The sequence below is a fragment of the Parasteatoda tepidariorum genome, chromosome 4 (assembly GCF_982258835.1).
Source record: "Parasteatoda tepidariorum strain Cologne lab strain chromosome 4, Ptep-v5.0, whole genome shotgun sequence".
NCBI lineage: Eukaryota > Metazoa > Arthropoda > Arachnida > Araneae > Theridiidae > Parasteatoda > Parasteatoda tepidariorum.
The window spans coordinates 122,520,614-122,808,971 of record NC_141758.1 but is presented as its reverse complement, the minus strand read 5'-3'; the positions used below and the strand labels follow the sequence as shown (position 1 = coordinate 122,808,971).

General features: G+C 31.0%; 1 protein-coding gene and 2 long non-coding RNA genes across 8 annotated transcripts; 1 reads left to right on the top strand and 2 right to left on the bottom strand.

The window, feature by feature from the left end:
* Window positions 1-50,287: 50,287 nt before the first annotated feature.
* Window positions 50,288-244,526, bottom strand: LOC107442806 (uncharacterized). Of its 6 annotated transcripts, none has more exons than XR_015433398.1 (20): window positions 239,567-244,473; window positions 231,192-232,922; window positions 227,480-227,568; window positions 224,197-224,424; window positions 224,016-224,107; window positions 222,415-222,498; window positions 209,463-209,541; window positions 201,673-201,894; window positions 201,490-201,570; window positions 194,650-196,212; window positions 172,930-172,981; window positions 163,385-163,436; window positions 140,995-141,037; window positions 116,516-116,689; window positions 106,132-106,214; window positions 78,792-78,868; window positions 73,616-73,667; window positions 65,335-65,402; window positions 61,116-61,167; window positions 50,288-52,320 (listed from the first exon to the last, which is right to left on the bottom strand). It is a non-coding gene; the product is annotated as an uncharacterized LOC107442806 (long non-coding RNA). The 6 variants fall into 6 exon arrangements; XR_015433399.1 differs by having other exon boundaries at window positions 222,415-222,466; window positions 239,567-244,471; XR_015433396.1 differs by having other exon boundaries at window positions 224,016-224,424; window positions 239,567-244,474.
* Window positions 61,737-63,596, top strand: LOC147812680 (uncharacterized). The gene is made up of 2 exons (XR_015433402.1): window positions 61,737-62,109; window positions 63,383-63,596. It is a non-coding gene; the product is annotated as an uncharacterized LOC147812680 (long non-coding RNA).
* On the bottom strand, window positions 101,638-105,233 carry LOC122273490 (uncharacterized). The gene is made up of 4 exons (XM_087162045.1): window positions 104,464-105,233; window positions 103,446-103,672; window positions 102,584-102,786; window positions 101,638-102,300 (listed from the first exon to the last, which is right to left on the bottom strand). The coding sequence occupies exons 1-4, from the start codon at window positions 104,484-104,486 to the stop codon at window positions 101,809-101,811; spliced, it is 945 nt and encodes a 314-aa protein (XP_087018171.1). The 5' UTR covers window positions 104,487-105,233; the 3' UTR covers window positions 101,638-101,808.
* Window positions 244,527-288,358: the final 43,832 nt, after the last annotated feature.

Here is a 288,358-nt window from a genome sequence, read left to right as displayed (position 1 = left end):
GAAAAATTCTGTTGATTTTGGTACTTAGAAAATTTCTGACCTTCTCGGTACTTAAAAAATATCTGACGTTTTCGGTACTTAGAAAAGTTCTGTCGATTTCGGTACTTAGAAAACATTCAGAAGTCTTCGGTACTTAGAAAATTTCTGACGTTTTCGGTATAAGTACCGAAAAATTCTTACGATTTCGATACTTATTAAACATTCAGAAGTTTTCGGTACTTAGAAAAATTCTGCCGATTTCGGTACTTAGAAAAATTCTGTTGATTTCGGTACTTAGAAAAATTCTGTTGATTTTGGTACTTAGAAAATTTCTGACCTTCTCGGTACTTAAAAAATATCTGACGTTTTCGGTACTTAGAAAAGTTCTGTCGATTTCGGTACTTAGAAAACATTCAGAAGTCTTCGGTACTTAGAAAAATTCTGCCGATTTCGGGACTTAGAAAAGACTCGGAAGTTTGCGGTACTTAGAAAAATTCCGACGATTTCGGTACTTAGAAAAATTCTGTCGATTTCAGTACTTAGAAAAATTCTGACCTTTTCGGTATTTACAAAATTTCAAACGATTTCGGTACTTAGAAAAATTCAGACGATTTCGGTACTTAGAAAAATTCTGCCGATTTCGGGACTTAGAAAAGACTCGGAAGTTTGCGGTACTTAGAAAATTTCTGACGTTTTCGGTACTTAGAAAAATTCTGTCGATTTCAGTACTTAGAAAAATTCTGACCTTTTCGGTATTTACAAAATTTCAAACGATTTCGGTACTTAGAAAAATTCAGACGATTTCGGTACTTAGAAAAATTCCGACGATTTCGGTACTTAGAAAATTTCTGCCGTTATCGGTACTTAGAAAAATTCTGACGATTTCGGTACTTAGAAAAATTCTGTTGATTTCGGTACTTAGAAAAATTCTGTTGATTTTGGTACTTAGAAAATTTCTGACCTTCTCGGTACTTATAAAATATCTGACGTTTTCGGTACTTAGAAAAGTTCTGTCGATTTCGGTACTTAGAAAACATTCAGAAGTCTTCGTGACTTAGAAAATTTCTGACGTTTTCGGTACTTAGAAAAGTTCTGTCGATTTCGGTACTTAGAAAACATTCAGAAGTCTTCGGTACTTAGAAAAATTCTGCCGATTTCGGGACTTAGAAAAATTCTGTTGATTTTGGTACTTAGAAAAATTCCGACGATTTCGGTACTTAGAAAAATTCTGTCGATTTAGGTACTTAGAAAAATTCTGTTGATTTTGGTACTTAGAAAAATTCTTACGATTTCTTTACTTAGAAAAATTCCGACGATTTCGGTACTTAGAAAATTCTGACGATTTCGGTACTTAGAAAATTTCTGACCTTCTCGGTACTTATAAAATATCTGACGTTTTCGGTACTTAGAAAAGTTCTGTCGATTTCGGTACTTAGAAAACATTCAGAAGTCTTCGTGACTTAGAAAATTTCTGACGTTTTCGGTACTTAGAAAAATTCTGTCGATTTCAGTACTTAGAAAATTTCTGTTGATTTTGGTACTTAGAAAAATTCTGACGATTTCTTTACTTAGAAAAATTCCGACGATTTCGGTACTTAGAAAAATTCTGTTGATTTTGGTACTTAGAAAAATTCTTACGATTTCTTTACTTAGAAAAATTCTGACGATTTCGGTACTTAGAAAAATTCTGCTGATTTCGGTACTTAGAATATTCTGACGATTTCGGAACTTGGAAAATTTCTGACCTTTTCGGTACTTGGAAAATTTCTGACCTTTTCGGTACTTAGAAAATTTCTGACCATTTCGGTATTTAGAAAATTTCAAACGATTTCGGTACTTAGAAAAATTCAGACGATTTCGGGACTTAGAAAATTTCTGACCTTTTCGGTATTTACAAAATTTCAAACGATTTCGGTACTTAGAAAAATTCAGACGATTTCGGTACTTAGAAAAATTCTGGTGATTTCGGAACTTAGAAATATTCTGTTGATTTCGGTACTTAGAAAAATTCTGTCGAATTCGGTACTTAGAAAAATTCTGTTGATTTCGGTACTTAGAAAAATTCTGTTGATTTTGGTACTTAGAAAATTTCTGACCTTCTCGGTACTTAAAAAATATCTGACGTTTTCGGTACTTAGAAAAGTTCTGTCGATTTCGGTACTTGGAAAATTTCTGACCTTTACGGTACTTAGAAAAATTCGAATGATTTCGGTACTTAGAAAAATTCTGACGATTTCAGTATTTAGAAAATTTTTGACCTTTTCGGTACTTGGAAAATTTCTGACCTTTTCGGTACTTAGAAAATTTCTGACCTTTTCGGTATTTAGAAAATTTCAAACGATTTCGGTACTTAGAAAAATTCAGACGATTTCGGGACTTAGAAAATTTCTGACCTTTTCGGTATTTACAAAATTTCAAATGATTTCGGTACTTAGAAAAATTCAGACGATTTCGGTACTTAGAAAATTTCTGACGTTATCGGTACTTAGAAAAATTCTGTTGATTTCGGTACTTAGAAAAATTCTGGTGATTTTGGTACTTAGAAAATTTCTGACCTTCTCGGTACTTATAAAATATCTGACGTTTTCGGTACTTAGAAAAGTTCTGTCGATTTCGGTACTTAGAAAACATTCAGAAGTCTTCGGTACTTAGAAAAATTCTGCCGATTTCGGGACTTAGAAAAATTCTGTTGGTTTTGGTACTTAGAAAAATTCTTACGATTTCTTTACTTAGAAAAATTCTGACGATTTCGGTACTTAGAAAATTCTGACGATTTCGAAACTTAGAAAAATTCTGATGATTTCGGTACTTAGAAAAATTCTGCCGATTTCGGTACTTAGAAAACAATCAGAAGTTTTCGGTACTTAGAAAATTTCTGTCGTTTTCGGTACTTAGAAAAATTCTGATGATTTCGGTACTTAGAAAAATTCTGTTGATTTTGGTACTTAGAAAATTTCTGACCTTCTCGGTACTTAAAAAATATCTGACGTTTTCGGTACTTAGAAAAGTTCTGTCGATTTCGGTACTTAGAAAACATTCAGAAGTCTTCGGTACTTAGAAAATTTCTGACGTTTTCGGTATAAGTACCGAAAAATTCTTACGATTTCGATACTTATTAAACATTCAGAAGTTTTCGGTACTTAGAAAAATTCTGCCGATTTCGGTACTTAGAAAAATTCTGTTGATTTCGGTACTTAGAAAAATTCTGTTGATTTTGGTACTTAGAAAATTTCTGACCTTCTCGGTACTTAAAAAATATCTGACGTTTTCGGTACTTAGAAAAGTTCTGTCGATTTCGGTACTTAGAAAACATTCAGAAGTCTTCGGTACTTAGAAAAATTCTGCCGATTTCGGGACTTAGAAAAGACTCGGAAGTTTGCGGTACTTAGAAAAATTCCGACGATTTCGGTACTTAGAAAAATTCTGTCGATTTCAGTACTTAGAAAAATTCTGACCTTTTCGGTATTTACAAAATTTCAAACGATTTCGGTACTTAGAAAAATTCAGACGATTTCGGTACTTAGAAAAATTCTGCCGATTTCGGGACTTAGAAAAGACTCGGAAGTTTGCGGTACTTAGAAAATTTCTGACGTTTTCGGTACTTAGAAAAATTCTGTCGATTTCAGTACTTAGAAAAATTCTGACCTTTTCGGTATTTACAAAATTTCAAACGATTTCGGTACTTAGAAAAATTCAGACGATTTCGGTACTTAGAAAAATTCCGACGATTTCGGTACTTAGAAAATTTCTGCCGTTATCGGTACTTAGAAAAATTCTAACGATTTCGGTACTTAGAAAAATTCTGTTGATTTCGGTACTTAGAAAAATTCTGTTGATTTTGGTACTTAGAAAATTTCTGACCTTCTCGGTACTTATAAAATATCTGACGTTTTCGGTACTTAGAAAAGTTCTGTCGATTTCGGTACTTAGAAAACATTCAGAAGTCTTCGTGACTTAGAAAATTTCTGACGTTTTCGGTACTTAGAAAAGTTCTGTCGATTTCGGTACTTAGAAAACATTCAGAAGTCTTCGGTACTTAGAAAAATTCTGCCGATTTCGGGACTTAGAAAAATTCTGTTGATTTTGGTACTTAGAAAAATTCCGACGATTTCGGTACTTAGAAAAATTCTGTCGATTTAGGTACTTAGAAAAATTCTGTTGATTTTGGTACTTTGAAAAATTCTTACGATTTCTTTACTTAGAAAAATTCCGACGATTTCGGTACTTAGAAAATTCTGACGATTTCGGTACTTAGAAAATTTCTGACCTTCTCGGTACTTATAAAATATCTGACGTTTTCGGTACTTAGAAAAGTTCTGTCGATTTCGGTACTTAGAAAACATTCAGAAGTCTTCGTGACTTAGAAAATTTCTGACGTTTTCGGTACTTAGAAAAATTCTGTCGATTTCAGTACTTAGAAAATTTCTGTTGATTTTGGTACTTAGAAAAATTCTGACGATTTCTTTACTTAGAAAAATTCCGACGATTTCGGTACTTAGAAAAATTCTGTTGATTTTGGTACTTAGAAAAATTCTTACGATTTCTTTACTTAGAAAAATTCTGACGATTTCGGTACTTAGAAAAATTCTGCTGATTTCGGTACTTAGAATATTCTGACGATTTCGGAACTTGGAAAATTTCTGACCTTTTCGGTACTTGGAAAATTTCTGACCTTTTCGGTACTTAGAAAATTTCTGACCATTTCGGTATTTAGAAAATTTCAAACGATTTCGGTACTTAGAAAAATTCAGACGATTTCGGGACTTAGAAAATTTCTGACCTTTTCGGTATTTACAAAATTTCAAACGATTTCGGTACTTAGAAAAATTCAGACGATTTCGGTACTTAGAAAAATTCTGGTGATTTCGGAACTTAGAAATATTCTGTTGATTTCGGTACTTAGAAAAATTCTGTCGAATTCGGTACTTAGAAAAATTCTGTTGATTTCGGTACTTAGAAAAATTCTGTTGATTTTGGTACTTAGAAAATTTCTGACCTTCTCGGTACTTAAAAAATATCTGACGTTTTCGGTACTTAGAAAAGTTCTGTCGATTTCGGTACTTGGAAAATTTCTGACCTTTACGGTACTTAGAAAAATTCGAATGATTTCGGTACTTAGAAAAATTCTGACGATTTCAGTATTTAGAAAATTTTTGACCTTTTCGGTACTTGGAAAATTTCTGACCTTTTCGGTACTTAGAAAATTTCTGACCTTTTCGGTATTTAGAAAATTTCAAACGATTTCGGTACTTAGAAAAATTCAGACGATTTCGGGACTTAGAAAATTTCTGACCTTTTCGGTATTTACAAAATTTCAAATGATTTCGGTACTTAGAAAAATTCAGACGATTTCGGTACTTAGAAAATTTCTGACGTTATCGGTACTTAGAAAAATTCTGTTGATTTCGGTACTTAGAAAAATTCTGGTGATTTTGGTACTTAGAAAATTTCTGACCTTCTCGGTACTTATAAAATATCTGACGTTTTCGGTACTTAGAAAAGTTCTGTCGATTTCGGTACTTAGAAAACATTCAGAAGTCTTCGGTACTTAGAAAAATTCTGCCGATTTCGGGACTTAGAAAAATTCTGTTGATTTTGGTACTTAGAAAAATTCTTACGATTTCTTTACTTAGAAAAATTCTGACGATTTCGGTACTTAGAAAATTCTGACGATTTCGAAACTTAGAAAAATTCTGATGATTTCGGTACTTAGAAAACATTCAGAAGTCTTCGGTACTTAGAAAATTTCTGACGTTTTCGGTATAAGTACCGAAAAATTCTTACGATTTCGATACTTATTAAACATTCAGAAGTTTTCGGTACTTAGAAAAATTCTGCCGATTTCGGTACTTAGAAAAATTCTGTTGATTTCGGTACTTAGAAAAATTCTGTTGATTTTGGTACTTAGAAAATTTCTGACCTTCTCGGTACTTAAAAAATATCTGACGTTTTCGGTACTTAGAAAAGTTCTGTCGATTTCGGTACTTAGAAAACATTCAGAAGTCTTCGGTACTTAGAAAAATTCTGCCGATTTCGGGACTTAGAAAAGACTCGGAAGTTTGCGGTACTTAGAAAAATTCCGACGATTTCGGTACTTAGAAAAATTCTGTCGATTTCAGTACTTAGAAAAATTCTGACCTTTTCGGTATTTACAAAATTTCAAACGATTTCGGTACTTAGAAAAATTCAGACGATTTCGGTACTTAGAAAAATTCTGCCGATTTCGGGACTTAGAAAAGACTCGGAAGTTTGCGGTACTTAGAAAATTTCTGACGTTTTCGGTACTTAGAAAAATTCTGTCGATTTCAGTACTTAGAAAAATTCTGACCTTTTCGGTATTTACAAAATTTCAAACGATTTCGGTACTTAGAAAAATTCAGACGATTTCGGTACTTAGAAAAATTCCGACGATTTCGGTACTTAGAAAATTTCTGCCGTTATCGGTACTTAGAAAAATTCTGACGATTTCGGTACTTAGAAAAATTCTGTTGATTTCGGTACTTAGAAAAATTCTGTTGATTTTGGTACTTAGAAAATTTCTGACCTTCTCGGTACTTATAAAATATCTGACGTTTTCGGTACTTAGAAAAGTTCTGTCGATTTCGGTACTTAGAAAACATTCAGAAGTCTTCGTGACTTAGAAAATTTCTGACGTTTTCGGTACTTAGAAAAGTTCTGTCGATTTCGGTACTTAGAAAACATTCAGAAGTCTTCGGTACTTAGAAAAATTCTGCCGATTTCGGGACTTAGAAAAATTCTGTTGATTTTGGTACTTAGAAAAATTCCGACGATTTCGGTACTTAGAAAAATTCTGTCGATTTAGGTACTTAGAAAAATTCTGTTGATTTTGGTACTTTGAAAAATTCTTACGATTTCTTTACTTAGAAAAATTCCGACGATTTCGGTACTTAGAAAATTCTGACGATTTCGGTACTTAGAAAATTTCTGACCTTCTCGGTACTTATAAAATATCTGACGTTTTCGGTACTTAGAAAAGTTCTGTCGATTTCGGTACTTAGAAAACATTCAGAAGTCTTCGTGACTTAGAAAATTTCTGACGTTTTCGGTACTTAGAAAAATTCTGTCGATTTCAGTACTTAGAAAATTTCTGTTGATTTTGGTACTTAGAAAAATTCTGACGATTTCTTTACTTAGAAAAATTCCGACGATTTCGGTACTTAGAAAAATTCTGTTGATTTTGGTACTTAGAAAAATTCTTACGATTTCTTTACTTAGAAAAATTCTGACGATTTCGGTACTTAGAAAAATTCTGCTGATTTCGGTACTTAGAATATTCTGACGATTTCGGAACTTGGAAAATTTCTGACCTTTTCGGTACTTGGAAAATTTCTGACCTTTTCGGTACTTAGAAAATTTCAAACGATTTCGGTACTTAGAAAAATTCAGACGATTTCGGTACTTAGAAAAATTCTGGTGATTTCGGAACTTAGAAATATTCTGTTGATTTCGGTACTTAGAAAAATTCTGTCGAATTCGGTACTTAGAAAAATTCTGTTGATTTCGGTACTTAGAAAAATTCTGTTGATTTTGGTACTTAGAAAATTTCTGACCTTCTCGGTACTTAAAAAATATCTGACGTTTTCGGTACTTAGAAAAGTTCTGTCGATTTCGGTACTTGGAAAATTTCTGACCTTTACGGTACTTAGAAAAATTCGAATGATTTCGGTACTTAGAAAAATTCTGACGATTTCAGTATTTAGAAAATTTTTGACCTTTTCGGTACTTGGAAAATTTCTGACCTTTTCGGTACTTAGAAAATTTCTGACCTTTTCGGTATTTAGAAAATTTCAAACGATTTCGGTACTTAGAAAAATTCAGACGATTTCGGGACTTAGAAAATTTCTGACCTTTTCGGTATTTACAAAATTTCAAATGATTTCGGTACTTAGAAAAATTCAGACGATTTCGGTACTTAGAAAATTTCTGACGTTATCGGTACTTAGAAAAATTCTGTTGATTTCGGTACTTAGAAAAATTCTGGTGATTTTGGTACTTAGAAAATTTCTGACCTTCTCGGTACTTATAAAATATCTGACGATTTCGGTACTTAGAAAATTTCTGCCGTTATCGGTACTTAGAAAAATTCTGACGATTTCGGTACTTAGAAAAATTCTGTTGATTTCGGTACTTAGAAAAATTCTGTTGATTTTGGTACTTAGAAAATTTCTGACCTTCTCGGTACTTATAAAATATCTGACGTTTTCGGTACTTAGAAAAGTTCTGTCGATTTCGGTACTTAGAAAACATTCAGAAGTCTTCGTGACTTAGAAAATTTCTGACGTTTTCGGTACTTAGAAAAGTTCTGTCGATTTCGGTACTTAGAAAACATTCAGAAGTCTTCGGTACTTAGAAAAATTCTGCCGATTTCGGGACTTAGAAAAATTCTGTTGATTTTGGTACTTAGAAAAATTCCGACGATTTCGGTACTTAGAAAAATTCTGTCGATTTAGGTACTTAGAAAAATTCTGTTGATTTTGGTACTTTGAAAAATTCTTACGATTTCTTTACTTAGAAAAATTCCGACGATTTCGGTACTTAGAAAATTCTGACGATTTCGGTACTTAGAAAATTTCTGACCTTCTCGGTACTTATAAAATATCTGACGTTTTCGGTACTTAGAAAAGTTCTGTCGATTTCGGTACTTAGAAAACATTCAGAAGTCTTCGTGACTTAGAAAATTTCTGACGTTTTCGGTACTTAGAAAAATTCTGTCGATTTCAGTACTTAGAAAATTTCTGTTGATTTTGGTACTTAGAAAAATTCTGACGATTTCTTTACTTAGAAAAATTCCGACGATTTCGGTACTTAGAAAAATTCTGTTGATTTTGGTACTTAGAAAAATTCTTACGATTTCTTTACTTAGAAAAATTCTGACGATTTCGGTACTTAGAAAAATTCTGCTGATTTCGGTACTTAGAATATTCTGACGATTTCGGAACTTGGAAAATTTCTGACCTTTTCGGTACTTGGAAAATTTCTGACCTTTTCGGTACTTAGAAAATTTCAAACGATTTCGGTACTTAGAAAAATTCAGACGATTTCGGTACTTAGAAAAATTCTGGTGATTTCGGAACTTAGAAATATTCTGTTGATTTCGGTACTTAGAAAAATTCTGTCGAATTCGGTACTTAGAAAAATTCTGTTGATTTCGGTACTTAGAAAAATTCTGTTGATTTTGGTACTTAGAAAATTTCTGACCTTCTCGGTACTTAAAAAATATCTGACGTTTTCGGTACTTAGAAAAGTTCTGTCGATTTCGGTACTTGGAAAATTTGTGACCTTTACGGTACTTAGAAAAATTCGAATGATTTCGGTACTTAGAAAAATTCTGACGATTTCAGTATTTAGAAAATTTTTGACCTTTTCGGTACTTGGAAAATTTCTGACCTTTTCGGTACTTAGAAAATTTCTGACCTTTTCGGTATTTAGAAAATTTCAAACGATTTCGGTACTTAGAAAAATTCAGACGATTTCGGGACTTAGAAAATTTCTGACCTTTTCGGTATTTACAAAATTTCAAATGATTTCGGTACTTAGAAAAATTCAGACGATTTCGGTACTTAGAAAATTTCTGACGTTATCGGTACTTAGAAAAATTCTGTTGATTTCGGTACTTAGAAAAATTCTGGTGATTTTGGTACTTAGAAAATTTCTGACCTTCTCGGTACTTATAAAATATCTGACGTTTTCGGTACTTAGAAAAGTTCTGTCGATTTCGGTACTTAGAAAACATTCAGAAGTCTTCGGTACTTAGAAAAATTCTGCCGATTTCGGGACTTAGAAAAATTCTGTTGATTTTGGTACTTAGAAAAATTCTTACGATTTCTTTACTTAGAAAAATTCTGACGATTTCGGTACTTAGAAAATTCTGACGATTTCGAAACTTAGAAAAATTCTGATGATTTCGGTACTTAGAAAAATTCTGCCGATTTCGGTACTTAGAAAACAATCAGAAGTTTTCGGTACTTAGAAAATTTCTGTCGTTTTCGGTACTTAGAAAAATTCTGATGATTTCGGTACTTAGAAAAATTCTGTTGATTTTGGTACTTAGAAAATTTCTGACCTTCTCGGTACTTAAAAAATATCTGACGTTTTCGGTACTTAGAAAAGTTCTGTCGATTTCGGTACTTAGAAAACATTCAGAAGTCTTCGGTACTTAGAAAATTTCTGACGTTTTCGGTATAAGTACCGAAAAATTCTTACGATTTCGATACTTATTAAACATTCAGAAGTTTTCGGTTCTTAGAAAAATTCTGCCGATTTCGGTACTTAGAAAAATTCTGTTGATTTCGGTACTTAGAAAAATTCTGTTGATTTTGGTACTTAGAAAATTTCTGACCTTCTCGGTACTTAAAAAATATCTGACGTTTTCGGTACTTAGAAAAGTTCTGTCGATTTCGGTACTTAGAAAACATTCAGAAGTCTTCGGTACTTAGAAAAATTCTGCCGATTTCGGGACTTAGAAAAGACTCGGAAGTTTGCGGTACTTAGAAAAATTCCGACGATTTCGGTACTTAGAAAAATTCTGTCGATTTCAGTACTTAGAAAAATTCTGACCTTTTCGGTATTTACAAAATTTCAAACGATTTCGGTACTTAGAAAAATTCAGACGATTTCGGTACTTAGAAAAATTCTGCCGATTTCGGGACTTAGAAAAGACTCGGAAGTTTGCGGTACTTAGAAAATTTCTGACGTTTTCGGTACTTAGAAAAATTCTGTCGATTTCAGTACTTAGAAAAATTCTGACCTTTTCGGTATTTACAAAATTTCAAACGATTTCGGTACTTAGAAAAATTCAGACGATTTCGGTACTTAGAAAAATTCCGACGATTTCGGTACTTAGAAAATTTCTGCCGTTATCGGTACTTAGAAAAATTCTGACGATTTCGGTACTTAGAAAAATTCTGTTGATTTCGGTACTTAGAAAAATTCTGTTGATTTTGGTACTTAGAAAATTTCTGACCTTCTCGGTACTTATAAAATATCTGACGTTTTCGGTACTTAGAAAAGTTCTGTCGATTTCGGTACTTAGAAAACATTCAGAAGTCTTCGTGACTTAGAAAATTTCTGACGTTTTCGGTACTTAGAAAAGTTCTGTCGATTTCGGTACTTAGAAAACATTCAGAAGTCTTCGTGACTTAGAAAATTTCTGACGTTTTCGGTACTTAGAAAAATTCTGTCGATTTCAGTACTTAGAAAATTTCTGTTGATTTTGGTACTTAGAAAAATTCTGACGATTTCTTTACTTAGAAAAATTCCGACGATTTCGGTACTTAGAAAAATTCTGTTGATTTTGGTACTTAGAAAAATTCTTACGATTTCTTTACTTAGAAAAATTCTGACGATTTCGGTACTTAGAAAAATTCTGCTGATTTCGGTACTTAGAATATTCTGACGATTTCGGAACTTGGAAAATTTCTGACCTTTTCGGTACTTGGAAAATTTCTGACCTTTTCGGTACTTAGAAAATTTCTGACCATTTCGGTATTTAGAAAATTTCAAACGATTTCGGTACTTAGAAAAATTCAGACGATTTCGGGACTTAGAAAATTTCTGACCTTTTCGGTATTTACAAAATTTCAAACGATTTCGGTACTTAGAAAAATTCAGACGATTTCGGTACTTAGAAAAATTCTGGTGATTTCGGAACTTAGAAATATTCTGTTGATTTCGGTACTTAGAAAAATTCTGTCGAATTCGGTACTTAGAAAAATTCTGTTGATTTCGGTACTTAGAAAAATTCTGTTGATTTTGGTACTTAGAAAATTTCTGACCTTCTCGGTACTTAAAAAATATCTGACGTTTTCGGTACTTAGAAAAGTTCTGTCGATTTCGGTACTTGGAAAATTTCTGACCTTTACGGTACTTAGAAAAATTCGAATGATTTCGGTACTTAGAAAAATTCTGACGATTTCAGTATTTAGAAAATTTTTGACCTTTTCGGTACTTGGAAAATTTCTGACCTTTTCGGTACTTAGAAAATTTCTGACCTTTTCGGTATTTAGAAAATTTCAAACGATTTCGGTACTTAGAAAAATTCAGACGATTTCGGTACTTAGAAAATTTCTGACGTTATCGGTACTTAGAAAAATTCTGTTGATTTCGGTACTTAGAAAAATTCTGGTGATTTTGGTACTTAGAAAATTTCTGACCTTCTCGGTACTTATAAAATATCTGACGTTTTCGGTACTTAGAAAAGTTCTGTCGATTTCGGTACTTAGAAAACATTCAGAAGTCTTCGTGACTTAGAAAATTTCTGACGTTTTCGGTACTTAGAAAAATTCTGTCGATTTCAGTACTTAGAAAAATTCTGACGATTTCTTTACTTAGAAAAATTCCGACGATTTCGGTACTTAGAAAATTCTGACGATTTCGGAACTTAGAAAAATTCTGATGATTTCAGTACTTAGAAAAATTCTGACGATTTCGGTACTTAGAAAAATTCTGTTGATTTTGGTACTTAGAAAAATTCTTACGATTTCTTTACTTAGAAAAATTCTGACGATTTCGGTACTTAGAAAAATTCTGCCGATTTCGGTACTTAGAATATTCTGACAATTTCGGAACTTGGAAAATTTCTGACCTTTTCGGTACTTGGAAAATTTCTGACCTTTTCGGTACTTAGAAAATTTCTGACCTTTTCGGTATTTAGAAAATTTCAAACGATTTCGGTACTTAGAAAAATTCAGACGATTTCGGTACTTAGAAAAATTCCGACGATTTCGGTACTTAGAAAATTTCTGACGTTATCGGTACTTAGAAAAATTCTGACGATTTCGGTACTTAGAAAAATTCTGTTGATTTCGGTACTTAGAAAAATTCTGTTGATTTTGGTACTTAGAAAATTTCTGACCTTCTCGGTACTTATAAAATATCTGACGTTTTCGGTACTTAGAAAAGTTCTGTCGATTTCGGTACTTAGAAAACATTCAGAAGTCTTCGTGACTTAGAAAATTTCTGACGTTTTCGGTACTTAGAAAAGTTCTGTCGATTTCGGTACTTAGAAAACATTCAGAAGTCTTCGGTACTTAGAAAAATTCTGTCGATTTCGGTACTTAGAAAATTTCTGTTGATTTTGGTACTTAGAAAAATTCTAACGATTTCTTTACTTAGAAAAATTCCGACGATTTCGGTACTTAGAAAATTCTGACGATTTCGGAACTTAGAAAAATTCTGTTGATTTTGGTACTTAGAAAAATTCTTACGATTTCTTTACTTAGAAAAATTCTGACGATTTCGGTACTTAGAAAATTCTGACGATTTCGAAACTTAGAAAAATTCTGATGATTTCGGTACTTAGAAAAATTCTGCCGATTTCGGTACTTAGAAAACATTCAGAAGTTTTCGGTACTTAGAAAATTTCTGTTGTTTTCGGTACTTAGAAAAATTCTGATGATTTCGGTACTTAGAAAAATTCTGTTGATTTTGGTACTTAGAAAATTTCTGACCTTCTCGGTACTTAAAAAATATCTGACGTTTTCGGTACTTAGAAAAGTTCTGTCGATTTCGGTACTTAGAAAACATTCAGAAGTCTTCGGTACTTAGAAAATTTCTGACGTTTTCGGTATAAGTACCGAAAAATTCTTACGATTTCGATACTTATTAAACATTCAGAAGTTTTCGGTACTTAGAAAAATTCTGCCGATTTCGGGACTTAGAAAAATTCTGTTGATTTTGGTACTTAGAAAAATTCTGACGATTTCTTTACTTAGAAAAATTCCGACGATTTCGGTACTTAGAAAAATTCCGACGATTTCGGTACTTAGAAAAATTCTGTCGATTTAGGTACTTAGAAAAATTCTGTTGATTTTGGTACTTAGAAAAATTCTTACGATTTCTTTACTTAAAAAAATTCCGATGATTTCGGTACTTAGAAAATTTTGACGATTTCGGTACTTAGAAAAATTCTGATGATTTCGGTACTTAGAAAATTTCTGACGATTTCGGTACTTAGAAAATTTCTGACCTTTTCAAAACTTGGAAAATTTCAGACCTTTACGGTACTTAGAAAAATTCTGACGATTTCGGTACTTAGAAAACATTCAGAAGTCTTCGGTACTTAGAAAAATTCTGCCGATTTCGGGACTTAGAAAAATTCTGTTGATTTTGGTACTTAGAAAAATTCTTACGATTTCTTTACTTAGAAAAATTCTGACGATTTCGGTACTTAGAAAATTCTGACGATTTCGAAACTTAGAAAAATTCTGATGATTTCGGTACTTAGAAAAATTCTGCCGATTTCGGTACTTAGAAAACAATCAGAAGTTTTCGGTACTTAGAAAATTTCTGTCGTTTTCGGTACTTAGAAAAATTCTGATGATTTCGGTACTTAGAAAAATTCTGTTGATTTTGGTACTTAGAAAATTTCTGACCTTCTCGGTACTTAAAAAATATCTGACGTTTTCGGTACTTAGAAAAGTTCTGTCGATTTCGGTACTTAGAAAACATTCAGAAGTCTTCGGTACTTAGAAAATTTCTGACGTTTTCGGTATAAGTACCGAAAAATTCTTACGATTTCGATACTTATTAAACATTCAGAAGTTTTCGGTACTTAGAAAAATTCTGCCGATTTCGGTACTTAGAAAAATTCTGTTGATTTCGGTACTTAGAAAAATTCTGTTGATTTTGGTACTTAGAAAATTTCTGACCTTCTCGGTACTTAAAAAATATCTGACGTTTTCGGTACTTAGAAAAGTTCTGTCGATTTCGGTACTTAGAAAACATTCAGAAGTCTTCGGTACTTAGAAAAATTCTGCCGATTTCGGGACTTAGAAAAATTCTGTTGATTTTGGTACTTAGAAAAATTCCGACGATTTCGGTACTTAGAAAAATTCTGTCGATTTAGGTACTTAGAAAATTTCTGACCTTCTCGGTACTTATAAAATATCTGACGTTTTCGGTACTTAGAAAAGTTCTGTCGATTTCGGTACTTAGAAAACATTCAGAAGTCTTCGTGACTTAGAAAATTTCTGACGTTTTCGGTACTTAGAAAAATTCTGTCGATTTCAGTACTTAGAAAAATTCTGTTGATTTCGGTACTTAGAAAAATTCTGTCGATTTCGGTACTTAGAAAATTTCTGTTGATTTTGGTACTTAGAAAAATTCTGACGATTTCTTTACTTAGAAAAATTCCGACGATTTCGGTACTTAGAAAATTCTGACGATTTCGGAACTTAGAAAAATTCTGTTGATTTTGGTACTTAGAAAAATTCTTACGATTTCTTTACTTAGAAAAATTCTGACGATTTCGGTACTTAGAAAATTCTGACGATTTCGAAACTTAGAAAAATTCTGATGATTTCGGTACTTAGAAAAATTCTGCCGATTTCGGTACTTAGAAAACAATCAGAAGTTTTCGGTACTTAGAAAATTTCTGTCGTTTTCGGTACTTAGAAAAATTCTGATGATTTCGGTACTTAGAAAAATTCTGTTGATTTTGGTACTTAGAAAATTTCTGACCTTCTCGGTACTTAAAAAATATCTGACGTTTTCGGTACTTAGAAAAGTTCTGTCGATTTCGGTACTTAGAAAACATTCAGAAGTCTTCGTGACTTAGAAAATTTCTGACGTTTTCGGTACTTAGAAAAATTCTGTCGATTTCAGTACTTAGAAAAATTCTGTTGATTTCGGTACTTAGAAAAATTCTGTCGATTTCGGTACTTAGAAAAGACTCGGAAGTTTGCGGTACTTAGAAAATTTCTGACGTTTTCGGTACTTAGAAAAATTCTGTCGATTTCAGTACTTAGAAAAATTCTGTTGATTTCGGTACTTAGAAAAATTCTGTCGATTTCGGTACTTAGAAAAATTCTGTTGATTTTGGTACTTAGAAAAATTCTGACGATTTCTTTACTTAGAAAAATTCCGACGATTTCGGTACTTAGAAAATTCTGACGATTTCGGAACTTAGAAAAATTCTGATGATTTCGGTACTTAGAAAAATTCTGCCGATTTCGGTACTTAGAAAACAATCAGAAGTTTTCGGTACTTAGAAAATTTCTGTCGTTTTCGGTACTTAGAAAAATTCTGATGATTTCGGTACTTAAAAAAAATTCTGTTGATTTTGGTACTTAGAAAATTTCTGACCTTCTCGGTACTTAAAAAATATCTGACGTTTTCGGTACTTAGAAAAGTTCTGTCGATTTCGGTACTTAGAAAACATTCAGAAGTCTTCGGTACTTAGAAAATTTCTGACGTTTTCGGTATAAGTACCGAAAAATTCTTACGATTTCGATACTTATTAAACATTCAGAAGTTTTCGGTACTTAGAAAAATTCTGCCGATTTCGGTACTTAGAAAACATTCAGAAGTCTTCGGTACTTAGAAAAATTCTGCCGATTTCGGTACTTAGAAAATTCTGACGATTTCGGAACTTAGAAAAATTCTGATGATTTCGGTACTTAGAAAAATTCTGACGATTTCAGTACTTAGAAAATTTCTGACCTTTTCGGTACTTGGAAAATTTCTGACCTTTTCGGTATTTAGAAAATTTCAAACGATTTCGGTACTTAGAAAAATTCAGACGATTTCGGGACTTAGAAAATTTCTGACGTTTTCGGTACTTAGAAAAATTCTGATGATTTCGGTACTTAGAAAATTTCTGACCTTTTCGGTACTTAGAAAATTTCTGACCTTTTCGGTACTTAGAAAAATTCTGACGATCTCGGTACTTAGAAAACAATCAGAAGTTTTCGGTACTTAGATAATTTCTGACGTTTTCGTTACTTAGAAAATTTCTGACCTTTTCGGTACTTAGAAAATTTCTGTCGTTTTCGGTACTTAGAAAAATTCTGTCGAATTCGGTACTTAGAAAAATTCTGTTGATTTCGGTACTTAGAAAAATTCTGTTGATTTCGGTACTTAGAAAAATTCTGTCGATTTCGGTACTTAGAAAAATTCTGTTGATTTTGGTACTTAGAAAAATTCTGACGATTTCTTTATTTAGAAAAATTCCGACGATTTCGGTACTTAGAAAATTCTGACGATTTCGGAACTTAGAAAAATTCTGATGATTTCGGTACTTAGAAAAATTCTGACGATTTCGGTACTTAGAAAAATTCTGACGATTTCGGTACTTAGAAAAATTCCGACGATTTCGGTACTTAGAAAAATTCTGTCGATTTCGGTACTTAGAAAACATTCAGAAGTCTTCGGTACTTAGAAAATTTCTGACCTTTTCGGTACTTGGAAAATTTCTGACCTTTTCGGTACTTAGAAAAATTCTGACGATTTCTTTACTTAGAAAAATTCCGACGATTTCGGTACTTAGAAAAATTCCGACGATTTCGGTACTTAGAAAAATTCTGATGATTTCGGTACTTAGAAAATTTCTGACCTTTTCGGTATTTACAAAATTTCAAACGATTTCGGTACTTAGAAAAATTCTGGTGATTTCGGAACTTAGAAATATTCTGTTGATTTCGGTACTTAGAAAAATTCTGTCGAATTCGGTACTTAGAAAAATTCTGTTGATTTCGGTACTTAGAAAAATTCTGTTGATTTTGGTACTTAGAAAATTTCTGACCTTCTCGGTACTTCAAAAATATCTGACGTTTTCGGTACTTAGAAAAGTTCTGTCGATTTCGGTACTTAGAAAACATTCAGAAGTCTTCGGTACTTAGAAAAATTCTGCCGATTTCGGGACTTAGAAAAATTCTGTTGATTTTGGTACTTAGAAAAATTCTTACGATTTCTTTACTTAGAAAAATTCTGACGATTTCGGTACTTAGAAAATTCTGACGATTTCGAAACTTAGAAAAATTCTGATGATTTCGGTACTTAGAAAAATTCTGCCGATTTCGGTACTTAGAAAACAATCAGAAGTTTTCGGTACTTAGAAAATTTCTGTCGTTTTCGGTACTTAGAAAAATTCTGATGATTTCGGTACTTAGAAAAATTCTGTTGATTTTGGTACTTAGAAAATTTCTGACCTTCTCGGTACTTAAAAAATATCTGACGTTTTCGGTACTTAGAAAAGTTCTGTCGATTTCGGTACTTAGAAAACATTCAGAAGTCTTCGGTACTTAGAAAATTTCTGACGTTTTCGGTATAAGTACCGAAAAATTCTTACGATTTCGATACTTATTAAACATTCAGAAGTTTTCGGTACTTAGAAAAATTCTGCCGATTTCGGTACTTAGAAAAATTCTGTTGATTTCGGTACTTAGAAAAATTCTGTTGATTTTGGTACTTAGAAAATTTCTGACCTTCTCGGTACTTAAAAAATATCTGACGTTTTCGGTACTTAGAAAAGTTCTGTCGATTTCGGTACTTAGAAAACATTCAGAAGTCTTCGGTACTTAGAAAATTTCTGACGTTTTCGGTATAAGTACCGAAAAATTCTTACGATTTCGATACTTATTAAACATTCAGAAGTTTTCGGTACTTAGAAAAATTCTGCCGATTTCGGTACTTAGAAAAATTCTGTTGATTTCGGTACTTAGAAAAATTCTGTTGATTTTGGTACTTAGAAAATTTCTGACCTTCTCGGTACTTAAAAAATATCTGACGTTTTCGGTACTTAGAAAAGTTCTGTCGATTTCGGTACTTAGAAAACATTCAGAAGTCTTCGGTACTTAGAAAAATTCTGCCGATTTCGGGACTTAGAAAAATTCTGTTGATTTTGGTACTTAGAAAAATTCTGACGATTTCTTTACTTAGAAAAATTCTGATGATTTCGGTACTTAGAAAAGACTCGGAAGTTTGCGGTACTTAGAAAATTTCTGACGTTTTCGGTACTTAGAAAAATTCTGTCGATTTCAGTACTTAGAAAAATTCTGTTGATTTCGGTACTTAGAAAAATTCTGTCGATTTCGGTACTTAGAAAATTTCTGTTGATTTTGGTACTTAGAAAAATTCTGTCGATTTCGGTACTTAGAAAACATTCAGAAGTCTTCGGTACTTAGAAAAATTCTGCCGATTTCGGGACTTAGAAAAATTCTGTTGATTTTGGTACTTAGAAAAATTCCGACGATTTCGGTACTTAGAAAAATTCTGTCGATTTAGGTACTTAGAAAATTTCTGACCTTCTCGGTACTTATAAAATATCTGACGTTTTCGGTACTTAGAAAAGTTCTGTCGATTTCGGTACTTAGAAAACATTCAGAAGTCTTCGTGACTTAGAAAATTTCTGACGTTTTCGGTACTTAGAAAAATTCTGTCGATTTCAGTACTTAGAAAAATTCTGTTGATTTCGGTACTTAGAAAAATTCTGTCGATTTCGGTACTTAGAAAAGACTCGGAAGTTTGCGGTACTTAGAAAATTTCTGACGTTTTCGGTACTTAGAAAAATTCTGTCGATTTCAGTACTTAGAAAAATTCTGTTGATTTCGGTACTTAGAAAAATTCTGTCGATTTCGGTACTTAGAAAATTTCTGTTGATTTTGGTACTTAGAAAAATTCTGACGATTTCTTTACTTAGAAAAATTCCGACGATTTCGGTACTTTGAAAATTCTGACGATTTCGGAACTTAGAAAAATTCTGTTGATTTTGGTACTTAGAAAAATTCTTACGATTTCTTTACTTAGAAAAATTCTGACGATTTCGGTACTTAGAAAATTCTGACGATTTCGAAACTTAGAAAAATTCTGATGATTTCGGTACTTAGAAAAATTCTGCCGATTTCGGTACTTAGAAAACAATCAGAAGTTTTCGGTACTTAGAAAATTTCTGTCGTTTTCGGTACTTAGAAAAATTCTGATGATTTCGGTACTTAGAAAAATTCTGTTGATTTTGGTACTTAGAAAATTTCTGACCTTCTCGGTACTTAAAAAATATCTGACGTTTTCGGTACTTAGAAAAGTTCTGTCGATTTCGGTACTTAGAAAACATTCAGAAGTCTTCGGTACTTAGAAAATTTCTGACGTTTTCGGTATAAGTAATGAAAATTCTTACGATTTCGATACTTATTAAACATTCAGAAGTTTTCGGTACTTAGAAAAATTCTGCCGATTTCGGGACTTAGAAAAATTCTGTTGATTTTGGTACTTAGAAAAATTCTGACGATTTCTTTACTTAGAAAAATTCCGACGATTTCGGTACTTAGAAAATTCTGACGATTTCGGAACTTAGAAAAATTCTGATGATTTCGGTACTTAGAAAAATTCTGTTGATTTTGGTACTTAGAAAATTTCTGACCTTCTCGGTACTTCAAAAATATCTGACGTTTTCGGTACTTAGAAAAGTTCTGTCGATTTCGGTACTTAGAAAACATTCAGAAGTCTTCGGTACTTAGAAAAATTCTGCCGATTTCGGGACTTAGAAAAATTCTGTTGATTTTGGTACTTAGAAAAATTCTGACGATTTCTTTACTTAGAAAAATTCTGATGATTTCGGTACTTAGAAAAATTCTGACGATTTCGGTTCTTAGAAAAATTCTGACGATTTCAGTACTTAGAAAAATTCCGACGATTTCGGTACTTAGAAAAATTCTGATGATTTCGGTACTTAGAAAATTTCTGACCTTTTCGGTATTTACAAAATTTCAAACGATTTCGGTACTTAGAAAAATTCAGACGATTTCGGTACTTAGAAAATTTCTGACGTTATCGGTACTTAGAAAAATTCTGACGATTTCGGTACTTAGAAAAATTCTGGTGATTTCGGAACTTATAAATATTCTGTTGATTTCGGTACTTAGAAAAATTCTGTCGAATTCGGTACTTAGAAAAATTCTGTTGATTTCGGTACTTAGAAAAATTCTGTTGATTTTGGTACTTAGAAAATTTCTGACCTTCTCGGTACTTAAAAAATATCTGACGTTTTCGGTACTTAGAAAAGTTCTGTCGATTTCGGTACTTAGAAAACATTCAGAAGTCTTCGGTACTTAGAAAATTTCTGACGTTTTCGGTATAAGTACCGAAAAATTCTTACGATTTCGATACTTATTAAACATTCAGAAGTTTTCGGTACTTAGAAAAATTCTGTCGATTTCGGTACTTAGAAAAATTCCGACGATTTCGGTACTTAGAAAAATTCTGTCGATTTAGGTACTTAGAAAAATTCTGTTGATTTTGGTACTTAGAAAAATTCTTACGATTTCTTTACTTAGAAAAATTCCGACGATTTCGGTACTTAGAAAATTCTGACGATTTCGGTACTTAGAAAAATTCTGATGATTTCGGTACTTAAAAAATATCTGACGTTTTCGGTACTTAAAAAATATCTGACGTTTTCGGTACTTAGAAAAGTTCTGTCGATTTCGGTACTTAGAAAACATTCAGAAGTCTTCGGTACTTAGAAAATTTCTGACGTTTTCGGTATAAGTAATGAAAATTCTTACGATTTCGATACTTATTAAACATTCAGAAGTTTTCGGTACTTAGAAAAATTCTGACGATTTCGGTACTTAGAAAATTTCTGACCTTTTCAATACTTGGAAAATTTCAGACCTTTACGGTACTTAGAAAAATTCTGACGATTTCGGTACTTAGAAAACAATCAGAAGTTTTCGGTACTTAGAAAATTTCTGTCGTTTTCGGTACTTAGAAAAATTCTGATGATTTCGGTACTTAGAAAAATTCTGCCGATTTCGGTACTTAGAAAACAATCAGAAGTTTTCGGTACTTAGAAAATTTCTGTCGTTTTCGGTACTTAGAAAAATTCTGATGATTTCGGTACTTAGAAAAATTCTGTTGATTTTGGTACTTAGAAAATTTCTGACCTTCTCGGTACTTAAAAAATATCTGACGTTTTCGGTACTTAGAAAAGTTCTGTCGATTTCGGTACTTAGAAAACATTCAGAAGTCTTCGGTACTTAGAAAATTTCTGACGTTTTCGGTATAAGTAATGAAAATTCTTACGATTTCGATACTTATTAAACATTCAGAAGTTTTCGGTACTTAGAAAAATTCTGCCGATTTCGGGACTTAGAAAAATTCTGTTGATTTTGGTACTTAGAAAAATTCTGACGATTTCTTTACTTAGAAAAATTCCGACGATTTCGGTACTTAGAAAATTCTGACGATTTCGGAACTTAGAAAAATTCTGATGATTTCGGTACTTAGAAAAATTCTGTTGATTTTGGTACTTAGAAAATTTCTGACCTTCTCGGTACTTCAAAAATATCTGACGTTTTCGGTACTTAGAAAAGTTCTGTCGATTTCGGTACTTAGAAAACATTCAGAAGTCTTCGGTACTTAGAAAAATTCTGCCGATTTCGGGACTTAGAAAAATTCTGTTGATTTTGGTACTTAGAAAAATTCTGACGATTTCTTTACTTAGAAAAATTCTGATGATTTCGGTACTTAGAAAAATTCTGACGATTTCGGTTCTTAGAAAAATTCTGACGATTTCAGTACTTAGAAAAATTCCGACGATTTCGGTACTTAGAAAAATTCTGATGATTTCGGTACTTAGAAAATTTCTGACCTTTTCGGTATTTACAAAATTTCAAACGATTTCGGTACTTAGAAAAATTCAGACGATTTCGGTACTTAGAAAATTTCTGACGTTATCGGTACTTAGAAAAATTCTGACGATTTCGGTACTTAGAAAAATTCTGGTGATTTCGGAACTTATAAATATTCTGTTGATTTCGGTACTTAGAAAAATTCTGTCGAATTCGGTACTTAGAAAAATTCTGTTGATTTCGGTACTTAGAAAAATTCTGTTGATTTTGGTACTTAGAAAATTTCTGACCTTCTCGGTACTTAAAAAATATCTGACGTTTTCGGTACTTAGAAAAGTTCTGTCGATTTCGGTACTTAGAAAACATTCAGAAGTCTTCGGTACTTAGAAAATTTCTGACGTTTTCGGTATAAGTACCGAAAAATTCTTACGATTTCGATACTTATTAAACATTCAGAAGTTTTCGGTACTTAGAAAAATTCTGTCGATTTCGGTACTTAGAAAAATTCCGACGATTTCGGTACTTAGAAAAATTCTGTCGATTTAGGTACTTAGAAAAATTCTGTTGATTTTGGTACTTAGAAAAATTCTTACGATTTCTTTACTTAGAAAAATTCCGACGATTTCGGTACTTAGAAAATTCTGACGATTTCGGTACTTAGAAAAATTCTGATGATTTCGGTACTTAAAAAATATCTGACGTTTTCGGTACTTAAAAAATATCTGACGTTTTCGGTACTTAGAAAAGTTCTGTCGATTTCGGTACTTAGAAAACATTCAGAAGTCTTCGGTACTTAGAAAATTTCTGACGTTTTCGGTATAAGTAATGAAAATTCTTACGATTTCGATACTTATTAAACATTCAGAAGTTTTCGGTACTTAGAAAAATTCTGACGATTTCGGTACTTAGAAAATTTCTGACCTTTTCAATACTTGGAAAATTTCAGACCTTTACGGTACTTAGAAAAATTCTGACGATTTCGGTACTTAGAAAACAATCAGAAGTTTTCGGTACTTAGAAAATTTCTGTCGTTTTCGGTACTTAGAAAAATTCTGATGATTTCGGTACTTAGAAAAATTCTGTTGATTTTGGTACTTAGAAAATTTCTGACCTTCTCGGTACTTAAAAAATATCTGACGTTTTCGGTACTTAGAAAAGTTCTGTCGATTTCGGTACTTAGAAAACATTCAGAAGTCTTCGGTACTTCGAAAATTTCTGACGTTTTCGGTATAAGTACCGAAAAATTCTTACGATTTCGATACTTATTAAACATTCAGAAGTTTTCGGTACTTAGAAAAATTCTGACGATTTCTTTACTTAGAAAAATTCCGACGATTTAGGTACTTAGAAAATTCTGACGATTTCGGTACTTAGAAAATTCTGACGATTTCGGAACTTAGAAAATTTCTGACCTTTTCGGTACTTAAAAATTATCTGACGTTTTCGGTACTTAGAAAAATTCTGTCGATTTCGGTACTTAGAAAATTCTGACGATTTCGGTACTTAGACAAATTCTGATGATTTCGGTACTTAAAAAATATCTGACGTTTTCGGTACTTGGAAAATTTCTGACCTTTTCGGTGCTTGGAAAATTTCTGACCTTTACGGTACTTAGAAAAATTAAATTGATTTCGGTACTTAGAAAAATTCTGACGATTTCAGTACTTAGAAAATTTCTAACCTTTTCGGTACTTGGAAAATTTCTGACCTTTTCGTAACTTGGAAAATTTCTGACCTTTTCGGTACTTAAAAATTATCTGACGTTTTCGGTACTTAGAAAAATTCTGTCGATTTCAGTACTTAGAAAAATTCCGACGATTTCGGTACTTAGAAAATTTTGACGATTTCGGTACTTAGAAAAATTCTGATGATTTCGGTACTTAGAAAATTTCTGACGATTTCGGTACTTAGAAAACAATCAGAAGTTTTCCGTACTTAGATAATTTCTGACGTTTTCGTTACTTAGAAAATTTCTGACCTTTTCGGTACTTGGAAAATTTCTGACCTTTTCGGTACTTAGAAAATTTCTGTCGTTTTCGGAACTTAGAAAAATTCTGTCGAATTCGGTACTTAGAAAAATTCTGTTGATTTCGGTACTTAGAAAAATTCTGTTGATTTTGGTACTTAGAAAATTTCTGACCTTCTCGGTACTTAAAAAATATCTGACGTTTTCGGTACTTAGAAAAGTTCTGTCGATTTCGGCACTTAGAAAACATTCAGAAGTCTTCGGTACTTAGAAAATTTCTGACGTTTTCGGTACTTAGAAAAATTCTGTCGATTTGAGTACTTAGAAAAATTCTGTCGATTTCGGTACTTAGAAAAATTCTGTTGATTTTGGTACTTAGAAAAATTCTGACGATTTCTTTACTTAGAAAAATTCCGACGATTTCGGTACTTAGAAAATTCTGACGATTTCGGAACTTAGAAAAATTCTGATGATTTCGGTACTTAGAAAAATTCTGACCATTTCGGTACTTAGAAAATTCTGACGATTTCGGAACTTAGAAAAATTCTGATGATTTCGGTACTTAGAAAAATTCTGACGATTTCGGTTCTTAGAAAAATTCTGACGATTTCAGTACTTAGAAAAATTCCGACGATTTCGGTACTTAGAAAAATTCTGATGATTTCGGTACTTAGAAAATTTCTGACCTTTTCGGTATTTACAAAATTTCAAACGATTTCGGTACTTAGAAAAATTCAGACGATTTCGGTACTTAGAAAATTTCTGACGTTATCGGTACTTAGAAAAATTCTGACGATTTCGGTACTTAGAAAAATTCTGGTGATTTCGGAACTTATAAATATTCTGTTGATTTCGGTACTTAGAAAAATTCTGTCGAATTCGGTACTTAGAAAAATTCTGTTGATTTCGGTACTTAGAAAAATTCTGTTGATTTTGGTACTTAGAAAATTTCTGACCTTCTCGGTACTTAAAAAATATCTGACGTTTTCAGTACTTAGAAAAGTTCTGTCGATTTCGGTACTTAGAAAACATTCAGAAGTCTTCGGTACTTAGAAAATTTCTGACGTTTTCGGTATAAGTACCGAAAAATTCTTACGATTTCGATACTTATTAAACATTCAGAAGTTTTCGGTACTTAGAAAAATTCTGTCGATTTCGGTACTTAGAAAAATTCCGACGATTTCGGTACTTAGAAAAATTCTGTCGATTTAGGTACTTAGAAAAATTCTGTTGATTTTGGTACTTAGAAAAATTCTTACGATTTCTTTACTTAGAAAAATTCCGACGATTTCGGTACTTAGAAAATTCTGACGATTTCGGTACTTAGAAAAATTCTGATGATTTCGGTACTTAAAAAATATCTGACGTTTTCGGTACTTAAAAAATATCTGACGTTTTCGGTACTTAGAAAAGTTCTGTCGATTTCGGTACTTAGAAAACATTCAGAAGTCTTCGGTACTTAGAAAATTTCTGACGTTTTCGGTATAAGTAATGAAAATTCTTACGATTTCGATACTTATTAAACATTCAGAAGTTTTCGGTACTTAGAAAAATTCTGCCGATTTCGGAACTAAGAAAAATTCTGATGATTTCGGTACTTAGAAAATTTCTGACGATTTCGGTACTTAGAAAATTTCTGACCTTTTCAATATTTGGAAAATTTCAGACCTTTACGGTACTTAGAAAAATTCTGACGATTTCGGTACTTAGAAAACAATCAGAAGTTTTCGGTACTTAGATAATTTCTGACGTTTTCCTTACTTAGAAAATTTCTGACCTTTTCGGTACTTGGAAAATTTCTGACCTTTTCGGTACTTAGAAAATTTCTGTCGTTTTCGGAACTTAGAAAAATTCTGTCGAATTCGGTACTTAGAAAAATTCTGTTGATTTCGGTACTTAGAAAAATTCTGTTGATTTTGGTACTTAGAAAATTTCTGACCTTCTCGGTACTTAAAAAATATCTGACGTTTTCGGTACTTAGAAAAGTTCTGTCGATTTCGGCACTTAGAAAACATTCAGAAGTCTTCGGTACTTAGAAAATTTCTGACGTTTTCGGTACTTAGAAAAATTCTGTCGATTTGAGTACTTAGAAAAATTCTGTCGATTTCGGTACTTAGAAAAATTCTGTTGATTTTGGTACTTAGAAAAATTCTGACGATTTCTTTACTTAGAAAAATTCCGACGATTTCGGTACTTAGAAAAGACTCGGAAGTTTGCGGTACTTAGAAAATTTCTGACGTTTTCGGTACTTAGAAAAATTCTGTCGATTTCAGTACTTAGAAAAATTCTGTTGATTTCGGTACTTAGAAAAATTCTGTCGATTTCGGTACTTAGAAAATTTCTGTTGATTTTGGTACTTAGAAAAATTCTGTCGATTTCGGTACTTAGAAAACATTCAGAAGTCTTCGGTACTTAGAAAAATTCTGCCGATTTCGGGACTTAGAAAAATTCTGTTGATTTTGGTACTTAGAAAAATTCCGACGATTTCGGTACTTAGAAAAATTCTGTCGATTTAGGTACTTAGAAAATTTCTGACCTTCTCGGTACTTATAAAATATCTGACGTTTTCGGTACTTAGAAAAGTTCTGTCGATTTCGGTACTTAGAAAACATTCAGAAGTCTTCGTGACTTAGAAAATTTCTGACGTTTTCGGTACTTAGAAAAATTCTGTCGATTTCAGTACTTAGAAAAATTCTGTTGATTTCGGTACTTAGAAAAATTCTGTCGATTTCGGTACTTAGAAAAGACTCGGAAGTTTGCGGTACTTAGAAAATTTCTGACGTTTTCGGTACTTAGAAAAATTCTGTCGATTTCAGTACTTAGAAAAATTCTGTTGATTTCGGTACTTAGAAAAATTCTGTCGATTTCGGTACTTAGAAAATTTCTGTTGATTTTGGTACTTAGAAAAATTCTGACGATTTCTTTACTTAGAAAAATTCCGACGATTTCGGTACTTTGAAAATTCTGACGATTTCGGAACTTAGAAAAATTCTGTTGATTTTGGTACTTAGAAAAATTCTTACGATTTCTTTACTTAGAAAAATTCTGACGATTTCGGTACTTAGAAAATTCTGACGATTTCGAAACTTAGAAAAATTCTGATGATTTCGGTACTTAGAAAAATTCTGCCGATTTCGGTACTTAGAAAACAATCAGAAGTTTTCGGTACTTAGAAAATTTCTGTCGTTTTCGGTACTTAGAAAAATTCTGATGATTTCGGTACTTAGAAAAATTCTGTTGATTTTGGTACTTAGAAAATTTCTGACCTTCTCGGTACTTAAAAAATATCTGACGTTTTCGGTACTTAGAAAAGTTCTGTCGATTTCGGTACTTAGAAAACATTCAGAAGTCTTCGGTACTTAGAAAATTTCTGACGTTTTCGGTATAAGTAATGAAAATTCTTACGATTTCGATACTTATTAAACATTCAGAAGTTTTCGGTACTTAGAAAAATTCTGCCGATTTCGGGACTTAGAAAAATTCTGTTGATTTCGGTACTTAGAAAAATTCTGACGATTTCTTTACTTAGAAAAATTCCGACGATTTCGGTACTTAGAAAATTCTGACGATTTCGGAACTTAGAAAAATTCTGATGATTTCGGTACTTAGAAAAATTCTGTTGATTTTGGTACTTAGAAAATTTCTGACCTTCTCGGTACTTCAAAAATATCTGACGTTTTCGGTACTTAGAAAAGTTCTGTCGATTTCGGTACTTAGAAAACATTCAGAAGTCTTCGGTACTTAGAAAAATTCTGCCGATTTCGGGACTTAGAAAAATTCTGTTGATTTTGGTACTTAGAAAAATTCTGACGATTTCTTTACTTAGAAAAATTCTGATGATTTCGGTACTTAGAAAAATTCTGACGATTTCGGTTCTTAGAAAAATTCTGACGATTTCAGTACTTAGAAAAATTCCGACGATTTCGGTACTTAGAAAAATTCTGATGATTTCGGTACTTAGAAAATTTCTGACCTTTTCGGTATTTACAAAATTTCAAACGATTTCGGTACTTAGAAAAATTCAGACGATTTCGGTACTTAGAAAATTTCTGACGTTATCGGTACTTAGAAAAATTCTGACGATTTCGGTACTTAGAAAAATTCTGGTGATTTCGGAACTTATAAATATTCTGTTGATTTCGGTACTTAGAAAAATTCTGTCGAATTCGGTACTTAGAAAAATTCTGTTGATTTCGGTACTTAGAAAAATTCTGTTGATTTTGGTACTTAGAAAATTTCTGACCTTCTCGGTACTTAAAAAATATCTGACGTTTTCGGTACTTAGAAAAGTTCTGTCGATTTCGGTACTTAGAAAACATTCAGAAGTCTTCGGTACTTAGAAAATTTCTGACGTTTTCGGTATAAGTACCGAAAAATTCTTACGATTTCGATACTTATTAAACATTCAGAAGTTTTCGGTACTTAGAAAAATTCTGTCGATTTCGGTACTTAGAAAAATTCCGACGATTTCGGTACTTAGAAAAATTCTGTCGATTTAGGTACTTAGAAAAATTCTGTTGATTTTGGTACTTAGAAAAATTCTTACGATTTCTTTACTTAGAAAAATTCCGACGATTTCGGTACTTAGAAAATTCTGACGATTTCGGTACTTAGAAAAATTCTGATGATTTCGGTACTTAAAAAATATCTGACGTTTTCGGTACTTAGAAAAGTTCTGTCGATTTCGGTACTTAGAAAACATTCAGAAGTCTTCGGTACTTAGAAAATTTCTGACGTTTTCGGTATAAGTAATGAAAATTCTTACGATTTCGATACTTATTAAACATTCAGAAGTTTTCGGTACTTAGAAAAATTCTGCCGATTTCGGAACTTAGAAAAATTCTGATGATTTCGGTACTTAGAAAATTTCAGACGATTTCGGTACTTAGAAAATTTCTGACCTTTTCAATACTTGGAAAATTTCAGACCTTTACGGTACTTAGAAAAATTCTGACGATTTCGGTACTTAGAAAACAATCAGAAGTCTTCGGTACTTCGAAAATTTCTGACGTTTTCGGTATAAGTACCGAAAAATTCTTACGATTTCGATACTTATTAAACATTCAGAAGTTTTCGGTACTTAGAAAAATTCTGACGATTTCTTTACTTAGAAAAATTCCGACGATTTCGGTACTTAGAAAATTCTGACGATTTCGGTACTTAGAAAATTCTGACGATTTCGGAACTTAGAAAATTTCTGACCTTTTCGGTACTTAAAAATTATCTGACGTTTTCGGTACTTAGAAAAATTCTGTCGATTTCGGTACTTAGAAAATTCTGACGATTTCGGTACTTAGACAAATTCTGATGATTTCGGTACTTAAAAAATATCTGACGTTTTCGGTACTTGGAAAATTTCTGACCTTTTCGGTGCTTGGAAAATTTCTGACCTTTACGGTACTTAGAAAAATTCGAATGATTTCGGTACTTAGAAAAATTCTGACGATTTCAGTACTTAGAAAATTTCTAACCTTTTCGGTACTTGGAAAATTTCTGACCTTTTCGTAACTTGGAAAATTTCTGACCTTTTCGGTACTTAAAAATTATCTGACGTTTTCGGTACTTAGAAAAATTCTGTCGATTTCAGTACTTAGAAAAATTCCGACGATTTCGGTACTTAGAAAATTTTGACGATTTCGGTACTTAGAAAAATTCTGATGATTTCGGTACTTAGAAAATTTCTGACGATTTCGGTACTTAGAAAACAATCAGAAGTTTTCGGTACTTAGATAATTTCTGACGTTTTCGTTACTTAGAAAATTTCTGACCTTTTCGGTACTTGGAAAATTTCTGACCTTTTCGGTACTTAGAAAATTTCTGTCGTTTTCGGAACTTAGAAAAATTCTGTCGAATTCGGTACTTAGAAAAATTCTGTTGATTTCGGTACTTAGAAAAATTCTGTTGATTTTGGTACTTAGAAAATTTCTGACCTTCTCGGTACTTAAAAAATATCTGACGTTTTCGGTACTTAGAAAAGTTCTGTCGATTTCGGCACTTAGAAAACATTCAGAAGTCTTCGGTACTTAGAAAATTTCTGACGTTTTCGGTACTTAGAAAAATTCTGTCGATTTGAGTACTTAGAAAAATTCTGTCGATTTCGGTACTTAGAAAAATTCTGTTGATTTTGGTACTTAGAAAAATTCTGACGATTTCTTTACTTAGAAAAATTCCGACGATTTCGGTACTTAGAAAATTCTGACGATTTCGGAACTTAGAAAAATTCTGATGATTTCGGTACTTAGAAAAATTCTGACCATTTCGGTACTTAGAAAATTCTGACGATTTCGGAACTTAGAAAAATTCTGATGATTTCGGTACTTAGAAAAATTCTGACGATTTCGGTTCTTCGAAAAATTCTGACGATTTCAGTACTTAGAAAAATTCCGACGATTTCGGTACTTAGAAAAATTCTGATGATTTCGGTACTTAGAAAATTTCTGACCTTTTCGGTATTTACAAAATTTCAAACGATTTCGGTACTTAGAAAAATTCAGACGATTTCGGTACTTAGAAAATTTCTGACGTTATCGGTACTTAGAAAAATTCTGACGATTTCGGTACTTAGAAAAATTCTGGTGATTTCGGAACTTATAAATATTCTGTTGATTTCGGTACTTAGAAAAATTCTGTCGAATTCGGTACTTAGAAAAATTCTGTTGATTTCGGTACTTAGAAAAATTCTGTTGATTTTGGTACTTAGAAAATTTCTGACCTTCTCGGTACTTAAAAAATATCTGACGTTTTCGGTACTTAGAAAAGTTCTGTCGATTTCGGTACTTAGAAAACATTCAGAAGTCTTCGGTACTTAGAAAATTTCTGACGTTTTCGGTATAAGTACCGAAAAATTCTTACGATTTCGATACTTATTAAACATTCAGAAGTTTTCGGTACTTAGAAAAATTCTGTCGATTTCGGTACTTAGAAAAATTCCGACGATTTCGGTACTTAGAAAAATTCTGTCGATTTAGGTACTTAGAAAAATTCTGTTGATTTTGGTACTTAGAAAAATTCTTACGATTTCTTTACTTAGAAAAATTCCGACGATTTCGGTACTTAGAAAATTCTGACGATTTCGGTACTTAGAAAAATTCTGATGATTTCGGTACTTAAAAAATATCTGACGTTTTCGGTACTTAAAAAATATCTGACGTTTTCGGTACTTAGAAAAGTTCTGTCGATTTCGGTACTTAGAAAACATTCAGAAGTCTTCGGTACTTAGAAAATTTCTGACGTTTTCGGTATAAGTAATGAAAATTCTTACGATTTCGATACTTATTAAACATTCAGAAGTTTTCGGTACTTAGAAAAATTCTGACGATTTCGGTACTTAGAAAATTTCTGACCTTTTCAATACTTGGAAAATTTCAGACCTTTACGGTACTTAGAAAAATTCTGACGATTTCGGTACTTAGAAAACAATCAGAAGTTTTCGGTACTTAGAAAATTTCTGTCGTTTTCGGTACTTAGAAAAATTCTGATGATTTCGGTACTTAGAAAAATTCTGTTGATTTTGGTACTTAGAAAATTTCTGACTTTCTCGGTACTTAAAAAATATCTGACGTTTTCGGTACTTAGAAAAGTTCTGTCGATTTCGGTACTTAGAAAACATTCAGAAGTCTTCGGTACTTCGAAAATTTCTGACGTTTTCGGTATAAGTACCGAAAAATTCTTACGATTTCGATACTTATTAAACATTCAGAAGTTTTCGGTACTTAGAAAAATTCTGACGATTTCTTTACTTAGAAAAATTCCGACGATTTAGGTACTTAGAAAATTCTGACGATTTCGGTACTTAGAAAATTCTGACGATTTCGGAACTTAGAAAATTTCTGACCTTTTCGGTACTTAAAAATTATCTGACGTTTTCGGTACTTAGAAAAATTCTGTCGATTTCGGTACTTAGAAAATTCTGACGATTTCGGTACTTAGACAAATTCTGATGATTTCGGTACTTAAAAAATATCTGACGTTTTCGGTACTTGGAAAATTTCTGACCTTTTCGGTGCTTGGAAAATTTCTGACCTTTACGGTACTTAGAAAAATTAAATTGATTTCGGTACTTAGAAAAATTCTGACGATTTCAGTACTTAGAAAATTTCTAACCTTTTCGGTACTTGGAAAATTTCTGACCTTTTCGTAACTTGGAAAATTTCTGACCTTTTCGGTACTTAAAAATTATCTGACGTTTTCGGTACTTAGAAAAATTCTGTCGATTTCAGTACTTAAAAAATTCCGACGATTTCGGTACTTAGAAAATTTTGACGATTTCGGTACTTAGAAAAATTCTGATGATTTCGGTACTTAGAAAATTTCTGACGATTTCGGTACTTAGAAAACAATCAGAAGTTTTCCGTACTTAGATAATTTCTGACGTTTTCGTTACTTAGAAAATTTCTGACCTTTTCGGTACTTGGAAAATTTCTGACCTTTTCGGTACTTAGAAAATTTCTGTCGTTTTCGGAACTTAGAAAAATTCTGTCGAATTCGGTACTTAGAAAAATTCTGTTGATTTCGGTACTTAGAAAAATTCTGTTGATTTTGGTACTTAGAAAATTTCTGACCTTCTCGGTACTTAAAAAATATCTGACGTTTTCGGTACTTAGAAAAGTTCTGTCGATTTCGGCACTTAGAAAACATTCAGAAGTCTTCGGTACTTAGAAAATTTCTGACGTTTTCGGTACTTAGAAAAATTCTGTCGATTTGAGTACTTAGAAAAATTCTGTCGATTTCGGTACTTAGAAAAATTCTGTTGATTTTGGTACTTAGAAAAATTCTGACGATTTCTTTACTTAGAAAAATTCCGACGATTTCGGTACTTAGAAAATTCTGACGATTTCGGAACTTAGAAAAATTCTGATGATTTCGGTACTTAGAAAAATTCTGACCATTTCGGTACTTAGAAAATTCTGACGATTTCGGAACTTAGAAAAATTCTGATGATTTCGGTACTTAGAAAAATTCTGACGATTTCGGTTCTTAGAAAAATTCTGACGATTTCAGTACTTAGAAAAATTCCGACGATTTCGGTACTTAGAAAAATTCTGATGATTTCGGTACTTAGAAAATTTCTGACCTTTTCGGTATTTACAAAATTTCAAACGATTTCGGTACTTAGAAAAATTCAGACGATTTCGGTACTTAGAAAATTTCTGACGTTATCGGTACTTAGAAAAATTCTGACGATTTCGGTACTTAGAAAAATTCTGGTGATTTCGGAACTTATAAATATTCTGTTGATTTCGGTACTTAGAAAAATTCTGTCGAATTCGGTACTTAGAAAAATTCTGTTGATTTCGGTACTTAGAAAAATTCTGTTGATTTTGGTACTTAGAAAATTTCTGACCTTCTCGGTACTTAAAAAATATCTGACGTTTTCAGTACTTAGAAAAGTTCTGTCGATTTCGGTACTTAGAAAACATTCAGAAGTCTTCGGTACTTAGAAAATTTCTGACGTTTTCGGTATAAGTACCGAAAAATTCTTACGATTTCGATACTTATTAAACATTCAGAAATTTTCGGTACTTAGAAAAATTCTGTCGATTTCGGTACTTAGAAAAATTCCGACGATTTCGGTACTTAGAAAAATTCTGTCGATTTAGGTACTTAGAAAAATTCTGTTGATTTTGGTACTTAGAAAAATTCTTACGATTTCTTTACTTAGAAAAATTCCGACGATTTCGGTACTTAGAAAATTCTGACGATTTCGGTACTTAGAAAAATTCTGATGATTTCGGTACTTAAAAAATATCTGACGTTTTCGGTACTTAAAAAATATCTGACGTTTTCGGTACTTAGAAAAGTTCTGTCGATTTCGGTACTTAGAAAACATTCAGAAGTCTTCGGTACTTAGAAAATTTCTGACGTTTTCGGTATAAGTAATGAAAATTCTTACGATTTCGATACTTATTAAACATTCAGAAGTTTTCGGTACTTAGAAAAATTCTGCCGATTTCGGAACTAAGAAAAATTCTGATGATTTCGGTACTTAGAAAATTTCTGACGATTTCGGTACTTAGAAAATTTCTGACCTTTTCAATATTTGGAAAATTTCAGACCTTTACGGTACTTAGAAAAATTCTGACGATTTCGGTACTTAGAAAACAATCAGAAGTTTTCGGTACTTAGATAATTTCTGACGTTTTCCTTACTTAGAAAATTTCTGACCTTTTCGGTACTTGGAAAATTTCTGACCTTTTCGGTACTTAGAAAATTTCTGTCGTTTTCGGAACTTAGAAAAATTCTGTCGAATTCGGTACTTAGAAAAATTCTGTTGATTTCGGTACTTAGAAAAATTCTGTTGATTTTGGTACTTAGAAAATTTCTGACCTTCTCGGTACTTAAAAAATATCTGACGTTTTCGGTACTTAGAAAAGTTCTGTCGATTTCGGCACTTAGAAAACATTCAGAAGTCTTCGGTACTTAGAAAATTTCTGACGTTTTCGGTACTTAGAAAAATTCTGTCGATTTGAGTACTTAGAAAAATTCTGTCGATTTCGGTACTTAGAAAAATTCTGTTGATTTTGGTACTTAGAAAAATTCTGACGATTTCTTTACTTAGAAAAATTCCGACGATTTCGGTTCTTTGAAAATTCTGACGATTTCGGAACTTAGAAAAATTCTGATGATTTCGGTACTTAGAAAAATTCTGACCATTTCGGTACTTAGAAAATTCTGACGATTTCGGAACTTAGAAAAATTCTGATGATTTCGGTACTTAGAAAAATTCTGACGATTTCGGTTCTTAGAAAAATTCTGACGATTTCAGTACTTAGAAAAATTCCGACGATTTCGGTACTTAGAAAAATTCTGATGATTTCGGTACTTAGAAAATTTCTGACCTTTTCGGTATTTACAAAATTTCAAACGATTTCGGTACTTAGAAAAATTCAGACGATTTCGGTACTTAGAAAATTTCTGACGTTATCGGTACTTAGAAAAATTCTGACGATTTCGGTACTTAGAAAAATTCTGGTGATTTCGGAACTTATAAATATTCTGTTGATTTCGGTACTTAGAAAAATTCTGTCGAATTCGGTATTTAGAAAAATTCTGTTGATTTCGGTACTTAGAAAAATTCTGTTGATTTTGGTACTTAGAAAATTTCTGACCTTCTCGGTACTTAAAAAATATCTGACGTTTTCGGTACTTAGAAAAGTTCTGTCGATTTCGGTACTTAGAAAACATTCAGAAGTCTTCGGTACTTAGAAAATTTCTGACGTTTTCGGTATAAGTACCGAAAAATTCTTACGATTTCGATACTTATTAAACATTCAGAAGTTTTCGGTACTTAGAAAAATTCTGTCGATTTCGGTACTTAGAAAAATTCCGACGATTTCGGTACTTAGAAAAATTCTGTCGATTTAGGTACTTAGAAAAATTCTGTTGATTTTGGTACTTAGAAAAATTCTTACGATTTCTTTACTTAGAAAAATTCCGACGATTTCGGTACTTAGAAAATTCTGTCGATTTCGGTACTTAGAAAACATTCAGAAGTCTTCGGTACTTAGAAAATTTCTGACGTTTTCGGTATAAGTAATGAAAATTCTTACGATTTCGATACTTATTAAACATTCAGAAGTTTTCGGTACTTAGAAAAATTCTGCCGATTTCGGAACTTAGAAAAATTCTGATGATTTCGGTACTTAGAAAAATTCTGACGATTTCGGTACTTAGAAAAATTCTGACGATTTCGGTACTTAGAAAAATTCCGACGATTTCGGTACTTAGAAAAATTCTGTCGATTTAGGTACTTAGAAAAATTCTGTTGATTTTGGTACTTAGAAAAATTCTTACGATTTCTTTACTTAGAAAAATTCCGACGATTTCGGTACTTAGAAAATTCTGACGATTTCGGAACTTAGAAAAATTCTGATGATTTCGGTACTTAGAAAAATTCTGACGATTTCGGTACTTAGAAAAATTCTGACGATTTCGGTACTTAGAAAAATTCCGACGATTTCGGTACTTAGAAAAATTCTGTCGATTTAGGTACTTAGAAAAATTCTGTTGATTTTGGTACTTAGAAAAATTCTTACGATTTCTTTACTTAGAAAAATTCCGACGATTTCGGTACTTAGAAAATTCTGACGATTTCGGAACTTAGAAAAATTCTGATGATTTCGGTACTTAGAAAAATTCTGACGATTTCGGTACTTAGAAAAATTCTGATGATTTCGGTACTTAAAAAATATCTGACGTTTTCGGTACTTGGAAAATTTCTGACCTTTTCGGTGCTTGGAAAATTTCTGACCTTTACGGTACTTAAAAAAATTCGAATGATTTCGGTACTTAGAAAAATTCTGACGATTTCAGTACTTAGAAAATTTCTGACCTTTTCGGTACTTGGAAAATTTCTGACCTTTTCGGTACTTGGAAAATTTCTGACCTTTTCGGTACTTAAAAATTATCTGACGTTTTCGGTACTTAGAAAAATTCTGTCGATTTCAGTACTTAGAAAAATTCTGTTGATTTCGGTACTTAGAAAAATTCTGTCGATTTCGGTACTTAGAAAAATTCTGTTGATTTTGGTACTTAGAAAAATTCTGACGATTTCTTTACTTAAAAAAATTCCGACGATTTCGGTACTTAGAAAAATTCCGACGATTTCGGTACTTAGAAAATTTTGACGATTTCGGTACTTAGAAAAATTCTGATGATTTCGGTACTTAGAAAATTTCTGACCTTTTCAATACTCTGAAAATTTCAGACCTTTACGGTACTTAGAAAAATTCTGACGATTTCGGTACTTAGAAAACAATCAGAAGTTTTCGGTACTTAGATAATTTCTGACGTTTTCGTTACTTAGAAAATTTCTGACCTTTTCGGTACTTGGAAAATTTCTGACCTTTTCGGTACTTAGAAAATTTCTGTCGTTATCGGCACTTAGAAAAATTCTGACGATTTCGGTACTTAGAAAAATTCTGGTGATTTCGGAACTTAGAAATATTCTGTTGATTTCGGTACTTAGAAAAATTCTGTCGAATTCGGTACTTAGAAAAATTCCGTTGATTTCGTTACTTAGAAAAATTCTGTCGATTTCGGTACTTAGAAAAATTCTGTTGATTTCGGTACTTAGAAAATTTCTGCCTTTTTCGGTACTTTGAAAATTTCAGACGTTTTCGGTACTTAGAAAACATTCCGACGATTTCGGTACTTACAAAATTCTGACGATTTCGGTACTTGGAAAATTTCTGACCCTTTCGGTACTTAGAAAAATTCTGACCCTTTCGGTACTTAGAAAACATTCAGAAGTCTTCGGTACTTAGAAAATTTCTGACGTTTTCGGTACTTAGAAAAGTTCTTACGATTTCCATACTTATTAAACATTCAGAAGTTTTCGGTTCTTAGAAAAATTCTGTCGATTTCGGTACTTGGAAAATTTCTGCCTTTTGCATTTGTAGTTGGCAGAGGAAGAGAAATTTTTACATTTTGAATTCATAATTTCAAGTTAAAAACCCAGATTGTTGATAGTCAACCAGTCTTATCACAATTTGTTTACGTATAATCTTTATCTCGAAGCCAATTTTGAATTAAAAAAAGTATTCTAAAATGATCCGTCAGAGAATTTATGACTTACTTTATTTTTGATGTCGTTCACTTATTATAATAAGTGATATACCTTAACGCTATAGCGTTAAGGTATCCTACTAGTTTCGACAACTTTTTTTAAAAATATTTACATAAAATTTTAAAAACTAGTTTATTTGTTCTATGTGTAAAGACATATAAAACTGGGAAAAAAATATTATTTTTATATGGCTATTTTTAGGTAAAAATAAAGCATTTTTTCTTAATATTCGCTAAACAGTGTAAAGAAATCGCCTAAAACCAAAATCCTTTGAGGATTTTATTTAGAATGTTATAAACTGTTTAGAACTATTATCTTAGAAAGTGCATACACTACTGAATTAAAGATCAATGTTGTTAAAAAAGCAAAACATTTTTGAGAGAAGACATGCATAAAAAATGAAATTCTATTTTTTTCTTAGTATGTAGTTCAAAACATGCGAGATACGGTCTCCCTAAGGGACATCACAAAAGTGACCTTCTAAGCGTTGTGACCTTTTTACTGATTCATTAGCAGTTCGTAACTAAGCACGTAAATAGTACACATTATGATTTTTTAAAAATGGTAATACAAATGAAAACGATCGGCCATAAATTAAATATTTAAGTCAATAAATTTTAACAGAATTAGTAAAGAATTAAAGAAAATAGATTTTTTAAAAAAATTTAATTTGAAATAAAGCTGTTTACAAATTTCCTCAAAGTGTACCTACATACATTACATCTCGTTTTTGGTTTCATTTTTCGAACAATGCGTTCTAGCGAACAATGTGTGTAACTTCTCAAAATGTTCCTCAGCTCCCTCATGGTTTGTAAAAAAAATTCGTATGACATTTATTGCATTGAAGGCTTCCGCTTGGGTTACAGCTACAGTCTGGGGGTCATTGTCCTCACTGTGAAACAATTTCTGAAATTGAGCTTGTTTGTTGGTTGCAACATTTTCATAGAACTCGAGAGGGGTAATTGCCTTGTAAAGAAGTTAAATAGGCTTTTGTCAGGAAAGAGCTCCCCTCGCCTCAGATAAAAATGACCTTATAAGCGATAACGATTTTTAAAACTTGACCATATATCCGATAATCTGTAACAAAAAATTTCCAATTCAGTGAGCCGGGACTTTGGAAAAGTGACCTTATATTCGGATAACCTTATTATATTTGACAGTATAATCATAAGCACTCATTAAAAATTAGTTTAAAAACATGAGATATCGTGCTTAACGTGATGCTAAAACTAAACTCAGTGGCGCGACAGCCCATAGAGGGCCAAGGCCTACTGTGCCCATCTCAGTTTTCTTGACCTTGGGCTCTGGGGTGCAGGAGCAGATGTTCCGGTCAGGTGGTCTGCCGAACGCGGAACCCCCAGTGTTTAGTTCCCAAGCATGCTTGGTACTCATTTATCGACCCACTGAAGGGATGAAAGGCTGAGTCAACCCTGCCCGGCCCGAGGATCGAACCAGGGACCTGTGGCACGACAGCGCGAAGCGCTACCGCTCAGCCACCGGGCGTCGCTTAACGTGATGCAACATGTGAAAAAAATATCTGATTTTGAGATAAACACATGAAAGGCTTCAAATAATTAGTCTATCCACTGTTATCATCTTATACAAGCATTGCTATAATTTTTGTAAATAAGTGTAAAAGTAAAGTATTTTTAGAAAGCTAAGAGTGCATGAATTCTAAATTAACAATAATCTCAATTTCAAAAATTTTGTCCAAAATGTTTTTGCACTAGTCTTGCCTTAAATCCCGGCTGACCAAACGGTGATTCTAAGCAAATATTTTAAGAAAGTAACCCCAGCTTAGATCAAATTATTCACAGGAAACTTCTTATGTAGTGTGCAAATTAGCTTTTAAATTAATCGTTTTTGAATTCTGAGTTATTGTATCAGCATGGTTAATAAAAATGCAGGTTAATTCCATCAAAATCCTCAAATGCAAGTTAGTTCCATCGTTTCGGGTCCATAAAAAAGTCCTGCACGAAGACAAACTTTCTCCAGGGTGCGTAGCCAAATCTTTGAGTCAAAAATAAGCACTTTTTAAAAACTTTTCAAGCACTTTACAAAAATTTTCAAGCACTCAAAAAATTCACATTCAATCAATGAAATAAAAAAGTAATCTAGCACACAAAAAAATTAATAATTTTTATTTATATTTTTAAAAAAATTTCTAGTCCATTTAACAATCTTACACTACAATAAACCCTTTCTTTCCAAGATAATTAAAAAAAAAAAGGTTACTAACCAGTTTTCAGCAATGTGGAGTTTGCCAGCTCTACTCTTAAAATGAATTACAATTGATTCAATCACATAAAACAAAGATTTATTAAGATTTATAATAACAATTTCACTTAAATGCAAAAAAGTATATAAACATACATAAGGCATATTTATTTTCCATACAGTTTCATATGTAGTTTTCATGTTATTTCTTATCAACAAATAGTTAAGTAAATGACAGGAACATTATTTTTTATCTGATAATTTGTTTTTTAGATCCAACAGTTCTTTCTGCTTTTTATTAATATCAATTCGTATAGCATTAGATTTTTTCAAAAATGAAAATTTTCTGCCTGGTGAGCCAGCTCGCTTGCTTCAGGTTTATTATATATTTCTCTAAATCTATTATTTTCTTTTTAATGCAGAACATTTCTTCTTCTTTCGTTTTCTTTCCTTTTCTCTAGCCTTTTGGACTTCTAGATACACTCTATACTTAGCATGTGCGCTGCTACATGAAACACGCATTTCTCTCGTTATTTCAACTTTATGGAGCCCCCCACATTTTTTTACATTATCGTAAATAATTCTCTGTGAAATATAGGAACTCAATTTCAATGTTCACACTGAATCCTCTTTCCACTGTCCATGACTCAAAATAATTTCCTACAACTTAGGAAATTTATCACTCTCAAAATAAGGGATCTAATCTTGTTTTCTTATGGTCAAAGTTTCTGAAGGCGTCAGGTATGACCACTTGTTTGTGAAAGTCTGAAAATACCGATGCACATTCTTTTTCTTCAGTCTAATTCAGCCGATATAAAGTTAAAAGAATATTTTTCACCCAAAAAGAAACGGCTGTAAATCGAAACAATCAGTACTTTCCTACATCATTGGTCCAATCCAAATGACCCTGAAGTCAGAAAAGTACCCTTACCCCCTACGTCAAAAAGGTGGTCGAAGTAAAATAAAATAAACAAGAATAAAATTAAAGTAAATTAAAAAGAAAAACAGGATCTGATATTCTCTATCCGAATTGGAGCACTCCTGTTTCGGTTTCAAGTGTATGCGCAAGTCACAACGTGGGTACGACATGAAGATTGCGTGAATGATTCCATAGCAAACACCCTATTTTTCGTGAAATGCATGGGATCCACCAGATATCACAGAAGAAAAAAAATATTCATGAAAAAAAAGTACTTTTTAAAAACGTCAGCTGAAAAAAGCACCTTTAAAAGCTTTTAAAAACGAAATCCCCAAAAAAGCACCTTTAAGTACTTTTTACATACGCTACGCACCTTGTTCTCCCAACGCTTGATCAAGGAGTCCCCTTGTCTTCTAGTTCAAGATTTGAACATTAGTAGACCCTAAAGAATGCTGTTCAACGACGTCCTAAAACTGTTACAATGTTTTATATCTGAGTCGAATAATGACTAAACAGAGTTGGTAAGTGTAATTAATTAATTAGCATGAAACAAAGTTGAGCATCTTTCCCTTGTTTTCAAAATTAAGAGACTTCTGTGTAGAACATAAGCCGCAGATCCAATATTGAACAAAGATAATAAAGCAAAGGTTAAAAGTTCTACCCATGACAATATTGGACCGTGTTATCGTTCAGATTTGCATTATCTGATGCGTGTCAAAATTGAGCCCATATCGTGCTAAACTCGATTGTGTTTATCAAATAAAAAAGGCTAATTCATAAGGTTGCAGGCTCGATATCATGGTTCTTCTACACCGGAACTAATGAAATGGTTCTAAAATTTTAGTTTACAAATTTATTTTTTGTAAAGTATACTCTCGATATCTCGAAAAACCCTATGTCAAAAAATATTCATCCCTTGGCATTATATGTCTAAGTAATGTTAATTTGAATTCCTTTGTCGAAGAGTTTTTTCTCAAAACCTTTGTCGAATTTTTTTCGAAATAGAAGTTCAATTTTTTCAGAAGAATCACATGTAAAATTATTGTATATCGATTCATTTCTGTTTAATGTATATTTGTCTTAGTTTTAAAAATAAAATTATCATTGTTGTATTTAGACTTCTAATAATCTATCACCATATACAGATTTAATAATAGTTATTCTTCTGTTTCATTACTCTACTTTATAGTCATGTTTTAGAACATATTTAGTTCTTGTTATTTTGAACTCGCTATCTCTAAATCATTTTAACCTTCTACTTTAAGTTATTGAGAGTTTACTGTATAATATTAGATCAGCATTTTTAAATTTGATTTTTAATCATGATTGCAAAAATATAAAATTTTATTTTTAGGTTTGCGAGTGTTGAATTTTATTGTTAGTTCATCAAGGAATCACCAATGAGTTGAAAAAGATGAATTACCATTTGATGTGTTAAATCTTGAAACGCTTGATGAAGGGAATTGATTAACTTTGGAAAAACTTCTAATTACAAGTTATGTGAATTAATTTAATTTTACACTAAATTGCTAAAGATCTAAAATTTAAGCATATTCGTAATTAGTTATTTAAAGATTTCTAGCACTAAAACTTTTTAGAAGTAACTAGAAGTTCTTCACTTCATAATACTGACCCTTAGATTAAAGCATTTACAAATTTAATAAAGAGGAATTTTAAGAAGAAAAAGTTTTTAATATTATATATTTATAATTTTTTGCATTCTGATGGTGGCCTTATTAGCAATACTGAAAGATAATAAGTATCTTTTGAAGTATTAAAGTGACCTGCGTTATAGTGATTTAAAAAATTCTCGTAATATTTGCATTTTCTAGTAATCGTTCGTGAACCTTATTAGATTTCCATAATTTTATTTTGTAATTTCGGACTTATGAGGAACCTGCATGCGTAGGGTAATCTTGATGATTTTGAATAGTCTATAACATAAGACTCTCAAAAATCAAATCAGTATGTTAAAATTGACCTGTATTTTTTAAAATCATAACTCAAAATTAACTAGCTTAAAACGAAACTAACCTTCAAGGGACTCAAAAAAAGCGGGGATTGCTTATGACGTCAGTATATAGTACCTAGTTAAGCGGTTTTGATAAATGAAGTTATAGCAGGTTCAAGCACCTAGAGAAGAGTAGTGGATTCGAAATGGGATTGATTAAATTTTAGCAGAATTAGCCTCCTATAGAAAGATAGTGGGCACGAAAACAATTTTCTTGATAGTTCGAGTATGGATGGTGTTTTCAGTAGAAATGTAAACAATAACAATCTCGAGCTGTATGCCTGCTCTAGTTCCGGTTAGAAAGTTTGCAGCTGCTTACTACATGTTATTCTGCGAGGCGATATTTTCAAACTGATAATTTTGTTTTCAATAAAATAAATAAATTAGATAATTTCTGAGCTCAAATCTGCCGTATTTCATAAGATATTAATGTTATTATGTAATTCTGGTGAGTTTGAAGTGAAAATTTGTTTTAGTTATTTAGAGATATATTATTAAAAAAAGGTGACATGGTTGCTAGATTTTGATTAACTCGCTTTTTTGGCAGTCTTGATATGGCCTCTTTTCATAAGTTTATTACTGTTTGCTCTTGTTGCAAGCTGTGCAACATCTTACGTTAGCACTTTTAGCATTGTAAACACAAGTAATCAAATACAATGTTTGCAAGAATCTCAAAACACAATGATGCCAAATGGTTTTAAAATACAACGGAAACAGTAACCCGGAAATTTAGGCGGTACCGAGCTTGCAGCGTTCCCTAGTGTAGAAAACACCATCCATTGATTAAAATAAAAGATAAAAATTACCCTTTCGATTAACCAATATTTTTCTATCGATATTCCAGCTTGCTATAATTTGATAAGTTACTAAAAATCAATCTGTCTTGACCAATACTGGAATTATCTTTTTGTCCGTTGGTTAATCCACTAATATTAAAACAGTTTGTGAACCTTTTTTTAAAAAATTTAATCATTTATCTTTCTTTCTATCGATAATCAATTTGCTGTAATTTTTATAACTCTACCCACCTTTGGGACGATTTAAATTCACTAGTATTAATCACATATATATCGGCATTAGAGCATGTTGTGACTTGATTAACAACCAGACTTTTTATAAATATAGATTACTATTGTTTTAACCTGACCTTCCTTCAATTTGAATAGTTTTTTAATCCAATCTCGACTCGAACCTAATATTTTTCTAGCCTTACTCGAAGATGCACAACATTGGGATTGAAGGTAACGAGGAGGCGGATCAGCAAGCCAAAAACGATGCTCCCAATGGAAAGAACTTTCATTATTAGATACATAAAACAAGCCACAATGAATAAATGGATTGGAGTGAATCAGCAAAGGGCAGGCAGACATATAATTTCTTTAAAGATCCCACACTAACTCGCCTGCAGTCAAACTTCTATTTAAATCAATTCTTAACTGGCCACGGGGTTTTCGGAATATATCAACAGAAATTCTTCAATAAAAGAGCAACTTGTAAATTATGTGGGGTATTTCTCATTAATTTTCCCTTTTGAATACATAATTTTTTTTTCTTTTTCATTACCATTGGTTTTAAATGAGTATTTTTTTTAGAAACACGTTTAAAAGAATTAATATAAATAAAATAAAATTGCGTAGCAACAGAAGAAGTATAAATTTAATGACGTAAACCATGCGTGCTACCACGTAATGTTCTTTGAATTCATCTGACATAGCGAATATAAAATAATTAAATGCTTGCAATAAATTATTTTTTTGTTTAAACAGAGTTATAAGCTAGCAATTATCACTGATGTTATCTTTAAAATATGTGAAAATTGAATAGCTAAATTTAAAGCAATGGCTAACGCTTAACCAATCATAAAATTCCATTTCGTTTTCCGCTCATTCTGCAAGAACGATTTGTCGCAGAATGTTCTGATGTTGACAGTGACCTTCCTCCTGCTTGAAACCATCTGTATGTCAAATGTCAACGCTGTCTGTCGGATGGTATAGGAGTCTATAAAGGACACACATTCATTTATATATAGATAACTGGCGTTGGACAGCCGAGTTTTACATTTCTGTAACCCGATTCTGAGTTAATAACTATCAATGATCAACTACGTAACCTTCTAATTTTGAACTCAGCCCAAAAAATAATGGAACTCTTGGATTGAGACAAGGACTCTTTGATGGAACTAGCGCGCATTAGCATCACATGGAAAGGAAAACCTCGAAAACATCCCACCGTCAGCATGGGGTCTCTAACCAATGATCCGTCTTCCACTGGGCATTTTTAGTTGAGCCCATTTCCTTAAATGCGCATTTAGACCTGCGTCCATTATTTAAACATACATTATGAGCTATGTCCAGATCAAAAAGCTCACTATCAAACTGTTTTTATATTTTATTTGTAATGTTATGCCATAACTGATTTTGTTTTTAAATTTTTCAGACAATTGATACAGCTTATCAGTTAATCGGATCTAATGTTGCTGTATAAACGCTTGTGTGTCTACAGATTCATCAGCAAAACATTTTATAGACATGAGTTTTTGTAATATATTTTAAGTTAAAACTTATTGATACTGTTAAACTATTTCATTGAATTTACTTGTAAAAAAAAGGAATAAAAAATAAATGTTAAAACTGCTTCTTTCTTTTTTTAAAAAAAAAATATTTTTATAATTTTGATTCCTTGTTAAGTATAATAAAGGTGCATGCCCATTTAAGATATTCCGCTTATATTTTATCGCTTTTTTACTTTTGCTACTTGAGATTTACTTGAAACTGATTTCTAAGAGAATAGGCAATTTATTTTCTGAAGATTTAAATTTGTCAAAATACCCTAAAATCGGTAAATATTTTGAGTGGGCATATTAGAAATTTTCATTGCATCCCGTTATTCGCGATTGCAACGCTCGAAAACGATATCGGGAAGGGGACAGTTGTGTAGGAATTACAACATCCCTTTTCTTAATATTTTTTGTATTTAATTGTCAAAAATATATTTTTCAAATTTCCAGGCCTCTTTCTTTTAGAACTATGTTTAATGTAGTTTTTAGTTCCATTTAGTTTTTTAACTTAAAAGTTTTTAATCTATTTGAAAGTCAAGATAGAAATTAACTTTTATTTTCCTATGAGTCTACTCTCTAATGCAGAAAGCATGTGAAGTGTGGCTATAGGTAGAGATCGAGCAAATAAGAAAAAATGTGATTTTATACCTTTATTATTTACACCTGCTTGGGTTGGCCCCTCCTTCGCGGATTTACTGCGGCTCATTTTTACATCAGCTTACTAATACAAACTTTAACAAATTACTAACCACTAATTAATTATTTTGTTAACCTAAATAAAAAAAATGGTTCCTCCTAACCGACTGCTGAGGTGAACTGTTGATGTGGTAGAAGTCGAATTCAGGCCGTAGATGGCGCCACTGAACAACAGGAACAATCGCACCCCCGCTGCCAAAACAGGCATACGATAATAAAAAAAAGTGAACTGTTTGCTTGTGTTGTTACATGTTTATGTTATACCTGTTTTTTGCTGTCCTTTCTCTCTTCTTTTCTTTCACTATTATCTAACTACTTAACTCACAAATTATGCCAAAATTGATAAGGAATATATGGGGGAAAAAAAGAGAATTCTTCGATGCCTGCTCCTCATATGGCTTCCCTGTCACCTTTTTAAGAAAGGGAGACGAGACACCATCTTACACCACCCTATATGTTTTCCCTAGCCTCTACCTAAACAGATGAGATGGGGAGAAATGCAGAGAAAAATATTCGTAGAAAATTTTCATGAAGTCCTTATAAAATCGTAATTACAATAAACCTTATTGTAAAAATTGTTTTTAAGATTCTCAACTGAGATAATTTTGTGATATAAATAGTGTGCAATAGTTGCTGTAGTACACACATAAATTTTTATGTAATAGAATATAGCGCCCTATAAAATCGAGTGTTAAATACGAATAATAGTATAATTCTCTTTGTATATCAGATCTAAAATTCTTTGGCTTCGTGAAGAAAAAAAAAATAGCGAAATGTTTTAAAATTAAAGTTGCTTAAATAATAGATGTGTTTACAGATTTCAAAATACATCTAAATTGCTCATGTTATTCTTTAAACTTTTATGGTAATGGTTAAGATATTTTAGAATTTTGTGCTTTTTTATTTAATGTGTGGTGTGGTTTTTTTAATTTAAATGTCATGTTTGCAATATGGTATTTTCATTTGATTTCCCTTTTAATCGAATTCTATCAAGAAAACACACTGCATCATAAAAACAGGTTTCCCCCCCCCCAGTATTGAAGAAATAAATATTTATAGAACATTTTGAAAATGAGGGTATGAAACCGTAACTTCTTATCGGTATTTAAACCTGCTCTAATTTTATCAGTTTTTATAACTCTTTTAATCGATTCTAGTATGTGTTATCATTTGAACAGTTTTCGAACCCGCTATAATTTGATCAGTTTTAAAAAATAAGTCTCCTGACCAATACTTGAACTCACTAAATTTCTATTAGTATTTGAACCTGCTAAAATTTGGTCGTTTTTCAAAATAATTATCTTTTCATTAATACTCACATCTACTTCCTACCTCTCGGTACTTGAAGAAGGTAGTGGGTTCGAATACGGCTAAAAATTAGTGAGGTCATGAATTGGCCGAAAAAAACTTTATTTGAAAACTAACCGAGTTATGGTCAGGTTGCGCACCAAGAAGAGTGTTGTGGGTTCGGGTATCGAAGTAAAAAATTTTATCTTTAAAAAATGACTGAATAATAAGGCTACGATAGAAACTAAATAGGTTTTAGTATAGAATTAAAGTTACTGTTTTGAAAACTGATGAAATAAACAGGTTCGAGTATCGAATGAAATATAACGAATTTGAGTACTTATCTAAATAGAATGGGATAGTGGATTCATGTACTAGACAGAATTTTAATTTTTAAAAACGGATCAGATAGGTTCGTGTAACGATAGAAAGTCAATGGGTTTAAGTATTGAATTAAAGAGACTGGTTTCGAAAATTTATCAATAAAAAGTGGGTTCGAGCATCAAATGAATTATAGTGAGTTCCTGTACTGTTCTAAAAATGACTTCTATTCGACATAGTTCTTTTGTGAACCAAATAAACACATATATTTTTAACGGTAGGTACCGTACTCTAGTTCTTCACTCGGAAAATGTTCTCATTTAGCGTTATCCAGTGGATACTGTCAACCTTAGTCACGGATTCGTGTAACTTTACCAAACAATTACCGAATTATTCGGGTATTGAATTAAAGATACTAGTTTTAAAAAGTGATCAAATAATCGCAGGTTAGAGTACCGATGTAAAGTTATTGGGTTACAAGTATTGATCGAAAGGGATTGGTTTTGAATACCGGTAGACCCATGGTAGATTCGAGTTCGGACAAAAGAGACTGACTGAAATTGAAAATTGCTCTAATGATAGTAGGTTCGAGTACTGAAGAATATAATCGAGGAACTAATAGGTTCCAGTATCGAATTGAAGAAAATGGTTTTTAAAACTGAACAATTAATTGCAGTTGCGAAGAAAATAAATTGGTTCAAGGAATTAATTAAATTGAATTGAATTAAAGATACTGAGTTTGAAAACTGAATATAGCGATTATAATAGAATGGGATGGTGGAAAACAAACGTATTGGCCAAAATGTTGATTTTTGAAAACTAATGAAACAATAGTCGGTCCGTGTATCGAAAGTTAATGGGTTCGAGTAGAAAATATAAGATGACTGGTTACTAAAGGTGATAAATTCGATAGCCAGATAGTGGATTTGATCAAAAGAAACTGCATTTGAAAACTGTTCATATGATAGTAGGTTCGAGTACTGAAGTAAAGTTTATAAGTTAGAGTATTAAAATGGAGTTATTAGTTTCGAAAACTGAATTGCAGGTTGCGATAGAAACATTGTAGGTTTGAGTAATTGTCTAAAAAGAATTTTGGTAAAAAAATAGATAGTAGGTACTAGTATTGTTCATTAGAGAGTGATTTCAACAAAAGTTTTAATGTTAGTGGTAACCGATATAATTTAGTGAGCAGTGTGGTCAAAGGATATTGGTTTTTAAAAATTACCAAATTATATGAGGTTCAACCTATAGAAAGTTAGTCGGTTCGCAATATCGGTCAGAAGACTTATTTTTTAGAGCTGCTCAGCGGTGACCAATACTTGATCACACTATTTTTCTATCGGTACACGAACTTGGTATTATTTTATCAGTTTTCGTAAATCAACTTGCTATCCTTCATTCAAACTAGTTATTTACTTTTAATCAGTCCCATTTGCTTCGAAATCTATGTTTCTATCAGTAATTATTTCAGCAAAACGCGCGCGTTAATTTAATAGTAAAACTTATTTACTTTACTTCTGTACTTGAAAATCTACTGTGTTAAAATCCAATACTTTACTCTAGGAATTTGACCATGTTATAATTTTGCCATTGTGCATTACCATGCAAACTTACTAATTTAAATCTGTACTTTAATCTATTATCATTAAATTATTTTCCGAACACACTCTTTTGATTTTTTTTACTATCAAGACTGGTTCTAACCCGTTAAAATTTGAGAAGTTTTTATAATCGAGTTGTTGCGAAAAGTTTGTATACTCCAATATCATTCATGCACTTATCTAACATACCTTCATTTGTTCAATACTTGAAACCTTAATATTTATATCGGTAGCCTAACCTACTATCATTATCAATATTGAGGAACTCAGTTGCCTTGACCGTCCGCGAGTTAAAGTTTGGTGCGGTGCTGCATATTAAAATAAATGAGATAATGTGGAAATTAATTTTCTTATAATTATATTTTTGAACTTATTTATTTTTAGCATATACAGAATTTGTAAACTTATTTAGTTGTAGCTTACTTTTACAATTCCGTCTAAAAAATAGATTTCAACAGAAAGTAACCTACTGAACGAGCTGCTGTTTTCAGGGTACGGCAGTCCATCCCTGTACTCAATTATTAATTTTATTTGAAATATTAAATTTATTTGCTGAGAGAAAATTCAGCATGCGATTGAATAATTTATTTACTTCGTATTTTCTATTTACCTTAAAAATAGAGAATTTATGGAATAAAACTGAAATTTTTACTACAGTTTTCAACATTAGATTTCAGAAACTGTATATCTTACTCCCTAACCTACCATCTTATTTTGGCGAATATATTTTTCAAATTTTATCCGAATTAAATTTTGCACTAGAAACTAACTCAACTAAATATGTCTAACTTGATCAATCTTCTGCTCAGCTAAAATTTTATTCTTCGTTGTAAATATGACACACACACTAAATAGTCTTTTAATTACATCACTGGCTTAGCCATATTCGTATTAAATACAATATAAATATAAGATCAGTTGAATCCATATACTTAAGAAATATTTTTGGGAATTAGGAGATTTAACTTCAATAGGGGGAGGGGGGTTAACGTTGAGCAATCGTATATGATTAATGTTATACACATATACAGCATGTTTTTTGTATCGCATTAAAAATATACAAAATATTAGACTGTTACAGATAAAAATGCTAAAAGTATATTTTAGAAAAATTCTTGACAAGGTTCTAAATTGTCCTATCTTCTCCATTTGTTCTCACTTCCAAGAGTCTTTTCTTCTATATCCTTGGCGATGATGATGAAGATTAGAGGGGTACAAGGCTTCACCAAGATACTTTCATCCCTCCCTGTAAAACATCTGACAAAAAGATTTAACTGATGGTGCCCTTTCAACTCCGCTTGCGATTTCCCTCAATGTTCCTCTGAGATTATTTTACGTTTTTCAAAGTTGTAACGTCTTTCTACTCTCGAACCCTCTGCAGCACTGTCAAATTTTTGAGGTTGCCAGTCTCCACCCACTCTACCCTTCTGTTATTAATCTGTAGTTCTGAGGTAAAAAAAGGCTTTTCCAGGCATTCGTTCAACTGATATACTCTCAATTTTTGTCGGATCAGATCAAATTTAATATTCTCTCAGGGTTGAGTCTAGAATTAGTAAATAAGGAGACTTGGTAGGTGAATGAAACAGATATATGCTTGTTTTCCATTTACTTTCATTGTAGTGATGCTTAATATTTGGCAATTAAGGATGATTCATTGTATCAGTAAGACCTTAAGTCTGAACCATACAACCCATCTCAGGTCCTAATATTTTTCTCTGATAGTAGTAGATTGCACTGCGGTAGGTTTGGCAACTGTGTCTACGCTAAATTAGAGGTTGGTTTGAATTTTCATCGCAGGTTTCGCAACACAGACAACTGTTCGAATGTTAGCTCAAATCTTGCCATCAGAGAGGCTTTGAATTTCGCCCTTCATTATGAACTTACTGACACTTATATTCTGATGGACGGCAATTGTTCAATCAAATACTTACAAAACTGGACAAAAAAGAATTGCACAAGATGTAATTTTCAAAATTTTTATACTTTCACAGTCAAGTTTGCTTCCAATGAATCTCTTCCCACTTCGGGGTCTATGAAAATGAGAAGGTGGATATGGGGCGAGTGTTACCGGCATTGTCAACCGTCATCGATGAAAAGGTATCCCATCATAGAATCGAGTTAACAAGTCCTATATACTAGTGAATTAGAATTGTATTTTTGTAGTGGTAGATACACTACAGTACTCCCCCACCAGAACTATATCTGATAGAATTCGAATGCCAGTACTTGACTCATTGCTGTTTTGTGAGATGCCGGGAAAACTGTATTAAGTTCACCGTCATGGTTGCTCCTATGTTGCTATTAGCAGTCGAGTGTATACAGGCCGACGTTGTGTGTGTAATTGAGACCTAGTAGCAGTAGCGTGAAGAGGTGAAAAATGCCGCAGTCACAAGTTGCAAGTCAACTGTTCAATGTGGACCATCCATTAAAATAGTTGGTTCGAGGTGGGAGTTTCTGTCAAGATAGGGGTGTTCATATCAAAGTGGGAGTTTCTATCAAGGTATGCATTTTCACATCACGTCCGGGTCACCAAAGTTATCAACCATGTCAAACTTGATCTATGAAAAGGCACCCCACCACAGAATTGAGTTAACATGTCTTATATACAAGTGAATTGGAATTATATTTTTGTAGTGGTAGAATTGTCTCTGCAATTTGATGATTAGCCAGTTTACGAAGCGGCTACATATAATGTTTGAAATTCGTCGTAATCACATGTATTAAATAATTAATTTGGCATCATATGACATTTTTTTCACTCATCACTTCTTATTGAATTCATATCTGTGTGAGCAACGTATTAAACTATTCAACAGATTGACTCTACAGATCCTGAAACAAGAAGTACATTTTTAATGTCTTTTCATAGCATGTTATTACAATTATAAAAATTATAACTACTGTCAAAACAACATTTCTCTCTAACAACTTACTGTAATATCTGAAAATGAGCAACGACTGACTTTGTTGTTTAAACTATTCTCTCGATCATTTGAAGGCTAAATTAAAACTTGAGGTTTTATTGTCAAAAATTATGCAAGACTCGCTTTATCCATTGCGTTTTATTTAAGGTTAAAGTAATAAAAGTTGTTGGTTGAGGGGATGACATTTTGAGGCAAAATAGTGATTACTAGATCATATCAACTAAAATGTTTCAAGACAAAATTCATTCTTGCATATGTGCTAACGGTATCGTACTATACATTAATGCTTGGAACCAAATTAAAAATTTTAGTTTGTAGGTCAAAAATGGGCTAACCTTTGTCCCAATCACGAAATGTTTTAGAGGGTTAGCTAACTAACATTTTTGATGGGTTTTTAATTTCCCAGCATGGGTCAACAAATGGCGGTGAAATTCATACTTTTGGTTTTATAGTTAAAAATTCTCGAAGTTATGTTTTGGTCGTAACTTTTTTCGGCGATCCAGCTAAGGAAATGGCAAAGTGAGCCAAAATTTTTTTTATTAGACTAACAAATCGGATTAAATGTCTGAAACTGTTTGAAAATTGATTAGATTTATTAAAAACTAGTGGGCTGCGCCCCTTGCTCGCTAACGCTCGCCAACCCCCGAAAATTGTTACGCAATCTTATATGGTTTGCTTCGCTCGCTACTAACTTAGAATTTTGTGCATTTGCAATGTACCTATGAATTCAAAACAATCATTCAAATTCATAAAAATTTTTTTTTAAAAAATTACATCTTTTTAGTAAATACTAAGTCATTAAAATAAATTTGAATTCAAATAAATGACATGTAATTCGTTAAACCTATTAGAAATGTGCTGTAGTATAATTCGTGATATAAATCAAAAATCGTCAAATAAATTCGTAATGTATAATTTCGTGAAGAAAAGCGTTTTCGAAGAAATACTAAAATAGAGATCTATCGACAAAGACTACTCACTTCTGCCTAGCTTAATAGTATGAGATTGCCGCAGCTGATGCTCTCTGGTTACTTCAGCTTCCGTTTTTAAAAGCGCTATATGTTGAGCCACCTCAGCTAGATTTGGCATGTGACATTTTTAGCGGCAATCATTGGTCGATTCGCGGTGTAAGAGAAACAGTAACGTAAACAAAACAAAGCAAACGTTGCCACCGGCGGAAAAGAAATACAGCCAAAATTTGGGAGCCACGTAAGAGAATCTTATTATATAAAACGCTAATAGGTATGTATCAATAAAACCGATGATATTTCTTTTCTCGCCTTGGCAACAGTTTTCATTTTTAATTAATAGGCTTCGGCGCGCAAGAGCACGTAGTGAGCATCATATGGCTAATCTATATTACATAAAACGCTAATACGTTTTAATTGATAGGCTTCGGCACGCAAGAGCACGTAGTGAGCATATCATATGTCTAATCGGGTGAATTCTCACCGAATTATCAAAAAAATTCTCACAAAATTATCTTCATAGAAGCGGATGCTTTACATCCGGCGTTCAGTACTATTTCATATTGTTTTACGACACATGGTTTTAGCCCTCTGGTGGGAAAGACATTAAAAATCATTAAACAAAAAAAGATTAAGCATTAAACAAAGATTAATCATTAAACAAAACTTACAACAGTTACTTTTCTCAACAACTGAAATTTTAGAATAGTGTGATTAAGAAAAATATGTGAACTGTTTGCAATTTCAAATTAATATTGAAATGCACAGGTTTAGAATTTTCTACAGTGAAACGTTTTCGGAACTTCAGTGTTCAAAAAAGTACACAAAAGCTAGACGTTAAGAACGTATCCAATGCGCGAGCAAAGAGAGCATCAGATTGCGAAGCAATCCGAAATTAACTGCGAAAGCAGTTCCGGGGTTTGGCGAGCGCCAGCGAGCAGGGGGCGAAGCCTCCTAGTTATATAAGATTAAGAAACCTAGATTAAGAAAAAGTTATTTTGAATGTAATTTTTTTGGGTCAGGTTGCCTACTGTAGGTAAAAAAACTTCTGCAATAAGGCGAATGTTATGAAGAAAGATTTAAATTTCCTTTAGTCTCAATATATTTTTATTTATCTTTTGGCTAGAGGAATAATCATTTCCTGCAACGGACTAACGCTTGGAGGTAAAATTCTAGCTTCGGTTATTGTCCAGGTCAAAAATGGGCTAAACTTATTTTTGCCTTGTTTAGGTGATTATCTAACGATGCTTTCTTGTGAGTGAACGAGGGTTACGTTTTAAAGCAGATTTCAAAATTATGTTTATCATCTTCATAATTTGCCACAACTTTTTTTTTGGAACGTTTTCTACCTACAATAGGAATGTTTATTCAATTCGATTATGTGCGAGACAGTGTCTCAGAGGATAAAGCGCTTGCCCTCAGTGGGGGGGGGGGATGCGGGTTCAATTCCCAGCAATGCCTAATATTTACGAATTCTGCTCCCGATTAGTACAGACCAGATGTGGTATATCCTCAATGTTAGACGGATCTTGGGTTCAAATCCCCTTGCCAACGGGTTAACAGTGGGAGTTTTTCCTCACTCGGTAACGCAAATGCAGGTGAGTTCCTTCAAAACGTTTTCCAAGAAGGTTACATTTATCCACGAGTTCAAACGCCGTTTGACGCCGGTTATAATATAGAATGGAGCAATTTTCTTTGAAGCGAGCGCTAACGAAATTTAGATAAATTTCACACCAACTAACAGTTCCGAGCAAAATTCGATAATTTGTTTAAAAGTTAACTTAAGCTGATAAGATGTTTTAGCCAAAAATTACTTATAAGCAGGTTAAAAATAAACATTCCCCCGCAACAGCATAATAGGTTCTAGGGAAAGAATCAAGAGAGCATCATGCATTGACCGCCTTTACTTTGAAGACGAGCTGGTACAACTGGATTTGAAGCTGGTGGACCTAAAAACTTTGGGGATCGAACCCCGGTTCTCCCAAACACACTTTAGTGCCTTCTCATAGTGGCTCTTTCTTTATCGTGTCCAAGAGAAAGAAAAAAATCTTGTCGTCTAACAATTTTTTTAGAGGAAAACAAGGACTTCCGATATCAGCTTTAAAATTGTCAGTTTCTTTAAAAGCTAATAAAATGCTGTTTTAACCGTTTTTCTTATTTTGATTAAAGATTTGTTCTTACAAACTTTTGGAGGTCAAATACAGATCCTTGGTTTCTAGTTCAAAAATTACGTGAAACTTGTAATTTTAAAATATTTTAGCTGTCTGGAATGATGGACGAAAATGAAGACAGAAATATTTTGATGGGTTATGCAGGGATGGACAATACGTGAGACAAATTGCTTGCTTAGTAATTCTGAGTATAACGTCACTGATGAAAATGATGAAACGTATGAATAAAGTAGTACTTATAATGTAGCACGTATAAAGTAGTACTTCTATCATTTTATTTTATAACGTAGTCATAGATTACGGCATAAAAAAATCAAAAGCAAAATTAAATTAATAGCAAAATACATTAATTTGTCATTTTAAGATTTCAACAAAGTAAATTGGAAAAAAGTATAAAGTCGGTACAATTGTTACATCAGTAACCAACGTGAGATCCCTTTGTATTCAATTACATTTTCCAATCTCACATTCATGGACCCAGATAGCGTTCGTAAAATTTTGATATCAATATTTTTTTCCAAATATCTTGATTGCATAAATCGAATAAGAGTTGTTCTTGAATTGTCTATCCAATCTGTAAAAGTGTCTTACTAATATCGTTCAAAGATTTTCTACCGGATTCAGATGTGGGCTACGTGATGGCCACTTAACCGCTTTCCTGATCATCCCGAGTTAATTCGGGTATGTATATATTGCAAATATTGACTATCCCGAGAAAACTCGGGAGTAGTAGAATTTGTCAGTACGTTTTGTTTTATCCCATTTTTACACGGCCCGAAGAAAAAATATAATATGATGCGATTGGTTTGGAAGTTTGACAAGTTTTGTTTAGAATTTTTGCTGTTTGATTTTATTTTATTTTATAACCGTCGTTGAACAGCCGACCCAATTTCATGGATTTATGACTACTAATGTTCAACTCCGCAGCCTTGTAATTTTGAACCCAATCCAGAGGACAAGGGAATTCCTGAATCAAGTATTGGGAGAAATTTGTCTTCGTGGAGGACTTTTTGATGGAGCTAACCCGCATTTGCGCTACACGGAGAGGAAGACCACGAGAACCTCTCACGGTTAGCCTGACGGCAAGGGGACTCTAACCCATGATCCATCTATCACTGAGGATATTTCACGTCAGCACTGTGGTCGGTGGAAGCCGGATCGATTGGGATTCGGACCCGGTTTGGCTCATTGGAAGGAGAACGCTCTATCTCCTGAGCCATCGCGGTTTGCTGTTGGATTGTGGAACTGCACACGTCTTTTGTACGATTGTACATACGATGGTTGCTAGAAGAAAAAAAAAGAGTAGAAGGAAATGGCATCACTGGCGTTTAGAAAGTATCACTTTGTATATATTTTAGACAAGGGACAACACAAAGACTAATATATAAGTTTTTTTCATTTGCCCGAGATAACTGGGGATAGTAAACTGATGGTAATTTAAATGTGTTTCACACATAAAAAAAATTAAAATTTCAACTTAAAACTTGCATACTATGTTTTGTTTTAGTTCCTTCATTTATTACTGAAATAAAAAATCTATAGATTTTTTGCATTTAAAAAAAATGGTAAGGGAAGCGTTTAAGTGATTTCATGCGGTGTTTAGTTGAATATGAAGTACGGCATTGCTTCAGGAAAGTACGGCATTGCTTCAGGAAACGTACAACTTCGGAATAAACATATATCTTTATCGATGAGTTCAAATTCTTTGCGGTCGAAAGTATGGATCCATTTATGCTAGTTTCACTCTTTGCTTATTTCGTTGTATTTCGTGAACTTTTAAAGCGAATCGAGAACATTCCTTTTAATCCAAGTCCCAGCAATGGTTGGAAGAATAGGCCGAAAACCAGTTTCAAGATCATCACCGGCTCAGCCCCTAAATGCTGCCTTTTCCCTTATACGCAGGTCCCGTGCCCACTTTTCGGAAAGCGGTTTACATTATGTCTATGGAAGTTAGCCTTCTTCCCTTAGTTCTTTGGAAATAGATTTCTATTTCTCAGGAAGCATTCGACCCATTTCGTTCAAATTTTACATTTTGCCATATACATTAGTTAAAACAAATGATAAGAAAAATAGTTCGTTTTTTATGCAATAAAAAAACTGACAAGACAAATAAAGCCAAACCTGGTCAAAATAAATGAGAAAAAAATGGGCACAATCTGTATTCTAAATTTAAAAAAACTAGTCACTTGTCCAGGGCAGAAGCTGACCGATATCCTGTCAGAGAAAAACATATCTAATAGGGTGTATAATCGCCCCAACAGCTACACAACTCTCGCACAGCTACATCAACTCTCGCTACATACTGTTTATCAGGGTAGATATCAATGACTATGGCAACCACACCCGCTCCTGCCCCAAGTTAACCTTTAGCTCACCGATGGACATTGGAGTTGGTCTTTAAGCGGCAATGAAGCATCCATGGATGTTTCATACCTGTTCGATGGGATTCAGTTCAGGGGACGTCGTAATTCAATCGTTGAATATTACCCGATTAAAGGCAATCATCCCGAACTGAGCCCTGTATGGGGAAGCGTTATCGAACAAGAGGTTGAAATTCGGTCCACATGATCCGCGGAAAAGTATCACATAGGGTGCAAGGATTTCGTTCCTGTATGGCTGACCTGTCAGAGGACATCAATCGAACACATAAAGATCGGTATGCTTGCCTATCATGATGCCTGCCCAGACCATCAGACCACCTCGATCATAGTGGTCCTTTTCGACAATGTTAAAGGACCCATATCGACTCCCCGGATCTCTTTAGATGAGAATGCGTCTCGAGTAGGTGTCCAGGCTGAATCTCAACACATCGCTGAAGAAAACCCACTCTCAATCATCCTTCGTTTCCGGAACCATGCTAGACGGTTTTTTTGTGGTTCACGGTAAACGGGACGCTGGGTTCAGGACGCCTGGCATACGGGGCACCTGTATTAAGCCTCTAGTCGACTGTTATCCGTAAAATAATAAATTTCTGCTGCATTATGCAGATTGCGAGGCTTTCACGGGGCTACCCCTTTTGGCTAGAACTGGCTAATAAAAATCTTGAGACAGCGTTGTTGCCCTTTTGTCGCTTTGATCAGGCTGACGAACTGCTGCTCCTCTCCCCCTCTCTCTGTGGACTTTCTCGAAACCTAGAGGTTCTTTCAACAAGTAGGCTGTTGGTAGGACACTGAGCCCGTGTCCAAGAGGTCGTGGGTTCTAACCCCGCCGGCCGAAGACTCCCCGTGTTTTCAATGGTGACTGTTGCACTCTAAATCTGTTGAGTCACCAAATCCTCCATGTTGCCATAACAAATCCTTCCTGTGGGGGTACTGATCCAGAAGTTTCTTTGTCTTCTAGATTGGTTCAGAATTACAAGGCTACGGAGTTGAACGTTAGTAGTCATAAACCCAAAATTGGGTCGGCTGTTCAAAGACGGATATAAGATATAAAAACCAAGTAGCCTGTGATTGGCCCACTTTGTGTCTTTCAACTCCCCGTCATCGTGCTGCATTGACTAGACTATAAAGACTGGCGATACTAAAGGTGGGTAAAAAAAATGTCAAAAAAAAAGATTGAACTAACAAGGGAAACTAGGGAAGTGTGACTCGCCAATTTTAAAATAAACTAGTGGGATGTATGCCTTATGAGGAATAATTTTAAGGGGCAACATTCGTTTCGGCCCATATAAGGTCCTGTGAGAGATAAAAAATAATTCAATATATAGAAAAATCGATATTTTATTACTTCAGTGCAGACTATTAGTTATTGTAACTGTCTCATACTCCAATTAATTTGTAATTAATTGGCTAATTAATTAATTTTCTAATTAATAAATCAATTAGCAAATTAATTAATTAATTATTAATTGATTGATTTGCAATTACATACTCCAACTAATTTTGAAAATTTTTGAAGAAAAAAAAGTTAAAAAATTTGATGTCAATTTTTTTTTTTAAATTAACCTAACAGGTTTTTTTTGAAAAACTACAGATATATAAAATTTTCAAAATCAATTTTCAGAATAAATATGCATTATATAGTACGTGAAAGTAAGTACCACAAAATTAATTGGAGTATGAGACAATTACAATAACTAATAGTCTGCATTGAAGTAATAAAATACCGATTTTTCTATATATTGAATTATTTTTTATCTCTCACAGGACCTTCTATGGGCCGAAACGAATGTTGCCCCCTTAAATTATCCCTCATAAGGCATACATCCCACTAGTTTATTTTAAAATTGGCGAGTCACACTTCCCTAGTTTCCCTTGTAAGCTACGCTGTTTCAGAACGTCTTTACGCTACAATCTTAGGCGAGCAAATGAGGTACCACTACATAAATGTGATCATAGCACTACGACCATAAGATGTCACAGACTACTGCGTGGCAAGGTGTGCGAGAAGAGCTTAGCTATCATCTCATAACTCATTTGCATATAGGTGTTGCTTTTTATTTATTTATTTTTTAAAAAAAAAACGTTCCTTCCTTAATTGGTTTTATCAAAGTAAAGTTATATTCTTTGAAGTGACGCAGAAATTAGAATACCATACTATTCAATTTTTTTTCCCTAATCATTAAAGAAAATAAAACATGATAAATAATTATTAAAAGTCATTTTTTGCATGGAATTATCTTCGGATAAATATATTTTATAATTATGCACAAAATATTTTCAATTCGCTTAAAAAGTTCTCTAGATATTGGGGATTAAGCAAAAGGTAAAATTAACATAAAAGGGTCAAAACTTTGGGAGCCATATTTTACAGATTGCTGCTATTTCTTACATTTTGAGGGTCAGAAAAAGTACGTTTATTTGTCCGATTTTGTAACTTTATATATCGTCTGCGCTAATTAATTAGCTTATTTAATCCTCGAACCATTAAGATCTAGACCGAATACTTGAAGATCCAATCATGAGATTAAAACTATTTAGGTTGATTTGTTTTTCTTCTTTTATGCACTGTTCATCAAAATAAAATTTTATTGCGGAAATAGCTTTAAAGAAGTCTCATTTCAGTTGAAATGAACAGATTTGAGAAAAAAAGCCAACAAAAGAAATTGGTAGTAATATTAACAAAAAGGAGTGATACTTTTTGAAAAAAAGCATAAAAGTATTTCTACTGCAACTAAAATGATGAACTGGTGAAGTTGTTTCAGAAACTTTACTGTTGTCATTATAGTTCATTTACGTCGCATTAGAGCTGCACAATGGGTCATTGGCGACGGGTCTAAGAACCATCCCTGAGGATGATCCGACCATCAGAATTTTGATCCTCTGTAGAGGGGATGGCAACCCAACGACCTGCGCGCGAAGTCCAGCACTTCACGGTAGAACAGTTGAACGAGTACCCATACCGCACACCCTCGGGTCCCTATGCAGAGTGATTCAAGTGGTCACCCACCCGCACACTGACCACAGCCAGTGATGCCTGACTACGGTGATCTGCTGAATGATCAGTCCACTTGCGGGGCCAAAAACTTTACTGAGAAGTGAAAGTTTGAAAACTTAATTTTTGGTAAAAACAAGTGTAGACATGTGTGTTACAAAAGTGATAAATCATGAGAAGGATATTCTTACCTGACATATAGTGTACGTCATTATACAGCTAATTTAAAGCCGCAACTCTTCCCTATCAGAAAAATAGTTACTTTAGTAGAACCATAACTCCAAAAAAGCAGACTAAATAATGTAATCAGAATTGAAGGGTGTGTCACAATTCCGCCCGGAATTGGAAATAAAGTTGGTTTGATCGCCAAATTTAAATCCCTGAGATATTTTTTATGGGGTTACATCAAAGATTTTATATTGATTTCATAGAATTACGAACATGGACCACATCCGCCACCATTGATCGTAATATCTTGCAGCAAGTGTGTGCAAGAATTTTAATTCCGCATCACCAAAGATTCTCATATTGAACGTTTTAGGAGAGAAAAAAATGTTCCTTTATCAAGTGAAAGTAAAATTTGTAGATGTATTGATAGTATTTTGTTTGTTATAAATCTTCGAAGCACTGAATGAAATTGTGACACTCCCTGCATATAATTGTAGCCTTGAATAATAAAAGTAAGACACTAGTTAAAAAATATACATATAATAAACAGTTTATTGGGTTCATTATTGGATAAGTTTGCAAAGCGCTGTTTGAATTTGGTATAAGAAAGTTCCACACTACATGCTCTTTAATCCCGATCATGTGCTCTTCTACAGTTCCAAAAACGCATGGTACATATGTTAGTAAGCATAAATCACCATACAATCCATGGTCCTTACGCAAGTTGCTAGAGGGTGCCTCCCAGCGACCCCCATAAAAAGCCTGTTTACAGTAACTGTTTTCATTTGCTCTGTAGATCTCCGATCTGATGGATGCGTTACTCAAATCGGCGGAGATGCATTGCATGCACGGAACTACGTACGACAATGCAAGGGAAGTTCCAAAGATTGCACGGATGTCGTTTTCCAACATGTCCATGTTGCAAGAATATTTCAACGACTGAATCAACAACTATGCGAAAGGGGTTCTTTTTCAAGTTGCACGCAGTTCTTTTTCAAGTTGCAGTAAATTTTGCAAGTACATAAAAGTAGTTTTGTTTTATATTTTGACATTACTTTAAATGATAAACAAATTTTAGGATTTGCATTTAATCTTTTTTGTACGTAACTGTATATTTGTTAGTATTCGCCGAATTAAAATGTAGTTTTTTTTTTCAATTACTTTGCTCTTTCTATAGTTCCGATAAGATTATACTAGCAATTATTCTAGAGTTATTACTGAATTCAGTAATTTTGAATATTTTTTTACAAAGGAAAAAATTGCGTTGTAAAAAGTAAACTTTTCTGAAAACTTACTCATGACTAAACAATAAGCTGACAGAATTAATTTCTTTGTATTATTTTATTTTTAAATTGTATATTTGTCAGGATTCGCGGGATAAAAATTTGTTTTTTTCCAATTAATTTGCACTTTCTATCAGGGTTCGACAAGTGGGCCCACCTTAAAAAGACCTACTTGGGACGCTAATTGGGTTTTATTAAAAAAAAAAAATGTTTTCATTAAAACTTATTGATTCCCATTTAATTTTATGTAACTTATTCTGTAGCATAAGTTTGTCAAATAGATTTGCATGCTTTATATGATTAAGTTTTTAATATTTATAAAGTTGAAGAAACTTGAATCTGTAATTTTATATTACTATTAAAAACTTTAAGCGGGTTTTTTCAAAAAGTAATATTTAATGAAATTAAATTAGATAGAAATTTAAATAACATAGTCTGTAAGGATCAATTTTTCAAATGCAGTTGCATGCTTTATATTATTAATAAGCAGGTTTTGAATAAATTATGAAGGAAGTTGAAAATATTTTTTTACCCGTTAAAGCACTTAACAGGTTTTTTCAAGGTAATATTTTTAATAAAAAAATATTAACACACGTTTAACTTTAAATATACTAATATGTAGGTACTTTTTATATCTGCTTTTTTCATAATATAAAAGAATAATTTATTTTTTGAAATTAAAGATAAGGTTAAAATTATTTATCTAAAAAAGAAGTCTTCTTCTTAAGGTTAAATATTTGAAAAAATGGGACAAGTAACTGATACTCCTTGTAATTATACATAATTTTAATTTCACTTTCTATTAATCTTATTATAAAAACATGGAAAACCATTAAAAATTTATTTCAGTTTTTACTGATTATAAACAACTTACTCATACCTTAACAATATGCTGACAGAATTAATTGTTTGGTATTATTTTATTTTTAATGACTGTTCCTTATTGTCTGTTACCTTAAATATACTCGCTTCACCTTTCTTAATAAAATTTTTTACTTGTATTGCAGCAAAGATGAGTCAAAATTTTGAACAAGCGCCCGTTGGGGAAACTTTTAAATTGAGCATCGAAATGGAGAGCACATTTATTGAACTCTTGAAGAAAAAAGAGAACATTTGGAATGTAACATCCCGCCACCACAGGAAACATCATTTAAGAGCTCATAAAAAATTTATCGAAACTGCTTTTACATTTCTTTTGGAATAAATTGTTCACTTTTATCAGTTCCTGTTTTTTCCTAATTTTTAAATAGTTTGTGTTTATTCATGTTAAACCTTTAACAAAATAGTGCCGTTTAATAGCTTTCTTTTTTTTTAAAATTCAGTTTCACATAAACTTTTAATTTTCTATAAATAGCACAATTTTTTTCACACTAGAGCATTTCACTAAACATATATATAATAGTACTTATCGAACTCTTAAAAAACTATTTTAATAATTTTTCAAAAACTTAAAGTCAACATTAAAAAAATAATTGTTATTGCATTAATTTGGTGCAAAAATTTATCAAACTCTTAAATTTTGTTCTTACTGTTTATTTTTACTTTTATAATTTATATTAAATTTTGTTTTCTCCGTTGTAAAATATACATAGTAAATATAAATTGCAAAAAGCTATATTATGTTATTAAATATATGAAAAACTTAAAGGTAATTTATTTGAATAATTTAAAATAAGCATATGACTAAAGGTAAAAAATAATCTAAAAATATCTTTATTAACTAAAGATAAAAATCCATTGCGACTTATGAGTTTAATTTATGATAATAAGTGAAATTAATACAGCATGCAACGAATATATTTATAACAAAATGGTGATTTTTTCTTCCTAAATTACTTTTCCAATATTAAAACTAATTATATATTTTTAACATTTATGTCTAAGATTTCACAAATGAAAACAAACAGTTCTCTCAATTAATTTTCATAACAGCCTAATATCTGTCCTCGTAAGCGCCATGCTTTACTCCAAAGTGTCCTTCTCTTATCTTTTTTTTTCTTTATCAAACTGTAAATGATCAAACTTGAAATTGCTAAGGAAGGATCCATTGCCGTCGATTAAATTAAACTTAACTAACACACGAGCTGAGTCTTTCGATGAAAAATTTTATCCGTCTATGTATAAAGTGCTAAATCGCCTAAAGAGAAAGAAATCACTCGTTTACCAATGGTCAACTCTTTTCAACCGTATGGCAACCATAGTTCAACTGTTTCAGGTGGTTGTTGAACACATGGAGTAATTGAACGAATTTTCGCTATGTGTGATATGGCCTCAAGAATGCCATTTGTAACGGACGAAATTGTGCACCATATTTTGACGTGCGAAATTAAGTTTCGATCGTAAAACTACGTTGTTTCAATCTCTTTTTTTTCAACCATGGTTTTTGACACTCCACTATTTTCAACCTATTACGATACTCGAATTCCGAATTGTAAAATAATCACATTCTAACAAGCTTAATTTAGCGACTATTCTATCGTGAATCCATGTCGTTTTTTAATCATTTCCTCTTTAGTTTTTCACAATCCGATATTTTTTGTAAGAGATTAAGACGTTGAAATTCGAATTTCAAAGTAAGCACATTCTGATGCATTCACTAATAAATCGACGTCGTTTACATTGTTTATTTCTGTTTTGGTTTTCTTTTAGTATAAGATTCTGATATATGATATTTCGACGCAAATTATCACTTTTCTGAATTATCACTTTTTGATTCACGACGCTTTTAATACAAATTTGTTTCCGTGCATTTTTTTATCAATTTATCCTTTGCTTTTCAGTCATTTCATATGATTTTCTTAAAATCTGATATTTTATACAAATTTGTTTATATATTATGACGCAACTTACTAGTTTGGCAATAATAATTTCCTTAAATTAATCTTTCTTTTAAAGTTTTCTTTTTTCTGTTAATTCTAACTTTTTAGCTATTTTTTGTTAAAACAGTAGGTATAGTTACCTCTCATTGAACTTAGTAGCAAATAGTTGCCATTACAGGCTTTCTCTTCTCTCTTACAAAAAATAAACCTAAAATTGAAATGAAAACAATTAGAAATCAAATATAATAATATATAGTATATAATAAGCATTACAATATATGTTAAGGACGGGGTTACATTTAAAGCTTTTAGTATTAAGAAAACACTTAAAAACAATACAAAATAAATAATTATAGCTAGAACATCTTCCAGAGCTGTCTCCCCGTTGCCGTTTCGAGAGTGAGCGTTTGAAGGGAGTCTACTTTACTACAGATGGCGCTGCACTGCGTACGCAACATATATAATAAGTACTTTAAAGCACACAAGTTCGGAAATTAACTCAATCACAGGAAACTCAAAAGAGATGGATAAAATTCTCAATACATTTTTGTCTGATAGGCTTACAAAAAATTTGGTTGGTTAACGATTTTCTACAAAAGTTTAACGTTTCTATTCGATTTCTTTTTTGACGGTTTGGCAAACGAAAATAGCAAGTGAGCTCAGCTAATAAATTAGTTAGACTACAGTTTCTGTTTTAACAATTGTAATTGTTTTTAAATGTAGTGAATATCTATAAAAAATTAGGAAAAAGTAGCCATAATGATAATTTTCTTTTCAAAAGGTTGTCTATCGCAGGATAAACTTTTCTACAACAGGTCTACGATAGGAGACAAAATTTAAACTTTAAGTTATTGTTAAAAAGTTAAAACTGGTTTTAGTCATACTCTATTTTTTGACACGTGGAAAAACTATTTCACACAACAGTCTGAAGCTTGGTGATAAAATTAAAACTTGTGGTATTTAAGTCAAAAATTCGGTAGAACTTATTTTGGCCACAATTTTAGGGTGAGCGATGAGCTAACGAAAATATTTTGAGGGAGAACGTAAGTTAACGATTAATATGGATTACGTTTGTTCGCAGATTTTGAAATTGCGAGTGTAACAATTTTCAAAACATTTTTTTTTTTGGTACTTACAATGGGTAGGATTATTTATTTAGACAATAAGAGTCGCGGGAGACAGAGAGCTTCTCGTCCTAAAGGGGTGCCCTAGGTTGAAATCCCAGAGGAGGCTGGTCTTAAATAATTCTACTCCTGGCTCTCACAGACAACACTGGCGACGAAAAATACCCTCGATGGCAGATGGATCATGAGTTCGAACTCCCTTGCAGTCGGACTTAATGGGAGAGGCTTTCGTGGTTTTTCTCTCCATGTTTCGCGCTTTTCCTTACCTTGTTTTCCACTTCTGATTTGTTTCTTCAAAAAATCCTTCACGAAGGCTAGTTTTATTCCAATACTTGATCCAGGAGTTTCCCTGTCTTCTGAGATGGTTTCAAAATAACAAGGCTATGGAGTTGGACATTGAGAGTCATGAACTCAGGAGTGGATTGGCTGTTCGACGCTAGCTATGAATTGGTAAACGTATTGAGATGAGACAAAGATCAGAACTATTCTTTCCTGACCAAAAATCAGTTCAAACTTGTTGTTGAAGCTCTTTTTTTTAATGGCTGGGCTGGCGAAAGTATTTGGCGGATCAATATAAGATTAATTTCACACGTGCTAACAGTTCCAAACAAAATTCCTAAATTCAGTCCAAAAATAAACTTAATCAGCTATGAAAGTTGTTATGGCTTCGAAATACATGCAAGCATGTTAAAAGCAAGCATTCCTGCTATAGCCTAAACTGTTATAGACTGAGGGGGTAATGGTGGTTAATGGTTAATTATTTCATGGACCAATGCACTGTGGGCCAGAAGACTATCATCTTTGGCCAAAAGTTAAAAGTTAAATTTTCAACTAAAATAAGTGTAGGCAGTTTTAATATAGCCCAAATTAAGTATTCATAATTAAAACATTATTTATCATTATCATTCCAAACATTATAATTTACTTTTTGAACCGACGAGAGTAAAATGTAATGAGAAATATGTTAAAATTGTTTTTTAAATTTTTATTTCAGAAACATGTATGGGAATTTCACCTTACTGTTACATTTTTATCAGAATAATTAGTCTGAAATTATAGTACAACTTTTCAATTTGTTGGATTAGTTAATACTCTTGACAAACTTATAGTTTGTATCTTATCATTTGACATTTTACAATGTTTGAATGACATTCAAAACTTCGTTCCAAAAAGTTTTACCAGGTAATTAGCTAATTTTTTTTTGTTGTCTTCTTTGATGTTTCTTCTTTCGATAAAACCTGCCCATTTGGCCCGTATTGCACAGGTGAACTAAATATACCAAAAAACAAAAATATTTTTTTTCTTCCTGTTTTCGCGTTATTTTGTAATATTACCTCGGAAATATAATTTGCTTTTCATATTTAATATAAAATTACGAAAATTATTATATTTTCATTGCTATATTTAATTATTTAAACGTACTATATTATTATTTTTATTTTTGCTCGCCATATTTCAGCCGCCATTTGGGGGGGGGGGTATTTTCAGTGTATTTCAAAATTTTAGTTATGAATTCAATTTACCTGCACATAAAAGCCCCTAAATACCCCCCCCCCCTCATTGCTATATATAATAATTTTGAAACAAAGTTTATCGAAATACTAATTTTGGCCACGAAACCTTGGATGCTGGTCCACTGCGCAATGGCATGATGGTGATGTAGTAGCCGATCTCATTGAAATCGATCTGAAGACTGCAGGAAGGTCATCGAACCTCAGTTCTTCCCAAAGACCCACTGAGAGACATCGGGGGATCTTTCCTTATCGTGGTAAAAAATTTAAGCTAGTTGGCTAATGAAAAGTTCGCTGTTGTTATAAGCTTACGATATCCTCATATACACTAATTATTGCTGGTAAAAGTTTAAATGTTACTTCCAAATTATCAGAATTTTTAAAACTTAAGGCGACAAAGGGCTTTCAAATTTTTTTTTTTGAAATTATAAAGGGATTTGCTTGAAATTTTCAGGATACATTTATATTGCTAAAAACAACTTTTATACAAAATTTCAAAAAAATATTTCAAAATTTAAGAAATTAAAAAATTTAAATTTTTTATGTTTTTTTATATTACTCCTCGCGTCTGAAATTTTGTCAAAATGACAAAATTCTTTTAAAATATTACATATTAGGTAATATTGAAAAAAGTGTTGGAAGTACTTTTTTTATTTTTTATTATAGAAACAAATAACATTAAAAAAACAGTAAAAAACCTACATTTTTAGGAAAAAATCATGATACCTCTATAAAATATCATGTATAAAAAAAATACTATTCACTTAATTCAAAAAACTTTCCCAACAAAATGTTAATAATATTCATAAATATATAGCTTTAAATTCTCAGGTCAATAGAATGAAAATTCATTACGCTGGAACAGTTTGAAAATTGTAAATTTCTCAAAAAAGAAATTTTGAGAAAAATGACTTTTAGTACTTTTTCATTGCAAATTTTATATCTGAACAAATATTTCTTGTTTTTAATATAAATACCTATAAATATTGTCGAATGAACTAGTTTAATAATTATATACTTTAAATTTTTTTTAAAAAAATTAACAAAATATTCATCTAATTTTAAATTAATTTTAAACTAAACTAATTTTAACAGTTACCTGCAGACAAAAAAAGGTAAAAAAAGGGGCGTGGTCAAAACTGAAATGGCCATAACTTCATTAATTTTGCTCTTATTCCAGAAATTTTTTTTTAAAATGTTCAGTTAAATGCCTAAATTTCAAAAATATAAAATGTAAAATATCGATTTTTTGACAAATTTTTGCTTCTTTGAAAGTCCCTTGTCACCTTAACAAAACTCTTATTTCGGCCGTAATTCTTATGTTCGAACAAAATATTTATTTTGCTAATGATATCCAATTATAAATTTAAATTTGGAGGTAAAATTCATTCTTTTGAAGTTCTCTGTCAAAAACTTATTAAAATTTGCCTCAGCTATATTTTTTAAATTTATTTACATTTTTTTTTTTGCTGTTTAGAATACGAAACTTTTTCATGGGATAAAATTTTACTAATTGGCATTAAGTTCGATAGAAAAATTCAATTTTCTCGTTTAATGATCAAAAAATATCTAGAGATTGTTTTTGAAATAACTTTTTATTGGAAAGAAAATTTTTGGTGGTCAAATGTAGGGCTAATAATTTCTTACAATGAGCTAATTTTTAAATACGATGTTCACTTTTTTAAACTTTGGTAATGAACTTGATTCATTTTTTATTGCGAAATTCATTTCCTTGCAAATGATTTTTAAAATGAAAAGGCGAATTTACACCTATCCCTAAACTAACGCAAGCTGTTTCCTGCAATGGGCTTAAACTTCGACGCAAAAATTTAAACATGCGGTTTAAAATCCGATAAATATTTGTCACCGTCATATTTTTATGACATCTTGGCCAGAAAAAACGTTAAGGGGCTAACGATTTCTTTTAATAAGCTTCTGTTTCATGGTGAATGGGCTATCAGTATCAAGCAATGGTTTATCAATTTTAATGGATTATCATTTCGAGTGGGCTAATATTCGTTCAACTTTTTGTTTTAAACATATCTTTGTATTATCTTTTTATTGAATTTCCGAATGAAAACTTTTGAAGGACTAAAGTAGAGAAACAAAATTTCTACGAGCAGCTAACATTTTGAATAAAAATTAAATATTGTGTTTTCTAAAATTCTAAGATTTACTTCATCTTACTATTTATGCAGTTACATCAAATATTTGTTGCATATTTTAACTTATAATCTCTGTATAACCCCCTCGAGTGTGTTGCGGTTTTACTTATCTTTCTAAAATTCTAAATAAAAGATTAATTAAAACTTGTTACTGCTTTTTTTAACGGTAGGTTTATAGATCACTAAATTTGTAAAACCAATTTCAGCCATAACTACATTTTAGCAAGTGAGCTAACGTACAGGGTTGCCGGATTTGAGCCAGATAGAACAAAGCTGGTGCGCTTTTTGTTCAGACCACAGGGATCTGTTTAGAAGAAATTTGGGTCCGTTAACGGACCCTTCACAAAATATTTCAACTTAAAAAAGGACTCTTCACAAAATGATTTTTCTTTTAATCGAACCCTTCCCTAATTTGTTTATCTTCATTATTGTTTTGTTAATCGAATAAACCCTTCCCAGGGCAGAAACCAAGAAAGATGGATGTAAACGAATTAAGTTTTGTCTCCAGCTGACGATTCTGCCATTATTCGTCGGAAATGAATATTCTGCTTTCAGCAGGTATAGGCTAAATACCATATATTTTCATGTTTAAGGGTGATTGTGAGCAAAATTCCGGAAAATTTCGTGAGTTAAAAAAAGGTTTAAATTGAAAAAAATTTAAAAAGTTTATTTTTCCCTTTTCTCAATATTTCTTAGTTTACTTAAAATATATTTACAATTTTACACATACCTATACCATTTACACATACCTATGATGACCTGGAGAAGTAATTAAAATTTACAAATATGTCTTTTTTTTCTTGAGTTTATAATTATAACAACTATTTACTGATAAAAAATTAATATTAATCATGATTACATGCTTATAAAGTATCTCTCTGGCTCTCCCTTACAAACAAATAAAATAAACTGTGTTTTTAAGTTCCACCTTTGAAAATTTGATTTCCGGAAATTTCTATGATTAATGATTTTTTTTAAACGTCTGGACCTTCAATCTCCGGAAACTTCCGGATCACTGTTAGCGAAAAATCCGGAAATACTGATTTTTTCCGGAGCACAATCAGCCCTGTATGTTGCATCTCTAATTTAGAAGCAGCAATTGCTGTTTATTTTTGAAAATTTAATTTTTTTTTATTATAATTTTACAGTGCCGAGCATAATCTTGTATGTATCTACAATTTAAAAACTCCTTGAAAAAGTTTTTTGCAATAACTGGACCCTATTTGCACAAATTCGTAAAAGCGGACCCTGGTTCAAAGAATGTGAGTAATTTTTCATATATATCTAATAGGGTGTATAATCACCCCAAACAGCTACACAACGTTCGCATCGGTGTTTCATACTGTTTATCAGGGTAGATATCAATGACTATGGCAACCACACCCGCTCCTGCCCCAAGTTAACCTTTAGCTCACCGATGGTCATTGGAGTTGGTCTTTAAGCTGCAATGAAGCATCCAAGGATGTTTCATACCTGTTCGATGGGATTCAGTTCAGGGGACGTCGTAATTCAATCGTTGAATATTACCCGATTAAAGGCAATCATCCCGAACTGAGCCCTGTATGGGGAAGCGTTATCGAACAAGAGGTTGAAATTTGGTCCGCGAAAAAGTGTCACATAGAGTGCAAGGATTGTGTCCCTGTATCACTGACCTGTCAGAGTACCTCAATCGAACAGACCGGTATGTTTGCCTACCATGATGCCTGCCCAGACCATCAGACCACCTCGATCATTCGACAATGTTAAAGGTCGAATATCGAGTCCCGGGACCTCTCTAGATGAGAATACGTCTCAAGTCGGTGTCCAGATTTAAACTCAACACATCGCTGAAGAAAACCCACTCCCCAGAGGTTTTTTTGGAAACATGCTAGACAGTTTTTTTTTTGTGGTTCACGGTAAACGGGATGCAGGCTTCAGGACGCCTGGCATACGGGCCAACTGTATTGGTCTCCAGTTGACTTATCCGTAAAATAGATTTCTCTGCTGTATTATGCAGGTTGCGAGGCTTTCACGAGGCGATCCCTTTCGGCTAGAAATGGCTAATAATTGTCTTGAGACAGCGTTGTTCCTCTTTTGTGGTCTTGATCAGGTTGGCGAACTGCTTCTCATCTCTCTCTCTATCTCTATGAACTTTCTCGAAACCTAGAGGTCTTTACAGCAAGTAGCCTGTTTGTAGGGAACTGGGCCTGCGTCCAAGAGGTCATGGGTTCGATCTCCGCCTGCCGAAGACTCCCTATGTAGTAAATAGTGACAGATGCACCATAAATCTGTCGAATAACAAAGTCCACCATGTTGCCATAACAAATCATACCTCTGGGGGTACTGATCCAGGAGTTTCCTTGTCTTCTGGATTGGTTCAAAATTACAAGGGTCCAGAGTTAACGTTAGTAGTCGTAAACGCAAAATTGGTTCGACGGCGGATATAAGATATAAAACACAAGTAGCCTGTGATTGGCTTGCTTTGTGTCTTCCAACTCTCCGCCACAGTGTTGCATTGTCTAAACGATGAAGACTGGCGATACTGAAGATGGGTAAACAAAAAAATGTTAAAAACAAATATTGGGCTAAGCTACGATGTTTCAGAACGCTATTACGCTACAATATTCGGCGAGAAAATTCGACGAGGTACCACTACATAAATGCGATCATAGCGCCACTTCCATAAGATGTCACAAGCTACTGCTTGTCAAGGTGTGCGCGAAGAGCTTAGCTATCATCTCATAATTCATTTGTATATAGGTGTTGCTTTTTATTTATTTATTTATTTTTTAAAAAAAACCGTTCTTTCCTTTAATTGGTTTCATCAAACTAAAGTGATATTCTTTGAAGTGACGCAGAAATTAGAATACCATAATATTTATTAAAAAAAATTCCTGTCATTAAGGAAACTAAAACATAATAAATAATTATTAAAAGTCCTTTATTGCATGGAATTATCGGATAAATGAATTTTATAATTATGTACAAAATATTTTCAATTCGTTTAAAAACTTCTCGAGATATGGCGAAATGCGCAAAAAGTGAAATTAACATTAAAGGGTCCAAACTTTAAACCACTCCTCTGATCAAACTTTGGGAATCATATTTTCCAAATTCCTGGTACTCCTCATATCTTGAGGGTCAGACATCCGAATACGTCGGAAAAAAGTATGTTTATTCAGAGAAAGTACGTTTTTGTGTCTGATTTCGTAACTTCATATATTGTCTGTGTTAATAATTAGCTTATTTAAGTTTTTACCTTCGAACTATTAAGATTTAGACCGAATACCTGAAGATCTAATCATTCAATCAAAAGTATTCAGGCTGATTTGTGTTTTTTCTTTTCTGCACTGTTCATCAAAATGTAATTTTATTACAGAAGTAGTTTTAAAGATCTCCCATTTCAGTTGAAATCTGCAATTTTGAGAATAAAACCAACAAAAGAAACAGGCAGCAATATTAACAAAAAGGAGTGATAGTTTTCGAAAAAGAACAACATAAAAGTTTTTCTACTGCAACTAGACTGATGAACTGAAAATTGTTTCAAAAACTTTACTGAGAAGTGAAAGCTGAAAAACTCAATTTTTGCTCAAAACATGTGAAGATTACAAAACTAACAAATCATGAAAAGGACATTCTTACCTGACGTATAGTGTACATCATTATACTGCTCATTTAAAGCCAGAACTCTTCCCTATCAGAAAAATAGTTACTTTAGTAGTATCATAGCTCCAAAAAAGCAGTCTAAATAGTATCATCAGAATTGCAGGGTGTGTTACAATTCCTTCCAGAATTTGAAATAAAATCGGTTTGATCTCTAAATTTAAATCTCTGAGATATTTTTTTATAGGGTTACCACAAAGATTTTGTATTGATATTCCCTAGATAACGTGATTTCGTAGAATTACGCCCACGGATCACATCTGCTACCATTGATCGTGATATATTACAGCGGCAAGAATTCTAATTCTTGCCGCATCAAAGATTCACATATGGAACGTTTTTGGAAGAAAAAAAAGTTTCTTTATCAAGTGAAAGTAAAATTTGTAGATGCATTGATAGTATTTTGTTTGCTATAAATCTTCCAAACACTGGATAAAATTGTGACACTCTCTGCATATAATAGTTGCCTTGAATAATAAAAGTAACACACAAGTTAAAAAAAATATAATAAAGAGTTAATTGGGTTCATTATTGGATAAGTTTGAAAAGCGCTTATTCGATATAAGAAAATTCCCCTCCACATGCTCTTCAATCCTGATCATGTACAGGTCCAAAAACGCATGGAACATATGTTAGGGAATGATAGAACGCACCTAAACAACCATAAATCACCTTACAATCCATGGTCCAAACGCAAGCAGCAACGAGAGAACCTAACAGCGATTGCTGTTCACAGTAACTGCTTTTATTTGCTCTGTGGATTCAGAAGAATACGTACTCAAGTCAGAGGAGAAGGTGGAGATGCATAGCATGGAACTACATACGACAATGCAAGGGAAGCTCAAAGATGGCACCGAGAGCGTTTTCCAACATGACAGTCCCTGATGCAAGAATATTTCAACGACTGAACCAACAAATTCTTTTTCAAGTTGCACGCAAGATATCGGACGTGGCAGGTGTATAAGAATGCAATTTATATCGGACGAAATTTTGCATCATATCAGCGAAAGGCCTGTATCTAGCACGCATACGATGTCACAAGCAGTTTCCCGATTCATGCGAAATGAAAGAATACATCACTACCATGCGCTGAGAGTTTAGAGCATGGAAGCATCGGATTATCAGACACACGTCGTCAATTTTATCACGTGGTTTTGATAGAACAAGTGTTAAAGATGACTGCGAACACAAAAATTTGTGCACACGTGTTGTTCATTGACGAATGCACATTCACACGGAAGAGTATTTCGGATACCTACAACTATCGTGTGGGCAACCGAAAACCCGTACGCAATGCACCCACGTTTGTTCCATCAACGTTTCGAGCTAAATGTTTGGCGGAATCATGCACAGTCATCTGATCATCATACCTACCAACACGACTGGAGGGAAATTCTCTTGTATATGCAAGAGGTGTTGACAGAACTATTAAACCGTGCTCCAGCACACATCACATGCTTCCAACACTACGGGACACCAGCCCATTATATTGTGGATGGGTGCAAGATATATGGGTCGTGGCTGCCCAATTAACTGGCCTTCACCCGATTTGTCATGTATGGACTTTTTCTTCTGGTGTCATCTGAAGAGCTTCATCTACTACGATGGTCCTATGGATTCTGCTGAAGACCTTGCTTCTCGGATATTCGAAGTTGCTGACACTATGGTGTTTTCACCAATGTGCGACGGCCAAGCATTGAACAGAGTACGTTAATTTTGTCGACTGCAAATTTGAACAGTTTCTGTGATGGGAGACAGTGTTGTGTTTAATTCCATTTTCATGTATAAAATGATTTTCTTCTTCTTATCGGTTTCTTTTCAGTCCATCTCCAGTGACGTATCTAGGGTGTGGCAAGTATGGCGAATGCCATATACGCACTATTTCAGAAAAGAGCCAAATCGATCAACGCAAATGAGTTTTTTTTTTTTTTTACTTAAAAAAAATATGAAATAAAATTCTTAAGATAGGGCAGAATTTAAAATAAAAAATTCTACAGCATTCAAAGAAAAACCAGAATGCAGAGAATCCCTGACTAAATTTGTATTTTACTTAATGTTCCACAACCACAAGCAAAGAGATGCTAGCAAATCTTGAATTTTATCAGGGGTGAAATCTCCTGGAAAAACATTTTCGGAATCTGTTGAATAGATTTCAAATAGATCCCCTGTTGTTGTAGCGTAAATCCCTCCACAGAATATTTTTGCCTCCAATGGTGGGAATAGTCTCCACAAAACTGTGAAATACTAAAAATAGGAGGTACCTCTGCCACGCTCGATAATTAATTTGAACCCATGAAGCGATTTAACAATTAATACAAACCACTTTTTGGAAAAATAAAGACAGACCTAACTGCAAATTGTTAGGAGCTCAGGCTTATATAAAAAAAAATTCTACTCTTATAATTGAAAGTAATAATTGTAGAAATATGGTAACAATGTAATATTAAGACCATAATATGTAGTTTGTAATCAACCATTACAACAGTTAAGTTTCTCAAAAAAAGTATCATTAAAGTGACAATAACAGTAATTTTTTTTTCATTAAATAATTATCTTTATCTTAAGAATAAAAAAAAGTAATAAGCATCTTATGCATAGAAAAATCAGAGCTTGTTTAATTATGAATCATGCAAATTCTTATAATGTATTTTCATAAAGATATAAAAAGCCCTCTTTTCCCCTAATATTCCAATGATTCATATTGCACTTTTTCTTCAAAACAACTTTTAAAACTAATTAAATTTAATTAATTAAAAAAATTTCTTTAAGAAAAGACTTGTGATGCAGGTTGGTTTAAATTCATATAGTTCAAATACGGTGTTAGGATTCTTGAGAAATCTACTTTAAAAAAAAAAATCATTTATTAAAAATTTGATTTCTCAGAAACTATTCGAACAATTTCGCTCAAATTTTGTATTTTTTCCATGTCATATTACCTTCTTTTAAAACGATTAAAAAAAGTATACCTTCAAATTTTTTCTGACTATTATTAAATAAAATAATAAATACTTACTAACAGTTAATTTCAGACAATTTTTGTCAATATAACTGAGAGCAAAAAGTTTTCAATTCGCTTAAAAAGCTCTCGAGCTATTTATCAGATTGCCATTAACCTTTACATTCTGGGGTTCAGTAATTCGAATCCATCGAAAAAATGCCATGTTTATTCAGAGAAAGTACGTTTTAGTGTATGATTTCGTAACTTAAAATATCGCCTCTGCACTTTTGAAGTCGCATATTTGAAATCATCCCCTTGAACTTTTAAGGCCTGTTTAGACGGTCCAATTTCTTGGACAGAGATTGATTGATATTGATGGAAACTTGTTTTGCTTTGAGCTTGGATCGTGTAAACAAACATCCAAGAACTTGGTCCAACTTCTTGGACGATAGTAGAGCATGTTCTACTTTCCATCCAAGTTTTTTCTCCCTTAACCAATCACCGTCCTAGGTTTTGTGACGTCAACAAGCAGGCAGCAAATTATGACATTTTGTTGTCTGTTTTCATATATTTTAGTCCAGATAAATTGATCTGTTGCGGTTTATTTGTGTTATTGTGATTTTATATGAATTTATTCAGTAATTTTAAAATCATATAAGTATGATTTCATAATGTTGAATAGGAACAATGCGCATGCGCAAGTGTTTCTCCCGTCCAATCAGCGACATTCAAGAACTTGGATAGTGTCAACGAATCATCAAATTTCTTGGACAGAGAAATCCGTCCAATTTCTCGGATACAAGAAATTGGACCGTGTAAACAGGCCTTTAGGAATGAGTCACAGAATGTGAAGATCTAATCTTTAGATCAAAAGTTAACAGAATGATTCGTTTATTTATTTTTTTTTTTTGCACCCTGAACGACTAAAAGTTTATAATCCAAATCCGTTTAATTTTGAAAAGGTTTTGTAGGTATTTATGTGCACATTTTTTTATTATCTGTTATTACATAATGTTTGTAAAACTTTATTATATTCAGAGCATCGATTTTTTTTTTTTTTGCACAGGAAAGAAACTAACCAAAATATATAATTTGATTGTAGCTATTTTACTTATAATTGTCGAAACTTGTTATAGTCATTTACACTGTAATCTTTACTGAATTTATAACATCACGAAGATTTTATTGTTTTGATGTTAGAAAAGCATAATTATTTTTAAAAAAAAATTTCCTTTAGTTTTAATTTTAAAAATATTGGGTAATAATCCGCTTATGTTTTAGTTCTTTTTTAATCCATAGTTACATTTGCTGCGCGTGCATATTTTTGATATTAAATTATATTTGTAAAAGTTAAAATATAATTGTGCTTAAACAAATTGTCAGAATTTTTATTGACAACTGAAAAAATGCCATTTCTGCAAGATTTAGTTTAATTTCCAATATTTTGATGTGATATTATTACGAAACGCATATTTCGAATTTGAGTGATCACATATTGATGTGTGAAAATAAAGTTTCGATCGTATACCTACGTTGTTTTAATCTCTCTTTTCTTTCGACCATGTTTTTTGAAACTCCAGTATTTTCAACATATTACGATACTTGAATTCCAAGTTAAAAGAAAAACCAGAATGCAGAGAATCCCTGACTAAATTTTCCAATAATCACATTCTATCACGCTTAATTAGCGACTATTCTGTTGTGAATCCAAGTCGTTTTCTGATCATTTCCTTTTAAGTTTTTCACATTGCGATATTTTTTGCATGAGATTAAGACACCTGAAATTCGAATTATGAAATAGGCACATTCTGACTCTTTAATTTGCGCATTCATTAATAAATCGACTCTGTTTACTGATCACTTTTTAGTCCTGCTTCGTTTTTTTTAAATACAAGATTCTGACATATGATATTACGACACTCGATAAAAAAACTGAATTATCACTTTTTGATATTGCTCAAAAACTGATATTGCGCTTTTAATACAAATTCAAATTTGTTTCCGAGCATTTTATTTTTTATAAATTTATCCATTGCTTTCCAGGCATTGATTTTTTAAAATCTGATCTTTTTATACAAATTTGTTAATAAGATATTATGGCACAACCTTCTAGTTTGGTAATAAATTTTTTTTTAAAATTAATCTTTTTTGAAAGTTATTTTTCTGAAAATTGTTTCTTTTTAGTTATTTTTTTGCAAAAATAGTAACCATAGTTACCTCGCATGGAACTTAGCAGCAAATAGTCACATTTTAGTTACCATTAGGGCTTTCTCTTCTCTCTTGCAAAAATAAGCCTAAAAAAACAATTAGAAATTAAATTTAATATGTAATAATATATAGTATATAATAAGTATTACAGTATACAATATATTGGCATTCAAAGCACACGAAATCGAATATTCACAAGAACAGGAAGAAAGAGTGTAACTCAAAAGAGATGGATTAAGTTCTCAAATCATTTTGATTTAGAGTTTTTGATTTTTGTCTGATAGGTCAACAAAAAATTTGGTGTTTTAACGATTTCCTATAAAAGTTTAACGTTAGCAGGGAAAATTCGAATTCGTAGTTCCTTGGTCAAAAATAAACTTTAAACTATTTCTGTATTTTTTAGCGGATGGAATAAGTATTAAAATACAAGGGGCTATTGTTTAAAGGAAAATTTTAATCGTGTTTTCTAGGTCAAAAATAATACCTTTCTTGGTCATATTTTTTTGGTGAAAAGGTTAACGATTTTTTTTTTCTGTTTTGCTAGAAAAAATTCAGCTTTGTTTATTTTACTTGTTTTGGTTGTAACCTAGTCTCGGTCGGTGCCCCGCAGGATAACGATTTTTTATAGGTTAAGGTTTGGAGGTCAAATTGGAACTTGTTTACAGTTTAAAAAGTAGCTAATATTTGTCTTAACCGTAATGATTAAGACGAATGAATTTTTTGAGCGGGTTAGAATAATGATTTGAGTACGGAATAACGGTGGCATAATTGAAACCTCCAGTTTTTTGATAAACTTTCAGTAATGTTGTTTAGTTGTACAGTTTAAGTGGGCAAATGATTTCCTTAGTTGGGCGTATAAGGTTTAAATGTTTGAAATTAAAAAAATGCTTAGATTTATCAAGTGTTTACAAAAATCTGTTTTGGCCACTATTTTTCTACCGGAACCGTGGTGGCTCAGAGTACAGAGAGCTTGCCTTTCAATGAGGTAAACCGGATTCGAATCCCAGTAATGGCTGGTTGAGTCGATGTTGGCGTAAAATATCCTCAGTGTTTGACGGATCATGGGTAAAAATCCCCTTGCAGTCCGGCTAACCGTGGGAGGTTTACATGATTCCCCTCTTCATGTAACGCAAATGAGGGTTAGTTCCATCAAAAAATCTCCCAATACTTGATCCAGGAGTTTCCTTGTCTTCTGGATTGGGTTCAAAATTACAAGGTTACGGAATTGAACATTAGTAGGCGTATATCCGAAATCGGTTGGCTGTTCAACGATAGCTAACGAAAAGTATCGGTGATCGAGCATGAGCTCACGATTTCTTACAATAGGCTAATGTTTTCGGACAAAACTTCTGAATTGTTTTGGCTGAAGATCAGTTTTTGTCGTAGTTTCTTTTTTTAAATCTTATAACTTTTTTAATCGGCTGAGAAACCTTTTTTACCGGAGTCCCAATAAACTATCACTTCGAAATAAAAAAATTTTAAATTTAGTTCAAAAATTATCTGTAAGCAGCAAAAACATGTCAAAAAATGTCAGCAGACTGTATGAAACTGTAGTGCACAGTAGAAACTGCAGTGCAAAAGTTAGTGCATACGAGTTAACATTACGTGGTGCAATTTCGAACTAAGTTTCAAAGTGGCAGATTTTTTTTAATAATTAACTAAAAGCTGTTTCGGCAGCAGTTTTTATTTTGAATGAAGTTTTTTTTCACTAACCATTCCATAGAATGGATCAAGGTTTTGGGGCAAGCTCAAACTTGTGACTTGCAGGTCAAAAATTAGCTCACATTTGTTTTGGCCATAATATTGTTTGGTGGATGAGCTAACGAAAATCTGATATTTTAATATAGGCTAACGATGTCTTAAAACGGGCATGATTGATTCTGACAATAAAAACAATTGGTTTTTATTGTCAGAAATGAGATGGTTTTGCCAATTTTTTTCTTCTCCAGATTGGGAAAACAATACTTTCAAATAACTTAACGCAGAGGTGATCAAAGCGTGCAACGAATGACATGCCAAAGCAAAGTAAAAAGCGAACAATATTAAAATGTAAAAGGTTTTCCAAAATATTTCGTCGTTTTTTCAATCGAGGAATATGCATTAAGTTTCCTATTGATCTCATGTAATAAATTTTGTGAAAAACCAATATCGTTTATCACGATCAGATGGAAAGTTTAGAAGCTTTTAACTGGGAATGTCTATCAAAAAAGGGAATGTCTATCAAAAAATTAGGAAAAGTAGACATAGTGATAATTTTCTTTTCAGAAGATAGTCTATCGAGGATAAACTTTTCTACAATACGTTTGGAGACAAAATTTAAGCTATTAGCTATTGTTAAAAAGTAAAAACTAGTTTTAGTCATAATATACTTTTTTACGTGTCTATAAACTACTTCATACAACTGTCTGACACTTGGAGATAAAATTAAAACTTGTGGTATTTAAGTCAAAAATTCGGTAGAACTTATTTGGGCCACAATTTCAGTGTGAGCGATGAGCTAACGAAAATATTTTGTGGGAGAACATGAGCTAACGATAAATATGGGTTTGTTTGCAGATTTTGTAATTGTGTGTGGAACAATTTTTGAAACATTTTTTTGAAACTTTCAATGGGTAGGATTATTCATTTAGACAGATGGCTTCTCGTCCTGAAGGGGTGCCCAAGGTTGAAATCCCAGAGGAGGCTGGTCTTAAATAATTCTACGCTCACAGACTAAAAATATCCTCGAAGGCAGATGGATCATGAGTTCGAGCTCCCTTGCCGTCGGACTTAGCGTGAGAGGCTTTATCTCCATGCTTTGCGTTTTTCTTTTCCTTGTTTTCCGCTTCTGATTAGCTTCTTCAAGAAAATACTTCACAAAGGCTAGTTTTATCCCAATACTTGATCCAGGACTTTCCCTGCCTTCTGAGATGGTTTCAAAATTACAAGGGTATGGAGTTGGACTTTGAGAATCATAAACTCAAAAATGGATTAGCTGTTCGATGCCAGTTATGAATCGGTAAACGTATTGAGACAAATATCAAAACTCTGCTTTCCTGAACAAAAATCAGTTAAAACTTGTTGTTGAAACTTTTTTTTAATGGGTGGGCTGACGAAAATATTTGGCGGATAAGATTAATTTCACACCTGCTAACAATTCCAAAGAAAATTCGTAAATTCAGTCCAAAAATAAGCTCAATCAGCTATGAAAGTTGTTATGGCTTCGAAATACATGTAAGCAGGTCAAAAGCAGGCATTTCTGCTGTAGCCTAAACTGTTATACGCTGGGGGGGGGGAGGTTAATTATTTCGTGGACCAATGACATGATGGTGGCAATGTAGTCAGCATTCCACACCGGTCGCCTTTTTCCCCGGTGATCTCATGGAAATCGCTCTGAAGCTGTTATGAGCTTTAAGAATCAGCCCTGTCATCGAACCCAAGTTTTTGCCAAAGACAGTTCAGTACTTTATCCACTGAGACATAGGGAATCTTTCTTATCGTGGTAAAAAAATTAAGGAAATTGGCTAATGAAAAGCTTGATAAGCTGTTGTTATAAGCTCACGATATCCTCATACACACTAATTCTGCGTTGTAAAAGTTTAAATTTTGCTTCCAAAAAATCTCAGAATTTTTAAAACTTAACAAAACGCTATTTTGGCCGTAATTCTTATTTTAGAACAAAATATTTGTTTGGCTAATTATAGATTTAAATTTTGTGGTAAAATTCATTCTTTTGAAGTTCGCTGTCAAAAACGTATTAAAATTTGCCTTAGCTATATTTTTTTATTTATATTTTTTTCTGCTGTTTAGCATACGAAACTTTTTCATGGGATAAAGTTTTACTAATTGGCTTAAATTCGATAGAAAAATTCACTTTTCTCGTTTAATGATCAAAAATTATCTAGCGACAGTTTTTAAATAACTTTTTATTGAATTTTTATAGGAAAGAAAATTTTTGGTGGTCAAATGTAGGGTTATTAACTTCTTACAATGGGCTAATTTTTTAACACGATGTTCACTTTGATTTTTATGTCAGGCTAAAACTTGTTTTTGCCATAAAATTATCAGACAAATGAAACTTTTTTAAGGATTAATGCAGAGGTGGGCAAACTCACGCCACAAATGATAGGCATTCTGAGTGACCTGTGATTCTGTTAGCAACATTGTGATGGACAGCACTATACAACGTTAAAAAATCATTCTAACGTTTATTACATATTTATTCTATGATATTTCAGTTTATGTGTTACCTACCTATTTTTATTCTGTAATAAATATTGTTTAAAAACAAGTACCGTTCATTGCCTTCTGATGAACATCTTAAAAACAATTAACCAATTTCAAATTTACAACTAGCAATCGAATAACTGACGAAAATTTATCAAATTTAATTAACTGGCTAAAATTTAATTAAACTAAGTGTCATCGCTGTAAATTTTTCAATGTTATAATTTGTGTATGTAAAATTACAGCGAAAATGTAAAAAAAAAATTGGCTCTGAAATATGTCTGTGAAGCTCATTTTCTTGCTTGTAAATGATTTCTATACTCATTTTATAATATTCTTATTTCCATCATAGTTCAAAAATTTAGTAATAAAATAGAAATTTGTCTTTTTCAAATATAGATAAATTTTTTTTAAATTCCTACTGCACATTATAATTTCTTGAACTTTGGTAATGAACTTGATTCATTTTTTATTGCAAAACTCATTTTATTGCAAATGACTTTAGTGGTTAAAATGAAAAGGCGAATCCAAAATTTTTTGCATCTATCCCTAGATTAACGTAATCTGTTTCCTGCAATGGGCTTAAAATTCGATGTAAAAATTAAAATTTGTGGTTTAAAATCCGATAAATACTTGTCAGTGTTTGACAGGTTGGCCAGAAAAAAACGTTAAGGGCATTCTTTTCATAAGCTTCTGTTTCATGGTAAATGAACTATTAGAGGAGTGAGCTAACAAGCAATGGATTATCAATTTTAATGGTTTATCATTTCGAGTTGGGTTAATATAAGTTCAATTTATTTTCCAAACACATCTTTGTATTATCTTTTTATTGGATTTCCGGACGAAATTTTTTGAAGGATTAAAGTAGAGTAACGAAATTTCTACAAAAAGTTAACATTTTGAGCAAGGTTGGGTTTTTGACGTCAAAAAGTGGTTTTTGACATGACAAGGGAATAATACTGGTTTAACCCACCGACGGTTCTGCACGTAGAAAGTCGTACTTTTTTTTACGCTCGCAAATGGTCGTGAACGTAGAAAACCTCCCTTCATTTTTCCCCTATAGATGGTCCTGCACGTAAAAAAAGCCTCTTGATTTTTGTCCGGCGAAACGGCCATGCACGTGAAAAGTCGCTAATGCTTTCCCCCTTACTTGCGGAAATGGGCGTGAAATTCACTCCCTTCTCAGCTATGGTTAATTGATGTCCACTCCATCACCTGAAGGGTAGAAATGAGAAATACTCAATACACAATAGAGTTTGCTTTCGAAGAAAATGCGAAAGGATTTTCGAATATATTTAACTGAAACATTTTTTTTTAGTATAAAAAGGAAAGAAAAAAAATAAAGAAATCGGTATGGGAAGAGAATTACATGACAAAATAGAACTAATTTTCATCTAATGTTAATTCGCAAAGATTAAAATTGATTTTAAAAAAAGTAAGAGGTTAAAATTGACTCAGTGCAGGTGATTGATTTTAATTTTGAAAATATAGTGCAATAAATCTCGGTAAAAGTGATTCACCTAAATGTATGAAAAATAAGAAAATGATATATTTGAAAATAATGCTTATAAATGATTTACATATAGTATTGTCTTCAAATCTTTAAATAGTTTTCCATTTAGTTAGATTTCTTTTTTTTTATAGAGTATTTAGCGAGTAAATAATAGTAGCTTTTCCCGTTATTGTTTTTTTTTTTTTTTTTTTTTTTTTTTTTTTTTTTTTTTTTTGCTGGTTGAAGGAGCATTTTTTAATATTAAATTGTGATTTTTTTGTTAGTGATTAAAAAACTAATATTTAATATTCAGTTTCAATTTTTATTCTTTCAAAGTATTATCAAGTTTTAGAGGAAGGCATTAATTATTGAATTAATGATTCAATAGTAGATTTAGTTAAGGATGTAATTGCTGGTTGGTTAGCATCATCTCACTTAACTTCGAAATGCTTTTTTTTTTCATATGATCGTATGTAAATTTTTTTATATTCTCTCCCTCCCAAATCAGTTGCCACATTTCCAGAAAGTTGAGTTATAAATAACTTTCGATGCAGTTTAATAGAACAACAACTGTAAAATTATACTAATACTGAATTCATGATTCATTTACTAAAATATCATTTTATGCGATTACCTATGGAAGAATCGTAACAAAAATGGGATTTGTTTGACAGAGTGAGAGCAATTTTGTCTAGCACCAACTTTTTTTTCAAAATTAGCTTCGAAAAAGAATTTGGAAACTAATTTGGTGCTGATTTAAGTAGGAATGATCGGTATGTAAACGTTGTAAACTGATAGCATAGCACCCTGAAATCTCTGAAAAGTGTTTAATCAAAATCATAAACTCATCAGTATCAATAAGTAGTGCAAAGGTATTTAAACGTAGAAAAGGGAGTATATTATTATTAAATGTCAATTATCTGACAGCTGGGCTTTCAGGTTTTTCTTTTTTTGTCAGAAATTTGTGTATATATTTAAATTATATATATGCACAGGTTTCACATGAAATGTAATAAATTAATTAATATTTTAAATAATTTTCTAAAATTTTTGTAATAAAATTTTATTTCCTTTGAAAGGTATTCATACTTTTCTTGGGAATGTACCACCTTAAAAGTATTATAATATCGAATAATAAGATGAATAATACGATGTCGAATAAACTGTCGAATAATAAATGTTTTATTCTTTCTTAAATCGATGTAAATAAATGATTTTGTATTTCTCTTAATTTGCTCTAATTAAGTTTATACAAACACATTGGAAATTTGCTACTTTAATCCTTTAATGGGCCATTTTTGTAGTAAAGGTAAGTTAAAGTATTCTTAGAATTGAAATTGACAAAAAAATAGTAATTGATATAAGGAAAAAAAACTCATTTAGGTTAGGTAAATATATTTACCACGACCTATTAGGAATTCATTGACTTTCATTTTTCGTTATTTATAAAATAAATTTTATAAATGCTACTAACTTTAAAAAGAAATATGTATTTTATAACTTTTATACGCTTTTTTAAACTAATAAATGTTTTCCAATTTTATTCAAACGCGCTTCAAGAAAGCTGAAGTTGTTAACGAATGGAAACCTAAATTGAGAGTGGTAAAAAAAGCTCGCCATGGACTTTAAAAAGTGGTGTTAAGTATACTTATCACGGCCTTTGAAAAAGTTAATAAATATTTGCCTTGGAATTTTATATAATAACCAGTATAATAATATTGTGACGTTGAAGTTTCAAAAAGTTTCTGCATATCTAATATTAGGTGAAATGTATCGTAATTTGTTTTTTCGCATTTTGCTCTTGAAGATACCCCCCCCCCCTTCAGTTATGTTATTTTTGATGTTTAAATTTATTTATCATACCCTTGAAATGAAATAAGCAGTTCTATAACTTTTTGTGCAAACTCTTGAAATAACATTAGAAAAAAATTTTTTTTTTAAATAATCGCTTATAATTTTTAATATATAATAAAAAAAAATAATGTGACATTTTAAGAATTGTAATGTACACAAATTTGTTATAATTTTATAAATTATTTAAAACTAACAAGATCTTATTTTTAGAATTCGTTTACCCAAAATATGCTCTTAATATTTATAATACTTATTAATTTTAACACTTATTTATTAATAATAATAATTAATTAAATCAAGTATTCAGCAGCAGTCTGCTGTGATCCAGAGGTTCATTGAAGTTAAGGCTCCACATACAATGACATAATTGTGACGGGATGATCTACCTTACGCACAGGCAACCTTTACTTCCCTGACAAGCTAGTACCCATCGAACTGAAGCTGGGATGGCTGCTAGCCGAAAAGCGAAGCTTAGTACTTCATAATGATAGCTCAGTTCCCTAAACCACTGAGCCATCATTGCTCAATTAATTTAATAATAATAGAATAATATACGAATTTTAGAGTATGATTTTTTTTACAATTTCTTAAATTATGTAATGAATGACGAAATCTGAAAATGAAACGAAAGCATTAAAATAGTTTCCGATAAATAAAGGCGATAATATTTTCGATTTTTTTTTTCTTAGGGACATTTTCAACTTATTTCAGCCAAATGTAAGATTTTTTTCATTTCCAGCTACTATTTTAAGAGAATGTATAATTATGGATACAGTGAGTACAATTCAAAAACAGGTATTTTTTATGGCTTTAATCATTGAAAATGAATGTTATTAAACTTACACAAATTTACCCAACGTAAAAAAATTTTATAAATGAATTTAAAAATTTCAAAAAATTTAATTATTAAAATCTCAGTTACTTAAATTTCAGAGATACAATCAAAACATAAAAAATAAAAGTAAGATACAAACTATGAAACTAAGAATCAAATTAAAAAAAATTAATGAATAAAATGAAGCAAAAGGTAGTATAATCACATCTTATCTTAACATCGTTGACTGAAGATATCCCATTAAGTATATTATTACTTTAAGTATTTTCAACTTCTATAAATTGTTTTGTCATTTTATATAATCTGTTTCTGTACTCACCTTTTACTATTTTTTTTTTACTGACATATATTGCAAATTTGATATATTTTATGGCAAAACGATGAGAAGGAATTTCGGGAGACAAGAGAATTAAAATATGGAAGGAAAAAATATCCTTTGATGTTTTGACAGTGAATTTGTATTGTATTATTTGCACTGTTGTATGAGTGTACAGTTGCAGTACTTAATCATTTTTGTCACCTTATGTATGGAGCGAGATAAGGAATAGAAAGGTGTTTACTAGTAACATGTATCAGTGAGTAGAAGGAAGATTTAGTACTGTCATCTTACTACATACAGACATTTCGGCGCACTGTAATTTCAGTACCATTTACTCTGATAACGAGGATTTTTATGAATAAGTTTTTGAACTTGACTAGAATGAATAAAATGAAGATATCATGCAGCTAACATTAGAAATTGAATGAATGGAAAAACTACTCATTCATAACTATATATCACAGTAACGTACAATTTTTGAAACCCTGGGAAACTTTAACAATGTGTAGAAAACGATAGAGAAACGTTCTGGAATAGGTTTCTTAGTATAGAGTATTCAGGACAAGTAATAGTAAAAAAGTTTTACAAAAATCTCAAATAAATTATTGCGCATTATTTTTTATAAGAAAATAAAGGGATGTGTTAAGAAATGTAAATTAAGCTTATTTAACTTTCAACTCTAATTGCTCCCTAAGCTTTGGGATTTATAATATATAGTCAATCTGATGTCCCTCCCTGATTTACAAAAATATAAGAGAAAATAAGGGAGCTAAATGTTAAAAGTAAAGTCTCTACTAATTATGTGTTGATAGTAAATTTATAAAAATATACCATCAACTTCTGATGATTGTAACAAACTCTAATAAAATAACTCAATTAAGGTAAAGTGGACTTAAATTACACAAATTAATGTGCTGGAGTAAATATAAAAGTATTATTGAATAGTTATAATGAACGAGATATAGTTTCATGAAATATGTAAAGTTAATAATTAAAAGAGTTAAAGTCTAAACAGCTGAAGAAACAAAAACTAAATATTTAGTAATTTTTATTTTGCTACTAAGTGTTCATACGAACTTTCATCATATCTAGAAATTAAATAGATAATTTCAAAGTGAGCATAAGTCACATATTTTACTAAATCGAGTTAGCATTGGCTTTGCTATGTTTTTAGGTATAAATTTAGATTTGTACAGAAAGGAAATGAATTGCATAACAACTATACTCTTTATTCATCTGTCATAACATTTATTTAATGTAGAAAAAACGAGAGCCGTGAATTGATATCATTATTTTAAACTTTTATTAAATGAATTTTAGTTGAATGGACTTAATAATTAAAATAGATATTTTATTTTCGTTTTACTACAATTTTTATAACTTCTAAATAAACCTTTGCATTGTTGAAAAAATAAAAACTGAAATTTTATTACCATACTTACTTTATCTCTAGAATAAATACTTATTATTTCATTCTAAAAAAAAAAAAAAAGTTAGAAAAAAAATACCCATGCCATTTTTTAAATAACCGATTTAATGCAAATGAATTATTAAAAAAGGTTTGTTTGAAATATTTCGCACAACTTCAAAGAATATTTCTGTCTTTATACTATTAATGGGAAAGTTGATTACTCCAAATTAATTAAACACTTGCACTTCTACATAATATGCCGGATTATTTTTAGATACATCTTGATGTATTCTATATAAAATATTCTACGTTATCGACAAAAAATACTGTAATAAAAAGGACAATGATATGATAAAGAGAAAAATATTGATAAAAACAAATTTTAAAACGCAACGCTAGATTTTACTTTTTTCTTTTTCTTTTTTTTTCCGCAAGAGATTCCATGCTCACTCACAGATCATATGAAATATTTTCAAACAGGCTGCAAAAGTATTTATTTCATGTTCAAAATGACCTCAGCAAAGTGAATAGTGCGGACAGTCTATAATTACAACACCTTAAGAAGTAAACCACCCCACCTGTCAAGTAAATAATAGGAGAAAAATGGCCCTTCAAACCACCGTTTCCCATTGTAAGGGGGGAGGAATTATCTCTTACCGTTTGGCAAGGGGTTTTAGAACAGGCAAGTGGCTATTTCAGGAACCGCAGTTTCTAGATATTGCAACCATTTGGAAGAGGTCAAAATTAAAATATCAAAACCGTCAGTGGGTTAAACCATCAAAAACTCGTCAAAAATGTCAAAAACTGAAGTTTGCCAAGAAAATATATAAACTTCAAAACTACCAACAGTTGCCATGCATTATATTGAAAATTAATTATACTATAGGTAATCAGCAGGTTTTAAAATATTTTTTAATTAAAATTAAGGTAAAATAACAGATATAAAATCTCAGAAATTGATATTCAAATGCATGTGCAGAAAAATTTTGCAAAATTTCTTTAAATATTTATATTTTGAAAAAAAAAATTTTTTTTTGATACTTAAGAAAATTAAAAGTTTATTACTATGCATTTTTGACATATAAGGAACATATAACTAATATTTATAAGGAACTTACAAGTTATGTTGTATAAATACAAACTTGATACAAGTGTATGAAAAAATTTTTTAATGTTATACCGAATATCTTTATTATCCAGTATGTTAATTTGAATTTAAAAGTAGTTATATTTGGGAATAATGATAAATATATTTCATATTGTTTATTATATTTATTTATAATTATTACACTTATTATTTTAAAACAATTTTTACCTCTTAATTTTTCCCCCACTTGTATTAAGAATACAAATAATGCATATCTTGAAAGCAAGAAGTAATTATTCAACAGCTGAATATTTAGATATTCAACAAAACTATATAGTATTCAGTAAAATGAAATTCACAAGTATTTGGATAAACTAAATTTCCAGCATAGTAAATGAATAGGCTGAATATACTGTAAATCGACACTAACTACTCTGTGTATTTAACAGAAAGCACTTAAATTTGTATTGTCTTTTGTTAAAAAGATTATTAAGAAGATTTAAAAGAATATTAAAAAGATTTTTCTTTAAAAGATGTCTAATGTACAAAACTGGTAATGTTTATCTTTAAAAATGTCAAATTTTTAGTATAATCTATACTATACACTAAATTTGGTTATAAGTAAATTTCTTAATAATATCACTGCAGATTTTCAATAACACATGAAAATGAATACATAATATTACAAAAGATGTGAGCTTTCAAAAGTACAAGATTTTGGTTACTATTCAAAATATAAGTGTTTTCTTCAAAATTTTAAATTTATTTTTTCTAGAACATATTTAGAAACGCTATCCTTTATAAAAAATATATAAATTTTATGTATTAATTAAATTTCACATATGAATATAGGTTTTTGACATTTTCGACATTTTTGACAGTGAGGTTTTTGACGTGACGGTTTAAACCATTGTTTAAACCGTCCAAAACTGTCACATGTCAAAAACCTGCCAACCCTGATTTTGAGTGAAAATTCAATATTCTGTTTTCGAAAATTCTAACATTTACTTCATCTTACAATTTATGCTGTAATCAACAAATATTTAATGTAATATTTTAATTTTTAATCCTCCGTATACACCCCTTGGAGGGAGTCTGGGTTCTACTTATCTTTCTAAAATTCCAAATAAAACATTAGTTAACACCTGTTACTGCTTTTTTAAACGGTAGGTTTATAGAAAATTTGTAAAACCAATTTCTGCCATGACTACATTTTAGCTAGTGAGCTGACGAACAGGGTTGCCGGATTTAAGCCAAGATAATACAAAGCTGGTGCGTTTTTTTTGTTCAAACCACTAAAATAAGATCGACTAAAATAAATAAAACACACCCTTTTACGAAAACAAAATATTTTTCAAAAAACCAGATGACGTAAAAGAAGCTTGATAGTTTTAATTAAATGATACAGTGCTCAAAAAAATATATCACCCTCAATAACTTTCCTTCTAACGATCATATTTTCTCGCACTAAGTGTCAATCATAATGGTTCTTGGGGGGTGAGCTCAAATATGCTAATTATTTAATGACAACTATTAAGTTACGAAATCAGAAACGTAACTTTCTCTGAATTAATATATATATTTTTTTTACGTATTTGGATTCTTAACCTTCAAAATACAGGGGGTAGCCGCAATCTGAAAAATATGGTCCCCATAGTTTGGTCAGGAGAGCGATCCTAAGTTCGGACTCCCTAATGTTAATTTCACTTTTTGCGTTTTTAGTCATATTTTAAAAATTAATTAATCATTTCAAAAAAACAAAAATGCACCCACTCATAAAAGATACTCAAAGATAGTTTCATGAGTTACTCAAAGATAGTTTCATAAAAAAATAATTTTTAACAATTACTTATTATTTTTTATTATTTAATTGAGGATAAAAAAATTTGAATTATGAGGTATAATTTTTATAACATTTTAAGCTTCGTATTTCTCTAAAAAATCGGAAGTTTCAACCGTTTTTAGAAGAAGCGGAGAAAAATTAAAATTGTTTTTAAAAAAATAATTTGTCGAAGATGAAGAAATATTTAAATAGGGATGATTAATATTTAAAAGTAGATAATTTACGAGAAATTTAACTTACGCGCGTAGAGTAAAACTTCATATTTTTTTCGTTAATAACCGATTGCTAATCCTTTTTTTTTAAATTATAAAATACGATGTTTCATTTTTAATCGTCTAAAAACTTATTCGTAATTTAATAAAGAGATTTGAATAAAACATTTTATTAAATAAGAATAGTATATTAAGGAATGCTGAGTTTTATAAGAGCATGTTTCTTATAGAATGTGATTATTCATCAGCTTTTTAATTTTAGTTTTTTAGTTGTTTTTTTCAATAACTGATACAATTTCAATAATATATATACGTATGCATTGATTTGGAATAATATATTTATCAATTTCTTCAGTATATATTTTAGAATTATTAATACGAATACGTAGTCAACATATTTAAGCATCGTAAAACTTCTCAACATCTTATATATTGCCTTAATCTTACATTTTTTTTAATTACCTGTCCGCGCGTGTTTTGCAGAACTATTTATCAATTATTTAATTGAACTTTAACATTTCTCAAAATCTTTTTCTTTACGCTACCACGTATATTATTTTCTTATTAAACTAATAATTTTTGTATTTTTTTTTCAATTTAGGTTTTCTTTAAAATAAAATTATTTTTTAAATTATTGTCAAGTTTTTATTAAAAGAAAACTTATTGTCAGTTATCTAAGAATTAAATCTTGTTAAGAAATTAAAAATATTCTGCTGATCAAAAATTCTATACTAAACACTGACTATTTACTACTGACTATTTACTGAGCATACTATTAGGGACATCAGAAGGTAATGTCGTTTCGGTGCATTTGATATTTGTTATCAAGATTTTGTTTTGAATCAATGATGTATTCACCCTCGTTAGCAACAACAATTTCAATGCCGGAACGAAAATGAATCGAAATGGATGAAGAAAAAAAATAAATTGGTTTTTAAATTCCATTCGTTAGTCTTAAGACTAACGAATATTTAATGCACCAAAACGACATTACTCTCTGATCTTCCTAATAATTTTTCAAAAAATGAAAATAAATTATTGTTTTTTTGAGAAATGAAAAGTAAATGCATATGTAACAGATTGCTTTGTTTTTTAAATGAATGAACATTATGTACGTACAATTTTACTTTGATGTCCAAACTTATTCTTGCCCACAAACTTTAAGAAAGTATCCTCTTAAAAAGGTTAATGTTGATAAAACTTGCTTAAAGTTAAAAACTCTCCTTTAAAAAAAAAAAAAACATTTTTATATTTGTCCGGAAAATGCTCGATATGCCTTACTTTGAGAAAAAGCAAACACTAAAAATAGAAAATTGTAAAAAGATTCCAAAACCATGCTTCATTTTTAAAATATAATTATAAAAAATTGTTGTTTTTCTAACTTTATTTTTTTATTAATTTTCTTAGCCCTTTACTGTCGTATTAAGTTTATACATGGGTGTCATGCTGGTCGGAATTACTTCCCGTTGAACAAACAGTAATACATAATATACAAGATTATGAAGGAAAAATAAAATTTATTAATTCTTTTTGTAAACTTTAGATATATGTGACTCAATAATATGTTTTAATTTTGAGTATAAATTATATTTTATAGTTCTCCATCGTGTGATATCTTTCAAAGCAGTCTCCAATATGAAGCCCTGGTTTTCGAGAACATGTGTCGCAAAAATAATAAGCTTGGCCTTTAATTTTTCTGTTTAGACATTCAGAACAATCTTTACTCTTTACATCTTCACAGTGTCGTATTATATGTAGTTGGCCATTAAGCTGTGGCTAACATCTTTGCTGGGGTGGCTGAGAGCAGACATACGTCTGGAACGATAAAAAAGTGTTGGTGGCTGAGAGTAGACATACGACAGCAAAGGGTTAATACTAAAATAAGATATATCAAGAGATGTTTAGATAACAAACTATTTTATAGCTGTAATTCAGCAAATAGTTTTAATATACTTTTTTTAGAAATCATAAATAGAAATTGCTCTTTTATTTCATTGTAAAAAGACAAGAATGTTAATGTTTCATTTATGCTCAATCGAAACGTGACAATTAACCCCAGAATTTAAATCTATTTGGACATAACATTTAATAGCCTGAAACAGAAATAATTAAAATTATTAGATTGGAAACTAAACTTGTTATGTTAAGGGCGGCAGGAAAGATGAGGAAAAGACATTTAGGTGAAAATCCGATCATTAGAACGAAAATTATTCAGAGTCATACCTTTTTTTTCCTTTTTTTTGGCGAACTGTACATTACATGGTATGATTTGATATGATAATTTGAAAATCGGATAGTTTATTGGAGAAACAGATGTTAACTTTAGAAGTGTTAAGAACAATAATTTTAAACTACTTGAAATTATAATGATCAATTTCTCAAATTTTACAACCAAATGTATTTTAATTAGTACTTTTAACAAATCCAAGATTTTTATAGAAAACTCCTGATAAAAAGATTCAGCACAATTTATGAAAAATACTTGCTTAAGCAGGAGCAATGTAAAGCACAACTAGTACGAATTAAAACATGACTGTAATATATTTAGAATGATTTAGCTGATTTTAATTGTTGATTTTGATTGATGATTTAATGATTTGATATTTAGAATGATTAGGCTGATTTTAAAGTAAATGGGATGAATTGCAACAACAAAAAAAGGATTACTATACATTACTAACATTTTAACTATTTGTGTAATAAGTACCATTAAAAAAAGTAAATAACTTTAACTAGGAAGAAATTTCTTTCAGAAAAAATTAAAAAATATCCGTATTATTAAAGTTTATTCGCACAGTAAAAATTTTAAGAAGTGCAATCTTATTAATAATCTATTTTGATATTGGGAAAGATTGCGGCACCCCCCTATATTTTGAGGGTCAGAAATTAAAATCTGTTAAAAAAAAGTTATGTTTATTCAGAGAAAGAACGTTTTTGTTTATGATTTCGTAACTTAAAATATCGTCCACACAAATTACTACGTTTGAAGTCTCCTCTCGGAAACATTTAGTTTGAGTCCTAGAACGAGAAAATCCGATCATTGGACAAAAAGTTATGCACAGTGGTTTGATTTTTTTTGCACACTGTACTTGATGTATATAAATTCATAAAAATTTAAATTATTCACTTATTTCTAAAAACGAAGTTTTACTTCAAAAAAATAAAATTTGAACTTCTGCAATTTGAAGACATGAAAATATCTTTTAAATCATTGTATCAAACAACTTGTAGTAGATAAGATACTGATTGTTTCTGTCACGTCTGTTGTATCATTTTAACAGGAATTATTGTGAGCAGCAGCAGTAGACGTCTGATGCATTATTACATCATAAAAATTACTATTAATTGAAAACTATAAATAATCAATAAATTCAATTTGAATACAATAGGCAATATGTCTATACACAATGGACAAAAAAGTTGTGAGCCCAACTCAAAAATCCTGAAAATTTCTTGAGTAAAATCATTAATGCTGCTTTTAAAAAAAAATATTGGTTTTATAAATTTAAATCACTGATATTTTCAGAACATGAAATTCTAAATAAATAATATGCAGCATAATTTAAATTAATAATTATGAATAGGTTTATTTTTATCACTAATCACATTTATTATTCTACCAGAAAAAATATTTACAAATGAAAGAGATGCCAAGTATAAATTCCAATTCTAATATTTCTAAATAAAATTGTATACAAGAATTTTTATACATATATGTGATTGATTTCTCTAAACTTTTGGACCTTGGATTTCGGGATCGCGGTTTGAGAAAAATCTGGAAATCCGGATTTTTTTCCGGAGCACAATCTTCTCTGCAGTAAGTTAAAAAATTAAAAAAAGTCAATAAAAGCTATTTAAATAAAAGACTGTTTCCTTAATAAAATCCACCTGGCTTGGAGTTTTTTTAGAATACACAGACAAATGCTACACTGCTAACAAATGCTAACTATGGACCAACAGTTTGAAGACACCATTTCTGGTGGGATAAAGGTTTACTACTATAGGCTAACAGTTGAAGACAAAATTCAAACTGTTATTTCAAGGACAAAAAGTTTTATAGTTCTCTCTTGTTGCGCCATATTATTTTGCGGGTAGAATAAAAAAATTTTGGCAGTTTAATATGTACTAATAATTTCCAGCAACGAGCTGTTTGAAAGTAAAAATGAATTATTTTGTAAGCCAAAATATAGTTAAAAATTTATTTAATCCAAAACTGTTTTTAACAAATGAATATTTTATTTGGATTAACAATGTCGTAAACTTGGCTTAAATTTGAAGGCGAAATTTAAATGTCTGTTCTTTTTCGTCGAAAACTAACTATAATTTATTTTGAAGATTATTATGCCTTTTTTTGTGGAGAAATTACGAAACATTTATTGGATGTCAATTTTCTGATTTCGATATTAAATTCAAACATTTAGTTTTCTTTTGTTGTCAAAAATCAGCGAAAAACTGTTGGCATTTTTTAGCGGTCAAGCAAACGAAACTTTTTGGAGATCAAATTTAAGTTACCAATTTTCTATAATTTTTATTGCTGTTTAATAAATTTTATAAATTGCCAGAAAATTGTAATTATAAAGGGTCACTAAAGGAACTGTCAGAAACGGTCGCAACGCCATTTTATTAATGATGTTATTTCCTATAACCATTTGGGCAAAAAAGCATCTCTTAAATTAATAAAAATGAAAAGTATTTGTGTGCATCAAAATTCAAGTTCATAGGAGAAATAGTTTTTAAAAAAAGTATGTAACCTGTGTTTGGAAATTGCAGTTTTGAGAAAGAGAAAAAAAAAGTCAGCAAAAGGGACAAGTAGCAACATTAATAAGTTACACTAAGAGTTTTTTTCTTCAAAAAACAAGCAAACATAAATAGTATTAAAGCCATATCACACGTGCAGAAATTCACCCAACTCAACACACAACGCAACAGCGAGATAAACTTTTCATCCAACATTCAGTCGGAAAAAGTTGTTCTAGGGTTGCCAAAGTTCATGAAAATGTTTATCGTAACCGCGCCGATACCTTCCTTCTATCCCGGCTATTTAGCGCCCCTACAGTCGATCTACGATTCTTCATAGGTGAAAATCAGTATTCTTTACCTGGCGATTGTTGTCTGTGTATTATTTTACAATGGATCTCGCATATTTATCAATTCCAGCCTTAGTAATTTATGGATCGATAATTAAAGAAAAAGAGAAGAGAAAGAAATGTTGGGCAAGAAAATGGCTTCTAAGAAGAAAACGGCTGGGTTGTTATGAAAATCTGCTGAGAGAACTGGCTCTTGAAGTAAGAATATTTTTGTTTTTTATTTAAATCATAGCACTTGCTTTTTTAAATTATTAAAAATCTTTCTGTTTCTCAATTTTATAATAACTACGTGTTATTGATTAGGAAATTCACTTAGTTAAGTGTTGTATAGTAAACGGAATACAAAATGTTCATTTTGAAATCTGAATTAAACATTTTTTATACTTGAATTGAAAATAATTTTAATGAGCTTTTGTTTGAATTTAGTTATAATTATTCATGAATTTTATTTGTACCGTTCTGTATATTGAACGATCAATAATAACTCTGTACTATTCCAAATTAATAATGATTTTTTACATGTATTTTGCTTTAATATATTTTATCACAGTAAACAAATTTCGCGATAAAATTTTTAAGTATTGTAATGTTGTCTTCGTTTTTAAATCATAATAAGAAAATTATTAACTGTTGATTTTCCGACAAAACAAATTATTTATATGGATATTGAAATGTTTCAGAAGTTCAATAAAATAGAAAAGGAAATATTTATTAGCATAGTTATGTTTTAAATTTTTTTGTATCTGTATTTTGTATATTTTTAAAACTAAAAAGTGGCTTCCCGTTGCTAACAGGCTGATGATGGTGATGGGAGTAGCATAGTAACCATATTGATTTTTTTTGGGGAGGGGGTGGAATTATTAGTAACAAAATTATGTGTATTAATTATTGAATTTGGACAATGTTTTGTAGGATATTTGCTTAAATCTTATTAGTTGTTTAGGTCACAAGAGTCAAAAACATTGAGCACTGCCGCTGTTGTAGGGAGTTATAGATACTCTATTGTTATATAAATAAAGTATATGTCTTTGCAATAACTAAAAGGGAAGAAAGTGGTTTCGAGAATTACTTTAATTTCCTGTTCATATATCTTGTTATTCATATATTTGTGAAATTATTAGTTTAAATTTATAAATGTTTACTTTTTACCAAATGTTTTCAGCAAAATATTATTTGTATTAAATTTTTTTTTGGTACCTGCTAGATTGTGGTAGGAAAAATTTAATTTAGAAGATGGGTTCTTTTGCTGATTGGTTTTTATTATAAATTATTTTACTTTTATTTCAGGACCAGGAAAGCTACAGGAGGTATTTACGAATGGATACCGATAGCTTTCAGTATTTGCTGAAGAAAGTCGAACCAATGATAAGCAAAACAAATACATGCATGCGTGAAGCTATACCAGCTGGGGAAAGGTTAGCAATTACCCTGAGATACCTAGCAACAGGTAAATATGACCAATTTGTAAGATTTAGTTTTAATTGGAAATCAATAGCAATGATTGGACTCATAGTACCATTATTCAGGGTGGCCACCCCCCTGGAAAACCTTGAAAACCTGGAATTATCAGGGAATTTTTTTACAGCTTTGTCAAACTAGAATACCACATAAAATTCTCCCACGGTTGCTAAACAAATGCAGAAACCTTTGACTGCTATGGGACTGTGCAATTTAGGAAAGATTCTGGTGGAGATGGAAAAAGAGATTAGGATATTAGTTTCTGTTTTTAAATTCTGTCCTTGAGCTGAGTCCATTTATAGCTCAAGTTTGTTCCGATACTTTGGCGGTAATTTTTTTTTCTATTTTGACAAAATGTTTTTGTATTTTTAACTTTATAAAATTCTTCAAAAATCGTTGGTTATAATTTAATAATAATAGATTTTATATTGCACTCTTTTTCTAAAAGCTTTTCTACTTCCATTCAAAGAAATCTGTGAATTATTTTTTCTCAGCAAACCAACCAATCGCTCATTTTTTTTTACAATCGCTAACAGCAATGTTTGTCGATAAATTGTTACAATTGTTGCATTAATGCTAATTTTTTCAATTTCATTTTAACCTTTTATAACATATATTTAAAAAAATTTTTTGTAGGAACCAACTATATATTAATATTTCATTTTACTCTTTTGTTGGTCAATACATGATTTTTGATTCAAAATTTTGAAAACATTTGAAAAATAAATAAAATATCTTGCCAAATTGTCAAAAAAAAATTTTTTTTTCAAGATGATATGTTAAAAAAAGTAGCATTTTGAATAAAATATTTTATAATAATGACACTTTTCTTGTACACATCCTACACTTTATAGGAAAAACGAAACAAAAACCTGGAAATTTTAAGATTTTTATCTGGAAAACCTGGAAAAATCAGGGAAATTTGAAATCTGATTTGAGTGGCCACCCTGTTATTAATCCTATGGTTGACCTTTTTTTTTCTTTCATGTTTATAAAAGAATGGTTTGAAAATTGAAATTGTTTAATATTTTTTATGTGTTTCTGGTATCTTGTAGCGGTTACACAGTCAGGGGTTTTATGATTTGAATCCAATGAGAAAGTAAATATATTCAATGCCAATTATTAATCTATTTTAAATCATTTGTATGAGCAAGTGAATTGTAACCGAAAATGTTTATTTAATCAACGTTGATGAGATTCACCTTAAAATGTTCAAGACATGACTTATTTGGTTATGAATTTTTTTTAAAAATTGAGCCACCAGCTTATATAATCGATATAAGTACTGGTGTATTTAACTGGAAATTTTTTTTTTTATTTATTAAAATTTTGCTATCAATTATAATTTTGTTAAACACTTCACAACCCTTTGCTTTCATACAGCAAAATATTTGTGTGCTATATAAAAATATTGATATTGTTTAATTGTAATTCCAATTTTTTTTTCTTAGGGGAGACTCAAAGTTCTCTAGCTTTCCAGTTTAGGGTGGCACAAAACACCATATCTGGAATAATTCCAGCTGTTTGCACGGCTATTTTGCACGGCTATTTTCTCTGTGTTAAAAGAGGAAATTAAGGCTCCAGATAACTCGGAAGAGTGGCTAAAAATTTCTGACGAGTTCTATAGATTGTGGAATTTTCCAAACTGCATTGGAGCGCTTGATGGGAAACACATCAGCGTTGTTCCTCCGCCCAATTCTGGATCACTTTATTATAACTATAAGAATTTTAATAGTATCGTACTGCTAGCCTTGGTGGATGCCAATTTAAAATTTATTTACGTGGACATTGGTACCAATGGAAGAGTTAGTGACGGTGGAGTTTTTCACAAGAGTACTCTGAAAAATAGTATTGAGCAAAAAAACCTGAACCTTCCAGGGTGGCAGTTTCTCCCAGACACAGAGGAACCTGCTCCTTTTGTGATTGTGGCAGACGACGCCTTTCCCTTGGAGGAGTATCTTCTAAAGCCGTATCCGGGGAAATTCCTGGATTTAACGTGCAGGATATTCAACTATAGGCTGTCTAGAGCTCGAAGGGTATCGGAGAATGCGTTTGGCATTTTGGCTTCTCGATTTCGCATTTTTCAAACTCCGATTTTGACAGGTCCTGCTAAGGCAAAACAAATTGTTTTGGCTGCATGCTCACTACACAATTTCTTGAGGTCAAGATGCCTTGAGCTGTATTCTCCGATACCCAGCTTAGATCGAGAAGACCTAGCCCAAAAGAAAATTCTCCAAGGCAGCTGGAGAAATGATACAAAACCATTAATTTCTCTGGCTAAGGATGGGAGAAAGGGGTCCTTTGTTGCCAAGGCAATCAGGACAAAATTTCTCAATTTTTTCAATGGGTCTGGTGCTGTTCCTTGGCAGGAGGACATGTGCGATTTACACTAAATCTATTTTACATGCAGTTGTATCAATTTTCGTACCAACAATATTTTTTCATCGATTTGCTATTTTTTAAATGAAAGTATAAAACTATCAATATCGTCAATATGTCCAAATTTTTAAAAATGTTAAATTTTTTATCCTGGATATTTATAATATTACAAAATTTTTTGTTTCTATGAAAGTTTGACTGTATATACTTATTTCCAATCAATTGTACATATCTACTTGTAAATAAATTTTTATATATTCTATAATGATTGTACTTATATTTTTTGTGATCAAATAAATAATTTTTTAACCTCTTTTAATACAATCTTGAAGTAGTATATTGTATTGGCTTGAACAATTTAAATACAACACACTTTAACATTTTTCCTTTTAGGAGAAACTACAGAACTGCTATTGTATAAGCTAATTTGAATTTTAAATAAGGATTTCTTCCAATAACAATTTTACAAATATTTTTTATTTGGTATATACTTGATATATAGTTTATTTAAGGATTTATTTATTTTTTTTATTCTGAATCACTAACGTCACTTTTAATTCAGAAGATAAACTAATTATACTTTGTTAGAAAACAATGAAACAAGCATCAACTGTAATTTCAAGCGATTGTTCAAAAATTACGCAATAATAGTTTAATTTTTAAAAATAGAGAAAACATTGTTTTAATAAATTGTATGTATTATACACAAGTAGATTTCAGGCCTGAAAGATAAACAAAAAATTAAATTAATTTGAATCAATTCACGATATCTTCATAAAATTAATAATAAAAAAAATACAAGCAAATTGAGTAGATTAAAACCTTTTAATACAATCTTAATATTTACAATAAAAATTTAAATGCTGTTTTCATGAGTTTTTTTTGTGCTTTCTGTCGCTTTTCCAAATCAGGAATTGATTTAAGAATGTGGGCAATGTACTTCCCGCAAGCGTCCTCCATGGAATCGTCCTGCTTAGGAGGAATTTTTTTCAATGCTTTTACAGCTTCTTCAAGAAAATCATCACCGGAAGTTGTAGTTGATTTTCTTTTGCGTTTATAAGCTGCTCGCTTATAAACGCCCTGGTGATTTTCTCCTGTAGAAGTTTCACCAGTGTTGAACTTCTGTGTTGAATCAATTGGAGGTTCTGGCAGGTTTGTTTTTGGAGAAGAAACTTCACACGATGAGGGTTCTGGTTCCTCTGCAAAATCCCTCCACTCTTCCGGAATTCTCTCGTCATCCTCAAAACATTCCATTGAAATGAAGCTCACATCAGGATCAATCCCGGCAGAATGTGAAATGGATTCATCTTTATTATGTATGAAGGTCAGCTCGTTCTGAAAAAAAAAAATTTAATGCATTAATTGTTTAGTTATTATAATTTTAATTTTAATGCATTAATAGTGGTTTTCATGAAACATTTTAATTATACACCTGACGCTTTACACTTTCGAACAGCAAGTACCAATAATTTACTATGATCACAAATAGACCTTTGTAATCAGGAAAAGTAACAAAATAATTTCTTAAACTTTAAAATAGTATTATAGTTAAAACTAAAATTAGTTAAAGCAGTTTTAGTTAAAACTGAAATAAAATAGGAAACTTATAAAATTATACCTGGGTCGATTTATTATTATCACCATCCAAAGTAGAGAAGCTGTCGTCTGCCTCGTCAACTCCATCAAGGAATTGAAGAGCATTAAAATGCATCCATAGCACAGTGATGCTTTCACAGCCAGAACCACTTTTAAGATGTTTAATTTTTTTCATATTCCGCTGAAACTGATACTTTAGCTTGGAATATTTGCTTTGTAGCTTTTCTATAAAAAAAAAAGAGCTAAAGTTAGTAAAATAAAAGGAAGGTTTGACAATATCATGACATTTTCCATAATATTTGGATGTATCTATCTATGTACGGATATTTTGATCGAGTGTTAATGCTGTTTTAATTTAAAAATTTGGGGGTATGTACACATGTTAGCTTATATTTTGAATGCATCTTGTTTGAATATATGTATATCCCACAATAATAAAATTCTTTGAATTTTATGCCACATTACAGTTATGATTTTTCTCTATTCATTAATATAAAAAAGAAACTTAAAATTTTTTTTCATTGTTAACATACTACATAACATTTAATACAAAAAATCACATATGCTGATTATATTCAAATTGAGCAAGGAAATCAATATTAAGATTGGTATTTTACTTTTATTATTTTAATGAAACCTTAACGAAAGAAAATGTTAAGTTTGTAATGTATTTTAAGTGGTTTTAATGTATTTTAAGGTGTAATTTATTCACACTTTTCTGCAACTGCACAAATTGATATTATTGATATCATATAAAAATAAATTAATGTTTAGCATCCATTTTTTACAAGCTCATTTTAGTTTTTAACATAAAATTTAATTATATGTGTCACTTCAAATATAATCACAATGTAAAAACTATTAATCAAGATTTAAATACTCACCAATTGTAAATTCTGCTGCATGCAGAGGATAATCTAGAACCAACTTCTTACTAATTTCGTCGAAACTGACTCGTCGAAGCATTCTGTGTTTATATAAAGGATTTTTAACATTCCAAATATTTTCATATTTTCTGAACAGCTCTATGAAAGTGCTTTCCATCTCAGCCAGCCATTTAAAGCCTTCGGCTGCCATTGCTTTTTTATTTATTTTTGAAGTTGCCATATTTCTGTAATACACAAAAACATTACTGATAGAGAAAAATAATGAAATATTGTTCACAACAATTCAAATATGAGAATAAAATTTTCTTTAGTTATTAAATCTAAACAAACCATCTTAAAATAAAAGAAAAATCAAGTATACATTAAAATAATTTTAGGTTAAATAAAAATTTAATTCAATTTTAATAAGATTAAAGTAGCTAATATTCAGAAATATTCAAAATAGGGTCCTACTATCTAATATCCAAAAGCATCTGAGATTTATTAAGTATAAATAAATCGATACATACAAGAATAATATTGAGAATATTAACATGCAAATTTTTTCAGATACAAATTAGAATTCATATAAAAGGTATTATTTACATCGATCCCAAATCAAACTTTATTTTAAATTAAAAAAAACTATATTTCCTAACTATATTTCAAATAAGAGGAATCAATAATAAAAATTCCGTAAATGATATAACTTCCACAGAAAAACCATACTATTAAAGCATATTAAAAACAATCACTGTTTACAGAAAATTTTAGTGATAACACATTATTTAATATAAAATTTATAACAGAAACTAATTATATTAATTACAGAAACTAATAAAAATTATTTAAACTCTTAAAATTCATCGCCTGTTTATATTCCTTCAGATTGGCGAATTTGGCGTAGAAAATCTATCGCCGTTTTGAAAAATAAGCTATGCAATAACCTTATTGCTCAAAAGTATTTTAATAAGTTCTTTAGAATTGAATCATAATTGAATCAAAAAAACATTAAACATAAAGTATTGACACTAACCTGAAATAACAAATATTTGACATCAACAACGAAGACTATCACAAATCGGCCATCTTGTTTTCTCTTGAAAGAAATGTTGTGGACTGCTCTCACCTGATTGGTCGAAAGCGTTGTTGTGCGAAATGTTGGTCAAACTTTTTCGAAGAGGAGGAAAAAAGTTGCTTCAACTTCGTTTGGCATATCACACGATGATTCTACTTCCAAGTTGCGCTAAAAGTTTTGCATACTGTTGTGTTGAACGAAAGTTGTGTGTTGTGTTGGGCGAATTTCTGCACATGTGATATGGCTTTAACTCTAACTAGAATAAAAACTTAAAATCTATATATATATTTCTCTTACACGGCACCAAAAAAAAGCCTCATTGCAACTCCCCGAATGGCAACGTTAGAAAATCGACCAATGATTGCTAATAAAAATGTCACATGGCAAATGTCACATGAGGTGGCTCAACATATAGCGCTTTTAAAAACGGAAACAATAACCAGAGTTAGCATTATCAGGTTGTTCAGTTCAGATTCATGCCCTTATAACATGATAATATTTAATTTAAACTCAATTAGGAATTAATTAGGCTGGCCTTCTCCATGACTATAAATAAGTCACAAGGTCAGACTTTTGAGAAAATCAGTTTAGTATTGACTAAACAAGTTTTTAGTTACGGACAACTTTATGTTGGCCTGTCAAGAGTTAAGTCATTTGACAGCCTTTCAGTAATTGCTCCAAGATGCCAAATCTATAATTGCGTTTTCAAAGAAATTCTAAATGCTTAGTGTTAATTTCTTAGAGCTTTGCAGAAAAAAATGTTTTTTGGCAAAAATTTAATTGAAACTTCTATTGGCAGTAAGCAAGGGAAACTGTCAAAATCAAAACTCCCCGATTAGAAATGCAGCATGGCGACCTCTACGTGGTATTTCTCGGGTAATGCTAGCAGCCATGCATTTTAATTTACTGTATGTAAAACATCCTTATTTTGTTCTAAAATGTTATGTACTTTATCACAAATGTTAATTAATATAGAAATTGATTTCAATAATGCTGATCACCAAAAAATATTTCATTTGGCGATAAAACAAATTTTTGTGTTCTTGAAAATGAAAGACTTTTTGAGGGTTATTATCTCACAAGGAAAAGTTAGGGTTTAAAGTTTATATTTTTAAATAATAAAATTTTTTTCTAAAACTTTCAGAATTTCTAGCATTAACTAATTTATTATACACATTTAGTTGAATTTAGGTGAGCAACTGCAATATTTGATAACTTATTTTGCTAATATGTTTCTCATTTAGCTAATGTTTTGATTTTTTCACCATGTATAATCTAAATAGCTAATATACTTTTTTAAAAGCCAATAAGAACATTGATAGAATTCTTCTACATAAGTACAATACTATGTCTTTGATGATAAAATACTATGTCTTTGATGATAATATACTATGTCTTTGTGCTAGAACATTGTGTTCATTGGCGAGCGAGCGCAGCGAGCCATGGTTCACGGCGTGAACTACATAGGATTGCGTAGCAATTCTCGGGGGTTGGCGAGCGTTAGCGAGCAGGGGGCGGAACCTCTTAGTATTTTTTATTCCTTATTGAGAAGTGAAAATTGAACTAAATATTTGGTCGGCACTGGGAGATCTTAAAATGAATGGAACATGAGAATGAAATTCGTACCTGAATTATGGTGTATCACATTATACACCTGAATCAACGTCATCAGGACTCAACTCTATCAGGAAAGAAGGCCACATCTTGTTCTGTAAAAATTACAAAGAAAATTATAAGAGAATAAACGTGGTAATCGACATTTCAAATAATAAATTACAATAAAAATTTATTCAAAAAATAGTGACACTTATATTTTACAAAACGAATGTGTGCAAGGTGCAAAAGATTACGAGAACAGGGAGGAATGAGACAATAACTTATAGTTTGTCTATTTAAAAAATCACCTTAGGACTAAGTTTAAAGCCGTCTACTGCTATGGAAACCAGAAAAATAGCAGAAAAAGTTTATCACAAGAGGGTGCTTTTCTCCCCTGATTCCCTTTCTCTCACCAAACCTATCTTAAATATTGACCCAACACTCCAACTTGAAATAGTTCGTCACCGTCTCTGCTCCAGACGAATGGCGAGGGGAGTTCTTTCAATAGAACGACTGTAAAAGAGATGGTTTAAGTAAGTATTTCACGTGTTTTGAAAAAGCGGACTGTGATTGCCTTGCTTAATTATTTTTTTTTTTTAAATTTCACGATAGGCTAATCATTTAAAATAAATTATCATTAAACATAAGCATAGCTTATCGGTTTATCTTTCACTTACGCTGCATGCATGTGGTTGGTTGTCGGATTTTTTTCAAATTTCAGACCTAAAATAAGCATTTTTTTTATTGCTGAAAATTAATATCCTAACTTCACAAATGCAAAACATTTGTTCTCAAGCAGTTTTTAACATGACGTATTGTTGGCGTCCCAACAACTGATCTCCAGTTTTCCCTGTTTTATCTTTATAAAAAATTCAATGTGATAACATATTTATTAACTCTATTGCTTTAAAGTGTGTATGATCTTCAAGAAATAGTTATTAAACTTAGGTAAAAAATACTTTTGTAAATACTTTTTTCAGAACTATCATCTTCGGATAGAGAGATAATAAATTCACTGTCATTGGATTCACTCTCCGAATACATCATAACTATTTTGACATGCAACGGTAACATTAATGAAAGCTAAATTGCAGAAAGTACAAATTGATTTTGATTTCAATTCAAGGCGGAAAATCTCAATGCGAAAATTGTGACGAAAGTGGGACTAGTTGCGCCATCTCTTAGCAATATTCAGAAATACAAAAGTAATCACAGGATTTAAAGAATCGAGTAGGTAGCGACGAATTCAATTTCAATGATGTAATTTTTTTTTCTTCCTCACATGGCATGAGAAGTCTACCATACGGCCACAAAAAGGCCGAGATGCGATACCAACAGAGAAAGGGTTAAAGGTAGGCATGCAAAAACAAGCTGGCATACAGGTTTGTGTGGATTTTCTTTTGCAGTAAGATAGATTTTCAGATGCCAAATGCCGATTTTTTTAATATAGTTCGCCTATTGGCCGGGATAGCCTGGTCGGTAGGGCGCTGGGCCCAAGTCCAAGAGGTCGTGGGTTCGATCCTCGCCGGCCGAAGACTGCCCGTGTAGTAAATGGTGACTGATGCACGTTAAATCTGTCGAGTCTCAAAGTCCTCCATGTTCCCATAACAAATCAATACCTCTGGGGGTACTGATCCAGGAGTTTCCTTGTCTTCTGGATTGGTTCAAAATTACAAGGCTACGGAGTTGAACGTAAGTAGTCGTAAACCCATGAAATTGGGTCGGCTGTTCAACGACGGTTATAAAATATATGTTCTCTTACTTATAGTTCAAAAATTCGGTTAAAAATTCTTACAAATGTTATTTACTTCTGAAGGTAAACTGATGAAAAATTGAGCAAAATAAAAATTTTCTTCGATGAGCTAATATACCGTGAAATAGTTTTAAATTTTCCTTCAAATCAAAATTCTGAATTATCATAATTTATCAGAAGTTGGATACAAGATGTTTTGGCCGCAACAATTTTTTTGCTTTTGAGATAAAAATATTTGGCAAACTGATTCTCCAGTAATGGTCTATTTTTGACTAAAAATATAAGCACGTGGTTGTTTGCTTAAAAATGAGTTAAAACTTTTTTTCCCCACCATATCTAGCGAAACTTTTTGTTGTTCTAACATAAGGAGGTTAATTAATAAGGCTGGTACACAGTCCTGTACTTGATCCTTTTGGTTCGTATCAGTTGAAAGCAGCGGCCAGAAATCTTATTTTTAAGGGCAAAATTATAAGGCGGTTAAATAAAATTTTCTTTTCAGATCATAAATCGGTTGAAACTTGTTCAGACAGAACTATTTTGAGGCGTTGGCAGTAGTCTGAAAAACTGCATTGCTATTGTAGTTAACTACATACAACTATGACTACTGTATTACAAATGTAATTAACTACAATTACTTTTTTAAATGCAGTGACTACGAACTATTTTTGAAATATAGTCACTATTTCACGACGTTTACGAGACGAATTTTGTTGGAGAATTTCATTTACAACCATGTCCAAAATATTTTTGAATGAAAAAAAAATAGGCTTATTAAAAATGAGAAATAATTACGCAATGTTTTTTCATGTTTGCATGAGTCAGTTTGTTATTCTAAAGAGTTTTTCTCGAATTTTTTCTGTTAACAATTTAAACTTTTCATGACTTTATCGACGGCGCATATTTATTAAAAAAATGATAAATGAAAAAAAATTTCGAATACGTGCAATTTTGTGAAGCGTTTAATATTCTTATTTTAAAAATTAATTCAAAATTGCTTTTTTATTTCAATTGTAGTATATCAAAAATTAGTAAGAAAATATCTTTTCTTCCATTAAAATAAACGGTTCATCAATTTACAGTGCGAAAAAAAGAACCGAACTAATTTGAATAACTTTTTATCTGATGATTGGATCCTCACGTTCTAGTACTCAATCTTAATGGTTCGAGGGAGTAAATACTAATATGCTAATTAATTAATGCAGAAAACATTTTAAGCTACGAAAGCAGACACATATCGTACTTTCTCTGAATAAACTTAAATTTTTTTCGGGGGATTCGGATTTCGGATCCACAAAATATAGGTGGTAGTCTCAATCGCAATCTGGGTAATATGGTTCCAATAGTTTTGTCAGGAGAGCTGTCCAAAGTTTGGACACTTAAATGTTATTTAGACTTTTTTGCATTATTTGCCATCACGCGAGGACTTTTTAAGCGAATTGAAAAGTTTTAAACGCAATTATAAAATTCGTTTATCAAAAGATAATACCATACAAAAAATAGCTTTTAGTAAGTATTTATTATTTTTAATTATTTTATTTCATAATAGACAAAAAAAATTTTTTAAATATATGCTTTCCAAACTTTTTACATCTTTTTAAAGAATTTAATTTTAAATAACCAATCGAAAAAATACCGAAAGACAGCGAAATCGTACGAATAGTTCCTGAGAATTCGAATAAATTTTAAAAATAAATTCCCCTCTCAAACCGTTTAGATCAGTGTTTCTTAACCTTTTTGGTATAATGGACCCCTTTTAAAATTTTTTAAGAAGTCACGGACGACCCCCCTGTGGAAAAAGTAATTGCAAAAAACATCAATTATTAGAAAGCATTTAATTTTATTATTTTAATAGCATACAAAATTTTTTAAATTAAAATTTTTAATGTTAAGGTTGCTGCTGCTTTTCCTTAATTAACAAATTGAATTGGGGGATAGATTTTGACAAAGCAACGCGCATATCATGTTCAACATTCAATCGATTTCGATGTTTTGTTTTTATTGTCATGAGTGTGGAAAATCCCGCTTTGCAAAGATACACCGTAGCAAACGGAATTATAGCTGCCATAGATCTCTTTACAAGCAATGGGTAGGCCTCCAAACGTTTTAAAAATTTGGAGTAGTTAGCGGACCCCCAAAATATGACTCATGGACCCCTTAGGGGTTCATGAACCACAGGTTAAGAAACCCTGCTCTATGTAGTTATTAAATTGTTATTTATATTATACAGTTATTAATTGGTGAATAACATCCCTGTATTTTATTCAAATTCTTGTTTTAATATTTTATAAGCAGTACAGACAAGTAAATTGCAATCTATTTTGGGATATCTTTGTATGTGTTTTACTCTAATCATCTCTTTTTATAGAATCTCATTTTATTTTTTAAGAAAAATTATATTGTAGTAGATTGAAATGCGATTCTAGTAACTATTTTGATTTTGTTTATTCTCTGAATTCAACTTGTATTTACATATAACTTTGTATTTACATATTTTTGTTAACAGTTTTTCAATTGTGTTATGTTTCCCGTTAGTTTTTATTTTTAATCTTATTCTGATTTATTATAGTAGACTAGTCAATTACTAGTCATGAAAAAGTCATTGAAGTAATATGTGTTATAATTAGGGTTGCAAGTTTGTCAGGGAATGAATTTTCATGCTCATTTCCATGATTTATTATTCTTAAATCCAGAAATTTTTTGAAGTGCTGTGATTTTTGCAAAAATTGTTTAAACAGAGAAGTTTTTTCACCTCATTCTAATTCAACAACACTAATTCTAACAACTATTACTACTTCTCTGCAGCTTTAAAATTGATAATTTTTTATTGATAAAATGTTTAGGAAAATAGATCAATAGCAATTTCACATGAAAATAGTTCAGAGATAGTCCAAATCTTATTAAGCTTACTATCTTTTCTGTTGCTTACTATCTTTTCAATTGTCAATTAATAAAAGCAACATGCCCTCCAAATAGTGCAATAAGCTCTTACTTTACCAAAAATGAATTGAAATGACAATTAACTGAGTGAGGAGGTAACACAAGCTATATGGCCAGGACTGTGAAATTTATAAAAAATTTCCACCAAAAAACGTATAGAAATGTTAGCAAACAAATATTTGAAGAAAGAAAAAACATAAAGAATAATTTTGCAATTTGCAATATTTATATGAATAAATTTAACGTTACATAAAACTAAATTAAATTAAATCGAACAATTTTTTCTGTTCTTTTACATGCTTATAATTGTATTCCTCGGAAATTTCTAAATTTTATGTGAAATTTGACGACAAACTTGCAACCCTAATTATAATCAATTTAAAAACACATATAATTCATTGTTAAATGATCAAAAGAAATTCTTGATCTTTAAGAATTCGTGAATCAATTTTTCAGCAAGCTGGTTTTTAGTATTTGTGTTTTGCATGTCATGTTGTTCTATTTGTTTATTACTTAATTAAAAGTTAAAAACTCATTATAAATTATTGACAAATATATTTCATTTATATGCATAATACAGTAGACCCTCAGTTATCCAACACCTCTTTCAACGCTTGTTAAACTATATTGCATTCTAGCTGATGTATTGTTTCTTTTTAGTCATTAAACTCATTAATTACTATCATGATCACAATTCTGAAAAACTCCTAGGAAATGACCAAAAAAATTTGAGAATGACTTATTTTTTAATGCTATTGTGTCATAGGATTATTTTATTTATGACAGAAAAAAAAATGCGGGTAAGACAGACATAGGATTATTCAAAGTTTCTAAATTTTAGAAGAGAGAAAATGCTATATTAACTATTGATTTTTTTAAATAATATTTCTACATTATTTTGCTATTTTACTCTAATATGATTTTACTCTCCTTATTTTTATTCTCTGCTGCCAACTCTCCTGTATTTTCTAGTAGTCTACTGGATTTTGGCCAGTTTCTCCTTGTCTACTGGTTTAAAAAAAATTCTCCTGGTTTTTGTACAATTCCCTAAAATTGAGTAAGTTTCCTAAAAGTAAGTTCCCTATTAAAATAGCATTTTTGCACTGATTGCTGCTTGCTTGAATATTTAAATATGTATTACTGATACATTATGAGGCGAGCCTCATTTATAATAATCAATTTAAAACTTTTTTCGTATTAAGAAGTACTGTTATTTTATTTATTCTGAACTCCCTTTTTCAATTAAAAGACTTTTAATTTTCTTTGAGGAACTAAATGCCTACTACTATTCAAAATTGTGTGTAAACATAATACATAGCATTTTAAGTTCATCTAATGTCAATCCTAGTTGGGCAATATTATAGTGTTTCTATTTTGATGACGTTAAAGATCCCTAAAATTCCCTATGTGTAAAATATTTAGTACATAATGCCATAATTATCATGAAATGTATGTTATTTCATAAAATCTACTGGATTTTTTCCTATCCATGTTGGCAGCTCTGTTAATCATGATTTATTTTTAAGAAAAACTTTTGTTAGACTCTCAATTTGTAGATAAAGTAAAAAAAAAAAAAAACTTTAAACAAGTATCTAAATAATTTAAATATTTGCTTTTTGTAAAAAATAGTTTCACATGCTTTTTTATTGTGTTTTCATTATTTGAATTGATAGGTATTTTTAAACTTTTTGTTTTTTTCCTACTCCCATGCCTGATAAGGGATTATATTATCATTGCTGATTGCTTTGAGTAATTTTACTCACACTTATAAAATTGACATAAAAAGGTCAAAAAAAGGATTTCAATTTTCCAACACACCCCTAGTCCCCTGGGTGTTGTATAATTCGGGTTCTACTCTATTATTTATCATTGCATTTTGAAGTGTCTTCCCATTGTATTTCAAAAGTTATTTTGTTTTTGCCAAAAATATGTGAAAATAATTTTATTTCCTGGTCGCTAAGTTTCAATAAAATAATGACTGTTCCTAATCTGATTCTAATTTATTAGGTTAATTTTGGAGTTGAATAATTTAAATAAAGTAAAAATTGTTTTAAAAATTATTCTATTAAAACGATCATGATAATCAGAGTTTATAACATACCTAATTTTGAAAATTTTCCAATTAAACTTTCTTTTTTTATATTAGATTAAAATGAATGAAAAAGTACTATTATATATTAATTCCAATTAAAATCTGATCAATTACTAGCCTTCATACAGTCGTAAGGCATTTTATTTAAATATTTACAATGAATGTGTGGCAAAAAATTGTGTACTTAATTTTTAAAGATAATGATAAAGAGTGTCAGTGTCTGTAGAAATTTGATAACTGTTGCTAAAAACTTGTTATGTGCTTTGCTCTTTTGCAAACATCTTTATCATGTGCTTAATTTTTAAAAAAATTTTTATAACAATTATTTTTGACAGTTACATAAAAAGTGCAGGTCTTAGTATTTATTTTTAATTGACAAAGTATATATTATTTTTATTTATTTAATTAATTTTGATGTCATTGCATTAATTAAACTAAATACAAACACTATTTTACCCATAAAACATTTTTTAAGGTTAATTATTTTATGTGTAAAATGTATTCAATGCATTTAACCAACTATGAGGTATTTTTGGAGATAAATTTTATTATATAAGGTACGCTTAATTTTTAATAATATTTACTGCCAAGGAAAAAGGTTTTTTTTTATTTTAAGTAAAAGTTATTTTATTTCAGTTGTGTGATCAGTTATTAAGATTGTGTGATCTTATGTTTTTTATTATTTTGCATATTTATTAATGCTTTTTATTTAAGTTGTGGCATACTTATGTTGTAATTTGTGTCTAAATAATTAGTAAAAAAAAAGAATTATGCTCAATTTTTCTAACATTTTAATTTAAATATACATTAATATTGAAGACAAAATATGATGGTCTCAAAATATTACTAGCATGTTTAAAGCTTTTTAAATCTTGTAGTTAATGCAACATATTTCTGAAAATAAGCTCATAAGCTTGATAAAGTTTATTTTGTACATTAAAGGTTAATTTTCAAAAAAATCATACCCAATTAGAAGTTTTTTTAACAGCTTTTATTTGCTTTTAATTAGTGTTTCATGCTAACATGTTTATTTGTACGTAGATTTCATGTTTGTAATGTTTTAACCAGTTATTTAAAAAAAATTATGAAGTTCTATAATTTTTGTTAATGTTAAACTTTAGTGTTGTTTTAGCAATACTTTACAAACAGGGATAAATCATAGTTGGTTATTGTAAATTGTTTCTATAAAGGTGCAGATGACTTACTTGACACAACAGAATTAAAGGAAAATTAAAATATTTTTTAAATAATCGATTTTATGTATAAATACACCTAGTGATCTTGTATTTTGTGTGAAGTGTAAAAAAGTTCTACTTTCGATATTATTTTTGAGTTTTATGAAAATTTCAAAAAATGTCTTTATTTCATTTGATTCCAAAAAAAAAACTTAAGCCTGTTAACTCTTTTATTAAAAACAATCATTCATTATATCATTTATTATTATAGTGATCATTTATATTATGTTATATAATAGTTATCATTTATATAAGAATTATCATTTAGAAAATAATATAATATGATAAATAATAATGATTACAATATAATGATTATTATTTAGTAATCTTTATTATTATTAATCATATTATTATTACAAAAGTAATATATTTCTCATAATATTTTTCAGTTTGTTTTAGTTTAACATTTTTGTTTATTTTCTCATACAACTCTTCAATTAAATTACTTATTAAAATGTTCAATATTGAATTTCTGAATGTTTAAAGGCACTGAAGCATAACACAAAGAATTTAATTTTACATGCCTGATTTTAGCAATGTACTGCCCATTATTAATATACACATTTTTGAGGAGTACGTTTAAATTAAATCTGACTTATTTGCAATTTCAGTCTTGTGTATTTTTGTTGTACTCATTTTTGTTGATTTGTTTTGTCATAAATTTTATTTTCCTGTGCTTTGCGTTTAAATATTTTTTTCTTTACAAATTTATTTCAACTTATGTAAATAAGGGAATGGGAAAAAAACTGAAGTGTTGCTATTTGATTGAAATATCTTTTTTAACTTATATATAAAATTTATTAAAGAATTGTATCCGGACATAATCTGAATTCATGAGAAATTTGTTCATTTAAATTAATGCTTTTTTCTTTTTCTTTCATTTAAAAAAAAAGTATGATTTTGCTTTATTTTATAAAGATAAAGTTCTTTATTGATCTCTTTTTTTATTGAATGTGCTTCTTTAATATATTACAGGATTCATGAAGTCTTGGTTAAAATCATGTTTCAAGTGACCTTTTTATTATGAAGTCTTTTTCAGAAAATAACTTTTTGCAAAATGTAGTTAAACTTGTCATTGATAAAAATTATTTATCTGCAGTCAATTTGTAATAACTTAAGTCTAGAATGACCAAGAAAAACAAATTCGTCTTTCAGAAGGTTTGGGCTTTCAAACATTGATTTTACATTTTTATTTATTTTTCTTCACAGAGAATTGATTCTTCAGAGGCAAAAAAAAAAAATTCTCCAAACAAGAAATTTTCATTTTTTGGTTTAAAATTACCCTTAATATTATCTTCTTTTTTTTAAGTTACTATGGCTTTTTCAAAATATTTTTGGAAAGTAAAGTTTATATATTGTTAAAAGTTTTTCGTTAATAATTTGAATTTATAAAATTCATGGATAAAATATAATAGCTTATGCTCTAAAAAATAATAAAAATTTGTTGAAATAGTTATAATTTATGAAACTAAATTTCAGTTGCATTTCATAAACTTAGGAAATCCTAAGTAATTATCAAATTGACTTATAAAGTTATTTATTATATTTAACATAACAGAAAATGTTACTGTTGATTTTTTTGCAGGGAACTTTAACTAAATATTGAATTGCGAATAAAATTTTTTTTTATTATTATATAATTTTATTTTATTATTTTTATAAGCATGTATTAAAATAAGTCCTTTTAAAGACGTCGCAATTCGATAGTTTACACAATGTCTTCCTTTAGTTGCGTGTTTTTCCACTCTCAAAATCCGTTAAAACATCAAATAATAAGAACTAGATCATTTTTTTCTGACGAAATATTACCATATATAGATAAAATGTAGTCTAGAATTCTAGAAAAGTCTAAGAATTTTATTTTTGAAATTTCATGAACTTGATGATAAAACAAGTTTGAAAAAAGGTTTAAAAAATCATTTGCTCTAAAGATTACGCCTTTACTGATCTCTAAAAAAAATTTTTTTAAATATGTTTTGCATATTGGTTTATAAATTATTTTACACGAGCAGTTTATTAACAATATTAGATGTAAAAGCTGAATTAATCATATTTCTTATTGAAAATGCATATTAACAAAATCCTTAAGGACTTATGCATTATCAAGACTTCATATATTTGACAGAGCAATCAGATTGTTAAATTAAATTATTGATACGAACAAAAGGTTCCATTTTAGTACAAGTTCCCCCCCCCCTCGTCATTTCTATGGTGTTTCTAGTTTAAGAAGATATAAAATTTATGAAAAGTTCCATTTATCTCTTTTGAAGTTGTGTTGTAATATAGGTACTGTAGTTGATAATAAATTCTATTTCCTTTTAATGTAATAAAGTAAGAATTCGGTTCATTGTTCCTGTACAGAAAGGTGCAATAAAAGTTGTTATTGTAAATACTTGCCTCATTGTTTTTCTTTGCTAGTTGCAGCGCTCACTCTGCTCGGCTTCTGCTCAGGTGCGTCCTCTCAGAGAAATTCCATCCAGCAGATGATGTCATAGCAATAGATCCATCAAAGTGGGAATCAAGTGCAGACTCCGGAATTTGAAGTAATGTCCATCACCAAACATTTGGGAACTGAAAAAAGTGTGAGGAGCTTTGTTAATAATTTATATACAGTAGAGAACCGATTATCCGGAACGATCGGGACCATCGCTATTCCGGATAACTGATTTTTCCGGTTTTCTGAATCACTAGAAAAAGCCGTTTTTTATAGTTAAACCCAACTAAAAAAAAAATGTGGAATTTGGAAATAATCTTAAAAAGAAGAAAAAACGATGAAGTAATACACTAATGATTATTTCCAAAATAATGGTAAGGAAAATATCTTTCAAAATAGAAAGAAAAATCCTAAAATCGTATGAGGAAAAAAACTTTTTTTTCAAAAAATGGCGGAAAAATTTATCGAATTTCGTTCCGGTATTTTGGTTTTCCGGTTTTCTGATTTCCGGATAACGGGTTCTGTACTGTATATATAAATTATTAACAAAAATTGTAAAATTTAATGCATTTTGCATTACAAATTTCGTCAAATTCAATCTTTCTTTTTAACTCAAATTAAAGGTCTCGTGATTTATTTTTCCGGAATATAAACGGTTACAAATACTTGAAGTTAGAGATTTTTTTTACACGCCGGGAATTTTTCTATATGTATATTTGAGATTTAACAAGTCTACGAATTGAAATGTGATTATTTTAACACAATTCAACAAACTATTATATATGGAAGAATTTACCCCGACCCGCCCTTATTTAGGGCATACGGGTAAATGTTTATTAAAATCCAAAAAAAAAAATATCCAGAGAACAGTAGAAACATAAATTACATAAAATACACATCAGACATGGCAACAGCCCATGAACATGGCGGGCGTAGAACAGCTAAAATCATGTAAGGTGCTAAACATTAAAACAGCAATATATTAAAAGTGTCAATTAAAAGAATAATTTAAAAGAGCAATTTAAAAGATAAACGTGCAAAAATTACAAGAGAACAATATTGTAAAACAATTAAAAGCATTACCATTAAAACCAATTAAATAGTACAAAAGTAAATAACAATAAAATTGGAGCAAGTAAAAGAAGAATAGTTTATAAAAGACATATGTAGTAAAAAAAATGAGACACCCAAGCTGGAAGAAACAAGTTCCGAGACATTAAAGACCGTCCCCCAATACATCCTCTAAAGTTTGTTTAATAATCTTTTTTATGATATTTCTACAAGTCAGGTTAGCATAGCATTGATGTTGGCCAATATTCTTAAAGTTATTGCCCCGGATTGTCTGGAAATGAGAACAATTTATTAACAAGTGATCAATAGATTGATATTCACCACAGTAATTGCATTCTGGAGTTTTGTGGAATAATTTATATTGGTGTTCTCCAAACACTCCGTGGCCTGTTAAAAATTGATTGAGATAGAAGTTTGCTTGTAGTCTATTTAATTTCGGGTCTTTAAAAAATTTGAATGTCTGTCTCCCTTTCTCGGAACTCCGCCATTCCAGCCCCCAGCGCTTCATGCTATATAATTTAACCTGAGTTTTAATTTGGGCGATGGAGCTTGGGACCTCAAGGGCAACCCGGCAGAGATCGGTTGCTTTCTTAGCTGCTCGATCCGCCTCCTCGTTGCCTTGAGTACCTATATGAGCTTTAACCCAATTGCAGAGTATATTGGATCGCCATAATTGTTTAGTGTTTTCAACAATTTTTGAGCTTGATACTGGGTTTTGTAAGGCTTGCAACGAGGAAAGCGAATCAGTATAGATAGTGGCGTCTGGATATTCTTTTTTAGAGAGCCAGAGAAAAGCATTATTAATTGCCACCAATTCTGCCATGTAAACACTACTATTGTTTGAGATCCTGGTGGAGGTTGCCTCGATTAAAGTACCGTGCATTTTAGTAACAATGCCGAAGCCAGTTCTATATTCTGTGGTATCAGTAGCGGAGTCGGCAACCTCCATCCTTGATCCATCAGTAAAAATTTCAAGGCCACTGTTTGTTGGGAGTGATCTACCGTAGGGAACGGAAATAAGTTTTGATGGGTGAATCCTAGTTGGTGGATCATCCATATGTGCTGTGAGGAGAATCTGCTGCATCTCTAAGTCAAAATCGTTAAGTCTCCAATTCCACTTAAGTCTTTTAATGCAAGTGTCCTCCAAAATCTTAAGATGGATAGGTTTCACCCCCGCCAGTATCTGGAGGGCCTCCGTGCTGGTTGTGGAATAGGCCTTAGTGATGTTAATGAGTGAGATTCTCTGTATGGATTTAAGTTTTTCGTTGATTTTAACAGTATTGTGGTACCAGACACTGGCGGCGTATAAAATGATTCGCTCCGTAGCCCGCAGGTAGATCAACTTAAGGATAGAGGGTTTTAGGCCCCAAGTTGCCCTGGCCACCCTTTTAATTAAGTTATTAAAGTTGCTGACTCTCTCTTTGACCTGGTTTAGATGTGAGATCCAGGTCAAACCTGGGTCGAGTACAACACCGAGATATTTAAGTTCTTGTACTTTTTTAACTGAATATTTATGATTTGGACTCATTTTAATAATTGGTTGTCTGCCAATTCTTTTTCTATTTTTTGGAAAAGTTATGCATTTCGTTTTGGTATCGCTAAATTTAAGATTATTACTCTCTGCCCAGGCTGAGAGTTCAGCAAGGCAGTAGGTGGCCACCTGATCGAAGCGATATAAAATTGGGTGTCTCAGTAAAAGCAATAAATCATCCGCGAATGCTATTATGCGGCAATCATTTAGATTAAAATCGTGGAAAACATTAAAATCAATACAATTAAAATAGCTAAAAACCGAGTTAATGTATATCAGCCACAGCACCGGTCCAAGTGATGAGCCCTGTGGCACTCCCATAAAAATGGATTGCCTAAAAATGCACTTGCCCTCCTCGTCAATAAAAGTGACCACTCTCTGGCTAAGGAAGCCAAAAATAATTTTAACCAAATTATCTGGAAGTCCTAAACTGTTAATTTCAGATTTCAAGGTTGCCCAGTTAGCGTTATTAAATGCATTGTCAATGTCCAGAGCCACCCCAACACTATGTTTATTATCCAGCCGCGCTTCTTCAATAAATTTGACAACCTCCAAAAGAGCGTCATCAGTCCCTCTCCCGGTCCGGAAGCCAAATTGATTAGGACTTAAGTGTTGATTGTTTTCAAGAAAGTAAGCAAGTCTCCTAGTTAGTAATTTGTCTAATATTTTACCCCAGACCGGGAGTAGAGAAATGGGTCTATATGAAGCGGGCAAACTTTTGTCTCTGTCGGATTTTGGAATCAGGGTGACTCTGGCACATTTCCAAGCCACTGGGAAAGAGTTTAACTCAAGGCATATATTAAAAACACGCAATAGCCAGGCCCTATCAGTAATGAAAATTTCCCTAAAAACCTCGTTGGGGAGGCCATCAGGGCCCGGTGCTTTATTAGATTTTAGGTCTCCGATCACTGATTCTAATTCAATTTCAGAGAAAGGGGGATCATTATTACCTCTGATCAGTGGTTCACATGGAATATCACAAGTATTTGGAAAATGATGTGACATAATTACAGAAATAGTTTCATCAAAACTTGTAGTGAGTGTTCCGTTCTCCTTGAACACGGGGCTGTGACTGGTGAGTCTCAAATTGTCGCCTCTAGCAATCTTGTATGGGGCAAACTATTATATATACTTACATAGTAACTTATAGCGCCACTTTGTGGGCCCCCTATTAAACCTATAATTATTTCCTTTTGTAGGGTACGCTAGTACCCGGTAATATAATACGTGGTCCAATTTAAATATTAAGGGGAGATATAGGGCCATGTTGTAATACAAAATATTGGCTTGGAATTTCATCATTTTAACGCTATTTAACACACTTTTATATATATATATATATATATATATATATATATATATATATATATATATATATATATATATATATATATATATATATATATATATATATATATATATATATATATATATATACTTACGTAGTAACCTATAGGGCAACATTGTGTACCCCTAATAAGCCTATAATTATTTCCCCTGGTAGGGTACACTATTACCCGTAATTTTGAACCGAAGGGAACTCCTGTATCACGTATTTGGAGAAATTTACCTTCGTAGAGGTTTTTTTGATGCAACTAACCCTCATTGGTGCATCATGAAGAAGAAAAGTTCCCACGGTTAGCCTGACGAATATGGGGGCCAATGATCCGTATACCGCTGAGGACATTTTACGTCAAGCACTGTAATCGGTGCGAGCTAGGTGCGAAATTTGTATCGACTAGTCACAGTTGGGATTCGAACCAGGTTCACAATATTGGAAGGCAAACGCCTTATCCCCTGAAAATGTGCACGTGCATTATCAAAAAACGCGTTTATGTTTTGGATATTTCACGAATTTATGCTTAAAGAGCCGCGATGGCTCAGGGGATAGAGCGTTCGCTTTCCAATAAGGCGAACCTGGTTCGAATTCCAGTCGATACGAATCCCGCATCCGGCTTCCACCGACCACAATGCTGACGTGAAATATCCTCAGTGGTAGACGGATCATGGGTTAGAGTCCCTTTGCCATCTGGCTAATAGTGGGAGGTTCTTGCTGTCTTCTTCTCCATGTAACGCGAATGCGGGGTAGCTCCATCCCGAAGACAAATTTCTCCCAATACTCGATCCAGGAGTTCCTTGTCTTCTGGATTGGGCTAAAAATTACAAGGCTACAGAGTTGAACATTAGTAGTCGTAAATCCATAAAGTTGGGTTGGCTGTTCAACGACGGTTATAAAATAAAATTTAAGCTTAAACAAAAAAAAACAAAAAAAAACTCCGGATCCGAACCATTGCGAAATAAGACCATTGAGATCTCCAAAGTCTTTAATCGACGTCACAAACAGTAGTTGTTAACCGACAATTTTAAATATTTGTTATTGAACTTCGTTTTTTCCATCGGTTATGCTATATCATTATATAAATAATATTGTATTTATACATGTACAGTACCGAAATGTAAAAGTTTTTGTAAGAATGGACCTAATGTTTTAGATTACAAATTACCCGTTAATAAGGAGTTAAGACAAAAATGGAATCATTCGATTCTGTCGTATGCCTGTTAAGGCAGAGGCGTGCGATTGTTCTTGTTTTCCAAAAGCACCTATGACCAGGAATTCTACTTCTGCCACACCATACGTCACACCCGTTTATAGGGCGGACCAATTCATACATCCATTCATTCATCCCCAGATTGTCATTTTGACCTGAATCAGAGGACGATCCATCGCCAGGTCTGTACCCTCAGAGGTATAATTTGTTATGAGAACATGGTGAACATTCTGACTCGGCAGATTTAACGTGCATCAGTCACCATTTACTACACGGGGAGTCTTCGGCCGGCGAACACACGAACTCTCGGACATGGTCCCGGCGCCCTACCGACCAGGATATCCCGGCCTTAAACCAGGTTTTTCATGAAGATTGGTATCAGATGAAACCGTCACACATAATATCCCCATTTTAAACATTTCAAAAAAGCAAAAGTGTGATCTTAATTACCAACTCAGTATATTTTAGGTAATAAAAAAATACTGATTAGAAATGTGGAAACTTTCACACATTCTTCTATTCAATGCTTACATTTAAAAAGTCGGAATGGCTTAATTCTAAAAAAAAAAATCTGCATGAAATCTTTTCATCTTGAGATTTCAGTCCCGCTAAAATGTATTAAATCCTAGCAATATGAATTAAACTCACATTTCTTAAGAGTTTCAGCTCTATACATATTTCTAAATAAAAATCGCATTTTTTTTAGTCATTTAAAGCTCTGGCCCCTGGAGTATTCAGTCATAAGATCTTCATATAAATTAATAAAATTTTCCGTTACAGTTTTCGAATTTATTTTTTTATAGTTTTAACTAAGGAAATAAGAATTTCAATTAAGGAATTAGTACTTTCACAAAGATCTGCGTTTGTGTAATAATCAAAAGCTTTGAAAGCTATAAAATCTTCAGCGCAATGGGAACTATTTGCTGTTTTAATAGAATTGTATTTCGAGGATATAAAGCAGTTCAGAAAACTTCATTGTTAGTGTGTACACTTTTGTCAGTAGAAAATTATCTTTGTCGAGATTGCTTAGCATAATGGAGAATTTGTATAGCTAGAATATTACGTTCGTGTAATAATGGAAGATTAAGATTTAATAATGGTTTTGACAAAGTCTTTCAGCATTTGGAAAACTAGAATTCTGACGAAACTAAGTGAACCATTTGGACAGTTTATTTTATTCAGAAAATTTTGTTCTATTGAACTTACTCTCAAAATGTTAAACAATTTTTTTTTTTTTTTTGATTTTGAAAGTTTTAAAAATGCTCTAAAAAACTTTACTAGTCTAATTTTTAAATACAAAAACTGTTTAGATGTGGTAACCAGGTGTATAAAGAGCTTTCAATGAATAAGAAGAATTACATAAAATAACAAAATTTAGTTTAACATACTAGTACACAATGAGAAAAATTCTTTAACCGACGCAGATCAGACGCCAGTATTTCTTATATATTTTTTCAAGATCTCTAATTACAAGTCAAAATATATTTTTAATTCTAAAAACAATTCAATAGTTACTGAAAAATCGTCACTTTATACTAAACTATAAAAGCCAAATACGAAATTTTCAGTCATATTTCCAAAATTTGATTTTTTAAATTATCCGTAAAATTGGAAAATTAGGAATGATATTTAATAATGGTTTTAAAAAGATCTCTGCCCTCCGCATTAGTATTTGGAAAATTCTGAAGCAACTAAGAGAAACATTTGAGCAGTTAAATAAATTCTTTAAATTTGGTTCTATTGAACCTAGTCTCAAAATTTAGCTTAAAATTTTTTTGAAAGTTTTTAAATTAAATTTTAAGTGACTTTATTAGTCTAATCTTTAAATACAAAAACTTTTTAAATCCGGAAACTACGTGTAAAAAAGCTTTCAATGAATAAAAAGAATTACATAAAATAACGAACTTAGTTTGTTAGCCTACCAACGCACAATTCCTTAAAGTTTGACGTAGGTGAGCCAGTTTTTCTTTTATATACTTTTGACACATTGATTGCAAGTAAAAATATATTTTGGTATAATAAATCCTAAAATCAGTCTAATATTTACTAAAAATCTAAAATAATCTGAAATCTATACTGAAATACATAATCCAAAAAGTAGTTTTAATTTTTTTTATTTATAGTCAAAAATTTAATAATTGATTTTGTTAATTAAGGAAACTTCAATGATGAATTACTATTTCTTAGATGTAATAAATTTTTAATAAGTGTAAATTTTTAAATTTAGAAGTGAGCCGCGTTGCAAGAATTTTACCTTTACAGCAACAAAAAAAATTGACATTCTCAATTTCATAACCAAGAATGATCAAAATTCTAACTATAATACAATTCAATTCTGTTTATAAAGTCCAGGACCCATTCTGATGTTTAATAACTCATAAAATAATAAAGATAGATTAAAATTAATAACATAAATGGTTAGATAGACTCAAAAAGTTCCATGACCCTTGTCAATAAACTTCCACGCGTGCCCCCTTCGTGGCACGGAAAATATCAAGTCGATAGTCAATTTCACGCTAGGTAGCTGCAAGCATGTCTGCATCCATGTCGGCGAATTGGATCTCCCCGCCCAATCCATCTTCCTGGAAAATGGCCATTCAAAGAACTACGAACGATGATACCCCAATGAGGTGGTGCACCATCTTGTTGCAAAGAGACATGTGTCTGAAGCTTTTCTAGTTGTGGAAATACGAAGTTTTCGTTCGTAGTTCTTTGAATGACCATTTTCCAGGAAGATGGATTGGGCGAGGAGGTCCAATTCCTTGACCACCCAGATCACCTGATATAACGCCACTGGACTTTTTTCTTTGGGGATTTATAAAGGACAATGTTTACAGGAGGATCGTGTCGAACATTGATAACCTAAAAGCCAGAATTACAACCGCAATAGCCTCTGTGCATGCCGACATGCTTGCCGCTACCTGGCGTGAAATTGACTATCGACTTGATATTCTCCGTGCCACGAAGAAAACACACGTGGAAGTTCATTGACAAGGGTCATGAAACTATTTGAGTCTATCTAACCATTTATGTTATTAATTTTAATCCATCTTTATTATTTTATGAGTTATTAAACATCAAAATGGGTCCGGGACTTTATAAACACCCTGTATTTTCAATTGTTTTGACTTTTATGCAATATAATGAAAAAGTAAGACATGTTTAATACAATTTCTGCTTCAAAGAACTAATAACACTTCATTAACTTTATTGGAAATGCGTACACTTTAATCAGTCATATGCTTATCATAATGGAGAATTTATAGAACTAAAATATTACGTTCGTGTCATAAAGGAAAATTAAAAATTGAAATTTAAGAAAAGGTCTCTTCCCATCCCTTCAACATTTGGAAAATTGGAATTCTGAAGAAACTAAGTGAATCATTTGAACAGTTGATTTCATTTAGTAAATTTTGTTCCATTTAACCCAGGGCTCGAAAAACCGCACGTCCGCCCGTCCTCGGCGGTCAAAAATTCCCCCCGGACAGCAAATTTCTCGAATCCGACGTCCGCGCGGACGGCCATTTTCCCGTTGATGTTCGTGATACATTTTCAATTTTTGTCATCTTACAAGAGTCAAGCACCTCACTTCTAAAATGACCCTCTAATCTAGAAATCCCGTTAATTCCTTCGTCAGACCAAATGCGCATGCTCACGTAATTGGTAAACAAAAGAAAAGTTGATCTGTGCATGTGCATTTGGACAGGTCTTAAACAAGAAGCGTTAAACGCAATTATGAAAATCTACCTAAATTTAGATAGAGTCGTTGTACGTAAAAATAAGATCATTACATCAAAAGTTATTCAAAATGGTTCGTTTTTAGTGTGCACTGTACATATAAGGCAAGCTAATCTAGATGATAGTGCAGAATTTATTTTGTTGTTAGGTAGTCTTACAGATGTTGATATGTGTAGCATGTTCATTTGTTATTTCTTGTTTACTGTTGTCTTATTTCAGCCAAAAACTTTTTATCAGTGATCGAACTTACGACGATTTTCAATGGGCTAGATATTCCCTACATTAGGTTAAAATTGAGGCGAACTTTAATAAGTGGTTTTTAAATTTTTAGGTACTTTCTTGAAATTTGAATTCACACTCATTCTGATTGAAATAACTACGCAACAGTCTTTGCAGAAACTCATCGAATGCAATACGTTGAACACGCATTACATCGTAATTTCTGATCCGATAACCTCATAAAGTAATAAATTGTCCTCCCGGTCAAATGACCGGTTGTGGTAGAAATAGATATACAACAAGTATTATTCGAAACAAACAAAATATAAAAAAATTATGTAGATTATTAACTGTATATAATTGTTAGAAAAAGTCAGGAAGTCAAATGTGCAAAAACGATAAGATCATAAGCACATTTTCGATGTAAAAGTTCTTAAACGGTTATTTGACCAGTTAAGGTATGTTTAGTGTTAATTTGGAAAACGCTTTAAAGCAAATTTAAATGTTTTGTTTTCCTGATAATATTATAGTTAAAACTTCTTTAGACAGAACTTCTTTTTGGCAAGTGGGTTAAAGAAGAACTACAATGGATCATAAATTTGACGCGATGTGATATTTTGGCTATTTTTTCTTTGGTGGGTTTAGTTCACAAACATTTTTGTTTGGCTAGAATAGTCTATTGATTTCCTCTACTGGGCTAATGTTAATATCTGAAACTTTTGGTTGCCAACTTCAAAATTAGCCAAAATGTGTTTTGATGGATAATTTGATTTGTTAACTATATTCAACAATTAGCTTTAATTTGAAGGAAAACTTAAACCTGCGATTTATGTATCTAAAATTAGCTAAATTATTTCATATAGTATAAAAAAAAGAAAGATAATATAAATATTTAAGGAAGGGCGCCAGTACGAGATCTGCCATAGGCGCCTCTAATTCCATCTGACTATCTAGTTTCCAATCGTATCGTGGGTTTCGCGCTCAAGCGATTTACGGCAATGGATTGTATGCGTTTTGTACTTGCACATTTTTGTTCTATTACCCTCACATTGTATATATATATATATGCACACAATATAAGAAAAATAATCTGTATTCACACAGATTCCCAAGAAATCCATGCGGAATTTTGATCGTTTTTTCAATGTGGCTTATGAAATTTCAACATTTTGAATATAATGTAATGATAATCGAATTTTGAATTTGATTTATCACTTTCTTTTACGAGACAGTTTCATTGCAAAACCAAAAATTTTTTTGTACTTATTTTGGGCCATTACCAAAAATTGGTTCAAGGTCGGAGTGTCCCTTTCAAGTAATCCCTTTTTTTTACCCTCAATATAGTTATTCCATCAACGACGTTTTCCAATGTCCTTAGTTGTTGTTGGCCATTTCTGCAATATTTAGTTTAATTTCCTATATATCGATGCGATATTATTACGAAACGTAAATTTTGAATTTGAATGATCACATATTGACGTGTGAAAATCAAGTTTCGATCGTAAACCTACGTTGTCTTAATCTCTTTTTTTTCCGACCCTGTTTTTTGAAACTCCACTATTTTCAACGTATTACGATACTCGAATTCCGAGTTATAAAATAATCCCATTTTAACACGCTTAATTTAGCGACTATTCCATTGGGAATACATTTCCTCTTAGTTTTTCACTTTTTTTGTACGAGATTAAGACACCTGAATTTCGAATTATAGAGCAAGCACATTCTGACGCATTTTATTTGCGGCATTCACTAATGAATCGACGTCGTTTACTGATCTTTGTTTAGTTCTGCTTCGGTTTTTTTTAATATAAGATTCTGATATATGATATTTTGACACGCGATTAAAAAACTTAATAATCAATTTTTGATATTGCTCACGAAACTTTTAATACAAATTAACATCCGTTTCCGTGCATTTTTTATGAATTTATCCATTGCTACTTAGCCATTTCATATGATTTTTATTTTTTTAAAATCTGATATTTTATACAAATTTGTTTAATAGATATTATGTCGCAACTTACTAGTTTGGCAATAATATTTTCTTTAAATTAATATTTCTTTTAAAGTTGTCCTTTTTTCTGTTAATTGTAATTTATAGTTATTTTTTGTTAAAATAGTAGACATAGTTATCTCGCATCGACCTTAATTGCAAATAGTCGAATTTTAGTTGCCATTACAGAATTTTTTTCTTCTCTCTTACAAAAATAAATCTAAAATTGCAAGAAAAACAATCAGAAATCAAATATAATATATAATAATATATAGTATATAATAAGTATTACAATATACAATATATAATAAGTATTTCAAAGCTCACAAGTTCGAAAATTCGCAAGAACAATTAGAAAGAGGGTAACTCAAAAGAGATGGATTAAATTCTCAATAAATTTTTGATTTTTGTCTGACAGGTTAACAAAAAAATTGGTTGGTTAACAATTTTCTAAAAAATCTAAGGGAAAATTCTAATTCGTAGTTTCTTGGTTAAAAATAAAATTAAATACTATTTCCGTATTTTTTTAGCGGATGGAATAACTATTAAAAACAAGGCTATTGTTTAGAGTAAAAATTTAATCGTGTTTTCTAGGTCAAAATAAGCTGAAACTCCTTTTGGTCATATTTTTTGGGTGGAAAGATTAACGATTTTTTTTTTAATTTTGTTTTGGGAAAAAAAATTCAGACATTTAAAAAAAAATTTCTAACATTTTCGTTGTAACCTAGTCTTGGTGGATGCTCGAACGCAAAAACGCAAGATAGTGAAAGCAAGAGAGTGATTACATGAAAAATGATTAAGTAAAAAATTATTACGTAAAAGTGATTACGTAAAGGGTGTTTACGTAAAAAGTGATTAAGCAAAATGTTTACTCCAAAAATGCTTACTTAAAAAATGTTGACATAAAAATTATTACTTGAAAAAATGATTAGCCGAGTGGAAATCGAAATATTGGGTTCAAATCTAGACATAATCTTTGGGTCCGTGCTTCCTTATTCTGTACCATCTGATTTTTTGGAGTTCAAAAGAAATATTAATTTGTATTGAGCGCACCAGCCTGCATATATGTATGTACGAATGAATAAATCATGGCAATACTTCATGCGTCTTCACGTTTAACCTGATAAATAATCTGAAGTATTAAGTTAGGGGGTTGGATTCCATCTCTAGTTTCTTGTCCTTTAATGGCCAATGGGTGTTCTTTTGAAATGTGCACACAAGCCTTTATTTATTTATAGTTGCAGATGTGCAGACATGTAAGCTCATCAGAAAGTACGACTGTATCCTGTAATCCTTTGCTTTAATTTATCAAATGTTTACAAAAAACTGTTGTGGCCACTATATTTTTCAGCAGGTTAGTCGAGGGCTTATACTGTCTTAATATTGATCAATATTTAAAAGCAATATTAAATTTTTCAGTTTTTAAATTGTAATTAGCAACATTAATTATCATTCTTAATTTTAGAATTGCTTTTCTTTATATTGTTTGTTTTTGCAGTACGCATCATAAATAATAGAAGCCAAATTTAACTAAAACACATTATGTATAAATTATAAATAAATGTAAATGGTGGTAATTAAATGTGTACATTCATCAAGCTATTAATTTCGGTTCAATCCACGTCTAAATTTCGACTACGAGAAATCTTCTAAGATACGTTTCTTGATGGTTGTTTCGTAGATGTCTGCTAAAGCCCACCGCTTGTATTAGCCATATTACGTCTATCATAGATATCTTTAAGACGTCTATACTTGTTGAGGATTTATAATACCAGATGGAGCTGAGCACAAACAATTTTTTTTATTATTTTTTTTCTGCACTTCTTAAGTTTCAGTTTAGATTTAACCTACTGAACCACAGTGGAATAAAATAATTTGAATCATTTCAATTTGTGTAATTATTGTTGAATTCGAGTTATGGTGCTACACCGGCCGAAAAATAGGCCACCTGCATGAAATATGAGTTAACATTTGTTTTGTTTTGGTCTCCCTTAAGTCGGTAATTTATTTTGATATTTTATTGTATTAATTGTATTGTATTTATTATAGTAACGTGCGAGCTGTTTATAATGGATGATTTTGAAAAATTAAAGTCCAAACGAGTTGTAATCAGACAGCTGATTACAAAATTAATAAATAAAATTGACAAATTGTTATTAGAAATACTTCCTGATGAGACCTTGTATGATTCACTAAATCAGTTAGTTGAAAAAAACGGAACTTTAAAGGATCTTGATTTGAAAATTGAAAATTATTTTGATAAAAGCGATGAATTAGAGAGTGAAATTATACAAAGTCAAGAGTATCAAGATCGAGTAGTGGCTTATAAAGGCAAAATTGAAAGATATTTACTGAAATGCCAGACTACAAGACAGGAAGTAACGGTTAATAGTGGTAACAATAATTTACAAGAAAATATAACTTATGGAAATATCTCGCATGTTGCTAACGTTAAATTACCTAAATTGGAGATAAACAAATTTTTTGGTGATGCTTGTGAGTGGCACAATTTCTGGAATAGCTACAACATAGCTATACATAGTAATGAGAGTCTTAAAAAAATTGATAAATTTAATTATCTTAAGATGTATTTAGGGGGAGTTGCTTTGAGTGCAATTTCTGAATTCTCATTAACTGAAAGTAATTATGATTCTTCTAGTTGGAGTTGCTTACCGAAAGATTTGGTAGGCAAGATTTAATTATTAGTAGTCATATGAATAAACTTTTATCAATTAATTCTGTAAGAAATTCATATGATATTAAAGCTCTACGTAAGTTCTATGACGAATGTGAAATCCACATTCGCAGTTTGCAATCAATGAATATAACAAAAGGTAGCTATGGTAATTTACTCTGTCCTGTTATTTTACAAAAGCTACCAGAGGATTTAAATTTAGATTATAATAAAAATAGAAAATCAAGTGTAGATTTTGACATTGATGAACTAATTTCATTTATTAGAAAAGAGGTAGAATGTAGAGAAGCCTCACGTGTGTTGTCTAATAGTTCTAAAAAACAAAGTGTTCATTTTGAAACACAGCAACGTTCGGAGAGCCATAGTAAACATAATTATAATCGAAAGTTCTCATCTTCCTCTGCATTAGTTTCGGCATCTAACAACATATTTTGTTTGTTTTGTAATTCCAAAAATCACGAATCGAAAGATTGTTCTCTGACCATCGAAGAAAAAAAAACAAACGCTAAAAGATCAATTTCGCTGTTTCCGCTGCTTAAAGAAATACCACACATCTATTAAAATCTTCCCCTTAACGTCCGGCAGATGGCGCAGCGCCGCAACTGTTGTGTCTGTTTTGTTTTGCAAATGTAAGAAAGCGTAGAGGTGCGCGCAAATGAGCCTGTGCAATTATGATATCTGTAAATATTGTTGTAAATAAATAATTAATATTATTATCTTCTTACTCCCCCCCCCCCCAAACGAGTTACTCGACACATGAAAAAATGATGCGATTACAACAAAAATCAGAAGTGGGATGAAAACCCCGTGAAAGAACCTAACGTAAACTCAAGGTATGTCTTTCTTGATTTTAAAATTATGCATGAGTCGGTATTATGAATTAAAGAAAGTATTACGTATTTTAAGAAAGTAAAAAGTATTTTATGGAAGTCAAACGTATTTTAAGAAAGTGAAAAGTATTTTATGAAAGTATTACGTATTTTAAGGAAGTAAAACGTATTTTAAGAAAGTAAAAAGTATTTTAAGAAAGTTTAACGTATTTCTATAAACTATCAAAATGTCTTTTCTGGGAAAAGGCAGAAAAAATTATTTGATTGAACTGGCTAGCGAAATAGGTGAAACTGTACCACCCAATGCAGTGGTAATAGAAATTAAGAATATTATCACAAAAAGTAAAAATTATGAGGAAACATTCGTTAAACAAATTTTAGAGCGGATAATTGAAGAAAGAATCCAACGCGAAGAAAATGAAAGTAAAGAAAAATAAAAACTGTTAGAGTTTCAAGAACAGGAAAAATTAAAACAATTAGAATTGCAAGAACGAGAAAAAGTTAGAGAATTGGAAGTACAAGAACGTGCAAAACAACGCGAGATAGAGGAACGACTTAAGCTTAAGGAAATCGAAGACCGTGAGAAACAGAGAAATTTTGAGTTGCAAAAACTGCAATTGCAAAACGAACATAAAATTGTATGCCAAACGTCAAATGAAGGTAATACTACGGTGCCAGAATCAAATATAAAGACTATTGATTTTCGAAATCTAATGCAAAAATTCGATGTAAAGGAATCCGAGATTTCGTCATTTTTAATATTATTTGAGAGACAGGCAAAACGAGTAGGGCTAGAAGAAGGCGATTATGTTTTTCACCTATTAGGATTGTTACCCCTCGAAGTAACTCAATTAATTGCTAGAGAATCTGAGGAAGAGGCTAGTAATTACGCATTCGTTAAAAAATTATTGCTAAAACGTTTTAAGTCAAGTCCAGAAAAATTTCGTCAAAAGTTTGTTAGTCACGTTAAAGATTAAAAAAGTACATGGTCAGATTATGTTTTCGAAATACGTAACTTTTTTAATGAGTGGTTGTCAGGGTTAAAAATAAATGATTTAGATTCATTAAAAGAACTAATAATAACGGACCAATTGAAAAAACGCGTCCCAGGTTTAATGCGAGAGCATTTTATTGATTCATGGCCTAATTACGTAAACGCGAGCGAGTTAGCCACTAAATTAGACGAATACGATAGTGTGCGTTCCGGATTAAAAATAAACAGTGAAAAAAGTACTAAATCTGTAGGTCAATACGATGATTACAAAAATTATTCGCGGGTATCAAACTTCCCCAACTCAAATAGATACGATAATAAATTTGAAAACAGAAATGCGATGAGCCATAAATCTTTTGAAAAGGAGAGTCCGTCTAAATATGATAGCAATAAATGGTTTAATTCAAAAATTTGTAATGTAAAACGTGAACCAAAATGTTTTTCTTGTAATAATTTTGGGCATATCTCAAAAGATTGTCCGTATCCCTGTAATTTATGTGGATTAAAAGGGCATAGCAGAAAGAACTGCATTAATAAGAATAAAAAGGAAGTTAATTTAAGTGCGAGTGACCCTGAATATTTCGCCTGCGCCGATAAATATTTTGAGGAGTGCTACAATTAATAAACACATAGTCAGCTGTATTCTTGACACCGGCGGCGTATTGACAAAACATACCGTAGATTGTAAAGGGGTTGGCGAAAATATCTATCGGCGTTGAAGGAGCGTCTCGCAAATCGCCAAACAGCTGTGTGCTTATGTTTTTGTTTTGTTTTCGGTATCACGTATCTATCATTCACCAAGTTATATATGGGTGTCACATTTCAGAGTTTCAAATAAGCTGATCTTCATTAGATTCTTCTGCATTAAATGAAATATAAAGCGTATTTTTTTGTTATAGCTCCGACATAATCGTTTGTATTTGTTAACATAATTGTGTTTATTAGCGTTTTTTAGAAGATCGTAATAAAACTAAGATAAAAAAAATTATATATTATTACCTCCATAGCCCCCTTCTGTATTTTCATAACTTTCAATGTCATGTGCACTATTGTTTTTGAAATATATCCAATGTAACACAACAAAACAATATTAATTAAAATTTAAAACGATAAACAAAACAATTATGAGTATATAATAAGGGCCCTCAGCGGCCAACATAGAATTATAAAAATATTCTCTTATCGAGGAAAGACCAGCCTACGCGCCGGCTCCTCTTAATCTCTCTTCTGAAATCTTTAATTGGGTTAGTGATTAACTCGCCCTCTAGCGGTGAGCCAATCACTACAAAATGTATACGCGTATTTCGAGTAGTGAACTTCTTTACCTACTCATCCACTTATTAAAATTAATAATTTCACAATAACCTCTAATCCTTAATAATGAAATGATTATTACAATAAAGTTTGTTTACTTAAAAGATTAAAAAAAAAAAAATTATTGTTCAGCAGTGACTTTGTTACTAATTCTATATTCATTAATTAAACTTAATGGTTCTGCTCGATAACCATTTACAATTTTTTTTAAATTTTATTTAATTTTCAGTCATTATGGAATTCCTTAAATATTTTTCGACGTAGAGGTTATTTAGCAATAATGCGAAAAGCTGAAATTTATAAATGTATAATATTTATAAATGTTTAAGAGAATTATTAGCAGCTATTTTGTACTAATTTTTTTTGTTGAAATGTTCATTATACACAGTTTTATAAAAATAATCGTAAAATTCATTGAACGATGGATACATTGACATTTTAAAATGCAAGTAGAATTCAATAATCATTTCATTTTATAACTGTAAAACGGTAGATAAGTAACTTCGTTATCAAGTTTTACATGATACGAGAATATTATGCTATTGCTTTATAATGAAAGAACAACATTTTAAGTTCTAAACTTTTTGTGGAAAAGAAAAAAAAAAACGAAATTTTTTTCCTGTCATCGGTGTTAGCGATTAGAGAGTGTTTTATCGTATAAATGTTAAGTCAGTACCGTCCCATTTTAAATAAAAATGTATTTTGTTCCGGAAAAAAAATTACTTGAATTTGTCAATAGAAATTCCCTAATTATTGTTGCAAGAACTTTTAAATTTCTAATCAAACTTTCCTCTATTATAATTTTGTGCAAATAATTATTATTAATAATATAAATGACTATTAAAAGGAATTAATTGAGAATGTTCAATTTTAATAAATTAACTGTTTACGCAATCAGATTAATAACTTTTTTCATAATTTACAAATGGAGAAAAAGTCTTTTACAGTTTAAAAGTGAAAAGAAAAATAAAGTTGAGATTAAATTTATAAAGTAAGCATAACTCGAAGGAGGTTGAAGTAAGGGCATTAGACGAAGCGATTGTGTTTTTTTTTAAATATTATTTAGAAAGAATTTTTCTAAAAGTATTTCTTTTAAAGTTTTTATCAAACTTTTGTTTTTTATTTATCTATAGTTATTGAAAGTTAAGTTGATGATTTTTAAGTTGAAATGAATGCCGCCCTGCTTTGCATATTTCAAATATTATTTTTAAAGAAATGTATAACTTAACATTAAACACCCAGGACCTTACAATTGTAAATCAAACAATCACTACATTTATTTATTAAAAAACACTCTTATGACCTGATAAAAAAATTGATCTAAATCTTAAATGTGAGTTTTATAACATGTAATTTATTTAAACTCAGCACATACATCTAACCTCTGCTGTCGCCAATGTCTCAATTTTAAAATATGGTTTTTCTTTTATAAATTTTCTGATATTTTCATATAAAGGATAGTATTAAGTTCGAGAATTAAAAATTTGTGCCCAAAAAAGTTGCTAAAAATTATAATTATTATTAATATATGACAACAGGAAGTATTTAATTGAAGGTTGAAATTTTTTTTAATTATGTTATTTTTTAATTATGTTATTTTTTAATTATATTTTTAATTACCAAACTCATATAACAGTATTTAGGAATCTATAAATTTATGTTACGTATGATAGTTGCATTATGACCTGTACGCAATGCGTGTAAATAAAATATATTTTTAAAATTGTGCATTTTCTATTAATTGCATTTATTATTCTTATATTGAAAAGGTATCAAGTTATCTATGACCTCCATAATGAATGAAGTATTTACCGACTTTTATATATATTAAGGAATTGAATCAATTTTTCACCAAGTTTAAAATCTCATCTCATTCCAAAAAAAAGTTATTTCATAAAATTATGCAAAAAAGTAATTTAATATATATTTTTTTTATAATGAATGCTTCTAGTAATGAAACAAACGCTTTCAAACTTTATTTTAAAAATATTGATTATTTCGTTTACAAGAAACTATTACTTTAAAGCGTGATAACATTTTTGAATACTCTATTTTTTTCTAGTAAATAATATGTCTTTGTTTATTTCTAAAAAAATAATCTTTATAAAAAAGCTTACATTATTCTTTTATAGAGAATATTGATTTCATAGAAAATATCACTAAAATAAAACAGGTTATGTTTTCTTACAATAAAAGTTAAATAGAATTAATTCTTCAAAATAGCGTTTCAATAAAACATAGTATTAAAATGTTACGTTATTTTTTGTGATTGGTTCATTAATAAATTATTTTTATTTCTTCGCAAACACAATTCTTGTAAAAAAAATTAAAAAATTGAATCTGTTTTATCAAAAAACTAGATCGTTTTATAAAATATAAATTATAGCGCTTAATAAAATATGAATACAGTGTATTTGTAAAGTGATCCTGACAATAAAAAGGTGTTATTTTCTTTTTTATTTTCTCTGCTAAAAGGAATTAATGAGTTATTTTTATTCATAATGGCTAGTCGAGGAGAAGAAGAAAATATCGAATTACACTGCTTAGGTTAATGTAATTTCGTTCTCCCACCACATTTACGCGTAATCCATCGTCAACTCCACCTGCAATCGCCACGTTTACAATCTACGGTATGTTTTGTCAATACGCACACCCACCGGCGCCTCTTCTTGTTTATTGAAAGAATCTGCGGCTAAGCAAGTGCGGGTGTGGGAGCGAATAACGCCGTGTAAAAAGGATCTTTATGGCTTCGGAAACAAAACAAACTCTGCTTCGCAGAGCATGGGAGCAGTGATGTTAGATATTAAAATTGAGGATGTATTGGGAAAAGATATTTCTGTTTTGATTGTCCCGGAAGTAGCACAACACGTTGATCTAATTATCGGGAGGACATTTTTAGATTTCGCATATGCTAGAGTCGGCGATACCTTGCATATCGGTTATGAAAAAGATTACCCATTCATTAAATTAAATTGTATCAAAGTATGCCTTGTGTTAAGTTGAAAACGCAAGAAACTACGAAAATAATAAACAACAGCGCAAAAACTGAAGTAGTAAATAATGGGTTAATATTGATTCAAGGAAATGAAAGTAATTTCGATTCTTTACTAGAAGTAAGGGAGGGTTAGACGATTGTACCAATCATTAATATCGGAAATAAAGAAATAACATTAAAGAAAAATCAAAACATTGGTAAGGCGGATTTAGTGAACGAAGTGCTAAATGTAAGTAATTGTAATTTACTTGAGGATAATCCATCATTAGAATATTTTAGTGTTAATCCAGTAGATGTAGAACAAAAACCCATAACTTTAGATGAAATAAAATTTAATGAAAAATTAACGGAACAGCAACGACAGGATATCGTTAAGCTTTTGAATAAATTTAGAGACTGTTTCGCATTAAACATTTCGGAGTTAGGTTGTACAAATTTAATAAAAATGGATATTAAGGAATTTTGAGGGATCAAAGCCCGTATGCATGAAACCATATAAAACGAATGCAATCGAAAGAAAAGCAATTAAAGAAATCGTAAACGAATGGAAAGAAAACGGTATTGTAACAGAAACGCGTTCACCATATTCGAGTCCTGTACTTTTAGTGCGTAAAAAGACAGGTGAAAATCGGTTAGTTATTGATTACAGAAAATTAAATAATCAAACGATAAAAGATAAATTTCCCCTTCCAAAAATCGATGACTTATTGGAACAACTACACGATTGTAGTCTGTTTTCAGTTTCAGATTTGGCTCACGGTTATTTACAGCTTCAATTAACCGAAGAAGCGAAATTAAAAACCGCGTTTATCACTCCAGATGAAACCGGACAATTTGAAAGAATGATATTTGGTCTTACCAATGCTCCAGCAGAATTCCAACGTTTAATGTATCGCGTGTTAGGATGTTTATGTAACAAGGATGTTTTATGTTATCTTAACGACATTCTTGTTCATGCTAAAACGTGGGAAGAAATGCTAAATAAATTAATTAAGGTATTTGAGGCATTACGGGAAGCAAATTTGACTTTAAAATTATCCAAGTGTGAGTTTGCAAAAAATGAAGTTGAATTTCTGGGATTTATTGTTAATAAAGATGGGATAACACCGGGCTCCAGAATGGTTGAGGTAATTTCCAAGTTTCCCGAACCTAAAAATGTGCATGAGGTTAGACGTTTTCTTGGTTTAACAAGCTTTTTTTTAGAAGGTTTATTCAGAATTACGCCATAAAAGCTAAGCCCTTAACCGAATTAACTAAAAAGAATGAAGAATTTAAGTGGAACGAAAAGAAAAAGAAATCTTTCGAAATATTGAAAAATGAACTCTCACGACAACCAATTTTGGCACTTCACAATGCCGAAGCTAAAACCGAAGTTCATACTGATGCAAGCGCAGACGGCATCGCAGGAATGTCACTTCAGTTGGGAAGCGATGATAAGTGGCACCTAGTTTACTGTGTCAGCAAGAAGACTACTGAACCGGAAAGGAATTACCATTCAAGTAAATTGGAGTTGATGGCCATAGTTTGGACACGAGAAAGACTCAGACAGTTTTTGTTAGGTATCAATTTTACAGTTGTGACAGATTGTCAAGCATTAATCGACATGAATGCCAAGTAATCCCCAAATCTCACGATGGAGTATTCTAGTACAAGAGTACAATTTTGAAGTTCGCCACAAACCAGGCATTAAAATGACCCACGTAGATGCTTTGAGCAGAGCTCCTATCTCAGACCCAGAAGACACCATGACAAGCCTTATCGAGAAAAAATTTGAAGTGTGTCTAACACTGAGCGAAGATGAGCAAATTTTAATTATCCAACATACTGACAAGGAGTTAAAGACATTAATAGACATTTTTAAGAAAGATGAAGGAGAAAGATCTGTAGAAGAAAGACAGAAAATAAGTAATTATATTTTCAAGAGAAATCGATTATACCGAAGAATACTAGAAAAAGGAAAGGAAAAACTACTCAACGTGATCCCAAAAAGTATGAGAAAAAGTACCGCTGTTAAATTTCATGATTTGATGGCACATTTTTCTCTTGACAGGACTGTCAACAAAATCAAAGAGCTTTATTGGTTTCCCTACATGAAGCGTTATTTAAGAAAACACATATCCATGTGTTTTGAATGTCTAGTGAATAAAATTCCCGGGGGAAAGCAACAGGGACATTTACATCCAATTAAGCCAGGAAAAAGACCATTCTCAATAATACACATGGACCATTAAGGCCCATTTGTGAAGAGTTCTAGAGGAAATCAGGATTTGCTCGTTATCATAGATAATTTTACAAGATTTACCAGACTCTCTCCAGTTAAAAACACATCTTCTCAACACGTTTTAAAAGCTCTGGAGAATTTCGTTCAGGATTTTGGACTGCCTGATCGGATTATTAGTGACAGAGGTTCATGCTATACGTCACATCAGTTTCAACAATACTGTCACGACAATGGAATAAATCACACATTGAATTCTACCCAACATCCCAAGGGTAATGGAATGGTAGAACGGGCTAATAGAACAATTCTATCCACAATAACAACATCGATGAGTGAGCCACGTCATAAAGATTGGGATTTACGAATCAAAGAAACTGAAAGAAATTTAAACGACACCGTCAATAAAACTACTGATAAAACGGCTTTTGAAATCTTGCATGGATATTCTCCAAGATTCACTGATGGTATCCTTCGAAAACTTGCCGACGAGAGTGCAGACAAGTGGACTGATCCCAAGGAACTTCAAAAAGAAGCAACCAGTGTGATTGAAAAGAAACAACGTAAAATGAAGGAATACTACGATAAGAAAAAGTGTCGAACCATGACTTTTGAACCGGGAGAAATAGTAGTTGTCCGACGTCCAGCAAAAGCAACAGGAGAACCAACAAATACTCAGCCAAAGTACAGAGGTCCTCTACTTGTGACTGAAGTCCTCCCCAACGATACGTACAGAGTGACCCAATTGGAAGAAAAAGTGGGAAATAGGTATTATGCAACAACGTCCCACGTGAGTCAACTAAAGCCATGGCGACCACCGTTACACGATGATGATGATGAGGTCTCAGGTAACTTATAAATTGGAAACAGGTAATATGAACTTTTGTTTTTTTTTACTTCTAAGAAAAGAACTTTAGTATTGAACAGTTGAAAGACTTTTCATTTTGGAACAATTTAAAAAAAAAAAAAAAAAAAAAAAAAAAAAAAAAAAAAAAAACAGAACTATTAAGCAAGACAAAAAAAGAACTGTAATAGAACTTTAAAATTTTTATTCATTCATATTTCAAAAAAAAAAAAAAAATGTGTATTAAGTATGAAAAAAAAATGTTAATTGTCTATATCTATTATGTAATAATCGATGTATGTATCTTTTGTTAAGTAAGTGTCAATTGAGGGCAATTGTATCATCAGGATGCCCGAATATTAAAATCTTCCCCTTAACGTCCGGCAGGTGGCTCAGCGCCGCAACTGTTGTGTCTGTTTTGCAAATGTAAGAAAGCGTAGAGGTGCGCGCAAGTGAGCCTGTGCAATTATGATATCTGTAAATATTGTTGTAAATAAATAATTAATATCATTAAGCTCTTACTTCCTCTCCCCCCCCCCCAAATGAGTTACTCGACACATGAAAAAATTATGTGATTACAACATAGGTACCTATCAAAAATATTAAATATCTACTCTAAGATAGACCCGAAAAGTAAATATTTAATGATAAAAATAAAAAATACCATTTTTTTCGAATCAGTAATAATTTCATAAACTATTAAAACCAAAATATTCCGATTAGCTGTCATTTCAATCAAGGGATTCATATTAATCCGATTCATATTAATCAAGGGATTCATTTTGATCAGATTTATATTAATCAGTGGGATTCAATATGAAACAAAACTTGAACATGTGAAGCTTTGTGTGAAAAATATTTCAAATCGCTTTAAAAGTTCAAGCTATAATGAAATACGCAAAAAGTAAAATTAATATTAAGGGGTCCATATTCACCACTCTCCTGTTCTAACCACTAAAACCTTATTTCTCAGATTGCGGCTACCTCCTATTCGAATCCGCCAAGAAAATGATATGTTTATTCAGAGAAAGAGTACGCTTTTGTGACTGATTTCGTAACTTAAAATATCGTTTGCACAAATTAATAAACACACATGATATAACCCCTTCGAACCATTCAGATTGAGCCCTAGAACGTGAAGATCTAATCGTTAGATCAAAAATTATTTATGGTAATCCATTAATATATATATATATATATATATATATATATATATATATATATATATATATATATATATATATATATATATATATATTAATGGATTACCATAAATTCATGTTTATACAAGATTCATATTCATATTTAAGTTTTCCATTTGTGTTGCATTTTTGAAAGAAAGAAACATCCAGCAAACGAAACAGGTAGCAACAAGTATTAAAAAATTTAAATTTTTGGACAAAACATGTGAAGATTTCAAAATTGAAAAGACAAGAGAATTATAATGTTACCTGTATTTTGTTGTACTAGCTCAATTGGCATTATAACTCTTTCCTATAAGAGAAACATTTGCTTTAGCAAAACCATAGTTCAAAAAAAAAGAAACAAACAAACAAACAGCAGTATAAATAGTACAATCAAAAATGCAGGACATGTAATGACTCCCTCCAGGGTTGAGAAAAATTTAGACCAGACGTAACCCCCTATGTGTTTTTCAAATTCCGATTCTTTGATTAAGACATTATATAAGATATTATAAAACACACACTCTATATTTATCAAATTACACTCTCACTGCGTGAAATTTTAATCGAAAAACCATATCGTTTTTATTTTGCTTTTACAACCCTTTTATTGAAAAAATTTTTCTTTCGGTCTTTTATACTCAAAATACCGCATTTAAGTAATCGCTTTTTTTTTTCATTGTACCAACTTCATCGCAGAATTCATTACAATTTCAAATTTACTTAAGCAACTAATTTTTTTCAGAAATGGGTAAGTTCATTTAATTCAGAAATTTCGATGTGATGTAATGATGAAATTGAGTGCTGATCATATTCTGACGTGCTAAAAACACGAAAGGAATCTAAGAAAGAATCTTTTGATCATTTTCACATGGTAATAAAAACTTAAATATTTTAAACATATTACGACACTAAGAGACATACTTAAGGTCTTAAGCGACTCCGGGCGAAACATTGAGGCATTTTATCATGGTTAATAAATATCAGATTTTGTTTAACAAGGTATAAATTAAACGTAAGAATTTTTTATTCCAATTATTATTTTTTACCTTTTAAAACTGTTTTCGTATTTAACAATCAAAAATCTGACAAAATGCATAAATAATTTTTAATATTATTTAACTAAAATTCTTAATAGTACTAATAATTAAAAAAGTTTATTATTTATTCATTTCAAACTATAATTACTGAATAAATTAGCTTACTTAGCCAGTTATTTTTTTCTCAAAACATTAAACTGCGTGCGTAGCCAGAATTTCCACCAAAAAACAAGCACCTTTTAAGCACACGAAAAATATTTTTAATCACTTTCCAAAAAAAAAAAATCATAGTTAGGATCTGTGCAGGAATAAAAATTACTCTTTTTCTATCGTTTTAAATTCTTAATTTATAAACATAAAATCAATAAAATTTAAAAACATTTTCAAAGACTTTACATAATCATAATAAAATACCTAGTTTCTGATAAATATTGCAGAGAAAATTGTGAATATCATGCATTTTTTTGTAATTTAGAACGACAATCGAGAAATTTTTTTTTTTTAAAAGATAGAAAATTAAGCACCTTTTTACAAACCAAGAATTAAAAAGCACATTTAGGGCCACATTTTTAAAAAACCCAAATTTAAAATAAGCCCCTTTAAGCACTTTTCAAAAAAGCTGCGCACCCTGTTAAAGAATGACAAAGACAGAGAACCAACTTGTCGAATGAAAAGTAAATTAATTTAGTTGTGAAAACATTCTTAAATATAAATTATTCTAGGTAGAAAAAGTCTTTATTCTTTATTTATACAAGGAGTTACACTCTAACTACGCATTTAATTAATTTCAAAATAAATTCATTATCTATACATAATAATAAACGCGGCTGTGTGTGTGTCTGTAATCACAATATATCGCCCCAGAAGCCTCGCCCAGGCACGAAACTCGGCACATAATTGTGTTTTGACATAATGAAGTATTTTTTTTCTTTTTCAAAAATTTGGATTAGTTTTTTAGTTATCAGTCATTTTGTAAGAAAATCTATGCTTTTTCGTCTTCAAAGAGCCATATTCAAAAAACTATTAAAAAATGCATATACTTTTCCCCACTCTTATAAATGTATGCTAATGCGAACCTTACAATTGAAATATTAATTTTCGACAACTTAAACCAATAATATACGAAGGAATTAATAATTTAATTGTAAGGTTCGCATTAGTTTACATTTATCAAAGTGGAGAAAAGTTTAACTTTTGTATTAAAAATGTGGCAACATATTCGACACGTAAATAGAACGCTTCGCTTTGATATATTTGTTGCTGAAATAAATTTTGTCATTGTCACTCGATTACAAAAGTAAATTTAAACCAAAACTTGTTGGCATTTGAAGAAGAGCCTCAGAGCTCAAATAAATCTTGATAGGCTAAATTAAGCCTCACCTATTGAAACGCAGGGCTATAAGCGAAAGCAGAGAGCACGCCGCACTTTACTATACTCAATACTAAATATTTGTTGCTGTTCATAATTGTTATAATAAGTTTTTTTTCTTCTTTCCACACTCTATTTTTTTTTCTTAAGCGAAGACGATAATTTTTGTAGCGATATAGAAATAGAAATTGATACCATAAAAAATTATATAGAAATAGAAATTGATACCATAAAAAATTATATAGAAATAGAAATTGATACCATAAAAAATTATATAGAAATAGAATTTGATATCATAAAAAATTATATAGAAATAGAAATTGATACCATAAAAAATTAATTCGTTTTCGTGTTCTTTTCATGTATTTAGTATTTTAGTTTTTTTTCTTAAGCGTTGTAGCTATATAATACTTGTATATAAAAGAGGAATTTAATTGCTTTTGAAGGAACGATCACACTTACCTTGGATCTCTTTGGTTTTTCTATTCTTTATTTTAACAGTTTTTATTAAATGTAATTAGTTACTTTAGAAAGTTTCAGTTTGCAGGTAAGCACTTAGATTTATATATTGAAGTTTTATGATTTGCTTTCGTAGTAATTGTTGTTCTAAAGTATTCGTTGACTTCTTAAAAACCCGATTACTGACATGGTAAAACAGCCTTCCAAAAAACTTTGTATTTTGTCAAAGAAAAAGATATTAAGAGATTCTCAAAGAAGAAGAAGGGCCCAAGAAACGTCTGTGGAACGTCAAAGAAGGATGGAACATGACCGAATTTCGACAAGCAATTCTAGAGCCCAAGAAGTATCAGAGAAACGTCAAAGAAGATTAGAAGAGGATCGTGTCTCAACTAGCAGTGCTAGGGCCCGAGAAACACCTGAGGAAGGTCAAAGAAGATTGGAAGAGGATCGTGTCTCTATTAGCAGTGCTAGGGCCCAAGAAACATAGCGTGGCGGACTGCTGGCCGCCATAACTGGCTAGTTTTAAATAAATGTATATGAAAGGAAATTGTCATAAATGAAATATATTGATTGCTAATAAAACAGCAAATTAGTTTTCACACTGAAATGAGAGCTCTAAAATATGAAATGAATAATGAAAATTTATAATTTACAAGTTACATTCTTATCTACTTTTAAGCTTTTAAACAAAACAAAAAAAATTGTTTTTTAATTTATTAACTTATTCCTTTGCGGTGCTCGGTGCTCTCTCCAGTTTAAGCCTGTAATAATGCTTGTTAATAATGTTAATTCCTTTCTTAAAGTCCCTGACCAAATTATTAGAAGCACTGCAGTGTTTTAATAGTGACATGTTTTGCACCAGTTTGTATGCAATAATTATATATTTAAATTTACATGTGATGAGATTTTATTCAGGAAATCTTTATATACTTCCTATTTATATTTATTTTCAATTTATTGCATTACAATGTTAACCGATTGAAACACGACCGTAAACAAGTGCAAACCGGTTTCAGTCGCGTTGTCGCGTGCGTCAGTTGCGGACGTGTTTCTGTGACTTTATGTGCTGAACTTATATGTTTTACAGTTTTGTAATACGCAGTTATTTGCTTATTTCGTGTGCAGTGTTTAAATAATCAATTGAAAAACTTCAATCTCGTGTAAAGAGGGCCGGGATAGCCCGGGATAGTAGGGCACTGAGCCCACGTACAAGAGTTCGTGGGTTCGATCCCTGCTGGCCGAAGACACTCCCTTGTGTAGTAAATGGTGACTGATGCACTTTAAATCTGTCGAGTCGCAAAGTCCTCCATGTTCCCTTAACAAATCAATACCTCTGGGGGTTCTGATACAGGAGTTTCCTTGTCTTCTGGGTTGGCTGTTCAACGACGGATATAAAATAAAATCACATATAAAGAAAAAAAAAAGGTCGAGATAGTCTGTTGGTAGGGCACTGGGCCCACGTCCAAGAGTTTGTGGGTTCGATCCCCGCAGGCCGAAGATTCCTCGTGCTGTAAATGGTGACTGATGCACGTTATCTCTATGGAGTCGCAAAGTCCTCCATGTTCCCATAACAAATCAATACCTCTGGGGGTTCTGATTCAGGAGTTTCCTTGTCTTCTGGATTGGGTTCACAATTACAAGGTTACGGAGTTAAACGTTAGTAGTGGTAAACCCAAAATTAGGTCGGCTGTTCAACGACGGATATAAAATAAAATAAAGTCACTCTTGAAAAAAAAAGGCGATCTTTCACCATGTAAAAAAGTTAAAGTAAAGGCCCTCGTGAATGCTAAAATATTTTCAAATCACAAAATATCACGAAGATTGAAGGTTTCTGAAGTTAGCGAACGACGCATAAAAAAGAAAATTGAGTCAGGGGTCGAATTGAGGCCAAAAAGAAAGAAAAGATGCGGCAGAATCTTATAGTTTGTCGAATAATTTAGTCAAAGAAATAAACAAATTCTCAAACTTCTTTCTGCATTATTATTATAGGACGAAAACCGTCACAAACGTAAACGCTGAAAGTACGGTGCGAAACAAAAGCACCATCCTGAATAATATTTCATGCAATAATCGATTTTCACGATTGTGATTTGTGATTCTTTTTGTGATTGCGACATTATCTTCCTCGCGCTGTTGCTACCCAGTCTCGATCACACACAACGTGTCGCTGCACACACTGGTATAAGCAACCGAGGAGCGATCAAGCACACTACCATGATGTTAAAACATCTCTCATAAGCAGCGCTCAAAATATGGTTATCTTAATACAGCGCTCCCGGCCTCTCATAAAAGCAGCAATGAATCATTCAGTGATATCCATTGATAGAATTCGATCCAAAATAACATTCTGGTGTAAGAGTAATGAAGCACTACGATTATTCAATACCAATTTACTAGTATGCAACAGTGTTCATCAACCTTCTTCGGTCCGGTCTAAGTTTGATAATTTTACCAGGGCCCACAAAAAGAGGGCGCAGCTATAGTTCGTTCACCAGTAGATGGCACTTGGCCCCACCTCCTTTAACGCAGAGTTCATTTTGGTGCGGGAGTAAGATGAGAAAAGTCTCCGCGCTTGGAATTGAGACAACCCTTAATGCACGCTAAACGTAAACAGTGAATTCTTTTTCAGTCACTTACTTCGCTTCATCATCTGCAATTCTACCGTTCGTTACTCTAATGAAATATATTACAGCAAAATGCCTCAAAAAGGACAAACTATAGACTCAAAAGAGAAAAATATCATGACATTTATGAAATATTTAATGTTAAAAAAATGCAATTAAAGATTGCTAAATAAATATTTTGTCACACGATTGCCAAATAGCAAGCTTGGTCAGGATTGCTCACTTTCTTCTCCCAAAGTTAGAGAAATAGTATCGTCGGATACCACGTGATGAAGGCGGAGTCAACTGCCAACTCCTGGTGAACGAACTATTATCCAGATATAATATCTAATTAGAAAGTTTAATAAGTTTTAGTTCATAAAACAGTTAGCTCCCAGCATTACAATCTTATGAAACTTTCCTTCCCCCCCCCCCGAAAAGAAAAATTATAAAAACACAATTGTTTCATTATCAGCATTCATATAAAAAAATGAAACAGTCTTGCTCTAGCGCCTTCTTAAAAGATTGCAAAAATTTTCATTATTCGTAGTTATTTAGCGTAAACAAACCAGTTCTATCAATTAAAATATATTAATAATATGAATATTAAATACATAATATAATAAAAAAATTTTAATCATGCGTTTTAATATTTACTTGCAATAGTTTTTATTCGCATTTTACATTGATTAATTTATCTTTTTTTAAAAATAAATTGTGACATCTTGTTCGATACTAAACATTTAAAATGAATTGTATCATTTGGTGGTAAGCAAATATTTGCATCAATTCAATATTTATATTTATGCTTTGCATGTAATTTTTGCATTGGGCAACAAATTGATTGATTTAATAAATTAGAGTTGAATTATACACGCATGGTTTTATTTTTAGTCCCAGAATTTTGTACTTATTTTTCATTTTAAAAATTAAACGTAAATTTTTATCATTGCCTATTGAAAATATAAACATTTTTGTTACATTAAATAAATAATTTCAGGAAACTAAAGCGGCAAAATATAACCCGATTAAAAACTTTGTTCGCTTCAAAAAATATTCAAACAAGGAATAACAGTATACATGTTTCAAACGCTCAAAAACAGGCGCCCATTTTCAAAACTTGCCAGATGTGAATCGGAGGAAACGAAAGGGATTTGAATTATAAAACGAAGAGCTGCTTATGAAAAATGGAATGAATAACAGGAAGATACATAAGTAAAAAAAAAAAACACAGAAGTCAAAAGAGAGAAAAAGAAAAAGATACCCTGATCATTTTTACACCCCTGTTTATCATAAGCGTATAGCCGTCTTTTTACCACCTCATATTAATTTTATTCACCCTAATTGTCATAACATTTCTACATTCCATACTTCCGTTTTGCACACATTTACAACCTTCTAAATTTACTCCGAACTTGCATCTTCGGCTCGTTTGATGTTGACAGTGCATTCAATCGCTTCGATAGTTGATTCATCTTGACTAAACTAACTAGACTCAAACGTCCCTCTTCCTCAAATCCTTACGCGTGGATCATTTCTTATTCTCCCGCTCGTTATAAAATTGCTAATATACTCTTCTGTTTTGGTTTTAAAGTCCTTTTTAGGCCTTTTAACAAAACCAAATTTTGTTATTATATCATTATTGCTATCATATCATTTTGTTATTATATTATTATTTGTTATTATCATTGTAATTATATCATTTATTGCTGCAAAAAAAACCAAGCCTATTAGCTTTAATGATCGTTGTGGCATTTACTACATTCATTGTCAGTGAGACATTGGCTATACCGGATAAACTAGACGCGCTTTAAAATTTAGACTTAAAGAAACATGATTGTCTGCTATCAAAACATCATTTATTGCTGCAAATTGTTGGAATTATGGGCGCAAATTCAATTTTTAACGATGTCGAAATTATTTCCATCACTGCCGCATAAGCTCATCTTGATGCCTTGGAATCTTATTTTATTCAAATAAATGCTTATTCCCCTCTCAACGATATTAGATCCTCACCACTTCTCCATAACGAGTGGAAATGCATTTTACCTTGATTTGTCTCTCATGGTCACTGTGGTTTTTCTTGTTCTGTGGATCTTTTATCTCTTTCGGGTACTGTGGTTTTTTCCAGTTTTGCTTCTCACCTTTATTTTTTCCCTTTTTCGTGAACAACTTTCTGTTTTATTTTAAACTTATGTTTCTTTTCATTCACGTTTGGCTTGTCTTGAATACGGGCACCTGTTTTGAGCACTTGAAACATGTCGACTGTTATTTCCTATTACAGTACAGAACCCGTTATCCGGAAATCAGAAAACCGGAAAACCAAAAAACCGGAACGAAATTCGGTAAATTTTCCCGCAATTTAAAAAAAAAAATTTTTTTCCTCATAAGATTTTAGGATTTTTCTTTCTTTTTTGAAAGATGTTTACCATACCATCTTTTTAGAAATAATCATTACTGTATTACTTCATCGTTTTTTCTTCTTTTTAAGATTATTTCGTAATATATTTTTTTTAGTTGAGTTTAACAATAGAAAAAACGGCTTTTTGTAGCGATTCAGAAAACCGGAAAAATCAGTTATCCGGAATAGCGATGGTCCCGATCGTTCCGGATAATCGGTTCCCTACTGTAATATGTCGTTTGAAGCGAGCGAAATTTTTAATCTTGAAAATCTTAGTTATAATTCAAAGATGGAACGTTTAGATTACTTTAAACTAATGCATGAAAAAAGTTTGATAAATAATTAGCCGAAAATACATCCTCACTCAATTTATTTTATAACAAATGAGCATCTTCAAATTATATTAGTAGGGGTGCACAACCTTTTTGAGTGAAGGGCCGCAAGCCAAAGTACTTATATAAACATGTTTAGTAATTGTAAGTAGTGATTACTATATAAACATTGTTCAAGGCACTAAATTAATCTTATGAGTTAACCTTGTAATACGTTGGCATAAAATTAAATATTTTTAAACGTTTAAAATAAAAAACTTCAAAACTGATAACTTAGAAAATAAAATACAATCAGAATCAATTTATCAGGAAAAAAATTCAGATTAATTAAAATAATTAAAAACAATGGGAAAATTCATCTTTGTTTTAATCACATTATATAATACTAAAGTCCATTTAATAATAAATTTTAACATAAAAAATTTGTTCAGTGAATTGAATTAAAGAAAATAAATATTCCAGTTATTAACATTAATGAAAATTAAATACTTTGATTTAAAGAAAGTTCATAGGGTTAAAAATGATTAAAATTAAAACCCTTGCAGCTTAAATAAGATTCAACATTTATTAAGGAATATACTTAAACTTTGAAAGATTTATTTTTGGCTGAGAAAGGGGCAAAGGGCTGAGAAAGGAAAAGAAAGAAAACATTAATTTTGAAGGAACTATTTCCTTAATAAATAAAAAAAATTATAAGATACTTACAATACTTTATGACCCATACTTTTTAAACATAACACTATTAGCAATTAATCCACATGTACTAGCAATAAATTAAAATTTACATTGCTTTATGATACTTAAATTGATTACATTTTTTACAGTTAAAATTTAATGATATACAAATAATTTCTCAGCATATAATTATAAATGATGTAAAATGGTTAAAAAATTTTCTTATTGGCATATTCCACAATTTGCAAAATTTTAAAACATTGTGATAGTTTGATCTACTTGATCATGTGATAACTTTTTCGGGTTATTAAATGAAAATTTAATGATTTTGTTTAAAGACTGCTCCTTAACCTGGAACATTAATTTATACAGAAGCTGTTGTGGTTTAGTATTAAATTTAGGGCACATAACTTAATTAGTTTGGGGATTTGTCCCATATGAGGAATCTTCCTTTCCAGATTTTCAAATTGCGAGAATACTAATCGAGATATGTAATTTTGAAATTGCGAGAAGACTCACAATGTATAATTTTTGAAACGTGTGAATATGAATAGCGATATGTGGTTTTTAAATCACGTGAATATAAATCGCGGTGTATGATTTTTAAATTGCGCGAAGAGTAATAACGTATGATTTTTAAATGCCAAAATATGAATCACGATTTGCGATTTTAAATCTCATGAATACGAATCGCGATAGATGATTTTTAAATCTCGTTAATGTTAATACGAAATGCGATTTTTAGATTGCGTGAACACGAATTACAATGTGTGACTTTTAAATTGTGACTGCCAAAAAATAAACGTTCAAAAAAATACTTATATTTGCGTTGAGATCGACACTGACACGTGATTAATTTAATGCGCGACTCAAAACTCGCATGCCGTGAAAATATAGTAATAAAGATATCAGGACTTTTTGAACCGTGGGGAAAAGCGCAGGGTCCCATCGTAAATATAAAGGGATTTTAATAGCTATAACTACCGAAAAAACTATTAAAATCTATTTATATTTACGATGAAATCGGTATAACTAGCGTCAAAAAGTAATGTATACACGGGATTCGCATAAAAAATATTAGAACTTTCGAAACCTTGTTGAAATGTATCGCAGTTATAATTGCCGAAATAACGATTCATAAATTATTTGATTTGCGATAAAATCGTCAAAAATAAATCACTTCAAAAAATGGTTAGCTCAATGAGCGAATCATTACTCGCAGTTCATAATAATGTTCTAAAAATATCGCGATTTTAAAAACCACGATGAAATGCGAAGTAATAACTGCCGAAAGAATGATCAAAAGTCATTTAGATTTACGATGAAGTTTGCACAAATAAAGCGTCTCATAACTTTCAAGACGTTAGAACATAGTCGTATTTCGATTTCCTGAAAAAAAAATTGCGATTTCAGAAACTACGTGAAAATGGGTAGCAATAATTATCTAAAAGTCATTTCGACGAAATCACCACACACGAAGAGCGTCAATAATAATGTCGAATCAAAATGTTGGGATTTACAAAACTATGCGTGAATCCGTTGCATTAACCATTGAGAAACTACATTGGTTGAGGTTTAATACATTAAAAACTTGATTGCGCAATTTCATTTTATTTTTAATCCGTCGTAGAACATCCGACCCAGTTTTTGGGGTTTACGACTACTAATCTTCAACTCCATAGCCTCGTAATTTCGAACCAATCCAGAATACAAGGAAACTCTTGGATCAATACCCCCAGATTTGTAAAGGATGAAGTATGATTTGTAAAGGGAACATGAAGGATTTTGTGATTCGACAGATTTAACGTGCATCAATAACCATTTACTACATGGGGAGTCTTCGGCCGACTGGGATCGAACCCAAGAACTCTTTGACATGGGCCCAGTGCCCCACCAACCAGGCTATCCCAGCCTGAATGAGCAATTTAAAATTTCCGAACTTTTTTTATTTATTTTTTAAAATTATGTTTAGATTGCTGCCACAGGCAATACCTACGACTGTACAGGTCGTATGTTGCGCCCCTCTACTTAAAACAATTAAAAATAAATTTCTTTAAATGGTTTGGACAAACATTTGCTCAAGATATCCTTCAATGATGTTTATTTTTAAAGATCAAGTGCCATTGCCTGGCATACATTTGCCCGGTATACCATTACAATGTATGTAAAGTAACTACATCACCCCGTTTGGGCAATACTTTCAAATTTAAAAAAACTGAAACATTTATAATTTCAACGTTCAGTAAATAATATAAATTTATGAAGAGTTTTTAAGCAGCAATAGAAAAAATACATTGCCAAAAAAGAATTATGCTTCCCCAATTGTGACAATTTGTTTTTGAAATAAATGGAAAAGTATGCATTAAGAGTTTACTTGTGTGATTATTTAACAAATGAAGATTTCTTGTAATTGAATGAAACATTTCTTCTTATCCTACCACAAACACCACATTCTATTCCTTTATTTTAGGCCAAGCATAGAAATTCTATTTGCAACTTTAATCCATCATAAAAGCATAATGATAAATCTCAAATGGAATAATTATACATTTTCAAAAAATTTCATTTGTCATTTAACGTTTTAAGTTAAACGAAAACTTCAATAGCATAAAAAATTTTCTCAGCAGAAAGTGTTTACTCCAATTGAATTACTGTTAATTTTTGTGTGTCCTAAGAACCCTTGGCAATTGCAGAAAAATAAAATTAGTGAAAAATATACGTCACAATGTTAATAAAAAAATATTTATTGAAATGGTGCGTCTGCTCAACTTTGGCCGAAAATGGGTTAAAATAAAGTAAATCTGAAAGTAGACCACACGAAATTTTAGATAAGAGTAAAAACAAAATTAAAACGATTAAAAGTGATAAAAAAAAATTGAAAAGCGAATTAAGGCAAATAAGAAGGACTGCGTTAGACTTTGGAATGAACTGGCCTTAGTACTTAAAACTTTTTTACCAATAAAATAGGTCCCCATCAAATATAATATTAAATTTCCACTTAAAGATATACACGAAAAATAAATAATTTATGATAAATATAAAAATACCGTTGTTTTTGAATCGGTAATAATTTCATAAGATATTGAAACTAAAATATCTAGATTTGTTGTAATATTAATGAAGGGATTCATATTAATCAAGGGATTCGTATTGATCGTGGGATATATATTAATCAGATTCATATTAATCAAAGGATTCATATAGATCAGATTCATATTAATGAAAGGTTTTTAATATGAATTAAAACCTTTTTCTTTAGTACTACAGAGGCGTTCATAATTCTGACTGGGTTATCACAGGCACCTCTATACTGTGAGCAGTGCACAAAAAAATGAACTCCTTTAATAACTCTTGATTTAATGATCGGTTATTCGCCTTCAAAGATTCAATCTTAATAGTTCGAAAGCCTACCTTTATATAAGCTGATTATATAGAGAACCCGATATTTTAAATTACAAAATCAGGTGCGAAAACGTATACTTTCATACCTAACGTAGTATTTTTAAGTAGAGCAGAGGTATTTTTTTAAACAAATTTGAATTTTTGACGTCCAAAATATGGTGTAGTCGTACTCTGCTCCTAATAATTTCGCGGGGGAGCGATCAAAATTTAAGACTCATAAATATAAATTCACTTCTTAGCATAACTCATTAAATCTCGAAAATATTTTAAACATATTGCACATAAATATAAAACTGCTTTATCCGAAAATAGATACACATAAAGAATAAATTTAATTATTTTTTATTACATTAATTAATAGCAGTTTAAAAATATTTGAAATGCAGGGGTATGCAAATTTTTACATATTTTAAAGTAAATTTGAAATGGTGAAATACAAAATTTAAATGCAATCGGTTGAGAAATTATCGCGAAATAAAATTCAACTAAACATTTTTAAAAATTGGATTTCTCAAAAGCTGTTTCGCGGATTTCACGATTTTTTTTCCATTTTAAATTACTTTAAAATAACATGATTTGTGCACTTCACAACTTAGAATTTAATTATTTTTAAATAAATTACTAATAAAAATAACTTATATGTAAATATATATATTCTTCGTTACTACTAGACGTCCAATTAGACGTTAGCACTAGTCTTATTCAGTTAAAACAATTAAACAAATCAATTAAAACAAATGAAACAAAATTTTGAATCTAAATCTATATATATAAAAATCTCTTGTCACAGTTTTAGTGTTTAAACTCCTCCGAAACGGCTTGACCGATTTTGATGAAATTTTATATGTATATTCAATAGGTCTGAGAATAGGTTTATGACTAATTTTCTTTCATTTTTTGGACAGATTTAACGTATATTTTAAATATATCTTTATTTAATCGTATTCGGATCGAAACTAGACATAGAAACAAATCAAAAACAATATTCACGCACGTTGCAACAAGTCATATTAAACTCTAATACTCATGCTCGCCCTTAAAAGAAGAGTATCAAATATATTTGTAAGTATGTGAATAAGGGCAGTGATATAGCAGTATTTCGAGTTGAAAATACCAATGTGACTGCTCTTCCAGTGAATAACAACGACGAAATAACGCTGTACCAAATAGGCCGGTACATCAGCTCCAATGAAGCTGTTTGGCGTATCTTTGGTTTCCCAATTCATGAACGAGATCCAACCGTTATTCATTTAGCTGTCCATCTTGAAAACGGTCAGAGCGTAGATTTCACAAACGAGACAGTGATTGACCGAGCTATAAATCCACCAAAAACTACACTCGCCAAATTTTTTGAATTGGGTAATCGTACGGATGCTTTTGGTGCCTTTGCACGGACATTACTCTACTCAGAAGTACCACACTATTTCACATGGGCTCAAACAAAAGAAATGGACACCCCGCAAGCAAGACACACCGGTTGATGCATGTCCCTGTTTATTTAAATCAAACTCCTTGGAGAGAGTATTTACAGTCAATCCAAGGCAGACTGAGTGTTTTTATTTTCGACTGTTGTTGGTTAATGTCACCGGCTCATTGTCATTTTAAGATATACGTAAAGTCGATGGACATCAGCATCCAACATATAAAGATGCATGCTTTGCACTCTGCTTGCTGGAAGACGACAACCAGTGGGAATGTATGCTTGCTGAAGCAGCATTGAACTGTACTGCAAAGCAAATTCGTCTATTATTTGCTATAGTATTAACTACATGCTTCCCTGCCCATATAGAAACGTTATGGGATAATCACAAAAATTCGACGACAGATGATATACGGTAGCAACATCGCACACGTTGCAACGTTCTAACGATAGCATTCAGCGATGCTATGTACAATGAAGCACTGATTGCTATTGAGGATCTTTGCATTATTATTGCCAACTTGCCACTCAGTCATTTCGGTGTGCCTCCGCCAAATCGAAGTGCATCTGATATATTAAACACTGACATGAATCGCGAACTTCAATACAATACGATAGAAATAGCAGCGATTGTTACTCGCAATGTTCCACTAATGAATGAGGAACAAAGGAACATTTATGACCGCATTATGCTCGCAGTTTCGGCAGGACAAGGTGAATTTTTTTTGGATGCACCAGGTGGAACTGGCAAAACATTTATTATTTCGCTAATTCTCGCTGAAATACGATCAAGTAATGGCATCGCGTTGGCCGTTGCATCATCTGGCATTGTGGCAACTTCATTGGATGGAGGCAGAACAGCTCATTCAGTATTTAAGTTGCCACTAAGTATTCAAAACAACCCAGATGCAGTGTGCAACATAAAAAAGCAATCGTCTATGGCCACAGTGTGGAAACACTGAAAAATTATCATCTGGGATGAATGCACTATGGCACACAAACATTCGCTTGAGGTGTTGAACAGGACATTGAAAGATATAAAAAACCAATGACAAATTATTTGGCGGCGCTCTGTTATTCCTTTCGGGTGATTTCAGACCCCCCCCCCCCCGTCTTTCCGCGTTAAACGTGCGATGATCAGATCAATGCTCGCGTGAAATCATCTCTACTGTGGCGTAATGTTGAAAAAGTTCAACTAAAAGTAAATATACGCGTCCAAATTCTTCAAGATCCATCTGCTGAAACATTCTCAAAACAATTGTTAGATATCGGTGATGGAAAAGTTACTAAGGATGAGACTGGATGCATAAAATTACCGGACGATTTCTGCACAATCATTGATTCACAAGATGCTCTAATTAACCTAATATTTCCCGATGTACACACACAATACATTTATCTTGAGTGGCTGGCAGAAAGGGCGATTTTAGCAGCAAAAAATGTGGACGTCAACGAATTGAGTCTGAAGATACAACAGTTATTGCCAGGTAACTTGGTGGCAGATAAATCTGTTGATGCAGTTTGCAATCCCATTGGAGCTGCAAATTTTCCAAAAGAGTTTTTAAACTCATTGGATTTACCAGGAATACCACCGCATAATATAGTACTCAAAGTTGGGTTATTTTGCTTCGTAATTTGAACCCACCACGGCTTAGCAACGACATGCGATTAGTCGTTAAAAAATTAATGAACAACGTTATCGAAGTCATTATTTTAAATGACAAATTCCGGGGTGAAAGTATATTACTTCCAAGAATCCCTATTGTACCCACAGATGTGCCAGTTCAATTTAAACGCATTCAGTTCCCCATTAGATTGGCATTTGCAATGACAAGGCCAAGCAACGTCTGTTTGTGTCTTAGATTTGAGCACACCATGTTTTTCATACGTGGCATGCTCTCGAGTGGGCAAACCATTCAGTTTATTTGTGTTAGCTAAAGATGGAATGACAAAAAATGCTGTACTCCATTGCACTAAGAGATTAATATTGTTGACTAATATTTTCGGAATTCGTTGCATATATTATTTGTAAGAAAAAGTTAACATAAATTTAAAAAAATATTATTTGGTGTTTTGTTATTTTCACATTCCGTCATCGTTCACAGCGGTCCCTCATGCCTCTTCCACTCATATACCACATACGCACACACTTACAATAAATAAGATATATTTTCATACTCTTGAAATAATTCCTATGGCAAAACAACGTTTGCCGGGTCAGTTAGTATAATATAAAAACACAACAATATGATTTTCAATACCTTAATTTTAAAAATATTTTACAGTATGGTATATCCCAAAACCTCCACCCACATTTCCCTCTCTCGACTGAAGTCGTAATCGGTAAAAAATTGCGACCACTAATGGGAAAATAGTGAATTATGTTATCCTAAAGTAGAAACGAACTCAGCTCGGGCTTCGCAAAATCGAAACGTTAATTTTTTTCCTGCCCGAAGTCTGGCATCACAAACTACGTGTAGTAACTGCTCGAATTGGATTCGGACAAGGGGTTAAGATAAGTAAATTTTTTTCAGGGCAAATATGAATTCCAAAATACCTCTTAAAAGCGAAAATAGAATAATTTATATCTTTCTTCTCAGCACTAGTCACTTTATATTTTAGCTAACCAATCACTTATGTTTTTTGGGGCGCTTTCTGAGTACAGCTTTATTTAAATAATGGACTTAAAAGTTCTAACACTGGATTAAATTAATCAAAACTCCGACACAAATCGGCTCAGATACGACCTATAATAACGAAAAATATATGAACAAAGTGCTTTATTATTATTATTATTTTTATAATTATAAAACTTCCGATATTATTCTGTAATAAAAAGATACGAATTCCACTTTTGTAAGCATTAAAATTACTAAGTATTAAAATTTCATTTATTAAATCAGAATATAAACTTTTTTTTCGTTAAATAAATTTACTTTTAAATAATTAGTGTAACAATGAATTAGTATAGTTATGTGGTGACTAGTGCACGCTAAATCTGTTGGGTGACAAAGTCCTTCATGGTCCGATAACAAATTATGCCTCTGAGGTACTGGATTGGAGATTGATCGTTTTTTGGTTCAGGTCAAAATTACGGATGAATGATTGAATGGAAGGATGTATGAATGGGTTCGCTCTATAAGTGGGTGTGATGTATGGGTGTGGCAGTTGTCGAATTCTTGGCAATAGATGACGAAACTGGAAAACAAGAATTATCACACCCCCAGTGCCTTAATGGCTACGACAATAACAAAAATAATAGCTATGTATAAAAACGAAATTGAAATGCCTGCTCTGTGATAAATAATCATAAATAATGGCTACATTATTAATAATACTATATGATAAATAATGGCTGCTATATGATTCTAATGCCACTTGCCAATATCAGCAAGCCTGCTTAGTGTAACTAAGCTTATGTATGGAAGAAGTGCTTCAGTGACGCCATCTCTGACCAAAAATGTGAATTCAATGACACACACGTCACAGCCTATTAACAGGGCGGACACATTCATATATCCACTTATTCATTCACAGATCGTAATTTTAACCTGAACCCGAGAACAATCAATCTCTAATTCAATACCCCAGAGGTATGATTTGTTTTGCGAACATAGAAGACTTTGTGACCCGACAGAATTAATGTGCACCACTCATCATTTACTTCGACCGGCGGTGATAGAACTCACGACCTCTTGGACATGGAACCAAAGCATTATTTACCAGGCTATCCAGGCCCTACTTAAAATTCTAAATCTTATATATTTCTATTTCCTCTTAGGGACCAAACCTTTATGTGAAAAAAATTTCAAAAAAGTTCTTATAGATAGTATAGATGTTTCATATGTATAAACCAGTTTACAATGCAAAATGACATAAAATTGTAATTTTTGAATAAAATGTAATGAATGAATTGTAAGGTTTACATTTTTAGCATCGTTATAAAAAATGCAATTTAAAATGGCGAAATACAAAATTTAAGGAAATCAGTCGAATAGTTCCTGAGAATGTTTTTAAAAATGCGTATTGCTTGAAAAAGTCTTCTGTTTAAAAATTAAGGGAATCTGTCGAATGCTTACACTACATTTATTAGGATGTCTTAATTATATTTTATTTAAGAAATAAAATGGTGCGTATAGACACTATTCACCAAATCAATGAATAAACCATTTGCTAAACGCTTGTTTTCTTATGAAAATTGTTTTTTTTTTTAAATTTTTTATTCACTGACTTGCAACTTTAATCCATCATAATAATAAATCTAAAAAGTAATAATTATACATTTTCAAAAAATTTCATTTGTCTATAACCATTTTATGTTTAAAAAAACTTTAATAGTTTAAAAATTTCCCAACAGAAATTGTTCACTCCAATTGAATTACAATTAATTTTTGGGGTTCTTAAGAATCCTTGATAGTAGCAAAAAAATAAAATTAGTGAAAAATATACGTCATAGTGATATTAAAAAATATTTATTGCATATTGCACATTTTTGCACATAAATATAAAACTCATTTATCCGAAAATAATTACATGTAAAGAATAATTTTAATTATTTTTTTATTATATTGTTTAATAGCAGTTTAAAAATGTCTTAATTTCAAGGTATACTGATTTATACATAATTTTGAAGTATTTAATTTTAAATGGTTAAATACAAAATTTTAAAAATTTCAACGAAGCATTTTTAAAGATTGGATTTTGCAGAAACTATTCGACCGATTTTATTCCATTTTTTTTTTCATTTGAAATTACTTTAAAATAAAGTAAATTTGTAAAATGATTTGTATACTTTAAAACTCAAAATTCATTAATTATTTTAAAATAAATTAATAAGAAAAATAACTTACGTATATATATATTTATAAAAGCGTAAAATAGATTTCTCCTATTAATTTTTAAGACAGAGTCACACAAAGAGACATAAGTATTTAAGAATCCAATTAAAATATTATTTTCTGAAGTTAATAGGTAATATTCTTTTAGAAATATACTCATTAAGAAAACTCCCGAAATTCCTATTAGTCTAAATGTTTTTGAACAAATCATTATTTCTAAATTTTCCTGCTTGAATGAATTTTGATTAAATTTCAGAATCCCTAGTTAAATAGTGGGAGCAATACAAAACACATTTTTTATATATAAATACATGGCTTTTTTATTACTAGATAAATCTGAGCCAAATCACACTATTCCTACTATGGTAAACCATTAATGTAAAATGCAGAAACATCCAAAGTAAGCTATTACATCCCCGAAATTTCCCTTAATCTAAACGTTTTGGAACAAAACAAGAGTTTTAAAAGTGAAAGTAGAAAAAATTTTGTCTTTCTTTTTCAGCGCTAGTCAATTTATTTTTTAGTTAACTAATCATTTATCATTTCTTGGGCGCTTTCTGAGAAATCTCCATCTAAATAAAGTTTTTTAAACTTCTAACACTGCATTAAATGAATCAAAATTGTGTAAGAAATCAGCTCAGATGTGACTCATAATAACGTTAAAAATATGAACAAAGTGGTTTATTATTATAGTTTTTTTATAATCATAATACTTCCGATATTATTCTAAAAAAAAAAAAGATTCTACTTTTTCTATGCATAAATATTACTAAGTATTAAAAAATTTATTTATTAATTCAGAATATATATTCAATTTTTTTTATTTTTAATTGATTAGTATAACAACGAATTTGTATAGTTATGTGATGACCAGTGCACGTTAAATATGTCGTATCACAAAGTCCTTCCAGTTCCTTTAACAAATTATGCCTCTAGGGTACTGGATTGGATATTGATCGTTCTATGGTTCAGGTCAAAATTTCTGTATGTGGATGAATGAATGGATGCATGAATAGGTCCGCTCTATAAACGGGTGTGGCAGAAGTCGAATTCGTGGCCACAGATGATGAAACTGGAAAACAAGAACAGTCGCTCCCCCACTGCCTTAATGGCTACGACAACAACAATATAGTTACGAAGTCCTCCACGAAGGAAAATTTCTCCCAATACTCGATCCAGGATGGTTTCTTTTTATGTAAAAAACTGTGAATATTAAATGCTGCAGGGGATAGGTGGTTCAGGGGATAGAGCGTTCACCCTCAAATGAAGTGGCTGGTTGAATTCCACACCCGGCTTGCACCGACAGCAGTGCTGACGTAAAAATATCCTTAGTGGTAGACGGATAATGGGTACAAGGGATCTTGAAGGGCTTCCGTGGTTTTCCGCTCCATGTAACGCAAATGCGGGTTAGTTTCATCAAGAGGTCTTTCATCAAGAGGTCTTTCCAATACTAGATCAAGGAGTTCCCTTGTCTTCTGGATTGGGTTCAATATTACAAGGCTACGGAGTTGAATATTAGTAGTCGTAAACCCAAAATTGGGTCAACTTTACAATGACGGTTATAAAAATAAATTACTAATTTTGTAGAATATGTATAAAAAAATAACCATAAAGAAGTATTGCTTGTGGGTTTTTTTAAAAGCATTTTTTAAAATTTGTATTAAATTATTTGTTTCGATACTTTTACTTCATTCAATTTATTTTGGTATTAAAGTAAATTGGTAAAACATTTTTGAAACGAGTGTGATATACTAATACCCAATTTTACGGTGCATTTCGAATATTGGTTGGTAAATGAAATATTTTCTATTAAAAGTCAATTTTTTTGTCAAATGTCAATTTATTTTAAGTTATTGGAATTGATTTACACTAAAGGTATAGTTGCTTAAATTCCATTTAAACAATATCAGTAACAATCATGTAAGCATAAAAAATTCTTCAACAGGAAAAAATCTTTACATAATTTTAGAAATTTTACAAAAGCAATTTCAATAATATATTCTTTGTGAATAATTTAGCAAATTTTAAAACAAAATTTGCAATTTTAACAATATTTAAATTTTAAAAAAGGAAAATTTAAAAATTATTCTTTATTTTAATTCCACAAGACGTAGTACTTTTTTTACGTCGCACTTTAAATTCTTTAAACTATCTATGATATAAACACAGATAAAAAATTGCTATTGTATTTTTATATTTATTTTTAAAAAAAACTTTGCGCGAATTTTATTTTGCAAAATACATTTTGCTAACATATTTTAGCTAATAATAGTAAAAAATTTAAAACTACAACATTCGTGTTTAGTTTATTGCCCTGAATAAACTCAATATTATACACAAGAAAATTCATATATGTATAAATGTATAAGTATTTATTTTTTGTAGTTTTTCAGGAAGAAGGGATAAAAAAAAAGATAAGCAAAAATAAATAAAGTTTTAAGTATTATTTGCATCGCCAGTAAAAAAAACATGAAATTCTGTTGTAGTTGTTTCTAATGCTACTGGCTAATACCAACAGGCTTGCTTGGTGAAACTAAGCGAATTTTAGGCAGAGGTGTGTTTCTTGTGCTTCAGTGACGCCATTTACGGCCAAACATACAAATTCAATCACACACATACATCACACCCCAATTACAGGGTGGACGCATTTATTCATCCATAGGTCGTAATTTTGACCTGAACCAGAGAACGATCAATCTCCAATTCAGCACTTCCAGAGGTATGATTTGTTTTGGGAACATAGAAGACTTTGTGACCCGAACAGATTTAACGTGCATTAGTCACCATTACTTCTGCTTGCGGTGCTGGAACTCACGACCACTTGAACACTTGCCCAACGTCCTAACAACCAGTCTATCCTGGCCCTACTTAAAATTCTAAATCTTAAATATTTCCATTTCCTACTTACCATTTAGGATCAAACTTTGACGTGAAAGAATTTCAAAAAAGTTCTTATGTATGTATACGTATTAACCAGTTTACTTATAGCGCAAAATGACAAAACAAAATTGTAATTTTTGAATAAAAAATATTAATTCTCAAACCAAATATTCTTCTGTGTTTGCAATATATCACAAATGTAACACAGTTTTGTCAAAAACAGGCATAGAATAAGACACCTCTGTAAACAGCATCACTTTACCGTAAGACAAGTTTCGGTTTGGCATAATCCGCTTACGAATTAAGTGGATTCTGACGGCCTAATCTTGCCTCTTTTTGAGTCACGTGAAGTTATTTTCGATTTAAGCTAATTTTGAGTCATGATTTTAATAAATCCTGATTAATTTTGAACATGATCAGTTGATTTTTGAAAGTTTTCAGTTATAGACTAGTTAAAATAATCAACATTACTCGATTACCCTACGTATGCAGGTTGCTCGTTCTCAATATTACCTCTTTGCGCATTCCACTATATCTCAAGAACTTCCAACGAAAATAAAAAAGATTCTGCACAAAATAATAAAATTTGTTTATCCATAGATAATTCAATGCAAAAATTTTTAATAATTATTTTATTTAAAAATGGTTGAAGAAATTTTGAATTGTAAGGTATAGAATTTTTGCATCATTTTAAATAATGCAATTTCAAATGGTGAAATTGAAAATGTGGGGAAATCGGTCGAATAGTTCCTAAGAAATTGAGTTTTAAAAAAGTCGTATTTTTAAAAATGCTTAAGTCGTACTGCTTGAAAAAAAAGTCTTATATTTAAAAATTGATTTCTCAGAAACTATTGGGTCGATTTCGCTCAAATTTTATATTTCACTATTTAAAATTGCATTATTTAAAATGAAGATAAAAATATTTGGTAAAATTTTTATTTTGCTTGAAATTATTTCTGGATAAATCTCATGTGAAGCTTCGTGTGAAAAATCTTTTAATTTGATAGATACGTTCAAGATACGATGAAATACGCAAAAAGTAAAATTAAGGGGGTCCAAATTCTGTCCAAACTACTGGAACCTTATTTCTCAGATTACGGCTCTCTCCAAAATTCATGTTTATAGTAGTTTTTCGTCCGTGTTGCAGTTTTGAAAAAGAAAAATTCAGCAAATGAAACAGCAACAGATATTAGAAAATTTAAATTTTTGGACAAAAGACGTAAAGATTATAATCTTACCTGTATTTTGTTGTACTACGTTATACAGGTCATTTAACATCATAGCTCTTTCCTATAAGAAAAATTGCTGCTTCATTAAAACCATAGTTAAAAAATAACAGCAGTCTAAAAAGTACAATTAAAAATTCAAGATATGCTACTACTCTCTATGGGGGTTGGAAAAAATTGGGTTCCGTCTGCAGACAAACTTCCTCATGTTTTTCAAATTCCAATACTTTGACCAAGATATTATAACGCGCATACTATGAATTTAATTTATAACTTTACAAGCTCAATGAATGACAATTTAATGGAAAAACCACATCGTTTTTCTGTTGCTTTTATAACCTTTTTATAGATAATATCCTTCCATCCGGGTTTTCACACTCAAAATATCATATTTAGGTAATCGCTTTTTTTTTTATCAGTGTACCATGTACGTTTTTTATTATCAGTGTACGTGAAATCCATTACTGTTTGAAATTTATTTTGTCAGCTAGTTTTTTTCAGCCATGGTTAAGTTTTAATTCCGACATTTTGATGTCATGTTAGTACCAGTTGCCTCTTCTAACATCGCGTTACGTAAATCTATATCGTTTAAATAATTTTTAGACCATTTTACATGGTATTTAAAGCTCCAATATTTTCTACATATTACGACAATCAGGGACGTACTTAGGGTCTTAGCAGTCCAAAGCGAAACATTGAGGCATTTCAGCATGGCATAGGACTTATTTTTATTCCAATTATAATTTTTCATTTTTTAAAATTGTTAGATCACACACACAGGTCTGACTAAATGTAAAAATAATGTTTAATATTATTTAGTACTGCAACTAAAATTCTTAATATTACTAATAATAAAAAAGTTTATTATTTATTCACTGCAAACTAATTATTGAATAAATAAGTGTAATCAGTTATTTTTTTAAAAATCAAACTCAAAGCAATAATGAATGGCAAAGACAGAGAACCAACTTGACGAATGAAAAGTAAATTAATTTAGAAGAGAAAACATTTTTAAATACAAACTCTTCTTGGTAGAACAAGTCTTTATTCCTTATTTACAAGTGGATAACTACACATTTAATAAATTTTAAAATTACTTTTATTTGAATAAATATAGATAAAATTAAATGCGCATAAAATAATGAAATACTAGGAGGCTTCGCCCCCTGCTCGCTGGCGCTCGCCAACCCCCAGAACTGCTTTCGCAGATCATTTCGGATTGCTTCGCAATCCGATTCTCGCTTTGCTCGCGCACTGCATACGTTCTTAACGTCTAGCTTTAGTATACTTTTTTGAACACTGAAGTTCCGAAAACTTTAACTGTAGAAAATTCTAAACCTGTAAATTTCAATATTAATTTGAAATTGCAAACAGTTCACATTTTTTTCTTAATCACACTATTCTAAATTTCAGTTGTTGAGAAAAGTAACTTTTGTAAGCTTTGTTTTAAAGCTTTTCCCACCAGAGGGCTAAAACCATGTGTTGTAAAACAATATGAAATAGTACTGAACGCCGGATGTAAAGCATCGGCTTCGATGAAGATAATTCGGTGAGAATTCACCCGATTAGACATATGATATGCTCACTACGTGCTCTTGCGCGCCGAATCCAATCAATTAAAAATGAAAACTGTTGCCAGCGCGAGAAAAGAAATATCATCGGTTTTATTGATACATACGTACGTATTAGCGTTTTATATAATATAGATAGATATTTATTGCTGAAGAAATATATTTATTGCCGAAGAAATATATTTAGTGCTAATTAAACATCAAATTATTTTATACACTGCATTGAGTACTTTATGAAAATTACATATGATATGAATAATGAAAATTTATAATTTAAAAGTTACATTAGCTACTTTTAAGCTCAGAAGAAAATATTGTTTCTTAATTTATTTACATATTCCTTTGATGTACTCGCCACTCTCGCCAGTTTTAACCAGTTTCTCACTAATATTTTTCACTCCCGCAAGCTTGGCGAGAAAAAGTTTTATTTTATTTTATAACCATCGTTGAACAACCGACCCAATTTTGGGATTACGACAACTAATGTTCAACTCCGTAGCCCTCTAATTTCGAACCTAATCCAGAAGATAAGGGAGCTCCTGGAGAAATTTGTACTTTTCAACGGAACTAATCAACATTTACGTTACATGGAGAGGAAGACCACGTTCTACTGTTAGCCTGACGGCAAGGGGACTCTAACCCATGATCCATAAGCCCTGTGCAAGCCGGAATTCATATTGCCCAGCCGTGACTTGGATTCGAACTCGGTTCACCTTACTGGAGTGCGAACGTTCTATCCCCAGAGCCATAGCGGCACATTAATAAAGATTTTGAAGAAAAGATAACCCTGTGATAAACATCCTCAGTCTAAGGGAAGTCTTACCTTCGTCGCATAACGGCGGCAAAATGTTTGTTAAAAATGTTTATTCCTTTGATAAAGTTATACTAATATTTTGAATAAATTGTTCTGAGAAAATTTATCCTTTTATATTCTCTCCAGTGGTGACCGCGTTCATCGCAGCACGCTGAAAGAAACCTTCTTGGAAAAATTATTAGATTATATTACTTGAATTTTTGCATTGTTTACTACGCGAGTGACGTTTCAAATTGGTTATTATGGTCATTCGTTTGGTTTAATTATGCAATTTGTTCCCCTTATAAATTAGGTTTTTCGTTATTAGTATAAATTTTAATATAAATTTAATTCTAAACTTAGAATACATGTCAAAATTACGTTAGTACATGAATTCAGTTTAATTTGCTTAAAATTAAAAATTGAGCAGAATCTTACTGAATCTCTATATGCACGTATACTTTTTAAACTACCACTAAACATGGAAGAATAATATCAAATTTTGGTTTGTTAAGTAATTTGAATTTATCAGGAATTACTAACGACCAAACGAACTATAGCAATATTATAGCAGATATTGACCCAGAAACTTAATCGACAGTTTCAGATATTTTGTTTCATCTTCCAGCAGCTAATAAATATAATACTCTTAAAGGAAGTCGTATTGCGCAATTTACAGACTCTGAAAATAAACGAATTCGCAAACTTCTTTCCGCATTGCAGTTAGGGGACGACAAATAAAAAACGGACAACACTGAATAATTTTGATAATAATGTAACAATTGATTTTAATAATTATGTAATAATTGATCTTCACATTCTAGGACTTAATCTTGATCGTTCGAGGGGTGACCTCTAACATGCTAATTAAGAAGTGCAGACGATATTTTAAGTTACGAAATCGGACATAAATACGTACTTTCCTTGAATAAACAAACCTTTTTTCAGACTGATTCGGATTTCTGATCCCCAAAATATAGCAGGTCCATAGTTTGGTCATCAGAACACTCCAAAGTATGGACCAATTAATGTTAATTTTACTTGTTGCGGATTTCACTATATCTACGGAAACGAATTTCATTATTGTATTCAAAGAATATTTCAGTTAGCTTAAAAAGTTTTCGAGATATAGCGAAATACGCTAAAAGTAAAAGGACCATTAAGGGGTTCAAACTTTGGAGCGCTCTCCTGACCAAATTATTGGAACCATATGACAAAAATAGCGTCGATATTTAGGGCGTCAGAAATCTGAATCCGTCATTAACAAGGTATGTTTATTCATTGAAAGTACGTTTTTGTATCTGATTTCGTAACTAAAAATATCGTCTGCACTTACTGAATACCATTTTTGAGGTCACCTCATCGAACCATGAAGATTGAGTCCTAGAACGTGAAAATCCGATCATTAGATCAAAAGTTATTCAGGGTGGTCTTTTTTGCGTGCACTGTACATCTTTAAATGAACATTTTTTGAAAACCTGACGGCTACAAAGTTTGCCAACAAATCTTTCCGTTAGCTTAGCACCACTTGAAAATTTAGCTCAACTAGCTGATAAAATAGCCAAATTTAGAACGGATCCCTTACTAAACGTTTGTGTAATAAATAAATCCACGAGTTCAAATCCCGCACTCTCTGCAAATCCACGAAAAGATTTTTCAACATCGAAGCTGGTATATCAACACTTCGTATCGATGATAACGATACCAGGTAACACCAGGTATCGATGTAATTACACTTCGTCAGCAAATAACAGCACTTAGCCAGCAATTTGAAAGATTTTCTAGAGAGAGATTGCGCAATCGATCTCGAACAAGATATAATAATTTTCTTAGAGATAGATCCAGCTCTAGGGAAAAGAGGAAAAAAAACGTCTAAATTCATTTTTTATCATTCGAAATTTTGTCAAAAAGTTAGGAAATATTGTTCATCGTGTTCTTACAACAATAGCCAGGAGAGCAAAAAACGGCTGTCGCTGGGACGGCGACAAGTGATCTAAATGCCGAATGATGTTCGTGTCGCTTATTTGTATTTGATAAAAAGACGAATTAAAATTTTTTAGTGGATTCAGGTCTGGACGTGAGCTGCTCGCCCGTCTCGAAAATGATTAGAAATTTGTAACTTGATCCATTACAATTATTTAAAGCTAATAATTCAAAAATGTTGACCTGCGGAACTCAGTCATTGAACATTAATTCAGCATTAAGAAGATACAAAATTTTAATTGCTACGTGTCACCTATTCCAATTATTTTCAGAGCACTCGGGCTGTTGATTGACCTAAAATGATGTCACGTTTCTTTGTTTGGCATAACTACCGAAACTGATACTTTTCAAATAAAATTAATTTCAAGTGACACATATTTTTTATTTCATAGCCGTCGTTGAACAGCCGACCCAATTTTTTTGGTTGACGACTACTCATGTTCAACTCCGGAGCATTGTCATTTTGAACCCAATGCAGAAGACAAGGGAACTACTGGATCAAGTATTGGGAGAAATTTTGCCTTCGTGGAGGACTTTTTAATGGAACTAACCCGCATTTGCGTTACATGGAGAAGAAAACCACGAAAACCTGCCCTGCTTAGAATGATGGCGAGGGGAATCTATAATTCGTCTACCACTGAGGATATTTTACGTCAGCGCTATGGTCGATGCAAGCCGAGTACGGAATTCGAATCAACCAGTTGTTGCTGGGATCGAACCCGGGTCACCTCATTAGCAGGCGCTAATGATTGGCGCTTTCATACGCTATGGACTGACGGTAGGCCGAAATAGATTGTGGTTGAATGAATTGTGAAAACGTTGGATAGAACAAAGTGAAAAATACGTGGCGAAAATCGACACGTTAAAGAAAAAAAAATCTCATTTTCGAAAAGGGAAAATTAAGCACTTTTTAAAAACTCCCAATGAGAAATAACACCTTTAAAACTTTTAAAAAATGAAAATCGAAAATAAGCAAGCTTAAGCACTTTTTAAAAAGCACCTTGGCAGCACAAAATGTGTGTCCCAGCCGTTTTTCAAAATTAAACGAATGTTGTTTAATAGTGAACGTATCAAACTGTCTGTTTGGAGTGTCAGAAATTTCATTTTTTGGATAATTAATAACTAAGGATAGCAATAAACCACAACCTGATAAAGTAGACACTATCTTAAATTGCCCACAGTCAAAAATAATTAAGGAATTATGAAGATATTTCAGATTTCTAAATTTTTTGTTTTCTACTTCGTGCAGCTCATAACCAAATTTATTTAAATGATTTTTTGTAAGGCTCAAAGAGCGTAATGATAATCATATGATTGACTGGTCAGAACAGTCTAATTTCAAAATTGAAAAACCCTTTTAGCAAACTCTATGCTGCTTACACATTCTAACCTCGAAGCAAATTTAGAATTACGCGTGGTTGCCTCGGATTTTGCAACAGGAAACTAATTTCTTCAACTGTTAGCATTTTTTTCGCAATAATTTATACGAAACTGAAAAAAGCTATAGCGCTTACGACAGGGAGTTGTAATCAAACAATTCAGTTAAATGCTCGAAATTTTGTTTTGTTCACAGAAAACAAACCACTCACCTATGCATTTAAGCAAAAGTTAGATAAATGTTCACCCCCGGCAAGCTCGTCAGTTAGATTTTTTTTTATCTCGGTTTACAACAGATATAGGATACCCAAATGGTTCTGATAATATAACAGGAGATGCGTTATCAAAAATATCTTCTATAAACAATACCGAATCCTGTAGATTATAGCAAAATTGCAGAAGCTCAGGAAAATAATAAAGAATTAAATCGTTCAATCAATATTTCCCAAGATTTAGATTTGAAAAATGTAAATATGGCTGATACAAACACTTTTTTATATACTGCGACATTTCTACTAAATATTTTAGACCTTTTATTCCAAAACAATGGCGTACACAAATATTTGATACTATTCATTACTTATCACACCCCGGTACAAAAGCAATTAATAAATTGATTGGTAATGGATTTATTTAGCCTAACTTAAATAGAGATTGCAATATGCGGTCTAGATACTGCATGCCATGTCAAAAATCATAAGGCATACTATATCCCCTATCTTTTCTTTTCCAATAAAGTCCAACCGCTTTGACCTCTTTCATCTTTGATATCGTTGGCCCATTGCCACCATCTAAAGGCTTTTCATACTGCTTAATGATGATCGACAGACTTACTAGATGGGTGGTTCCGATTATAGAAGAGACTGTAGCTGAGGCTTTCTTAAAAACCTGTATTGCTCGCTTTGGTACTTCATTTACCTCTCACACTAGAGCTACACAATGAGCTATTGGCGACGGTCTCGAAAACTTCTCTGAGGGTGATCCGAAGACATGCCATCACAAATTTGATGGCTCTCCTGCTTTGGCAGCCCGACGACCAGCTCTCGAACTAGAGCACTTAACGGTTGAACAGTTTAACGAGGACCGATACAGCACAGCCTCGGTCCCTACGCAGGCAGGTCACCCACCCTACTTACTGATCGCAGCGAGTGATGCTTGAGTTCTACTGGGAAACGTATCTTTACGATCAGTCCACTGCGGGACTGTCCGGCTTAGGTCACCTTCAGTGATAACGATCAACCAGGGTCACCAGTTCGAGAGTAGACTCTTCAAAACTCTAGCACATCTCGTGGGCATCAAAAGAGTTGATCCTCACCTTACCATCCTCAAAGTAATGGAATGATAGAACAATGGCACCGACCCTCGACAGCTGCCCTCAAGGCCTACAATACAGACTGTGGGGAGAGTAGAAATCGACAATGCCAACCTATATTTATCAAAAGGTACCTCAAGATTGGATCGAGTTAGCAGGTCTTATATACTAATCAATTGATGTTTGATAATAAGGATAGTTAAGCCATACTACTCCGCTACTAGACTTTAATCAGGGATACAATTCGATGAATGAATACTACTAGGACTGTGTTAAGTTTACCGGATTTTGAGCATTTATGGTGAGAGTTGTATTAAGTTCATGGTAGTGTATGTGGTCTCTCCTGTGTTGCTATTAACAGTCTAGAGTTTGCAGGATCACGTTGTGTGTAAAAGAAACTGAGAACAGCGCGAGGAGGACGATGACTCAGTCACAAATAGAAAGTCAACTTTTTAATGCATACCATACATCGAAGTAAGCTTGTTCATAGCACGTCAGCAGGTCACAAATATGGGGAAAGCAGAAATCGACTATGTCAACCTTCATCTATCAAAAGTACCTCAAGATTCAATCGAGTTAATATGTCTTACAGTGAATTGATGCTTAATAAACATAGTTACAGTTATGCCCACAGGACCATTGGTCAACCTTCTTACCGGCTATTCTCTTGGGCTTCTGAGCTGTATAAATGGAAGATCTACAGTCACCATCTTCAAAGCTCGTCTGCGGAACAACACTTTGCATCCCAGTTGAATTTTTTGATTCTACTCCATTTGTGGACTCGTCCAAAATCCAACTTGCTATTATTCACAGAAACATTTCTCTACCATCAGAACATCTCCAGCTTCCTGCCATTTTAAAAAGTGAGCGCATCCAGCCTTTAAAGTCACGTTTTCATCAGGAATGATAGGAATGCCTTTGCAGGTTCCTTTTGATGTTGAGTATTCGAGGTCAACAATCTCTACTTCGTTCACCAGGAGTTGGCACTTGACTCCACCTCCTCGGAGTTCATTTCAGAGCAGGAAATAAGAGGAGAAACGTCTCCGCGCTTGAAATTGAAACAACCCTTAATGCGCAAACAGGGAATTCTTTTTCAGTCACTTACTTCGCTTTATCATCTGCTATTATACCTTTCGTTACTCTAGCTAATTAAATATATTGCCGCAAAAGTCTCAAAAAGGACACATTATTCAAATTTATGAAATATTTAATGTTAGAAAAATGCACATAAAAATTGAGAAATAAATATTTTTGTCATACGATCGCCCAATAACAACCTTGTTTAGGATTGTTCACATCCTTCTCCCAAAAATAGCGAAATAGTAACGTCGGATACCACGTGATGAAGGCGGATCCATGTGCCAACTCCTGGTAGACGAACTGTGGATCGCGTGAAACCTGCCTTCCTTGAAACTAAATTGCTACCACTCTGTGGGATAACTAAGACTGTATAGTGTGAAATACCGTTTACTCCTGCAATTTAGGAAGACAAAAAAAAAAAAAGATTTGGAAGAACTGTGCTTCTTCCAAAAAAGGTATAGCCAGTGAAACACTGCTGTGCTCTATTCTGACCAGTAGTTTTACTCCGGAAATGGACACAAATGAAATATATTTATTGCTAAATATCAAATAATAATAAATTATTAACTAACAAATTATTTTTCACACTACAACGAGTATTTTAAAATATGAAAATTATAGGTACGATTGAGAGACATGACGAAAACTTTTAGAACTGTAATGTATATACATTTTTCGTATCATTTTAAGTAATGCAATTTTAAATGGTGAAATAGAAAATCGGTCAAATAATTCCTAAGAAATTGAATTTTGAAACAGTCGCATTGTTTGAAAAAGTCTTATATTTAAAAATTGATTTGTCAGGAACTATTCGGTCAATTTCGCTCAGTTATTTTTATTCTTTAAAATGCTGCAAAAATAGTATACCTTTGAATTCAATTCTTTTTTTACTATTACTAAATAAAATAACAAATATTTACTAAAGGATTTACTTTGGTTGAAATATTATTTCTGGAAAAACGAAGGTTATAATCGTGTTTGCTTAAAACGTTCTTAAGTTATGATAAATACGCAAAAAGTAAAATTAACATTGAAAGTTACAAAATCAGGACCACTCTTCAACCCTGAGACCTTATTTCTCAGATTGCGGCTACCTCCTTTTCAAATCAGACGATATGCTTGTTCAAAGAAAGTACGTTTTTGTGTCTGATCTCGTAATTTAAAATGAATGAATTAATGTTTGAACAAATTGCATGTTTGAAATGACCCCCTCGAATCATTCAGATTAAGACCAAGAGCTTGAAGATCCAATCATTAGATCAAAAATTATTCAGAGTGGTCCATTTATTACTTTTTTGTACATTGTAAATCGGAATTAATAGCTGCAGTAGTTATCCATTTGTGCTGTAGTTTTGGAGAAAAAAATATTGAAAAATTTTAATTTTTGGTCAAAACACGTAAAGGTATCAAAATAAATAAAACATGAGAATTATATTCTTACCTATATTTTGTTCCACTACGTTATACTGCTCAATCGACATCATAACTCTTTCCTATAACAAAAATAAGTGCTATAGTAGAACCATACTTCAAAAAAAAGCAGTCTAAATCGTACACTAAAAAATGCATGGTATGTCACAATTCCATTTATAATTTAAAAACCGCATTCTTATCTGCTTTTAAGAACTTAACCAAAAAAATATTTTGTTTCTTAATTTATTATTTTATTCCTTTGCAGTGCTCGCCACTCTCATCAGTTTTAATCTGTAACTGTCACCAGTTTCTCTCATCAGTAGTTTTACTTCCGCCAGCTTGGCGAGTTAAGTTTTTTTTTAAATTAATTTTATTTTATAATTGTCCTTGAACAGCCCACCCAATTTTATGGGTTTAAGGACAACTAATGTTTAACTCCGTAGCCATGTTATTTTGAATCCAATCCCGAAGTCAAGGAAACTCCTGGATCGAGTATTGGGAGAAATTTGCCTTCGGGGAGGACTTTCTGTTGGAACTAACCCGCATTTGCGTTACATGGAGAAGAAAACTACGAGAACCTCCCACGGTTAGACTGACGGTAAGGAGACTAACCCATTATCTGTCTACCACTGAGGATATTTCACGTCAGCACTGTGGTCGGTACAAGCCAGATGCGGAATTCGTATCGACTGGGATTCGAACCCGGTTCGCCGAATTGGAAGGCGAACGCTCTATCCCCTGAGTCATCGGTTTTGAGGGAAAGGCAACTCTATGATAAACATTCTCCGTCAGGTGAAGAACAAGCACCTATAGTTTGACTATAGAAAGAACTCCCCTCGCCACAGTCGTCTGCTACTTTGGAAACAAGAAACAGTGCACCTCCTTTCCTCCCTGGTTCCCTTTCTCTCATCGACCCGAGGCAAAACCTATCTTAAATAATGACCAAACACCCCTACTTGAAATAGTTAAACCTCGTAACCATAGTCACCGCCACCTCTTCAGACGAATGGCTAGGGGAGGTCCTTACATAGAAAAACAATACTTTTTACTAGTTAGCTTGGTCGCATAGCGACCTCATAATGTTTAAGTTTGTTAATAATGCTTATTCGTTTGTTAAAGTAATACTAATATTTTGAATAAGTTGTTTGAAGAGAATTTAACCTTTTATATTCTCTTCACCTTAATTCTATGAATGAAACATTTAATATCATCGAGATTTGATATCAATGGTTTATTACCACAGCCTTAAGGTAACCGAAGGCTGATTAACAAAAACTTTAGATGGTGAAACGATTTTCTACAATAGTATTGAATTTTGAGTAAAAATGATGACATATAATACAAATGTAATTAAATAAAAGTAGAATTATAAAATAAGATTTATTTTTATTATAGTTAAATATTTTTTAGCTTAAACTATTTAAGAACTACTGTGTTAACAAAAACTTTTTTACGTGAATTTAATCTAGCTATTTGTTTTTCTAAACTTTGTTAGCAAGATTGAAACTTGTATTTTTTGATCAAAAATTAGTTAACTTTGTTTTAGCAATTATAGATTTTGGTGGGTTGGATAACAGTTTTTTACAATAGGCTCAGGCTTGAAAGAAAAATTAACTTTTCGGGTTACTAACTTTTAAACATAATTTGCTTTTGACACAGGTTTTAGGAGGATAATTATTTCTATAATATGCTCTAATTTAAAAGCGAAATTTAAACTTAAAAGTTTTTTGGTTAGAAATTTGCCACGTTTGCTTTTTTCCATATTTTATTTTGGTGAATAAGGGAAACTTTAAGAATTTCCTTCATTGGGAAAAAGTTTGCAGGTGAAGTTCTGTGGTTCCTAAAACAAAAATTTGCCAAATTTTGATTTAAGACTATAAATTTGGTAATAGGCTAAAGAAAACTTTCGTAGGACTGACATTTTTAAGTTAAATTCTTGAAATGCGATATTTTAGTTAATATAACTTGTTTTAGGCACTACTTTTTTTGCCGAATAGGGTAACAAGTTTTTGTTGGGAGGGAATAACATTGTTTTTTTAATTTGATATAAAGATTTGAAGCAGAATTAAATTTTCTAGTTTTTTGATAACTAAAACTTATTTAGATATAACTTTCCTCAGTCGTCCACACGACGAGGAAACCTCTTCCAACAACGGGATTAAAATTTGATGCAAAACTCAAACTGTTGCTTTTGGTCAAAATTCAGCCAAAAGTTTTTTTGGCCAACCCAAGTCAAAAAGTCTTGATGTTCCCATCAAAACATTTTGACTGTTCATGTTGGTTTCAGAGAGATTGATGATGGTTCAACAACATTTGATGGTCACCATCATCCAATATTTTCCAATATGCATTCATGGTATGTCTGCAAACCATTCCATGATAGAAAACGCTACTTTAATACAATGATGGCTACTTTAATACCATGATGGTCAAGAGAATTCTTATGAATCCAATGATGATTTAATGGGAATTCTTATTGGTTTTCAGGACAACAAAACAATGTTCTTGTTGGTCCATCAGTCCAAATTATTCCTGATGATGGTTGCTCATAATTGTTCCAACATTTGATTTCCAAGGAACTATGATGAGCAAACCTTCAAAACAAGTTGCTGTTCTTACGGTGAACCATCATTCATCGGTCCGAATTCCTACATTGGGATGATGGTAACTTGTGATGGTAACCATCAAAAAATATAGTGGTTCATGATAGAATTATTAATGGTTACCATCAAAATTATGTTGATCCATCAATGGAAAGCCATCAAATATGGTAATCTTTGTGGCTATAAAGTTTTGTTTGGTTAGACTGGGGTATTATTTTCTCGTAATGAGCTAATACTCGGAGGTAAAATTTAGTATCTTAAATAATGACCCAACACCCCTACTTGAAATAGTTAAACCTCGTAACCATAGTCACCGCCAATTTCACAATTGGGTATAATATGAAAAAAACACAACTACTTCGATTTAGTAGGAACAACATATGACGCAATGCTAAACGAATGGAATTTAGTTGTTGTTTATTTAGTTATTGTTATTAGTAGTTGTTGTTATTTGTTTCAGATGTTGTTGTTTATTTAGTTGTATTTAGTTTCAATAACTTTTCTTTATAATGCAATAAAACCTGGCGAGCAGCTATTTAAACGATCGAACACTTCGTTTGTTTATTTGTGGCTTGAAGTTAGGCTCGCAGAAAATGCCGTTCATGGGTTAAATTTAGTAGGAACAACACAACCTGTGACGTAGGCTATATTATACCCAATTAAGCCCTAATTTGTTTAGGACAAATCTTGTTTCGGATCGTGGACTAACGAAAACTTTTGCATGATTTACCATTTTCAATAAAGAGCCTAAACTAGGAGGAAAAATTTAACCTAGTGGGGTTTTGAACAATAAACAGCTCATGACCGTAGCCTCTTCTTGATGGGTTGTCTATCGAAACTTTTTGGCGTGATAGCCTTTGATCTCAATTTCCCGCAATGGGCAAACAGTCCTCAATAAAATTCGTAAATTTTATTAAAAAATTAGTTTGCCGCTGAGGGAATAGAGCGTTCGCTTTCCAATGAGGTGAACCGTGTTCGAATTCCGCATCCCGCATGCACCGACCTCAGTGCTGATGTAAAATATCCTCAGTGTTAGACGCGACATGGGTTAGAGTTCCCTTACCATCAGGCTAACCATGGGTGGTTTTCCTCTCCGTATAAAGCAAATGCGGGTTAGGTCTATTTAAAAGCCCTCCACCAAGACAAAATTTATCCCAATACTTGACCCATGAGTTCCCTTGTCTTCTGGATTGGGTTTAAAATAACAGGAGTTGAACATCGGTAGTTGTAATGGGTAGCCCAAAAAATTGGGTCGGCTGTTCAAAGACTGTTTAAAATAAAATTTAAAAAAAAGTTAGTTTGGCTAGCAAAGAAGTGTTTTGGCTAAAAAACACATGGATTTCAAAATAAAATTTTTTTGTTGCATATTTTATAATGAAAAGCTTGTGCTGTGCAAGCATAGACTTACTATATCCTCATATAACGCCAACTCGGAATTGTTAAATTTGATATATATTTTGCTTTAAAAATTTTCCATTTTTAATAATTAAACAGAAAATTCTCTCCTTTGTTATTCTAAGTTTGGTTAAAAATTAGTTTTGATTAATAATTTCCAAAATTGAACTTAAATTTGGGGGAAATTCAACTCTTTATTTTTTATTAATAAATTTTTTTTTGTTGTTGTCAAAAACTAGGAAATTTTTTTTTGCGATTCAGCAAACGAAATTTTTTTCTGTCATCACGGATTCCTACTATAAGCGAATGTTTGAATGCGAAATAAAAATTTTTTGTCTTCAAGTTCAAAAATTAGCATAAGATTGTTTTTTCCAATATACTTTTTTATACGTGGGATAGGAAGCAAAATAATTTGGTGGGAAAATGTAGGCCTATTATCTCCTGCAATGAACTAATTTTTGAAGAGCAAACTTAATTTCTTGGATTCAAGGTCAGAAATAAGCTGTACTTGCTTTTGCCTTTAAACCGTTTAGCGTTTAGAAATGAGGCACTTAAATGAAAATAAAAATTGATGAGGACAAACTTTTATCTTATTACTGAGCTCTTAGTTGAACTCTAATAATTAAAATATAATAAAGTATCGAAATAATTTAAAAATTAGCGAAAAAAATGGGTTTGACAGAAACTTACTTTTCCAACACGTTTTTTTTTTTTTTTTTTAAATTGTACTAATAATTTTTGTGTACAAATATTAACGTTGAAAAACTTTGTAGCTTAACTACCATTACAATTATTCAATTCCCATTCATTAGTATATAAAACATGTAAACTTTATCTCGTTTTGATAGATAATCATTTACATTGTCGTTCACATACTTCTCGCATTGGACACTTTCGGACGTGAACAGAACTCGCTCAGGGGATAAAGCGTTCTCCTTCGAATGAGGTAAACCGGTTTCGAATCCAGCGATGGCTTGTCGAAACAAATTCCGCATCTGGTTTGCACCGACCACAGTGCTGGCGTGAAATATCCTCAGTGGCAGAAGGGTCATGGGTTAGAGTCCCTTTATCGTCAGGCTACCCGTGGGAGGATCTCGTGGTCCTCCACACCATGTAACGCAAAATGCGGGTTAATTCCATCAACAAAAAGTCCTCCACGAAGGCAAAATTTCTCCAAGTACTTGATCCTGGAATTCCCTTGTCTTCTCGATTGGGTTCAAAATGACAAGGCTACGGAGAGGAGCATTAGTAGTCGTAAACCCAAAAAATTAGGTCGGCTGTTTAACGACGGTTATAAAATAAATAAAAAAAATATAATAATAATATAAATATTTATATTTGGTTCTGTAATCATTGGTACTGTAACATTAGTTTTAACGTTAAAGTGTTTGATACAAATAAATTTAATACCATTTTTTAAATTCGGTATTTGTCATACGTTGGTTAATTTTTGTGGGTAAACTGAAAATTTTTAGTTCTTGATTAAATTAATTAAATTTTTTTTACTAAATTAAATTTTTCTGAGTCACTTGTCACTGCGAATAAGGAACTCGGAGTTTCGAAAGGTTGGCTCAAAATGTGGGTAGTAAACTATTAATCAAAGCACGTGGAAGTTTTTCTAAGTTTGTAACTATCTAAATTTACACAAATTTCTTGACTTACTTATCAGATTTCTTTTCATATGTAAATACTTCCTAAACTATTGTGGTGATCTAGAACATCCGATAACAAATTTTAAAAAACAAGAAACATCGTTCATGATCTAGATTTTGGTACGATTTGAAACAATCTGGCTGGCTTTCGGAAGACGTGGAAACTTTCGTAACAGTCACTTTATGGCCCAAAAACACATAAAATCAAAATGAAAACATTCAGGCTTGCTGGGATTTTATACAGCTTCTAAATTGCATGAAATAAAAAAATGGTAACTGTGAAAATAAAAATGAAAATAAAAATATTAAATTTAGAAGTAGTGAGAATTTTATTTATAAGAAACTCTTCGTTGGAGAGAGTATCCAACATTGAGCCTTTACATATTTCGCGTTTACGAAAGCTTTATTTTTTTAATGTGCCTTTTCGTATGTAACATAAGCACTTTAAAGCTTTAAGAAATAAACCCAATTCTCTTAAAGACCAATCTGTTTCTGAAATAGTCCATTTAATTTATTTTAAGAGCTTGAAAAAGAGTTTGCTTCAAAGTTTTCATTTATAATTAAATAATTATTTTAATTCATTTTTTATTTTCCCCTTCATATTTAAAAACTAAGATAGAAAAATAAATTGTAAATAAATATGAGTCTCATTTGCTTTGTCAAAATAAAAGCAAAACGTATCCTGTTTCTCGCTGAGGAGACTGTTATATACCTTCTTATATTATATACCTTTATTATACTGTAATATACCTTTATTCTACGGTATATACCTTTACATATGGTTATATACTTTTTATATTGTGTTTATACAATGAGGATGTTTTCTAGAGTAAGCACAAAGTTTTGCTTTTTCTTTCTTTTCTTTAGAAAAAAAGAAAGGCAGTGAAATTATTTTGATTGAATTAGAACTATGTTTTTTTCTAGTGAATATAAGTTTCTTACTAAAGGCTTTAAATATCAGGAATACTTTTCTGATAGGAAAAGAGTGATTTTTTTTATCCTTTTGAGTTCCTTAAAAAACAAATATCTTGAAGTAGTATTTACAATAATTTTATTGGTTCAAAATAATTATAAATTAAATGTGTCTTAAGCGAATATCACACGAGAGAAAAATAAGAGCAACTATAAACGGTAGGACGGGCGATATAAAAAATTTTTTATATCGTGATGCATCGTTAATAGCGATGCATCGCGATATAGTATTTTTGAAATTCATTTACTTGTAAGGCACAGAAAGTAGGATTTCTATCAAAACTTCATACTCAGATTGATTTAAATCAATTTATGAATTTGAAGATACATATGTTTTGCTAAAGAAAGATATTAATGTTATATTTTCTAAAAATGATCGCGCAAATAACGAAAGATTTCTTAGCTTAAAAATAAATAAAAAAATAAATAAAATTGAAATTTATCAATATAATATTTATCTAACAATATAGAAAGAAAATTTAAAAAATAAGTTCGTTAAAAATTATTTGCAGGCTTAAAACAAAGTGCTAAAAAAAAAAGAACGCTTTTAAAACAACCCTATTTTTTATCATTAGATATTATTTCACATAAATAATTAAGTTAAATTGAATAATTACCGAATTCTGAACGAAAAAACAAAGTAAGGTTTAATTTCTTGAAAAGAAAAACAAAAGAATTATGATATTCAATAATATATTTAACTGACAATATTGAAAGAAAATTAAAAAACACGGTTATACTCTTTAATAAAACGAAGTGCTTAAAAAAAAAAAAAAGAAGTCGCAAACCTTACTAATTTTTTTGAATAAACAAAGTTGATTGACTTATGTCCAAATCCAAAAGAGAAAAAACAAGTTTTGTTATAATTTTATTTATAAAAACAACTAAAGATTTATAAATTTAAAATTTTAAATTAAATTTAAAAACCCATTAAATTATTAGAAATTTTATCCCAAAAGTTTTTAATAAATTAAAATAAAGTAAAAAATAGCCTAACAAATTTAATTACTTTGTAATTTAATTCTTTATGGGCACCTTAAATTAGATTTCCGATTGTAATAAATTCAATAATGTAAAAAATTACTTAAGCATATAATATCAAAATTAATTTTCACATTTAAAAATAAATAAAAAAGTTTTGTTTTAAAATAATTAATTTACCTAATTAATTAAGAAACACTTCTTTATATATTCTTTTCAATAATAGATTACGTTCAGAACAAGGTAAAGGCGGCGATCACTAAGTCAGTCCCACTGAAAATAATCTACAAGAAACGATATCAAGTCGCGACAAAGGAAAAGAAAAAAACTATGAGGCGCGAAAACGAGCATGCGAAATCACGATATATGTTCTCAAAACTGATTCTGTTTCTACCGCTCATCAACCAAGGCCGTTTCAAGACGATACGTACATCGTCTTCCCCAGCGCGAGTTGGTATCGGAACGTAAGAGAAGATCCTTGCGTGTCTTGTATCGCTATATCGTTAGTCTTCTTTACTCGACAGCTGATGCATCGCCTGGAACGAAAGTCACTCAGTGGCGTAGCGAGGGGTGGGCAAGGGGGGGCATCATGCCCAGGGCGCTACTCACAAAGGGGTGCCAAATGGTCCGCAAAACAAAAAATTGCTGGATAATTTTTTTTATTATAATTGATTTCTGGAAAATATATTTTAAATTTGTGCCAGTGTAATATAATAAATGTTAATTCATAAATATTATTCATAATATTTAATTCATATAAATATTATATTAAATTCATATTCATATTAAATATATTTCAATATTTAATTCACGTCCTTGTCATCGCGCTCTGCTTAGAATAAAACTGAAATGTTATTAAATGTTGTATATAAGTTTAATGTCAGCATAAATTATATTGTATATTTCACTATGTTATTACCTTTCAAGTTCAAGGCATTCTTGGTAAGTAATAAATCAAATAAGATTACTTACTACATCTATTCGACGATTCTATTATTAAGTGAATAGAGTATGAAAAAATTTGTTGTACTCATATTTGTCACCACAGATTCAAAATGAATTCATTCATCTTCTGGCATCTACAGTTCGAAATCAACTAATAAACGATATCAAAAGAAATAAATATGTATTATGGACTTTTGTTTGATTCAATTCCTGATATCTCTCATCGAGAACAAATGTCCCAAGTCGCTAGGTATGTAGATGCTGATTTTATCAATAAAAAAGTTTCCATCAAAGAATCTTTTTTGAGTTTTATTGAAATACATGCTAAACATGCAGCCTCGATCGAAAATACAATTTTAGAGAAATTAAATTACGATAAAATTTCATTAACAAACTGCAGATCACAATGTTGCGATAATGCTGCCGTGATGGCAGGTCACACATCTGAAACGCGATGGAGCGCCAGAATAGAAGCGGTTATCGTTATCATCTATGGGCTATAGAATATAAGAACTAATAGAAAAATTAGCAGAGCACACTACCACTACAAGTGACAACAGAAGTGAAGCTACAATTCTGTTGCAAAATATACTATCGTGTGCAGCTCAGATTACAAGATCCTAGAATGAATTTTAGAGAAGTGTTCCATGATCTTGAATCATTAGCGACTGAACTAGCCGAAATTTGAGACAAGCTCTGTAAAGAGGCAATAGAAAAAGCAGAGTCTCTTTGTGAAAAATGGTATATGGATACAACAATACGTGCCTGGAGAATTGGCTATGGTGGTCTTTCCGCAGAAATTGAAATTTCTCGCGTTATGAAAAGCACTTTTGATCGTCTCCAACAAGAAATGTGTAAACGATTAATTGACCTTAATTTCAAATTTGGATTTCTACTAGACGTTGAAAATTTATTAAACAAGGATAATGTTGATAACGACATTGAAAAAAAATTTTAAAAATCTGGGTGAATTTTATAATACAGATTTCAATGTAATAGAACTTTTTATCAAAATATGTGACAGCAAAATGTTACTCTGCAGTAGAAAAGAAATTAAACCTAAAACTCCATTAGAATTTCTTACTTTTATAATCAATCTCGAATGGAGAAGATGTTTTTCCAAATCTGAGAGCGGCATTTGAAATACTCCCGACTATCTCAGTATCAATTGCTAGCTGCGAACGTTCATTCTGCAAATTAAAATTAATTTTGACAGACCGCCTAAGTGACCTAGCATTTTTAAGTGTGGAAAGAGAAAATTTTTAAATGATCAATTTTGATGATATTATTGATACATTCTCTTCATCAAAAGCAAGGAAAATTTAGACATAGTAATAGTTTTATTAATGTATTATAATCATATGATTATTAAATATATGTATCTCCTTAGAGATAATAAATATTTACTTTTTTATTGTTTAAAAACTGCGTGTTTTTAAAATATTTCTTTATAAATATGTAAAATAAATAATAGGTATCTTTTGAACTAATTCTAGATGATCATATACATTTCAAAATCTAGTCTTGTTCTCTCAACTACATTTTTTGTCTCAAATTTAAAGCCTAGCTTGAGTCTATGACTTTATTTATTTATTGATTTGCTAGTATATTTTACATATAATATTATATAGTTTTCGAATGGGGGGGGGCGCTAAAAGGGTATTGTGCCCCGGGCGCGAGTTAAGCTCGCTACGCCACTGAAGTCGCTGTATCGGTGTTAAATCGATGTGTCACGATATATCGATTTATAGCCCAGTCCTAATTTGCGGAAACTCAACTCTAAAGGCAATTTCGCAGTTAGTAAATTCGCAGTAGCAATTTCGCATAGCATAAAAAGGATTATGATTTCTAGCTCATTTTTATGAATATGATATTAAGATGCAAATGAATTCCATGTTGCATCTCTAAAGAGATAATAAAAGGGGAATAGAATTAAATACTATTTAGTATTTTTTTGCGTTCAATCGAGTGACTAGTATTATAAAGGTTATTTATGTATAAAAGTAAAGTTTATTTATACATATTTACGTATCTAGAATTGCTAGCTAGGCAAGTGAGGTATCGTCACGCGAAATCGAATAAAACCAAGTTGTCTGATTTAATACTTGAGCAACTCAAAAATTTATAAAAGTTTCCGGTGTAGAAAGAACATTTTCTTTACTTTGACTTGTACCACTTTATGCAACTGACATTGATATCTAGACAAGTAAGGCTTCTCTTCCAATTTAATTTTTTATGCTTAATCCCATAAAATAGTCCTTTGAAGCAATTGTTTAGAAGAAATGAGGATTTAATGTATGAAATATGCAAATTTTGACTTACTCTTTAGTAATAAAATATTTATAACATGAGAACCATTAGATCTATCAAATCAATTCTAATTTTTGTTTTAAATTTAGCCTAAAAATATATATCAACTCCGCCACATGGATAGCTTCGGCTATTCCGTGCCCCAGTCCCAAGCCTGGATAAAGGAGGAGGGTTGGGCGTAGGGCTAGTCCCTCTACCCCTACCCCGTAAAACATCCCTGACTACAGAAACCAAAAGCATATCGGGCCAAATTCTCTTGGCGGAAGCAATGACTTGTGAAATTTCAAATGACAGTTATCTAATCTGGAATGAGGAAATCGGGCCCATGAAGTGTCGAAGGGAAAGCCATTTGGAGCTTTTGATGCAGAAGAAGTCATTGATGAAACCTAAACACAAGTTACGAATTGGTGCTTAGAATGTAAGAACTATGTACCAATGTGGAAAAAGCAGACAGGTAGGTGTCAATGGAAATGGATAGATACCAATTGGATATCTTGGGAATATCAGAACTAAGATGGACAGGTTTTAGCAAGCTTAAAACTGGAAGTGAACAAATCATTTTGTACTCAGGAGCTGAAGAAAAGCACGAAAGAGGCGTGGCGCTAATCATTAATAAAGAAACAGCGAAGAGTCTTTTGGAATGGGAACCAATCAATGATAGAATTTTATTTTATTCAAAATACATTAAACTATCAATTATTCAAGTGTATGCACCAACGAATGATGCCGATGAGGAGGAAAGGGAGACATTTTATGATCAACTACAATGTGTTTTAAATCGAGCTCCAACACATGACTTGATAATTCTTATGGCAGACCTTAATGCTAAGGTTGGAAAACGGATTAGTGATGATGAAACCTCCATGGGAAACGAATCACCGGGCGACAGGAACAAAAATGGAGAACTGTTTGTTTCCCTGTGCGAACTAAATAGTTTGAACATAGATGGGAGTAGATTCAAGCATAGAGAGATACATAAATGAACATGGACCTCACCAGACGGAAGAACAAAAAATCAAATAGATCATATTGCAATTAATAACAAGTTCAGGAGCTCACTAAGAGACGTAAGAGCGATGAGAGGTGCCGATGTTGGATCAGATCACTACTTGATTCTAGCAATATTAAAAATAAAATTAAGAAAATCATCAAAGAAGACGGGACATAAAACAATAAGCTATGACATTGCTAAGTTAAAAGCCAAAGAGTGCAGACAAGAATTTTCAATCGAGTTGAAAAACAGATTTGAGCTGTTAAGGGAAGAAGAAAATCATAGCAACACTCAGCAATCAGAAAATGAGGTAAAAGAAAAAGTTGAAGAGACTTGGGAACAGATCAAAAACATTTATTGCGATGTAGCAGAAAAAGTGTTGGGTAAAATGAAATGAAAGAAAAGCAAAGAATGGATAACGGGAGAAACATTAATTCTAATTGAAAACAGAAGGAAAAAGAAAATACAGATGGAAACTACAAAGTCTGAAAGATTATTTAATCGGTATAGACAGCAGTATAGTCAAATTGATAGAGAAGTATAAAGTCAATTAGAAAAGACAAAAGGAAATATTTCAGACTTTGCCACTGAAGCTCAAGATGCAGCGCAAAAAGGACAAATAAGTACTTTCTATCAGAAAGTGAAACAAATAAAAGGAAATAAACGAAATTCGCAATGTGCAATACGAGACAAAAACAATACGTTACTTACTACGGATGAGAGGATCAAAGAAAGATGGAGAGAATATTTTGAAGATACGCATAACACCATGTTGAAAATTCTGAGCAACTCCCAAATGTTACATTAAATGTAGCATCTACTGTAGATTTTTCTTTGGAAGATATCTCGCTGGATGAGGTACAGAATGCCCTGAGGGCCACAAAACCAAAGAAGGCTGCAGGGTGAGATGGAATCGTGGCAGAGATGCTTAAGGCAGATTTTGAAACCGCTACAAGACAGTTGCAAAAGCTCTTCAATGAAATCTGGAGAAATGAAAGAATACCAGAACAATGGAAGGAAGCAGTAATAGTGAAAATTCCCAAGAAAGGCGATCTAACAGAATGCGAAAATTGGAGGTGCATTAACCTACTTTCCATACCGGGAAAAATATTTGGAAGGATAATTTTGAATAGACTAAAACATGAAATTTATAAAATTTCAAGAGAAGAACAAGCAGGTTTCCACAGTGGAAATGGAACAATGCAGCAAATCTTCACACTTAGAAATATCATTGAGCAAAGCTTGGAATTTAATACCTCTTTATGTTTAAACTTGATTGATTTCAGTAAAGCTTTTGATTCAGTTAAGAGAGAGAAATTATGGGAAATTTTATCACTTTATACTATACCAGAGAAATATATTAACATAATAAGATATGTATGATAACAGCAAAACATGTATAGAAGTAAATGGAGAATTAACTGAATTCTTTTTGGTAAAACCTGGCGTGAGACAGGGATGTGTTTTATCAGGATTTTTATTTATACTGGTGATAGACTGGATTATGCGAAACAGCTTGAAAGATGAAAAAAGAGGAATAAGGTGGAATTTCACAACTACTTTAGAAGACCTTGATTTTGCAGATGACATCGTACTTATTTCATCCAAATGTACAGAACTTCAGCTTAAAACAGACAAATTCAACAAATATTCAAATAGTGTAGGTTTATTCATAAACAAGAAGAAAACTAAAGTAATGAGAATAAATCAAAAGAAAAATGACAAAATTAAAATCACAAATCACGAAATAGATGACATAGAGTCATTTAGCTATTTAGGTTCTATTGTAGATAAAAAAAGGTGGAAGTAGTGAAGATACTAGACAGAGAATAATCAAAGCAAGAACATGTTTTAAGGGATTACATAAATTTTGGAGAGAGTCAAATATTGAAATAAAGACAAAAATAGTTGTTTACAAAGCTATTGTTAGAGCAGTACTATTATATGGCGCAGAAACCTGGAAACAGACTGAGATCGAAATACAAAAATTAGAAACCTTTCAAAACAAATGTTTAAGATTTATTTTTAAAATTTTCTGGCCTTACAAAGTATCAAATTAAAATCTATTAAAGAAAGCTAAAATAAAAACAACAGAAGATGAAAATAAAAAACGAAGATGGAGCTGGCTCGGACATATCCTTAGAATGTCCAAAGAAAAAATTACATCTGTTGCGCTTACATGGGCCCCTGATGGTAAAAGAATAAGAGGAAAACCCAGACTTACCATCCAGCTCATGTTTTTGAGCGAGTTAAAAGAATGTAGAATATCTGTCTGGGAGGAAGCAAGATCTATTGCTAGAGACAGGAGGCGTTGGAGGGATATGCTAGAGGCTTTAAGTGCCCAAAGGCACGTAGAGGATAAGTAAGTAAGTAATAAATATATAACATAAATAATGTCTGATTTGACTCAGAATTTTATTGTCATAAAATGTTTTTACATTGCATTTTAACTGCAAATATTATCAAGAATATCACTTTCATGAAATACCAACTTTTTTTAATACCAAATTGTTTTTAAAAATATAGCAGAATTTTCAATCTCATGCTTACAATTTATTATTGTAAAATTTTAAATATTCATTATTTATATAAGATAATTTAATTAAAATTTGCAGGATTTATTTTAGGACAAATTTGCTGTATGTTAATTTACACACAAAATAAATTCAAATTTATTAATAACATAGAACATAGAAAAATAAACAATATTTTATTAATAGCATACTTTTCATGCACCCTGTTATTTTTGTTATAGGCTCTTTAAACGTATTTTGTATTTTAAATAATGCAAGAATCAATTTAAAAAATGTCAATACTTAGAACTTTATTCATTTACATAATTTTTTTTTTCAATTTCAATCATAAAAACAATATAACATCTTTTTCCTTCTACACCAGACAAATCTTACATGTTTCCACAAAATATCAGAAATAGAAGACAGAAATTACTATCAGGATAAAATTTTATCCACACATTATTAGAAATCAGTTAAGCCTTCAGGTATCCCTCGGAAACTTATTTGAAGTTTGATAATATTTTGATTATAGTTCAAAGATTATTCTATACACGAATGAAAGATTATTACATTTGGTTTTGTAGTTTTTATGTTGGGACTGAAATTTGCTTTAAAAAAATAAATGGTATTTATAAATGAAGACTATTGAAAATGAAAGTATATTGAATAATTAATAAGGTAAACTTACATACTAACTGCCATTGTAGAAAAGTAAAATATCAATAAATAACTTTGATAAAAAAAACAGTCTTCAAATTTGTTTTATAAGTATGATGTAACAATTATTTATTCGCATTAAACTAATAACATTAAAACTTATTATAATTTTTTCCAATCAAAACTTTCATTACTTTTCATAGAAATAATTTCTTAATTAATATAGAGGAATAATTTTTCTGGCATTTCACATTAAAATATTAGCCAAGCAACTAGCCAAACTTCGTTGCATTGTTATTTTAAAATATAAAACATAAGAGATTGTATTTAGTAATTTTAAATTTCAATCCTTATTTCTGTTGATTAAAAAAACATGTTTTCTATTGTTTGAAGAAAAAAATTAATTTTCCTTAAGAATTCTTTAATTTTTGAATTGCTTCCTTAATGCAATTTAGAAAAATCAGAAAACATATTCGGTAAATATTTACCTTATCCCCCACAAAGTCACTCCATTTTATGGTAATTATTAAAAACTTTTTTTAAAAAAAAAGTAGTGAATATATTATATAAAAATAATGTTTAAAATTAAAAATTCCACACTTCAAACTGCTCTATATTCTACAATCCCTTTCCGTTTTATTTTCTTATCTGCTTCTGCATTCGTCCCCTCTCTGTTTTGGTGTATTTTGATTAGCATAATATTTTGTTTATTATTATTCAAAGTTAACACACATTTATCTATAGATACTTTAGTTTTCTGTAATGGTAGCAAGCATACAATTTTACCTTACTAATTTTTCAATATAGTTTTATTTTCAATATAACGAAAAATGCTTTATAAATACAAAATTTTGTTGCATTATTATAAATAAGGCCCGGATTTTGATGACATTTGCATTTTTTTGCATTTTTTGTATTTTTGGACATTTTTTGTCCTTTAGAGCATTTTTTTAGATTTAAATGGCATTTTTTTAAATTTTGGGGCGTATTTTGCATTTTAAAGTATTTTTTAAGTTCTTTGTTAATTTTTTCCAATTTTTATTATTTTTTGGGGTATTTTTATTACACGAAGAACAAGATTTGTCTTATAATTTGTCTTGATTCAGAAGATGTTGCATCAATTAAGATAGCGCAAAACGTGTAGGCCTCTGATAAAATCGAAGGAAACTTATCATTTATCAAGTCTAACTTTGCTATTGTGTCCTCGACAATTACAAGCTTGGAGAAACAAGAATTGGAACTTTGCGATGCAATAAATTCTATTGACGTAGTGAGTCAATTGTTGCAAAAAGCAAGTGGAAAGATAGCACAAATAGTTGCAGCTAAATTGAACAAAGTTTTGGAGAAGAACACTGGCTTCCAAACAATGAAGAAAATATCTAGGATATTAGCAGGTGAAGTAACATCTTTTCAAATTGAAGACGAATTGATAGTAAGTGAGACCGTCTTTTTCAAGTACGCACCAATAACATCAGTAGACGTTGAAAGAAGCTTCTCCAGGTATAAAAATTTACTTTCAGACAAGAGACGCTCGTTTACATTTCAAAATATCAAAAATCATTTAATAATCCAATGTAATTCTGATATTTAGTAGATTTATTAGATGGAAATTGTTATATTCATTAAAGTTTCTATACAAAATGAAAATGTTTTGGAGTCAATACATTTTCCTTTTTTTTTGTTATTTTAGGATATAAAATATATTTTTCAAACTTTAATGAACGTAGAACAAGTAGTGCATTGCTTTATATTTTTTGAAATGACTCATAATATTAAAGAGTGAGAAATTCTTTTAGTTCAATATTTTTACTTTATTTAAGTCATGTCATAAGGAATTTTTAGCGCAATGTTCGCATTTTTAGAGCACATTTTAAGGGCATTAGTTGAGATTTTTTAGCTCATCAAAATCCGGGCTCTAATTATAAAGTATAATAAAGATTGTATTGCTTTATTTTTAAATTTTAATATTCTTTTTAATTTTTATACCTGTTGAAAGTAAAAGCATGTGTTTGATTTTTGAAAAAGTGTAATTTTTTTTATTTGTGAAATAGTTCTTTTATTTTTTCATACGAATTGCTTTAATTTTAGAAAAGCTTATTTTAAAACACGTTAGAAAACTAAGAAAACATCTGTGGCAAATATTTACCTTATCTCTCACAAAGTTACCCAATTTTTAAAAATACAAATTCTCAATATCCCTATCTGTTTCTACATTCATTCCCTCTTTTGTTTGGTTTATGATGATTTGCATAATATTTAGTTCATTATTATTTAAAATTAACTATTGATACTTTTTTATTTATACTTTACATTTATCTATTGATCCATTACTTTTCTACAATGTAAGTATGTACAGTGGTGGCCAAAAGTGTGGACACTTTTTGAAAGTCTCATGTTTTTCAGCTTTGTGTGCTTGTAGAATATATTAATTTTCACTTAAATACAAACGTTTATATATCAAATTGAAGCTATTTTAATGTAAAATTTAATAATAAATACAGTATTACAATATCTGTATTACGAAAAAAGTTATACAATTAATAGTAAGATCTATCTTAGATTTGCAATTTTTTAAAGTGATACTTTCACAATCAATACTTAGTAGGATAACCCTTAATTTTTAAGACAGCTTCACAGCGTCTTTTCATCGAGTGAACGAGTGTTTGGAGTTCATCTTTCATAATCACATGGTGCCAAGAATCAATTATAGCTTCACTTAGTTGTCTTTTATTGGATGGACGTTTTATTCCTACAAGAATTTTCAAACGTCGCCTCAAATTTTCAATTGGATTGAGATCAGGGCTGTTTCCTGGCCATGGTAATATATCTATGCCTTTATTTTGAAACCATGCATTGCATACTTTTGCTGTGTGGCATGGAGCTGAATCCTGCTGAAAAATAAATGGTTCGTTGTTGGGGAAGAATTCCCTGATGGAAAGTATCAATTTTGGTTTCAGGACAGTTTCGATGTATTTTTTGGCATTCAGGATGCCAAATCAGGCCGAAAAAAATGCACAAGTTCTACTACCGATAGAAAAATTAAATGGCTATACCTTCAAGATAGAAAAATGTCATCAGATGCCATTAGATGTGAAATGAATGCAGTAAGTTCAAGAACAATAAGAAAAAGCTTATCAGGATTTGGACTACAAGCTAGAATTCTAAGGAAAAAACCATATTTAAATCAAAAGCAACGCGAAAAACGAGTTAAGTCGGCAAAAGAACACATTAAATGGTCAGAAAATCAGTGGAAGCAAGTAATCTGGAGTGATAAGAGTAAAATATCGCTCTTTGGAAGTGATGGTAGAAAATACGTGAGACGTAGAGTAGGTGAAGCGCTTCATCCTGATTGCATTGAAGCAACTACTAAAAATCCAACAAATGTCATGATTTGGGCATGTATATCTGCAGATGATGTGGGCCGAATTCAAGTGATTCATGGCATCCTGAATGCCAAAAAATACATCGAAACTGCCCTGAAACCAAAATTGATACCTTCCATCAGGGATCTCTTCTCCAACAACGCACCATTTATTTTTCAGCAGGATTCAGCTCCATGCCACACAGCAAAAGTATGCAAAGCATGGTTTCAAAATAAAGGCATAGATATATTACCATGGCCAGGAAACAGCCCTGATCTCAATCCAATTGAAAATTTGTGGCGGCGTTTGAAAATTCTTGTACGAAAAAAACGTCCATCCAATAAAAGACAACCAAGTGAAGCTATAATTGATTCTTGGCACCATGTGATTACGAAAGATGAACTCCAAACACTCGTTCACTCGATGAAAAGACGCTGTGAAGCTGTCTTAAAAATTAAGGGTTATCCTACTAAGTATTGATTGTGTAAGTATCACTTTAAAAAAAATCAAATCCAAGATAGATCTTACTATTAATTGTATAACTTTTTTCGTAATACAGATATTGTAATACTGTATTTATTATTAAATTTTACATTAAATTACCTTCAATTTGATATATAAACGTTTGTATGTAAATGAAAATTAATATATTCTACAAGCATCCAAAGTTGAAAAACATGAAACTTTCAAAAAGTGTCCACACTTTTGGCCACCACTGTAAGTTTAAATTACTAATTTTTCAATATAGTTTCATTTTCAATAGTCTTCATTTATAAATACCATTTATTTTTTAAAAGAAATTTCAGTCTAATCATAAAAACTATAAAACCAATTATACCTCTCATCTTTCATTAGTTGTGTAGAATAATCTTAGAACAATAATCAAAATATCTATCAAACTTAAAATAAGTTTCTGAGGGATACCTGAAGGCTTAAATGATTTCAAATTAAAGGTATTTAATCTCTTTTGGTCTAATAATGTGTTGATAAAATTTTATCATGATAGTAATTTCTTTCTTTTATTTCAGATATTTTGAGGAACCCTGTAAGGTTTGTCTGGTGTAAAAAAAAGAGATGTAATATTGTTTTTAAGGTTGAAATTGAAAGACAATAATTCAAAATTGAAAATACACTTGTTAGTAAATGTTTTACTTTTTACGCTGATTCTTGTGTTATTTAAAATGTAAAATACGCTTAAAGCCTATAAGAAAAATAATAGGGCACATAAAACAATTTCTCCTAATACAACATATTTTTTTCTAGTAATTAATACATTTGAATTTATATGGTATATGTTACAATAAATTTGTCCTAAATTATATCCTGTAATTTTTAATTAAATCATCTTATACCAATAATTAAATTCTTAAATTTTACAGTAATAAGTAAATATGACATTGAATTCAGGAAAACCAATCCTCTTTTATTTAAAATTTTTCGTTTCTACATTTCACGCATTAAACCTTCATTTCTTCTCAAAAATTATATCAAAGGACTATTTTACCGGTTTAAGAGTAAAAAATTAAATTTGAAGTAATGCCTCACTTGTCTAGATAGCAATGTCAGTTGCATAAAGTGTTGTTAGTCTAAGTCGAAAAATTGTACTTTCTGCACATAAAACCTTAATAAATTTTCAAACTGTTAAACTATTAAATCAGACAGCTTGGTCCTATTCTCATTCGATTTAGCGTAATGATATGCATAGGTAACGATATCTTACTTGCCTACTTAGCTATGTTAGATACGTTAATAGATATAAATAAAAAATTTTACTTTTATACATAAAACATAAATAACTTTTAGAATATTGGTCACTTCATTCAATTTAAAGAAATCGTAAAAATACTAGATAGTATTTAAAAGTCAATCCTATTTTTATCCCCTTAGCCTTTTAGAAATGCAACATGAAATACATTGTTAATATCAATTCCATATTAAGAGCTAGAAATCATAATTCTTTTCATACTATGGTGCTCCACTAACGCGGAAGTAAAGTTTTCAAAATTTCTATTTGTAGCTGAATAAAGAAGTTATAAAATGCAAAAAAAATTAAACGGGTATCAATTCAGCGTCTGTCCACAAACTGTTTTTAAAGCTTTTAAAATATATTAAATGGATTATTTCAAAAACAGGTTGGTCATTTAAAGCATTCAGTTTACTTCTAAAATCTTAAAAGTGCTTAGCTGACATACGAATATACACACTAAAAAAATAAAACTTTCGCAAACTCGAAAGATGTTAAGGCTCAATATTGGACAGGACTCAATATTGGACATTAACAAATAAAGTCGACACTGCTTCTAAATTTAATATTTTTACTTCTAAATTTACAATTACCATTTTTTTTTAATTTCATGTAGTTCGGAAGCTGTATAAAATCCAAGCATGCCTGAATGTTTTCCTTTTAATTTTATCTGTTTTTGAGACATAAAGTGGCTGTTACGAAAGTTTCGAGGTCTTCCGAACCCCAGCCAAATTGTTTAAAGTCGTTGCAAAATCTAGATCATAAACGATGTTTCTTGCTTTTTAAAATTTATCATCAGATGTTTCAGATCTCCACAATAGTCTAGGAAGTCTCTTCATGTAAAAAGAAATCTGATAAGTACGACAAGAAATTTATGTAAATTCAGGCGGTTACAAACTTAGAAAAACTTAAGTCGTACTTTGATCAACAGTTTACTATCCTCGTTTTTTTGCAGAACTTTCGAAATCCTGAGTTCCTCATTCTCAGTGAGAAGTTTCCCAAAAAACTAAAAATTTTAAGTTTGCCCACAAGAAGTAACCAACGTATGAAAAATACCGAATTTAAAAAAGTGGTAGTAAATTTAACTTTCATGATTACAGAGCCAAATATAAATATTTACATTAATACAGGATGAGCAGCCAAATTTTTCAACAAAAAATAAGCACTTTTAAGCACTCAAAAAGTATTTTTTTAACACTTTAAAAAAATGACATCATTAGGATATGCGCTCAAATAATTTTTCTCCTTCATATTGTTGAAAATTTTTTATATTTATTTTAACAAATGCAAAATAATTTTGAAAGTTACATGATCATGATAAAATAACTAGTTTCTAACAAGGAATTCTTTTCTTAATTACATTGGCCACCATAAAAACAACTTATGCGCAATTTTAAATATATTCAATATTGAGAGGATTATTCTATTTTTTAATTTAATAATTATTTTACACAATTATGTAAAAAAATAATTACTCAAAATTAGAATTCATTATTTACTATTAAGAAGGTTATCAATTGTATTTTATTAGATTTAAATAAAAGTTATTTAAGCACTGTCTTATCAGCAAATAAGGAAAAAAAATATAATGTAATAATGATAAAAAGAAAGGTCACGTACCTTCCATTCTCTGAAGCGAGTCAGGGTATCCAGTCATTGATTGAGCTCTATCTCTCCAGATAAATTACCAACAGAACGTCCACCAGCAGTCTGTCGGGCTTCAAACCAAGCTGCAGGTCTTCTTGTTCTGCAAAATATAATGGCCTGACCGATTGATATGGAACCACAGATATTGGACAATACTGGATATCTGCCTTCGATGGTGTGACACATAACATAGAACTGCTTGACATTTTTTGGCCTCCATTGTTCAGCTGCAACGTTATGTGTTCAGTTATAATCATTTCTGCAAAACAAATCAGGCGAGTAAGTGGCGGAGAACAGCATCATTTGACAACTATTAGACACCTTGCGGTGATTACGCAAACATTGATCATGATGCCTCAAAGTCGAAATCATGACATCAGCTTCATCCAAAACAAAAATTCTCAACTTATCCAAATCGAAGTATCGCCCTCATCTAGCCAATGAAACACTTTTCCAGGCGTTCCGATCACAAAATTCTCTTTTATTGTAGAACCTCTTGTCAAGCTCTCGCCTCTAACAGCTCTTTGGAATTCAATCCCTTCGATAAATTGCGCCATTTTTTGCCACCTTGCCAATCTGCAGGGCAAACTCATATGTAGGTGATGCAAGCCCTGATCTATTCTTACTTAACTAGACAAAAGAGCCGCGATGGTTCAGGGGATAAAGCGTTCGCCTTCCACTGAGGTTAACTGGGCTCGAATTCCGGCGATTGCTTGTTGATACGAATTCCGCATCTGGCTTGCACCGACCACAGTGCTGACGTGAAATATACTCAGTGGTAGATGGATCATAGGTTAGAGTCCCCTTGCCGTCAAGCTAACCATGGCGTGGTCTTCCCCTCCACGTCAGGCAAATGCGGTCTACTTCCTCCAAAAAGTCCTCCACGAAGGCAATTTCTTGATCCAGGAGTTAGTTCCCTTGTCTTCTGGATTTGTTTCAAAATTACAAGGTTATGTAGTTGAACATTAGTTGTAAAACCGAAAATTGGGTCGCCTGTTCAATTACGGTTATAAAATATAAAATAGAGATAGACAAAACGAAAACTGTAGTTTAACCTGTGCGATTATGTTGACTGGGGGATCAGCTAGCAAAGATGCAAGAGTTTTTTCTTGACTCTTGGAAGGAGCATTAATGGCTATTTTTAACAGATTTTGTGGCAGATGGAGCGTAAAATTTCACCGAGTACACAGCAGAGTCACCGTTCTTTTGCAAAATTTCAACTTCATGGGATGAAACTAACAGATGAGTCGCTAGAATCTTTCTCATAATGGATATTTCAGCCGACGACAAACAAATTTCATCATAATCATCATTCGGTAAGATTTGCGTCAACTTTAACATCGTTTTTGTTGGTGTCAGTTGGAGAAGGTGTATCGAAACTCCTAAACGCTCGCTTTTTTGTGCCTGTAGACCTTTCTGGAGCTGTTGATCGAGATAGTGGTGAGCTGCCAGCTTCCTATGGCGTTAGAACAAGCTTAGAAGAAAGTCTAGAATAATCTAAAAGCTGGCTCAAGTCTGTCATTTAGGCTGTCATATCTAAAATCGAAAAAAAAATGCTCTATAAGAAAAATAAAGTTGCAAAAACAAGTTAAATAAAATAGTTATTAAATTCAGAGAAAAACAATATTTACTGTATATATTTAACATAAAAAGCTTCAACCAATCTTTTTCTGTTTTTCCTTTTCTGTAAATCTCTCTTAATTTTCTATTGAAAACAAAACTCTCTTTCTCACACTTTAAAATTCACATGCTGTCTTTTAAACTATTTTTAGTTCAAGTATGCATTAATTGACCTTGACATTTTTCCCTTTGCTAACTCGTGAGAAAACTATATTCCCATAGACCAATTACAATGATTTCCTTTATTCCCTAAAATGAAACATTCAACTAATTTACTTCGGAAGATTTTCCCTAATTTTTATTGAGGAGCACAACGATTTTGTGACTTGAATGCTAGCTCTTTAGGAATGTGTCTCAATAAATGATATTCAGGTATAGCCTGGTGCCTGAAACCTGCTTATTTCCATCTCTCGGCTACGTCTGATTATATATATATAGTAACTCGTATCTTTTAGACTATTTGATATTCATAATCGATAACTGATCAGACAAAAATACTGACTGTAATTAAGTTTTGAATACAAATAAATCTCTGTCATTTCTTTTACCCAAATAATCACAGTGATATAAACAAAATTTAAGAAATATTTCTTTCTTAAGAAAAGTTTCTTTTTTCTTTCACACAATTAGCTTATACTTAAATCGCAGTACACAAGCAAAGGAGAAATCTTTTTCAATTGCAAATCGTAATCAAAGGAGGCAATTTAACTTTTTGAAAAGCAATTCTACTGTAGAGAATGATGGAAAATAAATTTAAAAATAATCAAATACATCAGTGTTCTCTCTGAACATTTTTGGGGGTCTGGAGGTTATATACGTATATAAAAAAAACTGATTTTGGAGGTTATATATACATATATATATGTGTGTGTGGAATACAGATCCGATCTACGAAGCATTCATCCTATCACGTGATGATATCAAGGACACTTACCTCTACATTTACTCTTCTTTTACTTTTACACCATGTAGTTGAAATGACTGGCTCTAGGAGGATGCCAGTGAAAATTGTAGCTTATTTTGTTATAATATATTTTTATTAAGTTTAGCACAGCTTCTTTATTTTTGAGAAACCCTCGCTTCACCCCCTTTATCCTACAAATGGGGGCTCGTCCACGGGAATGTGGATTGCGATTTGAGCAATAACTTTTCATTTTTTCAACGATTATAGCCAACGAGTCAAGGTTGAGCTATTAAAAACTATTTGAGCCGCGGAGGGCCAAAATTAATCCATTCTACAACGTCGATTACGTCGCGTAGGACGATAATCACAAAAAATTACTTGCTAACAAAAAAAATACGATGAGCATTGCGTAACCAAACTTCGAAAATAAAAACTGTGGACCAAAAACTGTGACAACGAATCCATTTTCAAGTGCCGCGCAGGGCTGACTTGAATGAAAAACTACAACTGCTAGAAACGCTGTGAAGTTCCTGGAAACAGCTAGATTTACTGTGGAAATTGCCGGAAACAACTAGAATCGTCATCGAAGTTGCTGGAAAGTACTAGAATCACCATCGAAGTTGCTTGAAACTACTGAAACTACCGCATATCGTCAACTGATACAGAGTTCATGCCTGAATTGTGAGTTGCACCAGTGTTACCGGATACCAAAAATTTTATCTGCAAATAAACCTTTGAAGTAGGTGACTCTTTTTTTTTCTTCTTTTTGTGAACTTCGAAATGTACAAATCAACAAAAACAGATTTAATAACATTAACCCAAGAACTAAATATTCCCACTCCTTCTAACGCTACAGTAACCGAACTAAAAACTATAATTGAAAATTCAGACGAATATAAAAAAGACCCGAACACAGTAAAGGAACTATTATACGAAATTATAAACGCAAGGAAATTAATAGCTGACGAAGAATTAAAAATGCAACAACTTAATTTAGAACTAGAAAAAGTAAAATTAGCTAGAATAGAAAAAGAAATTCAACTTCAATCACTTAGTCAAAATGAGCGGGATATGAGCGTAAACAGCAGTTCTGATTTAACAAATTCGCATCAAGATTTAGAATCACTTATTAAAAGTATACGAACCTTAACAGTAACTGTTCCGAGAAATCCTGAAAATCTTGGCTTATTCTTTAATTCTTTGGAGCGAGCATTCAAAACCAAAAACGTAAAAGATTAACTTAAATCCGAAATTCTCATAGCAATTTTGCAAGAAAAAGCAAACAAAGCGCTTTTATACGTGGAAGAGGAATTAAAAAATTACCAAAAACTTAAATCATTAATCTTAAGAGAAAACCAAATAACCCCTCAACAGTGTCTATTTAATTTTCGCCACCAAAGAAAAAATTTTGATGAATCACACATTCAATTTGCAACATGAATTCGTTCAACTTTTGAGTATAATTTACGTCTGAGAGAAGTAAATGACTTTAAAACATTATGTGACTTAATCATTTCGGATAAAATCTATGAAACACTAGACAGAGACACATCCGCCCATATTGGCGTAAGACAGGCTAATGGTTGGATCAAGCCTCTAATAAAGTAAATAGGAACAATTGCAGCAAAAAGAAAAAAAAACGCATCACTATATATTGCTAACATTTTTACTATTTGTGTAATGCACCATTAAGAAATAAAAGTTAATAACTTCAACAAGGAATGAAAAAAAAATTGAGTGAATTAATACACTTATTATTAAAGTTTATTTGCACAGTAAAAAATTCAACTAGCCCAATCTTATTAATTTATTTTTATATAGCGGAAGATTGCGGCGACCCCCTGTATTTTGAGGGTCAGAAACTCGACTCCTGTTTGTTTTAGAAAAATAACGTTTTTGCGTCTGATTATGAAAATTAAAATATCGTCTACACAAATAATCACGTTTGAAGTTACCCCCTGGGAAAGAGTTTGAACGTGAAAGTCCGATCATTGGGAGAAAAAGTTATTCAAAGTGGTTTGATTTTTCTTTGCGCACTGCACTTCATGCATATAAATTAATAAAAACTTAAACTATTCACATATTTCTGAAATACAATTTTTACTTCAATTAAAATTTAAACTTCTGAAGCTTGAAGACATGAAAATATCTTTTAAATATCGCTGTATCCATCATACAACTTGTAGAAGGTAAGAAACTGATTGTTTCTGTCACAGTATCTGTTATAGCATCTATCTTCTATATTATATAAAACGCTAATACGTACGTATGTATGTATGTATCAATAAAACCGATGATATTTCTTTTCTCGCGCTGGCAACATTTTTCATTTTTAATTGATTGGATTCGGCGCGCATGAGCACGTAGTGAGCAACCAGATAACAATAACCAGAGTGAGCATTATCTGGTTGTTCAATTCAGATTCATGCACTAAAAACATGACAATATTTAATTTAAACTCAATTAGGAATTAATTAATTAATTGAAGCGAGAATGCTTTAAAAGGCCGCTGTTGAATTGATATTTTTCTACTGGGTCTAAAAAACGTTTAAGTGTTTGTATTGAATGAAATTGAATTTTTTTATATTTCGCGTTTATTTATGCATTGAATTTTCACGCTTTAAAATGCAGAATATTAGTGAATCAATATTCGATAATTTATTTTGCTAATATGTTTCTTATTTAGCTAATGTTTTGATTTTTTCACCATGTACAATCTAAATAGCTAATATACTTTTTTAAAAGCCAATAAGAACATTGGTAGAATTCTTCTACATAAGTACAATACTATGTCTTTGATGATAAAATACTATGTCCTTGATGATAATATATTATGTCTTTGCTAGAACATTGTGTTCATTGGCGAGCGAGCGCAACGAGCCATGGTTCACGGCGTGAACCACATAGGATTGCGTAGCAATTCTCGGGGGTTGGCGAGCGTTAGCGAGCAGGGGGCGAAGCCTCCTAGTATTATTGAAACAGGTATTACTGGCAGCTGTAGCATTAGACGTCTGGTGCATTATTGTAACATAAATGTTTTTATTTATAGCTTTTAATCAATAGTAAGCAATAAATTCAATTTAAACACAATAGAAAATATGTTTATAGCATAGGTTTAGAATATGGTAAAAAATTGAAAAAAAAATGCCAATAAATGTTTGCTTTTAAATAAAAAACTTTTTTTTAATAAAATTCTTGGAATTTTTTAGAAAAGGTCAACTTCTATTGCTGCCTTGTTAACGACTGTTTACAATGGACGAACATTTTGAAGACACGAATAAAGGTTTACTACCATGAGGACTAACATTTGAAGACAAAATTCAAATTCGTCATTTCAAGGACAAAAAGTTTTATAGTTTACTCTTGTTATATAAGATCATTTTGCGGATGGGATAACATAAATTTTATTCAAATTAATATACGTTAATAATTTCCTATTCCGGGCTATTTTTTGGAAGTAAGAATAAAGTGTTTTCTAAATGAAAGCACAGTTAAAAAATTTTCAATCCAAAACTTTTTTGAGAAATGGGAAAGCGAATATCTTACATCGGTTAACGATGTCGTGAGCTGGGCTTAAGTTTGGAGGCCAAATTTAAATTTCTGTTTTTATTTCTTTCGTTCAGCTAAAATTAATTTTGAATATTATTATTATATCTTTTAATATATTAATTATTATAGTATTTAAATATTATTATATCTTTTTTGTGGAGAGATAACGATTTATTTATTGTGATATCGATTTTCTAAATTCGATGTTAAATTTAAACTTTTGATTATTTTGTCAAAAAACAGCGAAATCTTGTGTTGGCCAATTTTTTTGGTAATCAAATGAAAGTTACCGATTTCCTGTAATTTTTATTAAAATTTAAAACATTTTAAAAATTGCCAGAAAATTTTTCTGTTTGTAAGTGTCACTGGTAGAATTGTCATAAAAGGTTATGAAAGCAACGCCATTTTATAAATGATTTTTTTTTTCGAATAATTATTTGGATAAAAAAAAGCTTCTTTTAAATTAATGACAATGAAAAAGATTGTGTTTAAGAAAATATGTACCTTGTGTTTTGAAATCTACAATTTTGAGAAGAAGAAAAAAGTCAGCCAAAAGAACAGGTTGCACCGTTAAGAGTTATTTTCATTTTTTTCAACAAAAAAAAGAAACTATAAATAGTGCTGTTGCAACTAGAAAAAAAAACTAGAATTGTTTTTGAATCATTATTGAGAAGTGAAACTTGAATTTCGAAACAGGTAATCATAAAATTAAGCATGGAACATGAGAATGAAATTCGTACCTAAATTATGGTTTATCACATTATGCACCTAAATCAACGTCATCGCTCTTCCATATCAGGAAAAAAAGGCTACAACTTGTTCTGTAAAAATTGCAAAGAAAATTATAAGAGAACAAATGTGGTAATCGGCATTTCAAATCACAAAATTTAATAATAATTTATTGAAAAATTAACGACACTTACATTTTAAAAAACGAACTTGTGCACTGTGCGAAACATCACGGAAACAGGCAGAAACGAGACAGCAACTTATAGTTTGTCTATTTAAAGAACTCCCCTTAGGACAAAGACTAAAGCCGTCTACTGCTATGGAGTCGCATTCATTTCAGGTGGCCGGGGTGCAATTGGCCCTTTTTACCCCTTCATCATGAGGTGAGGATAGTTGAGGTGGTATGCGTTCTGGTCCTTGTAAAATAAAAGTAAGTATTATTAAGTGGACACATTACCCGAGTATTTATCATCAGAGATGATGCAGATTGAACAGTTCGGAAAAAAAGATATCACCCTGAATAACTTTCGTTCTAATGATCGGATTTTCACAAACTAAGTGTCAAACTTAATGGTTCCGGGGGATACTTCAAATATGCTAATTAATTAGAGCTAACTATTTATCAAGTAACGAAATCAGACACAAACGTACTTTCTCTGAATAAACATATATATTTTTTACATATTTGGAATCCTGACCCTTGAAATCGGGGGGGGGGGGTCGACAAAATTACGAAAAAATTGGGTTGCAATAAAGATTTATATGAATGGCGAAAGAATGCCAAATTACCTTGCCATAAGGTGAAACAATTAAAAACATCATCAGAGAAATTAAATGCATGACAAGACTGCGAAACGTGTTTCTCCGTTGCAACGCACCAAGAGGAAATTTTTTGAGGCTGCTTTCTAGGCAAAGAAAACAGATTGTCCTTTTATTTTTTTACTCTCCTTTAAAAATAAAATTTGAATCAATTAATACATTTACGATTTTCCAATATTTTAGAATCTGAACGTTGAACTTCCTATATGACATTTTTTTAAAGCTGTTTTAACGTCATTTGTGTGAAATTTTTTTACTAAAACCAAATTTACATAAGTTATTATAAATTTATGAAGAGTTGTAGGGCTAATTGCTTTTACACCTCAGTTCGAGTCTCTTAGGTAAAGGAAAGAAAAAAATAAGATCCAGCAAAAAATTTGGAGAACCCGAAAAAGATTTCGATTTTGATGCAGAATCACAAGTTTTTGTAAAATTCACGATATTTCTTTTCGATAAAATTGAAAAACGTAGTAAATGTTACAACATTTCAGTAACAACATTCCTTAGTAAATGTCCTACAATATGCAAAACCACAACATAGAATATTTAATTTCAAAAACTTGAAAATTTGTGGTCACGAAATGTTGGGTTTCGAAATTTTAGATGTAACATTTGTGAAATAACAAGTAATTTTTAAATTTAGAATTCTTAAAGAAATTAGCTAAGTACTTATATGAGTCCACTCTTGAAACTATTAATCATACATAAACTATCCTACTACCCTACACGGGGGCCCTAGAATTTGCACTTCATAAGATTTGCGAATGATACTAAGTAAACTTGGTTTGCAGTAAAAATAATGGATGTTATTTACGCACTCATTTCATTAGTTTATTAAAAAGAATAATTTATAAAATTAAAAGAAAGGAAAATGAAGGTTTAAAATACCCCTAATTAAACGAGAGAACAATTGTTTTTACAATACTTTTTTAACTTTGACATTCCTCTCATGAGATAATTTCTTTTCTCCTTTTTTTATTATTAGTTAAAGCCAGCTTACGCATTCTTGTATTAATTTTTGCATTTTATATTTGAAAATTCAAAGTCGAATGGCGTGCACCCCTAGTCCAAAGAATAAAAGTAAAATAGTTGTAAGGTCGATTACATTATATCGACATTATTTCGAAAAAAATTAACTACTCTGGTTCAATGAAACAGTTATCAATGAATCATTAATATTCTTGTTTCCTTATTACGAAATACTAGATCACAATTTGTATTCATAATTTCTTCAAAACATGTGTTAAAACTATTATGATAGGTTATTTAAGTAGAAAAAAGAACAATTTTTGAGATGCTGATTCTAAAAATAGAACGATTTTTGAATCGATGACAATGACAAATAAGACATATCGAACTTTTTCCTGATATGCAATATTTTTTTGAATTGTGTTAAAGTTGAAAAATAATATTTACAATTTTTTAAGCAAATTTCTTCAACATTATACTTTTTAAAAGAGCAACTTTCTTAAAGTTAAATGAGAGGAATAACTTTGAACGTCAAAATAAAATTGTATGTCCGTAATTTTTTGCTCATTTAAAAAACGAAACAAAATGTTATGTTTTTTGCTGGGCACCCATAGGCATTTGCTTTTCATTACTCAAATATATAAGAAACCATAAAAAAGACGATCTTCATTTTTTATCTTCATTTTTCGAAAACAAAAGTATGCTTAGTAAATAGTCTGAATCGAATAAATTTGATTTGCAGAATATTTTTAATTTCTTGTTAAGATTTAATTTTCAGCTAGCTAACAATTATTCTAAGTCTTCTTTTAATAAAAATTTGACAATAATTTAAAAAGGATTTTTACTTTGAAGGAAAACCAAATTTAAAGTACTAATATAATTGACTAGTATATTAATGAAGAATATTTGAAGAATAAGATTTTGAGAAATGTAAAAACTTAATTAAATAGTTGGTAAAATAATTCTGTGAATCACGAGCAGATGGGTAGTTAACAAATTATAATTTTAAGATGCTTAAAAACGATGATTACGTATTCGTATCAATAATTGTAAAATATATAATGTAGAAATTGATAAACATATTATTCCAAATCTATGTATACGTTGTTATTGAAGGAACAAGCTAAAAAATAAAATTAAAAAGAACTGATGCATAATCGCATTCTATCAGGAACATGCTTTTATAAAAATACTTTTCGTTGAATAAAATATTTTGACTCAATAAAATGTTTTATTCAAAGCTCTTTATTAAATTACGAATAGATTTTTAGACGACAAAAAAAGAAATATTGTATTTTATAATTTAAAAAAAAATGATTAGCAATCTGTTATTAGCAAAAATATATATGTATGAAATTTTACTCTACGCTCATTTAAGTCTACTTCATCGTAAGTTAACCACATTTAAATATTAATCGCTCGATTTAAATATTTTTTCTTTTCTTGCCAAATTATATTTTTTAAAATGATTAATTTTAATTTTTCTCTGCTTCTATCAAATAATAACTGTGGAAACTTTGAATTTTGCAACAAAAAATTCCTAGATTAATATTTTATCGTATAAGAAATTTATACCTCACAATTCAAATTTTTTTCATCCACAATTAAATTAAATAAAAAATAATAAATTATTTAAAAATATTTTTTGCATGAAATTATCTTTGGGTAAATGGGTTTTATAAGTAGGTGCAATTTTTTTTCGAATTGCTTAATGAGTTTTAAAAATATGACTAAAAACGCAAAAAGTGAAATTATTAAGGTGTTCAAACTTTGCTCTCCTGACCTAACTACGGGGACCATTTTTCCCGGATTGCGACTAACCCCTATATTTTGAAGGTTAAGAATCCAAATATATTTAAAAAAAAAAACATGTTTATTCAGAGAAAATACGTTTTTGTGTCCGATTTCGTAACTTAATAGTTAGCACTAAATAATTTCCATATTTGAGATCACCCCCATGAATCATTATGGTTGACGCTAAGTTTGTAGAAATCCGATCATTAGAACGAAAGTTATTCAACGTGATATATTTTTTTTTGCAGACTGTACATACATAAGTATAAATACATAAATAATAATAAATATGAATACAAAATACAAGTATAAATATGTAATTATATAGATTTTGATTATCTTTATATATAGATTTTGATTATATATCTATATAATTATACTTCTATACTTCCATATATCTATATAATTATACTTCTATACTTCCATATATCTATATAATTATACTTCTATAGTTCCATATATCTATATAATTATACTTCCTGTACCAAGTTTGTCAGTATAACAAAGCAACAAAAAACATGTCTCTACTATACATCACATCACATAACGCTTATTCATCATTCCAATAGATATCACCCAGTTATACCCCAGTTAATAGTGCAATAACCAAAAAATGGCAGGAAACCAAAAAATAGTAGAGTAATGGAAGCCAGAAAATAGTAGACATAGTTCATCACACGAGGGTGCTTTTTTTCTCCCCTGATTCCCCTTCTCTCTTCAAACCTGTCTTAAATATTGATCCAACACTCCTAACTGAAATAGTTAAACCTCGTCACCACCTTTGCTCCAGACAAATGGCGAGGGAAGTTTTTTCCATAGACAGGCTGTATAAGAGATAGGTTAAATTTTTAATATGTTTTGGAAAAGGTGGTCTGTTGATCAATTAATTCTTCATTTTTAGACTGATCGTTAAAAATAAATCATTTAACGTAAGTATTGCTTTTCAGTTTATCTTTTCCTCACGCTGCATGCATGTGATTAGTTATTAAAGATGGGTATGTAAAAACAAGCTGACATACATTGTGGATTTTCTTTCGCTGTTATATATCGCTCTAGTTATCACACTTGGCGACGCTTCATCACAATATCTTTTTCTTCTTCTGGGTTGGAAACTTTAAGGTTTCTCAGTGTTTATTGGTATTTTAATTTTTAAATATTCAAGCGCTGTTTGAATAAAAAACATATTAAAAATAAAACTAGTATAGCATTTTAATTAAGAGTATGAATTGATAAATCGCGATAAATTGATAATAAAAAAATTAGAAATCGGTTTAGTTACAATTGGAAGAGCAATAAACTACAGCCATTTCAGAATTTTTCTTGTTGCTATGGTATCAATATTTATGTTATGCCCCTTTTATATTTTCCCAGCACAAAAGACATAAAACTATGCCAAAGAACAGCAAATTTTTGATGCACTGATATTAAGCTATTTAAAGATAAAAATATTATTTATTTTTGGTTTGTTTGACAAATTTTCTCTTAAGAATAATTTTTTGAAGAAACTAACATTTTCTCAAACAATTAACGATTTATTCGGTAAGAAATAACATGAATCACTTATGAAGTATAGATATCATAATTTTTAATATCTAATTACTTCACAAAATAAATATTTTGTTTGACATTGTATTTGTGTATGAAAGATAATTTAAACGGTTTAGAATAGTTTTGAAAGCAAAGGAAAAGAACATGCACTCGAAATGAAATTGTGCAATTTCGATAAATTAATCACTCCATGTTAAATCGACGAGAAAAAGTTTTTTTTCCGTTTCGTTAGGGTAAATCTCGACCCATCAGAGAATGTCGTAACTCTCGAACGAAGTTAAATGGAAGTAAATTCTACACAAAACTAAAAACTTTTGAATTATCAATACTGCACAATTTTAAAAGAATTACATTTAATTATTATTATTTTTAATATCACCATCATGAAGCCGCATGGAGCAGCTGCAAACTTTCCCTAACCTTTCATGGCTCTGCATACTAAAAGTTACCATTTCTAGTTCCATGGTATACTATTTAAATTAGGAAAGAAATTCATTTCTAAATAGAATAAGTCCCCAAAGAAACTATAATTTCAAATAAAAGTTTCTTTTTGTTTTAATCGAATAAATATCTTATTTAATAAAGATGAGGGGGACTATCTGATCAATTTTTTTTCAATGTGATTTTTATTAGTTATTATTATTATTTGTTTCCTTTTTTTGCATCGCACATTATTTTTTTATATTATAAAACCGAAACTTAGGAAGGCGATGACAATGAAATAGAAGAATCACCTTGCTCGCAACTGTCGGAGAAAGAGTGAAGCGCTATTGTTAATTGGCGAAATTTGATTGTCGTTAAGAGTGCTAAAGAATGTATGATTTATATATCCGTAGTTGAACAGCCGACCTAATTTTGGGTTTATGATTACTAATGTTCAACTCAGTAGCCTTGTAAAATTGAACCAATCCAGAAGACAAGAAAACCCCTCCATGAGTACCCTCAGAGGTATTAATTTGCTATGGGAACATGGAGGAGAGATTTAACGGGCATCAGTCACTATTATATCGGTCGGCGGGGATCAAACCTCCTGAATAAAGGCCTTACCAACCAGACTATCTTGGCCCTAAAATAATGTCTGATTTAGAAAAGTCCGTAGCTGCTGACACCATAATGCATGGCGTTTTCATCAATGTACAACGGTCTCACCTGCGTTAATGTTGTCGACCGCAAATTAGAGCAGTTCTTGTGAGGATGTCTAATTTCATTTTGTTGAATAAAAATTTTTTCATTCCATCTTTCATTTCGTGTTACAGCATGTTTCGTGCTCTTAGTGATTCACGACCATGGATAGGATGATTTGGGCTCATACAATTGGGATCTATCACCCTCACTGGCCCACGATGCACTAAAAGATTCTATGTAAAATACTAATCATCAGGTGATAAACAATTTTATTGTGCGACTGAAACCAGTTTGCACTTGCTCGTGTATCAATGGGTTAAATGAGACGATATCAATTTGACGAAATTAGAAGATATATTAGATAAATATAGAAATTTATATCAGGTATTATATTACAATAAACAGTTATTATACGCACTGTAGTTTTTTAATAATGAGTTTATAGGCAATACTTTTGTTTTTAAACATTCAGGATATATACATCCTAATTGTATTTATTTTTAACGTATTGTATTGATATATGAACGTAAACAAGTGCAAACCGGTTACATTGGTGTAAAAACAAGAGAGCCTGATAATTATAATTTTACATTATAGTACATACATAGAACCTAATAATTTGACTGCGTTCATAATATAAACAGTCTATTCGCACAGACTCCGTGGAAATCCATACGGATTTTTTGATCGCTTTTTGGTCATTTCAATGAGGTTTATGAAATACCATTTTGAATGTTATGATACGCGAATTTTCAATTTGATTAATCTATTTTTTATACGCTACAGTTACATTTCAAAACCACATCATAATTCCGTACTTATTTTCGGCCATTTCCAAAAATAGGTTTAAGGTCAAAATATCGCATTCAAGTAATCACTTTTTTTAAAATTCACAACGTACTTATTCCATCGTTTTCTACATTTTTCAATTTCCTTTTACAGACGTTTCCAATTTCCTAAGCAGCGATTTGGCCATTTCTTCAAAATTTAGTTTCAATTCCGATGTTCCGATAGGATATTATTACGAGAAGCAAATTTAGAATTTGAGTAATCACATTTTGGAGAGTGAAAATCAACTTTCGAACTTGGAACTACATTGTTTCAATATATTTTTTTCTAAACATGTTCTTTGAAACTCCACTATTTTCAACATATTGCAGTACTACTTAGAATTTCGAATTATAAAGTAATCACATATTAACAGTCATAATTAGAGATTATTCAATCATGAATCACTTTCTAATGAATTCCTCATAGTTTTTCACGTTCCCATATTTTTAATTTGAGATTACGTAGGACACCTGAATTTCGAATTATAGAATGAGCACATTTTGACGCCTTACGACATTCACTAATAAATCAACGCTGCTAACTGATAATTTTTTAGCTCATTTTCTACGTTTTCTTTTTTAAATGTAAGATTCTGAAATATGATATTATTACGTCACGTGATTAAGAAATTGAATTATCACTTTTTGATATTTCTCTCGACCCTTTTAATACAAATTCATATCTGTTTCCGAGCATTATTAATTTATTCATTGCTTTTCATGAATCACTGCGGCATGATTTTTCGAAATCTGATATTTTGATACAAATTTGATAATTAGATACAGCGCAACTTACTAGTTTGACAACAATAAGTTTTTAAATTAATCTTTGTACAAAGTTGCCATTTTTCTGAAAATTGTCAATTTTTAGCTATTTATTGTAAAAATAGTAGTCTTACCTCGAACTTAGTAGCAAACAATCGAATTTTAGTTGCTATTGGTGGCTTTCTCTTCTCTCGTAAAAATAAAGGCCGCAACCTAAAATTGCAAAGAAAACAATGAGAAATCAAACATTATAATAAGTATTTCAAAGCACACAAGTTCGAAAATTCAGAACAGGGGGAAAGAGAAGGAACTCAGAAGAGATGGATAAATTTTCTTTATATTTAGATTCGAGCTTTTTTTTTAATTTTTGTCTGATATACAAAACATTTGGTGGGGGTTAACGATTTTCTATTAAACTCTTGAAGTTTGCAGGGAAAATTCTAATTCATAGATTTTGTTACACATATGCTAAAATAATTTCCATATTTTTTAGCAGATGGAATAAATATTAAAAAACCAAGGGTTATTATTTAGAGGAAAAATTCAATCGTGTTTTCTAGGTAAAAAATAAGCTAAACTCTTTTTGGTCATTTTTTTTTGGTGGAAAGGTTAACGATTTTTTGTTTTGTTTCGGGAGAAAAAAAATTCAGACTTTTTTTTTTTTACTTAATTTGGTTGTAACTTAGTTTTCGGGGGTGCTCCAAAGCATAATAAAAATTTTTATACTTTAAGATTTGGAGGTCAAATTCGACCTTGCTTATAGGTTAAAAAGTAGCTAAATTTTGATTTAACCATAACTTAATTTAGTGGGTGGGCTAACGATTTCCAAATATGGGATAACGATGGCTGAATTAAAACTTCTGGAAGCTTGATAAAATTTTAGTAAGTTTGTTTCTTTGCAAAATTAACGACTTCCTTAATCAGGAGCACAATACAGTTTTAGCATTTGGAATTTTTAAAAAAAAATGCTTAGATTCATCAAGTGTTTATAAAATCTGCTTTTGTCAGAATTTTTTTTCTGCAGGATATCTACCGTGGGCTTATGCTGTCTTAACATTGACCAAAATGTAAAGGCAATATTAAAATTTTCATTTTTTTAACAAATAGTTGGGTACTTGCACTTCAGGAAAAAGATCGTAGATACCCACTCATGTGATCTATGACGCCAGTGCCAGCTGATCATTTATAAGGAAAATAGAGTGTTAAAATCGAGCTAATTTTCTCCACATAAGTTAGAATGATAGTTCATTAAATACCGTGCACATCGAATTCGTTGAAATGTAATTCTTTCTCCTCTTTCACTTAATTTAGAATATTTATTTGTGTATTTTATGGTAACCAGGATATAATTTTGTTTTGTGTATCTGACAATGCATAATTAGTTTGTTCTATATGTTCCTCTGCTGAGTAAGAAATATATACGGAGAATTAAAATCTTTGCGTGAGAATATAGAATGTGTCACTTCAGATGCTTGAAGAGCTTGGCTTACTCGAAATAGAATGGAAAGAGAACAGTTGCAAACAAATACCAAGTTTGGTCAACAACCAAATTAGAATACCCATATTACGTCACTTGCAGGTATCCCTTTTAGATAAAATTACTTCAGTCATAACTTCTCGTTTAAATAGCTAACGGAAAGTTTTGGTGATCGAGCGCGAGCTCACGATTTGGTACAATAGGCTAATGTTTTCGAACAAAACTTCTGAGTTTTTTTGTGTGGCTAAAAACCAGTTTTTGTCGTTCGTCGTATTATTATTATTTTTCATGAAGTATTGACTAAGCAATTACTTTTTATAAGGGTAAAAACAAGATTCTCAATAAACTAATATTTCAAAACAAAATATGTAAATTTAGTTTAAAAGTTAGCTCTAATCAGCGAAAGGATGTAAAAAAAAAATCAAAAAGTTTAAAAGATGTAAAAAGTTTAGTGAGCAAACTTGGGATTCCGGAAGTTAGTCCATATTAGCTAGGACTACGAGGTGAAATTTTGAATTTGATTTCAGAGTGGGAGATTTTTTAAGAATTAACTGAAAAAGCAGTTTTGACCTTAATTTTTATTCAGGTTGAAGGTTTTTTTCCTAACAATTTTATACAACAGGCCAACGCTTTGGGGTAAAACTAAAACTTGCGGCTTCTATGTCAAAAATCAGTTTACACTTGCTTTGGCTATAGTAAACTGACTGGAAAAAAAATCTCAAAACCAAGAAGGAGAAAAACTAAATTTAGTGGGCTTGTTTGTACAACTAAAAGATTATGTCCATTCAGATTTCACGCTTAGCGCATAAGTTTGGTACTACTAGCGCCACTGTAAACATGCAAATCAGGGTTGCTTTAAATACATGTTCAACAGTTCGTAAACATTATTTTTCGTAAGCTTTTGACATCGTGAGTTGACTCGTGACTTGACATGCTTTTGACATCGTGATAGGAATAATGCCTTTAAGAAGACCTTATCTTAACCCAGCCCCGTGATCTTAATACAGCCCTCACGATCAGAACTCAAAAAGGAAGGTGATCTTAATACAGCTCTCTCGGCTTCTCACAAAACAGCAATGAATCAACTAGTGGGATTTGTTCATCGAATTATTTAGCTGATATAATTCTGGTAGTAGACGCACTATAATGAACTTTCATTTTTAATTTTGGAACTGCTTTTTTTTGTGGTTCTTTTTATTTTGTTTTTCTGCTGAACACTTCATAAATAGTTTATGCCAAATTTAAAACACATTATGTATAAATTGTAAATAAATGTAAATTGTATTTATTAAATGCCTTCATTCATAAAGCTATTCATTTCACTTCAATCCAAAGTCTAATTTTCAACGACGAGAAATCTGATTGACGTTTTTTTAAAGTTGTTTCGCAGACGTCTTTTAAGATTCACCTCGTGTTTTACCCATATTACGTCTACCATAGTTATTTATAAAACGTCTGTTCTTAGACCATTGTGGACTATCCATAATTAAGTTAGGTAGAAAACGTCTAGTAGATGCCGAATGGATAACGTGGATGAACTCTAGACGTCTACAGGATGAATTTTACTGAATGGAAATAAAATATTTGCAAATAAAATTCAGATTTTTTGGACAAAAATTAGCTATTATTTAATTAGGGTGTTAACATTTTGTTGGCTGAAATAGGTAAACGATTTGCTTTCTTGGGTTAACGTATGAAAACGAATTTCAATCTCGGTTAAAAATTAATTCTCCAAATCATGTTTTGATAAAATTTGGCAATTGGGCTAAAGATAATAGCAAGTGAGCTAAGCTAATTCCTTAGTTAGACAACCATTTCGGTTTTAACAATTGTAATTGTATTTATATGTTTTTGGTTGTCAGATGTATGGCTAATGATTTCAAACAATGGGCAAATTTTTGAACACGAAGTTCACTCTCTTGGTTTTTAGGTCAACAGCTAGCTAAAACTTGTTTTTGCCACAAAATTGTATAGTAATTAGACAAATGAAATTTTTTGATGGGTTAATGCAGAGGTGGGCACCACAAATTATGCGGGGAATGCATTCTGAGTGACTCGCGATTCTGTTAACAATATTGCGATGGACAGCGCTATACAACGTTAAAAAATAAAAATTATTCTAAAATTTTATACATATTTATTCTTTGTTATTTCAGTTTTATTTTTAATCTGTAATAAACATTGTTTAAAAACCGTTTATTGCTTTCTGCTGAGCATCTTAAAAACCATCAACCAATTTCAACTTTATAACTAGCCATCGAGGAAAACTTTAAACTAAGTGTCTTTCGATTTTAATTTTCAACGTTACAATTCGTGTTTGTAAAACTATTGCGAGAATTTAAAGAAAAATTTGCTTTGAAATGTGAAACATACTTTCTTGCTTGTAAATGATTTATATACTTATTTTATTATATTTTTATTTCCATCATTGTTCAACTAACAATTTAGTAATAATAAATTTGTCTTTTTCAAATATAGAAAAAAATATTTTTTCAAATTCTTACTGCATATTATAATTTTTTAAACAATGGTAATGAACTCGATTCATTTTTTTATTGCGAAATTCATTTTATTTCAACTGATTTTGGTGGTTAAAATGCAAAGGCGAATTCTAAAACTTTTACATATAATGCCTAGATTAGCGCAATCAGTTTCCTGCAATGGGCTTCGATGCAGAAATTTTAACATGTGGTTTAAAACCCGATAAATGTTTCTCACTGTCATAATTTTTTTTGACAGGTTGGCCGAAAAAAAACCTTTAGAGGCTAACGTTTTATTTTAATAAACTTCTGTTTCACGATAAATGGGGCTATCAGAGGAATGAGCTATCAAGCAATGGGTTATCAATTTTAAGGGATTATCATTTCGAGTGGGCTAATATTCGGTCAAACTTTTGTTCCAAAGATATCTTTGTATTGAATTTCCGAACGAAACTTTTTGAAGGACTAAAGTTTTTTTTTCCAATGCCCGCCTGGGAAATGACCTACGTCATACAGGCAACTGAAGGGCAGACTTGTTTGGCCACTCTTTCAGGGGCACCCTATTAGGTGGCCAATGTTGCTCCCACAGTCAGGGACAGATAGTACGGAAAGGGAAAGAACATGCATGCCTTGCCCGGAATTCGAACCCAGAACCTTTCTGATGCACGAAGGACTAAAGTAGAGTAACGAAATTTCTACAAGCAGCTAACATTTTGAGTCAAAATTCAATATTGTGTTTCCTAAATTCTAACGCTTACTTTACCTTATTACTTATGCTGTTATCAACAAATATTTTATGTAATATTTTAATTTTTAATCTCCGTATACCCCTTGGGGGGGTCGGGGTTCTCCTTATCTTCCTATCTACCTTAGTCAACACTTGTTACTGCTTGTTTTAACGGTAGGTTTATAGATCGTTAAATTTGTAAAACCAATTTCAGTCATAACTACATTTTTGTTAGTGAGCTAACGAACAGGGTTGACGGATTTAAACCAGATAATACAAAGCTGGTAAATTTTTTGTTCCAACAACTAAAATAAGATCGGCTAAAACAAATTAAATGCATATTTTTATTAAAACAAAATATTTTTCAAAAATCCAGGTGACGTAAAAGAATCTTGGTAATTTTAATTACATGGCACAGTGCACAAAAAAAAAGATATCACTCTGAATAACATTTGTTCTTACGATCGGATTTTCAAGTACATGTTCGAATGATTGAGTAATGATCACATACAGGTTTTCTTGTTCTAATGATCTAATTTCCCTTAATGGTTCCTGGGGGTGACCTCAAATATGCTAATTATTTAGGGATAACTATTAATAAAGTTCCACAGCGATGGTGTTCCCACCTTAACGTGGTGTTTTGGTTTGTGTGTGTTGTCGATCCCGAGAGCTATGCCGGCGGGAGCTTTGGCTCCTGGTAGGGTCACCCAAGCCGGACAGGTCGGAGGGGAGACACCAGACTAAGAGGAACCCACTGGTCCTCCAGGTTGGGGGTTGGGCGTGGGACTAACAACCCCACCTCGTAAAAACCGACATGTTTCGAAATCCAAAGAAGTAAATGCCGGACTGCCTTCATGTAATTTGACCAGGAAACGTTCAAAGGAAATGAGATTTGGGTACTGGAAAATACGCACTCTCTATCAGAGTAAAAATCTGCAACTACTGATCGAGCAAATGGACTCGTATAGATTGGACTTGTTGGCTATACAAGAAATGCGCTGGACTGGTAGTGGAGTCCTGGAAAAGAGAAGACACACGCTCTTTTACAGTTGTCATAAAACAAAACATTTATATGGAACTGGCTTCATCTTAAATAAAAGACTCAGCCATCTGGTTATTGATTTTCAAGCTATCTCCCCTAGACTATGTCTATTACGCTTAAAAGGAAGTTTTTCCAACTATTCCATCATTAATGTATATGCACCAACTGAAGAAGGAGATGATGAGGAAAAAGATAATTTTTATGACGAATTAGATCGCCTCTGGGGCTTATGCCCAAGACATGACGTGAAGATCATCATGGGTGATTTCAACTCTAAAGTTGGTCATGAGGAAGAATTTAGACCAGTTTTGGGAAACTATAGTTTACACGATGTCTCAAATGATAATGGAGTCAGGCTTATTAGTTTCGCTGCATCTCATGATATGATAATTGGAAGCACTTTCTTTCAACATAAGAACATTCATAAGGTAACGTGGAGATCCCCTGATGGATCATACAGAAATCAGATTGACCATATACTAATTAGTTCTAGATATCGTACAAATCTTTTAGATGTAAAAACTCACAGAGGAGCTAACTTAGACTCTGATCACTATTTAGTGATCTGTAAGCTAAGGGAAAGAATCTCAATGGTGAGAAAAGCAAGAAGAGTCAATTCTGTAAGATTTAATTGTGAAAAGTTGAGCAATCCTGAGGTTCGCAGGGAATTTCAAACTCAACTCTCAACTGAGCTTAATGCGAAAGAGGATTGTGATGAATTAAATAGGGAATGGCAACAAGTAAAAGATTCTATACTCTCAACAGCACATGAGCTGCTGGGCAGAAAAAAAAGATCAATAAGAACTGACTGGTTTGATGAAGAGTGTAGAATGGTCAATGAAAGAAAAAATAAAGCTTATAAAAATATGCTTAACAGAAAATTCACGAGAGGATCAATTGATGAATATAGGAGTGCACGTAGAGAGGAAAAGAAAGTACACAAAGGAAAAAAGAAAGCTTACAGGGAGAACCAATTTAAAGAAGTCGAATCTCTCAGGACCAACCATGAAAGCAGAGCTTTTTATCGGGTCATCAATGAGGGAAGAAGAGACTTTAAACCTAGGATCTCGCTTTGTAAAGATGAAAATGGAACTATTGTTAATGAGAGAAATAAAATTATGGACAGATGGGTTGAAACACTTTGACCATTTACTTAACTCCAATGAGTCAAGTGAATTAAATTTTACGGTCAACAATATCAATGATACACTGGTTGACACTCCGACCCTGGAAGAGGTACAACACGCTATCAACAAGCTGAAATGTAATAAAGTGGCAGGACCAGATGATATCCCAGCTGAATTTCTAAAATATGGTGGGAACGCTATTGTAAACAACATCTGGAAAATTATTCTATCTAGTTGGGAGAGAGAGATATTACCTACTGAATGGAAGTTGAGTATTTTATGTCCAATACATGTATTCCTCTATAGTTGTGACATAGATATTCCTCTATAGTTGTGACAGTCCAATGTATTGGACTGTCACAACTATAGAGGAATATCTGTTATGCGTTGCCTATAAGGTCTTCTCAAATATCCTTTTCGAACGTCTGTCTCCCATTGTAGACAGCGTCATAGTTGACTATCAGTGTGGCTTCCGCAAAGGAAGGTCCACAGTTGACCAAATCTTCACCCTACGACAAACTTTGGAGAAATGTAGAGAATTTGGAATAGAGACCCATCATTTATTTGTGGATTTTAAGGCGGCATATGATAGTATTAATAGGACTGAGCTATTAAGGACCCTATATGATTTTAATATTCCATCAAAATTAATCAGACTTGTAATGCTCACACTCACTGAAACCATTTCAACAGTACGAATTCAAGGGGAACTATCCACTTCTTTTGAAATTCATAATGGAGTTAGACAGGGAGATGCATTAGCATGTTCAACATAGCCTTAGAAAAAGTTATTAGAGATGCTGGCATAAATACTACAGGTACTATATTTAATAAATCAGTGCAGATTTTGGCATACGCCGATGATGTACATATCATCGCAAGATCTAGGACAGCACTGAGTGAAACTTTTTTGGTACTGGAAAAATCAGCTAGAAAAATTAACTTAAGAGTGAATGTAGAGAAAACAAAATATATGTATTGTGGTACAAAGAAAACCATCCCTATATTGTTTAAAATAGATTCTTTTAGATTTGAATCTGTAAAAAATTTTACTTATCTAGGATCAGAAATAAACTATCAAAATGACATTAATCCTGAAATTAGAAAAAGAATAATCGCAGCCAATCGCTGCTTCTATGGTTTAAGATCATTATTGAAACCTCACTTAATAAAAAGAAAGACTAAGATCTTACTTTATAAGGTATTAATCAAGTCAGTTTTGACTTATGCTTCAGAGACATGGACTTTAACAAAGAGGGAAGAAAAGTTATTAGAAAGGAAGGTCCTACGTACCATCTTTGGCCCTATACTCGATAACGACAACTGGAGGAAAAGATATAATTTTGAAATATATAGGATCTTTGATGGCGATGATATCATTAAATCTATTAAATTAAGTAGAATGAGATGGGCCGGGCATGTAGTGAGAATGAGCCCAGAACGAACAGCATTGAGAATCTCTAATGCAACCCCCTCCAATAAAAGGCCAAGAGGAAGACCCAAAAAGAGATGGAAGGACTGTGTAGATGAGGATTTTGCCATCCTAAAAGTAAAGAACTGGAAAACAATTGCTAGGAGAAGGACAGAATGGGAAAAGCTTCTGAGGAAGGCCCAGGCTCACAAAGGGCTGTCGTGCCAATGCTGATGATTAATAAAGTTACGAAATTGGACACAGAAACGTAATTCCTCTGATATATATATATATATATATATATATATATATATATATGGATATTTAACCTTCAAAATATAGGGCATAGCCACAATCTTGGAAATTGGTCCCCATAGTTTAATCAAGAGAGGGATTCAAAGTACGGACTTCTTAATGTTAATTTCCCTTTTTGCGTTTTTAGTCATATTTTAAAACTAATTAAGCTCTTCAAAAAACAAACAAAAAAAATGCACCCACTCATAAAATCCATTTACCCAAAGATAATTTCACGAAGATTTTTTTTTAATAATTATTACTTTTTATTATTTAATTTTATTATGGATAAAAAAATTTAATTTTGAGGTACTATTTTTATAGCATTTAAATCTACGTATTTTTGTATATCAAAATCAGAAGTTTCAACCGTTTTTAGTAGAAGCCGAGAAAAATCAAAATTGTTCTTAGAAAAATAATTTGGCGAAAATGAGGAAATATATTAAAATGAGAGAGATTAATATTATTTAAATGCAGATAATTTACGACAAAATTAACTTACGCTTTCGCGTAGCTTAACATTTCATTAATTTTAATTTCGTAGCGTAATATTTGTTTTGGTAATAACCTACTGCTAATAATTCTTTTTAAATTATAAAATACGATGTTTCTTTTGTAGTATTAAAATATTTGTAGTACTAGAAATTTATTCGTAATTCAGTAAAAAAAATTCGAATTAAAGTTTTCATTAAATAAAAAACATTTCATTCAACGAATGTTTAGTTTTATAAAAGCATGTTTTTGATAGAATGATTATTCATCAGCTTTTTTAATTTTATAGTTTGCCTTTTCTAAAATTGATACAATTTTAATAATATACATACGTATGCATAGATTTGGAAAAATATATTTGTCAATTTCTTAAGTATATATTTTATACTTATTCATGCAAATACGTAGTCATCATTTTTAAGCATCTTAAAATTTTTCAGCATCTTACATAATGTCTTAATCTTAAAATAAATTTTTTAATTACCTGTCCGCGCGTGTTTCACAGAACTTTTTTACGAATTATTTAATTAAATTTTAACGGTTCTCAAAATCCTTTTCTTTACGCTACCAAGCATATTATTTTTTATTAATATACTAATAATTTTTTTTTTAAATTTAGATTTTTTTTGAAGTAAAATTCATTTTTAAATTATTGTCAAGTTTTCATTAAATGAAAACTTAGAATTATTGCCAGCTAGCTGGGAATTAAATCTTGCTAAGAAATTAAATATTCTTCTGATAAAAACTATTCTATGCTAAACAGCTATTCTGTGCTATTTACTTTTTTGTTCTTTCTTATTTTTTAAGTAACGAAAAGTAAATGCAAACACTAAAAATAGAAAATTGTAAAAAGATTCCAAAAACGTACAATTTTTGGAATCATCTGAAAAAATTGTTTTCTTAACTTTAGAATTTCCTTAACCCTTTGCGATCGTATTAAGTTTATACATGGGTGTCATGCTGGTCGGAATTAATTTTCTTTGAACGAATATTAATACATATTATGCAAGAGTGCAAGATTATGAAGGAAAAATAAAATATTTTAATTCTTTTTTTAACTTTAGATATATGTAACACAATATGTTTTAATTTTGTGTAAAAAATATATTTTAGCAATTCTCCATCGTGTGATATCTTTCAAAGCAGTCATCAATATGAAGCCCTAGTTTTCGAGAACATGTGTCGCAAAAAAAATTAGTTCGGCATCTTCCGCCTTTGATTATTCTGTTTGAACATTCAGAACAATCTTTACTCTTTACATCTTCACAGTGCCGCATTATATGTATAGTTGGCCATTAAGCTATGGTTAACATTTTTGCTGGGGTGGCTAAGAGCAGACAGACATGCGTCTGGAACGGTAAAAAAGCGTTGGTGGCTGAGAGTAGACATACGACAGCAAAGGGTTAATACTAAGATAAGATATATCAAGAGATTTTTAGAAAACAAATTATTTTATAGCTGTAATTCAGTTTGTTAAGAGCGGCAGGAAAAAGGTGAAAATGGTCCATTAAATTTGACACTTATATGAATATCCGATTATTAGAACGAAAATTATCCAGGGTCATACCCTTTTTTTTTTGGTGCACTGTACATTACTTGGTATGATTTTATATGATAATTTGAAAATCGTTAGTTTATTGAAGAAACAGATATAAACTTTAGAAGCATTAAGAACAATAATTTTAAACTACTTGAAATTATAATAATCAATTTCCTACAGCTTTTACAATCAAATATATTTTAATTAGTAATTTTAACAAATATAAGATTTTTATAGAAAATTCCTGATAAAAATATTTAGCACAATTTATGAAAAATATTTGTTTAAACAGGAATATTGTATGAATTAAAACGTGACTATAATATATTTAGAATAATATTTTAGGCTGATTTTAAAGTAAGTAGGGTGAATTGCACAAACAAATGAACTACTGTATATTACTCACATTTTTACCATTTTTGTAATAAGTAGGGAGAGTGGGGTCAATTGTAACATTTTTTACTTAACTATTTTTAACTAACAAAAAATCCAATATATTATTAGTATTAATTGACAGACAAGTAAAGTAAACTATCCTCTACTAGAAAATAAATACCTTATTTTAAACGTTATTATATTAGTTATTAACAATTTTTGACAGTCGTGCACTTGTTACAATTGTCCCCACTTACGGGGTCAATTGTAACAGTTTATAAACTTAACTAAAACATAGTTAACTATACATATTATCACAGTTGTGATATATTTTTTTACTGATCAAAATAGTAGTGATATTTTAGGAGTAAAAATAATAATGAGCAGAGGCCTAAAGGGTTAAACTTTTAACCTTAAGGGGTTAAAAATTTTAATTTATGCTGTGAAAGGTGACTAATAAAATAATGCACATGCAACATAATATAAATGATATAGGAAACTATTGGTGGTTCTTAAAGAGTTAAGTAATGGTTTGTAAACGTAAAATTATTTATTTTCAGCTGTTACAATCGTCCCTTTACTTATTGTTACAATCGTCCTCAAGACGCCATTTCAGCTTCCTTTGTTAAAAACAATGCTAGTTAATTAACAAAACTAATTTTTTTTATTGAAATGTTAATTAAGGTGTCCACTTACATATTCGGTTAATAATTTTTATTTGTTTAAACAAAATTACTTTGTTACAATATAATATTCTAATGCCAAAAAAAGTACTTACGTAGCGTGAAAATATCTTTTGTGAGCAACTCTTTCAAAAGTACATAAAAATGGTTGCCAGCAGGAATGTACATGTAGATTTATTAAATCACCTTATGCGCCAACTAGGAACCAAATTTAGAACCCGACACTCGAAACTTTTGCTCTGTTACAATCGTACAAACCATTGTAAAAACAATAAGGTAAAAAAAAGCCCATAAAAGCTTTTAAAATTAAAGACAGTTTCTTTAATAAAATACGCCCGGCTTGGAGTTTTTTTTTAGTGAAAAGGCAGACTTTTATTTGCTAACAAATGCTTACTATTGACCAACAGTTTGAAGACACCATTTCTGGTGGCATAAAGGTTTACCACTATGGGTTAACATTTAAAGGCAAAATTCAAATTGTTTATTTCAAGGACAAAAAGTTTGTTTTATAGTTTGCTCTTGTTGCGACATATTATTTTTCGGATGGAATGAAAAAGTTTCAGGCAGTTTAATCTGTGTAATAATTTAATATATAATTTCCTGCAACGGGCTACTGTTTAGAAGTAAAAAATGAATTGCTTTGTAAGTCAAAATGTAGTTAAAATTTATTTAATCCAAAAATTGTTGACAAATGGTCAAAGAATATTTTTATGGATTAACAATGTCATAAACTGGGCTTTAATTTGGCGACGAAATTCAAATTGCTTTTTTTTTTTCGTCGTCAAGTCAAATCAAACTTTTAGTTCTTTTGTTAAAAATCAGCGAAAACCTGTGTTGGGCATTTTTTAACAGTCAAAGCAAACGAAACTTTTTGATGATCAAATTTAAGTTACCAACTTTCTATAATTTTCATTGCAATTTAAAACATTTTATAAATTTCCAGATAGTTGTTCTAATTGTAACGCGTCGCTGAAGGAATTCTCAAAAAAGGATATAAAAGCAATGCAGTTTTCTTTATGATGTGTTTTTTTCGAATAACTATTTGAACGAAATAGCTTTTCTTAAATTAATGAAAAGAAAAAAGATTTGTGTATATCAAAATTCTAGTTTATACGAGCAATAGTTTAAAAAAAATATGTAACCTGTGTTTCGAAATTTGCAGTTTTATAGAAAAGGCAGATAAGAAAAAAAAAGCCAGAGAAGAAACAGAAAGAGAAGTTTGAGAGAGAGAAGGAAAAATAAAGAAAGAAAAAAGCGAGAATAAAAAAGGGAGCAAAAGGAACAGGTAGCAGCAACTATGGATGACACTTTTTTCTCCTCCAAAAAAGCATAAATAGTATTATTGAAACTAGAATTGAGAAGTGAAAATTGAACTAAATATTTGGTCTGAACAAGTTGAGGTCTTAAAATTAATGGAACATGAGAATGAAATTCGTACCTGAGTTATGGTTTATCACATGTTGTACCTCCATCAACGTCATCGCTCTTCCCTAACGGGAAAAGAAGGCCACAACTATAAAAACTTCAAAGAAAATTATAAGAGAACAAATGTGGTTATCGGTATTTCAAATCATAAAATTGAATTAAAAATTTAATAGAAAATTAACGACACTTATATTTTACATAACGAATGTGTGCACTGGTCAAAAGATCACGGGAAAAGGTAGAAACGAATCATCAACTTATAGTTTGTCTATTTAAAGAACTCCCCTTAGGACAAAGTCTAAAGCAGTCTAATGCTGTGGAAACTAGAAAAATAGCAGAAATAGTTTATCACAAGAGGGTGCTTTTTTTCTTCCCTGATTCCCTTTCTTTCACCAAACCTATCTTAAATATTGACACAACACTCTTACTTGAAATAGTTTAATTTTGTCATCGTCTCTGCTCCAGACGAATGGCGGGTGGAGTTCCTTCCATAGACAGACTGTATAAGAGATGGTTTAAGTAAGTCTTTCATTTGTTTTGAAAAGACGGACTGTGATTTGCTTTGCTTAATTATGTTTATACGCATTGGTAAAAAACAATAAGGTAAAACATTAAAAAAGCCAATAAAATTTTGCTTTTAAATAAAGGAGTGTTTTTTTAAAAAAAAAAAACTCTTTTGACTACTTAAGAAAAGGCCAACTTTTATTGCTACCCTACTAACGTATGCTTACAATGGACGAACATTTTAAAGACACGGATTAAGGTTTACTACCATGGGGACTAACATTTGAAGGCAAAATTCAAATTCGTCATTTCAAGGACAAAAAGTTTTATAGTTTGCTCTTGTTAGGTAAGATCATTTTGCGGATGGGATAACATAAATTTTAGGCAAATTAATATACGTTAATAATTTCCCATTCCGGGCTATTTTTTGGAAGTAAGAATAAAGTGTTTTCTAAATCAAAACATAGCTAAATTTTTTTCAATCTAAAACTTTTTTGACTAATGGCAAAAGTATATCTTATATGGGTTAACAGAGTCGTAAACTGGGCTTATATTTGTAAGCGAAATTTAATTTTGTTTTTTCTTCCGTCGAAAACTAGGTAAAATTAATTTGGAATATTATTATTATATCTTTTAATATATTTATTATAGTTTTTAAATATTATATCTTATTTCCTGGAGAAATAACGAAACATTTATTGGGATATCAATTTTCTAAATTTTGTATTAAATTCAAACTTTAGGTTATTTTGTCAAAAATCAGCGAAATCTCGTGGGCATTTTTTTAGCGGTCAAGTAAACGAGTATTTTTGATTAAATGAAAGTTAACAATCTCCTATAATTTTTATTGCGATTTAAAACATTTTAAAAATTGTCAGAAAATTGTTCTGTTTCTAAGGTGTCACTGGAGGAACTTTTAGAAAAGGACATAAAAGCAACGCAATTTTCTTAGAGATTTTTTTCGAATAACTATTTGGGCAATAAAGCTCTTCTTATATTAAAGAAAATGAAAAAAGATTGTTCTTAAATTTTATTGAGAAGTGAAAATTGAATTTAATTTTTTAGGCGAAACAGGTGATCATTGAGGGAATATGAGAATAAAATTCGTACCTGAATTATGGTTTATCACAATCGCAATCGCTCAATCAACGTAATCACTCTTTCCTATCAGAATAAAAAGGTCAAAACTTGTTCTGCAAAAACTGAAAAGAAAATAATAAGAGAACAAATGTGTTATTAGGAATTCCAAATAATAAATTTCAATAAAAATTTATTAAAAAAATAGCAATACTTATATTTTACAAAACGAATGTGTGCACGATGCAAAAGATCACGGGAATAGGGAGAAACGAGAGAGCAACTTTATAGTTTGTTTATTTAAAGAACTTCCCTTAGGACAAAGTCTATAGTCGTCTCCTGCTATGGAGTCGTGTCAGTTGGCAGGGGTGCCTGAGGCCGAAGAGGCACTTCATCGCGAGGTGAGGATCGCTGAGGTGGTATGCCTTCTGGTCCTTGTAGCCTAGAAATAAAAGTAAGTATTATTAAGTGGACACATTACCCGAGTAATTATCGTCAGAGATGATGCAAATTATACATACATAAATATAAATCCATAAATAATAATAAATATGAAAACAAAACGCATAAGTATAAATACGTAATTATTTAGATATATAGATAATCAAAATTATACTTTCTGTACAAAGTTTGTCAGTATAACAAAGCAACAAACAGAAGCAACAAAAAACATTTAACGCTTATTCATTGGTCCAAAGCTTTGCTTAGTTAATAGTGGAATAACCAGAAAATAGCGGGAAACCAGAAAATAGTAATAATGGAAATAATGAAAACCAGAAAATAGCACGGATAGTTTATCACAAGAGGGCACTTTTTTCTCCCCTGATTTCCTTTCTCTCTTCACACCTGTCTCATATATTGACCCAACACTTTCAATTGAAATAGTTAAACCTCCTCACCGCCTCTGCACCAGACGAATGGCGAGTGGTGTTCTTTCCATAACGCTGCATAAGAGATGGTTAAAATTTTTAATGTGTTTTGGAACAGGTGGAATGTGATTGCCTAGCTTAATTATTTATTTATTTTAAGACAAACACTGATCGTTAAAAATAAATTATAAATTATTAAACATAAGTATTGCTTTTTGTTTTATCTTTCCTCATGTGTGTGATAGATTATTAAAGGTAGGCAAGTAAAAACAATCTGACATACAGTGTGAATTTTATTTCGCTGTTAGGTATATTTCCAGAAGCCGATATGTGTAATATGTTCCGTTGTTGAAAGGTACTCATTCGTTAGGAGGAATCAAGAAAATCGTTATATGCATGTGACGTTAAATTTTGATATTACGCACTACCGATGGTATTATGATAATTCGCACAGTTTTAATAAAGAATTTTAAAGCGTATTTCCCGTAGTTTTAGAAAATATTTTTACTAGTAGTAGTACACCGAGAAGGATAACAATTAATATAGCTGTTTTAATTGCGTGGGTATATTCCTTTCAGTTTTGTGAAAGATTTCGTAGTGATGTTCATTGCTGATTAATTAATTTTTTTTATTCATCCCGTACTGAGAATGAGTATTATCACTAGTCATAAAATAAAGGTTAATGTTATGATTTTGCTGCCAGAAACAAGCATTGTGCAAATGTTATTAATTTAAAAAATGTTAAGTCTGGAAAAAATATTGCGCAGAAATGGTTATTAATTAAAATATGTTACTCCTAAAACTGATATAGGGATGAATAAGTACATAAAATATGGAGTTGTAAATGAAACAAAAAGAAATGGTACGATATGAAAATTTATAAGCTATGGATAGAGCGGTCGCTTTCCAATGAGGTGAACCGGGTTCGAATCCCGGCGATGACGGGTCGAGGCGAAACCGCATCCGGCTTGCACCGACCACAGTGCTGACGAAAAATATCCTCAGTGGTAGACGGATCATGGGTTGGAGTCCCCTTGCCGTCGGGCTAACCGTGGGAGGTTTTCATCTCCCTGTAACGCTAATGCGAGTTAGTTCCATCAAAAAGTCCTCCATGAAGGCAGATTTCTCTCAAGACTTAATCCAGGAGTTCCCTTGTCTTCTGGATAGGGTGATAAATTACAGGTCAACGGAGTTGAATATGGGTCATTGTAAAGCCGAAAATTGGGTCGGCTGTACAAAGACTATTATAAAATCGAAACGCCATGTGGATTTACGATACTATAAGCGTCAATTGAGAAGTGATTATTTAAAAGGGGAAGTGTAGAAATAATATTAACTGATGAGTAAACGGAATTTTTAAAACCCCAAGTAAAATGGTAGCAATTAAACTCTGAATCAGCTGGTTATTCAGGGCTTTATTAGCAATAACTGCCCAAAAAACACAATGAAATAAGTGCAATAAAACTTGCAAAAGTAAATAAGGGTTATAATATGCGGATAAGTAAATAAGTGCATTAAAAAAAACATCTAGATTTTCTTTTAAAATGACGTGAAAATTCGTAGCAATAAATGAATGATTGAAAGACTGCATGGATTAACGAATATCGGCGCAAACCGAGTGTGTCAGAGTGAATTCTAGGATCTGCTATTCGAACTTCATGTGCTGTAATAACATCAATACTAAAAATGAAAAACTAGAATATCATAATAACTAAGCTGTAAGAAACATCGAAATTTTTAAAGAAAAGTAGAAATTCGTAGCTATAATGTCGAAAAGTGTGATCAAAACATATTTATGAAGGAATCGGTGCGAGTTGTGAGCGATGATAAAGTCAAATGGGTGATTTAGAATTTTCGTGTGAGCAATATATTAAAAATATTGGATAAATTTTATTTCAACGAAATTAAAAAGAATAATAACACTAAGAGGGACAAATGTACCGCATTAATTAATTCGTTTACTACAAATCTGAATTTGTAACTTAATTAAATATGACTGTGAGTGGGGATTAACATGATGTTTTAAAAAAAAATAAAGAAAGAACATGATTTCTCTAGAGCGAACTATCTTTTAAACTTTCACAAATTCGGATTTTTTTATTTTATTTTATAATCACTTTATTTGAAATTCTACCTGAAGCCAGTCATTATCGATGACATTATCATTATCGATGTCATTATCGATTTTTTTAAATTCTCAAATGAGAACAGAAAAATCATGAGCATTTCTATCCCATCTGATTCACGAGAAAGGCATCTTTTGAATATCTGCAGCGAAAAAATAATCCTTCAAAAATTTATGAAGGAAAGAAAACGAAAATATTTTATTCCTCAAAAGAAAAATCTTTTCTGCGAGGACCATATAACGATTCTGCCACCGGCCCTGTTCTTCATTAAACATGTAAAATAATAGGCAATTTCATACACGCTACGGACTGACTAAATGGATTGTGAAAACCAAGCTTTTTGCGTTCGTGGTGAAAATCGACGTAGTGTGAAAGAATCTAATTTTCAAAAAAGAAACTGATCGCAACGTTGGGCACAAAGTGTTTTTAAAAACAAAAAGAAATACAAATTCTACTGCAACTAGAAATTGTAATTTATGGAAAAAGAGAATAAAATTCTTACCAGAACTATGTAGCACCATATTATGCAGCGCAATCATCTATTATGCAGCGCAATCTTTCCGATCTAAAGAATAACGGCAACAAATTGTCCTGCAAAAAATGCAGAGAAAACAATAAATATAAACAAATGTTCTAATAAGCATTTCAAATAATAAAATTTAATAAAAATTTATTAATTAATTCACAACACTTTTAATTTACAAAACGAATGTGTGCATGGTGTGAAAGACTACTGGGAAGCAAATGAATAACAAAGAAGAGATGTCTTAAGTTTTTAAAATGCTTTGATAAGACTTGTTCTTGATTAGTTCTTTAATATAAATACTGAGCATAAAGAATAAATTAAAAAACCATTAAGCATATGTATTGCTTTTTAGTTTTTCTTTCCATCACAAAGCATGCATACGACTTGTTATTAATGGTAGACACGAAAAGACGCAAGATATACAGATTTGTGTGCTCTCAAATGGAGTTCCATGAAAAAGCTAGAGGTCTAAGACCTAGGACTTTTTTTAAAGTTTTCTTTAAACATTTTTGAAACCTACAAGTTATACTTAGATCCAATCACTAAATCTTTATTTTCTTAATATTTCGGATGTCATTAAGAAATAATTTAAAGAGAAATTAAGGAATTATACTAAAGCCAAAGAAAGATAAATGGTAAATACTTTTTTAAGAAAAAAAGAATTTTTCCTGTAATGTATTGAATAAATTGTTGAAAAGACACACAGTTTATATAAAATTTCTTTAGTATTTTCCAACAGCGATGTTCACATCAAAAGGAAATAACTTATTCGTTAGTAAAGAAATGTGCTTCAAACAGCTATTTTCAACATTCATATAAGTTCTTTATAGCTTTCATTTCAACAAAAGGCAAACTTCGGCTTATTTCATTCATTTTTACCTTATGTATATAGGATGAAAAAAATATCTTATCTAGATTCAGCTTAAGGATTGTGAATTTAACTTTCGAACATCAAACCCAATTTAATATACGAAATCGCATTTTTCAATTTTAAAGATATGAAAAACATTCATTCCTCTTTTTAAATATTTTGAAAATAAAATAGTCCTTTATTGGTTAATAAATTTATAATTGACTTTTAATAGTTTTTAATAATTAGTCCTCCTTTGGTTTCATATTCACAACTGCTAATGAACTTAATTTTATTTTCATTTTATAACTGGCGTCGAACAGTCGATCCAATGTTTTTGAGCTTACGACTACTAATATTCCGTAGCCTTGTAATTTTGAACCAAATTCAGAAGACAATGGAACTCCTGAGTCAAGTATTGGGAGAAGTTTGTCTTTGTGGAGGACTTTTTGATAGAACTAACACGCATTTGCGTTAAATAGAGAGGAAGACCACGAAAATCTCCGATGGTTAGCCTGACGGCAAAGGGACTTCAACCCATGATTCATTTACCACTGCGGATATTTTAGGTCAGTACTGTGGTCGGTGCGAGCCGGGTGCGGAATTTGTATCGACCAGTCAAGGCTGGGATTCGAACCCGGTAAAAGAAGTTTGATCATTAAGGGTTTTCACGGATCAAAAATATTGTAAACCGCTAAGCTAAAGTATCGCAGAATAATTTAAAATGTTACTTCGATTCAAACTCTTAGCTAACCAAACTGATTAATTTTTCACTGGCTCAGGGCCTAAAGCGTTTGCCTTCCAATGAGGTGACCAGGTTCAAATTCCAGCTATGGCTGGTCTATACGAATTCCGGCTTGCACGAACCACAGTGCTGACGTAAAATATCCTCAGTGGTAGATGGATCATGGGTGAGAGTTACCTGGCCGCCAAGCTAACCATGAGAAGTTTTCGAGGTTTTCCTCTCCATATAATGCAAGCGCGGGTTAGTTGCATCAAAATGACCTCCATGAAGGCAAATTTCTCACAGTACTTAATCCGGGAATTCTCTTGTCTTCTGAATTGGGTTCAAAATGACAAGGTTACGGAGTTCAACATTAGTAGGAGAGAGTGGGGTCAATTGTAACATTTTTTACTTAACTATTTTTAACCAACTTTGTTAATTGACAGACGATCATCTGTCAATTAACTTTACTCGAGTAAAGTAGACTATCCTCTACTAGAAAAAAAATACGTTATTTTAAATGTTATTATATTAGTTATTAACAATTTTTAACAGTCGTGAACTTGTTACAATCGTCCTCACTTACGGAGTCAATTGTAACAGTTCATAAATTCAACTTAAACATAGTTAATTATACATATTATCATAGTTGTGATATATTTTTTTATTGGTCAAAATAGTAATGATATTTTAGGAGTAAAAATAATAATGAGCAGAGACCTAAAGGGTTAAACTTTTAACTTTAAGGGGTTAAAAATTTTATTTATGCTGTGAAAGGTGACAAATAAAATAATGCACATGCAACATAATATAAATGATATAGGAAACTATTGGTGGTTCTTAAAGAGTTAAGTAATGATTTGTAAACGTAAAATTATTAATTTTCAGCTGTTACGATCGTCCCTTTACTTCTTGTTACAATCGTCTCCAAGACGCCATTTCAGCTTCATTTGGCAAAAACAATGCTAGTTAATCAACAAAACTAATTTTTTTTTATTGAAATGTTAATTAAGGTGTCCACTTACATATTCGGTTAATAATTTTTATTTGTTTAAACAAAATTACTTTGTAACAATATAATATTCTAATACCAAAAAAAGTACTTGCGTAGTGTGAAAATATCTTTTGTGATGTAACTCTTTCAAAAGTACATAAAAATGGTTGCCAGCAGGGGTGTACATGTAGATTTATTAAATACACCTTGTGCGCCACCTAGGAACCAAATCCAGAATCAGACACTCGAAATTTTTGCTCTGTTACAATTGACCACACTCTCCCCTGGTCTTAAGCCCGAAAAATTGGGTTACCTGTTTAACGACGGTTGTAAAATAAAATCAATTTGTAGAAGTTAGGTACAAAATGTTTAAACTGTAACTTTTTTAGCAGTTGAGAACATAAAAAGTTTTGACAGGCTAACAATTCCGTATTTAACGGTTAATGTTTGGTGTAAAATTAAAACACGTGGTTGTTTGGTCATAAATAAGTGAAAACTATTTTTTGACCTTATCTAACGACAATTTATTTTTTGTTCTAACGTAAGGTGGTTCAATAAAAATAACACCGGCACACAACCCTGTACTTTATCTTTCCGGATCCAACCAGTTGACCGCTGCCACCAGATATTTTATTTTGAGAGAGAAATTTTATTGAAACTTTTGTATTTCTGGATCATACGTTGATTAAAACTTGCTTTTGAACTTCTTGTCACATGAGCAAACGATTTTCTACTATAGCGCCTACTTTTGAATGAAAAAAAAAAACAATCTTGTGTTTCGTAGGTCAGAACTCAGCTAAAATTTGATTCGCTTATAACAGTTTTTTAACTGTGATGGCTAACAAAAATTTTTGTCGAAAATTTTGTTTGACAAAATACGTAAAGAAGGAAATTATCAGTTTTATTTAAAATTTTAAATCTAATTATGTCATAAAAGTGCTTATTTTTCTATTCAAGGAAATTTTATAAAATATAGTGTATATTAGGTATTCATTTTTCTGGGTTACTTTTTAGTTTGAAGTTGTTTATTAACTGTATCGTGAAATATGTTTTCAGGGTTTAAATTTAACTACAGGATATGAAATAATTGACAAAATGGATTAAAATTAAACTTACTTACAGAATAAGCAGAAAGCATCTTTCTTTAGTATCTAAACTCATATTAGGAGGTTCAAAATCATTCTGGAATTAATCTCAGTCACACAGATTCCAAATAACGAACTAGATCCAATTTTGTCAGGTTGTTCCCTATTTATCAGACTACTGTGAAGAAACATATCCTACAAACCTAAATTACATTACATTATAATAAACTAGAGACAGCATTGATATCAAATAATTTAAAGTCCCAAAAAACCAAAAAATTTAAAAAATCTGAAAAAATTAATAAAATCTGAAAAGAAATTAAGTTAACGACATTAAAAGCACACAGTACAAGGAAAACGACTTAACAATCACTAAACTAATAAACACAGAGATAAAAAAAACATGGGGTGGAAAACTAATTTACATCAGATCAAACCAAGAAAAAAAAATCTGAATAGCAGAACATTAAAAAAAATTCCTCGAAATATCTATCAAACACATTAAAAACACTTTAAGAAATTGTAAAAAATAAATAAATAAATAAAAAGGTTGAAAAAAATTGTAAAAATATACATACTTTTTCATTAAATAATGGAAATATTATAAAAGTGAACCCAGTGAAAGATGAAAATCAAACATAAACAAGATAATATAAACAAAAAGGAACAAAAACAACGAACACAAATTTCATTCGATGCACAGAAAGAAAAATGCTACCATTAAAAACATAAACAAGATCACACACACTGGAACGAAATCGAAGAAACATTAGGAAAAAGTGGTATACCAATTAGAAAAACAAAACACCCATTCATAAAGCTAAAAAAAATAATAAATTGGGAAAAGAAACATTGGAGAGAAAAATTATCCAAAAAAATAAATAAATTAACCATTGAAAAAAAAACGAACAGAGATTGTAAATGAAAAGCCAACACGCATTGGAAGTGAAAACCAAACACACATCTGCATGAAACCCAACCACAAACTAACATAAAAGTGAAAAACGTCATAAAAAATTCATCTATTTGAAAAACACTAGAAAACAGAGTGAAAAGAAGAATAGAGAAAAGGGTGGAAAAATTGGATTAAAGATTTGGATCAATTGGACTGGAGAATCATGATTTGGAAAGTAAAATAAAAAAAATAAAAAAGAAATGAATAAAGGAAACATAACTCGAACAAACAGAGATCTAATACTAATATAAAAATTAATAGATATAATAATTAGAATTTGAAAACGAAAATAAAATAAAATGAAATTCGTCGCTTGTAATTCGAATAAAAAGAAAAAGGAAATACGCCAAAAATCCGATGAAAAAAATTAGAATAATGGATAAAAGCGTTCGATGTCGAATGTTGTTAAAACGGAATGAACAAAATTCGCCGCATGTAAAAGCGGGCAAATCTCGAACGTATGTTGCGAGCGGCACGCTGGAACGAAAATGTGCTAGTCGTCGGAAAAAAGAAAAACCCGAAATAAATTAATTCTGTTTCATATCCAAAGAAAAAAATGCATTAAAGCCACTTTACCTCATTCCAGCAATAAATGTGCGTGTACTTCCAGTATCGCACCAAGCATAACTCAGGATAAATAAATGTCTTACCTTACAAGTGTGAACTTACCTATCAACATAAGTACAAAAAGAACGCCCTTCAAAAAGTCTTTTTAAAGTTAAATTAAAACTTACCAATACTTTTTAGTTATTTTATATTGATTCATTTCATGAATGTTAGACACATAAATACTGAAGTTTATCTTCTGATTCTAGTTAGGAAAAATGAAGAAAATTAAATTCTATTCATAATGGCAAATCGTAATATTGAATTGCATTTATTAATACTCATTCATTTAAGAAAAATAGTTTGTTCCTTATGCATAGCAATTTACTTAAACAAGATATATTTAAACATTGAAAGTAAAAAACACATTTACAGTAACGATTGTTTTGAAAAATACTTTGAAATGTGTAGTCTATTGCGATGTATTATAGCAGTTGTGAAACTTCTCAGCACCTTTGTTATCATTTGTAAACTTAATAAAGTTTAAAATAAAACATTGAAGTAATCTTTCATAGTCTTGAATTTTAATTATTTAATGTATTCATAGGAATCAAATCGTTTATAATAAATTGTATTCACATAGCAGAGCTACCAACATAGTTTCAAAGAAGAAAGTAAAAAAGGACCATCTTGTAGTTAAAAATATAACTTAAGAGGAAAATGTATATTTAAAACCATTTACATTCAGTTACTACAGCAAATCATTTAGTCAAGTCTATTTTTTTTTTGTAAAATGTTGCTTAAACAGGATTGATTAACAAGGGAAAGACTCGATTTGAGAAATTCACAATGTAAGGAAACGTGGTTTAATAGAAGCATAGCTTGAGGGTGCTCACCTCTTAAAATTACCTCCAAAGAAAAGAATTTTAAAATGTAAGCGTTCCTTATACGAGGGTTGCTATTTATATTTCTAGCCTTGGCAACAGTAAGTGTTGCTAGGCCACCGCAGACGATTTCAATCGAAAGTTTGATATTTTTCAACATAAATTCAGCGGACAATTTACCATTATAGCTTCATTTGTGTTGTTGACAGTAAATTGAATCGTGAACATTTTCGTGCCATTATTTTTCATAACTTTCGACGTGGATTGTCAAGACAAGAGTGCTTCGATGAACTTAATTCTTTATTCAGCGATAAAGCGCCATCCTACAGCACTGTAAAAAATTGGTATAACGAATTTAATCGTGGTCGATGTTCAATTCAGGACGAATCCCGTGCAGGTCGTCCAAAATCCGTTGTTATGCCAGAAAAGATCGATGCTGTGCGTGAACTGATAAAGCAAGATCGTCATGTGACATACCGTGAGATAGAGGCGTCTTTGGACATTAGTATGACTAGCATCAATAAAATATTGCATGAACATTTGAGCTTAAAAAAAATTTGTTCGCGTTAGATCCCGCATAATCTGACGAACGCTCAAAAAAAGGCTCGTGTCGATTGGTGCAAGGAAATGTTGGAAAAATACGTTCAAGGTACATCAAAGGCTGTGTATAACATCTACACAGGTGACGAATCATGGATCTATGCACATGAGCCGGAAACAAAACAGCAATCAACTGTATGGGTCTTCCAACGCGAGGCAAAACCAACAAAAGTTGTTCGAGGAAGAAGCACATCGAAACAAATGATTGCCTGTTTCTTAGGCATTAACGGTCATGTGGCAACAGTGGCGTTAGAGAAACGCAGGACGGTCAATTCTGATTGGTACACGACCATTTGTTTGCCAGAAGTCATCGGAGAAATTCGAAAAAAGCAGAAGAACAGGCGAATCATTCTTCATCATGACAATGCGAGCTCTCACACATCGACTCAAACAAAGGCATTTCTGACGGAGCGAAAGATCGAACTGATGGGTCATCCGCCGTACAGCCCTGATTTGGTACCCAATGACTTCTTCTTATTCCCACACATCAAAAATAAATTACGTGGACAACGATTTTCGACCCCCGAAGAAGCGGCTGATGCATTCAAAATGCATGTTTTGGAGTTACCTCAATCGGACTGGAAAAAGTGGTTTGAAAATTGGTTTAAACGCATGCAAAAGTGTATTGATCATCATGGAGAATATTTTGAAAAACAATAAAATCAATTTCGATCCTACATATTTGTTTTTTCATTATTAGGCCAGAAATATAAATAGCAACCCTCGTATAATGGTAAAATCTCCTATAGCCCTTAAGGGCATTTTTCAAAGTAATGTTAAGTTAAAACATACTTGGTGTTGAGATTGATTTAGAAAAATAATTAATTTAGCTTATTACCAAAAATTAATTTAAACTTCAAGACCATTTTTTTGGAAGGTGAATGGGGTTTTTAAAATTTAACCAATTTTTATTTTATTTTATAACAGTTGTTGAACAGCCGACCCACTTTTTGGGATTACGACTACTAATGTTCAAATCCGTAGTTTTGAATCCAATCAGGAAAACAAGGAAACTCTTGAATCAAGTATTAGAAGAAATTTTGCCTTCGTGGAGGACATTTTTTGATGGAATTAATCCGCATTTGCGTTACATGATGAGGAAGACCACGAGAACCTGTTATAGTTAGGCTAACGGCAAAGGGACTCTAACCCCACTATCCCTGTACCACTGAAGATATTTCATGTCAGCACTGTGGTCGGTGCAAGCCGGATGCGGATTCGTATCGACCAGCATTCGCATGGATTCGAACCCAGTTCACCAAATTGTAAGGCGAACGTGCTCTATTTCTGAACTGTCGCGGCTCAAAAATTTCACCTATTGTAAAAAAAATTCCTATAAACTGGAATGCTTGCTATTATAAATGCAAAAAGAACTCCATGAAAAATAATGAAATTAGATTTATGTAACATAACTCTTCATTGTTTTTTCTTCTCTTGTATTTTTTGTGGTTCAATGGTTGCATAAATAACAGGCTGGAAAATAGATTCTCATCGACATTGAAAAACTTCATAAAGTAGGTGAGAATAATACTTACGAAGGCCTTATAAAGGCTAAAAAAAAACTTCACTTATTAGGAAATCTCACCCCAATTTGATATTTAGACAAGATATAATAGATTTTATATTTAGATGAGAACAAGTTTTGAAATTTAAAATTGTAATTTGGTTAAACATCTCTTTAATGAAATAATAATAATAAAGAGTTTTAATAACTTTGGGGAGAATAATGTCAAAACAATTGTAGATCAACGGGTGAGAACTGTATAGGTCCATTTTTCGCCAAACCGTTTGGATGTCCATTTTTCGCAAAACTGATTGGATTTCCGTTCGTTGCATTTTAAGAATCTGTTCTCTCAGAGAGTTATTATGCAGTGAAGATAGGCAGTGCAGTTCACAAGCGGCTATAGTCCATGCGATTTCATTTTTTTGTCTGAATCAGCTCTTATGGACATTAACAGTTCTTTCCCTTTGATCTTCAAGTGTCAAAAGTAAAATCAACAACTTTATAAATTTGAGTTATTAATTTATATTGTTTTTAAATAAAATAATGAAGACATCAATTTTAAACAATAGATCTAAATCATAAGATACGTTTCTGTGTACTCCAATAACAACAAGTCTGCTATAAGTTTCGAAGTAACCAACGAAAAGTTAATATTAAAAGGTACAAAAAATGGACATTTATAAAACAATTAAAAAGATTTCCTTCCGTTATTGCAACAAAAAGAGGAAAATTCAGTTTAGCAGCTGATTTAGCGAGCAATGAAAAAGGGCAAGAATGAAGGCATTTTATTTATATCTGGAATTCGAGCAGAGAAAGAAAAATCTAACACCATTTCAACTCATTTCTTTCTTACAATCTTAACCTCTTAAGCCGCGTTGGCTCAGGGGATAGAGAGTTCGCTGTCCAATGGGGTGAATCGGGTTCGAATCCCAGCAATGGCTGCTCGCTAGGAGTTAAACAGTCGGCTATCGCCAACCACAGTGCTTACGTAAAGTATCCTCAGTGATAGAAAGTGATATTTTAAAGTCCTCTTGCCATCAAACTAACAGTTCGTGGTTTTCCTCTCCATGTAACGCAAATGCGGGTTAGCTCCATCAAAAAGACCACCACGAAAGCCAATACTTGATTTCTTTTCTTCCGGATTGGATTCAAAATGACATGACAGGGGAGTTGAACATAGGTAGTCGTCAGATCTGTTCCATCATTAAATAAACTCCTTTAAAGTTTACAAAGCAAATACGAGCGCTATCAACGGCTAACTCATTTTCCTTCTTGAAAAGGGGAAAAGATAGATAACAAACTAATGCTCTTTTTGTTGACCTCCTATAGCATTTACCTTCTCTGTTTACTACGGAAAGCAAAATGCAGTGCTCATAATAACGTCACACTCTAATCTTTGTTATCCTTTTAACATTAAATTATTATACACAGTCCGCTATGACGACATTACTCATACGGAATTCTTGTTTTGACAAGCTATAAACAACTACGCATTTTTAACCATAAAACAAATAAAAAATAATGAGGAATAGTTATTGATAAAACTGAAAGTTGATTTCAATAGTTATGCACCAATAAGGGAAACAAGAGACTAATTGCCAAAAAAAGATAACACATTCATTTGAAGTGGGCGGCAGGATTCCAGAACGAAGCATAAGTTCTTTTCTACTGTAGGGAAGAAGATAACTTAGTCATGGGTCGCCTACACGATTTTTGCTTTCATGAAATAACTCGAGAGCTCTGAAAATTTTTTGAACTATTAATCCAGTGAGGTACATAATATAAGTATCAATTCTTTATAAAATTAGTGTACTTCCAAGCAGGTGATATCCTTCAAGTTTTAAAAGTGCAAATAAGCATAGGTCACATCGATTTTGGAAGGAAAAAAAAGCAAAGTTTTGCTTGTTTATTAAAAACATCCGAAGACTTTTGAGACAAAAAGTTTAACCATATAATGAAAACTACAACTTGAATGTGAATCATAGTAATAAGTAAAATATTATTTATATAAAACAAAACTATTTTACAAATATATGCATTAATTTCACTTCAAGCATCTGTTTTGAGTCGTTTCAAATTGCTATCGGAAACTGAACTTTCAATAGGAATCCTTTCCCTCTAAGCAACTTTCTGAAGATCTATTTATAACTGTAATTTAATTTTTTTAAAAATCCGAGTCTAATAATTTTAATTAAAGAGTTAATCTTTTAAAAGAAAATGAGAGAGAACCTAATAATTTTCATTCAAATGCAACGAGATTGTTTAATATAATTTGCAACCATCCATTAGCTTTGATGACTGAATTGTTAATTGGATTAAAATCAATTTAAATTAACAGAAAAAAGAAATCCATTTAAAAATTTTGTGCAACCAATCTGTATCAGAGTTGCTATTTTATATTCACACTTATAAAGGTTTCATGGTACGAAAATTTATTTCATCCATTTTTCTTTTGCATAATTTTATTCAAGAGTTCTAAAATTCTTGAAATTACGAACTGGGTAAGATTTTTAACCTATTTGTGGATAGCTCCCTTTTTTTTCAACGTAACAAGTTTTCTTATTTTAGAATTGTTAATTAGGTCTTATAGTCAGATTTGTTAATCATTTATAAGAGGACAAATACAGACCATTAGACTGCATAAGTGTCAACGGTCATTGAGAAATTGTTTGTTTTTTTCAGTGGTAGAATGAAACAGTTTTCCTTATGTAACAATTCAATAATTTACATATAATTGCTGGTGTACAAATACACCAATGATGTACAAATACACGGATTTTAATAATCAGTATGAAAGATTTTGAACATTATCTTTAATGATAAATGGAAGACTTTGTAGGCCCGTGTGTTCCTCTCATAACTACAGAATCGTACGCAGAAAGATTCTAAAATTTAGATAGAGGTTTCAAGAAGCAATTTTAACCTCCCCCACCCTTAAAATGATTAAAGAATTTTTTTTTTAGTTGTTGGGAAAAAGCGTTTAAAAAAAGCCTATTTCTCATGGGTTTAGCATTATCTATTGTTATAATTAAAACTGTTGACGATTCTGTTTGATTATTTCAAACATTTAAAAAATGCAATCATTGTGATAGCAATGCAATTATTTTCAGCTATGCAATCATTATCACTGTGAATAGACATAATGCTTGAGTTGAAATAATGTAATAACGCAAGTATTGAAGAAAAGTTCGACTGCAATTGTTGCCTGGGTTTTATTTGAACGATGATGAGTTAATACTGTGAACTATTAATAAAACGTGAATTAGTGCTTGCATTAAAAAATGTGGTATATTTAAAATTAAATTTCTCTAGCACTATTTGCTATTTCTTTCAAATTTTGTACATTATCAGTTAAAATTACATTCTTTAAAAATTGCGTAAAATTTTGTATACCTTACTATTCAAACATTTTTCAACTATTATGAAATAAAGTAATAAATAATTATTAAAAACATTTTTATGCTGAATTATTTTTGGATAAGTGAATTTTATGACGGTGGGCCAAAAGTTTTCAATTATCTTAAAAAGTCTTCGAGTAATGATGAAGTATGCAAGAAGTAAAATTAACGTTAAAGGGATCAATTTCTTAGCCATTCTTTTAAACAAATTATTTTCCAGATTCCGGCTACACTCACTCCCCCCCCCCCCCATTTTGAGGATCAGAAATCCAAATAAGAATCTGGCCCTCGAACCATTAAAATTCGAATCATACTAAGTGAAAAATTCTATCGTTAAATCAAAGGATATTCAGAAAATTCAGTTTTTTTTGCACACTGTACGAGATTTTCGTTCATAAGAAAGATAGCTTAAGTCACTGATCTTAATGGTTAGGAAATAAAAAAATTCCTTTTAGTTATTAAATTTTACGAAAATACGTTTCAAATCATAATAAAATCATTATCATATAATTATTAAACTTACCTAATATACGAAAAGACTAGATTGCAGAATGTTTTAAATATTTCTTGCTCTCTTCATCTGTGTAAGATTAGAGAACACAAAGCGAACGACTTCGATAAGCTAAAAAAATCTAAAATATTTATTAGTTTCCCCTGAAAAAAAAACGCTATATTAAAATCAAAAATAAAATATTTCAAAAGTAAACATTGCTCAACAGTTTTTAAAAAGTAAAAAGTAGACATTTGACTACCGAAGTCATAAATTTGATAGTCAACTACAATTATTCTTAAAGAAATTTTGATAATGATTCATTCAACGCATTTTCGTTACCGTTTGATAACAATGCGCGATAATATCACAAATTTGTAAATTAAATTTTAAGCTTTGTCGACAAATCGCAATTTTTTATGTGTTTTTTTTATAACGTTTTATAATCAGCTTATCTACATGATTACTGGGTCTTTTTCTTTAAAGTTCGAACTCAGAAGGCATTGAACACATTCCATTATCCGCATTACTTAAAATATTACTTTCTGTTTTATGTATGGCACAAAACAGAATAAATTAAGTTAGCTGCACATACAGAAGAGTTTTTTCATAGACTAATAATATAGGTAGACTGCTCATTTATGATTGCCAATTGGCAACTAGGATAACCAATCCTTGCTGTGTTTGAGTAGGGCTGAACTTACCATTTGGTGAACTTAGGCAATCGCAAAGAAGCACCAAATAAAATGGGTGGAAAATTCGTTGATTTCATTCAAAATATTTTTGAAAAAAAAAAACGTTTTTAAGTCTTGTTGCGAATTTTTTTTTTTTTTACTTAGTACCATTTTTTGCTATTGTCCTTATAAATGTCACAGGTGTTTAATATTTTCCTCACTTTTAGAAAAAGATAAAAAGCATGCGATAATCTACTTTTTCATTCATTGAGCACTGTTAATTAAACTCAACGCAACAATAAAATAAAATAAGAAAACATTTTCTTACAAAAAATTAGTACTTCAAAATGTTTTAGGTGAAATGATTAAGCGAAAATACAAAATAAAATTTTATAATATTTCACAAATTTATTTATGATCGAAAAATGTAACGAGAGTTAAAAAATATGTTTATAAAAAAAAGATTAAATTTATTTTTAAAGTATATTTTTAATAATCACTTCGCTAAAATTAAACTCAAAATTACTTTGTTGATACTTCTTTAAAAAGGAAATAAAGACTTTAAAGAAAGTTGCAAATAAGCATTTTTAAAATTCAAGTTATTGAAGAAATTATAAAGATTTGAACAAAATTATGCTGTAAACTTAAAAAAAATTTTAATTCAATGTTTTGTCTTCATTTATATTTAAATTTAGACAGATAACCAAAACTATCCAAATTCATATCCCAATTCTTTTAATTTTCGAATACGTAAAAGTTTACTTGATTTGATTTGGATTTTTAAAAATTTAAAATTTAATGATAAGATACAGATGAACATTCAATAGTCTCCCGCAGCTACAGCTTTTCGTTTGTTATTTGATTTTTTTATAACACAACTGTAACAGAATATAGCTATTTAATAATAAGAATATTTTCCTAATTAATTCAAAATTGGATTGAAAAAAATTGGATTGAAATTAAAATGTATGAATTATTTATTAGAAAATAAATATTACATTTAGCACGAACTCTTTCAAGTTGGTTTTGTTTTTAATTGTTTTCAATTTTTCCAATAGTCTAGTTTTTTTAATTGTATATCAGTTACTTTATCACAACTCGTCATTTTTCTTTAAAATAATCCTTACATTTAAAAAAAAATAGACGAAACATACCAATTAAACGTAACATCACGGGTAACAAGTTTACTTAATAATTCACTCTTTAATAACTCAATTTAGAAATATATAAGTGGGCTAATTGCACAGATAAAGAATAGAAAACTTAATAAAATTTCTTAATAATGAAAAATAGCTGGCTATCTTTTTACTTTTTTGTGTGCTTCAGTTCTCCATTTTTTCTTAATGTTTTTTTAACCTACATAAACTATGTTTCTTAAAAAAATATTTTCACCAAACCCATTGAAAATTAATAAATCTTGCAGCAATCGGTCTTGATTAATTTATTGTAATTAATCTTTATCTTTTAGGGGAAAGTTAATTTAGAGAGGAAGGGTGGGGTTACAGTCTAATCCGATTTTATTAGTTTATGGGCAATTTTAAACTCTTGATCTGAATGTTAAGCCAACAATTACATTTTCTAAAAGCTTTCTATTTAAGAATACACAGAAATATTACAAAGGATATTTGAGAGGACTAATATAAATTATGAACACTGCAAGCATATAATAACTCAATAGTAATAGACTTACAGCCAACAAAATTTTAATTTGCATAATTGTTATCTCTGAGCAACACTTTAAAAACTCTTTAAAGAGTAAGAGCCATAGTATCATTAAAACCACAAACCCGAAATTGTATCACTACAACTTTTTTATAGTGTAACAAAAATGAAGAAATGGAAAAAAAGAAAATTTAAGGTTTTTAAAATCAAGTTAAGAAAACTTAAAATCTATAAATATAGAAGTGCCAACTTTTTCAAACTAGAAATCAGTAATATACAATAATATATGAATATATATAACCTACAATACTATATATAACCTAAACATATATAACATAAGCAATAACATACATAACCTAAACATATAACATAAGCAATCATATATATAACCTAAAGAAATTTCCTATTAACTTTATTCTATTTAGGTATGATATTATGTATGAATTTAGTGTTTAAAAAATGCTTAAATGGTACTTTTTCTTGAATGTTAGTTGCAAGCGATAAAATTGCAGAACTCTCGGTAGTTAAGGGGGGAAAAATACTTATTTTTAACAGATTACTGCGAAAGTTCTGAAAAGCCATAAGTTTTATTACACAACAGTAACGTCGTAATCTAGACTACGGAACCCTAATAATTATGGATAAATCGTAATAGTTGACACCTCTTTAAATAGAAGAACTAAATCGAAAGTTTCAAAGCATAGAGCTAGTTTTCTTTACCCTAATATATCAAATATTTATTTCTTAATATTCAAAATACAAAATCGTTAGAGTTCTTAATTCTTTTTTTAATTGTTAGATTTCTTAATTAGCATGCTTTATTCAATTAAGATAAAAATCCAAGTGTAATTAAAATAAAAATGAAATTGGAAAATAGGCACTTTTGAGTCTCTTCAACGTTTTATGCACGCATTCAAGTTGTCATAACACTAAAAGCTAAACACTAAAAATAAGTTCCATAAATTGATGTTTTAAAAATATGAGTTTTTAGCTGACGAAAAATCAATATTTTTTAAAAGTCAAATAGTTACAAACAAAAAAGCATTATATTTAGGTTAAATATCAAATTACCACTTCTTTCTCCTTTTTGAAATTTTTTGTATATTTGTGCTGAACGGAATTAATTATGAAACTTTCTATTTAAAAATAAGTTTACACAATTTGGACAAAATCTTATCTTCTAATCAGAAGCACATAATGCATGATGCGTATGCGCAAGCATTTATGTATTTACGTTACACAATATTGTAAAAACGCGAATAACTGTAGACTTACAAAAAGGATTCAAAATTTAAGTAACCACAGTTTGGCTCTTTCATATCAAGGAAGGAGAAACTAATAATTTAATTGAATAATTTATTACAATTTTCTTACTGAAACTTTCTAAATTAGTAAAATGAGAGCAATATTTTTTTTTGTCATGAACTGTAATTCTTTTGGTGATAATTGCTTTTTGTATATTCGTTTATTGCAACAATGTAAATACAAAAATGTAACAATAAAAACGCACTAACGTTCAGCGTTTTATGCTCCGATTGCTCGGTTATAATTTTTAAATCTAGCAAAACAATTTTTAAAATTTTCTTATTTCAGATAATTTTGATATGATGCTTATTTCGGTTAAAACATTAAATTAAGTATATTAAATAAAGTAAATTTAAGGTTTTCCTTTTTCAAAGCTATATTTTAGATGCCTAAAATTTTTAAGTTTAAAAATGAATTTTGAAAGTTACAAATCATATCAGTTACATTTTGGCTTCGATCTCAGACACTTAAGTTTCCTTTGCAAGACATTAATTTTTAAGACATTTTTTAAAAGACAATTTCAATTTAAAACCCTTTCATTATTTTAATGACCAAGAAACTCAATTATTTGTACTCTGCAAACATACATCTTTTTTTTTAAAAAAAAGCGTAATCGATATTTTTTTATTTCGTAATATAAAACAAATTAGAAATAATGAGAATTTCGTAGTACTTAGCTGAATCCAGCGATTTCGAAACGATTCAGTTAAGTACCAAGTATGACAAATTGAATTCCCATCCAGTATCATATTTAATACTTATGAAATGAAAGTTTTACTGTACTTTTTTTTAGAGAAACCCATGTGTTACAAAAACAGGAGAAGATAAATTGTTTCTTCTCTCAAATAGGAAAACAATGAATGCTAGAAATAAAAAGTTTATATCGAGTTTGTTTGAGTTGAATAAAAAAAATTTTAAATCGCATTTAAGTTTTTGAAGAAATTTTATTCAATTTGTCATACTTTATTTCTTACCTTGAAAAATTACAGGAGTACAGAAAAGAGTTATCGAAACCTCTGTATTTTTCGTAAGCATAGAACATATCTACATGTACTTAAAAATGATAAATAGAAAGTTTCTGAACTTAAAGAAGTTATATTTATTGCTCCGTTTTTCAGAAAATTTACTTCCTTGAGAGCAACCAATTTCCTTAATATGTTTTATTTTTTAATAACATGCGTTAAGTAATGTGAGATATTTATATATATATATATATATATATGTATAAAACAATGCGAGATAATTAAATAAATAAAAACAAATATATAATATGAGATTTTTACATAAATAAAATAAATGAGGCTTATAACTTTTCTAACCATACACATTATATATTATGCTTGGTTTTAAAACACTGCACAATTTTTTGAGCAAATAAATTGCCTAGTTGTGTTTCAAAATAAATATAACGCTTCTTTAAATTCATAACAGAAACTTTCCAATTTGGAAAAACAAGTGCATTGGAATATAAATTTGGAAAATACTCTATTTTCACTCATTAAGCGAAAAACAAAAATAATTAATAGTGATGCAATTTTTTAGGTGAATTAATTCTAGGTAGGTTGGATTGACTTCAAAATCAATTGCCATACAAATGCTATTAAAATAAACACTCAAAATATTAATAATGAAACTTTTTTGAAATAGTTTTTTTCTGAAAGCATCTGTTTTTCCATACATTAAAAATATCGTCAATAATATATAGATATATACAATAAAAGTAAATAGAAAGCTCTAGAATTTCAAATCTATGAATGTATAACAGAATTCCTTTCGTTTCAATTACATTAAATTACTCAAAAAAAGTATTTTAACAAATACCAATCGAATATGTTTATCTTTGTAAGTAAAGCTGGATAATGAAACAATTCTCCTTTTCCTACTATTTTCCAGTTATCTGAAACAAATATTTTAAATTCAAATAAAAAAAAAACCAGATGTTAAGTGAGGTGATCCATTTGTGTAACGGAGTGATACTTTGGAATTTTTAGTTGGCCATATTTTGTAATTCAATTAAATATCCCAGGAGACGCCGATAAGAAAATTTAAAAATCATCAGAAGAAAAATTCTCTGTCACCAATAAGAGACCGTCCATTTTCGTTTTTGTGAAGAAAATGTGAATTTATTGTAGAGATACCAGACGCGTGGGAATTTATTTCAAAAATAATTTTCAATTCCTTAAAAAGCATAGTTTTAGCATTTTTTTTTTGCGGTTACATATTTAAAAAATATTCTTTTAGACTAAGAATTGCAACGAAAATTCTAGTCATTCTTCCAAAATTCTATTAAAGAAAATGCATCGAGGCATGATTAACGCCAAAAATTACGAATATATAAACGAAGATGGACGTCACTGGGGCACCCGGGTACGTGAGGCCCGTATTTGCTTAACACTACAATTTAAGTGAATGCTGCAACAATTGTAGACCAAAGAGGACAATGGCTTAGGTCCATAAAAGCTGATTCTGAGAAAAATGAATTTTCTAGGCTTGTTAACTTACAGGAATAAAATATCTGATTGAAATCAAAAAGATGAAAATATGAAATTAAAAATTTCTTAAAAAATAAAAACTTTTAGGAGATTTTAAATTGTTAAAATTAATGAAAATAATTTTTAAAAAAATAGAAATTTTTTGTGTAGTTACTTTCGCTTTTAAATGTGATTTTTTTTCCAACAGAAGCTATTCGAAATATGAATTGTTAAAAAAGTAAAGATTTTCAAATGAAGTAAAAATAAATCAATCCGCATTGTAGGGTAAAGCAAACCCCCTGGGGAAAAATATGTTTTTGAGGAAAAAAAATAAATTAGCCAAATAAACTACATCTTTTAGTAGAATAACTCTAGAACCAAACTCAATATTTGTTTTGAGGATCGATTTCTTGTTTTGAAACTGCGTTTGTTTTATGCTTAATTGCATTGCGTATTCTTTAAACAAACATAGAATGATCATAAATTACAGTCTCATTGGGATTAGACAAACCGAAAACTTTTCTACTTACTTATTGTTCCTATTTTGGTATATAGTTTCTTTGCCTTCTGAGTTCACAATTACGAAATGTTTCAGTTCACAATTACCAAGATTTGTAAATAATTCATTAAAATCTATAAAAATAGCTTTGTGAGATGCCACGTCAATTCTGCGTGTCGTTTGAAACATAGTGAGAGCAATTCCTTGCTCGTGAAATTTCTCACAAGCTCGTATTTTTAATCAAACATATAGTACAAAGCTCAAATTTTAACACTGGCGCAATTGAGTGAGAAGTAAGCTTTAAACAAGACTAAATAAATAATAACATTTAAATATTAGGAATTCATTAAAATAAAGATAAAAGGCAATTTTCGATCAGGGGGGTTATTTACCAAAATAATTTTTTAAAATCAAATGTTAAAATCGACAGTAAATTGACTATGCATTTTCAAAATAATTTCAAGCACTGCACTGGTGACAGTAGGAATAATAACCTGTTAAATTGTATGTCCAAGAAAAAGAATAAAAAGTAAGGTAGGTTAATAACACTCGCTTAAAATCTAGTTATTAGAAATAAGCAAAATCTATGAAGAGAATGATAAAAGGCAATTAAGGGCTAAAGGTAAAGGCGAAAAAAAGAAATGATTATATAAAAAAAAAACTATCGTAATTTAAAATTTAAAAAAAGCATTTAATGAAAAAAACCAGAATAGAAAGAAAAGAATAACGAAAAAAAAGGAAATCGGGAGATTTAAAGAGGAGTAAAAAACATGCAAAAAGGAGGAAAACATACAAATAAGTGAAAAAACGCGCAAAAGGAAGTAAATGTGCAGGAAAATTTTAAAATATATAATTAAAATTTGAACTCTCCCCCCCCCCCATTTTGATATTATGCATTAATTTGAGAGTAACTCGAGAAGTAAAATTTTGTATTTTCGCAAGAATAGGGAGAAAAAAAGATGCAGCCTAATGTCCCCACTTAAATACTCTATGGGTGTGATTGGTATATCAATCACAGCCCCTCATCAATGGAATGTTACAGGTCATATATATGAAAGCACCACTTTATGAAAGCACCACCGAAGAAACTGTGATAGCACAGAATTCTTCAACGATGAACTCATGGAGAAGTGAATCCATAAATTTGCCTCACCGACATTCCATTGAATGAGGCAATGATGGATATTCCCACTTCCAGACCTTACTCGGAGCATATATGTGGTCACATCAGATACTTCAGCGAAAATACAAAATTGCCATCACTTTTCGGTTTATTTACTTCCTCTTGCAAACAATAACCATGAATTTTAAATTTAATTGCACGGAAATAGAAACAAAAAGGGGAATTTACATTGTATTCAAAGTCTAGATATTTTTTTTTATTTCATTGAGAAGACCAAGGGACACCATGACTTCATTCATGATCGGAAAATGGAACTTTTCAGGGAAACATTCTTAATGTCGTGTTAGAAACCCTTTCTTATTTTTCTAGCATTCGAAACAAGCGATCGAACATTCTTATTTTGATTCTCCCTCACACCATCTCCCTTTCATCAGTTTATTATCTATGATAACCACTATTTTCATAGCGATTCCTAAGCTTTTCACTGATAAGCAAATGTGAGGGAGGGTAGGAATTTTCCTTTAAAAAATTGATTGTTGGCGCATATCAAGTCTTGCTTATTTAATAATGGCACATTTCATTTATTTAACAAGTGTTAAGAATATGTATTACTTGACTAGAATATGTATTGCATGCAATACGTTACCTTACGTATTAAAATTAAACATAATAATTAAATTAAGGTGTCCAGTTATTCTTTCCAAACAATTTTAAGCAATCTTAAAGTTTCCTTCTTTGGTGAAAATTAACCTGATATTGCTTGTAAATACTAAATGGATGCAATTTCAGTACTGCATCTCAGATCTTAAAAATATTTTCCTATTTTCCTTGTACTCACAATTTGATTATCACATGGGCCCAAGTCATAACCCCAAGAAAGCATTAAGCATACTCAGTCCATATGTTTTGTATTCTGCACACCATTTCAGCACAGTCAACAGATTCAAATAATTCGTTGTCAGAAACTACCTATTCATGTAGGATACATAATCGGAAGTCAGAAACTCACACATGCGTATGATAGAGAAGGGGATAAATAAGCGAGGAAAATTTATCCTTGCGAGTATGAATATTGAAAGTGAAGATATTTTCCCCTGAATTTTCACCTCAGATTTATAGAATTTCCCTCCGTTTTGTCGGTTTTCTTTGTTCTATTTAACCACCGTCTTAAAAAAACAATTTGGTGAGAAATGGTTAAAATCTTATAGATCCAGCTCCCTTACTCCAATTTTTTTTTCAATCTAGAAATATCATTATATCCTAAAACATCATAAAAAAATATTTTAAAATTTTTACCAATTATTATAAATTTAAACAGCGATCTATTACATATCGAACATAAAATCTGGAATAATATCAAGCTTTAAAATTCTTGCTCTCAGGTAACGTAAACAATCTTAACATGCACGCAGCGTTAGCAGTGATTTTTTGTATTATCTTGTAAGAGAAGGCAAATATCCAAGGCAATAATCGTGCTAAAAATGTCATGTTAAATAAAAATATTTGTTGAAAAAAAATTCGATATTGGTTTTTACTGTTTACTCGTTTGAAGTGACGAAAAATGAAAATGGTATTTACGATATTTATACACTCAACAATCAGGTTGGTCGTAAAGGAATGCAAACCATATGGTAAAAGGATTAACTGAACAATAAGTATAAGAAATCTATTTTCATAACGGCCTTTCAGTGATATCTTCTAGATTCAATGCAAAAAGTCTAAAATTGTCCAAGAATTTCAAAATCTTAAATTATCTAAAATTCTAAGAAAAGTATTCACACATTTGTGTTTATTAAAATATTTCATTAGTAAAAAAAAAAAAAAAAGATTGAACATTTTACTTTTGACCATTACAGAAAAAAAAAAAAAAATAAAGAATATGAACCAACTAAATTAGTATATTTAAAGTTTTGACCTCCATCATATTTAACATCATATTTAACTTAGACAAATAACCAAATTTATCGAAATATTCAAAATTTTTGGACTAATTAAAAATAACGGGACTATTTAAAAATTAGTTTCATTTAGTTTATATGTCTGCAGATTAGTTCCAAATTCTAATTGGATTGGAATTTTTTGCATCTACGAAGGGAGTAATCCTCTCTCCCCCTACTGTACTTATTAGTTTCCTCTTCCCCAAAATGTTTTTTTCCAACATATAAAATTGAAGTTTTCAACAATTCAAGATATACAAAATAATCTGAAATATTTTTACTTTAGCATGTAACGAACAATTTATTCCTACTTTTCTGTCAATTCAATGACATAATATTTTTGATTGAAAATAAGTTTAAAGAAGTTTTTTAAAAAAATTGCCTGGTTGAAAATGAATAGTTTTGATCTAGATGCTTATGCTGAGCCCAATGAAAAAAATTAGCATTAAAACATAAATATGTTTGTAAAAAATGTTCAACTTGACATTTTTATGTTGAAACGTTTTATCTTCAAAATAAAATTTCTTTCTACTTCACCCAAGAAGAAGAAAAATCTGCATCACTCGTGACCATTTCTGCTACCATGTTTACAAAAATATAGCTTCTGAAACAATTTTCTTTCTGACATTGCTGTTTTTTTAACGCATATTTGCGCATTTATTTTGATTTATTTGAAACAGAAGGTTTCTAAGAACTTCAGTTAAGTTTGTTTCGAGACTTAGTTTTATCTACAATGTAATCCTGAACCGTGGAAAGGAAGTAAAATGGGTCTGTTAAGTATTGATGGCTTATCCAAGCTAGATTATTTGCTGATCAATTAATAAGAGCTTCATTTCAAACTGAGGTACGCCAGAAAATCAAGCAACAGAAATAATGAAAACAAAAGAATTGGTTGAGACAAGACAAAAGTCCAATTCTCATCTTTTTCTGGAGCTTATACGAGGTAATTCTCTTATGCAAGTTATTTATTTTTAAGTTTCTAGGGGGCCATTGGGCAGAAGTTATCAAAAACGTTGCCATAATTTCAGTGTAATTACCGATATGGATATCTCTCCCTTCAACGGACAGCTGTAACTGATTTTGTCAACTAAGACGCAAGTAGTATTTAGTACTATTAAAGGATCTCAAAATCAAAATAATTATGAATAGAAGATTTCAAAAGAGCTGTTTATAATTTTTTTTTCTTGAAAAACAATACTGGTTATCAAAAGTATGACTTTCAATACTTAGAATTTTTTTTTAAAAAAATTATCAGACTAGTCTTAATTTCAAGAATATTTTTTAAAAGTTATCGCACCTGCAATTTATACTTATGAAATATTTAACTCTCCTCAATAAACTGCATTCAAAGAAAAGGCACGTTAGAAACATTAGATAAAGTTCTGTTCATATATCAATAATAATCTATTAATAAAAATAATTAGTTTAATTAACTGAAACAATTACGAAGCTGCATTATTTTCCCACTAATCACGTAAATCATCATTTATGAGGATGAACCTCTATGATAAAATTAGTGGAAAAATGATAAATTTGTAAATATTGTTCCATCTAAGTCGAAAACTAAACTTGATCTTTTTTAACGCTATTTCAAAAATTTCCGTTATTTCATTTAATTTGATTTAGCTCGATGATTTTGCATCCTTTTAATTTTATCTTGTTCAATATGACTTCGAAGGTGAATATGAAAATAATATTTTTTTACGTTAGTAGTATGAATCATAGTTTTGTACAATCGAATTTTATTTGGTGTAATTCGTTGTCATTTGGTTTTTTAAAATACACTCTATAACAAAAAAATCGACGCACCAAGAAGGAGTTGTCCGATTGAAACGAATTGGTGGATAGGAAGACAATATACAGAATAGTAAATGATTAAAATTTCAAAACAATTGAATAATCTATTACAGAGTTACAGTAACAAGTTCAATAAGGTGTTGATCCGCCTCTAGCCTGGATACAAGCTGCCACACGGCGTAGCATAAACCGATAAAGCTCCCGGATGGTCTCTTGTGGTATTTCCTGACAAATTCGGTCCAATTGTCGAACGAGGTCATCAACATTCCGTGCCAGATGCAATCGCCTTCCCATCAGATCCCAGACATGCTCGATGGGAGAGAGATCTGGTGATCTGGCAGGCCAAGGAAGAGTTTGACAAGCTTGCAGACAGCTCATAGCAACACGTGCCGTATGTGGTCTGGCATTGTCCTGCTGAAAAACCAGCCCAGGGAGCAGCAAAAGGAACGGTGGCGAAACAGGTCTTAGGATGTCGTCGACGTACCGCTGTGCAGTAAGTGTACCTCTAATGACGACCAAGGGGGCCCGGCTGTCAAAGGAAATGGCACCCCAGATCATAATGCCTTGTTAAGGGCCGGTGTGGCGTGCAATAGTGAAGGCAGGATCCCCCCTCTGCGTCTCCAAACACGTCTTCGATGATCGTCAAGACACAGTTGGAAGCGGGATTCGTCGCTAAAGACTATACGTCCCCAGTCGGCATCATTCCAGCCTGATCGAGCGTCAATTTTGAGAGTCTTGGTGCGTCGATTTTTTTGTTATAGAGTGTATTTTAAGGCCACTTTCTTAAGAAACAGTAATAATTTGACAAATATAAAAGCCAATCATCTTCTGCTCCAAAATCATTGAAAAATCGCAAAATATCTACTTTAGAAAAATAGATGAGCAACCATTCGAAGCTTTAAACTTTTATAATTTTTTTTAGTTCAATAATAAGCTTGGAATAAAAATTATAGTACATTTTCTCTTTTTGAGAAAAATCTAACAATTTAAAAAAAATTGCAGCTATTTTTATTTTTAAATATCAAAATGGTTTGTATAATCTGCAACGTTGTTTTATTCACTTGACTGTCGCATGCAAAATAACAACCTTTCTGAAAACGGATTGCTTGAAAAAAATACATAAACTAAAACTGAAGAAAATTTGGATGAAAAAATGAAAATTTTCTTCAAGAAATTTCGCCTTTTAAAAAAGCAACAATAAGTTTGCTTTGGACCAAATATATGTATGTAACCAGTTCAAAAATCTTTTTTATTAATCAAAAAATTCAGAATATATTTGCTTTAAAAATTATGAATCTTAAAAAAAAAATGTATCTCAAAACAAACTTTTTCTTTAGTAATTAGGTGCCCCGGTATAAAGAGTTTCCGAAGATATTTTTCCCTTTTTTAATAAGTAAATATAAAAACGTATAAAAAGACTCAAAACTTTTAGTTTCTGTGAAATCAACTTTTAAAATATTTTCCGTTACGTCGAGCGATTCGCATGTGATTAACGTGTGATTCGCATATTCCCTTTTTCTCACTTTCTACCTTTCAGGAGTGCAAAGAGGAGTCTTTCTCACGTATTGCAGAAATCAAGAGTCAAATTCATAAAAGGAATCAGATTCATAAAGAAAATTGATTAAGTGAATGATAAAGGACTGGGCAATGCAAAATTTAAAAAAAATAGTGCAGATTTTATCCCATCATTCCGAATTTTTTACAAGATATTGACATCACTAATTTGAGTTTGTGTCAGAAATTTCATGCAAATCTTGATTAGCTTTTAAGTTTTATTATTTTTCTAAAAAAAAAGTTACTATTGAGTTTCAAATATTATTTTAGAAATTTTTTTTGAAAGAAATAGTTTATAAGCACTTAATCTGAATAAGTGTTTTCAGGATAGCGAAATTATCTAACGGCCAATTTTTCGAACGACAAATATTTTAATGTCAATATTTGGAGAATTTTTTTAAAACTAATCTCGAAAACAATTTTCGGTCAATAGAACACTTGTCATCTAAGGAATGAATTCTAATTTTAAAGCTCTAAAAAAATCATTTTTTATTTTTAAAAACCTATTAGTGTAAAAAAAACCATACAGTTTCATGCTTATTTATGAGCTATTAAAGTGCGATTTACATTAAGACATTGACCAAGACAGTAATGAATTAAAATAAGTAGTTCAATGCAGGATCAAGATTATTTTATTGAAAACAATTTACTTTTCTTTCATGTAGGAAAAAAAATTATGCATTGAAATAAATAATCCTTTAAAATGTTTATGTTTCACTTAAAATAAGCAGAGAGCCCTCTTACTTTCTCATACTTATTTTATATCACCGTTTCATTTCATTACATTGAACACGTAGAGATGTTAGGACTTGGGGCAGTAAGAGTGCCTGCAGCACTTTCGCTATTAAACGCTACATTCAACAAACACAAAAAAATACCGATAAACTATATTTAATTAACCATTAGCAGGAAAAATAATATTAATTATAAAAGTATCGCTGAACACATGCTGCAATCTAACACCATTAATTAAAACGAAACTTTCTTTTTTAAAAGTTCAAAAATAGTTTAAACAAGAACTATTACTCGTTAAGATTACTATTACCAGTTCACTATTGCTAGATTACTACTTCTGATAACTTTGTTAACCAATATTATACTATTAAGAAAGGTTTAATCCTTAGTTTTATTTATGTATGCATAAAAAGTTTTATTTCTTAGGTTATTTTTTCTTAAATTGAACATTAGAATACTCACCAAATTACACTTCAAAACTAGAGTGGATATTTTGAAAATGCCCAATCATTTAGACTACATTTTTTTTTAGCAAAAATGTAAATTAATAGTATAGATAAAATATATGTATTTTCCTAGCATTTTCTTCCTCAAACATTTCACCTCTAACATTCAGCATTTTCCTTTTCAAATTTAATGTGTGCAAATTTCCTTTCATTAAATCTCTAAGTCCTAAATCTCAAACAAATCATTCAACTCGTAACATCAAAAAGTCAGTCCTAAAAGTGAATGACAAATCATTCAATACCGCCAGATTGCTTACACTCTCGAAATAAACTCTGTTAACTTATTCAAATTGGGGATTAGTATATTTTGAAGCACAAATCTCTCGTAAAACTTTGAAAAAGGAAAGAAACTCGAAAATGTTTTCTTAAATATATCTTTCTTACAAGAGTTTTATTGAAATCTAAATGGTTCAGAAAAACGTATTGGCAATTTCATGGATTTTGTATTTTTATTATTTTAACAAAAGAATTAATAATTTATAAAATTTTTATATACTAGTAAAGTATCGAGTATTTTTATAGATTTATCACAGTTACTATGTTTAATAGTTACAAATTCATAAAATTTCACCTCATTGGCTGTTCCTTAGATTTAGCATTCTTTTTATCGCTCCAAAAAAGCAAAATACTTTGACGGGTTTTTTACTGATATTTGTAACTATGCAGAGAGTGATATTATATAAAACGCTGCATGCATTTACGAATAAATAATGCTTCATTTCGAAATTACATTTTTAATTTTCAGATTTCTTACACTGAAAAAAAAAATGATTTATAAAGGGTGAAAAAAACTTAAAAAAACCATAAGTGCAGATTATTTCTGTAAACTTCAAACAAACTGGGTAAAAAAAAAAAAAAAAAAAAACTTGAACTTTTTTGTTTTGAAAAATTTGTCTTTTTATATTCTGTAGAAATGATAGTTTACAAGTAAAATGTCATTCATAAATAAAAAAACATTTTACAAATTTGTTTTTATTTTTGAGTGTATTAAAATTATTTGAAATAAAGAAAAATAAGACTAAAGAATAGTCATTTGTGCTTATGTTTGATCAGTTTTCGATAATCTATGCTGCAAAGCTCAACAATCAATTGATAATATATTCACTATAATAAATATTTTTTAACAGTCTTTCATTAATTCAAATTATGAATCCATACTTAACTTCTCTTTCGCATTTTATATAACTGCATAAAATAAATTTTTTTTTTAACGAAATTTTATTCTTCTAATTCCATTTCAATACTTAGTGAAAAATGGGGCCATAAACACAGTAAGCCATAAAAAAATACCAAGAATATTGGTTTCGCTTTAGCGATGTGTATTGATTTAGCGATGTGTATAGATTTTCTATCAACTTAAAAATACTAAACATTGATAGTTTGGAGTGCCTAACAAGCTAAAATTGAGCGTTAACCACTTAAGTATTAACTACCGGGCATCAACAGGCTAACGGAATTTATGAAAATCTGGCATTTGTTAAACATTAGCACTTCTTTGAAAAAATGACTAATGATTGACTTATAAGACAAAAGTTAAGAGAGAATCGACAGTTCCTTGTTAAAATAAAAGTGTTTTTAATTGCAATAAATTTTTATTGCATTCCAACTCTAAAAATACTGATTTGAATACTATTAAAAGAATAAAAAGGATTTTACACAATACATTTTAAAAATAATCTTTTTATGATTTACTGATTTCTTTTTGACAATATGGTAACCAACATACGACTTAAAACTCTACCAGATTTGCAGTAGTTTAAGAAAAATTTGACTGTTCACCGCTGTAGTTTACGTACTGGTCAAATGCTAAACCAAGGGGATAATACATATTAAAAATATAATTATACTCCAGTTATTTCTATTTTTAAACGGTAATTAACGTCTATGTTTTGCACAGACAGTCAATTACTGATATGGTTATTGGTTAAACATTTAAAAGCAATCATTGAGCACATTAACATTAAAAATTTAGGATACTTGTTTCGCTTCTGGCAGTTTTTCTAACTTGGAAACAGTTGACAAAATATTATAATAATAAAAACAGCTAATATTGGAAACAACCGGGCACTTTTCAATTAGTCTACAATTCAGTTTTAAATATCATTGGTAAAATATTAGATCAAAGAGGGGAAGCACGTTTTAAACAAGAAAAACGTTATATTTAGAATATTAATTCTCTTTAAGAAATGTGGTTCATCAATTTAAAAAGTCGCATGTACAAAAAATAGTTAAAAGACATAAGTTAACAATTAATTATATTTTTTACCAGACTGAGAACAAACTGCTTTTTGTATTTGATTTTTTACACTTCGCACTTAACCATTCCTTCGAAGTGAATACCTTCTATGCACAGTCAGTACTGTACGTATTATTTTTCTCATTCTCACTGTTTTTAAGTAAATAGATTTAAGTAACAAAAACATTTTCGAAATAAATATCTGAAAAACTTTTAGAGTTTGAGCTAAAAGTAAAACGCATCAAAATATCTTTTGCATGGACGTTACTCTAATTAACAAGTTTCAAAAAAGTATCTAAAAAAAACTATCTGAGTATCTCAAAAAAGTGAAAAAGAAATAAAGCTGTGACTAATTATCATTAACTAAACTCAGTGGCGCGACAGCCCATAGAGGCCTACTGTGCCCATCTCAGTTTTCCTGACCTTGGGTTCTGGGGTGCAAGAGCAGATGTTCCCGCGAAACCTCCAGTGTTTAGTTCCCAAGCATGCGTGGTACTCATTTATCTGAAATTATCATTACCTACTGCAGATAAACAGGGTGGACACTCAAGTCAGATTTCCCTGATTTTTCCAGGCTTTCCAGATGAAACTCTTAAAATTTCCAGGTTTTTGTTTCGTTTTTCTTATAAAGTGTAGGATGTGTACAAGAAACGTGTCTATATTATTAAATATTTTATTCCAAATGTTATTTTTTTAACATATCATCTTGAAAAAAATAATTTAGTTGTACAATTTGGCAAGATTTTTTATTTATTTTTTAATATTTTGGTACAAAATTTTGAATCAAAAATCATATATTGACCAACAAAAGAGTAAAATTAAATATTAATATATAGTTGGTTCTTAAAAAAAGATTTTTTTTTTAAAAATTAAAATGTGTTATAAAAGGTAAAAATGAAATAGAAAAAATTAGCATTAATGCAACAATTGTAACTATTTGTCGACAAACATTGCTGTTAGCGATTGTCAAAAAATGTGCGATTGGTTGGTTTGCTGAGAAAAAATAATTTTCAGATTTCTATGAATGGGAGTAGAAAAGCTTTCAGAAAAAGAGTGCAATATAAAATCTATTATTATTAAATTATAACCAACAAATTTTTGTAGAATTTTATAAAGTTAAAAATACAATAACATTTTGTCAAAATGGGAAGAAAAAAATTACCACCAAAGCATCGGAACAAACTTGAGCCTTAAATGGATTTAGCCCAAGGACAGAATTTAAAAACAGAAGCTAATATTCTAATCCCTTTTTCCACCTCCACCAAAATCTTTCCTAAATTGCACAGTTCCACAACTGTCAAAGGTTTCTACATTCATTTAGCAGCCGTGAGAGAATTTTATTTGGCATTCTAGTTTAACAGAGCTGTAATGGAGCAAGTTTTGATGCAAGCAAAGTATCGCTGAGTTGATGATATTTCAACTGTTTGGCGATATATTTCCGTTTAAAAAAGTGGGTATAATGGATGAAATAATTTAAATTAAGAAAATTAGTAAATAATTTAAAATAGTGAAATTAAAAAAAATTATCAAAGAAAAAATTTCCAGATTTTCTTTAAATTCCCAGATTTTTATCCAAATTTTCCTGATATTTCCAAGTTTTTTCCAGTATAAAAAAAATTCCCTGATAATTCCAGGTTTTCCAGGTGGGTGGCCACCCTGATAAATTAAACACTCACCAACTATTATTTAATAAGGAAATTTCAAAAATAACAGTACATAATTAGTTCTTTCAATTAAAAATAATATTTTGTTCATAAATCACTAAAGAGCTTTAAGAATTTTAAAGCATTATAATAGTTTTGCAAAAATTTTATATTTTAAGTACTTTTTTTCATGCTTAGCAAGCATCTTTTTTTAATATATATAAAATATATTTTTCCTCATTAAATTCAGAAAAAAAAGCGTGCCTCAATAATACTTAAGACATAATACTTTGTAAATAAAGCTAAACTAAAAAGCTTAGTTTCAGAATATAACAGTTTCACTCATTTTTGTACATTTACCCGTAGACACACTCATAACTGAAGAAATTTGAAAGCACATTTGAGAAACTATTAATACTTAATAAATGAATAGATCTCTTAATACTTCCTGCTCATCACAAATTAAATAAAATAACTTTTAAATTTAAAATTTAATAATAAATTTTATATTATACTTGAATTATAACAATCAAAATATATCCTTTTTTAATTGATAATTTGGTATTTATTAAAAATGCTCCAAATATCTCAATCTGTTAATACATAGAACCTAAATGCAAATCCTCGTTCCATAGTAGATTTTGATTAGATTCCTTATACTGACTCACACGGAATGCAGAGTAGGCATAAAATTTCCCCAGGAGTAGATGAATCATTCCTTTAAAAGTTCATTATTTTAAAGGTTTCCTATTTTAAAGGTTCATTAGTTTCGAGCTATCAGTGAAATGTTTTTCAAAACGAATCTTCGTCAAAGGCACATATAAATACCGCTAGTTATTTAACTCGGCCACATCTCCTTAAAAGAAATCAAAAAATTAGATGGATGTCTAAATGTTGTAGATTAATGAATTTACTACCTCTTTACTGAAATTAATAAATATCAGTTACTGAAGAAAAAAAACTTTTTAAAAAAAATTAAATATCTACGGAATATAATAATCACTAACAAATTTTACTCACACAACGTTTTTTTTTACAAAATTTAATGAAATTAAATTTTTAATAAATATTGCTGCAAAAAAACAATTTCCTTTTAGTCAAGGAAGCTGATAAACACAAATACAAAACATTTTCTGCCACTGTCTCGTACGAATTATGTCAAAGAAAAATAGAAGAAACTTTCTTTCGAAGACAGAAAAAGATCTCAAAACTATTAGAAATGTTTATAAAGGTAGACTTTATTCATATAATTAGCGATCGTGAATGGCACAATACCAAAATTTTGCTAAATGAAGAAAAAAATAAAACATCTAAGTTTGTATTTTTACTTAAAGCTAAACTAAGAGGAATTAATGTGTTCTTTAATCAACTTGTTTCCGTTTTTAACTGCTGATTTCTGTTACATTTTAACTTCTATGACAGAAAAATTATAATTTAAATTAAGATATTTTTGGAAACAAATTTCATGTTTTTGTCAAACATCGTGAAAACATCGCATAAACAGTTTTTTTTTAATAAAATAAATATTAATCAGGATATTTTTAGTAAATTGGTGCTTCAGATGAAACGTTACAATCGTAATAATATAATGTAGTTAATTGAAGTGTAAAGAGTATTTAATTAAATATTCATTTACTCTGAGAACATCAGGCATTCATATAAGAGGATATCGTGATAAAGCTTTGCCATTCCCTTAAGTAAATTCATTTAAGCATGAATGTGAATATCGTCTCAGAAAAAAAAACGCTAGGTTTTTGTTAGATGTTTATAAGTAATTTTGAAAATTAGCACTTTGGAATTATATTTCAAGGATAGTCAAGGCAAAAATTTTATTGATTAATTTCTTACGAATGGAACGAAGTTTTCAAAACAAAATGTTATTTGCTTCACACTGCTTTTACAAATACTTTGACTTCATAATTTCTGGCTTCCAGTCATTGGAACGATAAGTGAAACGAAATATTTTCACCCTGTTTTAAAAAGAATTTTATTGATTTCATAGTAATTATTAAAAATAACAGGTTCAACTTTTGAGAAACGTCCTCTTAATATCTTATCGTACTGCTGAATATAGTTAAATATTAAATTGATGATAGGAATAGAAACACTTCACGAATCGTCCATTTGATTCAATGATTTTGAGGATTCCATTAATCGATTCAAATCTATTAGTTAGAAGATATTTAGAAATTGAGAAAATTGTTTGGTTCGTTAAACTTAAAGTCATTCTTCATTTAAAGTTTAATGCGTAAAAATATAAGTTCGTATAGAAGGTTTTCACTATTTTTGAAATTAAAATAATGTATCTCACTCATTTTATAGTAAGTATTGGAAAAAAATATGAAACACTAATGCAAAGAGTTTTTAATGTAATATATTAAACTTTTTTTTGGTACAAAGCAATTAATGTATTTCACAATTATCCTATTACCAGATAAAAAAAATTAAAAAGGTTTCAAAAACTTTCAATGTAACTGAATGTTAAATTCTGGAAGTAATATATCAAATTACTGTAATAGTGGGAAAATAGTCAACGTTTATAAATAATTAAAATAATTTAAAAAAAATTTAATACACAGAACACTAAAAATGAAAAATGCACTTTTTCAGTAAAATAGTGCAAAACTTATTTGGCATACAAATTGAAAGATATGTAAAAATACATAATATATCACCACAGTTTGCGTTTTTTTTTTCTTTTTTTTTTTTTTTAAATTTTTTTCTTTATTTTTAATATTTTTTTTTTATTTCATTTTTTTTTCTTTATACGTTTTTTTTTCTTCATATTTTTTAAATATATTTTCGTTTTTTTCCTTTTTTATATATTTTTTCCTTTTTTTTTATTTCATTTTTTTTTTCTTTATACGTTTTTTTTTTCTTCATATTTTTTTAATATATTTTCGTTTTTTTCCTTTTTTATATATTTTTTCCTTTTTTTTTTTTTTTAATCAAACTGTGAGATTATTTACATTATACTTAGGTACAATAAATTACAATTCTGTAAACATTAAAATATAAAGGAATTTGCGAATTTTTCATGGAGGTTGAATAGATGTATTAAATATATAAAACTGTACCTAATACTATAAACGAAAATCTTCGAAACAATGAGTATGTTCTAACTAAAGAAAATTCTTAAACCCACTGAAAAATAGCTCTTAATAAGAAACAAAAATGGCTCATAAAAATAATGCAAAAAAAATAATGCAATAAAAATAGAAATTATGATTCAAAAACAATTGTTTTTATCTAACAATAAAATAAAGTTTTACACACGAATGAAAAATCAATTTAATCAATCAAACTTTGTGAAAAAAATTGAACTGCTTATTTCTCATTATGTTTATTTCTGTTTAATAAAAATGATTGTGTAATGAAAATTTGATTATGCTTTTAGCTTCCAGCAACAAAGTAAAACAAAATAAATATCAAAATTAAAAAATGTCAAAAATTTTTTTAGTAAATAATCAACAATGACCTGTAAAAGCCATTAACGATATACCTCCATAAAAAAAAGCAAATTTTACAAGATATTGATTATATTTACATAACAAACAATTCCAGAAAAATAGGGAAAAATTACATGCGTTTTGAACAAAAATAAAGCTACAGCTAAACTAAGATATTTATGCTTGTTTATGAAAAATTATTCACTTATTTTTTTGATCACCCCATTTTATTTATTTGTCTCTGTTTATTGGCATAAATATTATTGAAATTAACATTTTTTTGAATAAATAGTTCTACACTGTTATTTGACAAGTTTGTGTGGGAGTCGGGTCAAAGCTATTTTTATCAGGCAGTAGAGCAAACCAGAAAACGCATGACTGTTGTTTCACCAAAATGTCCCTCTTGCAGAGCAAATGTTAGTACCACCACTTGATTGAACTCAAATAATATTGATTGTTGCAACCTCATGCAAATAAGTCTAGAACAGAATTTCTGTGCAGGAGTAGTACAAATGTCAATGGGACAATTTTTCACACCACGTCACACTGGGAGATGTTACACGGAGATATGTCACACTACCATTGATCAAAAAGTCTTTGTGGGAATCCTTCTGAAGTGAGATAATATTTAAATGGTTAGACTCAGTTAAAGTTCTAATAATTGTCTGAGAAATATAGTTTTAATCTTCTGTTTTTTGATCGTTGTCAGGGAGACTTATTTTGACCACAAATGTCAGGGTAAAAGGATTTCATAAAATAGGAATGATTTTCAGCAAAAATGAGAATTTTTTTTTATAGAAACTTTAAATAATAGTCTATATAGTTATTAGCAATATAACTGTAAAACTAGTCAGGACTTCACAATTCGCGAAGATCAGATATGAATGATTCAAAATTCATTCAAGGAACAGGCATGCGACAGGCACAGTTCCATTTTTTTATTCCCATTTTTCAAAAGAGGTATCAGTCTTTATTATTGAACAAATAAAGATAGAATTCTAGGTGTTGATTTTCTTCCGAGTAATTAACTGTCCTTATTCTTGCTTATATGGTATCATATGTGTAGAACTACGTATCACTTTGCTAAGAGGCATACATCAGAATATGAATGATTTAATAGTTCACTAAACCGTCATGAAATATTCACGGCTATCAGTCCACCTTATTTCGTGTGTTTCACACCTTTAACTGTGATGTATCTGTTCCAGTCTTTCATAATTGATCAAAGGAGGAATGAATCCTTGATATTATTCTTTTCCCTCTAAAAACATGTTTTACATTTCTTTGTTTGCTCTCAGGCAGTATTAATGATTATGCGGATTCTTCATTTACCTATTTTGAGAATTTCTATCTTTCCAATTATTAAAATCAATTTTTTTTCGTTAGCTGCTTCTTATTTGTATTATTCTTTAGGACAGGACATCTTCAGGTTAAAGTTCAAAAGCTAATAAAACGGAACAAATCAAAACGCCGTCGGCACGTTTTTTATTCGTAGCACACTACAGGGTGACACAGTAAAGAATCAAAATCGTCTACTTATGCATTTATCACTAACGACTTGAATTTATTATCTCATAGTAACTCATACGGTCATTTTCGTATTTTATTAGTAAAAAAACACCAGGAATAAAAATTTGTTTCTTGTTACAGCAAAATTTTCTATGAAAGTTCTCAGAAACCAGTCTTTTAAACAGATCAATTCAATGCTTCAATCTTCGTCAGTTTTCAGGTAATTTGTGGTTGGCATCATCGGAATCTTTTGGAATTAGATAGTATTTATATAAACAATAACATACCAAATTGTGGTGAATTTCCCTGATATTTCAGAGTTATTTATTAATTTGTTTTTTGAAGTGTTTAAAACTTGGATCATTTCAGTGAACTACTTTTTATACAAACATACATATTGAGCTTATCTTTGACGATTCGATCGTTTAACCACCAATTCAATAGCACAGAAGACATCAGACGATAGCTAATTAATACTCTATACATTATTCCTCAGTGCTTTAACTTAGTTCGATTGTCAGATTTATTCAAGACCTCTTTCACTTCAAAATTACGAATGATCTTTGAAGTTCACCAACATTTTTGCTGAAACTTGTTTAACTAAATTTCTTTCAAATTGTTACTGTTTCCCGGCATTTAGAATTTTTGTTATTCTTTCCTTTCAAGATTTTTTATTTCATACTTTCCTATCCCCTGTTACTTGAGAGCACATTTTTTTTAAGGAAGTTAATCAATTTTTTTCTCACTTCCCAAATCACAGTCACAGTATTTATAAAATTTCGAATTTTCGATTATCACTCATTGCAGGATTTCAGAAAACTCCTTCTCATATGGATAGTAGGTCTTCTTTATGAAGTCAGATTTTTTTTTAAAAATTTAATATACATAACTTTATGACCAAACTCAACTGCTAATGATTTTAAAACATGATATAGTTGCAAAGGGGTGACCGTGAAGCACAATTTTGTTTTTGAAAAAAAGTTTAAAGAAAAGAAAAAACAATCAGTAAGACAATTTTTAATTATAATATTTAAAATGCAATTATAAATTTTCATGCATTATTTCCTTTTCAAAAATCAAAAAATCTATCCATTCTTACACAGTTACAAAAAAAAAGCTTTCTAAAATAATATTTCGGAGAAATCATTTTTAATAATTAGAAAATAACGAATGTAATCAAAATAAATTTTTCTTATATTTAAAGCATAAAGACGTTCTTTTAAACTTGACAATTAACATAAATCTGTTTTGGAATTAAAAATCTAAAAATAGTGTTTTAAAGTTCGAATTTTTTTTTTTTTTAAAAAGCAAAACTATCTTTCACGGTAAAGTATTTAACGTATTTTAAAAACAAGAATTTAAAAAATTTAAAAAAAAAATCAAACTATATATTAACATTAATTACAAAAGATAAATATTTACTTACAATCATTTATTAATAAATTTCTAAAAATAACAGTAAATATGACGAATATAACAGTAGATGACTAGTTTTCTAATTGACAATCAGAAAAATAATTTGCTTGAAAAATTCATTGATTTCTGACTGAAAAGCTTTAGAGATTATAATAAACGCTTCAACGGCTTTTGTGCAAATTGCATTTTTGTAGTACATTTTATAAGCATTGCGTGGATTTTTTTATATTCAATAATTCTTTGTCCTTAAAATCATAAAAAAGGTATGCATCAAAAGTGGAAATGATAATTTAATAAAGAAAACTGAGCCAAAAATATTTTTTTTTGGTCATAAGAACTTTTCACTCATTTTTGTATATTTACCAATAGACATAACTGAAGGAATTTGAAAATAATTTAGATATACGATTGAAGTTTAAAATCATATTTAAATATTTCAAAACTTATATTTCTTTTTCATCACAAATTGAAATTATAAACAACTTTGCAAATTTAATTTTTAATAACTAAAATCTCACTTAAATATGCTTGAAATTCATCTTTTTAATTAATAAATTTGGCAGCGATAAAAGAAAATACTGTAAAATATCACAATCCGTTAATAGAATCTAAATGCAAATTCTGATTCCATAGTAATATTTTGATTAGATTTACATTATTAGCAACTCACTGTGGTTGGTGCAAGCCGGATTCGTATTGACCAGCCATGCCATAGCTGGGATACGAACCCGACTCACCGAATTGGAAGGCGAACGCTCTATCCCCTGAGCCATCGCGGCGCAAGATTTGCTGTAATTCCCTGTGGTCGGTCCAAGCCGGATGCGGATTCGTATCTACCAGCCATGTCATCGCTGGAATACGAACCCGGCTCACCTCATTGGGAGGCGAACGCTCTATCCCCTGAGCCATCGCGGCGCAAGATTTGCAGTAATTCCCTGTGGTCGGTCCAAGCCGGATGCGGATTCGTATCTACCAGCCATGTCATCGCTGGAATACGAACCCGGCTCACCTCATTGGGAGGCGAACGCTCTATCCCCTGAGCCATCGCGGCGCAAGATTTGCAGTAATTCCCTGTGGTCTGTCCAAGCCGGATGCGGGTTCGTATCTACCAGCCATGTCATCGCTGGAATACGAACCCGGCTCACCTCATTGGGAGGCGAACGCTCTATCCCCTGAGCCATCGCAGCGCAAGATTTGCAGTAATTCCCTGTGGTCGGTCCAAGCCGGATGCGGATTCGTGTCGACCAGCCATGTCATCGCTGGGATACGAACCCGGCTCACCTCATTGGGAGGCGAACGCTCTATCCCCTGAGCCATCGCGGCGCAAGATTTGCAGTAATTCCCTGTGGTCGGTCCAAGCCGGATGCGGGTTCGTATCTACCAGCCATGTCATCGCTGGGATACGAACCCGGTTCACCTCATTGGGAGGCGAACGCTCTATCCCCTGAGCCATCGCGGCGCAAGATTTGCAGTAATTCCCTGTGGTCGGTCCAAGCCGGATGCGGATTCGTATCTACCAGCCATGTCATCGCTGGAATACGAACCCGGCTCACCTCATTGGGAGGCGAACGCTCTATCCCCTGAGCCATCGCGGCGCAAGATTTGCAGTAATTCCCTGTGGTCGGTCCAAGCCGGATGCGGATTCGTATCTACCAGCCATGTCATCGCTGGAATACGAACCCGGCTCACCTCATTGGGAGGCGAACGCTCTATCCCCTGAGCCATCGCGGCGCAAGATTTGCAGTAATTCCCTGTGGTCGGTCCAAGCCGGATGCGGGTTCGTATCTACCAGCCATGTCATCGCTGGGATACGAACCCGGTTCACCTCATTGGGAGGCGAACGCTCAATCCCCTGAGCCATCGCGGCGCAAGATTTGCAGTAATTCCCTGTGGTCGGTCCAAGCCGGATGCGGATTCGTATCTACCAGCCATGTCATCGCTGGAATACGAACCCGGCTCACCTCATTGGGAGGCGAACGCTCTATCCCCTGAGCCATCGCGGCGCAAGATTTGCAGTAATTCCCTGTGGTCGGTCCAAGCCGGATGCGGATTCGTATCTACCAGCCATGTCATCGCTGGAATACGAACCCGGCTCACCTCATTGGGAGGCGAACGCTCTATCCCCTGAGCCATCGCGGCGCAAGATTTGCAGTAATTCCCTGTGGTCGGTCCAAGCCGGATGCGGATTCGTATCTACCAGCCATGTCATCGCTGGAATACGAACCCGGCTCACCTCATTGGGAGGCGAACGCTCTATCCCCTGAGCCATCGCGGCGCAAGATTTGCAGTAATTCCCTGTGGTCGGTCCAAGCCGGATGCGGATTCGTATCTACCAGCCATGTCATCGCTGGAATACGAACCCGGCTCACCTCATTGGGAGGCGAACGCTCTATCCCCTGAGCCATCGCGGCGCAAGATTTGCAGTAATTCCCTGTGGTCGGTCCAAGCCGGATGCGGATTCGTATCTACCAGCCATGTCATCGCTGGAATACGAACCCGGCTCACCTCATTGGGAGGCGAACGCTCTATCCCCTGAGCCATCGCGGCGCAAGATTTGCAGTAATTCCCTGTGGTCGGTCCAAGCCGGATGCGGATTCGTATCTACCAGCCATGTCATCGCTGGAATACGAACCCGGCTCACCTCATTGGGAGGCGAACGCTCTATCCCCTGAGCCATCGCGGCGCAAGATTTGCAGTAATTCCCTGTGGTCGGTCCAAGCCGGATGCGGATTCGTATCTACCAGCCATGCCATCGCTGGAATACGAACCCGGCTCACCTCATTGGGAGGCGAACGCTCTATCCCCTGAGCCATCGCGGCGCAAGATTTGCAGTAATTCCCTGTGGTCGGTCCAAGCCGTATGCGGGTTCGTATCTACCAGCCATGTCATCGCTGGGATACGAACCCGGTTCACCTCATTGGGAGGCGAACGCTCTATCCCCTGAGCCATCGCGGCGCAAGATTTGCAGTAATTCCCTGTGGTCGGTCCAAGCCGGATGCGGATTCGTATCTACCAGCCATGTCATCGCTGGAATACGAACCCGGCTCACCTCATTGGGAGGCGAACGCTCTATCCCCTGAGCCATCGCGGCGCAAGATTTGCAGTAATTCCCTGTGGTTGGTCCAAGCCGGATGCGGATTCGTATCTACCAGCCATGTCATCGCTAGAATACGAACCCGGCTCACCTCATTGGGAGGCGAACGCTCTATCCCCTGAGCCATCGCGGCGCAAGATTTGCAGTAATTCCCTGTGGTCGGTCCAAGCCGGATGCGGATTCGTATCTACCAGCCATGTCATCGCTGGAATACGAACCCGGCTCACCTCATTGGGAGGCGAACGCTCTATCCCCTGAGCCATCGCGGCGCAAGATTTGCAGTAATTCCCTGTGGTCGGTCCAAGCCGGATGCGGATTCGTGTCTACCAGCCATGTCATCGCTGGAACACGAACCCGGCTCACCTCATTGGGAGGCGAACGCTCTATCCCCTGAGCCATCGCGGCGCAAGATTTGCAGTAATTCCCTGTGGTCGGTCCTAGCCGGATGCGGGTTCGTATCTACCAGCCATGTCATCGCTGGGATACGAACCCGGTTCACCTCATTGGATTGTAGATTTTTCTTTTAACAACAGTTGCGACAGATAAACAGAAAGTGACGAAACATTTTCTGCCATTCCCTCCACAAAATTGCTTTGCATAGGTGAAAAACATATTTCTTTGCGAAGACAGAAATTTTAAATATTCATTAGATGACTTAAAGGTGCGGCTTTTAATGAAGCATTAAGTTGTAGACTTATAATTTGATTAAAGCACACTACAAGTACAATACAAAAAATTCTTCCAAAAAAGATTCAAAACCTTAGAGACTTCTATATGCAAATTGGACTTAAACAAAAAAACAACTAATGTGTCATTTAAACTTAGTATTTTTTTCGTTTTTAGCAGCTTGCTAATTTTTACATTTTAATTTTACAGGCAGAAAAATTAAAAATGCAATTTAGATAATTTTATGCTTTTCCAAAATATTATAAAAACTTTGCACACATTAAAATCGAAGCAAAAATTTAAAAATCTTTAGTAAACAGTTGCTTTAGTTGAAATAAGTCAAGAAAGCTTAATTGAAGTGGAAAAAGTAATTATTTCTTTACTCAGAAGACATCTGGTACTTTTGTAAGATTATCTCATGATAAAGGTTGGCATTCATTAACGGACATTCATTAAGCATGAGTATCGCTCCCTTCCTCCCCCCCCCCCCGAAACAAAAAAACACTTTTGTTAATTTTATTGAAATTAAATTGAAGTTCAGTTCAACAGACTGAAGTTTGGTAAATATTTTAATCAAATTTACACATCAATGGATTTGAGAGCTCCAGTTAATAGTTCAGCACATAATTTTTTTTTGACAGGCTTCCAGTAATTGGAACGATAATTGACACAAGAGATATTGCATCGCCCTGTTTTTAAAGAATTTTATATGTCATAGTAAATATTTAAAACAAAAAAAATTACAGGTTCAATTTTGCAAAAACGTCCTTTCAATATCATTACATGATACTACCAATTATAGTTAAATATTGAGCCGATCTGAATAGATAGTCGATGACCTGATTGAATCACCCATTTGATTCAATGTTTTTGAGGTCCTTATTAATTGATTCAAATCTATTAGTTTAAAGATATTCGAAAATTGAAAAAGTAATTTTGTCTGATTCGAATCACTTAAATTAGTTCTTATAAACTCTACTCTTATCATCTGCTTCATATAAAACTTAATTCGTAAAAATATAACATTTTACTGAGGGTTTTCAGCATTTCCGAAATTAAAACATCTCACAAAATTTATAATAAAAAAAGCACGAAAAACTGATGCAAAGATTTAATTTTTTTGTTAATGATGCAAAATGATTCAAATAAACCAGTTTTAAAAAATTATTACATTAAATAGCCAATAATTAAATAAAATAACCAAAGCCTTAAAAAAAGAAACTCTTAACGAATTAATGTTAAACTCTTAAAGGAATGCATGAAATAACTGTAATTAAAGAAAAAATTCTCAATGTTTATAGATAAATAAAATGAGGAAAGCAATTTTTCAATATACAGAACATTAAAAACAAAATTGCATGCATAATACTAACTTGTTAGTGTTTTTTAGTTGAATACTACAAAAAAAGTTAAATTGAAAGATAAATGCAAACATGTTATACAAAATACTATTACCACAGTTTGCTTTTTTTTCTTCTTTTTTTTCCTTTTTTTTCATATTTTTTTATAATTTTTTAATATTTTTATACATTTTTTTATATTTTTTTCTTTTAAATTTTTTCCTTTTTTATATTTTTTTCTTTTTTATATATTTTTTCTTTTTTATATATTTTTTCTTTTTTATATATTTTTTTCTTTTTTATATTTTTTCTTTTTTATATATTTTTCTTTTTATGATTTTTCCCTTATATTTTTTCTCTTATATTTTTTTCCTTTTTAAAGCAAACTGTTAGGTTGTTTACATAATAAATAAGTACAATACATTGGAATCTAGAGAACATTCAAACCAAAAAGATTTGCAAGTTTTTCATAGAGGTTTAAATTAGATGAATATATATTTTATACATAGATAATACTGAATTGAATTTGTAGTAATTAGTTATTAAATCATTTTTAAAGAAATTGAGTGTATTTCAACTAAAGTACGTTTTAGCAAACTTAAAAACAAGAAACGTTCTTATTGATAGCCAACAAAACTGATTGCGTTTAATAAATAATGTAATGAAAATGCCAAAAATAATTTGAAAGTGATTGCTTGCTCTAGTAATAAAACTTTCTAAATCAAAGCAAAACCATTCAGTTCGTTTCCTTTACTACACATTTAAAGAATTCTTTTTTTTAAAAAAATCAAAATAATTTGCAATAAGTCATTGTCCGATCCATCTTTTTTTATAGATTGGAATGTATTTTTATTTGTTTGAAATAATGGGAGCAATGTATAAGACAGGATATGATGTAAATAATGAAAAAAGATGCATGAAATGCAAAACGTTTGCATATGACAAAAATATGAAATATAATGTGATGAATTAACTACAAGTGATGAATTAACTACAAGTGAAGCTAACAAAATATCAAAATACGAAAGAAAATCCATTTAGTCTCAAAATAATTTAAAAGAAAATAGTTCACATTTAAAGAAATAAAAAAAATTAAAAATAATTTGGAATAAGTTTTATACCCCATCTTTTTTTTTCTTACGATAGGAAAGAATGGATTTTCTTAATCGCAAGAATTAACTATGATAAATGAATTACGTATGAAACTGACTGCAGAGTTTATACTAAGTAAATATTGAACTATACATTCATTAAAATATTTATAAATAAAACACTCTTAGAACAAGCCTCCATAAAAACTGCTAATTTTTCAAAGTATTCATTACAATCACATAAATATTCATTACAATCACTTCAAGAAAAATAAGCAAAAAATTACAAGCTTTTAAAACGAAAAGGAAACTAATAAAAAAATGTAAAAAAATTTTAGTAAATTCTTCATTCTTTAACCCCCCCCCCCCCCATTTTATTTATTTCCCTGTTTCTGTTATTCGACTTTCAACACTGTTATTTAGCTTAAAAACAGAAGAAAATTTGAAGTTCTACGGGAGTCGGGTCAAAGCTGCTTTTATGAGACAATCAAGCAAGTTTTCGACAAGTTTCTCACACATTTGTAGAGTTTCTCACACAGTATTGTAGAATGCTGTGCTATATTCTTTAGTTACGGAATAAAACGGCACATTGCAAATTACATAAGTAGCCACGAGATCTTCACGTCTAATACATAATTCTCTTCATTTCTTTCCTTTACAACATTTACATTTACATTATATACTTTGGAACTGTCACATCAATTTGTTTTAGTCCTCTTCATTTGTCAAAGGAAAAATCAATTCTTTTTTTCTTTTTTTTTAAGAATTGAAAAGAATTGTCCGCATCCTTGCTGGTATGGAGAGATATATGCAGAATTGCCTGGCATTTCATAAGATGCATGGAACAAAATGAAGAAATAGTTCAGTCACTGAAGAAGCATGTCATATTGTTTCCCATTTGCGCAATATTTTTATATACTTTGCAACTGTCACATCAATTTCCTTTAGTCCTCTTCATTTGTCAAAGGAAAAATCAATTCTTTTTTTTTTTTTTTTTTTTTAAGAATTGATAAGAATTGTCCGCATTCTTGCTGGTACGGAGAGATATATGCAGAATTGCGTGGCATTTCATAAGATGCATTTAACAAAATGAAGAAATAGTTCAGTCACTAAAGAAGCATGTCATATTGTTTTCCAATTGCGCAACATTTTTATATACTTTGCAACAGTCACATCAATTTCTTTTAGTCCTCTTCATTTGTCAAAGGCAAAATCAATTCTTTTTTTTTTTTTTTTTTTTTTTTAAGAATTGATAAGACTTGTCCGCATCCTTGCTGGTATGGAGAAATATATGCAGAATTGCGTGGCATTTCATACGATGCATGGAACAAAATGAAGAAATAGTTCAGTCACTAAAGAAGCATGTCATATTGTTTTCCAATTGCGCAACATTTTTATATACTTTGCAACAGTCACATCAATTTCTTTTAGTCCTCTTCATTTGTCAAAGGCAAAATCAATTCTTTTTTTTTTTTTTTTTTTTTTTAAGAATTGATAAGACTTGTCCGCATCCTTGCTGGTATGGAGAGATATAGCAGAATTGCGTGGCATTTCATAAGATGCATTTAACAAAATGAAGAAATAGTTCAGTCACTAAAGAAGCATGTCATATTGTTTTCCAATTGCGCAACATTTTTATATACTTTGCAACAGTCACATCAATTTCTTTTAGTCCTCTTCATTTGTCAAAGGCAAAATCAATTCTTTTTTTTTTTTTTTTTTTTAAGAATTGATAAGACTTGTCCGCATCCTTGCTGGTATGGAGAAATATATGCAGAATTGCGTGGCATTTCATACGATGCATGGAACAAAATGAAGAAATAGTTCAGTCACTGAAGAAGCATGTCATATTGTTTCCCATTTGCGCAATATTTTTATATACTTTACAACTGTCACAACAATTTCCTTTAGTCCTCTTCATTTGTCAAAGGAAAAATCAATTCTTTTTTTTTTTTTTTTTTTTTTTTTTTTAAGAATTGATAAGACTTGTCCGCATCCTTGCTGGTATGGAGATATATATGCAGAATTGCGTGGCATTTCATAAGATGCATGGAACAAAATGAAGAAATAGTTCAGTCACTAAAGAAGCATGTCATATTGTTTTCCATTTGCGCAATATTTTTATATACTTTGCAACTGTCACATCAATTTCTTTTAGTCCTCTTCATTTGTCAAAGGAAAAATCAATTCTTTTTTTTTTTTTTTTAAGAATTGATAAGACTTGTCCGCATCCTTGCTGGTATGGAGAGATATAGCAGAATTGCGTGGCATTTCATAAGATGCATTTAACAAAATGAAGAAATAGTTCAGTCACTAAAGAAGCATGTCATATTGTTTTCCAATTGCGCAACATTTTTATATACTTTGCAACAGTCACATCAATTTGTTTTAGTCCTCTTCATTTGTCAAAGGCAAAATCAATTCTTTTTTTTTTTTTTTTTTTTTTAAGAATTGATAAGACTTGTCCGCATCCTTGCTGGTATGGAGAGATATAGCAGAATTGCGTGGCATTTCATAAGATGCATTTAACAAAATGAAGAAATAGTTCAGTCACTAAAGAAGCATGTCATATTGTTTTCCATTTGCGCAACATTTTTATATACTTTGCAACTGTCGCATCAATTTCTTTTAGTCCTCTTCATTTGTTAAAGGAAAAATCAATTCTTTTTTTTTTTTTTTTTTTTTAAGAATTGATAAGACTTGTCCGCATCCTTGCTGGTATGGAGATATATATGCAGAATTGCGTGGCATTTCATAAGATGCATGGAACAAAATGAAGAAATAGTTCAGTCACTAAAGAAGCATGTCATATTGTTTTCCATTTGCGCAATATTTTTATATACTTTGCAACTGTCACATCAATTTCTTTTAGTCCTCTTCATTTGTCAAAGGAAAAATCAATTCTTTTTTTTTTTTTTTTTTTTTTAAGAATTGATAAGACTTGTCCGCATCCTTGCTGGTATGGAGAGATATATGCAGAATTGCGTGGCATTTCATAAGATGCATTTAACAAAATGAAGAAATAGTTCAGTCACTAAAGAAGCATGTCATATTGTTTTCCAATTGCGCAACATTTTTATATACTTTGCAACAGTCACATCAATTTGTTTTAGTCCTCTTCATTTGTCAAAGGCAAAATCAATTCTTTTTTTTTTTTTTTTTTTTTAAGAATTGATAAGACTTGTCCGCATCCTTGCTGGTACGGAGAGATATATGCAGAATTGCGTGGCATTTCATAAGATGCATTTAACAAAATGAAGAAATAGTTCAGTCACTAAAGAAGCATGTCATATTGTTTTCCAATTGCGCAACATTTTTATATACTTTGCAACAGTCACATCAATTTGTTTTAGTCCTCTTCATTTGTCAAAGGCAAAATCAATTCTTTTTTTTTTTTTTTTTTTTTAAGAATTGATAAGACTTGTCCGCATCCTTGCTGGTATGGAGAAATATATGCAGAATTGCGTGGCATTTCATACGATGCATGGAACAAAATGAAGAAATAGTTCAGTCACTGAAGAAGCATGTCATATTGTTTCCCATTTGCGCAATATTTTTATATACTTTACAACTGTCACATCAATTTCCTTTAGTCCTCTTCATTTGTCAAAGGAAAAATCAATTCTTTTTTTTTTTTTTTTTTTTTTTTTTTTTAAGAATTGATAAGACTTGTCCGCATCCTTGCTGGTATGGAGATATATATGCAGAATTGCGTGGCATTTCATAAGATGCATGGAACAAAATGAAGAAATAGTTCAGTCACTAAAGAAGCATGTCATATTGTTTTCCATTTGCGCAATATTTTTATATACTTTGCAACTGTCACATCAATTTCTTTTAGTCCTCTTCATTTGTCAAAGGAAAAATCAATTCTTTTTTTTTTTTTTTTAAGAATTGATAAGACTTGTCCGCATCCTTGCTGGTATGGAGAGATATAGCAGAATTGCGTGGCATTTCATAAGATGCATTTAACAAAATGAAGAAATAGTTCAGTCACTAAAGAAGCATGTCATATTGTTTTCCAATTGCGCAACATTTTTATATACTTTGCAACAGTCACATCAATTTGTTTTAGTCCTCTTCATTTGTCAAAGGCAAAATCAATTCTTTTTTTTTTTTTTTTTTTTTTTAAGAATTGATAAGACTTGTCCGCATCCTTGCTGGTATGGAGAGATATAGCAGAATTGCGTGGCATTTCATAAGATGCATTTAACAAAATGAAGAAATAGTTCAGTCACTAAAGAAGCATGTCATATTGTTTTCCATTTGCGCAACATTTTTATATACTTTGCAACTGTCGCATCAATTTCTTTTAGTCCTCTTCATTTGTTAAAGGAAAAATCAATTCTTTTTTTTTTTTTTTTTTTTAAGAATTGATAAGACTTGTCCGCATCCTTGCTGGTATGGAGATATATATGCAGAATTGCGTGGCATTTCATAAGATGCATGGAACAAAATGAAGAAATAGTTCAGTCACTAAAGAAGCATGTCATATTGTTTTCCATTTGCGCAATATTTTTATATACTTTGCAACTGTCACATCAATTTCTTTTAGTCCTCTTCATTTGTCAAAGGAAAAATCAATTCTTTTTTTTTTTTTTTTTTTTTTAAGAATTGATAAGACTTGTCCGCATCCTTGCTGGTATGGAGAGATATATGCAGAATTGCGTGGCATTTCATAAGATGCATTTAACAAAATGAAGAAATAGTTCAGTCACTAAAGAAGCATGTCATATTGTTTTCCAATTGCGCAACATTTTTATATACTTTGCAACAGTCACATCAATTTGTTTTAGTCCTCTTCATTTGTCAAAGGCAAAATCAATTCTTTTTTTTTTTTTTTTTTTTTAAGAATTGATAAGACTTGTCCGCATCCTTGCTGGTACGGAGAGATATATGCAGAATTGCGTGGCATTTCATAAGATGCATTTAACAAAATGAAGAAATAGTTCAGTCACTAAAGAAGCATGTCATATTGTTTTCCAATTGCGCAACATTTTTATATACTTTGCAACAGTCACATCAATTTGTTTTAGTCCTCTTCATTTGTCAAAGGCAAAATCAATTCTTTTTTTTTTTTTTTTTTTTTAAGAATTGATAAGACTTGTCCGCATCCTTGCTGGTATGGAGAAATATATGCAGAATTGCGTGGCATTTCATACGATGCATGGAACAAAATGAAGAAATAGTTCAGTCACTGAAGAAGCATGTCATATTGTTTCCCATTTGCGCAATATTTTTATATACTTTACAACTGTCACATCAATTTCCTTTAGTCCTCTTCATTTGTCAAAGGAAAAATCAATTCTTTTTTTTTTTTTTTTTTTTTTTTTTTTTAAGAATTGATAAGACTTGTCCGCATCCTTGCTGGTATGGAGAGATATATGCAGAATTGCGTGGCATTTCATAAGATGCATGGAACAAAATGAAGAAATAGTTCAGTCACTAAAGAAGCATGTCATATTGTTTTCCATTTGCGCAATATTTTTATATACTTTGCAACTGTCACATCAATTTCTTTTAGTCCTCTTCATTTGTCAAAGGAAAAATCAATTCTTTTTTTTTTTTTTTTTTAAGAATTGATAAGACTTGTCCGCATCCTTGCTGGTATGGAGAGATATAGCAGAATTGCGTGGCATTTCATAAGATGCATTTAACAAAATGAAGAAATAGTTCAGTCACTAAAGAAGCATGTCATATTGTTTTCCAATTGCGCAACATTTTTATATACTTTGCAACAGTCACATCAATTTCTTTTAGTCCTCTTCATTTGTCAAAGGCAAAATCAATTCTTTTTTTTTTTTTTTTTTTTTAAGAATTGATAAGACTTGTCCGCATCCTTGCTGGTATGGAGAAATATATGCAGAATTGCGTGGCATTTCATACGATGCATGGAACAAAATGAAGAAATAGTTCAGTCACTGAAGAAGCATGTCATATTGTTTCCCATTTGCGCAATATTTTTATATACTTTACAACTGTCACAACAATTTCCTTTAGTCCTCTTCATTTGTCAAAGGAAAAATCAATTCTTTTTTTTTTTTTTTTTTTAAGAATTGATAAGACTTGTCCGCATCCTTGCTGGTATGGAGAGATATATGCAGAATTGCGTGGCATTTCATAAGATGCATGGAACAAAATGAAGAAATAGTTCAGTCACTAAAGAAGCATGTCATATTGTTTTCCATTTGCGCAATATTTTTATATACTTTGCAACTGTCACATCAATTTCTTTTAGTCCTCTTCATTTGTCAAAGGAAAAATCAATTCTTTTTTTTTTTTTTTTTTAAGAATTGATAAGACTTGTCCGCATCCTTGCTGGTATGGAGAGATATAGCAGAATTGCGTGGCATTTCATAAGATGCATTTAACAAAATGAAGAAATAGTTCAGTCACTAAAGAAGCATGTCATATTGTTTTCCATTTGCGCAACATTTTTATATACTTTGCAACTGCAATTTCTTTTAGTCCTCTTCATTTGTTAAAGGAAAAATCAATTCTTTTTTTTTTTTTTTTTTTAAGAATTGATAAGACTTGTCCGCATCCTTGCTGGTATGGAGATATATATGCAGAATTGCGTGGCATTTCATAAGATGCATGGAACAAAATGAAGAAATAGTTCAGTCACTAAAGAAGCATGTCATATTGTTTTCCATTTGCGCAATATTTTTATATACTTTGCAACTGTCACATCAATTTCTTTTAGTCCTCTTCATTTGTCAAAGGAAAAATCAATTCTTTTTTTTTTTTTTTTTAAGAATTGATAAGACTTGTCCGCATCCTTGCTGGTATGGAGAGATATAGCAGAATTGCGTGGCATTTCATAAGATGCATTTAACAAAATGAAGAAATAGTTCAGTCACTAAAGAAGCATGTCATATTGTTTTCCAATTGCGCAACATTTTTATATACTTTGCAACAGTCACATCAATTTCTTTTAGTCCTCTTCATTTGTCAAAGGCAAAATCAATTCTTTTTTTTTTTTTTTTTTTTTAAGAATTGATAAGACTTGTCCGCATCCTTGCTGGTATGGAGAAATATATGCAGAATTGCGTGGCATTTCATACGATGCATGGAACAAAATGAAGAAATAGTTCAGTCACTGAAGAAGCATGTCATATTGTTTCCCATTTGCGCAATATTTTTATATACTTTACAACTGTCACAACAATTTCCTTTAGTCCTCTTCATTTGTCAAAGGAAAAATCAATTCTTTTTTTTTTTTTTTTTTTTTTAAGAATTGATAAGACTTGTCCGCATCCTTGCTGGTATGGAGAGATATAGCAGAATTGCGTGGCATTTCATAAGATGCATTTAACAAAATGAAGAAATAGTTCAGTCACTAAAGAAGCATGTCATATTGTTTTCCAATTGCGCAACATTTTTATATACTTTGCAACAGTCACATCAATTTCTTTTAGTCCTCTTCATTTGTCAAAGGCAAAATCAATTCTTTTTTTTTTTTTTTTTTTTAAGAATTGATAAGACTTGTCCGCATCCTTGCTGGTATGGAGAAATATATGCAGAATTGCGTGGCATTTCATACGATGCATGGAACAAAATGAAGAAATAGTTCAGTCACTGAAGAAGCATGTCATATTGTTTCCCATTTGCGCAATATTTTTATATACTTTACAACTGTCACAACAATTTCCTTTAGTCCTCTTCATTTGTCAAAGGAAAAATCAATTCTTTTTTTTTTTTTTTTTTTTTTAAGAATTGATAAGACTTGTCCGCATCCTTGCTGGTATGGAGAGATATATGCAGAATTGCGTGGCATTTCATAAGATGCATGGAACAAAATGAAGAAATAGTTCAGTCACTAAAGAAGCATGTCATATTGTTTTCCATTTGCGCAATATTTTTATATACTTTGCAACTGTCACATCAATTTCTTTTAGTCCTCTTCATTTGTCAAAGGAAAAATCAATTCTTTTTTTTTTTTTTTTTTAAGAATTGAGAAGACTTGTCCGCATCCTTGCTGGTATGGAGAGATATAGCAGAATTGCGTGGCATTTCATAAGATGCATTTAACAAAATGAAGAAATAGTTCAGTCACTAAAGAAGCATGTCATATTGTTTTCCATTTGCGCAACATTTTTATATACTTTGCAACTGTCGCATCAATTTCTTTTAGTCCTCTTCATTTGTTAAAGGAAAAATCAATTCTTTTTTTTTTTTTTTTTTTAAGAATTGATAAGACTTGTCCGCATCCTTGCTGGTATGGAGATATATATGCAGAATTGCGTGGCATTTCATAAGATGCATGGAACAAAATGAAGAAATAGTTCAGTCACTAAAGAAGCATGTCATATTGTTTTCCATTTGCGCAATATTTTTATATACTTTGCAACTGTCACATCAATTTCTTTTAGTCCTCTTCATTTGTCAAAGGAAAAATCAATTCTTTTTTTTTTTTTTTTTTTTAAGAATTGATAAGACTTGTCCGCATCCTTGCTGGTATGGAGAAATATATGCAGAATTGCGTGGCATTTCATACGATGCATGGAACAAAATGAAGAAATAGTTCAGTCACTGAAGAAGCATGTCATATTGTTTCCCATTTGCGCAATATTTTTATATACTTTACAACTGTCACAACAATTTCCTTTAGTCCTCTTCATTTGTCAAAGGAAAAATCAATTCTTTTTTTTTTTTTTTTTTTTTTAAGAATTGATAAGACTTGTCCGCATCCTTGCTGGTATGGAGAGATATAGCAGAATTGCGTGGCATTTCATAAGATGCATTTAACAAAATGAAGAAATAGTTCAGTCACTAAAGAAGCATGTCATATTGTTTTCCAATTGCGCAACATTTTTATATACTTTGCAACAGTCACATCAATTTCTTTTAGTCCTCTTCATTTGTCAAAGGCAAAATCAATTCTTTTTTTTTTTTTTTTTTTTTAAGAATTGATAAGACTTGTCCGCATCCTTGCTGGTATGGAGAAATATATGCAGAATTGCGTGGCATTTCATACGATGCATGGAACAAAATGAAGAAATAGTTCAGTCACTGAAGAAGCATGTCATATTGTTTCCCATTTGCGCAATATTTTTATATACTTTACAACTGTCACAACAATTTCCTTTAGTCCTCTTCATTTGTCAAAGGAAAAATCAATTCTTTTTTTTTTTTTTTTTTTTTTAAGAATTGATAAGACTTGTCCGCATCCTTGCTGGTATGGAGAGATATATGCAGAATTGCGTGGCATTTCATAAGATGCATGGAACAAAATGAAGAAATAGTTCAGTCACTAAAGAAGCATGTCATATTGTTTTCCATTTGCGCAATATTTTTATATACTTTGCAACTGTCACATCAATTTCTTTTAGTCCTCTTCATTTGTCAAAGGAAAAATCAATTCTTTTTTTTTTTTTTTTTTTAAGAATTGAGAAGACTTGTCCGCATCCTTGCTGGTATGGAGAGATATAGCAGAATTGCGTGGCATTTCATAAGATGCATTTAACAAAATGAAGAAATAGTTCAGTCACTAAAGAAGCATGTCATATTGTTTTCCATTTGCGCAACATTTTTATATACTTTGCAACTGTCGCATCAATTTCTTTTAGTCCTCTTCATTTGTTAAAGGAAAAATCAATTCTTTTTTTTTTTTTTTTTTTTAAGAATTGATAAGACTTGTCCGCATCCTTGCTGGTATGGAGATATATATGCAGAATTGCGTGGCATTTCATAAGATGCATGGAACAAAATGAAGAAATAGTTCAGTCACTAAAGAAGCATGTCATATTGTTTTCCATTTGCGCAATATTTTTATATACTTTGCAACTGTCACATCAATTTCTTTTAGTCCTCTTCATTTGTCAAAGGAAAAATCAATTCTTTTTTTTTTTTTTTTAAGAATTGATAAGACTTGTCCGCATCCTTGCTGGTATGGAGAGATATAGCAGAATTGCGTGGCATTTCATAAGATGCATTTAACAAAATGAAGAAATAGTTCAGTCACTAAAGAAGCATGTCATATTGTTTTCCAATTGCGCAACATTTTTATATACTTTGCAACAGTCACATCAATTTGTTTTAGTCCTCTTCATTTGTCAAAGGCAAAATCAATTCTTTTTTTTTTTTTTTTTTTTTTTTAAGAATTGATAAGACTTGTCCGCATCCTTGCTGGTATGGAGAAATATATGCAGAATTGCGTGGCATTTCATACGATGCATGGAACAAAATGAAGAAATAGTTCAGTCACTGAAGAAGCATGTCATATTGTTTCCCATTTGCGCAATATTTTTATATACTTTACAACTGTCACATCAATTTCCTTTAGTCCTCTTCATTTGTCAAAGGAAAAATCAATTCTTTTTTTTTTTTTTTTTTTTTTTTTTTTTTTAAGAATTGATAAGACTTGTCCGCATCCTTGCTGGTATGGAGAGATATATGCAGAATTGCGTGGCATTTCATAAGATGCATGGAACAAAATGAAGAAATAGTTCAGTCACTAAAGAAGCATGTCATATTGTTTTCCATTTGCGCAATATTTTTATATACTTTGCAACTGTCACATCAATTTGTTTTCCAGTCCAGTCACAAGCTCCCAAATCTTTCCTCTAAAAATTGTTTAATTAAGTTACCTAACAGATGTTTGTTTTGGCGAAAATTTGTATTTTCGTGATGTGTTTTATTTTAACACTTCTTCTGTTCTCAGAGATTCAGTATTTTGAGTTGATTCTGCATATCTTTGAACTTACTGTTCAAAACGCTAATCAATTTCGAGCTTATGTCGTTCAGCGAGTTCACACTATTCTTGGAATACTGAAATTTCAATTACAACCAAGAGTTTAATTTTGGTCTATTCGTCGTCATAATTACATCGTAGTTTGAAGCGGTTTAAAAAAATAGTAAATACAGTTTTTCTTTCGTAACAAATCCAGCTTATTGACCCAATCCATTAATTTAAAATTCTCAGTCAGCTGTGTGTGTGTGGGGGGGGGGTAATAATAAAATTCTAACAAAAGTTTTATTTTTCTAAAACTGTTCCTGCATCTACTTTTTTAAATAATAAATAGGACAACACTTACTTATACATAATATACAATGACATATACACTTTCCACTACAGTAACCATATTTAAATATACACATAAAAAATATTAGAGAAAACATCTTTGGAAATCAGAAAATTATTAATAACGAGTATAATGAAATAAATTTTTTATTTCGTTATTTCGAAACACAAAGTATCGTGTTTTCAAAACTTCAAAAAATATTTTAAGTTCAGGTATTGCTTAATAACATTGATTCGCTAGAGTCTCATCATAGAAATGAAAATATTGCTTTAATAAAATATTTTTTCCAGAGAATTTTTCAAGTAATTTAAGTACAAAACATTCTGAACTTGAAAATGTTTAAAATAATAAAAAAGAATATTAAAAAAAACAAGATATTCATTATTTTTTATTTGGACGAAAGGTTTAAAGGTTTAAAGCTACCAAAAGGTTATTATCAATAGTTTATAATAGTTTAGTTTATTTTTTTACCTATCTATAAACACATCAACCTGATTTTTTAAAAAAATGCAATATGTTTAAAACTATTAAAAAACAAAAAAATAAAAAAAAACTATTAAGGTAACACTTTTAAATAATCTTTGCATCAGATAATAAGCGATAATAAAAGTTTTCAATAAGTTTAATTTTGACACATAGAAGCTGACATGCTTTGAAGGTATTACTATAATCAAAGAGTATCATTACTATATTAAAAGGACGTTATGAAGACAACGTTGAAGCCAAATCTAAACCTTACAAAAAATAATTTTTTAATTGTTTTTAATCTAAAAAGAATTACTCAAGGCGAAGATTCATACAAAGCAACGAAATTCTTAAAAGAGTTTACCTTTTAATGTGAAAAGCAGGTTTACAAACCTCTAAAAGTCTTATAAAAATAATCACATTTTAAAACTTTCCTATACCTCGATCGATACACTCCTTCACAAACGAGAACCCAAAAAATAATTTATGAATATTCAAAACACAACCCACTACAAATTGATATTTCGTTTTCTTTTTAAAATATGTTAAGATAGTATCTTTCTTAAAATAAAAAAAGAGCGATAAATTCATGCATAAAAAGAATATCGTTAAATATACCAGTCCTTATCACGAGTAATCAGAAAACTTGCTCAACACATGAATGACAGCTTGCCATCTTATCATGGAACATTTTTTGGTAAAAAAGAAGATTTTTCGCTAGCGATCGTTTAAATATTGAGGCAACCATTTACTACTATGAGTATTGTGTGAAAAAAGGGGTAATATTATCTGAGATGTTTTAGAGGTATAAAATATTTTTAGACTACGAAACAAAACTCGAATTTAGAAAGGATTTGCCATTTTATATTGCTTATTACCGTTCTACAACTTGTTCTTAATATGCTTCTAAGTTTAAAACACAAATCGAAGAAAAACTCTTACTAATCATGTATAATCTTATAATAAAATGATTCCCGATAAAGACTTTAATAATCATAGATGAATATTTATGTAACTGAGAACAGAACAGCATAAGTCGTTTTTAAACAACCTGCTGCTGTCAATTGGAAACTCTCCTTATGGCAGAAAATGCTTCCACATTTTGTTAAACCTTACACAGTGAAACGTCAAAAGAACTTTTTACTATGGCGCTTTCTTCGCATTTTTTTCCAAACAAATATCCTAAAATTCTCATTGTTTTAATTCGACAATCGACATTAAGCATTCACGTGCAACCTGATAGCATTCGTTGATATTGAATGACGTCTATGATGTTGAGAAATTTGTTTCATAGTCTCAAACAAAATAAAACTATTTAAAGCAGCTAAATTTTAAACATCACATGATATAAGGAATGTAATCTAATATTTTAAAGAAACTACACAGTGAAATGTAAAAAAAATATTTTTTAAAAATCTATCATTTCATTCTTTACATTACAAAATTCATATCCCGCAAAATACATTTTTCTCAGTTTTTAATGTCTAGTTATTAAATAAATTTTGCATTCGATTAATAAGGCCTTAAAAGTTTTTTTCTCTACAATATTTTATAGATATTATGATGTCTGTTATATACCTCAAAGCATCAAAATTTTTAAAACTAAAAACATTTAATTTTCTTAAACAAGTATTAAATCCCTTATACCAAACAATATTGAAGATTGAAACCACCATGACTCTTTTTTTTTGGTAAGTTAAACACTTTTTCAAATAAATAAAATATCTAAAATTCATTAATTAGACTTTCTTACATATCATAAATACTAAGATGAATTTCAAGCATTTATAAAACAAGAAAACGTTAATTTGTGTGTGATGCACACGGATGGCTACGAAGCTTGTTAAATTTTATGCATCAAATTAAGAAATGTGATTTTGTCATCAACAATTTTAAATACAAACTTAATTTGCTTCTTCAGAGCATTTATAATTATAGATAACATCAACAAATGAGATTGCAGAGAACGTGGAATCGTTATTACTTTTCTGGTAGTTCATAGTTTTAGAATTTTTTCGTTTTTTTTTCTCAGAAGATTCAGATGATTTACGTTTTTTAAAAGAAATTATAAGTTTCTCGTGAAATGATTTTATGTAAAATCTAATAAATCGAAGGGTTAACGTGATTTCTTGGTTTCGTCTCGAGATGTAGCAGCGAAATCACATTTTAGACAGCCTTTTTTTCTCCAATTTTTGCCAAGCTTTGGGACAACTAGTCATGTACTGATTTATTAAAATGTATAATTTCATAAAACTTTTTAATAAAGTACTAAACATTTCTCGTTAATTCAAAAAGTGTCATTAATGAAAAAGTTCCAAGTAAAAAAAAAAAAAAAGGCTTAAAAATTGACAATTTATTTTTGAAATAAATTAACACTTTTAAGTAAATTTTATTCACCTTTAAATAAATGTCACCATCTTATCAACAGTGTCATTGTATTAAGAGGACGTTATGAGGATACAGTTGAAACCCAATCTAACTCTTACAAAAAAAATTTCTAATTATTTTTTATTTAAAAATAATTACTCGGGGCGAAGATTCATATAAAGTAACGAAAATAAAGATTTTTAAAAGAAATTTTCCTTTCATGTAAAAAGCAGGTTTAAAAAACTTACAAATTCTTCAAAGACGTAAAAATAATAAAGTTTTATAAGCATACGTTCACACACGGGAAGCCAACGAAACATTATGGATATCCAAAACTTACCAAGCTACTCAACTACAAAGTAACAATTAGTTTTCATTTAAAAATATGTTAAGAAGTGATAAGATCGCAATTTTAAAAAGAAACGGAACAGTTAAAATCCAATCTATTTCTTAAAAAAATATTTATTTAAAACAAAAAAATAATTTAGAAGAAATATACATAATTATAAAGATATCTTAAGGCGATGCATAAAAATACTCAAAGAGTTTACAACAATATATATTTGTTAAATTAGAGCTCGAAATCTTATTAATTATAGAACATTCAGTGGTAGGAAAGGAGATTTTTGTTAACGATCGTTTTAATATTAAGGCAACCATTTAGCATTATTGGTATTGTGCGCAACCGAAAAAGAGCAATTATCTTAGATGCTCTAATTTTAGAAAGATTTCTTTGGTTCAAAGGGTTTTTAACATGAACATAAACGTAAATTTGCAAAAGCTTTGCCATTTTAAATTGCTTATGTCGCGTTCTCATAACTACTAATATGCTAATTAAGCTTAAAACACACTACTCAAATATCATCATAAAATAGAAAATGTTATCTGACAAAAGACTGATCATACAAGATTTTATATGCGACTGAGAACAGATTAGATGCGGTTGATTTCGAAAATCCTATTGCTGTCTGTGAATTCGAAGCTAAAGAAATTTTCTTGCGGCAGAAAATGTTTTTGCTTCTTCAGTAAATCAAAAATTATTTTACAATAAATTTTTGTTATGGAGATTTTTAAACAGCATTTTTAAGTGAATACGTTTCTACAAATAAACGTTATATCTATATTGTGCGTTTGTGCGTAATTCTTGTTTTCCATGCCAAATAAAAATGAAATTAAGAGTTGACGCCCATGACGTAGGAAAGTTTTCTTTCTCTAAATCTCAAATATTTAATATTTGTAATTGTTAATCGTACAAACGGATATAGCTGGGATAAAATGTTCTGAGATTTAAAAATAATTATTTAAACAAATACTGTGCCAATTATTTCTTTTTAAAAGCCACATTTGTTAATTAAAAATTCTTAAGCAAATGATATTTTAAATTTATCTTGTTTTTATTTTTATTGTAACTTTTTACTACAATTATTCATAAAACTTAAAATACTCTTGCTTCATTGCTCAGGAAGCTTTATGAAATATTTGAAACATCTCAATTCTATATTTCAAGAGATTATGAATCTAAGTTAATATTTAAAAAAGAAAACATTCAACTTCAAAAAAAAATTTTACACGTTTTTTTTTTATAAATTAATTTCTTTTTTATGTTACGAAATTCTCGTCCTGCAAAAACCTTAGTGTGTGATGAACAGGAATAGCTACTGAAATTATAAAGTTTTAGACAGTAATTAAGTAACGTCATTTTGAAACATAACTACACATGTAAGATACTAGTTTAAATTGCTTCCTAAAACTGCTCATTTTTAGTAATTGTTAATTTAATCAAATTAGGTTGCACGGAACATAGTCATTATCTTATTTCTTACTCTTTAAAAACAAAAAAGAAAAAATTTCCTTGGAAGCTTAAATTTGCCGAATTTACCAATTTTTCTAGAAACTTATCAAAATAAATTACACGTTTGTTTATTCACAAAATTTTTTAATTAAAAAAGAACATTGAAAACCAAAGATTGGTTTTTAATCTGTACCGCAATTTCTTAGAATCATCTCCAGATTTTTTTTTTTCCTTTACACAAACGTTTTCCCGTTTTTTTCTGCTCTGAGACGACTAATCATGTACTGATTTTTTAAACGAATTCATAGTTCCAAAATGCAGTTTAAAATTACTGAGATGATCCTCTGTCTTACTTAGAGAGTTAAGTCTAAACAGAAAAACCACCTGCAATTGGCTGAGACCAGTCAGAAACAAAAATATTCTCGTAGATACAATATAAATAAATTTTAATGTTATGCATTTTTTCTTGCCTTTAAAATCAACCATAACTATTAAAGTTATACGCAAAATTAGTGTTAAATGAGCCGCTCAGAAGCCAATGCGGTTAAGTCCATTTTTTGATATTTTCTGATTTTTGGAAATTTTGATGAAATAAATAATAATCTTCTAAGTTATTAAAGGATTAACTCGTTGGTTAATTTTTTCTAGGTTAGACAGCCCTTTTTTTAATAGCTTCTGAATATATTGTACAATAATTTCAGAAGCCATTGTGAATAAGTCCACTTTTTATATGTATTTTTTTACATAAATTTCTTATCTTTTTCAGCTGCCAAAAGGTATAAGTCCTAAAATTTTCAAGATGCTGTCATTATTTCAATAAATACTTACGTTTTTATTTAGACATCCTGTACATATCTTGTTTTTTTGCAGAGTTTACACCTCGAAAAAAGACTTTATACACTTTTCTAATTAAATTATTAAACCAAGAATTTTAAAAACTAATGTATCAGAAAACATTAATTTTCTCAATTTCTGTGTTTTGGACTTAACCGCTTTGGCTTCTGAGCGACTCAAATAACCATACAGCGTGTGCCTTTAGATTATATCTACACTTTGCAGTTGAATCTAGATGTTTATACTAACTAAACAGTTAAATGTCGATAAAAAGTTTTCTATACAAAAAAGCATTAATATTAAAATAATTTTGATAACGGTAAAAAAACAAAACTATCCAGAGCAATGATGTTGTAAGATCACGGCTTTGATTTGCATTGTAATAAACTCGAGAACCAGTTTAACAAAAAAATAAACTAATTTCTCAAAATAGTTTTACAAACTTGTTTTATTTAATTTGTTCCTTTTTACATAAAAAAATCTAGTCATTTTAGATTGCAAACATGCTTCCACTCTTTATAATATATAATGCACACCCCAAAACTTTTTTTTTAATTTGTTGAAATTAAAAAGCTGCGATGGCGGATTTTCACGCATGCATTCATACACATTCCGAGGACTATGCACGCATACATGCATACGGCTTAGAAAATTAATAACTATATTTTTGCTCTTAAAGTTTCTAAATGTGAACAAAAATCTTACTTTGATCAGTAATCTATCCTACTTAATAGTACAATTCAAGTAAATAGTTTCAGCACTTCAAAAAGAAACCAATAGGGCAAAAAAATCAAACATAAGAATACAAATCTACAGACTTGGATTTTTTTTTTTTTTAAATCAGAATTTCAGACATAAAATTTCTATTCTGATCAGCAAAATTTTTTCTGAATAACGAAAATGTTTAATGATTATTCTCTTGACATTTTTGCACTTTATTTTCAAGAAAATTCTCATATTTTGATTTTAAAAAATTAGCATTTATTATGAATTAGTGAAATGTCGATGCGCGTCTAATTTATGTAAAATTTCTACATGAAATTTACCTAAATAATTTTTTCAAGCTTTTAATTTTCCTTTTTTCCGAATGATTGATCATGTGTTAAATGAATTAACGGAAATATGAAGGTAATATCAATATAAGACAAATATAATACTAATAAAATAAAAATATTAGCAAAAAATATTTAAAGTTTAAATTAATCGTTTTTTAAACAGTCTTTAATGCACTTTCATCACGATATGGAAATAAAATTTAAGATATTTAAATAAGGTAATTGACATTTTTAACCTATTAAGACGTGGTCAAAATTGCAACACTCATTATTCGTTATTTTTTCTGACAGATTAAAAATTGTGAATACTAGTTCTTGTAGAAACTACTAAGTATAAAAAATAAATACAAAAAAATTCCACATACTATTTTCTAGCAAACTTCAAAAGGTCATTTACCTCTTTTTTCCAATAAAAAAATCCACAGAATTAACAGAAGCAATGGACAAGAAATTAATTACATATAGTTATCTAATATCATCGGGCTGACAAATAGAGGGATTTTAGTTTTCTGTCCAGTGAAGTCAAGTGTGAATTAGTTATTTAAAAAAAAACCATAAAGTGGAGTTGATACGGATAT

Coding starts and splice junctions, on each gene's coding strand:
- LOC122273490 (XM_087162045.1), bottom strand. CDS start 104,486: ATGTCAAATATTTGTTATTTCAG. Junction 103,673..104,463: donor TCAAATATTTGTTATTTCAG/GTTAGTGTCAAT, acceptor TGTGTATTACAG/AAATATGGCAACTTCAAAAA. Junction 102,301..102,583: donor ATAATAATAAATCGACCCAG/GTATAATTTTAT, acceptor TTTTTTTTTCAG/AACGAGCTGACCTTCATACA.